Source organism: Cetorhinus maximus, chromosome 19, assembly GCF_964194155.1.
Source record: "Cetorhinus maximus chromosome 19, sCetMax3.hap1.1, whole genome shotgun sequence".
NCBI classification, from domain to species: domain Eukaryota; kingdom Metazoa; phylum Chordata; class Chondrichthyes; order Lamniformes; family Cetorhinidae; genus Cetorhinus; species Cetorhinus maximus.
The window spans coordinates 75,068,454-75,286,714 of NC_135897.1; the positions used below are offsets into that span (position 1 = coordinate 75,068,454).

At 42.6% G+C, this 218,261-nt stretch overlaps 3 protein-coding genes across 7 annotated transcripts; 1 reads left to right on the forward strand and 2 right to left on the reverse strand.

The window, feature by feature from the left end:
• Positions 1–8,346: 8,346 nt before the first annotated feature.
• LOC144693931 (zinc finger protein 639-like) lies at positions 8,347–17,851 on the reverse strand. The gene is made up of 3 exons (XM_078564161.1): positions 17,632–17,851; positions 10,941–11,012; positions 8,347–10,129 (listed from the first exon to the last, which is right to left on the reverse strand). The coding sequence occupies exons 1-3, from the start codon at positions 17,687–17,689 to the stop codon at positions 8,976–8,978; spliced, it is 1,284 nt and encodes a 427-aa protein (XP_078420287.1). The 5' UTR covers positions 17,690–17,851; the 3' UTR covers positions 8,347–8,975.
• Positions 17,852–29,585: 11,734 nt separating this feature from the next.
• On the reverse strand, positions 29,586–83,267 carry LOC144694225 (uncharacterized). Of its 2 annotated transcripts, XM_078564569.1 has the most exons (9): positions 83,078–83,267; positions 75,567–75,719; positions 70,083–70,231; positions 65,267–65,407; positions 58,637–58,785; positions 56,826–56,945; positions 43,710–43,839; positions 34,386–34,492; positions 29,586–31,271 (listed from the first exon to the last, which is right to left on the reverse strand). In XM_078564569.1, the coding sequence occupies exons 1-9, from the start codon at positions 83,246–83,248 to the stop codon at positions 31,144–31,146; spliced, it is 1,248 nt and encodes a 415-aa protein (XP_078420695.1). In that variant the 5' UTR covers positions 83,249–83,267; the 3' UTR covers positions 29,586–31,143. The 2 variants fall into 2 exon arrangements, with proteins under 2 accessions (XP_078420695.1, XP_078420696.1); XM_078564570.1 differs by lacking the exon at positions 34,386–34,492.
• A 6,353-nt stretch (positions 83,268–89,620) lies between these two features.
• Positions 89,621–214,351, forward strand: LOC144693933 (transmembrane protein 255B). 4 transcript variants are annotated; one of them, XM_078564164.1, is made up of 10 exons: positions 97,535–98,114; positions 99,733–99,936; positions 104,982–105,124; positions 119,387–119,449; positions 194,579–194,668; positions 195,851–195,931; positions 203,840–203,925; positions 206,550–206,709; positions 212,138–212,287; positions 213,239–214,351. In XM_078564164.1, exons 2-10 carry the CDS (start codon positions 99,873–99,875, stop codon positions 213,383–213,385), a joined length of 984 nt encoding a protein of 327 aa, XP_078420290.1. In that variant the 5' UTR covers positions 97,535–98,114; positions 99,733–99,872; the 3' UTR covers positions 213,386–214,351. The 4 variants fall into 4 exon arrangements, with proteins under 4 accessions (XP_078420292.1, XP_078420293.1, XP_078420290.1 ...); XM_078564166.1 differs by lacking the exons at positions 97,535–98,114; positions 99,733–99,936 and adding an exon at positions 89,621–89,845; XM_078564165.1 differs by lacking the exon at positions 99,733–99,936 and having other exon boundaries at positions 97,538–98,114.
• Positions 214,352–218,261: the final 3,910 nt, after the last annotated feature.

The following is a 218,261-nucleotide window of genomic DNA, read 5'->3' on the forward strand; positions in this document are numbered from 1 at the left end:
CCTTCCTCTGGATTCAGACTGATCCTCCCTCTGGAGACAGACTGACTGATCCTTCCCCTGGATTCAGGATGGCTGATCCTTCCTCTGGATTCAGGATGACTGATCCTTCCCCTGGATTCAGACTGACTGATCCTTCCTCTGGATTCAGACTGACTGATCCTTCCTCTGGATTCAGACTGACTGATCCTTCCTCTGGATTCAGACTGACTGATCCTCTAGAGATAGACTGACTGATCGTTTCTCTAGATTCAGACTGACTGGTCCGTACTCTGGAGATAGACTGTCTGATCCTTCCCCTGGATTCAGACTGACTGATCCTTCCTCTGGATTCAGACTGACTGATCCTTCCTCTGGATTCAGACTGACTGATCCTTCCTCTGGATTCAGACTGACTGATCCTCTAGAGATAGACTGACTGATCGTTTCTCTAGATTCAGACTGACTGGTCCGTACTCTGGAGATAGACTGTCTGATCCTTCCCCTGGATTCAGACTGACTGATCCTTCCTCTGGAGATAGACTGTCTGATCCTTCCTCTGGATTCAGACTGACTGATCCTTCCTCTGGATTCAGACTGACTGATCCTTCCTCTGGATTCAGACTGACTGATCCTTCCTCTGGATTCAGACTGACTGATCCTCTAGAGATAGACTGACTGATCGTTTCTCTAGATTCAGACTGACTGGTCCGTACTCTGGAGATAGACTGTCTGATCCTTCCCCTGGATTCAGACTGACTGATCCTTCCTCTGGAGATAGACTGTCTGATCCTTCCTCTGGATTCAGACTGACTGATCCTTCCTCTAGATTCAGACTGACTGATCCTTCCCCTGGATTCAGACTGACTGATCTTCCCTCTGGAGACAGACTGACTGATCCTTCCCCTGGATTCAGACTGATGGATCCTTCCCCTGGATTCAGACTGACTGATCCTTCCCCTGGATTCAGACTGACTGATCCTTCCTCTAGAGATAGACTGACTGATCCTTTCTCTAGATTCAGACTGACTGGTCCGTCCTCTGGAGATAGACTATCTGATCCTTCCTCTGGATTCAGACTGACTGATCCTTCCTCTAGATTCAGACTGACTGATCCTTCCTCTGGATTCAGACTGACTGATCCTTCCTCTGGATTCAGACTGTCTGATCCTTCCTCTGGATTCAGACTGACTGATCCTTCCTCTGGATTCAGACTGACTGATCCTTCCTCTAGATTCAGACTGACTGATTCTTCCTCTGGAGATAGACTGTCTGATCCTTCCTCTAGATTCAGACTGACTGATCCTTCCTCTGGAGATAGACTGTCTGATCCTTCCTCTAGATTCAGGCTGACTGATCCTTCCTCTGTAGATAGACTGTCTGATCCTTCCTCTGGATTCAGAATGACTGATCCTTCCCCTGGATTCAAACTGACTGATCCTTCCTCTGGATTCAGACTGACTGATCCTTACCCTGGCTTCAGTCTGACTGATTCTTCCTCTGGAGGCAGACTGACTGATTTTCCTCTGCACAGAATAGGCTTCATGAGACATCTGTAAACTCTCTGAGATGAGCTAACTCAACACAGAGCAGGGCCAATCTGGACTGCAAGGCTCAGTGATACATATAAGACATTGCATGCTGGACCATTCCCTTAACTACTTTTTTCAAGCAAGGGAATTAAGGCATATACGGATATGGCAGGAAATTGGAGTTCAGGCAGATCAGCCATGATCTTATTGAATGACAGAGCAAGCTTGAAGGGCCAAATGCCCTACTTCTGCTCCTATTTCTTAACTATCCACTTGGCCATTGTGGACTATTTTGTGGACCAGTAAGGTGGCATAATGCAACCCAGTATCACCAGGATAAAGACAACATTTTAAGTGCCTCCCTCTCCAGAGGACAGAACAAAACATCAACATGAATGGCTCAACCAAATAAATGTCTTTTTTTTAAAGAAGTTAAATCATAATCCTGTTGCTAGTATCAACAAAACGGTTAACATCCTCCAGTGCCTAGCTTGAGCATACCATATTGTGTAATCCCTGTCTAGGGGCACCCAGGCACACTCAGAGCCACAGAAGAGAGGCAGACAATACCCCACTGTCTTAGCTCCGGTATGGGTATGAATGGTGGTTTAGGTCAGGTGCAGAAGCAGATGCACAATGACACTTTCCGACCAACACACACTCTCCAAGTACCAGGTGGCAAAGATCAGGATTGCTGGACTAAAGTTTAACCAAATGTTGAACAATATTTCTTTAAACAAATATAATTTAATTGATGAAAGATGGCAAAAACCACTTAAACTACAATTAAATATGGAAAAAATATTTCCCTCTGGGTGCAAGTTGAACACAAGGCCTGGGTATCCATACAATGGTTAAAAACAATGTTCGCTGCCACTGTTCCATATGGAATTGTCTATGCCAGGTCCTGAAATGGTGTAGGGGAGGATCCTAAATGCATGTGTAGGCTTACCTCCGCCAGTCAGGAAGACATTTCAGCATGGTGTGCTCAGACAGAAACCTTGGGCAAAGTCGTACAGAATCTGCAGGAGTAACTTGCACTAGAAATCCCCCCAGGCAGGTGTGAAATTTCCAAGAGGAGGCTCAAGATGAGGGGGCGGAGGATCACAAGAGAGATTCCAGGACCCTGTGTTGAGCAATTCCGTGTGTGGGGAGGAAAGGTGACATTAAGCGGAATCGTTCCACATACTTCAGCTTACTAGTATCCTACCTAACCAGGTCAAGAGCAAGTGCATTTCATAGCATCTACATGGCAGCATACAAGATGTAAAACCAAGACAAACAAAAACAAAAATACCTAGAAAAACTCAGCAGGTCTGACAGCATCTGCAGAGAGGGATACAGTTGACGTTTCGAGTCCGCATGACCCTTCATCAGAACTAAAAAATATAGGGATGAGATGAAATATAAGCTGGTAGAGGGGGGGTGGGACAGGAGGGGATCGATAGGGGGTCAGTGATAGGTGGAGGCCAGGAAGAGACTGCCAAAGATGTCATAGACAAAAGGACAAAGGGGTGTTGACTGTGGTGATATTATCTAAAGGATGTGCTAATGGGGACATTAAGGGTAGCAAGCAGGACAAGCTAGTGGCAGATGGCCCTAGTGGGGGTGGGGTGGGGTGGGGGGAAGGGATCGAAATGGGCTAAAAGGTGGAGATGAAACAATAGATCGAAATAAATTTTAAAATAGGTGGGAAAAGAAAAATGTACTTGTAAAAAAAATTATAAATTATTGGAAAAAGGGGGATCGGAAAGGGGGTGGGGATGGAGGAGAGAGTTCATGATCTGAAATTGTTGAACTCAATATTAAGTTCGGAAGACTGTAAAGTGCCTAGTCGGAAGATGAGGTGCTGTTCCTCCAGTTTGCTTCACTGGAACATTGCAGCAGGCCAAGGACGGACATGTGGGCGTAACAGCAGGATTGTGTTGAAATGGCAAGCGACAGGGAAGTCTGGGCCATGCTTGTGGACAGACCAAAGGTGTTCCGCGAAGCGGTCACCCAGTCTGCGTTTGGTCTCTCCAATGCAGAGGAGACCGCATTGGGAGCAGCGAATGCAGTAGACTAAATTGAAGGAAGTGCAAGTGAAGCGCTAGGAGTGTTTGAAAGTGAGTTCAACAATTTCAGATCATGAACTCTCTCCTCCATCCCTCTTTTTCCAATAATTTATAATTTTTTTACAAGTATATTTTTTTCCCACCTATTTTTAAATTTATTTCGATCTATTGTTTCATCTCCACCTTTTAGCCCATTTCGATCCCTTCCCCCCACCCCACCCCCACTAGGGCCATCTGCCACTAGCTTGTCCTGCTTGCTACCCTTAATGTCCCCATTAGCACATCCTTTAGATAATATCGCCACCGTCAACACCCCTTTGTCCTTTTATCTATGACATCTTTGGCAGTCTCTTCCTGGCCTCCACCTATCACTGGCCCCCTATCGAGCTCTCCTGTCCCACCCCCCTCTACCAGCTTATATTTCATCTCATTTCTATATTTTTTAGTTCTGATGAAGGGTCATACGGACTTGAAACGTCAACTGTATCCCTCTCTGCAGATGCTGTCAGACCTGCTGAGTTTTTCCAGGTGTTTTTGTTCTAGATTTCCAGCATCCGCAGTATTTTGCTTTTAAAACCAAGACATCTGGGCAACCAATGCCTTAAACTGACATCCACCCAACTCTGCTGCCAACCAGTATGACCCTGACTTTGATCTTTTCAGCAAGGATTCTCCAACCCACCAGCCACAGGGAAGCATGATGTTCTTGAGAAATAAATTTTTGAAAATTCAGTTAGCCAGGCACAGCCACCTGTCAAATCATTAATGTGACTGGTGTAGTTAGTGAGCCTATTGTTCAGGTTGCTGAATCACATTATCTAAAGACTTGGGTCAGATAAGCTACAAATTAACAGGAGAGCAGCCACACTATTCTTTGGCATTCTGTTCACATTTGAAATGTAGGCTGAAAAATAGATATGCTGGGCAGCAATTTGTTGGTGTTCAATTTGTAATGACAATGATTCTAACAATTATAATGCACAGCTTTTTTTCTCCAAGGTTGAGGAAACATAAGCAATTTCAGACCAGTAATCCACAATTATTTAAAATTAAAAGTTGATCTTTTTATGATTAAAAACATAACTTGCTGGTTAAGGAACTGAATAGCTCAACCATATTGATCAGAAGGTCCTACATTTGATCTCCAGTTTTTTGCTGAACTATCATGGCCACAGTCGAGAATGCTACTATTGATTGCCACACACCTGGAGTGGAGGAACAATTAAAAAAAAAATCACCCATATTCTTATTCCTTATCACAATCCACAGAGCTTTTTTTTTTTGCAAAGAGAGAAAAGGGGACAATTTCTCAACTTCTGGCTGCACTTCAATTCTACCCGGATCATCTTCAGTTATCTGGTGTACAGAGCAGTGAGTAGATCAGAGGATGTCCAAGGAGTTCTGCCCCTTGGTCCGACTTGTGTCATGCACTGCAAGGTGTCCAAGTTTCACTGCCATATTTAATGAAGAGTTACGTTGTTAGGCAAAAGCTAGCCATCCACTTCAACCCAAATTATGGGATCAGAGCCCCAAACTCATTCCCCATTACTCCATGGCCCATCATGCTCTTATCCACAGACTCAATTTTTCACCACCTATTCTGATGTTAACGCCTTGCTGGGGTACAAGTTCACAGGTGCCCGAGTAATATCCATCATGTGACCATTATTCACATTGAAGTCTTGACAGTGAGTGCCAGTATGCTATGTTATGTTATCAGAGCATCATAGCTGAGCCAGATCCTAGTCTCATTCGACACTCATACTCATGCATTTTCAACAGGAGTCACCCAGTCACGATCACAAGTTTTCCAATTGATTTACCTTTTGAAACTTTCTCTCTTCTTCTCAACAAATGTCTACTACAAACCAGGGCTTTTAAACTGATTGTGATAATGAAAACAAAGACTCCTGTCAAAGTGCAAAAATTACATTTTAATACCATGATCTTATAATACAGCTCTAGTTTCCATAACAAGTACAGCATTACTTTCTGTTCACACTTTAAATGTCTGAAAATACTCCCGTTATACAATCCACCGCTTTCTATCAGTTACTTTTATAGAGTGCTGTGCAATTTTACAAGAATGCAAATGTTTTCTCCATTTGTTTAATAAAACATGAGGATTCCATCAAAACCAGAGGTGTACAAAAATAAGCAAATACAAAGTTACTTGTCAAGCATTGAGAAACTGCAACAAGTCACATTGCATGTACAAGTTATCTTAAGTATTTCATTTAACAAATACTTGAAAAATAACTTTAAACGTTATTTTTGCTACTATTTTGCCCTCAAGAAGATAAATGGGGTTCTACAGGAATTTGTGTAAAGGTACCAGTAAATTTCTAGATCATTTGTGTGAGGCTTTACATAACTTCTTTATGGTATGTATAACAGACAGGTACATTTTCTAACAGAGTTAAGTCAAAGATTATACTTGGCAATAAAATCTGCACTTGCAACGTTCACAATTTGAAATCTTCTGGAACTTGAGTTTGGAGGCGAGGATTTCTTGCCAACACAGAACACACCGCATCTTTTTACCCCAACCAAAATGTTAGATATTATGGTATTATAAAATAACACTTTTTCTTTGATGGTCTTATTAACAGTTGAATATCAGCTAAGGTTTTATTCCCTCCACCTTTAAATATAAATAAGTTGATACTTTGTAAAAAGAAAGTGTTCACAGATGTAATTGATTCCATTCAGACAAAACACCAAATGAATATATGACCAACCAGACCAAGCTTAAACTGTAGTTTTGAATTATCTAAAAGTGGCTCCAATTGATATTCTGCAATGCCTTAATGTAGAAATTAAAAACCATGGATTAAATGTTTGCTTTGGTGAACTTTGTGCTTATCAAGGTAAATTATGTCACTATTAAGAACAAATATTTTCTCCCTGTAGTACCCAGTGATAGCCTTAAGCCTATTCTCAATCTGAGAAAAGCTTCTTTACAGTACCTGTACAACATTTCCATGTTGCATTCCAGCCTCTTTGTCAGATTGCCGATTAGATGCTAAAAGTTGTGATTTGTTTGGTGCACTGAGCTCATGCCTTCTAGGAGCTGGATAAGACTCTTCAAAAATCTCCCGCAACTAGGTGGTCATCTGCGGGCCTAATCCTGGGTCTTAGCAGTGGAAACAATATTCTACGTGACATTATGGATCTACCCCACACTTTGTTCAACTGCAAAAAAACTGACCTTTATACCCAATGCCCAATTTTACACTAAGTATGACTTGTAGTACCTCATTCTTTTCAGTTCAATAGAACGCTCAGCTAATGTGTTTATATTAAGCAGTATTTTTATACACAAGGCAAATATTAAAAGTCACTTTTCGTCAGAAGCTTAAAGAGAACCTAAAGGTAAGTTTTGCTTATTGATTGAGCATGTAAGAATGCAACCACACTGAATATAATGAAACAAGGTAACCATAATTTCCAACTGAGCTGGCAAAATTTATTTTAAGTTTCAAAATTGATGTCATTTACTCCATCACATGACACGATCTTTAACACAATCAGCTCTGTACAGCCTACTTAATCATACCAATATACATTATAGGAAAGGGAGTGAATTTTTGCCCAAACCACTTTCAAATAAGCTGGTTTGAGATCCGTCATACTGCACTACACCCCATGGTCTAGATGCCTTCAAAATAAATACTAAACAACAGTCAGTGAATTATAGAATATGTCAGAAAATCCAATCTCAGTGCTCAGATGATACCCATGAAGTCACTAAAGTGGCAGACACTCAGGTACATGAACCATCTTCGGTGTATATACATTACCATCACATCCATCCAATTCTGAGGTGCACTCTGATATAGTGGATTTGTTTGAAGGAAGCACCATTTTATATTTACACTGATAAGGAGGAAAATTGCAAATCATTGGTCCATTACTAACCAACTTTAATGTGGTGAAGCCCTAAAAAGAGCAGCATTGTTGTATCTGAATAATTGATATTTTGCAATAAAATTCTTCAAGATCTTTTTGTTACCCCTCCTGGATTATTTATCTTTTGCTGAGACACATTCAACTTTAATTTTGTTCTATAATTTTTCCAAATGTATTATCTGGCCTTCTCCCAGCACCCAGTTTGGTTAGGATAGTCCAGCCTGTGGACGACACATGCAGCCAATATTATTCCACTGATCTATTTGAGAGATACAGGAGATTTTCCCCTTTCCTTTATACTCTCTTAGTCTCCTCTCACCTATGCAACAGCTACAACTTGTAAATACCCTGCTTCCCATTGCAAGACCAAAGATTGATTAGAAAATGATCTGCAAAAGACTCAATGATTTTACAGAAAGCAGGGTCTAGAATTTCCGCTTGGCTGTGCTGACCTTTCGCCACAATTTGCTCGAAATCAGTCAAAAAATCACAAAACTTTAAGCGCTAATTAAATTTCCACAATCTTCTGCATTAGTCTACAAAACATTGTGCTAGAAGCCAGCCCAGCCCACAAAACTGAGATGCCTCCAGGTTGAATTAATCATCTTTATGAGTTTCTACTAATTGTGTTTATTTGTGAACCTTCAAGGAAGCTCTTAAATTTAACTGATCCTGTGGATGCAAGGATATAACAGGTATGTTTTAAAAGCTTTTGAGTATAAAATTTTTAACTTAATAAGAAACTGACTTCTGTACACCATTTTAACTAGCAAATGTATTGTTCTTTTAAGTCAATTGCAGTTATTTGAAAAGCTGGTTACTCACAGTTGGCGGACTAGACATTGATTAAAATGCTTATATTTTTTGTGATAAATCCATTTTCAGCTATAATGAGCAAATTGCACCAGGTTACTATTCAAATAGATCAAGGACTTTTTTTTTTAAGTTTAAAAATAGTTTCTAAAGCACTGCCGGATTAAGCTGGTTCATGGCAGATGTTGTGTTTGGTGATAAATGAGTTTGGGTGGAAACTTGAGAGAAAAAATAAGCACATCTGAAAACTAGTTCAATTGTGGACACAACTTGTGCATGGATTATCGATCATGTCTAAAGCGGAAACTATCTCTAGCTGTTTCTGCTTTTCAGGCACAAGGATACAGACTGTTCTTTTACAGTTCTCCACTTATAGTCACAGTTCACAATCTGTGCTTTAAAATGTTCACATTTGTGACAGGTTGGAATTTGGGATGTTCTCTTGCTTTGTCCTCAACCATCATGTACTGTGCTACAATCAGCAAAATTAGAAATCAATAGAAAATGCTCCACACTTTCAAATTAAGCCACCATGGATTATCTGGTAGTCAGAGAGGCTTGTGAGGCTTTACATGGCACTCTTCCACAGGAACATCCTCCAAATCATAAAAAAAGAAACGCAGTTAGTTTCTCACACTTTTGAAATTCTATAGACACAGCCACAGTAACCAAGTTTAAATGATGTTATTTAATAATCATATCCCTGATACCACAGTTCATTGTTCTGTTTGTGTTTAGCAAGATGCCACATGAGCTCACTGTCACTTGCAAATCTCAACATGCACATCTCGCATTTGTATGGGAGCGCTGCAGCATGGCTCATGTCTATGTGTGCTCGGAGGTTAGCAATTTGCTCAGTAGAGTAATCACAGTACTGACACAAGTAGATCTCCTGAGATGAGTGCAAGTTCAAATGTTTGTTATATTCAGCTGTGTTGCAAAACCCCTTCCCACAATCGTCACACACATAGGGAAAGAACCGCGCATGCTCAATTGCCACATGTCGGTTGACGTTGCCATACAACCGGCTTCTGTAGCCACACGACTGACAGATAAAGAAGTTCCTCTCTCGGTCAAAGCTCACTTTACTCATAAAGCCCGCTGGTCCCTGAAGTCCATCCTCAGAGCTGTCATTCATCTCCATGAGGCTGTACGCATGTTCAGCAAGGACGTGGCTGTGCAGCTCGGCAGCATCATCTGTGCCATACTCACAGAACTGACAGAGGTACTGCTCATCACCATCATGCTGCTGCAAGTGAAGATGGAGCTCACTGGTACTGCAGAAGTGAATGTTGCACTGCTCACACCAGTACAGGTACTCAGTGTTGTGGACATCTGCCACATGTAACTCAAGCTCCTTCGGGTTTTCAGCACTGTAGCTGCACAACTGGCAGGCATTTGGCTCTTCTGCCTCATGGACCTGCAAGTGCTTGTGGAGCAGATTGTACGTCAGAAATTCACGCTTACAAACTGGACAGATGTTAGGCAGAGTATCCGTGTGCCTGAGAATAACATGCTGCTTCAGCTCTAGCGGGTACTTGCTATTGAAGTCACAATGCTCGCAGCTGTAGAGCCCATCACAAGACGGTTTTCGCAGAGGCCACTTATGTTGATAAAGAACTGTCGAGCAAGGGGATTTGGCCCGTCTCTCCGAGCCATCGCTAACTGAACTTTCTGTTGTATCGTCCTGGTGTTTGTTGGCAGTTGAAACTTCTTGTTCGGGATGGTATGTGTTAAATTTGCTCTCTTGGTCGTTAAAAGGGCTCCAGTTATCAAACCCACACTGCCTCTTGCTAGTTCCTTTCAAAACAGAGTTTATTGGTCTCACTGCCATGCAAAGGTCTGGAAAGAGAAAGCAAATTTTTTTAAAAGTACATTGATGTATTTAAGACACTCAAACTACCACAGTTTCTCCTCCCCAAATTTTTGAAAACATGAATTTCAAACTTTTCCTCCTCACAAATGTCAGTGCCGCGTCATGAGGGAGTGGGGCAAAGATAAAGTTAAAACACAAATGAAAATCACAGCTACAAAGAAGAGTGACATTGGACTCGAAACGTTAACTCTGTTTCTCTCTCCAAAGATGCTGCCAGATCTGAGCTTTCCAGCACTTCTGTTTGGGTTATTGAAAATCACATGGTTTCTATGACAGCAGTCAATCTAGAACAATAGTTCTGCAACTGGGCAGCAAGGTCAAAATCTAATTCCCACCACTCACCCCCCACAACTGTCCAGACTCTCAGGCAAAGAATGGTCAATTGGGTAAGGATCCAGAGAGCTACCAGCAACGTTTGAACAGTATCCCAGCACAACCCACTGCTGTGAGAGGATAAGGTGAGAAAAATGGGAGGGGAAGAGAGAAGGGGAGTAAAATCAACAGAAGAAAGCGAGTCATCTCTAAGGAATTTTGTTTAATTTCTTCGAATTTGTAGGACAGACGTAATGTTACAATCAACTGGCCCTCCCAAAAATGTTGCAATTAAGAAACAATCCGGTTAAAAACTCTAATTTAGGCCATCGACATGAGAGCTATCTCCTGCATTCGGTGATATCCTGCATTCACTGACTGGGTGCATCATTTTGACCTTAGTGGATAGACAACACAAGGTAATATTTACAGATACAAGCATCCCTCACAAACAATTTAACTTACCTTGTGAATCGCTTGAATTGTTAGAGTGTTCAGGATTGTTTTCTTCTTCATCTTCAACTGTGGACTCAGACCCTGTAAGGACATTTAGAGGATGAATTCCACCATAAAACTTCAGGAAAGCATTCTATGATTCTATGGTAAAGAGATGGAGTAACAAATTACTCCCTTGTCCTTGCTTTTCTTAGGCAAAGACACACACAAGGGTCAGTACTTCTGCAACTTGCTAAATAGCCATTCTGCATGTGAGCCTGGATAGCACCAGAAGGGTATATTCAACACTTGCTTATACTTTCTCCTCTCTCACAGTCTTTGAAATATTTGTCATTCCCCAAAGTAGGGAAACTTATCTGCTCTTAAGGCTTTATCAATGTTACTGGCTGCAAGGAAGAATACAAGATCAAGCTGGATGACTCCCTGAAACTATTAACTCTCCAGGAACCTTCTGGCCTCCACTCACCTGTAATATTAAAAAACAATAATAACAGTGTTTGTATCTAGCACTGCCAGGTGAGGTATTGGGCAGTGCAAATTGTACATTGACAATATATAAGTGTACAGAAGCAAAGCAACACTAACCTTTACAAATCATTGGTTAGGTTGCAGTGCAGCTCTGACATCAAGGGCATTAAGATGATGCAGAAGTGAGTCACTTTACTTTCAATTATGAACAAAAATTGAAGAAACTGAGGCTCCTTTTATTTGAGCAAAGAACATTAACAGGAGATCGGATCGATATGTCTAAAATACTGAAGGGTTTTGATAAGGTAAATTGGGAAATTTAGCAAATTGGAACCAAAGGGCATAAATTTAAGATCATAAGAGAAATTTTTTTTTAAAGTTCCAATGGTGGAAGCAGAATTCATATGAGCTTAAAAAAATTGAACAAATACTTCTAAAGGAAAACAGTGAACAAGGTTTGGGGAAAGTGGATCATTTTCGGAGAGTTGGTACAGGCTATGGACCCATCTGTGCTGCAAAACTCTATGAACTTGAGTTGTAGACTCATGCCCACTAGGACCCGGCTTGAGATTATTCCACCTCTCAAAGGACTTTTACTGACCACAGAGAGTTGAAACTTTCAATATTCAAGGTTACCACCTTGACCATGTCAAATCCCCTGGCCCCTCTACTCCCCTGGTCTCAAAGGCAAAGCCATCTGTTCTCATACCCCTCATCACCTACATCCTACTAATCCTTTCCAAATCACTTCCTTTCACATTTGTACTTCAAAATGCACTTTCAAATTCCCAAGATGCTTCTGCATTTGTTGATTTGTTCAACCTTGCCCACATCTCCATTTTTGATGCCCTTGTCTCCAGTGAAACCTTTACTTTCACCCATTCTTCTTGTAGCCTTGCTCTGGCTCCCATCTTCACTCCCAACTCCAAAAAATGGGTGTGGGTTAATCTGTGGCAAAACACGTCTTACTGTCCATCACCAGATCTGGCTGGTCTACAGCAAATGCTTTTGGGCCTCATTCTGCTCTGCTTAAATCATCCATTATTACAGGATCATCATCCAAGAATGCAAGACTGCAGATAGCTCTCAGCTTCTTTCTCTACTACTAACTCTCTCATTAAGCCCCAACCCTTTGCCTCCTCCACTAACAAGTTCAAGCAGCTCATGGACTTTTATGTCACCAAGTTCAGTTCCTCTGCTGCTTCTGTCTTCTTAAACCCCCCCCACCCCCCACCCCCATAAGTTGGAGGAGCTCATGGACGTCTTTGTCACTAAGACTGAAACAATCAGCTGCCTCTGCCTCAACCCTCCCTTCCATGATCCCACCTGGCCAAACTACGTCTGTTCCCGCCTACCCTAGCCCTCAGTCCGCATCTTTCTCTAGATTTTCCAATTCCCCCCATGCGCTGAATTTATCCTGCCCATGACACCCAACTCCTGCTCCCTCGATCATATTCCCACTAAAAAGATCATCCAACTTGATCTTTTAGTCCCAATGAGGTGGCATAGCGGTATTGTCACTGGGCTAGTATTCCAGAGACCCAGTTTGAATCCCACCACGGCAGATGGTGAAATCTGAATTCAACAAAAATCTGGAATTAAGTCTGACTGATGACCACAAAACCATTGCCGATTGTCGTAAAAACCCATCTGGGAAGGAAATCTGCCGTCCTTACCTGGTCTGGCCACATGTGACTCCAGACCCACAGCAATGTTGTTGATTCGTAAATGCCCTCAACGCAAGGGCAATTAGGGATAGGCAATAAATGCTGGCCTACATCTCATGAACAAATTTTTAAAAAGCCAATATTGTTAACGGTGCTCTCTCTTCAGGTGTTGTCTCTCTCTCCTTTAAATTTACATCATCAACCTTTTCCTCAAAAACCAACCCTTGACTCCATCATCTTGCCAACTTCCATCCTATCTCCAACTGCCCTTTCCCCTCCAATGCCCTTGAACATGTTGCTGCCTCCCAAATATGTTCCTATCTTTCCTGGAACCCCATGTTTGTATCCCTCCAATCAGGTCAATCAGGTTTCTGACCCTGCCACAGTACTGAAACAGTTCTTACCAAAGTCATAAATGACATCCCATGCAATTGTGACAAAGGTAAACATTCCCTCCTCCTCATCTTTATCTGTCTGCAGCCTTTGATACAGTTGAGCAAACCATCCTCCTCCAACGCCTCTCCACTGCCATGGCTTCAACTCCACCTTCCTGCTTGCACCCCACCGCCCCCCCCATAACTTTTGACTCTGTCGTCGAACAAAAATCTACCTAACCTATGTAACATCACCCAACTTCGCTCCAGTATCAGCTCATAGGCAGATAAAACCCTCGCCCATCCCATCATAGCATCCAGCCTTGATTATTCCAACAGATTCCTTGCTGATCTCCCACGTTCTACCCGTAAACTTCAGGTCATCCAAAGCTCTGCTGCTGTGTCTTAATTTGCACCAAGTCCCGTTCTCCTGTCATTCCTGTGCTCACTGACCGACGCCAGCTCCTGCTCAAGCAATGTCTTCATTTTAAAATGCTCATTCTAATCAAACCCCTCCATAACAACGCCCCTCCCTATATCTGTAATCTCCTCCAGTCCCATAACTCTCTGTGCTCCTCTAATGCTAGCCTCTTTGGCATTCCCGATTTTAATTGCTCCACCACTGGTGGCCACGCCTTCAGTTGCCTAGGCCCCAAGCTTTGGGATACTGTCCCTACACCTCTCCATCTAGCTTTCCCCCTTTAAGACATTCCTTAAAATCTACCTCTTTGACCAAGCTTTTGGTAATCTGGCCTAATTTCTCCTTATGTGGCTACCTGTTATATTTTGTTTTATAATGCTTAAGTGAAGCGCCTTGGGATGTTTTATTACATTAAAGGCACTATAAAAAATACAATCAGGCAGAGTCAACATGGTTTATGAAAGGGAAGTTGTGTTTGACAAATTTATTAGAGTTCTTGAAGGATGAAACAAGCAGGGTGGATAAAGAGGAACCAATAGATGTAGTGTATTTGGGTTTCCAAAAGGCATTCGATAAGGTGCCACATAAAAGGTTACTACACAAGAGCTCAGGGTACTGGGGCTAGTATATTAGCATTGATGGAGGATTGGCTAACCAACAGGAAAGAGAGAATCAGCATAAATGGGTCATTTTCAGATTGGTAAACTGTAACCAGTGGAATGCCTCAGATTTCAATGCTGGCCCTCAACAATTTACATTATATTAATGACTTGTGTGAAGGGACCAACTGTATTGTAGCCAAATTTGCTGACAATGCAAAGCCAGATAGGAAAGCAAGTTGTGAGGAAAACTCAGAGTTTGCAAAGGTATATAGATAGGTTAAGTGAGTGAGCAAACATTTGGCAGAAGGAATACAACGTGGGAAAATGAAATTGCCCACTCTGGCAGGAAGAATAGAAAAGCAGAATATTATTTAAGTAGAGAGAGACTGCAGAATGCTGCAGTACAGAGGGATCTGGGTGTCCTTGTACATGAATCACAAAAGGTTAGCACACAGTTATAGCAAGTAATTAGGAAGACAAATGGAATGCTGGCCTTCATTGCAAGGAGGATGGAGTATAAAAGTACAGAACTGCACAGGACGTTGATGAGACCATTACCTAGAGTACTGTGTACAGTTTTGGTCACGTTACTTGGAGGGTCTTCCTTGCATTGGAAGCTGTTCAGAGAAGGTTCACTAGGCTGATTCCTGGGATGAGGGGGTTTGTCTTATGAAAGAAGGTTGAGCAGGTTGGCTCTATATTCATTGGAGTTTAGAAGAATGAGAGATGGTCTTATTGAAACATGCAAGATCCTGAGGGGGCTTGAGGGTTGATGCTGACAGGATGTTTTCCCTCATGGGGGAATCTAGAACTAGGGGGCACAGTTTAAAAATAAGGGGTCTCCCATTTAAGGTGGAGGTGTTGAGGAATTTCTTCTCTTAGATGGTCTGAGAGAGCAGTGGAGGCTAGGGTCATTAAACATATTCAAGACCGAGTTAGACAGAATTTTTTATCCGCAAGGGAGTCAGGGGTTATGGGAGGTCAGGGGTGACAGGAAAGTGGAGTTAAGGCCACAATTAGGTCAGCCATGATCTCAATGAATGGCGGAGTAGGCTTGAGTACAGCCTACTCTTGCTCCTATTTATTATGATAAGCTGTTATAGTTGTTCCTTTTTCTATCCCTTTCCCACTAAGCCAAATCTCTCCTCTAACCCTAGCCCTGAACTCACATCTCACTATAGTTTCTCTCCCATCTCCTGCATACCTTCTCTGTGTACCACTCTCGCATGAGTCAAAAGTTTTGGGTTCAAGACCCACCCCAGAGTCTTGAGCACAAAGTATCGGCTGATGCCTCTAGTGCAGTAGTAGGCTGCACTGTCGGTGGTACCATCTTTTGGATGAGATGTTAAACTGACCTCCTTACCTGCCCTCCCAGGTGGGCAGGTACCATTTCGAGGAAGAGCAGGGGAATTCTCCTGGCCAGCATTTATCCCTCAACTAACACTGCTCAAAAAAGGAGGTGACCTGGTCATTTAGCTCACCTCTTTGAACAAGCTTTGGTCATCTGTCCGAATACCTCATGTTTCAAATTTTGCTTGATAACATTCTGGTGAACCATCTTGGGGCATTTTATTACACTAAAGGCTCTATGTGTATTGATCTAGGTTGTTGTGCACAAATTGGCTGGTGTGTTTGCCTCCCTATATTATAAGTGATTACACTTCAAAAAGTACTCAATTGGTTGTAAAGCGCTTTGGAACACCAGGTGGTCATGAAAAGCGCTACATAATGTAAGTTACTTCTTTCTTTCTGCCTTTTCCCAGCTCATTTCATTCACGAAACCCAGCTGCTGCTGCTGCTGGATCATAACCCAAAGACCACCAGAGAATTCACCTTTGGCACCATCCACATCTGTGCTGTCCCTTGCAGATATCATTCATAGACAATGGGGGTCAACTTCGACATGCGTGTTGATGATTGCTTCAGTACCCTTGTTTTGTCAGACTTCTTGTCTGACATCCAATCTTAAACTGCGATAATTTCCTCAGGCCAAGCATCAATAAGGCCAAAGCCATCACCTTCGGCCCATGCCACAAACCACAAACCCTTCCCCCGTTACTGAGGCTGAGTCGACAACCTGACATTGTTTCTCCACACCTCCATAACATTGTCTTAATAGTGGGGGAGAAATCCTGTGTTACCCAAATAAGCAAAAATGAAAACAACCCAAAGAGCAGACAGGAATGAAACAATTCAACTACCCAATTAAAAACACAACTGGGCGCTGGCCAGTGTTGTGCCCCTGCCCAGTTATGCGGCCAGTGTTGCGCCCCTGCCCAGTTATTCGGCCACTGTTGTGCTACTGCCCAGTTATTCGGCCACTGTTGCGCCCCTGCCCAGTTATTCGGCCAGTGTTGCTCCCCTGCCCTGTTATTCGGCCAGTGTTATACCCCTGCCCTGTTATTCGGCCAGTGATGTACCCCTGCCCTGTTATTCGGCCAGTGATGTACCCCTGCCCTGTTATTCGGCCAGTGATGTACCCCTGCCCTGTTATTCGGCCAGTGATGTACCCCTGCCCTGTTATTCGGCCAGTGATGTACCCCTGCCCTGTTATTCGGCCAGTGATGTACCCCTGCCCTGTGATTCGGCCAGTGTTGTGCCCCTGCCCCGTGATTCGGCCAGTGTTGTGCCCCTGCCCCGTGATTCGGCCAGTGTTATGCCCCTGCCCTGTGACTCGGCCAGTGTTATGCCCCTGCCCTGTGACTCGGCCAGTGTTATGCCCCTGCCCAGTTATTCGGCCAGTGTTGCTCCCCTGCCCTGTGACTCGGCCAGTGTTGTGCCCCTGCCCTGTTATTCGGCCAGTGTTGTGCCCCTGCCCTGTTATTCGGCCAGTGTTATGCCCCTGCCCTGTTATTCGGCCAGTGTTATGCCCCTGCCCTGTTATTCGGCCAGTGTTATGCCCCTGCCCTGTTATTCGGCCAGTGTTATGCCCCTGCCCTGTTATTCGGCCAGTGTTGTGCCCCTGCCCTGTGATTCGGCCAGTGTTGTGCCCCTGCCCTGTGACTCGGCCAGTGTTATGCCCCTGCCCTGTGATTCGGCCAGTGTTATGCCCCTGCCCTGTTATTCGGCCAGTGTTATGCCCCTGCCCTGTGATGCGTGTTGACCAGTTTCTGTTTAACTCTGTTTAAAGGCCTCCCGCTGCCTTCCAAAATACTCCGTGTTCATTACCTGAGTAACGCGAGGGATTTAAACTCTTCCTCCTCTTCCTCTTCCCATGCTCACTCATGGTGCCCCGGCCCTGGCCCCGGCTGGAAGGTGCCTTTTGACCCCGGCCTCTGCGGCCCGAAGGTTTGGGGGCGGCGGCCAGGCCCGGACCCGCCTCTCCGCCCGTGTGTGAAGCAGCGGAAAAGGCGCAATCTCTTCGCCTGGACAGGGCAGCCGTCACTGGACTTGGGGATCACTCTTTCCCCGGCTCGGCAAGGTCCTCAGCGCCGGTCTCTCTGTCCCTTTGATTCGCTCCTCGCACGGCCACGCTCACAACTGGAGACGCTCCCTAAGAGGGTGACGTCAGCACCACTTCCGTGCCCGATTTACGCTGCGCGCGCAGAGGGGGCGTCCCTATTTTACAAACCAGATGCAAAACGTCGGAGGTACTACTGAATGCCATGGTCACTTTGTGCTCCAGGTTCACAAAACCCAGCCTCACCTTGGTGGGGGGGGGAGGGGAAGCATACTGATAATATCATTGGGCTAGTAATCCATAGACTCTGGCTATACCCCTGGCCAAAATCTTTCAGTCTTCCCTAGACTCAGGGGAGGTGGCAGAGGACTGGAGAATTGCAAACATTTCACTCTTGTTCAAAAACAAGTTGTGAGGATAAGCCCAGCAATTAGAGACCAGTCAGTTTAACTTCAGTGGTGGAAGTTCCTAGAAACAGTCATTCGGAATAGAATTAATAGTCACATGGAAAAATGTGGGTTGATTAGGAAGAGCCGGCATGGATTCCTTAAGGGAAATCATGTTTAACTAACTTGGAGTTTTTTGAACTGGTAACAGAGAGGGTTGATGAAGGTAAGGCTGTTAATGTAGTGTACATGGACTTCCAAAAGGCATTCAATACAGTGCTGCACAGCAGACTTGTGGGAAAAGTTATAGATCATGGAAGAAAAAGGACAGTAGCAACGTGGATAAAAATTGGCTGAGTAATAGGAAACAGCGAGTAATGGCTAATGGATATTTTTCAGGCTGGAGGAAGGTTTGTAGTGGAGTTCCCCAGGGGTTGGTATTGGGGCCCTTGCTTTTCCTGATATATATTAATGATCTAGATCTTGGTGTGCAGGGGACAATTTCAAAGCTCGCAGATGATACAAAACTTGGAAGCATTGTAAACTGAGGAGCACAGCGTAAAACTTCAAAAAAACAGACAAGTTTGTGGCGTGGGGAAGTGTGAGGTAATTCATTTTGGTAGGAAGAAGATGGCGAGACAATGTAAAATAAGGCGTACAACTCTAAATGGTGTGCAAGAGCAGAGAGACATGGGTGTATATGTGCATTAGTCATTAAAGGTGGCAGGACAGGTGAAGAGAGCAGTTAATAAAGCATATAGTATGCTGGACTTTATTAATAGGTGCATAGAGTACAAGAGCAAGGAGGTTATGCTGAACTTGTATAGGACACTAGTTACACCTCAGCTGGACTATTGTGTACAGTTCTGGGTGTGCGAGGGATTTAAACTCGTGGGTGTGCATCTTCTGCACATTTTAGGAAGGATGTGAACGTATTGGAAAGAATGCAGAAGAGGTTTACAAAAATGGTTCCAGGGATGAGAAACTTCAGTTATGAAGATAGATTGGAGAAGTTGGGACTGTTCTCCTTGGAGAGGAGAAGGGTAAGAGGAGATTTGATAGAGGTGTTCAAAATCATGAGGGGTCTGGACAGAGTAGATAGGGAGAAACCGTTCCTGCTCATAAGAGGATCAAGAATGAGAGGGCACAGATTTAAAGTGACTTGCAAAAGAAGCAAACATGATGTGAGAAAAAACTTTTTCACACAGTGAGTGGTGCGAGTCTGTAATGCTCTGAGGACATGGGTTCAAATCCTACCATGCTAGCTGGTGGAATTTGAATTAATCAAACTATCATTAATTGTTCATCTGGTTTACTAGTGTCCCTTAGGAAAGGAAATCTGCCATCATTATCTGGTCTGGCTTATGTGTAACTCCAGGCACATAGTTGAAACTTAACTACCCTCTGAAATGTTCAGATCAAGGTCAATTAGGGATGGGCAACAAATGTAGGCTTTGTCAGTGATGCCCACATCCCCTGAAAGAAAAAAATGATGAATGAATCCTACATAAATCTAAGAATATAATTTTCTGACGATAAATTTTATTTACATAGACCACCATATGCATTTGCATTTATCTGGCACCTTTATGACCTCAAGATGTCCCAAAGCACTTCACAGCCAATGGAGTGCTTTTGAAGTGCAGTCACTGTTGCAATGTAGGAAATGTGACAACCAATTTGCACAAACTGAGCTCCCTCAAACAACATTGTGATCATGATGAGATAATCTTTTTGTATGTGTGATGTTGAATGAAGGATAAGTATTGGCCAGAACTCCAAGGATAATTCCCCCGCTCTTCTTTGAAATCATGACATGGTATCTTCTCCATCCACCTGAGACAGCAGGCAAAGCCTTGGTTTAACATCTTAACCAAAAGACAGCACTTTCAACAGTGCAGCACTGGAGAGTTCATCTGGATTTTTGTACTCCAGCACCTGTGGTGGACTTGAATCAACAACCTTATGCCTCAGGGGTGAGACTGCTATCAACCAAGCCACTGCTGACAATGTTATTGTAAGTAAATGTAGAAATAGTCTGCAGCGCAGGCAGGCAGCAGGTGCTTCCACAAAGTGTTTTAAAAGGGTCAAGACTGGTCCATGCAAGTTGTCCCTTTAATATAGTAAAGAGAAGAGATAAGGCAGAAATGTTGAGAGAGAGAATTCCAGAGGTTCGAACCTTTGCAGCTAAAAGGCATGGTCGCCAATGGTAGAGTGATTAAAGTCAGGGAGGCCTAAGAGGCCAGAATTGGGAGATCTTGGAGTTTTGTAGGGCAGGAGGAGGTGAGACCATGGAGAAATTTGAAAATAATGAAGAGAATTTTAAAATCAAGGTATTAACTGGTAAGTAATGCATGTCAGTGAGCACAAAGGTGATGGGCAAAGATTACCTTTTTATGAGTTAGGACATGAGCAGCAGGGTTCTGGATGACTTCAATTTTATGGAGGCGGGAGGTCATTCAGAAATGTATTGGAATAATCAAGTCCAGAGGTAACAAAAGCATGAATGAGGGTTTCCATAGTGGATGAGCTGAAGTAGAGGGCGAATCAGGTAATGTTAACGAGGTGGAAATAGGTGGTCTTAATGATGGTGCAGAAACTTGGCCAGAAGCTCATTTCAGGGTCAAATATGACTCAATATCATACTCTCAAACGACTGGTTCAGCCTCAGACAGTTGTCAGGGAGAAGGATGGAGTCAGTGGCAAAGGAATGGAGTTTTTGGCAGACATTATAGACAATAGCTTCACTCTTCCCAGTATTCAACTGGAGAAGATATTCACTGATCCTGTACCGGACGTCAGACAAACAGACAATTTAGAGACAGTGGAGGGTCAAGTGAGGCGATGGTGAGGTACAGCAGGGTGTTGGCAGCAGCTAAACTGAAATATAGAGTACAGAAGACAAAAGCAAATAAAAACAGTGAGAGAGAAAGAGGGAATAAGAATAGATTAGTCTCTAAAATAAAAGGGAACTCAACAATCTTTATAAACACATAAATCGTAAAGGGTGGTCAAAGGAAGAGTGGGGCTGATCAGAGACCAAAAAGGAGATATTCTTGGTAAGACAGAGAGCATGGCTGAGGTACTAAATGACTATTTTGCAATTGTCTTCACAGAAGAAGAGGAATGTAGCAATGAAGAAAGGGGCAGTCACTTCATACTATCATTGGTTAGGATAAAAATAAAGAGGAGATACTTAAACTGTTGGCTTTCCTCAAAGTAGAAAATTCTTCCGATCCTGATGGGATGCATCCTTGTTTACTGAGGGAAGCAATGGGGAAAATTGCAGAGGCTCTGACCACAATCTTCCAATCCTCCTTGTAAATGGGGATAGTGCCAGAGTGCTGGATGATTCCAAATGTCACATCTGTTTAAAAATGGGGAAATGGATAAACCCAACAACTACAGATTAATTAAGGACCAAATAATTTGAAAAAGTATGGGCTAATGAATGCATGGATTTGTTCAAGGCAAATCATGTTTGACTAATTTGAGCACATTCTTTGGTGAAGTTAACAGAGGATTCTTCAGGTAATGTGGTTTTGTAGATGAACTTTAAAAAGGTATTTGACAAAGTACTACCTAACAGACATGTTAGCGAAATTAAAATCTGTGGAATTAAGTGGACAGCAACAGGTACAAAATTGGCTAAAGGATATAAAGCCAAGAATAGTGGTGGTCAGTTATTTTTCAGATTGGAGGGAGGTACATTGGTGTTTCCCAGGGTCAGAATTCAGACTACTACTCTTACTGATATATTTTGACTTATACTTGGGTATATGGGTATAATTACAAAGTTTGCAGATGATATGAAGCTCAGAAATGTAGTAAACAACGAGGATATTAATAGACTTCAGAGCATGTAGACTGATGAAATGGGAAGATTTATGGCAGATTAAATTTATCACAGAGAAGTGTGAAGTGATACGTTTTAGGAAGAATGAGAGAAAACATGAACTAAATGGTACATTTTTAAAGGGTTCGCAGGGAGACCTGAGGCTGTATATATGTCTTTGAAAGTGACAGGGCAGGTTGAGAAGGCATTAAAAAAAAGCAAATGAAATCCTTGACTGTATTAACAGAGGAAGAGAGTATGAAAGCATAGAAGTTATGCTAAATGTTTACCAAACAGTGGTTAGGCCGTAGCTGGCATATTGTATTCAATTCTAGGCACCACACTTAGGCAGGTGTGTGAAGACCTTAGAGAGGATGCTGAAGAGAGTTACGGGAATGAATGGTATCAGGGATGAAGGATTTCAGTTATGTGGAGAGACTGGAGAAGCTGAAACTGTTCTCCTTAGAGCAGGGAAGGTTTTTAAAAAAATTTTCATGGGATATGGGTGTCACTGGCTAGACCGGCATTTATTGCCCATTCCTAATTGCCCTTGGGAAGGTGGTGGTGAGCTGCCTTCTTGAACTGCTGCAGCCCATGTGTTGTAGGTACACCCACAGTGCTGTTAGGAAAGGAGTTCCAGGATTTTGACCCAGCAACAGTGAAGCAATGGCGATTTAACTCCACATCAGGATGGTGTGAAGTTTGGAGGGAACTTGTAGGTGGTGGTATTCCCATGTATCTGCTGCCCTTGTCCTACTAGGTGGTAGAGGTCACGGGTTTGGAATGTGCTGTCGAAGGAACCTTGGCGAGTTGCCGCAATGCATCGTGTAGATGGTTGTCAGGAAGAGATATTAATGTATATAATGTTATTGGAAATTAGTTCTTTTAAATAGAGGTTTAGTCTGTGTGTGTGTTAATTGGATTAAAGCCAGCTAGTCTGGGTGCTTTGAAGTATAGTAATTTTGAGATGTAAACAGAGGTGGAGGGTATATTTGTATTTTGTTGAATAGAGCATTCAAGAGTAGGAGTGAAACCTTGCACCGAGCTAGGAGACATCAAGCAATGTTTATATTACTAATAAAATTGGTACTATGGAAGGAGTTCAAAGGGCCTGGTGATGCAATGAGAATTTGCATTCAAAGGGAAAGGCTGGGTATAACAGAAGGGTTTTTGTGTGTGCAGGTCAGAGACATGTAAGATCTAAGCCTATAAGCCTACAACTGTCTGCAAAGGAACCAAATTGAAAGGAAACTCATTTTGAATTCATAAGGTGAAAATGCTTTGCCTGGTGTCTGGTTAAGTCTATTGGTTATTGTTGTCTTAGTGGAGATTAATTTGGGAATTTGTTAAAAGTTATGATAGTAGTAATTTGTAGCCATATGCATGTGTTTAATTTGTTCTAAATTAATAAATGTCTCATTTAGTTTGGTAGAAAACCTTTCGAGAACTAGTGGTCTTATTCCTGAATTTAGAGCTGCAACTCAAAACATACCAATTGAAAATATAGGTTATGACAGTTGTTCAAAGTTTCCCTCTGGGATTTTAAATAACTCAGCCTTTACCAAATTGCTGTGTCATAACAACTGGGGGCTCATCGGGAATAATATTTATAATTCCTTGATAGCAACCAACCGAGTTTCAGCTGACAGACACTGTCATTTAAATTAACCACATTAATGCCTGTGTAAAGCCAATACACACAAAGGAATACAAAGGGTAACTTGCCATCCTGGGTGAATTACACTCAGAGGGAATGTGGGTCGGGGTGGGGACAAAAACATTTCTCGCATCATATGCTCAGTGAGCAGGGTCCCTTGATGGAAGTGTGTATTTGCCCTTATTATTCATGCATGTTAAACATTCCAATATTAAATTTGATATTTAGAATTTCTACCCTCTCATTTTATTTGAACGTGTTTGCAATTTTCCCCCCATATTTTCACCCAACTCATGAACTATAATACCCTATGGGCAGAATTTTGCCCTTGATGGGTGTGCGGGCCCCACCGGCTTGGCATCGGGCAGACAGCCAACCCCCGCCACCGAAATGGGGCCTGCCGCCATTTTGAGTGGGCGGGCCAACTAAGGCCCGCCCAGCGGCCTTCCCGACAGGAAGTGCTATGCGCTTCCTGTGCGGGGGGGAGGGAATCCCCAGCTGTCAAAGTGCGTTCTTCCGCGCATGAGCATGAAAGAGCTCACTGTTCCCTGAGACTAAGTGGTGTCTCAGGGAGATTAGTGACAGTGCACAAAACTTAAAAAATAGAAAAATAAAAATATTATTAACATGTCCCCCTCATGTGACAATGTCACATGAGATGGGACATGTTAATAAAAAGGACATAAACTTTATTATCCAGTGGATGAGGTTTCATGTATTATCAGGAGCCCACTGGGGCTCCTGGCCTGCCCGCCAGCCTTAAGGTTGGCTGGGCAGAGTCTTTAATTATCTTAATTAGCCTGTCAATGGCCTCAATTGGCCATTGACAGGTCGGCGGGCGGACAGCTGATTTCGCTGTCCACCCGCCTTCCTAAAAATTTAAAGGGACCGGGATGACATCGGGGGTTCCTCCCGATGTCATCCCGCGTCATTTTCCCGGCGGCGAGCGGGCCCCGCCACCAAATCGCTGACGGGAAAATTCTGGCCTATGTGTTATATGTAACAGAATATTCATAAGAATACCCCAACGTTTATAATGTATATTCTTGAAATTCCCAGGTATAAATTTAACATTATATTCTTTTCTTGTGATTAGATATAGGGAGGAGGAGGGGACTCAGCCTGCTTCAAATGTGCCTAAATTTTAAAACTAGCAGCAAATGGAATTTCATTATTTTGGGATCTGGGACAAATTTTCCACATCAGGAACTGCATCGGGAAAAATGCTTCAGAAACAACTGGAAAGGAAACCTTTCCTCAGGTTTCTTACAGGATGTAGAGACAAATTTCATGACAATATTGTGATGAAACTGACAAATGAATCTTCAATTATTTTCATGATTTTCTCAGGAAGACAGGCTCTCCTTTAAAGCACCTATTATCTGGTTTGAACTTAGACGAAAAGAAAATTAGATAATTAAAACTGGTTTCTCCCCCCCACCTAATTTCCCAACGGTAACATAAAATTGAAGTGTGATCTCTCTAAGATGTATTGCTGCTGACCATCTGGTATAAAGACAGACAATGCTGGAAATACTCAACAGGCCTGGCAGCATCTGTGGGGAGAAAAACAAAAGTTCACATTTCAGGTTGTTCCACTAGTGAGTCCCTCTGCCCTTTGTACATGGCCATACTTTGTACAGGGTTAACAAAGCTGGAGAACTGCTGACCAAAACCTATTGATTAATTTAAAAATTTACATTGTACTCCCTATATACTTGTTTTAATATACTGAGTGTTTTGAAAACATCCTGTAATATCTTGCTAACTGTGGAAATGAAAAGGAAAACAAAAACATCAGTTTGTCTTGGAAAAACATGCTCAAAATCTCCTTTTAAAAGCTATGTGAATTATGGAATGAGCCACCAGAAAAAATTGGTTCTGAAGAAGAGTCATATTGGACTCAAAATGTTTCACGCACCACAGATCTGCCAGACCACTAAGTTTTTCCGGCACTTTCTGTTTTTATATTAAGAAGAAATGGTTCCATATTAGAAAAATTAGTCTTTCACCAATTAGGTTACATTATTCAGAGTAGCTTTTATTTAATAAATATTCCACCATCTTGTACATGGTGTGAACAGTTAATGAGGATAGTCAAAAGTGAATCTCTTTAACTTTTTGCATTAGAGCTTTTAGTGCACTTGGAAACGAGCTCAGAATGATTTGTTAAATGTGCTGTCACATGCAGCTCTCATAACCATCAGATATTATTTGATTATTTTATAAGCTAATATGGACAGTGTCATGATCTAGCATATTATGAACTTTCAGACAATACTTTAAAAGTTTGACACAGTCTGTTAAAATGGTTACTGCAAATCATGGGACCTTTGGCATTTTGGGCTCCAGGCAGTCCTGAGTGTTAAGCAAATACCTAATTAAGTCTGGATATTCACAGGCAGCCGGGAAATTCACACACCTCTTTGTTTAAGGATGGAAAGTCAACACAAGGATTATAGCATTTCAGCTGATTCAACTTTCTGGTTCACGATGAAAAAAGGCACATTGAAACTCCATGGGCAGGATTTTATGCATCAGCGAGTGGGGGACAGGGCCCACTCGCCAACACGTAAAATGACGCGTGGGGGGAACTCCCGATGTCACCGCGCCCCAGTTAAATTTTCAGAAAGGCGGGGGCGCAGCAAAATCAGCTGTGCGCCCATTGACCTGTAAATGGCCAATTGAGGCCATTGACAGGGTCAATTAAGTAATCAAAGGACCAGCCCGTCCAACCTTAAACAAAAATACCTGGAAAAACTCAGCAGGTCTGACAGCATCTGCGGAGAGGGATACAGTTAACGTTTCGAGACCAAATGACTCTTCATCAGAACGTAAAGGTTGGCGGGCAGGCCAGGAGCCCCAGCGGGAACTAGAAAAAATATGAAACCTCATCCACGGGCGGGACGAGGTTTCATGTAGGGTTTTTAAAAAATTAATAAAGCTTTTGTAAAAATTATGGACATGTCCCAACTCATGTGACATTGTCACATGAGGGGATATGTTAGGGAAATTTTATTTTTCCAATTTTATCTTTTTTACATCTATAGCCAATCTCCCCGAGGCTGCACTTAGCCGTCTGATGTGCTCATAAAATAGCGGCGCGCCTCCAATTGGGGGCGCCGATCAGAAGCGCACCTGTACGCACCCGCCCTTCAACTTCTCCACCCCCCCCACCACCCCACCCCACCAGTGGGGGGAAAATTCAGCCCAATGTGTTTTAGACAAATGTGAAGGGGTCCCCTTCAATCTTTCATTATATCATGATGGTCCCTCATCTGAACCCAGACTGGGTAAATTTTAAAGTGTCAAATGTCAAAGACAGGTTGTTTACCAACCTGACCACCCACTTTATTTGGAAAAGGACTTTAGCCTTGTAACAAGTCACATGGGTGAGTGAGCCATGTTTGTTTCCTGCTGTTAAAAACAGGAAGAATCAGCTCTGCAGAGACAGAGCAAGACCATCTGAAAGCCATTGAACCAGCTACAGTCAACTAAGCAGCTAAGGTAATAAACAGAAACACCTTGAAAGAGAAGGACTCTCCCCAACCTGCTTTGACTTCAAATTCACCTAAGAACTAATCTCCTGGAAATTCAACTACAAGAAACCTCAAAGCTCACTGAGAAACCTACAAGACTTTTACTTCAACAAAGTATCAACTCATCTAAGAAACTGCAGGCCTGCCATGAAAGAGAGACTGAGACATTGGGCAATTATACATTGGAATCATATCGTCTATTCTTCATCTATATCTTATCTTTTTGTGAGTGATAGAATGTGTGAGGCAAGTGAGTGAGACAATGCATTTTAAACCTCCAGGGCAAGTGTGAGATAATAAATAACCTTCTTTAGTTTAACCTTCTTTATTTTACTTTCCACTCACAAAAAAGCTTGTTGCTGGAATTGTTTAAATTCAGATAATCACTCAGAGGGTAAGAAAATACACACACCTCACATATAAAACATATTGAGCACGGGCAGTAAGAAAACACATAAATTTTGTTCGTGACAGCAGTTTATTAAATATACACTCTGCTGCAGTACAAAAAAGCTAATTTGCTTGGAAGCACAAGCTCTAATTTTCTTCAACATTGAGCTAACACTGGTCTGCTGTGAAAGAAATGCAAGGTGCATCTAATAGACCTCAAGTTTTTTAAAAAAACATTGGGAGCAATTGTTCATTTCTCCACAAAACATTTTTCACTAGAGCACAGGAACTTTCTGAAAACATTATGGAGGCCATGCAGCATCTACTAATGAGATCAAGGTCTGTTTTCAAGATTCTGAGAATGTATCCTTTGTCGAAAAATTGAAAAGGAAACTGGACCTTTAAGCTCCGTGTAAAACTGGACCTGATAACTTCTGGAAGTTACTAATCCATCATTCCATAAGATTACTTCTTTTTCTGTAAGACATATTAGATTATCTAGTCAGATATTTTTTCTTACAATTTTCTCCCTTCTTGTCCTGCAATCATTGGCTGCTTGCTGTGGTAAGATTCCATGGGTATTAGTTACCCTCCAGTACATTCTGCAAAACAACATTATTCGTGCATCACCCTTCAGTGAATGATGGCGTACTGTTAAAAACTTCCCACAAAGATTCCCTTATCCAACATTCACATGAGCACATCAGGATATCACTCAGAAAAGTGAACACTGGTCACTTTTTCCTTCTCAATCCAGGGGTTCTGAGGTCAATTGTTGGCATCCTGATTGCAGGAGAAAGAAAACCCATTCAGCCTAATTATCTAGGTCCATGTCAGGACTTCGTGTAATCTTTAAAAAGAACATATTTTGCAAGTTCCAGTCCATATGCCTTGTTTGGTAAATCAGCAATTAATCAAATTTCTTTGTAAATGTTTGAATTGAGTTTGTGTTGCAGTAGGTGGCAGTCTTCTCCATAAAGTGATGGTCTAAAGTAAATCCATCGATTCTAAACTTGCAGTTTCCATTTCGTATTATCATTCCTATTCCCTGGTTTCAAATTCAGAGGGCTGACTTTCACGGGGGGTGGGTGAGGGGAGGGGGGCATATTGCTCGTTCCCCCATTGCTAAAGTTGGATGCAAGCTGACCGACTTTAAAAATGCCTGCCCCAAAGTGATAATGTGCTGCTGGCGGGCTAAACAAACAGAGTGGGATTTCTGCCCCTCAGTGTAAGGAAGTCCTGCCCGCGAGGGCTGCCGGCTAATCTGATTGGCTGGCAGCTCTAGCAGTCCAAGCAGTGCCAGAACAGAGTAGTTGGCACTGCTGGGGCTGAAAGCAGACCCCTGGATGAAGACAGCCATGGCTTGGCCACAAGCTCAATTGCTCATTAATTATTTATTTTAAAATGGTGGACAGCTGCTGATTCTGACGCCCGCCTGCATACCATGTTTTGGGGTCCGGGTCAAGGTGAGTGGGAAAGAGGCGGGCTAGCCACACGTCACATTTTACGTGCCCTCCCCCGCCCTCACCCCACCGAAAACACATCCAGCGGGGAACCGTAAAATACAGCCCATAATTTTCTACAAAATAACTGTTCTACACTACCTTATCTATTCCCTTCTTACTTCAGAGTTTGAAGCATGCCCTACTTAATTTCTTTTTCTAAGTAAATTAATTCCCTTAGCTTCTTTTCATGAATCAATCACCCTGTAATTTGGAATCATCATCCTACTCTCAATTTATTCCTCTGCTTCTATTATTCTTTATATATAGAGCACACTGCAGCCAGGAGGAAAGGATCCAAATTATCTATAAAGGCAATTACCATCATGTTCCAACCTTTCTTTGTACAGGCAGGGAGATTAGTAGAGTTAAAAACAAAAAGCTAAAAGCTACTGCGGATGCTGGAAAGATTAGTAGAGTTGTTCATTCACTAAGATACATTAGATTGCCCATTGAAGATAATCTTCGCTTTGTGAACTCTTGTCCACATGATGGAAAATAACTGAAGTTCATGTGGGTTCGAAATATTTGTTACCTGAATAGCATATTGCAACACCTGTTAAATGACAATGCGCTTCTTGTCTCTGTTTAATTTGCATTACTGCAACAACCTCATTTCCCCTTCAGTAATTATATACATGGCCCTCGCATTTCAAAATTCTGTTTTTTTCTCTCAATATTTCTTTTTTCCTGAGTTTCAAGGGAGTCAACTAACTTAGGATGCACATTCGTGCTGGAACGTCATTAGTAATATCCTTCAATCCCCAAATCAGGGCATCACAAGTGTTTTAGTTCTGAAGTTTGGCTGTTTGTATACACTTATGTAGATATGTAATACATTTTGTCCATGGTTAATCCTAAATAGTTTTCTGGTACCTGTAATTGAATAACAGTGTAACAAAAATTGAAGCATAATTTTTAAGATTGACAACAGGGTCTACACTTCTTTAAATAGTTAAACTGCAATTCTTTAATTGCCTTTGGATAGTCACTTATTAGAAGAGGGCTAATAGGCCAATCAGGAGGCAGATAAAGGTTTGATCAGTTAACCAAAGGGCCAAGGTGGTTGAGTTCTGTACAGTAAAAACTAAAACTGGCCCCCTACCCAGCTCGACCTGTCCCACCCCCCTCTACAAGCTTATATTTCACCTCATTTCTCTATTTCCTTAGTTCTGATGAAGAGTCATACGGACTCGATATGTCAACTGTATTCCTCTCCACAGATGCTGTCAGACCTGCTGAGTTTTTCCAGGTATTTTTGTTTTTGTTAGTGATTACAGATAGTAAGTTTATGACTTTGAATACATGAACAACAAAACAATAATGTCTCATGACAGTTTTCACTCAGATATTGGGAATATAACCTCCCCATTTGCAGTGGCTGAACTGTTGCCTTTGTGTATGTAGTGGTCATTAATACTGGCGAGGATCAGCTATGATCCTATTGAATGACAGGGCAGGTTCGAAGGGGCATATGCCTATTTCTGCTCCTATTTCTTAGGTTCTTATATAGATTCTGGTACCTCCATAATGGTCTGGTGTAGGGGTGTATGTCCTGGAAGGCCCTAATGGAATACATGTTGAGGATTGTGGTGGTCCTCAGTGCCACTGGTGGTACAGCATAGGTGGTTGACTGTCTGCGGCTTTTCATGGATCAGGTGACATACCACAGTCACAGCCTCTCTCGTTCACTATCATTTGGCTTGCCCAAGTGGCTGACATTTGTCTGGTTAGTGCTTGCTGCAAGCCAGGCACTCCATACCTTCTGCACCCCAGAAAGCCCATTCTTCCTGCTGTTCCACTGTGTCATGCCAGCCACTGACTATGCCGCTGCTCTCAGACAGATGCTTCCCTGTGTGATTCTCCTTTTTTTAACGCACTGACGATATTTTGATATTTTTCCCTTAAGCTCACTAACTCTGGGTCTAAACTGGAATTAAATACTCAGTTTTCCATGCCCTTCTGCAGCTGTTACATGCTGTGGTTTACCTTCTTTCTCCTTTTAGCTTTCTTGAGCTTTTTGGAGTTTTTCAAGATGTTGCAAAACGTATCCTCATTCATTTGGGCTGTCACTTTGATATTTAAACTTGGCAGCTTTGCTGGAAAGGAAAAAAAATCGTAGGTCATTCTCCCAAAAAATGTATTGAGTATTCCGCGCCTTTAACTGTGGATTAATAAATATTTACAACGTCAACCCAAAATGTTCCTTTCTGTTTTATTGACAAGTGACGTATTGTGATCTGTTGAAACATTAGGCATGTGAAACTCTACAAAGCACAAGTGTTAACCACTATTGAATCCAATCTGCCAGAACACCACAGCAGCATAAGCTGTCTGCCTCGGCCCATTATTCATGAAATCATACAGGAGGCAACTATTTTGCCCATCGTGTTTGTGCTGGTTCTTTGTAGGAGCAACGTCATTAGTCCCACACCCTTGCTCTTTCCCCATAGCGCTGTAAATTTCTCCCTTTCAAGTACATATCCTTTTGAAAGTAACTATTGCATCTGCTTCCACCATCCTTTCTCATGGTGTATTCTAGATCCCAAGCACCTTGGGACGTTTTATTATATAAATGCAAATTGTTCTAATAGTAACTCACGACTTAAGAAGATACCTCATTGCCCCTTAGATTTTGTTTTGCCAATTACCTTAAATCTTTACCCGCTGGTTTCCGAGCTTCTTGGCAGCAGAAACAGTTTCATATTATCCGCTCTATCAAAATTCCTATTTTGAACACCTCCATGAAATCTCCCCTTAATCTTCTCTGCACTAGGGAGAACAATCCTAATTTCTCTAGTCTATCCACAGAACTCCAAAAAGCCCAGATTTTCGCTGAATCAATATAGTCGGCAGGTCTTTTCAAATAGTGGCCGGGACCTGGATGTGGAAGTCCCACCCCCATTTCTGGCAGATCCCATTTTTGCCAGCAGGGGGAAGGGCAAAGTGTGAATCACAGATTTGAAATCCAAATCTGCTGGGCCATTTAAAATTAGAGCTGAGTTCAAACAGACCCCATTTTCGCTGTGCAGGAGCCTTAATGCACAGTGTAGGAACCATGATTTTATGAAGGAGGTGTAAATGTTTGTGAAGGACGGATTTAAGTTCTGTTTAAGTGTCATGATTTGAAGTGATTTAAATCCCATCCCTTCAATGTTTACTTGGGGTAAAAAAAAGACACCCTCTGATGGAGTGCATTGATTAACAGGCCATGTGGTGTAGCTTAGTAAAAAAGCATTAGCCATGTGGGTTTGCAAATTCAATAGACTCCATTGTTTACATTTCCCAAGATTTGTTATTATGGATGAGCTCATTACGAATGCTTAGCTGAGTTTCAGAGAGTCCAGAACCACTTATCTTAGCAGGGGTGTGTGTCAATATTTTGACTGACATTTTTCAGAGGTTATTAAAGAATTAGCTGTTTTTGATGTGGTTAGCGAAATAGATGTTTGTTTGTCTTTACAACAGATTGACCACTTTATGGGATTTACATTTTTTGAATGGGTTTCATGAATGAGAGTATATTTTTAGTCTCAAATGTGTTAGAGTGAGACCTCTGTTAGATTGTTGGAAGTTTAATTATTTTCATCTCCACATGGTTTCTGAGATCTGCCCAGAAAGTGAATTGGGTGAGTGGCTATGAAGTATACATGGGGGGCATGGAGTTGGCATGGGGAATATGAGGGGGTTTGGAGGTGGGTGAAGGTGTGAGTGGGTGTGAGGGATGAGGGCTGGAGGGCCTAATAGCCTTTAATACAACTGGGCCAAGATCAAGGCCCACATGGGCACTCACCTACCTGTGTGGTCACCTCAGGACTACCTCCGGAGGCGGTGAGCCTGACTTTATCCTCCATTGTGTCCCTGGAATGAAAATATGGTGGGTGGGGGCTCTTTTAAAGGTCTGCTGGATTAGGAAGTTTCCCAACTTGACCTGCATGCTTTCTCCACACAAATCCGGCCCAAAAGGTCTTAAATTGACACTTTCTTTCTCTTTTATGCCCTCACCACACAGTTTTCTGTAGCTGAAGGTTGAAGGTCAGCATCATAAACTCCTTAATTGTTATGTTATTGCAGCAAGTATTTTGCAGTAGCATGAGTTGATAATGTCCTTGGTTCACAAAATAAAGTGCATTGTCACAGGACTCAGAAAGGACATTTGCTCTCAGCAATGCTAGCTGGACTTGGATAAGCTCAGTCCTTACAACCGCCTGGTGGGTGAACAGGTGCTTTTCTACTGTGGTGGCATGCTAGTACCTTGAATCTTCATTGTCAAGCCAATGTACAGCCACAGTGGGAAAACCCTTAAAATACAGTATTTGAGATGAAATTAGTAAGCTTTTAGAAATGCATGGTTAATCAAAGACAGTCAGCATGGATTTGTTAAAGGTAAGTTTGAACAATTTAAGAGTTTTTTTTTAATGTTACCTTCAGGATGGGGCTCTTTTCTCTAGATTCTGGTCACCACAAGCATAATGGGAATACTTTAAACCCCCCCAAAGGTGCGAAATTAAAATGTGAAAGATTTCGAACACAACCCCAAACCACCTAATTCTGGTTTTAATGGAGATGGGATAGAGGCGTGATGGAACAATGCATTCTCAGGAGATGTGTTAGTGGGTAAAAATTTTTATAACATTATGTGCCTCCATTTTTACAAGCTTTTAATGTTTAACCCATTTGGTTGGGTTCCCAGGGCTACAGGAAATCTGACAGACGAAAGGAGCTAATGTGGATCGATCCATAACGTAAGTGCATTTATAGCACTGCTTGTGGGCCAGGAGGAACAGGAGGGTTTCCACCCTCCATTCTCCACTGGCCCAACAAGTTTACTTGACTCCATCTCCACGATCAGCAATAAGCAATCTCTCCCCAGCCCCCCAGGGACTACAATCCTCCCTCCCTGCGATTTCTCCCTCCTCATCTACTTCTCTGCTACCTGGCTGTGGCCTTGCATGGCAGACCTTTCTACCCAACAGGCAGGCAGCAACAAAATATTAAAGGACATCTTGCAGTTAATATTTACAGGACCTCTGTGAAAATCACATTTCTGTGACTCCATTTCAGACCTTGTCCCCCCCAGGCGCCCTCCTCACTCCCCTGTAAATATTTAAGCCACTGTTCGAAATAGCTGCCTCCTTTGCTGTAAAAAAGATGTAAAGAATTTCTAAGTTGCTGATAAACCGCTTAGCCAATAACACAAATTTTGAAAATACCTTCTTTTCTTTCCCTTAAGGCATTGAGTATCTCTTTTCCACACAGCTCACCTAGGCAGTTATCATCTAAATCCAGTTCAGTCAAATGATCCGAAAACTTGATCAGCCTGTGAGAAAAATTCCATTTAGAAGGCACAGTGAAAAAGGTGATAAATAGGATGGTTCAGTTCTAGGTTTAAGAAAAAAAAAGAACTGAGGAATAATGGCCCATAATTTGCTGTAGCATGGCAATAGAAGGCATCCCCTGTTTGTTAGACTTGCCTGTTTAATCTTGACAATATTTTGTCGTAAAACATGCATGGACCATAATTTACTCCAAGGTATGTTCATTGCATCACATCAGGCCAGCTATCACTTTCTTTGCTGAATGTAGTTACTACCTACTGCTTTTCTGGTCCTGCCATGGCTGGTTTCCCAATGGCTGATGCGTAGAGCCACTCAAATCTCTGTTGACTTTGGTGAGACTGGAAGATCCCACCACCGGCAGGGGCTGGAAAATCCCGCCCTATATATTTGGATTTTTGTCTGTGTGTTTTTGGTCTCTAGCCATCATGGGTTGGCTGGCGCCTGTGGGGGTGACCCTTGGTTAACTGGATATTGTGACATCTAAGGTACAGACTGTACTAAGTTTCGATACATCAGATCCTGTCTCAGGGCAGGGGCAGCACACCGCTGGGAGATGTTAACAGGTCACAGAGCAGTTAAAGGTGCAGAGTATAGCAGTTTGTGGGCAGTGAACAGCATCCCGTGGTGAACAGCTTTTAGTTAAGATCTGAAGAAGTGGCAGCTGAAGTGCTGTTGTTAGTTGGGGTTTGGAGAAACCATCAGGAGTTGAAATGGTGGCAGGATATCACTGGCCCCATGCTGCTGAGGGTCTGGAGATCAGAGAAGCCCTAGAAGCCACTGGTAGCTCCATGCTGCTGAGAGTTGGGGCTCGGCGAAGCCCAGGCTCAGGGTAGTCCAGGAACTGTTCTGTGCAGAGCAGCTAGAGAGCTGGGATCATGCTGGTGACTACATGCTGAGATGCAGCCTTATGAATCCAGTGGGACACAGTTTCAGGAGAAGATTGAGTACCTGGCAGACAAGCAGTCACTGGGGCAGTCTGAGTTGGAGCAGCTATTGAGGGAAATCAGAGGCTGTATCCTTGAAAGAGAGGAGCTGAATCCCTCATGAGAAAGGCAGAGTTTTAAAGAATTTTTGTGACTCACAGTGATCACTGACATCTGGGTGAGTTGCTGAGAAATTCATGGTATCCGCCTTGGTTGTATTTTGTTATTCAGCCACAGTCTGCCTCTTAATTCGTGTTTACCTCATGTTAATTCTGGATGTTAGAGTATAAGGTAGATAGTGTTGACTGTTTGCTTTGCTGACTTCTGTAAACAGTTTAAAACCATGGAGTCGTGTGGTTCTATTCTCTTAGTGAGTAACTGGGATTTAAAATTTAAATCAAATCTAAATTCAAAGTCAAATTTAAGATTCCAGTCCCTAAATGGATTGTAACAAAGCTGGGGGGGGGGTCTGATCTGGGATTGTAACAAAATTGGGGGCCCTTAATCAGACCTCAAATTCGCAGATGGATACGGGCGCTGGGACTTGTAGGGCTAGCAGGATCTCACAGTGAAGTGTACTATACTCACTGGAATGCATGATGGCTTTGTCAGTTGCTACTGTTTTTCTGGAGAGGTAAGATTTGCTCCTGAGTGAAATTTGCAACAAATGACCAAGGTTAGGTTGATAGTATTAGCAGAAAAGTTGAAGTTGGAGTTAAAAGCATGGGCTAAAAAGCAGACATAATTGAGGTAATAGCACAGCATTTAGGATTGGAAGAAGAAAAACCTGACCCAAATAGAACGCAGCTCGAGTTGGCTAAAATTCAGTTGCAAATGAAGCAACTTGAAATAGAAAAAGACAGAGAAAAGCAAAAGTTCGAATTTGAAAAAGAAGAAAAAGAATAAATGAAATGGAAATGCGAAAGCTCAAACTTGGATTCCAGAAAGGGAAATTAGCAAGTGAAGAAAAAGGTAAATAAAGAGACAAAGAGCTTCAAAGAGAGAAATAATTTAAACAGTATGAACTGGACAAATAAAAGCTTAGGTTACATGGTTTAAAAGAAGCTGTCCTAGTCAATTAAAATGATAGTATAGAGAATAAAAGTGATATAAAGAAACCAGTATGCTTTTATTGCTGTAAGATGGTGCACGTAAATGCAAATTATTTGAAGCTGGACAGTAAATCAGTGGCAGTAATAGGGACACCTAAGGTGTCCCCGGAAAAGACTGTATCAGTAAAAGAAATGGGTGTTCAAACAGTAACAATGGTACAAGTGCAAAGTGGGCCCTCAGAACCTGCTGGAATGAGGGATAGGATAGTCAAGGGGATTCTTCCCCGGACACTGATGATGTAAGTCAGATTGCTGGAGGTTATAGAGATTTTGTCTCTAGGGGATAAGTATTCCTTTACTCCTCCAACAAAACAAGTAAACAAATTAATATTTTGAGAGGTGCTGGAGCAGTTCAGTCATTCATGGTGACATCCTGTGAGGAGGATGCAGGGATGCTTCAGTGTGATTTGGACAAGCTGAGTGAGTGGGCAAATGCATGGCCGATGCAGTATAACGTGGATAAATGTGAGATTATCCACTTTGGTAGCAAAAACAGGAAGGCAGATTATTATCTGAATGGCTATAAATTGAGAGAGGGGAATGTGCAACGAAACCTGGGTGTTCTCGTACACCAGTCGCTGAAGGTAAGCATGCAGGTGCAGCAGGCGGTAAAGAAGGCAAATGGTATGTTGGCCTTCATAGCGAGAGGATTCGAGTACAGGAGCAGGGATGTCTTGATGCAATTATACAGGGCCTTGGTGAGACCACACCTGGAATATTGTATGCAGTTTTGGCCTCCTTATCTGAGAAAGGATGTTCTTGCTGTAGAGGGGGGTGCAGCAAAGGTTTACCAGGCTGATTCCTGGGATGGCGGGACTGACATATGAAGAGAGATTTGGATTTTTGAAGAGAGTCGGTTTGGATTGTATTTGCTGGAGTTCAGAAGAATGAGGGGGGATCTCATAGAAACCTATAAAATTCTAACAGGATTAGACAGGGTAGATGCAGGAAGGATGTTGCTGATGGTGGGGGAGTCCAGAAGCAGGGGTCACAGTCTGGGAATATGGGGTAGACTATTTAGGACTGAGATGAGGAGAAATTTCTTCACCCAGAGAGTGGTGAGCCTATGGAATTCGCTACCACAGAAAGTAGTTGAGGCCAAAACATTGTATGTTTTCAAGAAGGAGTTCTTGGGGCGAAAGGGATCAAAGGATATGGGGAGAAAGAAGAAGCAGGCTATTGAGTTGGGTGATCAGCCATGATCTTGATGAATGGCGGAGCAGGCTCAAAGGGCCAAATGGCCTACTCCTGCTCCTATTTTCTATGTTTCTATGACTGATGATATAATGTGTCTTCCAGATGGTTTGATGAAAGAAAAAGTATTAATAGGGGATATTCATGGGACTATGAACCTGTTCCTTTGTATAAAGTTAATTGGTGAAGTGACTTGGTAAGTGGAATTGTTACTATGGGAATCGTTCCCAGTTTACCTTTGGAAGGGGTAGATTTTATACTTGGGAATGATTTGGCAGGTTTGAACATTATTAGCATCTCAGAGAGCCAGTTGAAGTGCGAGAAATGGAAATTTTGCAGGACAAACACTCTGGAATGTTTCCTGATTGCCTGCTATCTAGAGCCCAAGCTCATAAGGCTAGACTGGTGAAGTGGAAAAATGAATAGGTCAAGAAAAGTTGGAATCAGAGATGTAAGAATGTCAAAGGTTGTGTGAGGAACTAGGAACTGTTAAGGAAAAACCGCTCAGTGTAAAGAACCAACTTTCATGCACAAAGGATGAGTTAATTAATGAAAAACGAGAACTGGTGAGAATTCTTGAACATTGGTCACAGGAATCAGAACATTTCAACGAGGATTTGAAATGTCTAAATGATAAACTTGTAGAAGCAAATTCAACAAAGATAGATCTTCAATTAAAACTTGATGGACTTCAAGTATCATAAGTCTCTCTTCAAGGCATTTTTCATGATATTTAACAGGAAAAGAGATTACTGATGAACCAGAACAGGTTGAATGCAGAATTAAAAACCAAGACTGAAGAACTACTGGAATGTCATTGTGAAAAGGGAAATGACATTCCTGAACTCCAATGCAATCTAGAGAACAAAAAGGATGAAATGTGCAGCATGGAAGAGCAGATCAAGACTTTAAAAGCAGCTAAGGAAAATTTTGAAAAGCAGATTGAGGATCTAACAAGTAAATTGAAAGAGTCTAAGGAGCAGTCAGTAACCATGGGAGAAAGATTCCAAAATGAACTAAACACCCATGTGAAGTTGTCACATTTGTATAAGGCTTCTGCAAGTAACTCTGAAACAAAGGCAATCAAACTCATCAGGGCAGTTGCTAAACTGAGTGAAAAGATCAACAAACTTGAAAAAGAATAGGAAATTAAGAAAGTACACAAATATTTGGATGAAATTGTGAATGAATGGGAGACGAAGACTCCACTTTTGAGGGACCAGCAGGAAGAACATGAACAAGAGCAGAAGGCTCGAGCACATCTCTCGGCTAAGCTAGTAGCTGACTTGAGTAAAGGGAGCTAAACTCCCTCCATGCAGGCTTATTCATGATCAAAATGATGAAACAACCAAATCTGTTCTGAAGGAAGTTATTGAGGAAGATAATTTAAGCTGGTTGTCAATCAGAAATACAAGCTTTCTTTTACAAACAAAGACATGTTTCTATCAGCAGAGGAGAAGAATAAGATCACCTTCCCACCCACTGCATCCCCATCCCTGGATTCTTCTGAATTAAAGTTGGGAAATCTATGCGAAAGTCATTTGTATTATATAGTGTGACTACTATGAATCCATATGTGAAGAAGGCGAGGCCTTCAGAGTATTGGTGCAGTTCCACCAGAAAGGTTGGAAAACCATGACTTAAAATAGAAATATAAGCTGGTCAAAGTGTTTCTAAAGAAAACTTCAATGTATTTCCACTACATTTGGTTGACCATGAAAAGATTATGGGAAGTCAGGTAATTGCTGATGCCTTGTCCAGAGTTTAAAAAAAGAATATAGGAGGAAAAGCAGGCTCTGAGTTATGACAATTCTATGATGTCTAAATCCTGCTAATCCTACTTGTCACATATACGTGGTTTTGTTTTGGTTAAGCTTTTATGACTTTGCGAATACATTTTGTGTAATTGCGAAATGTGGAAAGGTTACCTGCACGGTATGGTAGAAGTTATTTGTTAAAAGGTTTATGATGATAACAACTTATTGTACTTCAAGTCTACTGTATAGAAATGTTCACAATGGTGAAGCTTTCTTTTTCCCAAGGGAAACAGTGTGAGGAATCTATATTTTTGGATTTTTGCCTGTGTGTTTTTGATGTGGAGCCATTGTGGGTTGGCACCTGTGGGAGTGTCCCTTGGTTAACTGTATATTGTAATATTAAGGTACAAACTGCACCAAGTTTTGATACACCAGACCTTGGATCAGGGCAGGGGCAGAACCCTGTTGGGAGATATTAACAGGTCACAGATCAGTTCAGGGGTCAGAATGCAGCAGTTCATGGGCAGTGAACAACAGCCCATGGTGAACAGTTTTCAGTCGGGAGCTGAAGAGGTGGCAGCTGAAGTGCTGTAATTAGCTCCATTGCAGCTGGGGCTCAGACAAGCCCATCAGGAGCTGAAGAGGTGGCAGAACATCACTAGTTCTATGCTGCTGAGAGAGCTGGGGATCAGAGGAGTCCCAGGAGCCATTGAGAGTTGGAGTTCAGGGAAGTCCATAAGCAGTGGTGTTCTTCTCAGAGCAGCTAGATAGCTGGTCTCATGCTGGTGTTTAGATGCTGGGATGCAGCCTTGTGAATCCAGTGGGATGCAGTCTTGGGAGAAGAGATTGAGCAACTGGTGAGCAGTCACTGGTGCAACATAAGTTGGAACAGCTATTAGAGAAATTGGAAGCTATATCCTCAGAAGAGAGGAACTGAAATACCTCGTGGGGAAAACAGGATTTTAAAGAATTTATGATTACTCACAGTGATCATTACATCTGGGTGGGCTTCTGAGAAATTCATGGGATCTGTCTTGGTTGTATCTGGTATTTAAAGTGCAGTTTGTGCTGTGTTCAACCGTAGTTAGTCTGTTAATTCATGTTTAGCTCATTCTAATTCTGGATGTTAGAGTTTAAGATAAATAGTCTTGACTATTTGTTTCGCTGACTTTTATATAGTAAAATCTTTTATATAGTAGAATCTTGTGGTTTTGTCTACTTTACAACAAAAGTCACTGGTCCCTAATTGGACCGTAACAAAATTGAGGGTCTGACCTGGGATCGTAACAGTGAGTCAATACAGCGACTTCAAGCTGTGAATAAATTTTTCTGGTGAACCAGACAGCAGGGTGCTATTTTCACAAAGTTAATGGCCGAGCAACACATTTCATACAGTAACTTTTGGGTTTCCATGTTTAACTGCGCATCTGCCATCACCTAAAGTTGCTGCAGCGTTTGTGCATAAAATATAGTGAGCACTATTCCCCTCACTGTTATTCTGACAGCAGATTATAGGCCAATAATAGCTTGTTCCAGTCTAGTCCAAACAAATTCATGCCATAAACATTTCTGGTCTATCCTTCAACAAGCCATGGTATTGTTTTTGCTTCGTTCAAGTGAACAGTAACTCAACATCACTTCTTGTCAAGTCTTCTGATTTGACAGTGGAGTTGCCACTGTACCCATGACCATCATTGAGAAGAACTATAGTAAATATAAAAACTTCCATAATCCTGAAGTGTGAATGCTATAATGAATAGCATATTATGGAAGACATTCCAAAATACTAACGTGTCTCAGTGCTTTTCCCCCCTTGGTTTATGATACTATCTCCTTGAAGTGGTTAATACCATGAAACAAGATGGAAATGTTATGTTATTTGGCATATACTTCCAGTCAAGTTCTAATAAATACATTTTTCTCATATGGTAGCAGCTGTAGGCATCAGCCAGGTACATGCAACATCAAGTGCCACATGTGCGGCTGCAACATTGGATGTGTTTGTGTGACCCCAGTGGGGAAGGAGGGAAACAGGCTCGGCTCTGCCCCATATAGCAGCACATGCCCAGAATAATGTGGGAATATGTGAAATTGTCCATTTTGGCAGGAAGGATAAAAAAGCATAATATCTAAATGGTGAGAGATTGCAAAGCTTGGAGATTCACAGGGATCTGGGTGTCCTAACGCATGAATCTTTGGAACTCTCTTCCTCAAAAGGCAGTGGAAGCAGAGTCTTCAAATAATTTTAAGGCAGAGCTAGATATATTATTGATAAACAAGTGGGTGAAAGGTTATTGGGATAGGTGGGAATGTGAAGTTGAGGTTACAATCGGATCAGCCATGATCGTATTGAATGGCAGAGCAGGCTCAAGGGGTCAAGTGGCCTACTCCTGCTCCTAATTCATATGTTCCTATATATGAATGACTCAATTTTCTTCATAGCAGCAATTCATAGCTCTAGACATTCTCCCAAAGACCACTTGTCTTGACATGACCATAACTAAACAGTAAGCAGTCTTGTTGAATTTCAATATTAGGCTGCTCCTCAATAAATGCTTGCACTTTACATTTCAATTGCACAATTCTGAAACATACAGATGGTAGCATGTGTTCATAGGCTTGTCAGCATCATCCAGGCTGTCTGAATATTAAAAAGGTATAGTAAAAATTGTAATACCAATGAATTACCTAATGCTGTTTACATCCAAGCAAGCTTAAAGTCTTAAATCTATATAAATCTACATAAAGCCTTAAAACAATAAGTGATATCCTCCAAACCTTTTGTCTACCAGACATGAGTGGAATAAGTACAGAGTTTTTCAATGGTCAAAGGTGCCCATGAAAGGATACATCAATTTGAGAATCAGGTTTAGGTAAAGAATGAAGGTTTGAAGCATTGAGCTCAACTGATAAATAAGAAGCAAACCACTCCTATCTAGACAGCAGCAGTGGGAACCAATGCATGATCTAATGAGAGTGCTAGCCAGAACAGAACAGCCTGGATCGGACCTTTAACTAGATGAATGTCTGATCAGCATTTAAATAATACTCTGCAATGCAGGTGGCATATCCATATTGTTTTTCTTTCTTTGGTTGATGTAGATGTAGAGCAACAACTATAGTTTTGCACTCAGGTGGTTAAGCCAGATAATTGCATCAAGGGTAGGGGAACATGTCATTGTGATGCCTCCTTTGTATTTGTGAAGTGGGCATTGTGGTCTGTTCTGGGTCACCACAATTGCAAACTGGAAGTTTTTAAATTTTCCATATGCAAGTAACAGTATCTGCTACGGTTTGTTCAGATGTGGTAAAAGGTTACCCACGAGCTTCGTGGGAGATCAAAGCCAGGGAATTTGCGTCAGGTCTTTCACGAGGTGGTTGTGACTTCTTGTGAACCCCATTTGGCTTTACAAACGTCAGCGGGGTTCAAGTCACATTGTCAAAGATTAAGGACATAGGTCCAAAAGGACTTGAGCAACTTCAAATGGATATTGTTGAGGGATATTGTTGAAATCCTGGTTGATGGGGTGGTCATTCATCTTCTTGATTCAATGGACTTCCTGGAGGTTTGGAGCATCGCAGTGAATGGATGGGGGAGTGATGTGCAACACCAATGGCAGCCAGGGTGTTGGGTGATGGTGATATACAGTACCACATTGTAGCTGGACATCAACAAATTGAGTGTGGCTACTTCTGGTCCATACCAGTGCACAGTACTCAACTATGGAGTACACAAGGACTGTCATATTCATGATGCCACCAAAGTAACCCTAGAGGGAAGATATGTCTAAATGATGGGTGTCTATATTTAGAAAAAGATGTAATTAGTAAAGATATAGATTTGTTATTACTTTTATCAAACACATTGAAGAAAAAGCATTCCCACCAATCGTTTCTTCTTCTTTAACTGTTTGCAAGAGGGAGAAGAAGTTGTGTTTTGGTGGGGGGGTAGTAACCAATTAATTTTGGCAGGAGTCTATTTCTGTTTTTGAAAAGTCTGCTTCTTCCAATATCATAAAATTCATTGATCCCAAGCTTATATGGCCCAGTGACAAACATGTAAAGAGACCTATGATGAACATAAATTAGATAAATTTTCAAAAAGATGCATGATGAACATATTGACATTCACAGTTAAGACAGGTTAAATACTCCCATGGACATAATGAACACATTCAGTCAGATTACAGGATATTTTTGAAGATAACTTACTGACACAACATTTCAGTAAACATCATTGGGCCTATTCTGCTTTCGTTTCCTCTTCCGTCAATACCATTATCTGCGAGGTGCAATTTGGATAGCCAGGGAGCAATCTGTGGGGGTTCCTTCTTGCGTTTTCCTTCAAACATTGAGAGGAAACATTTTGAAGACCAGATCATTTTTTTACACCCCTTTATTGCAATATTTCATATTGACAAATATGCCTAACATTCTCAGATGTGGCTGAGGGGTTACGTGGGGAATGATAAAACCACCTGGCCTATTGGCAGCCTTTCTGTGCTTCCCAGATGTCTCTGGCTGGGCTTGGATCTGTGTCAGGGGACACCAGATTTCCTGCCACCACCAAACCCCCTCACCCCTCTGTTACGCAAGATCAGCAAGCTACCATGAGACTAGAACAACGTTCATAGCTCGCAGTCTAACATAAATCGGACACGGCCATTGAAATGGCTCAGGCCTCGCGTCAATGATGCCTTGGAGTAAAATTTACTCCACTGCAGTCCGTCAAGTAGAATTAAATGCAGGGAAAATGGATTGTGTTATATTGACTAAGTACACCAATTAAAACTCAGACTGTGGCCAGTGAAAGTCTCATTTAAAATGTGGGCTTTTTTTGCTTTGTTCTGAAAACCTTTTTGGAACTATTTATCTTTGCCACAGAATTTTTGTGGTTCTTTTCCTTGGTGAAAATCTTGTTTGGCTGTCTCATTTATTTCTATAAGTGTTTACACATTTTGATTTGGGTTGGTAGTCCCCTCACCACCCCATCCCCCCCACCAACCCCCATCCCATCCCCCCACCCCTCCCCCCCCCCACCCCCCCACCACTCCCCCCACCCTCCCTAAGTGTTAACTAGAAAAATAAATAACATAGATTCATAGATCAGGCATCCTGTTGTTCCCAAGGGTTAGCACACCAGGCAAAGACAATTGGCCTCTTTAAACATTGTATTTCATTTTATAAATGGTTGTTGATGCCTTTGTTGCTCTTTAACAAGTGACAATTAGGCCTGATTTTTTGAGGGGTTATAATAATCTCTGGAGAAACTTTTTTTTTTGCTGCTTACGTCGAATTTTGCATCTTAATTCCACAGTTTCAGCTTTTGGTTGCTTTAGTACTTCACAAAGAAATGTTTTGATGTGGCAAGGTTTGATTTTTAAACGTTTAATTTTAATGGAGTAGCAACTTTTTACAATCTTTAAGTCAGAATCTTTGCGTTTCTGTTTGCCTCCTCTTTCCTGCAACTTTTTGCCATGCAGTAGTGCTTTGTTTGTACCCATGATGGGTTTAACCTGTTTCCTTTAGATTTGCATGCCTGTTACTTCAATTAATACCTTCTACTGTCATTTTTTTGACCTTTTAGATCTGTGCTGTTGCATTATGTGCATCGAAAAACAATACATTAATCATATGTACACATCCTGGTGTGTTGTTTGAAATGCCCTCTGCAATTATGCCAGGAGCATTGTTTTTTGGAGTTGTCTTCATATTACACAAGGTAGACTTGAATCTCCATAGCAAGGTTGGTTAAAAATGTACACAGACACCATCTACTTGTGAACTATCCAGGACTGTCAAAGGAACTGGAAAAGAGCAAATTTCTTCCTCTCATTCCAGCATATTCTCAACATTCTTTTAGTCCCTAAGCCCAACATTTGTAAAGACACAACAAATTACCCAAGAAACTCTGCTTTCCCATAAGTAAACAAATCATTTCAGCTTGGATCACATGCCACTCTGAATTCAGAACCGCTAACAAGGCCCTTCCCCACTGCCAATAAGCCTTAACCATAAAGACTAGGACAATAAGGAATTCCCAAATGTAAAACCTATCCAACAGCTTGATCCAGTAAATTACAGAAATTCAATTTGAACTGCTATGTCTGTTCACTGGGACAATATTAAGTCCACTCTGTTATTCTGGATCTTTGCCAGCAAACTATAAAATTCACAATCTAGAACATAATTAGCCCATATTGTTTTGTTAAACAAATGCACCGATGGCCTAAAGGCTGACAGTCTCTAATGAAACTTTTCAGATATACAAATTGAATCATGCATTGGGCAGCATGCTGACATCAATGTGAACTCAAGCTACTCTGACCTTATCAAAACAAACTGCTCTCCTCCAGAGGATTAGCAAAATGTACAAAAATCAAAGATCAGTTCATACAGCTTTTCTTATATTCTAGTAAAACTAAACATCCCTTGTCGAGTTTTAATTAAGAAAACTCCTTTTAGCTTCAGAGGTAAAGCAAGATTTGGGAATAGCCTGCAAAAAATCACAGATAGGGTAATTTGGCGTGAGTGAGATTAAGTCACAGCATAGCTACAGCTATAAATCAGGGTTCATATAATAGATCGAAGCAAAGCAGAAATCAATGATCGTTATCCATCGATTTTCATGCAAAGGGAAATCTGACAGAGAGAAAGCACCTGGAGTATGACCTTAGAGTCTTGCTGCTATCAGAAACTGCTGCTTGTGCTTCACCTAAGGCACAAAGCCATTTTGCATGTCAGCCAAGTTAGTATTCTGAAAGAAGTTTAACAATTGAACTGTAAAAGTGATGGGATTCAAAATTGCTTTAATTGCTGAAGGGAGCATTACATTTCTGTTACACAGTAGGCTCTTTCAAAGTTCATCTAAACTAAAACATATTAAAAACAAACAAAAACTGTACACAAGAGATTAATTCTCTTCTGTTTTTTATTTATTACTTCCTCCGGTTCATCTGTCTTTCATAAGGCTCGGCTCTATGCTATCCTCTGATCCTGAAGATTAGGTTACAACCTAGGCTTTACAAGTTTCTGTGAACTACTGGAAACCTCTGTTCTCATAGGCATAGGCCCAAGATGGGACACAGAAATGTACAAACAAATTATATTTATACAGCACCTTTAACACAATTATATTGAGAACTTTGGCAGCTTCCTCTCTCAAAAGGCCACCACTGACGAGGAGATCCAACATTGAATCAGCTGGGCCAGCTCAGCCTTCTACCAACTCTGGTAGTGAGTGTTTGACAACAAAGACATCCACAAGTCAACAAAAGTCCTGGTGTACAAAGCAATTATCATCACCATACTTCTGTATTGCAGTGAGACCTGGGTGTGGATTTTATGGCAGGGTGGATCTTCCACACCGCCCACCCCCCCCCAAACTGAAAAGTCCCACGCCAACCAGAAACCCAGTTGCCCCACAGTGATATTACGCAAGGTGTAGTCATAATTGGGTCAAAGTGGGACTTCTGCCCCCCATCAGGGAGGAAGTACCACCCTAGACAGCTGCCAGTTAATCCGATTGGCTGGCAGCTCTGTAGTCCCAGCAACGCCAGAATTGAGTAGGGACAACTGCTGGGACTACAGGCAGTCCATGAAGTTGAAGAATTGATGGACCCGGGCTTCATTTACGTCAGGGATTCTGGTTGGGCCCACCCAGCAGACTCCAGCAAGGAGTCCTGCTCTGTGTATCAGCGACATATACGAGCACTAGAGAAATTCCGTCAGCAATGTCTCTGCCATATCCTCCACATTGAATGGGAGGACCATGGAACAAACGTTAGTGTCCTTCTTGAAGCAAAATTCATAAGCATTCAGGCAAAACTCCTGCAAAATCAACTACAATGGACTAGACACTGTGTCCAGATGGCTGAAAGCCATCTCATCCTCCATGTTTAGGTTTCTCAACTCTCAAATGGCCAATGTTCCCAAGGAGGACAAAGAAAATGCTCTGAAGCTCTCCTTGAAGTGCGGCAGCATTGACATTAATGACTGGGAGGATACTGCTGCCAATCGTTCAGAATGAAGGCATCTTGTCCATCAAGCTGCATCATGCTTCGAATCACATCTTGGTTATGAGGCAGAAAGGCAGCAGAGAAGAAAAATAGGAAGCAAATCCTGTACTCTGGATCCCACTTCCTCGTGGGACATCCCATCCCCATGTGCCCAAAGATCTGTGGGTTGAGAATCAGCCTGTTCTATCACAAGAAGACCCATGGCAGAAACTCTCAGCCCTGAGGCATCCTCGAAATGAGGGACAGCGGGTGATGATGAACGTAATAAATGTTCCAAAACGCTTCACAGGAGCATCATAAAACAAAATATGACACCGAGCCACATAAGTGATCATAGGTCAGATGACCAAAAATTTGGTCAAAGGTTTTAAGGAGTGACTTAAAGGAGGAAAGTGAGGTAGAGAGGCAGGTAGGTGCAGGGAGGGAGTTTAGGGTCTCATGGATTGAAGGTACAGTCACCAATTGTGGAACAATTAAAATCAGAGATGCTCAAGAAGCCAGAATTATATAAGTGCAGCTATCTCAGAGGGTTGTAGGCTAGAGGAGATCATAGAGATAGGGAGGGGCGAGGCCATGGAGATATTTGAAAACAAGGTTGAGCATTTTAAAACCAAGGTATTGCTTGACTGGGAGCCAAAGGTGATAGGGGATTGGGTCTTGGTAAGGGTTAAGAGATGGGCAGCTGAGTTTTGGATGACGTGAAGTTTATGGAGGGCAGAATGTGGGAGAGCAGTAAGGGGTGCATTGGAACAGTCTTGTCTAGAGGTAACGAAGGCATAGATGAGTGTTTCAGCAGCTGATGAACTGAAACAAGGGTGAAGTTGGATGATTTTATGGATGTGGAAATAGGCGATCTTAGCAATGGCATGAATATATGGTTGGAAGCTCATCTCGGATTCAAAAATGATGCCAAGATTGTGAACAGACTCGTTTAGTCTCAGGCTGTTGCAAGGAGAGAGATGGAGACATTAGCTAGAGAATTGAGTTTGGTGGAGGGGTGTGGGGAGGTGAAGGACTGAAAACAATGGCTTCAGCCTTTCCAATATTCAAGTGGATGTCGAGTAAGCTGACTGATAATTTCGCAAAAGCAGAGGAGTTGAGAGAGGTGGTGGTGAGGTGGAGCTGACAGTCATTGGCGCACAGGTGAAATGCTGTGCTTTCAGATGTCTCTGAGGGGCAGTAGCTAGAGGAGGGGGGTCAATGACAGATCCTTGGGGAACATTAGAGGTACGGTGCAGGAATGGGAAGAGGAACCATTTGCAAGTGATGTCCAGGACCAAAAACATGATCAAAGTTCCATCTGGTTGGTTCAAGTGTCCAGGAAATATCATATCCCACAATTCCTGTCATACTCCTCTATTCACTTTCTTATGTTCATAATAGCTCTATTTAATGCAAGCCAAACATCATGACTTTTAGAAATTGCGATTGAGATGGATACTCTTAGCAGTACACAGAATCACAGAATTGTTATGGGGCAGAAGGAGGCCATTTGGCCCAATGTGTGTGCACCAGCTCTCCGTGTGAGCAACTCACCTAGTTCCATTCTCCCGCCTTCTCCCCGTAACCCTGCACATTCTTCCTTTTCAGATAACAGTTTAATTCCCTTTTGAACATTTCAATTGAACCTGCCTCCAACACATTCTCAGGCAGAGCAATCCAGATCCTAACCACTCAATGTGTGAAAAAGCTTTCCCTCATATCACTATTTCTTCTTTTACTAATTACTTTAAATCTGTGCCCTCTCGTTCTCGATCCTTTCATGAGTGGGAATAGTTTCTCCCTATACTCTGCCCAGACTCCTCATGATTTTGAATACCTATCAAATCTCCTCTCAGCTTTCATTTAAGCAGATATTTCATAATGCTCAGCAAAAATTTATCCCAGTCAAAAAGAAAGACTACCCATGTTTAACAAAGGCGGTTAAGGAGAGTATCCAATCCCAAAAGCTAAGGCAAACAAAGCGGCAAAAACTAGTGGTAGGCCAGAGGATTGGGAATTTTTTAGGAACCAGCAGCGGATGACTAAACAGCTAATAAAGAGGGAGAAAATTGATTATGAAAGTAAATTGGCAAAAAAATATAAAAACAAACAGCAAGAGCTTCTACGGGTATATAAAAAGAGAATGGCTAAAGTGAGCGTGGGACCCTTGGAGGATGCAACTGGAGAACTGATAATGGGGAACAGGGAAATGGCAGATAACTTAAACCAAAATTTTGTATTGGTCTTCATGGTGGAGGACACATTCCAAAGATATCAGGTAAGTAAGGAGCTAATGGGGGAAAGATTTGTAATAGTCTCTATCACAAGCGACAAAGTATTTGACAAATTAGTGGGACTAAAGGCAGACAAGTCACCAGGACCTGATAGCCTGCAACCAAGGGTTTTAAAGGAAGTGGCTGCAGAGATAGTGGAGGCATTGGTCAAAATATTCCAGAACTCACTGGATTCCGAGAGGGTCCCAGCGGATTGGAAAACCATTAATGTGGCGTCCCTGTTCAAGAAGGGAGACAGACAAAAAGCAGGAAACTATAGGCAAGTCAGCCTAACATCTGTCATTGGAAAAATGCTAGAGTCCATTATTAAGGAAGAAATAGCAGGACATTTAGAAAAGCTTAAGGCAATCTAACAGAGCCAACGTGGTTTTGTGAAAGGGAGATCATGTTTGACAAATTTGCTAGAGTTCTTTGAGGATATAACAAGCAGAGTTGATAAAGAGAATCTGGTAGATGTAGTGTCTTTGGATTTCGAGAAGGCATTCGATAAGGTGCCACATAAAAGGTAATTGCACAAGATAGGAGCTCACGGTATTGGGGGTAATGTATTAGCGTGGATTAAGGATTGGTTAACAAACAGAAGACAGGGAGTCAGGATAAATGGGTCTTTTTCAGGTTGGAAAGACGTAACGAGTGGAGTGCCACAAGGATCAGTCCTAGGGCCTCAATTATTTACTATCTATATTGATGATTTGGAGGAGGGGGCAGAGTGTAATGTATCCAACGTTACTGATGATACAAAAATAGGTGGGAGGGCATGTTGTGATGAGGACATAAAGAATCTGCAAGGGGATATAGACACATTGAATGAGTGGGCAAAAACTTGGCAGATGGGGTTTAATGTAGGAAAGTGTGAGGTCATGCACTTTGGTAGGAAAAATCAAAAGGCAGACTATTGTTTAAATGGGGAGACTCCAAAAAAATGTAGCATAGAGGGATCTGGGTATTCTTGTGCATGAAACACAAAAAATTAGCATGCAGGTGCAGCAAGTAATTAAGAAGGCAAATGGAATTTTGGCCTGTATTGCTAGGGGGTTGGAGTTCAAAAATAGGGAAGTCTTGTTACAACTGTACAGGTTGTTGGTGAGGCCGCACCTGGAGTACTGTGCACAGTTTTGGTCCCTGTATTTAAGAAAGAATATAATGGCATTGGAGGCAGTTCAAAAGAGATTGACTAGGCTGATTCCTGAGATGAAGGGGTTGACTTATCGAGAACGGCTAAACAGGTTAGGCCTTTATTCATTACAGTTTAGAAGAATGAGGGGTGACCTTGTTGAAACATACAAGATTCTGAGGGGGCTTGACAGGGTAGATGTCCAGAATATGTTTTCACTAGTGGGGGAATCTTGAACTAGGGGACGTAGTTACAACAGAATAAGGAGATACTCACTTAAAACTAAGATGGGAAGGAATTTCTTCTCTCAGAGGGAATGAATATCTGGAATTCTCTACCCCAGAGAGCTGTGAGGCTAGATCACTGAAAGTATTTAAAGAGGAGGTAGATAAATTTTTGAAATGTTGGGGAGTTGAGAGTTATGAGGAGCTGGCACGAAAGAGTTGAGGCCGGGGGCAGATCAGCCATGAACTTATTGAATGACAGGGCAGGTTTGAGGGGCCGAATGACCTACTCCTGCTCCTATTTCTCATGTTCTTATGTTTTCTCTAAGGAAAACAATCCTAACTTCTCCAATCTATCTTCATAACTGAAGATAACAAACTCAAGAAGCTTGACACCATCCAGGACAAAGCAGCCTGCTTGATTGGCACCCCATCCACAAACATTCACTCCCTCCATCGTCGACTCACAGTGGCAGCAGTGTGAATCAACTACAAGATGTACTGCAGGAAGTCAACAAGCCTCCTTCGACAGCACCTACCAAACCCATGGCCACTACCATCTAGAAGGTCAAGGGCAGCAGACATATGGGAACACCACCACCTGGAGGTTCCCCTCCAAGCCACTCACCATCCTGACCTGGAAATATATCACCGTTCCTTCACTGTTGCTGGGTTAAAATCCTGGAACTCCCTCCTTAATAGCACTGTGGGTGTACCTACACCACATGGAGTGCAGCGGTTCAAGAAGGCAGCTCACCATCACTGTCTCAGGGGCAATTAGGGATGGGCAATAAATGCTGGCCTAGTCAGTGACGCCACATCCCATGAATGAATAAAAATGAAGTTCGTCATCCCAGGAACCATTCTGTAAATTTTATCTGTACTCTCTCCAAAGCCTTCACATGCTCCCTAAAGTGTGGTGCCCAGAACTGGATGCAATGCTCCAGCTGAGGCTGAACTAGTGACTTATACAAGTTCAACATAACCTCCTTGCTCTTGAACTTTCTGCCCCTATTAATAAAATCCAGGATTCTGTCTGCTTTATTAACATGCTCTCAACCTTCAATGACTCATGCACATATACACCCAGGTCCCCCCTACTCCTGCACCCACTTTAGAGTTGTTCCCCTATTTTATACCATCTCTCCATGTTCTTTCTACCAAAACAAATCACTTCATATTTCTCTGCATTGAACTTCATCTGCCACCTGTCCGCCCATTCCACCAACTTGTCTATGTCCTTTTGAAGTTCTACACTAGCCTCCTCACAGTTCACAATGCTTCTGAGTTTTGTATCATCTGCAAACTTTGAAATTATGCCCTGTACACCAAGACCTAGGTCACTAACATATTCAGGAAATTCAAGGGTCCCAACACTGACCCTTGGGAACAACACTACAAACCTTCCTCCAGCCCAAAAAACATTAACCACTACTTACTATTTCCTGTCACTCAGCCAATTCCATATCCATGTTGCTACTGTCACTTTTATTCCTTGAGCTATAACTTCATTCACAAGTTTATTGTGTGGCACTGTATCAAACACCTTTTGGAAATCCATGTAGACCGCTTCAACTGCAGCCATTCTCCGATTAAGTAATATTCTGCTTTTTTATTCTTCCTGCCAAAGTGAACAACTTCACATTTTCCCACATTATTCTGCATCTACCAGATTTTTGCCCGCTCACTCAATCTATCTATATCTGTCTGCAACCTCTTTATGTCCTCTACACAACATACATTCCTACCTATCTTTGTGTCACCTGCAAATTTAGCTACCACTTCCCTCATCTAGGTCATTAATATAAATTGTAAAAAGTTGAGGCCCCAATATAGAATCCTGCAGGACTACACTCTTCACATCCAGTCAATCAGAAAAAGACCCATTTATGCATATTCTCTGTTTCTCCCTACCAGCCAATCTTTTATCCATGCTAATATATTATGCTGTACACAATGAGCTTTTATTTTCCACAATAACCTTTGATGTGGCACCTTATCAAATGCCTTCCGGAAATCCAAGCATAACATGTCTACAGGCTCCTCTTTATCCGCAGCACATGTTACTCCTTCAAAAAACTCCAATAAATTGGTTAAACATGATTTTCCTTTCACAAAACCATGCAGACTCTTCCTGATTATCTTGAGTTTCTCTGAGTGTCAAGCAATAACCTCCTTGATGATCGATTATAACACCTTCCCCATGACAGATGTCAAGCTAACCAACCTATAGTTTCCTGTTTTCTGCCTCCCTCTCTTCTTGAATAGAGGGGTTATATTTGCTACTTTCCAGTCTGATGGAACCTTTCTAAAATCTAGTGAATTTTGGATAAGTACTATCTTGTTAGCCACCTCTTTTGAGACCCTAGGATGAAGTCCATCAGGACCTGGAGACTTGTCAGCCCACAGCTCCATCAGTTTGCTCAGTGCTGTTTCCCTAATGATTGTAATTTCACCAGGTTGCCCTCTCACTTCCAACTACTGAATTACAGCTATTACTGGGAATGTTTTTTCGTATCCTGTATAGCGAAGACAGAAGTAAAATATTTGTTCATTTCATTCGTCATTTCCTTATTATCTACTATTAACTCCCCACTGCCACTCTCTAGAGGACCAAAACTCACTTTACTTACTCTTTTCTTTCTTAAATATCATTGGAAACTCTTGGGGGAAACTTTCCCTCCATTGGGCGTGGGCAGGCACACCTCCGATCGGCGCCTCTGATCGGGGATGCGCTGCCATTTTATGTGGGTGGTCACCAGGAGGGCGGGGGGGTGGGGATTCTCTCAGCCAAGAGTGCGCTCTTTCGTGCATGTGCATGAAAGAGCACACTGATCACCCTGAGGCTAAGCGCTGCCTTAGGGAGATTGGCTCCAAATTTAAAAATGTTAAAGAAACAATTGCAACATTTCCCTGACATGTCCCCTCATGTGACACTGTCTCGAGTTGGTACATGTCCATCACTTTTACTGAAACCTTTATTAAATATTTTAAAACCCTCATGAATCCTTATCCCACCCATGGAATGAGGTTTCATGCTTTCTCTTAAGCCCGCCTGGGCTCCCGGCCTGCCTGCCAACCTTAAGGTTGGTGGGCAGGTCCATTAATTAGGTCAATTACTTTTGAAACAGCCTCAATAGTCCGTTGACAGGTCGGTGGGCGCACAGCTGATTCGGCTGCGCCCCCGCCGACCTGAAAATAGAAATGACATGGGATGACGTCAGGAGTTCTACCCGACATCATCCCGTGTCATTTTACACGTCGGCGAGCAGGCCCCGCCCCCGCTCACCAACCGGAAGATTCTCCCCTTGCTATCTGCTTTTACATTTCTAGCTAGCTTCCTCTCATACTCTCATTTCCTTCTCTCTATTAACCTTTAAGTCATTCTCTGCCGTTCTTTATATTCTGTCCTGCCACTCATCTTTGCGGAGTCTATGCTTTGTCCTTAAGTCTGATCTTTTCCTTAACTTCTTTAGTTAACCACGGATAGTGGTCCTCCCTTTAGAATTTTTCTTTATAGTACGAATATGCTTATTCTGAGTATTCTGAAATATCCCCTTAAATATCTGCCACTGCTTCTCTATTGATATATCCTCTAGCCGAGTATTCCGGTTCACTTCAGCTCGCTCAGCTTTCATGCCCACATACTTGCCCTTATTTAAGTTTAAAATATTAGTCTTAGACTCCACTCTTCTCCATTTCAAACTGGATATAAAATTCAATCATATTGTGGTCACTACTACCAAGGGGTGCTTTCACTCTGAGGTCATTAATTAATCCTGTCGCATTACACAAGACAAAGTCTAACATAACCTGCTTTCTGGTTGGTCCCAGAACAAGCTGCTCTAAAAAACGAACTCAAAAGCATGCAATGAATTCCTCATCCAGGCTACTACCGCCAATCTGATTTTTCCAGTTTATATGTAGATTAAAATCACCCATGATTATTGCTGTCCCTTTATCACAAACACCCAATGTTTCTTCTTGTATATAAGCAAAATAATGCGGATGCTGGAAATCTGAAACAAAAACAAAAATGTCCTTTTCTCTATGACATCTTTGGCAATCTCTTCTTTGCCTCCACCTATCACTGGCCCTCTATCCAGTTCTACCTGTCCCAACCCCCCCCTCTACCAGCTTATATTTCACTTCATTTCTCTATTTCCTTAGTTCTGTTGAAGAGTCATAGGGACTCGAAGCGTTAACTGTATTCCTCTCCGCAGATGCTGACCGGCCTGCTGAGTTTTTCCAGGTATTTTTGTTTTTGTTTCTTCTTGTATACTTTGTCCTACATTGTGGTTACTGTTAGGGGACCTGTAGACCACTCCCACGGGTGACTTCTTTCCCCTACTGTTCCTCATCTCCACCCAAACTGATTCTACATCCTGATCTCCTGAATGAAGGTCATATCTAACAATCGTGCGTTGGGAGGGTGGGGGCGTTGGGCAAAGGCTGCCCTGTGGTTGAGGTGACTTTGGCAGGGGGGGGCAAAGGTTGAAGGTAGCGCACAAGCACGTGCTGGGTGGGGGTGGGGCGGTGGGCGAGGGAAGCAATCACGCATTAGGGAAACCTTGTATATAAAGTGACCATTCCTCTGCAGCTGGGACAGTTCAGGCGCAGCCACATTGATATAATTGGAGTCAGGCCCCTAGCTTATCTGCCCACTTAAGCAACTCAGAGGCCTCAAAGTGCCACCAAGTGCTCCAGAGCTTTTCAGCCCTCGGGCACAGACTGCAAACTAATGAGCGTTTTAGTGGACTGGAGAACAGTTGGACGACTGGGCACATTGTACAATCTCCTTGCTAAAGGTGGCCATGGAGTAGTCACTGGTGGAGATGCTCACAGCCTCTTGCAATGTCATCATCCCGGTTTGGACCAGTCTCCCCCATGGTTCAAGCTAACAGTCCTGTCAACAGTCAAGCAGCCTTGCAGTGTGGGTTAGGAGAATGCCTGCGCCTGAGCTGAGAGCACAGGATGCAGCCCAATGGGTGCTCGAGAGACGCGTCATTGAACCTGGGACTGCAGTCTTTTTACATTTCAGGGCCATGTCTTCTTTGCAGCAGCTGTGGGCTGGAAGCACTGAGAGGTGTGTGCGCGGCTGCACTTTAAATATGGCGCCTGGTGTAATGAAGCGGCGAGATGATGGCGTGGCGGGCGAATGAGAGCCCGCCCACCATGGAAACAGTGCATAATCCCAGCAATGCATAATTAATGTGGCGGGTTTGGGACAATACGGTGTGCAAAGCCGCCATTGCGGCCAGCGGGTAAAATGTCGTTCTAAGAAACCTGCTACCACACTTAGTGCAAACCTGGGACAATTCCACCCAAAGCAGAGTTACTTTCCACTAGGCGGACTGAATGCCCTGGTTCATTGGAGATTTTATATTTGCAATTATGCAAATAAGTTTTAGTGCAAATTGGTAGCAAAACTTCACTTTGAAAGAAACAGCACAATTTGCACGAGGGAACCTTGAAAATTCAAATGTTATTTCACTCAGAAGGGTGATCTTTATAATGGATTTCTATAGGAAAATGTCATTTGCATGCCATTAGGTATTGCTCACTTCTGGAACAAGATGGGAGTTCTGTTCTTCTCCACTCTGTAAACTTTATTAACTATTATCTTGTGTTATTCTTGACATCAGATGTTCTTTAAAAATGTACAGCCTCTCTTTGCAAGATATTAGGATGATTACCTTTCTTTTTTTCCTTTGATGCAGTGAGGCTGCTGTTCATGACATCCTCACCACCAATGGCAGCACTGTGCCCAATGTCCTGGCTCAACATGACTGATTCCAAATCAGATTTTTCAGTTGCTGATAAACCAGAAGGAAAACCAAAACAATGGATAAGCAGATTACAATTAAGCATTGTAGAGAACAGTTGAAAACAAAACAAAAATCCTTCTATTAGATTCTAAATCGCTGACTTCCAGGAAGAACTCTTGTCCTGGTCCTAGCTATGTTTTTAAGGAACTTTGATGCAATCATGAACTGCGCACATGACATATTTGTAAGTAGTTGTATTATAAACAGACGCTTGGTACAGTAGTACAGAATTTAAATATTGTTGAAAATGGAGGCATGCTGCCAAAACTTCTCATCTTGCACTCATCAGGATAAATGCAAGAATGCCAAATTTCAAATGATCACAACTATTTGTACCACAGGAGGGTGATGATTGGTTGGCAAGCCAACTCTGATTGGCTGAGGTACTGCCATGGAGAAAGTAACAGGGAACAATAGGCTCTCCAAGTTCCCAGGTAATTTTTTAAAAAGTGCAAGGCTTGACTATATTCCTTCTGTTTGCAGAGAATAAGTTCCTTTAACCAATTTAAGATAATCAGTCAAGCTTATAATGTGGCTCATGTACATTTGCTGGAAATGACATACATTCATGCAGAGGGTCCTGTTCTCTGCAAACAAAATTAATATGTTCAAACCTTATGCCTTTTTTTGAATTATCTGAGAGCCTGGGGAAGCCTTAGCTTCCTGTTGCTTTCTCCATGACAACACCTTGGCCAATCATTGTCAACTTGCCTACCAATTTGCACCCTTTTCTCCTGTAGTATAAATTGTGCTTGTTTCAAACTTGGCATTCTTGCATTTGTCCTGATGATTGCAAGATAAAAAGCTTCAACAACATGTCTCTCTTATCAGTAATAGCTGTATTATCCAGCTGACTGAATTGTATGTTTCTTGGATGTTGCTGTATTTAATTCTTAATATACCCTGATCACTAATTGCACAATGACTGGCAGTCCAAGACAAGGGATTTTCATTAGGATGATATTAAAATCTTAACCTAATCACAAGTCAATACATTTTTAAAATATTATTCAGGAATCACACTGCTAAATCTGTTCTATAAAACTTTTGAATACAATACACTCCAAAAAAAGTTTTTCTTTCATATTACATTTAACCCACTAAATTTGAAAAGACAGCATATGTTTGTGCACATTCAGAATTAAAGATGATAGACATATTTATGACCTCTGCTGTATTCTTTGAAAGTTCCTAATAGGCAGCATAAGCATTATCCAATATGGTGGGTGGTACACTTCCAACAAAAATGTGCGCACACTTCCTAACCGTCTTATTGGAGGCTGTTTAGAACTCCAAAAATGAGCACTGTGCAGCCGATTTCTAAGCCACTGTTTCTTTCAGTTAAATCATAGAGTTTACAGAATATAAAAATCCACTCTGACACTTCATCGATGCAGACACGGCAAAAAGGGAAATAGCTATCTTGGACTTGAGAGATATGATATAGAAGTTCCTGCAGAGGCAGGTACAGGTATTAATTACCTCTTTGCACCAGTTTTCTTTATAGCTTTATCTCATTGATATTTGAGAGACAGACCAATATTTGTTATTTTGTTCATTTTTTGGATTGCATTGTTAATCAGCACTTTTTTCAGGTAATACCTTACATTCAGCAGATATATGCTCTTTGTTGCAGACAAATGCACTGTATAAGACATTTATGTAATATCCTACTGCACCTTCTAGCAAGTGTTTTGATGGGTCCTCCTCAAAATCTAAAGATGCACCAGATTTCTTTGTAGCCATGTTTTCTACATAGTCTGCAATAAACTTGATAAGCTCACAAGCTCCTTCACATTGTAAGTTGTTGCCATCCAAAAACAGATCTCTGCAATAAGGATAATTATAACTTATCTTGCATGACCAATTTACTGTATTATTAAATTAAATTACCTCATGTCATAAGTCAATAATTATACAATATCCAGGTGCTAAGTTTATATTGTTAACAATCCAATAAAATGACTCCCTGCCTGAGCAATATATAATCTTGAATTGTATACTTCAGAGCTGGAATAAGTTGGGTTTTACAAATTCACTTGTGCCACAACATGAATCAGCTGCAGATTCTAACCAATGCCTGTACCCCAGCAGTCTGTAACTACAGGTAATTCTGCAATCCTCCACTAGAGATATTTGCAAACGAGATTGGGGACAAATGGAAATACTTAAATAACTTGAAGAACTTAGATTTGAATTAAAGGCTGGTATTAAATGAATTAATGATTTGGGAATAACATTTTAGATCATGAACTGCTTAAAGTGCACAACATTGAAAGTAGCCTTGTCTTATGTATCTGGCGGAATCACTTTGCCTTCCTCTAGTATTTGAGTGTTGAGTCCAAATGGAGCACTCCAATTCCTATCAAAACAAAAATGAGTGTAGCACAAATCAGATCTTTTGATTCCGTGGTTTGATATTCCACAGGTGGTGCTTTTGTCTATTAGGTCAAAGGAGCCCTAAAACAGGTTCCATGATGTCAAGCGTGAAACGGCAAGATTGATAACAAACTGGTTAAAGGACCATAAATAAAGGGTGTTTTTAAATGCGGTACCTTCCCAACATGGCCCTGTCACAAGTTTGGCCTCGGGTTTCATTCAATCATTTACATTCATTAACAATCTAGACAAGGCATTGATGGTACAGTAGCTAAATTTGCAGGTGATGGAGAATGATGTTGCAATCAGGGCCTTGGAGAGAGATAGGTTTCCTACGCCACATGGACTGCAGAAGGCAACCAGGCTTGGGTAATAAATGCTGGCCTAGCCTGCAAAGCCCACATCCCATGAATGAATAAAAAAAATGGATTGAGAGAGCTTGAGAAAGTGGCAGAATTGGCAAATGTCTTTAAATGCATGAAAGTGTACAGTTACACGCATGGTTCAAAGAATAGGGCACAAGTTGATGTAATTTAAAATAAATGAGAGGGAGAAAAACATAGAAGTAATAATTGACTGGTCTTTTAAAATTCAAGCATGAGTGCTATGATCAAAGCGAATCCTGAACTGAATTTACTGTTATTCAATACAATACTGGGGCCAAGATAATAAAGGGTTTGGCAAGGCCTCATTTTTAATATTGATTACAATTTTGGTCTCTCAACTTCAGGAAAGGCATTGTGACTAGAAAAATGGCATAAGGATGGTCTCCAGTCTGAGCTCATTGACCTAAGGACAGAAATGGGGAGGGGATGGTAAAATTCACAATAGTGCAAAACATAGAAGCACAGCAAATCTGCTTTCTATTTTATACTCTTCCTGATTTCTTTTCCATAGATGGGGGTGGGGGGTGGGCGTGGCTGTGTGAAAGAATCAGGCAGGATGTAAAATGGGTGGAAGATTGCAAATATTGTGTTATCGAACAAGATTAATTTCAGCCCCTGGATTCCTGGGGTTTGTCACGACCACAGTTGTTGTCATTCCTGAGCAAGCCAAATCCCAGAGTGAAGTATGTCTCGCTGATCATAAAACCTTTTTTAATTCTGAAAACAAGGAGGAACAGCTACTGACCTCAAAAGCATAGAACTCCAGTAACATCTTCAGAATTTTAAAGATTAAAAGATTTATTAAGAAGAAAAAAAATTTAAGCACACAAGATAAAACTTACACAGTTAAAATAGTCTTACAGAACAACCCCAAGCAACATGCTTGGCTAAAAGTACACAAATTAAACTACCTTTTTGGCAATAACCCCTCAGAGATTTTTAACCATAAAAATCCAGTAAATATTACCAAAGTCAAGGAATTGCTGTCACTTTAATGAAGGTACACCACACAACTTCTCAGACACTTCCACTCTGATGTGGAATTCCAAAAGGAGATTCAGAAACAAAACGTTTCCTTAAACAACGACTCTTTGGTTTACCACTGGATGACTGCTTCCAATTCAAAACTTTCACAGCTTCTCAGTGGCTCACACACAAAGAAGCTGGCCTTCAGTGGGCTCCTCCATAGCAACTCTCAACAGTTAAACATCCCTTTCCTTAAATGCCTTTCCCCCTTTCATCTCAGACTCCATTGTCCTCAAAAACCTCTTTGAAACTCAACTTCTCCAAATATAAAAATCTTCCATGTTTTCTATTTTGCCTCTACTTTCGGGTCAATGACATTTAATACATCTTACCCTGTTATTAATGGAACCCCTGTAAGATGCAAATGTTCCTAGTTACCTCTGAACTCCCTTTTGAAATTCAACAGCTGAAAAATCAATTTCCCCACTTATCCCAAAATGCAAATTTCAGATCCAACCTATTTACTTGTAACTCAAACCCACCATAACCTCTCATTACAAATATACAAACCCAACACCTCTAACCTTGCATCTCGTAGACTTCACAGACAACCTGTCGTAACCGTCCCCCTGGACGGATGGACGGGGACACATGCACACACACACACACACACACACACACACGTATGCACACGCACACACACACACACACACACATACATGCACATACATGCACGCACGCACACACACACACACACACACAGCTTTCTACACAGACAACATAATTGCAAAAATATACATCTCATCACAGATAATATTCACTGGAGAGATAGATAGAGGAGATCTGACACAAAAAACAGAAAATGCTGGAAAAACTCAGCAGATCTGGCAGCATCTGTGGAGAGAGAAACAGAGCTAACGTTTCGAGTCCAATATGACTCTTCTTCGGAGCTGGCTATAGAAGAGATCTGACCCTGTATTTAAAATGATTAAATACAGTGACAGCAAGCAAGTAGATAGAGCATTTCAATTAATGGCGTCAAGTAGAATTAAGGGCAGGAAGTGAGGTTTTACTATTCTTAGAGAGGCAACAACCAATGGAACAGGATTCTAGAAGTGAAAGTGAAGACCTTGCAGATTCCTCAAAGTGTGGCGATCATGGTACCTGGAGGACTAATTATTCTGAAAAATAACTTTTGGCTCTAGGGTCACTTGAAGTTTGTCTGATCTTCCTCTGAGGGGACTGCAACGTTTTTGTTAGAGATTCTTTTATTGAATATAGCCATCTCATTTTTTTCTTAAGCCTCTCCCAAGAACTGGGATTGCAAATAAATGCGGATAAGATTAGACAAAGAACACGCTATAAGCATTGGTAGCCATTTGCCATCCTGGGTAGACACTCAAGATAGAACAAAATATCCTGAAGGAAAATTAAATAAAGCCTGAAACTGGGCACTGGGATCGCAGTGTGGGGTTAACCTGCAGTCGTTCGTTCTGCTCCAGGCAGATCACAAATAGCTGCCTGCAATAAACAGTAAATGTACTGCTGAGTATAACTGCACACCTCAACAGGAGGCCCCATGTTTGAGTGTGGTTAGCACTAAGCTAGATTGCACTATTTAAAGGTAAGGGAAATTCTGGCTGCACCAATTGCTGCATGTCACTGGGAAAGCCATTCTGATCAGGAAGAAGAGTGAAAATGGTTTGATAGGGATGACAGTGTGCTCCAAGGTTCTTTAACACAGCACTGGGGGCCTTGGTGCAGGAAGTGGATGGGAGATCAAAGCTTCTATATCCGCAGAGGGCCAGGAGGCCCGATAGATAGGTATTACGAAGGCAGTGGGAGCAAATAGCTATGGTGGTGAATGCCAGCAGTCTAGACAAGAGGACATGGTTGCAGTGTCGCAAGAAGTTTAATGATCTCACACAAATAGTTAAGGTCAGTAAATGCATCTTCAAATGCCATATCCTTACAAATGAACCACCACCCTCACACACTGCTCCATTCACCAGACCCAAATCACTCACTTGCGAAAATTCTCTGTGAACCATGATTCATACCTTGCATTTATAGCTTGAGCTCACCCTCACACACTTAGCATTGTGGCAAGCCACACTGTTACATCTTTCAGCTTGCACACTGTTATGACATGGCAGATGATGTATGCCAGGTGGACCAAATCCACGAGGGAAAATTGGTTGCGCTATCACAATGGTTTTGCAATTTATATTTATTACGAGATGTGTGCACTTAATTCAGAAGTAATGAGCCCACCAAGACCTTTAGAGATTTTAAAAATTAAATTAAAATATTAACACAATATAAAAGATCTCAAGCACATACATAAGACTATGATTACTTACTACTGTAATGACTCCTAAAATTCCAAATTTACGTGATCCCCAGTTTCACTCTCTTTAAGGCAACAGTCCAAAAATAGATTTTAGATTTAAAACAAACTCAGCAAGTTAGGTTTGTGCATTTGTAATGAGAGGTTATGGTGGGTTTGAGTTACAAGTAAATAGGTTGGATCTGAAATTTCAATTTTGAGGTAAGTGGGGAAATTGATTTTTCAGCTGTTGACATTGCTGGCCATCGTAGGAATGGCCATCCGTGAGGCTGTGGCAAGTGGCACATTGAAGATGACAGTTCCTACCTATTCCAGCCTCTCACATCCCACTTCTTATCAGAAATCTCTTCTGATTTACAAGCTGTAGGTGGTGTAAAAGACTCCTACAGCTTACCCCTCACACAACCTTTCCCCACCACCACCCTACTCTTGTCCCTTTCTCCTTTCTGATACCCAAGAACTGCAGTGGTGTGGGAGGGTAAGCTCAAGTAGAAGAAACTGATGATAATGAAACACCATCACTTTGCCTGACACTTGAAGCCACCAGCTCAGACACTGGCACTGCACATACGTGAGGACAGAGGTAGGATCTGGTGAGTCACTGGCATGTTTGGGCTGCAACCAGGGCAGAAAGAGTAGCACAGGTGCCAACTCCATGGAGGGTGAGGTGGTACATGAGTTCTAATGCAGAGGACTCAGAAGAGGAATTCAATAGGGTGGTGTATGGAAGAAGGTTGATGAAGGCACAATGAAATGCTTGGTGAATTGGCAGGCCTGCCAGAAAGCCTGCTGCCACTGTCAAGGAGCATGGAGGAGACTGCCTCCAATTTGGCACAGTCCTTTGCACAAACCTTGGAGCCCATTGTTTCCAGTGTGGAGGCGGTGACCAACTTCATTAACACACCTGCAGATCCCACTGTGATGCAGCATTTGATGGCCGATGTCTCAGCTTCCATTGCAGCACAAGCAGAAGCCACCCAATGTCTGAGTGCTGCAGGGGAAGCCCAGGCTGGAGTCATGCAAGCTCAGCTTAAGTGTTGCCATGAACATTCAACTTTCTGCCTTGCAGGTTCAGACTGCTGCTCTCATGGCTGCAGATATGAGTGTTCAAAGGGGCTTGCAGGATATCACAGCAGTTCAGCCATATGTCCTGTAACAGATTACTAGGATTGCTGAGGCACACCCTGAGGGAGTTGCAGTGACACCATGGAGCACAAACCTGCTGTTTTCTCTGAGAGTAATAGCACTCGTCCCCCCCACCATTGCCACTCCACCAGTATCCCCGCTATTGCCTATCGGTCAGACAGCCAAGCCAGGCTGAGATGGTGCAATCCAAAGTTGGGCCTTTTACAGCCAGAGCTAATCGTGGACATCCTCACATCTGCAGTCTCCACTACTGAAAGTCAACAGCCTTCCACCAGCCATGCTGCAGCCATTGGGGTAGCACTGTGTAGGAGCACTAGGCCAGATAAAGGTACTGTTTGTTAGGCAGTGAGGGGATGCACAAAGGTTATAGGTTGACTTTTGTATGGAAATTGGATGATTTGTTTGACAAGCTGGTTAGGAAAGGTTGTTTTCTAGTGGCTTTTATTTTTGCATTGAGGCCATGAGGGCATTGCGGTGGTCATATGTGTCAGTCCCCTGTTCCATCAGTATTTCAGCCACCACATCAAACCAGCGGGTGACTGTTAGGGGACAAGGTCCATTCGCTTTACACCTGGCTCATGACTCTGTTGTGTAACCCAACCACATGTGTGCAACATGCTAATATACCTGCTACCACACGAGACATCATTAAACAGATTATTGGGGTGCACAAGCAATGCTTTTGCTGTCTGGAACACTCTGGAGGAGCCCTGCAGTACTCATCAGAGCATGCAATATGATTCATCGCGGTCTGCTGATTCTACACTCGTCATCATGAAGGCCCAGGCCTTTCCATAGTTATATGGAGAGCAACTGTGGAGGAGCAGGAGGAAGGGAGTAGGTAAGCAACATATACACTTTCTGAGCGGGCTGACTGTGATCTACCCATCCACCTGCAGTTCCAGTGAACACAGTCACAGTTCCCCTTTCTACAGCAGACCCATACCATACTTTTCTTCTCACTGATCAGGAATAAGCCGTTTAGTTACAATTCCATTACTGTGATTTATAAATTACTTTTGTTGCCAAAGCTAAGATAGGACATATATAAGGCACACATTGCCCAGAACAGTTTAGATTACCTAATGGCAGTTTTGGCAACAAGATTGCCCAGCAACGATCCACTCGGAGGTCCCAGATTACAGTAACACATGCTCAGCGTTAATAGCTGACCATTCTCTTTTAGTCCATGGCATAGGCCTCTGAGCCCTTCATCAAGAAGCCTGAAAGTAATAAACTTGTTATTAATTTATTAGACAGGAAACATATTTGCACCATTCTGTTAAGATATGAAGGATAATATCCCTTTAACCACTTAGGACTGCTCATATACTAGTAATGTAGGACTTCTACAAAAACAGGCTAGTTTATGTGGATCAAAAACAGCAGAGTTACAGCTGCAAGGCATTCTTTATATGACCATTAAGTTCATACACTGCCATCAGTTGCTTAGAACTAAACAATAATAGCTTCAAACCACTTTCACCATACAGAGAGATTTGAAAACAATATGCAGTTTATTATTAAATACTTTCAAGATGGGATTATCCCTCATATTGATTATCAGCTCCCAGGAGTTATTTAATCATTACTTTCAGAAATGTAGCAGGACAATAAATTTCAGAAATTAGTTTGATTAAATTACCAAGTATTTAGGAATTATTATTACAGAAATAAGCCATTTGGTTTAAGAGGTCCATTCTGGTATTTATGGTCCAAGAGTTTCCTCCCACCCCCTGCTTCAGCTAACTCCATCAACATACCTTTCTATTCCTTTCTCCCTCACATGCTTATCTAGCTGCCTCTTGAATGCACCTATGCTACTCACCTGAACTGCTGATAGCAAGTTCCACGTTCTAACCATGTTTTCGGTAAATCAGTTTCTCCTGTTTGATTTGTTCATGATTATCCTGTATCAGTGGCCCTTACTATTCTAGCCCAATATGTACTGCTTAAGAATCAATTGACAATTAAAAGTACTGTCTTTTAACTGATACCTCAGAGCAATGTTACATAGGTTGAGGCCATAACAAGCAAATCATTTAAGAAATGCTTAGGTGCCCCTAATGGGAAGATAGCAGGTCTCATAGAATATTAAGGTTGAATGAGCTAAGGGATCATCTTTATCTGACCTATCTTATAATGTATACATTAGAATGTAGTTATTAATCTGGAGTATATTGATCCTTAAAATAAAACTTGTTGCCAAAGAAGAGGCACGCCAACTATCGACTTAGGCCGGGATTTTCCAGCCCTGTCGTGGTGGGACTCGCCGTGGGAGATTTGGCGGCCCAGCCGAAAGTCCATTGACTTGCAGCAGAACCGGACGATCCCGGTGGCAGGAGGGGGCGGAAAATCCCTCCCTTAACTTTGATTTCTGGATTTATTGAAGTCAAATTAAATCTTGTCATTAAATCAAACTCATTAGTTGGAACATCCAGCTGTTTCCTCTGACAAGCGAATGGTCATATGGTGTATGGTGCATATGGGTCTGCTGTAGAAAGGGGAACTGTGACTGTGTTCACCGGAACTGCAGGTGGATGGGTGGATCACAGTCAGCCCACTCAGAAAGGGTATATGTTGCTTACCTACTCCCTTCCTCCTGCTCCTCCACAGTTGCTCTCCATATAACTGGGGAAAGGCCTGGGCCTTCATGATGACGAGTGTAGAATCAGCAGACCGCGATGAATCATGTTGCATTCTCTGATGAGTACTGCAGGGCTCCTGGGAGCAGATAATCAATTTGAGGGATAATCCCATCTTGAAATAATTTAATAATAAACTGCATATTGTTTTAAAATCTTTCTGTATGGTGAAAGTGGCTTGAAGCTATTATTGTTTAGTTCTAAGCAACTGATGGCAGTGTATGATGTTAATGGTCGTATAAAGAATGCCTTGCAGCTGTAACTCTGCTGTTTTTGATCCACATAAACTAGCCTGTTTTTGTAGCAGTCCTACATTACTAGTATATGAGCAGTCCTAAGTGGTTAAAGGGATATCATCCTTCATATCGTAACAGATGAGTTACTTTGATTCACCTTGTTTAATTCATTCCAAAGGATATAAACATCTTAAAAGGAAAGCCGTGAAGCACACAGTGAATCTTCAGATGATGGTGAAATCAAATTAATCACCAGAAATTTGCAGGGGGCAGAATATGCTCTACACTTTGTCATGACAGCAGACTACAGCTACCAACTACCTATGGGCATTTGAACTTTTTTTAAGGAAGACCCGTGTTTTTAAAAGAAATATAAAGTAAAGACTGATCAAAAGGCTGATCATGTAAAGTGACCACTTTCTGGAAAATTCCTATGTACTGATAGACCTATCCTGAGGGAACATGGAATGTCCCACCTGAAGAGGTGTCAAGGCTTACTTCAGAGACACTTGGAAGGATGATATGGAAAATGCAAAAGACTGGACTTTTAACCTCATATGTTTACGGAGACAATGGCGACTGATTCCCACATCTCAGCAGCCATCTAAAAATCCATCTCCTGTTGATTTATATCTCAGGATGTGTAAAATGGTCTGAGATGAAAGAAAAACGGAGTCTGGGTGCAAGTCATGACTGTTTCCCTTCCCTTTATTCATTCATGGGATGTGGAAGAAAAATGGGTTAAAAAGCTGGCTGCAGACCAGTGTTCGTGAGTGACAGAAACAAGAAGAAACACCAGTCAGTTGCTCCTGCAAAGACAAGAAGGCAATACTCTCTCTCTCTTTTGCTGGAGGCAAGGTTTTAACAGAAACCACAAGCAATAGGGAGACAAGACAGCTTCTTCAGAGAGAACCAGGATTCCTTCCCCCCAGGACAGGCCAACAAATGTTTCCAACAGACTGTGAATCTGCCAAAGTCAGCTCTACTAAAATCACCCAACTTAAGCTAACTCTTTCTGAGACTCAAGAAAGCCTGGTTAAATTGGCTCCTTATAAAAAGTAAATACGCTGGGACTGGGAAAAGGTATCCACCGGGAAAGGATTTTAAAACTAAACCTTGTTCCAATCAACCGAGGAGGCCGAACAAAGAGGGGAGCCAACTCATTCCTCCGCACCTGGGATCATAACAAAATTGGTGTCCCATCCTGGTTGCAACTAATTGGGCGACTTGACCTAGGACTGGCCATGAGAACTGGTAAGGAGGTAAGAAGACCTAGAATACCTATGGAGGTATTCTTGGAAATGTGCAAAATTAACTATAGGGCATTACAACAAGCCAAGAACACATTGCCTAATGACACCCTTTCATATCCTTAACACAACCTGGAGCCTGTTGAACAACAGTATGTACTGAACCAGACAATTAGCAATGACAATGGCTGCATGTCGTATGGTGTAATCAGACACGCACCAATAGGGTACGTTGCACAGTATTATGTATCTGGCCTTGGCACAGTTGGAAAATTTGATGGAAATTTCAGTCATCTATGCTTATCAGACTGGCATGAAACCAACATAAACCTTCTGCATGTTGTTTCAAGTTACTGTCATTTAGAGCTTTTGAGTCATCATACAGCCTACCTGCAAAAGTCATAAGGGTAGCAACCAACTATCCTGTACCTGTGGCAGGTAAACAACCACTCAGCTATTAGGGAAGCTCTGATCCCAATATATATAATTGGCTATCCCTTATATTTAACATAGTTTCACAATGAATGCTGCTCAAAGAAATTTTTTTTGGACCTCTCTTGCTGTTAAGATCGCCATTGACTTCAGCTTTTTTTTATTCATTCATGGGATGTGGGCATCACTGGCTATGCTAGCATTTATTTCCCATCCCTAATTGCCCTTGAGAAGGTGATGGTGAGCTGCCTTCTTGAACCGCTCATCTCAATCTCTCCCGATGATTTTATTACCATGTTCTTATGATCCACATAAGCTCTTGAATCACTTTATTACTATAAGCAGTGACCAAACAACATGTCCCTGATCCTCAAGAGATGGATGAGTGACCTTTCCAATCCTTCAGCTTCTCATCCTTTATAAAGTAAATCTGTTCAGCAGACCTGGTCATGGTGTGGGGAGAGGGGTAACTCACAGGAGTGAAATATCTTGGCGGGCCGTCAATGAGCACAGGGGGTCTGAAAAAGAGGCACTTGCCACCCCCCTCCACCCCCCACCACCCCCACCACCAACCCAAATCAACTCATCATATGCTGATCCCACAAGCAAGGAGGTACACTGAAATACATGGGTAGTGCAAACTCACATACATTGAAATACATGGGTATTGCAAGTTGAGGGGGGCTGGGGCACCTTCTTTGGTTTTGGACTCATGGGGTTAGCTATTCCTGAGGACAGGCGAGGGGAGCCTGCACACCATTTGCCATTTTGGTTTATGTCACTACTCCTCATGACCAATGGGTGGGTTGCGACTGTGTGACAGAGGAAATTTGGGATGAGCGAGACTCTTGAAGTTGAGCCCCATCTTGTTTGGTATTATCTCAGTTCCAGCAAAGACAAAACACCACTACAACTCATTGCACCTATTCTACATGTTCCAGTCAAATTATTAGAGAGATAAATGCCCTTCACCAGAGCTGGGGGTGGTGAATCTTCTTGTAACTAGTCATGAGAGTGTGCTCGCCTATTTGTTTTGGGCTGATGGGGTGCTTTTCTCTCCAAAGGCCAGGACAAATAAGCACTGAGCCAGTTCGTTAGGGATTAGATGACCAGTCATGTGCGTAGGGGTCTAATGTAACATTCCACATGCGTTTCTGAACTCAACCTCACAAAAACAGGGAAGGTGATGGTCACATTTGAGAACCGGTCATGATGTCATGAGCCTTTTCAGATTATCACAACTAACCAGGTGGGAATATTAACAGTTTAAACAAAATTACTAAGGCTTATATCTTAAAATCAAAGAAATTTCTGAACTGCAGGCCATATACTTACTCATTATAATCCAGAACAATGCAAGTTAATGCACTGAAACTGACAGCTTTCCCAAGCCTTTCTATTGACCATGTATCTATTCCACAATCCAACAGCTCTATTTTGGAAAATGGATATGATGTTCGTCCATGGAGTTCCAGAACTATTGCCTATATTGTCACAATGAACAGGAAAAAAGGCAAGGTGTGAACAATTACTTTCAAAGGTTATTTGAAGCTAAGATACTAGCTAGTCTTTTTGTAATTTCATGCACTTCACTTAAGGAAACATGTGAAGGTTTCAGAATTCCCACTCTAGTACGATTGAGAGGACTATTTTAATGAATTAAAAAGTATGAATATAAGATGCAGGGTTCCCTTTAATTTTAAAAAGATCAATAATTAGTACAAACATATGGAAGTGACAGGCGCGAGAAGACCATCTGGTCCATGAAGCCGTGCCCGCATGATGGCTAGAGTATACTTCCTGGTCCCTTTGGAGCCATGTCATCCCCTGGCAGAGGCAGAAAAAGAAAAATCCACTGTTAATAATGAACAATGAAACCACACTAGAAAGCTTCTCTCTGTTCCTCTTGATGATCAGAATCAGTCCAGGGGATAGGCAATATATTTGTTATCTGCTAATCCATTTACTTCAATATGACGCAATCATCGACCCACTCATGACCCAGCAACCTCTTCAAACAATTAGAGCTTTTCTTCTAATCTTAAATAAAATTAAGAATCTACTTATCTTTTAATATAGAAGGGAAGGGGGCTTACTCCTAAATCTTTCCTTAATCTTTTTGGAGCATGTGGCATGCATGACCAACAACTGTATCCTAAACTCAACAAATCCACTGCGAAACCAGCTACCATGGAATGTGCAAGATTGAGAATGAAAACAGAAACTTGCAATCCAGAAAATCAGAAGTAGAGACCCAGCAAACAACATTCTTCTTGTTAGCATTTTGTGATTTGGACATTCCCCTAGCATCAAATCAGGCATTGTATGGACCAGTGGAGAACCTGGGGACTTTGCAGACACCATCTGCTTTAAAAATTTAGAAGACATGCAAAGAAAGACAAATGATCTTCCAGGCACAGAGAGTAAAGTTTGGTTATATCTCAATGGTGCAAAAACTCAGGCTATGAAAGTTATTGTTGTCTCTGGTGAAAATACATCTAGACAGTAAACTGTGCATCCGATCACCTACTTAGGCACTGTCGTGTAAGACAAATGTGATTGCCTGAGTAAAATTTTGAAGTTAGTTCAACAGACTGCAGGACAGAAGAGGATTTAAAAGCTTTTGGAGATATTTTGTACCTTCAAATCTCAAATATCTTAAGTGCGCTTGATAAATCAAATTGAAGTGGCAACGTAAGTGAACAGAAGATCTTGGTTGTGCTGGAATTTTTTTAAAAACATGGTTTTTGATGGATTATTGGTAATAAATATTAACAATTTTAATACCAAAATATTGCCACCTGAATTCTAAATTGAATGAAGCATTTGGAAGAAACCATTAGCTTTTGCGTTGTGGGTGATAAGATATGCAGTCACCATTATCTTACATGACATTGCATAAGTAGAGGGTGATTAACTGCACAGTTTGCAGCCAGAGACAACATTGTAATCTGGGCTTTTGCACCATTGAGGTATAACCAAACCTTTCTCTCTGTGTCTGGAAAATCATTTGTCTTTCTTTGTATATCTTCTATATTTTCATTAATGAGGCAGATGTGATCTGCAAAGTCCCCAAATTCTCCACTGGTCCATGTAATTCCTGATTTGATGCTAGTGGAGTGTCTCACTAATCACAACAGATTAAAAAGGATAGGGGATAAGATGCAGCCTTGCTTGCTGTATTGAACCAGTCTGTTATCTCATTGAATGTTTCAACCACACGCCGTGCTTCCTGATACAGAATCCCGATGATACTAATGACTTTCTTAGGTAATCCAAAAACTTTGAGAATCTGTCATGGTGAAGTTCTGCCAATACAACCAAGGGCCTTCTCAAAGCCAATGAAATGCAGCACACAAATAGTAAATGCAATTCTTTACTCTTTTAACTACATTGAGTAAAGCAAAGATCAAGTCGATGCAAAATCTGTTTTTGCCCTCCTTGGAGTCTATCATCAATGCCCACCCTAATTCTGTTGAGAACAATATTACAGAAAAGTTTGCCAGGGGCAGTGAACATCTGGAACCCTCTCCCCCAAAATACCATTGACGCTCAGTTAATTCAAAATTTCAAAACTGAGATTGATAGATTTTGTTAGGCAAGAGTATTAAAGGATATGGAACCAAACCAGGAATATGGAGTTAAGATCCAGGTCAGCAATGATTGGACAACAGAAAGGTTAGAGAGGATGAGTGGTCTACTCCCATTACCATGGGGGAGAGAAATGTAATACCCAGCACATACAACCAATTCTGTGCTTCCTCTTAGTAAGCTGACAATTATTCCTTTTGTCCAAACTTTACTGTTACTTTTTCCTATTCCAGTGAATGTAGTCAGATTTTCACCTCCAGTTTCCTTGAGTAATTTTGCACAATTCTGATCCTGTGTGTGACTTGTTTTTTTAAGTTAGCAATGGCTGACTAAGTACTATGTTCATTTTTTAAAATAAAGTTTCAAAGAATTAGTTATTTACTTTCGTCACATGCAGGAATTGATCGTGCAAAAGTAACACTTAAGCCACAAAAGTGCCAGGCAATGACCATCTTCAGCAAGAAAGAACCAAACTATCTCCACTTAACATTCAACAGCATTACCATCGCTGAATCCCCCAGCATCAATATCCTGGGGGTTACCACTGAACTGATCAGAAAATTAATTGGACTGGCCATAAAAATACTGTGGCTGCAAGAGCAAGACAGAGGCTGCAGCAGATAACTCACCTCCTAATTCTCCAAAGCCTGCAACCATCTACAAGACACAAGTCAGGAGTGTGATAGAATACCCTCCACTTGCTTGGATGAGTGCAGCTCCATCAATATTCAAGAAGCTCCACACCATCCAGGACAAAGCAGCCTGCTTGATTGGCACACCATCTACCACCTTAAACATTCATTCCCTCCACCACCGATGCACAGTGGCAGCAGTGTGTACCATATACAAGGTGCACTGCAGCAACTCACCAAAGATCCTTCGACAGCACCTTCCAAACCAGCAACATACATCACCTAGAAGGATAAGGACAGCAGATTCTTGGGAACACCACCACCTTCAAGTTTCCCTCAGCATCCAACTTGGAACTATAATCACCATTCCTTCATCGTCACTGGATCAGAACCCTGGTTCAAGGAGGTGGCTCACTGCCACCTTCTCAAAGACAATTGGGGATGGGCAATAAATGTTGGCCTGGCCAATGACGCTTACATCCCATGACCAAATTTAAAAAAAAGCTTAACATGTAGCAATTTTGGTGAGGACTTCAGATTGGCAGGTTCATAACACTGGAAAGAGCTTAAACTTCAGCTGGTAAAACTGTGAAAGACGACACTTTTTCAAATCATTCTTGAGAATTATTACTGGTAATGACAGTGATAATGGCAGAAGCTCTTGCCTGACTGGATCATTTCGTATTAACTATTCCCACCCCACAGGCAGGAAACGTATAGCAGATTCATTCTGTCAGGAGATAATTAAAAGTCTGAAAATATTTTAAAAGATGAAAAAATATCAAAATTCACATTAGTGCCAATATCCCGCAGTTCAGTATCCAGTCAAGTCTCTGGCACCATGACCCCCATGTGCATCGTTTTAATGTGCACTCTCCCCACTGCCCTCCCCACAAACCAGTGGCTTCAACATAATAGGGGAACTGTAGTTTGAGTTGCGGACGTTGCCGTTGTGAAAGTAGTAGTGCTCGTAGATGATTAATTACTTTAATAGTTCTGCATTAGGTACCATTGAAAAGGTTTGGATTTAGTTATATTACATATATAAACATTTAACCTTGCAATAGATTCTGAAATATGGGGCAGAAATTTTCCCTTGGCATGCGGGCTCAGCAGGGGTGGGTAGCTGCCGTCGGGAAGCCACCCATGATCGGGCCCGGAAGGCAATTTCACACTGGTGGGCCAATTAAGGCCTGCCCAGTGTGAAACGCGAGTGGCAGCGCTCAGCACTACCTGTGCAGGCGGAGGGAGGGGGGCAAGCCAGGCGCATGCGCGTGAGTGTGTGCTACATAATCTCCCTGAGGCACAGAGCTGCCTCTGGAAGATGAACCAATTTTTAGAAAAATTAAAGATCTTATAAATGTTATGAAGCATGTCCCCTCATAGGACTCTGTCACATGAGCAGGGACATATTATTAATGAAAAAATAAAGTTTTTATTTGATTTTTATTTGCTTTTGGAAACCTCATCCCGCCCATGGATGAGGTTTCCAAAACAGTGCAAAGGCTGCTTGGCCTTTTTGCCTGCCCGCCCACCGTAAGGTTGACCAGGCAGAGAAAAATGTCTTTTAATTTAACTTTTTAATGGTCTTAATAGGCCTTTCAATCGTCGGCGGGCGCGCTGGAGTCGGCAGCACGCCTGCCGACCGAAATATCGCGCAAGTATGTGATGACGTCGGGACGCATGCCCAATGTCATCAGGTGTCATTTTACGCTCGGTCGGGTTGGGCACGTGCCCGCCTGCCGAGCTAAACGTTTTACCCATGGGGTTGAATTTTACCAGGGGAACGTATTGCTCAATCCCTGGAAGAAATGTCAGACCCGCCAGTCAACCCACGTTAAACAGGGTCTTCCCCAGCAGTAACACGCTGAGGGCAGTATGAACGAGGTGATGAGAGTGGGGCTTCCTCCACTCAGTGGGATGAAGTCCCACCCTCAGGAGTACCAGCCAATCAGCTGCAGCTTCAGTTGCCCCAGCAGCATCAGTAGTGGGGGCTGCAGGGACTGCAAGTAGGTCCATGAATGAAGAGGACCTGGTCACTGGAGAGAGGTGAGAATGGGGTTTTCAATGGGGAAGGATCAGGGAGCCTAGGGAGGCGGGGGTGGGGGGGTGGTGGTGCGGTTCAGGGCTTTGGAGGCCAGGAGGGGGAAGAAAAAAGGAGGTTATCATTTGGGAGACGGCACCCTCAGTGTGCACAGGGCACCTCCAAAGGATATACCCCCCCACCTTCCATCCCGCCTTTTAAGCAGTTTGTTTAAAAAAAGGCTTGCCCACTCCCATGCCAGCTGTATTACGGCATGGGCAGCATATTATTTGTGTCAATTGGCTAGGTAACAAGCTCAGTTGACCCTCACTTATTTATTTAAAAATGGCGGGCAGGCTGCCAATATCAGCACCTGCTAACCTACCTATGGGGGACCGCTCAGGGAAGGCGGTGGGCATGTCACCCCTTGTATTTTACGTGCCCCTCCCCCCACTGAAAGCATGCTTGGCAGGGTGCCGTAAAATTCAGCCTCAGGATATATTGAGACCCTTTCTTGAAGCCACATGCTCTGCATACTCTCAAATAGCCATTAAAATTAGTAAGATTACTTACTAAATTTGCTACATCTTGGTTGCTAAGAGCAATGCGCCAGACACACAATTCTTTACCATACATGTAACGTTCATCTCGGATTGTCATTAGCAATGGTTTCAGAATGATTGGTGGCAAATCATCTGCAGTTGCCTCAGGGGGTGCAAGTATGAACTAGAAAGCAACCGGAAAGAATTATATAAAAACTTCTACTACTCCAACTAACACTTAATCCAAACCTAATTCACATTAACATAAAGCCTGCAAGGCAAAATTTCATTATACCAAATAAAAAAAATCACTTTTTTGCATCATCTACTTCTACCTTCTTGCAATTAATCTTTCTCTTAAAGCTCATTCCGAATTCCTTTCATGACTGCTGTTTCTCAGTCCATGATTTTTTTGTGCCAATGGTGTTTTTGCATATCCTTCCGCATATTTCAGTTGTAATGATACCATGAACATTATTTCATGTATGTTTGTTTTACGTACCATACCCAACACATTATTAAAAGTTTATCCACTTAATTATTTTGGGTTTTTTTTTTACAATTAATCTATTTTGCTAGTTATCTTAACAATCCAGTTTTTTGATCCATATCAAATTCTATTTAGAAAACATACAAAACATTCTTCAGAAGCAGAATATTGTCACTGTTCTAACTTTTTCCAATTTTTGACTGATCAGAAATGGCAACCTCCTCCACATAGATCAAGGTTGTTTAACATTGGACCCTTGAAATTGCAGAAGGGAAGGCAGAAACAGGAAAACACCAACAAGACAGAATAGTGGGTAAAACTTAATATTTGGTGTATTACAAAACAGGTGATAGTGAATCGGCAGCCCATTTAACCCCCACTCATTTTTATTGACATTGACTTTCGTGATCACACAAAGCCAAGATCTACCCCCAGGTCTCTTAACAGCTTGCTTCCACTGACACCATTGTGGTGGACCAAATTTTACCCAAACAGATGCATTCATTAGACATCATATTGTTTTGACAGGTTACAGAGGACCACAAAAGACCATTGTTAGCAAAATTTAAAAATGCTGGTAAATCCAGTACTCCCCCTTGAGATGGGGGAGAATGCTCAAAATTTTCAAATATTTGAGACCTGATTCATTTATCAATTTACCTTATGATCTACCCAATTTGGAATGGCAGTGCCATTAGTTTCAGTTACACACAGCTAGTCACGTATATTCACATAGAGCACAGCCATCTTAATGGTAAGGTACCTAATGTCTTGTTCATATCATTGGCTCTATTTTATATAAATGTGAATGAATTCTCCCAATCGATTTTTTAAAAAAAATCTTGATGCTATCTCAGACTTCAGTATTAATAAGCTGCTATGAAATCTATTTATTGGGTAACAAGACCATTTTCTAGTTGAACATAGGAACCCCAGGGCAATGCCTGCTACAAACAAGCTTCTGCACACAGACAGACCTGCTGTATGTAGTATTGGGATAATGAAGGAAGTAATTTACCAGTATTTTTCACAGTAACACTCATTGCCATTCCCATATTTGTTGTTATTTATAGTTATTGTTGCAACCTCAAGACTAGCAAATTAAATGTTACAAGTGTTCCATTTTTAGTTTCCTGCGAAATAGAAGACTTTTTGTGTAAGACTTTCCCAGTTCTTAGTGTTCGTTTTATAACGCTGTGGGCATCTTTCTTCCATATGTTTTTCATTTTACTTGAGATTTGGAAAACAAATAAATGGCTTGTTTCCAGAGACGTTGAGCTTTCACAATTGGTGCATGTCAAATAATGTTTGCATGCACCAAATTTCTGCACTCGCAAAATGTAACTTGCAGTGCAGCCAGTGTTTTTACCAATTTACACATGCAGGATGCACGTACACACAGGAGCAGGCCATTAAGCCACCCTAGCCTGTTCTGCCTTTCAATTAGATCATGGTTGTTCTGCATCTTAACTTCACCTATCCACCGTGATTCTGTAGCACTTCATACCCTTGCATTACAAAAACTTATCAATCCTAATTTTGAAATGTTTAATTGATCTAGCCTCAGCCTTCTCCTTTGGCTGGAGGAGAAGGGGAGAAAACGAGGAGAGTTCCAGAGGGAGTGACAAATAAATACTAGAAAAAGGGTACATGCTGTTGTGTTATTATAATTATATAATACCTTGGGCTTACTTATTGTACAAGACACAAGGCACCAATTGCTCATAAGGGATTGGGTAAACACGTTGTGGGTCCATTCACTAAGACTAGGCACATGAGGACAGTTATACATAAGTACAAAGCTTGAAGGCATCAGAGCTATTTATGCATGCTCTGCTCAAAGCAAAAATGAAACTAAGATTGGATCACATGACATTTCCCTTCTAGTTTTGTCGTGCTGATATCCCTTAAAGGCACACTACAATGCATGCTAGACCAATAACTTCCATTCACAATTGTAAAACACAACAGTATGAAGATATTCTATGAAGCATTGGGGAGATGTTGTGGTTTAACATTTCCTGTTGATTCCTTCTCGCTAATCTTGCAGTGCAAAATGTACTTCATTAGCCATGTTGTCAAGTCATGTTTTATTAATCAAAGCCCCCAAAAGTAATTATCTTGTGGGATACAAAAGGCTGTCTCTGTTTAAGGATTTCCCTACAACTAAATGCTGGACTCTGCTTCACTTCCTAAGGATAAGACAGCAGTTGAAATAAATGGCAGCTTTAGGAAAAACAAAGCTTCAAGATGGTTTTGGAAGCAAATTGGACTGAGTAATGGGATTAGTTCTGTGCCCTCTGTAGTATCCCTCCCAGCATCAAGTTGTGATCAGTGATTGAAATGATTGGTGAGCATGAACATATATGCTTCAATTCTGATTTCTGCTCAAGATTGGAGGGAATGGCAGCACTGCCAGAGGGCAGGAGTCGGAATGTGTGTAGGGGAAAGAAGGTGGGGGTCATGTTGACACTGAGATCCCAGGAAATGGAATCAGCAAGGCAAACCAGGAATTGGGCAGGGTTGGGGAAGTGACCTGGAGCATTGGGGGCTTATGGTATCTTTATGGAGACAAGAGGAGCACTCTTTCTCTTCCTAGTTCATAAGGAACCTCCTTCAAAAAGTGAAAAAAATACTAACTTACCTAGGACCAACCCATCTACAACAAAGTCTCAGTACCTCTCCTATAGTCCTGCTAAATTCCTGAAACCCCACCCTAGTTCTGCAACTTACCTATACTATTATATCTATACTATACTAGCCTAGTATGTACCTTCCTAGAGCAGCTAGCCTCATGCTCCCATCTTCCGTGCTCCAACACCAGCTACCCACTTTCAATATGATTCATTTTATGTCCTAAGTTTTAAAAAGGGAATTTAAAAAAGTGTACAGGAACTGCTGAAAGCACCAACTTATGCTGAACAATGCCACCAGGAGCCTACTTGTAACATATAACAATGCACCCAAAAACTTGTCTGGACTAAGGCAGGTGGGCAAATAACACTGCAAGCAGCGTTGGGTGCCCATGCTCTCCCAGTGCAAATTACTCTGATCCCAAGATTTTGAAGTGGGGTCAGAGATGCAATGGATTGGTGGCTGAAAATCCCAGCCTGTTTCCCTTCCCTTACAGCAAGGACCTAGGAGTTTAGCGTCCACATCACCTAGCATGCATTTCCTGTCCATCCAACCTCTTTTCATGCATCACACTCAAATTGTGATGCCAAATTTTCAGCAAAACATTACACAGAAATATAAGATCTAGAAAAACAAAAGCAGCCACTTGACACAAGGGCCAGCATATATCTGTAAGAACCCGAGCTTGAGTTTACTTAGCAACCAAAAGATGTCTTTTATATGCTTGAATAGCTGAATTAATGTTTTTACATGGAGATTTCAAACTCTTTCAAAATCTTGCCTTGAAGTTGATATAATAATGCAAAATTATATATTCTTGGGATGTTAAAGAATTTTTCAATTTCTTTTCAGTTCTTCCAAATTATTTGAAAACAAGCAGAATAAATTCTTTGGCTAGAGTTTCACTTGTCAATCGTTAAGGTGAATCAGCATGAGTGTTCGTTGATTGTGAGTCTGAGCGAGGAGGCAGACAAAAATATAGCTTTCTTTTTCTTCTTCATACAAATTGATTTGAAAGCTTATCAGGAAAACTTCCAATGCCATCATGTGTATTTTTTGGATTGTGGGAAAATGTAAATATTCTGTGACAGTCACGTCATGCTCATAAAGATAATTGGGCAGTGGACACTGTACTTTTAAAAAGAAAGGAACATGGAATAATGGAAACTGTACCCTCCCAAAATGGGTTCCAGAAAGTCAAGTGACTTCTGCTTGTGGTTTCTGGACAGACAGAGGCAATATGTCAGTGAAGTTACTTAAAAACGTAAATGGATTTCCCAGATGCAAATTGACTGCCCCCTCACCATTTCAATGGAAGAGATTTAAAGGATAATGGTTACCAGACCTGTCAGTCCCATGAAGATGGAATGTCAAATGAAGTATTTCAATGAACTAATCATAACTGGAATGTCGATGGGATATCAATCATCCCCTCCCATTGTGTATCAATCATTTCAGCTCCAACCCATTTTGTGGACAATGGGCTGCATCATAACTGCCATCACATGACCGAAACTAACTGGAGTGGGGGTACACAGCTTATTACTCCACAAGATAACCCAGCAAGGCAGGCTGGGACCAGCACCACTGAGGGATCACATGCAGCCAGAAGAAAGGAACCCTGCCTAAAACAAATAGTCAACTCAGTCAGTGAATGGGGCCTAATTTGTTTTACCTGTGAGATTACATTTCTTCTCTACAGGAGTTTGGCCACAATTTCAAAAGCCAGAAATTTCCAACCTCCATTTATCTTCAAGGAATCAAGAGAGAGTCCTTTGGGCTGGCAATGCTTTTCAACCTCAATCTTAAAGGACTGATTAAAATAAGTGACATGTGTCTTGTTATCTGTTAGTAATCTAAGTGCATGTTACATCTCTAGAAATCATCCTTTCTTGTGTTTGTGTGTGGCTGCGTGTTTGCAGAGTGGGTGTTTGTTGTGTTTACATTTTGGGTGTTGTGCAAGATAAACGTTTATCCTTTCTTTTGATTTAATCTTACAAGAAAGTCTGTTTGTGCCTGTTCTTTAACATCACAGCTCTAAAAGGCTCCTTGGAGAGCACCTTCCAAACCCATGACCACTACCATCTAGAAGGACAAGGGAAGCAGATAGGTGGGAATACCACCACCTAGAAGTTCTCTTTCAAGTCACTCACTATCCTGACTTGGAAATATATCACCATTCCTTCTCTGTTGCTGGGTCAAAATCCTGGAACTCCCTTCCTAACAGCACTGTGGGTGTACCTACACCACATGGACTGCAGCATTTCAAGAAAGCAGCTCACCACCACCTTCTCAAGGGCAACTAAGGGTGTGCAACAAATGCTGGCCCAGCCAGCAAAGCCCACATCCAGTGAATGAATAAAATAAAACACTTCTTCTCAAAAATACATCTTGTTGCGGTCAGCCAAGATGTGTGGAAAAGGGGGAAAAGTTATTCCACCACCTCTCCCAGTCTGTAATAATTCTAATTTTCATACGAGGGGCAATGTACCCAGGGCAGTATGTGAACAAAAATAGTCTTTTTATCCCCAAATCTCTACAATACCATTGTCCACAATGCCCATTTTCCCAAATATTCACTTCCCCCAAACGTGGCAAGACAGTGCGGTTGAAGACAGGGAGGGTGTCATGTGATGAAACCTCCAGGAATACATCCAACCAAAGTTGGCAACCCTATACCTACAGCCTACCTCCAATCATTCATTTCCCATCAACTACTCAAACTCACACTCAGTATATCCCTTCCCAGAAGATAATTTCTGTCTCTTCAATCACTCACTACCCCAAATGTTCACCCGTCAACCTTAGTTTTCACTATCCCATATCCCCCTTACTCAATATCCCAATCTCCTAAATACTCTCCATCTCCTCAACTGTACATTGGCCCTCCTTGTTCCTTTACTACACATTCTTCCACTCAAACTGCATCATGATCCCAAATCCTTAATATTTTCTTCCAAATACCTTCTATACTCTTTCCAAACTACTCACCATGTCCACCGTAACAACTCAATTTCTCCATCCATGAACACCTCGTATACAGCTTTCCAAATTTTTGCAAACACAGCACCTGTCTCACAAGCAATATGTTCACTCACTTATCATAAACTTCATTATAAAACACCATCCTCATAAAACACCATATCGTACAACTTCCCATTAACAGCCTTATTGATCAGCTAGTGTCATATTAACAAAAATGTACACCAACACTCTGGCTATTATAAAAAAAGCTAAATCTGCAGATGGCACAAATTTGAAATAAAGTCTGTAAATATTGGGAACATTCAGCAGGTCAGGCAGATTCTGTCCTGAAAGCAAAAAAAAAATAAACAATTCAGGTTGTATTTTTGGGCCCTGCTAAGGGGGCAATGAAGGTGAACAGGGCCTGAAAATAATGGTGTTGGCCATGTGCCAATTTCTCAACCCTATGTCTGGCGCCAGCCAGTTTTGTTAAGGTGGGTGCGGGACCAGCAGAGCTACCCGCCTGCACAAGGCAGGTAGTCAATTAGGTTCAATTAGGCCTTGTTAACGAGGAGTAAAGGAGGTCAACTGGGATTTTCCGGTTGATGTCCAGTTTCTTGATATGACAGGCGGCAGCTTAACTGCCTGGAGGTGTGCACCCATTGGCAGGCTTGGTCGAGGGTTTGGTGGGGGGCGGGGGTGCAGTGCTCCAAACCGGATACAGTTCCAAGCCCTCCCTGCCTGCCTGGGTGGGGCAAACAGCCCTGCAGAGGAATTCACCACCATCACCCCCAGGACGCCCGCCCCCTGCCTTCCACACACTGATGCCTGGCTGCCTTTTCAGTTTTGAATTAATTTTTTTAACAAGTTGGTGATAAGGCGCTTCCGCAGCCTCTATGCTAAAGTTGCCTTCTTACTTATCCTCTGTTTCAGGCTTCTTGGTCCATTGATGCTGGAAGGTCTCTGATTGCACCCCCCCACCCATCTTCAAAAGTCCACCTGCCACTCTTAACTATACAAGGAACGTCTCCACGCCAATTAAGGGGGCATCCCAGTCAAAATCCAAAAAAGTGGCTGTTTTCCGGGGGGGTGGGGGGGGTTGGGGGGGTGGGGGGGTGTGTGTGTGTGTGTGTGGGGAATGGGTTCACGATCCAGAATAAGTCCCAACTCCCGTTTCCTGTCTCTGAGGGGAAAATCCTGCCCTTCAGCCTTTATGGCCCTTCATCTGAGAAAGGGTTGCAATATTTAAAACTTTAACCATTTCACCTTCTCTGCAGACACTGCCTGATTCCAGCATTTTCTGTTTTCCTTCAGATATCACACTTTGCAAAACAATCTTAAACTGCTTTGTACATCTCATCTGCAACTAGAAACTGGCATTGGACATTGGAGTCTCTAAAGTTTCCTGACTAATAATGAATTTGTAAAAATAAAAAAAAAAATATATGGGTTACCTTTGTTAGGATTTCTTCGTTTTCAATGCATTTCTGCAGGTTTTGTACAAGCACTGAGCTGACTGCACTGAAAGTCTGAGCACAGTGTCGCTCGTAACTTTTCAAAAACTTCTGAATGATGACTGAAACATTTTGTTTCTTTTCCTTCTTATTCTTCTTCAGTTTTCCCATCCTTCTTGTTCTTCCTAAAACTTTACTGTAAAGTGACACAAAAGAAACAACTTACTGTTTGGCTCAGGTAGCTAATTCCAAGAGTATTTTATTTGTTTGAAACAAAAATGCCTCCTAGAAACCATTTCAACATGACAGGTGTAATGAATACCACGGGGCGGAATTTTACGGCCCCGCCAAAGTCAATGGACTTGTGAACGGCTCGCTGTATTTTAAGGCCCCGCCCCCGCCATGATGGGGCTTTATGAAACTATCTTAGTTGAATGTGGTGAATGAAATTGGTCACGAAAAAGCAATTATCACAGTTAATGCAGACATATGTATTGCCCAGGGAGCATTGAAAATTAAAAGGGAGCAATTGCTAAAATAAATCACCTACCTTTGCTGTTCCTTGCTTCCTTTGTCCTTCAACTTAATTTCATGGTTTTTCATAACAACTAGCTATGGTGTACTGGTAAAACATAAACCACTTTTCCACAGAGCTACTGTTAAAATTCACAAGGCAACTGCTGTGCCACATGACTAGGTTTCACAGTCACTCTACCCTGGAAACCAACATAAACACAAAGCACAGCCAATGCTGTACAATGAATGTTCACATTCCAGGAGGATTCTATGTAAACTAACTACACAACAAATAAACAACTCATATCCTTGGTAAAAACAAAAAACTGCAGATGCTGGAAATCCAAAACAAAAACAGAATTACCTGGAAAAACTCAGCAGGTCTGGCAGCATCGGCGGAGAAGAATAAAGTTAACGTTTCGAGTCCTCATGACCCTCCAACAGAACTGAGTAAAATTAGGAGAGGGGTGAAATATATGCTGGTTTAAGGTTGGGGGGGGGGCGTGGGAGAGAAGTGCTGGTGGTGGGGGGGGGGGGGGGGGGGGGGTGTGTAGGGAGGAGCAAGCAATGATAGGAGCAGATAATCAAAAGATGTCACAGACAAAAGAACAAAGAGGTGTTGAAGGTGGTGATATTATCTAAGAGAATGTGCTAATTAAAAATGGATGGCAGGACACACAAGGTACAGCTCTTGTGGGGTGGAGTGAAATAAGACTAACAGGGCATAAAAGGTACAAATTTAAAAATAATGGAAATAGGTGGGAAAAGAAAAATCTATATAAATTATTGGAAAAAACAAAAGGAAGGGGGAAGAAACGGAAAGGGGGTGGGGATGGAGGAGGGAGTTCAAGATCTAAAGTTGTTGAATTCAATATTCAGTCCGGAAGGCTGTAAAGTGCCTAGTCGGAAGATGAGGTGCTGTTCCTCCAGTTTGCGTTGAGCTTCACTGGAACAATGCAGCAAGCCAAGGACAGACATGTGGGCAAGAGAGCAGGGTGGAGTGTTAAAATGGCAAGCAACAGGGAGGTTTGGGTCATTCTTGCGGACAGACCGCAGGTGTTCTGCAAAGCGGTCGCCCAGTTTGCGTTTGGTCTCTCCAATGTAGAGGAGACCGCATTGGGAGCAACGAATGCAGTAGACTAAGTTAGGGGAAATGCAAGTGAAATGCTGCTTCACTTGAAAGGAGTGTTTGGGCCCTTGGACGGTGAAGAGAGAGGAAGTGAAGGGGCAGGTGTTGCATCTTTTGCGTATGCATGGGGAGGTGCCGTAGGTGGGGGTTGAGGAGTAGGGGGTGATGGAGGAGTGGACTAGGGTGTCCCGGAGGGAATGGCGCCGGGGGGTTGAAGGGAAGATGTTCCCTGGAGGAACAGCACCTCATCTTCCGACTAGGCACTTTACAGCCTTCCGGACTGAATATTGAATTCAACAACTTTAGATCTTGAACTCCCTCCTCCATCCCCACCCCCTTTCCGTTTCTTCCCCCTCCCTTTTGTTTTTTCCAATAATTTATATAGATTTTTCTTTTCCCACCTATTTCCATTATTTTTAAATTTATACCTTCTATGCCCTGTTAGTCTTATTTCACCCCACCCCCACTAGAGCTGTACCTTGTGTGTCCTGCCATCCATTCTTAATTAGCACATTCTCTTAGATAATATCACCACCTTCAACACCTCTTTGTTCTTTTGTCTGTGACATCTTTTGATTATCTGCTCCTATCACTGCTTGTTTGTCCCTACAACCACCCCCCCCCAACCCCACTTCTCTCCCCCCAACCCCCCCCCCCCCCCCAACCTTAAACCAGCATATATTTCACCCCTCTCCTAATTTTACTCAGTTCTGTTGAAGGGTCATGAGGACTCGAAACGTCAACTTTATTCTTCTCCGCCAATGCTGCCAGACCTGCTGAGTTTTTCCAGGTAATTCTGTTTTTGTTTCATATCCTTGGTATCTCTCTAGAACTCACTGCATAAATAAACCCCAAACTGATTCATTTTGACATTCTTTTTTGCTTATGTTTATGTCATGCCCAGAGAAGGCATGTCCTATTTGTAACTTTAATGATGGACTGAATTCAGTATATACTTTTCTAGAAGTGTCTTTTATTTAAAAGTGGACACTAACAAGGTGGCTAAGATGGCTGCTGAAGGTCAGGTGATGACGCAGAAATTGCAAACAAGTCTCTGAAAAGTTCCTGATTTAATAACTATGGGTGGAGGCCTACCCCTTGAATGGAACCCATCTGTGGAATTTATACCTGCTATTGTGTGTGGGCAATGGACTTCCAGACTTCATGTCTTCAAGTTTGAAACTTAACAAGGAAAACTGCAGAAAGCAGTTCATCATAAGTGGGTGTGAACAGACCCCACCTCCATCCATTCTGCATTGTATAGCAATGGCTTCCAACATTAAACCATTTTGGGTGGGCAATAGTAGTTGACTGAAATCGTCTTCAGCCACAAGTTCTTTTATCCCGAGAAGCAGAAAGAAACTGGTTATTCGGCAAAGAACACAGCAAGAAACAGCAGCTGCAAGAAAATGGCAATAACATGCATGCCTTTTAACAAACTTGAGATTGTTACGTTTTCCTTTTCAGAGTCCACTGGAACAGAATTTTGACTTCCTGGTAAGTAAACCACAAGTAACCAATTTTGTGAACTTTTGGAAAAGCCATATCTTTGAGGGAATCCTGCAACAACTGATATATGCTGATATATGTCTCCAGCTATTGAAACCACCTAGGCTACCCTTTTAGAGTGAACTGCCTTCTTCAACGGGTCCACCATCACATGCTTTTCCTACAGCAAGCCAAACACATGAACTATTCTTTTGTTTTCAATTTGTAGAAGTGCATTGTCCTCTTGAACTGTATCTTTCTTGAGTGTTTGAGTGAGTGACATAGCAGTTAGACTTTTGAGGTGAATGCCTGAATAAATAATCCTCTTTATTTAAACCAGCAAAAGTTTGCTGCTGATTTTAAGAAACTGACCACACACTCAGGGGTTGACAAACATACCCACCTACCTTTCCAAAAATACACTGATTATGGACAGTAAGGAAAAGGTAGTAAGGATTTGAGTTCCTTCCTGTCCATGTCCGCAACAGTTTGGTAAACTTGCGCTTTTACCGACAACAATGCACAGCATGTTATTTTTAGAAGGTGGATATAAAATTGGAACAGGAAATGAGATAGAGTCTAGAGGGAGGCTGCAATCCACATTCAAAGAGGAGGTTCTTAAGAAATTTTTGAAAACAAAAAGGGATGTGGTGTGGGGCTAGATCCTGCTCCAGTGGCTAATGGAATGACCACCAAATAGTGGAGCAGAGGGTGCAGCAAATGAGGAGGAAACTAGTGCTAAGCATAATAGAGCGGCTGTGTGTATTACTGTACAAATGGTGCATCACCTTAAATTGAAGTAGCTTTCTTCGTTCAAACCTCATGCATGTATATCCTTAGCTCAAAACTAGCAATTTCGGAATTCATGCTGTAGGAAAGTTACATTGCTCTCATCGCTTCAAGCAGAGATTGGCACCCCAATCCATGGAATATGCTCTTTTAATTTAAGACTAATTCAATTCTTGTGAAATTAATATAATAAAAATACTTTTCTACTGAAATTTAAAATATGACATTCATACATCATGTTCAATGTTGAAATGTTCATCCATGCTAGTTCTCCTATTAGCAAAATTCAGACAACATACTATTAATTTCTTTTAAAACATTTAGTCTTTGCACATCTAGAGTTTTGCTTCCAGTTCTGGTCACCACACTTTAGGCAGGATGTGAAAGTCCTTAGGAGGGTGCAAAGGAGATTTACCAGAATGGTTCCAGGGATGGGGGATTTTAGCTATAAGGTCAGGCTGCAGAAGCTGGGGTTGTTCTCCAATTGTTCTCCTTGGAGCAAAGGGTGTTGAAGGGAGATTTCATAGAGGTGTAAAAGGTTATGACAGATTTGGATAAGGTAAACAAAGAAAAGCTGTTCCCGTGGATGCTGGAAATCTGAGATAAAAGCAGAAAATGCTGGAGAAACTCAGCAGGTCTGGCAGCATCTGTGGAGAGAGAATCAGAATTAATGTTTTGAGTGTGTATGACTCTTTTTCAGATCCTCTGGTTAGCTTGCAAATAGCCCTGTGTTGTGGCTTCACTAGCTTGGCAGCTCATTTCTGGTATGCCTGGTGCTACACTTTCATCATCACACAAGGATTGTGCAGTGGTCACTCCTGCTAATACTGTCATGGACAGATGCATCTGTGCCAGATCGATTGATAAGGATAAGGTAAAATATGAGATCAAATTTTCCCTTGCGTTGGTTCTTTCACCACCTGTCGAAGACCCAGTCTAAATATATGTCCTTCAGGTCTCAGCTAGCTTTGTCAGTAGTGGTGCTACTGAGCAACTAAAAGCTCCACAATGCTTAAACTCAAATAACCTCTCTTAATTTGGACTTCATATTTTTGTGAAAATACAGCCTACTACAAGTAAATCCATCAGTCATTCAGCACAAAATCTTTACTGACACTGGGAACTCAAATTTACAGAAGATAAAATTCCAAAGACCTGACTCCATGCAATTGCTGCATTCCAAAATCTGACTGTAGAAACTTTCAAGTTGCTCCCACTGAACATTATGCTGTACCAATTTTTAATGTTGTAATGACATAGCTTATGAAAAAAACAAAGAACAATATTTGGAATTTAAAACAGATGTAAAATTTTAATCATTCTCTCTCTGATATTTCCAACTTCACAAAATAAGCAGGATGTGGTTAGTGGTATGCTCCATGGATCTATGCTGGCATTTGTTTTGTTTTCCATTTATATAAGGGCAAATGATAAGCTCAAGAAGCATGCCATTAATGTGTGCTGATGGCACCAAGTTAGGAAATTGCATACTGCAAGGAAGGACTGAGGAACTGGAAGAATCCATAGGCAGATCAGTGGAGTGGACAAATCAGTGACGGAGAATGCAGAGAAAGGTGAAACAGTACATTTTGCGAAAAAATGAATAGGCATATATTTTAAACAATAGGATTATTAAGAGTGCATACACAATCAATGATGTAGATTTTTTTAAAAAAGGTAAAAGTGCAGATAAATTGCACAATTAACGGCACAGACATGATGGGCCGAATGGTCTCCTGTGCTGTAAGTGTCTATGAGGTGTCAAATTTAGGCATGATAAACTTTAGGGTTGGGCTAAAGTTGAAGTATTACTTCGCGTTCTGGGCGTTGTATTATGGGAAAGTTAGAAAGATTCACTACAATTATACCAGGAATAAGAAATTGTAGTTATAAAAGTCTTTTTTTTTCACAAACCATTGACACAAAAGATGGATGGGGTAACTAATAAATGTTTTCAAAATGGTGGAGGATTTTTGCTGGGATAAATAGTGAAAGCTTGCTTCCACTGATTGATTAATCAGTACAGAGAACATAGTTTTAGGATAATACTACAAGCCCAATGATGGAATTTAGAATTTTTTTTACTGTAGAGAGAATTCTTATAACATGAAGAAACTTGCCATAAATGGGCACAGAGTCAGACACTCAATTGGATAAATATTTGTAAAAAGGTTTAATATGGAAAAAGGGAATTGAACAAGGGTGAGTGTAGATTGTTTTAGTTAAGGCATCTGCACGAATACAACTTACCAAATGCCTTTTTTTTTCTGCACTGTAATCCCTATGAATCTACATTTGCTGCATTTCCTCCAACCGCGGTTCCAAAAAAGCATTCACACTTAAGAAAAACAAACTACCTCCTAGTTTTGACCATTATTTCATCAGTCATTTTCGTTCGCGCAGTAGCTTTTAGCTTTTTGTTTTTATTTTTATATTCGTTCGCCCCGATGCTGTCGTAACCTCACACAAGCAGCGAGGAAATGACATTTTCTGAAAATTGGGCTCTAACAGATGCCGTTTGGTTAGAAGCCACCACAGCTGGGCTGCTGTGCACCTCCCGGGTCACCAGAAGCAACGCAGATAGGAAGTGTGGAATTCAATGGAGAATTGGGAACTCTGTCTAAGATAACAATGAAATAAAGAGGGTGTAACTCAGGATCTTTGATATAAGCAACCGTATATTGATAAGCGATACGTAATGGCTTTTACGGAATTTGTTGATCTGACATATGAGTTTTCCCTTGTTGTCTGGAGAGCTGTTATGTTTCGCAGATAAGCACGTGTATTTAACTTGGCTTGTCTCTTGAAGGGCACTGCGTCAACTGTGGGGAACTAATCTCAACAAGGTAAACTCCTCAAAGCAATTGTGGCTATTTGTAAGTTTCTGGTGCCGGATCAAAAGAATCCGGCAGATAACGGTTGCCTGTAACATTTTGATCCTTTAACTATATGGCCTGTGGCAGATCTGGAAAAATAAAGATTTGCATTTATATAGCGCCGTTCATAACCACCAGACCTAGCGAAGCACTTTACAGCCAATGACCTACTTTTTTGACGTGTAGTCAGTGTTGTAATTTAGGAAACACAGCAAGCTCCCACAAACAGCTGTGTGATAATTACCAGCTAATCTGTTGTTATGATGTAGAATGAGGGATAAATATTGGCCAGGAGACCAGGGATAGCTTCCCTGATCTTCTTCAAAGTAGATCTTTTACATCCACCTGAGAAGGCAGACAGAGCCTTGGTTTAATGCATCACTTTGTTGTCTGACTTCTTTGATAATAAACGGGAAGTTATTGAGAGGGGTTGAGGAAGTGAGAGACCTTGGAGTGAATGTCCACAGGTCCTTGAAGGTGGCAACACAGGTGCACAAGGTGGTCAAGAAAGCATATGGAATGCTTTCCTTTATTGGGCGAGGTACTGAATACAAAAGAAGGGATATAATGATGGAACTGTATAAAACACTGCTTAGGCCACAGCTGGAGTTTTGTGTACAGTTCTGGTCACCACATTACAGGAAGGACATAATTGTTCTGGAGAGAGTGCAGAGGAGATTTACAAGAATGTTGCCAGGGCTTAAAAATTGCAGCTATGAGGAGAGATTGGATAGGCTAGGGTTGTTTTCCTTAGATCAGAGGTGACTAAGGGGTAACTTAAAATTAAGTTATACAAAATTATGGGGGGCCTAAATAGGGTAGACAGGAAAGACTTGTTTCCACTAGGGGTCAATTACCAGGGGGCATAGGTTGAAGGTGATTGGTTGAAGGATTAGAGGGGGCATGAGGAAAATCTTTTTCACCCAGAGGGTGGTGGGCGTCTGGAATTCACGGCCTAAGTTGGTGGTTGAGTCTGAAACGCTCAACTCATTTAAAAGGTATCTGGATCTGCATCTGAAGCGCTGTAACCTGCAAGGCTATAGACCAGGAAAGTGGCAATAAAATGAGTGGCTAGTTTCTTCTCTTTTTGGCCGGTGCAGACATGATGGGCTGAATGGCGTCTTTCTGCACCGTAACTGTTCTATGGTTTTGATTGGCTGAAGCTTCGTAGCTTGTGTGGATCCTGAAGGGAAGCTGTCAGTTTAACTAGTAATACAATCTGAACTGGTAAATGCAAGTCACTTTGGCAAGCTAGATCTGGGCATCATTAATTCCAAGGCATAAAACTTTTAATAAACCCAGATGGGTCCCTGACAAGGAGCTTGTAGAATCATAGAGATTTACAGTACCAAAGAAGGCCATTTTGCCAGTCAAAAGAGCTGTCAAGCCTATTCCCACGTTTCAGCTCTTGGTCCGTAACCCTGCAGGTTACAGCACTTCAAGTGCATATCCCAATTGCTTTTCAACGCAGTGAGGGTTTCAGGCTCTACCACTCTGGTGAGTTCCAGATCCCCACTACCCTCTGGCTGAAAAACATTCTTCTCAACTCTCTTCTAATACTCGATCTTAAATATATGCTGCTTGCTTATTGACAAAGGGAAATGTGTCTACAAAGTTAGCTTGCAGAAGCTGGGGTTATTGTCCTTGGAGGTTTGGTAGAGGAGTTCTAGATGATGACAGGTTTAGATAAGGTAGACAAAGGAAAGCTATACACATTGGCTGATGGTACAGATTTAAGGTTTTCAGCTAGAAATGTTGGAAGGATGTGAGGAAGAACTTTTTTATGTAGCAAGTGGTAATGCCCTGGAACTCATTGCCTAAGAAGGTGATAGAGACAGAGACAATGGAAGATTTTAAAAGGAAATTGGGGAAATTTGAGGTAAATAAACTCGCAGAGCTAATGGATAGAGCAAGGGAATGGGACTAATCGATTTCTCTACAGAGAGCAAGCAAAAACTCGATGGGCTGAATAGCCATCTTCTGTTCTGTAATGATTCCATAATTTCTGGAAAAAAAGACATGTCTGAGGTTTTCATCTAGCACTCATCAGGACAGTTCAGAAGAATACAAATATAAGGGGAAAGCAACAACTTATACTGTATGTGAAGAGAGTGCTGATTGGTTGGCAAGTGGTTAACTGCCAAGCATTGTTTGAAATTTAAACCAGGTAGATTGACCCTGATTGCCCTGAGGAATAAGTCAGCGAATGGCTATCACTTATTTTGTTTAGCTGAAACAGGTGCAATGTGTATATATGTTTTTTCTGTCTGCAAAGAACAGGGCCCTGTGTATTAATATATGTATATATGCATATATATGTATGTATATTAATATATCTGTATGTATTATATATGTGTATTAATATGTATATATTAATATGCTTTATCCATGCTATCTTACCCCCTACATCATGAGCTTTTTATTTTCTGGAATAACTTTTGATGTGGTGCCTTATTAAATGCCTTCTGGAAATCCAAGTACGGTATGTTTAGAGGCTCCCTTTTAACCAAGGTGCAAGTTACTCCCTCAAAGAACTCCAATAAATTGGTTAAACCCTTATACAAACCCATGCTGACTCTTCCCAATTACCTTGAGATTTCTAACTGCCTTCGTGATCAATTCTAACACCTTCCCCACAACAAACATCAAGCTAACTGGCCTATAATTTCTTGTTTTCTCCCTCCCTCCCTTCTTGAATAGAGGGGTTATATTTGTTACTTTCCAGTCTGATGGAACTTTTCCAGAATCTAGCAAATTTTGGAAAAGTAACACCAGCGCATCTACTACCTCGTTAACCACCTCTTTTAAGACCATAGGATGAAGTCCATCAGGACCCAGAAACTTGTCAGCCTGCAGCTCCAACAGTTTGCTCAGTAAGGCTTCCCTAGTGATTGTACTTTCACCAAGTTCCCCTCCCTCTTCCAGCTCTTGATTTATGGCTATTACTGGAATATTTTTGTACCCTCTGTAGTGAAGACAGAAGCTAAATATTTGTTCATTTCATCCACCATTTCCTTATTATCTACTATTAACTTCCCATTCTCACTCTGTAGAGGACCAACACTCACTTTACTTACACTTTTCCTTTTTAAATACCCGAAGAAGCTCTTGCTGTCCATTTTTACATTTCTAGCTAGCTTCCTCTCATGCTTTAATTTTTTTCTACTGATTAACCCTTTATTCATTCTCTGCCGTTCTTTATATTCTGACCAATCATCTGTCCGGCCACTCATCTTCACACAGTTATATGCTTTTTCCTTAAATTTGATGCTTCCTTAAGTTCTTTAGTTAACCGTGGATGGTGGGTCCTCCACTTAGAATATCTCTTTATAGTAGGAATATACTTATTCTGAATATTCTGAAATTTCCCCTTAAATATCTGCCACTGTATCTTTATTGATCTATCTCCTAGCCTAGTATCCCAGTTCACTTCAGCTCGCTCAGCTCTCAAGCCCACAGTTGCACTTATTTAAATCTAAAATATTACTCTTAGAACTACTCTTCTCTCTCTCAAGTTGGATGTAAAATTCAATTATATTGTGGTCACTGCTACCTAGGGTGCCTTTACTCTGAGGTCATTAATTAATCCTGTCACATTACACAATACCAAGTCTAATATAACCTGCTCTCTGGTTGGTTCCAGAACATGCTGTTCTAAGAAACTGTCTGGAAAACATTCTATGAACTCTTCATCCAGGCAACTACTTGCCAATCTGATATTTCCTGTTTACATATAGATTAAAATCACCCATGATTAGTGCCATCCCTTTGTCACAAGCACCCAATATTTCTTCTTGTATACTTTGTCCTACTTGGGTGGTTACTGTTAGGGGGGCCTGTAGACCACTCCCACTAGTGACTTCTTTCCCCTACTATTCCTCATCTCCACCCAAACTGATTCTACATCCTGATCCCCTGAACCAAGGTCATCTTTAACTATTGCACCAATGCCATCTTTGATTAGCAGTGCTACCCCTCCACCTTTACCTAGCTTCCTATTCTTCTTGAATGTTGTATACCACTCAATATTCAGAACCCAATCCTTGTCATCCTACAGCCACATCTCCATAATGTCTATCAGATCATTTTTATTTACTTCAATATGGACTATCAATACATTTATTTTGTTATGAATGCTACGCGCATTCAATTGCAGAGCCTTTAGTTTTGCCTTTTTGTTACCTTTGTAACATTTAGTCTCAACTGTTGGTGCATTTTTAGGTTTTTCTCTCTTTCCCGTCCTGCCATTCTCTGACTCTTATTTCCCATACATTTTGCTTTCCTGCTTTGACTCAACTGTGATTTGCAGCATCTACCCAAGCTTGATCCCTCACCCCCACCTTGTTTAGTTTAAAGCCCTCGCTACACTTCTAATTATGCGACTTGCTAGAACACTGGTCCCAGCACGGTTCAAGTGTAGATCATCCCCACTTTCCCCAGTACTGATGCCAGTGCCCCACAAACTGGACGCCACTTCTCCCACACCAGTCTTTGAGACACGCATTCATCTCTCTAATCTGATTTGCCCTATGCCAAATTGCATGTGATTCAGGTAATAATCCAGAGATTATGGCCTTTGAGGTTCCACTTCTTAATTTGATGCCATGCTCCTCATACTAACAATGCAGAACCTTATGCCTTGTAGATGGTGGACATGCTTTGGGGGTGGTCAGAAAGTCAGTTACTCTCCACGGGATTCTGAGCCTCTGACCTGCTCCTGTAGCCACAGTATTTATATGACTGGCCCAGTTCCATTTCTGGCCAATTGTAACTCCCAGGATGTTGCTAGTGGGGGATTCAGTGATGGCAATGCCATTGAATGTCAACGGGCGATGGTTGAGTTCTCTCTTGTTGGAGATGTCATTGCCTGACATTTGTGTGGTGCGAATATTACTTGCCACTTATCAGCCCAAGCCTGAATGTTGTCCATGTCTTGCTGCATCTGGACACAGTGTCCCCCAGAGAGCTATTCTTGACTCCATTCTATTTCTCATCTATTTTTTAAAAAAATTCAGTCATGGGATGTGGGCTTTGCTGGCTGGGCCAGCATTTATTTCCCATCCCTAGTTGCCCTTGAGAAGGTCATGGTGAGCTGCCTTCTTGAACCGCTGCAGTCTATGTGGTGTACGTAGACCCACAGAGCTGTTAGGAAGGGAGTTCCAGAATTTTAACCCAGTAAAAGTGAAGGAATGGCGATATATTTCCAAGGCAGGCTCGTGAATGACTTGGAGGGGAACTTCCAAGTGGTGGTGTTCTCATCTATCTGCTGCCCTTGTTCTTCTAGAAGGTAATGGTCATGGGTTTGGAAGGTGCTATCTAAGGAGCCTTGGTGAATTCCTGCAGTGCATCTTGGAGATGGTATGCAATGTTGCTGCTGTGCATCGGTGGTGGAGGGAGTGAATGTTTGTGGATGTGGTGTCAATCAAGTGGGCTGCTTTGTCTTGGATGGTGTCAAGCTTCTTGAGTGTTGTGGGAGCTGCACTCAGCTAGGCAAGTGGAGAGTATTCCATCACACTCCTGACTTGTGCCTTGTAGATGGTGGACAGGCTTTGGGGAGTTAGGAGGTACGTTACTCATCACAGGATTCAGAGTCTCTGATCTGCTTTTGTAGCCACAGTATTTATATGGCTAGTCCAGTTCAGTTTCTGGTCAAGGGTAATCCGTGGGATGTTGATAGTGGAGGATTCAGTGATGGTAATGCCATTGAATGTCAAGGGGAAATGGTTAGCTTCTCTCTTGTTGGAGATGGTCATTGCCTGGCACTTGTATGGCATGAATTTAGTTGCCACTTGTCAGCCCAAGCCTGGATATTGTCCAGGTCTTGCTGCATTTGGACATGGACTACTTCAGTATCTGAGGAGTGGCCAAAGGGGCTGAACATTGTGCAATCATCAGCGAACATCCCCACTTCTGACCTTACGATGGAAGGAAGGTCATTGATGAAGCAGCTGAAGATGGTTGGGCCTAGGACATTGCCCTGAGGAATTCCTGCAGTGATGTCCTGGAGCTGAGATAATTGGCCTCCAACAACCACAACCATCTTCCTTTGTGCTAGGTATGACTCCAACCAGTGGAGAGTTTTCCCCCTGGTTCCCATTGACTCCAGTTTTGCTAGGGCTCCTTGATACCACACTTGGTCAAATGCTGCCTTGATGTCAAGGGTAGTCACTCTCACCTCACCACTGGAGTTCAGCTCTTTTGTCCATATTTGAACCAAGGCTATAATGATGTTGGGAACTGAGCATCAGTGAGCAGGTTTTTTCTAAGCAAGTGTCACTTGATAGCACTGTTGATGGCCCCTTCAATTACTTACTTGTGCTCCTCCTTGGCAGCATCAGTTTCCATATGTATGGCTGATAATATCCAGTTCTACCTCCACCCCCACCCCCACTACAGCTGTCAATGTTAAGTAGATGCAAACCAAATGGCAAAACATGAAACAAGACACAGTAGGCAGTAGGTTTATTCAGGCAGTAGGATGCAGCATTACAGATTTCTGCCTCTTAGCAACTAACCCATTGGCCCAGTAGATTCTCTTTACAGCTCTTTTAAAGCCAACCAAATAAACTAAATTAACAAAATGAAGGATAAAATAAAAAAACGCAGCCCCAAAGACAAATTTTAAAGGAAACTTACAAACATCAAATCAAAATGTGGTTAAGAGGGTTAATAAAGCACCCCAGCACCCCCTGTGCCCACCAGGCATGGAAGGCCTTGACGGTGCCGGCAGAGACCGCATGCTCCCTCTCCAGGGACACCCGGCTGCGAACGTAGCCGCAGAAGAGGGCCTAACAGTCGGGTGGGACAACCCCCTCGATCGCCCGCTGCCTGGACTTGTTAATGGCTAACTTGGCCAAGCCCAGGAGCAGGTTCACGAGGAGGTCCTCCTCCTTCCTGGCCCCCCTCCGCACCGGGTGTCCATAGATCAGGAGCGTGGGACTGAAGTGCAAACAAAACAGTAATAAACAGTTTTTTAAATAACTGAAAAGGGAGTGCAGCCTACAACACCCTATATAAACGTGGCCCACAGACTCCACAAGATAGATTCTTTATATGTGCTCTCAGTTCTTAGTCAAACAACGGCCATCACCTGTGTATCTTTAGCGACATAATCAACCAACCATTAACAATTGACCCCACCCCCCAAGGTATCTCTAAATTATCAGACTGTTTGTTCAACATCCAATGCTGGATTGACAGAAATTACTTGAACTAAGTATTGGTAAAATTGAAGGCATTTTATTTGGTCCCTATTACAAACTCCATGCCCTAGCCACTGACTCCACCCTTCCCCCAGCAACTGTTTGAGGCTAAATCAGACTGTTTGCAATGTTGGTGTCAGGTTTGACCACGAGATGATCTTTTGACAACATATCTGCACCATCACTAAGATTGCTTACTTCCGCTTCTGTAAATTCCCTCTCCTCCCCACCTCAGCTCATCTGCTGTTGAACCTTGAGTCCATCAGCCTATATTGGCTCCCGGTTAGGCAATGTCTCAATTTTAAAATTCTCATTCTCATTTTCAAATTCCTCCTGGGCCTCACCCCTCCCTATCTCTGTAATTCCTCCAGCCCCACAACCCTCTTCTAATCCTGGCCTCTTGAGTATCCTGGATTTTAATTGCTCCCTTTCAGTTACCTCAGCTCTAAACTCGGCAGTTCACCCCCTAAACCCACATCCCACCACCACCCCATCTCTCTTTTAAAGTATTATCTCTTGGGTCAAACATTTGACAATCTGCCCCAGTTTTCTCCTTATGTGACTTGGTGTCAAGATTTACTTGAGAACGCTCTCGTGAAACGCCTTGGAACTTTTACTTCCGTTAAAGGCATTGTATAATTGTATATAGTTGTTGTTATATCACACGTTGCCTGGGTACTTGTGAAACTTGGTGGGGCGGTGGTGGTGAATGCAAGTCGAGAGCCAACGCTCTGAGGCGCCGTGGTTCTGGGCGGCGAGTGATTCCCAACTCTCATGCGGCCAGGAAAGCCGGTCTGTCCGAGTGGAGCTCAGGACCTGGAGTATGTGGAGAGCTGAGGGGATTCTTCGCCCCATGTGAAGCCGCGATCTAATCCAACATTTTACACAAGAGTTCGAGAATAACCTTCTTTGCTCATTCCAGTTTGTCTGCGCCTCAAGAGCGTTAACTCTGTATCATTTAATTTAAGAGTGGGGGAATAAAAAGATGCAACAGTCTCCAGAACAAAATCAATCCCACGTTCGTTTTGAACTATTCGGTGAGTTCATGATTTTGTAAATACTAAATTAGTAGAAGTTTAATTCTCTGCTAATTGTGAAATGTAAGATCTTTTTCTCAAAAGCACTATCTGTTCCTTGGTCATTCAATAATGTGAACCTTAATCGAAGGGAATGGGAAGTGATTGGTTCTGTATAAAGCAAAACAATACATTAAATAACCGTGGTAAACACGTAACTATCCATTCGTGAATGTAATCGCGCCTTATCTGTGCGAGTGCAGTAATGAGGACGTGTCCGGTTTTACAGTCGGAGTTCTTGCTGCATTTGATCCAAAATTAAGTCAATTTAGTAATCAAAGGCTAAGATCATTAAAACTAAGCTCATATTCTTTTGTCAGAAAACAAACCCTAGGTAATTCTCGTTTTTCACGGAGCATTTTATGCATGTTTACATTTTAACCCACTTGCATTTGCCTTTTCATTGTAATTGAATTAGCATTCGATGTAATTTTACTTACATATTTAAAATCAACTGTATTCGTTTGGAAGGACAGCATTTAGCGAGAGGAGTCATCCACATTAATCTTGGCTGAGCGTATACATTTGCAATGTCGATACGAATTTTTTTGCACAAAAAATTGCTGATCCCATTAGTTTGTCTTTCACCGTTAGAAGTTTTAACGCTGGAATATTCCGACACTGTGCCAGGGTCAATTATGTTTTTTTTTTAACTGAGAGCGCATTCCGAACTGATTCTCCAAAAGAGTGTTACAAAGGGCATGTTTTGGAGAAAGCGAAGAGCGAAATTTGCAAATGATTTTAAATCGTAAAACGCGTGGCTTACATTTCATGTATCAAATATTTCGAAGTTATTAACTTACACACCGCCAGTTTAAAATGCTTAAATGTCGAAAAGGAAAGATAACCCTCTCCTTCACAAACAGTCGCCGAATGTATGGATTTTTTAAAAAAAAATTGAAGAAGTTGGAAATCTAAAATATAATGGAAAATGCCGGAAATATACGGCAGATATGAGTGAAAAATGCAAGTTAATCTGATGTCGGTCTTTCGTGAGGGTAATTGGCACCAGGGTTTGTTTGTGCTCAATTTTAACCAATCGATTTGCTCTGTGTAATCCCAGCATTTATACTTTTTATATAAGCTCTTCATTGAGCTGAATTTCAATGAAGCCTTACATTTGATGACTGTTAGCCCAGGCCTAGCCATTTGACCATCTCTCTCCTGCATTCCACTGAAGTTGGGTTTTTTTTTCTAAAAGGTACTTCAATTAGTTAAAGCAATAGGTCCTCGACCTGAAGCCTGAAACATAACTCTGTTACTCTCGCTACTGATGTTTCTATATTAACCGTATTGTAGAAACAATGCAATGAATCCAATTTTATCAACATTATTAATATAGATCTGAAAATACCTCTGTGACTAAATATAAAGGATGCTGATTCAAAAGCATAGAGCAAGGTAATTGAAATTAATAAGTGCTTAAAATTTCAGCAATGCAGGGATCTATTTCCCAAATTTAAAATGTTGCAGGAATCTTAAAATGTAGAATAGATATCTTTATCTCTTTCTAGTGCCACATGAGGCAGATGAAGCACATGCTTATGAGTGTTTCCATGGCTGGTTTTTCCTGGAATAGGTCACCAGCAGTTCTAGCTTGAGGGGCACCACTCCACATCAAGCATGCCTGACTAGGAGGCTCTCCCACTCTTACCGTCTGCCATTGGCATATTGGGAGGATTTACAGGCTGCTAAGCAACCTGCCTGACCACCTCAGGAATGCATCATCAGTGGCCATTAAGTTCCTGGAGTGGGATTCAAACCCAGAGTTTATGGCTCAGAGGTAAAGACATTACCCATTGTGCTACAGCACCACCCAGATTATTTATAGTTTCTGTATAAACCAAATCACCTACTGAAATATAACAACAATATTAAAATGCATTTTCTAAGATTATTTGTGTGGGCAATAGACTTAGGCAATGCCCATTTAGGAGGGGCAGAATACCCATGACGTTTTTGGCACAATATCCATGTGTGATCAGGGCAATAAACTTTTTGTTCAGGAAAATGGAGCATTTATGCCAGTTTTCCATTGCAAAATCTCAGTTTCTCCAGATTCTGTTGTGTTTTTTACCAAAATTTCCTTGCATTTGTATGCTGATAAAGCCCAGGATCCTGTATGCTTTTTTAACCACTTTCTCAGCTAGCCCTGTCACCTTCAACGATATATGTGGGCACATTCACAGGTTTTTCTGTTCTTGCACCCCATTTAAAATTGCACCATTTGGTTTATATTGCCTTTCCCCCTTCTTCTTACCAAAATAAATCACTTCATGTTTCTGTGTTGGATGCCATTTGCTGTGTGACTGCCAATTTCATCCTGACATCTGTTATCATCCTTCTCACGGGTTACAACATTTGAGTTTCATATCATCTTCAAACTTTGAAATTATTTCCTGTGTACTGAAGTCCAGACCATTAACACATACCAAAAAGAGCAGTGGTCCTAATATCGCCCCCAAGGAGACACCATTGTATATCTCCTTCCAGTCTAAACAAGTGTTCACCATTACTCTCTTTTCTGTCCCTCAGCCACTTTCATATCCACACAACCATGTCCCATTGCTCCTCTGGACTTCAGTTTAGTTAATTAGTGTTAGCTATAGTTGTGGCGTGCTGTGCTCTGCACAACATTGTCATACAAAAAGAACTGGATTTTAACATTGCTGGTGAGATGGACTCAAGTTTTGTTGGAATCAACTCTGCACAGAGGATAACCATGTCCAGCTCCAACCACCAATATTCCACTGGGTCGTGGACCCATGTCCCCAGTGATCTGGGCTGGACAAATGAGCATAGGCCTCCCTTCAATATTGTGACCCTTTCCGGACCAGCTTGTAAAACTTGTGAAGACCAGTGGGAACTTGCACAGCACAAGCTCAGACTAGTTCTTTCAGGATACAGCAGCCCAACCAGAGACTGAAGGTTGTTGAAGAAACCTCTTTATACTTGCCCCCCTGTGGAGCCAGGAGGACAGGAGTGCTTTTCCAGCCCCCATGTTAATTCTGCAGTCCAATCTGCTGGCCTGTACTAGCCCCAATTATGTTCACCGTACCCCCCACCCCACCCACACTCCCACCCCATTAACCCTTACACCTGGCTCCTCCAGGATTTAGGTTGGGATCACTGCTGATAAAGCGATCGGTCGAAATTTGTCCCACAGAATGAGCTGCCTCTGGACACATGACAAACATTGGCAGCTGATGCCAATTACGACAACGAAAGCCAATTTCTGTTGAGTTTGGTTGCATGCTAGAAACACAACATCAATTATGTACTTGCAAAAAGGATGTGGTGAGTTTCACTCCATTGTACCCTTACTGTTTTTAAGTAACTCTTAGTGCTTTACTGAACTATGCTTATTCTATTTACAAGTTCACCTGTAAATAAATCTATTAGTTCCAGCCTGCACCCTGCATTGGGCTAACAGCTGGAATTTACACCCGTTCAAAACAGTCACAGGAAGTATAATGGGCATCCCATATGATCTTCATGGAGTACTGCAACATAGTTATGTTACAGGATTAATTATCCAAAGGCCCGGTCTAGTGATCTAGAGGTATGTGCTCAAATCCCACCATTGCAGCTGGGGAATTTGAATTCAGTTAATTAAATAAATATGGAGTAAAATGTTAGAACCAGTAATGGTGACCGTGGGTACTGGATTGTCATGAAAACCCACCTGTTTCATTTAATGTCCTTTAGGGAAAGACATCTACCATCCTTACCTAATTTTGTCTATATCTGACTAGTTCCAGAGCCACACCTTTTAATTTCCCTCTGAAATAGCTGAGCAAGCCATTCAGTTCTTTTCATGAAGATGGTTGAAATTGAAACTATGTTTTATGTCATTTTAAATTAAAAGGTCTTACATTAGTAGAATCAGTAATGTATGCAAAATAGCAAAATGTCTCACAACCCTATTAAATAAATATGTTCTAATTTGTCAGCTTTCAACAGTGAGCAGCCACTGACAAGTTTACTGACAAAGTTTACTTCCTAAATATTTTTTATATTTGTTCATGGGTTGTGGGTGTCACTGGCTAGACCAGCCCAGGTGGCGTTGAGCTGCCTCCTTGAACTGCTGCCAGTCTGTGTGTTGTAGGAACATCCACAGTGCTGTTAGGGAGGGAGTTCCAGGATTTTGACCCAGCAACAGTGAAGGAATGGCGATATAGTTCCAAGTCAGGATGGCGAGTGATTTGTATGGGAAGTTGCAGGTGGTGCCCTTGTCCTTCCAGGTGGTAGAGGTTGTAGGATTGGAAGGTGCTGTCAAAGGAGCCTTGGTGAGTCTTGTAGATGGTACACACCACTGCCACTTTGTGTCAGTGGTGGAGGGAATGAATGTTGAAGTGATGGATGGGGTGCCAATCAGTGGGATGCTTTGTAATAGGAAAATACAAACGTACGAAATGGGAGCAGAAGTAGGCCATATGGCCCCTCGAGCCTGCTCTGCCATTCGTTAAGATCAAGGCTGATCTGTTTGTTTTTCAAGTTCCACATTTCCATCTACCCCTGATAACCTTTGATTCCCTTGCCTAACAAGAACCTGTCTACCTCTGTCTTAAAAATATTCAATGACCCCACTTCCACCGCCTTCTGAGGAAGGGAGCTCCAAAGTTGTGCAACCCTCGGAAAAAATTTCTCCTCATCTCTCTCCTATAAGGACGACCTGTAATTTTAAAACAGTGCCGCCTAGTTCTGGACTCCCCCACAAGAGTAAACATCATTTCCACGTCCGCCTTGTCAAGATTATTCAGGATCTTTTATTCTTCAATCAAGTTACCCCTCACTCTTCTAAACTCCAGTGGAAACAAACTTGGATGGTGTCAAGCTTCTTGAGTGTTGTTGGAGCTGCACTCATCCAGGCATGTGGAGAGTATTCTATCACACTCCTGACTTGTTCCTTGTTGATGGTGAACATGCTTTGGGGAGTCAGGAGGTGAGTTACTCACCACAGGATTCCCAGCCTCTGACCTGCTCTAGTAGCCACAGAGCCACAGTTCTGTTTCTGGTCAATGGTAACCACCCCCAACCCCCCCCCCCCCCCGCCCCAGGATGTTGATAGTGGGGGATTCAGCGTTAGTAATGCCATTGAATGTCAAGGGGGAGATGGTTAGATTATCTCTCGTTGGAGGTGGTCTTTGTGTGGCACTTCTGTAGCATGAATGATACTTGCCACTTATCAGCCCAAGCCAGAATATTGTCCAGGTCTTGCTGCATTTGGACATGGACGGCTTCAGTATCTGAGGAGTAGCGAATGGTTCTGAACATTGTGCAATCATCTGCAAACATCCCCACTTCTGACCTTATGATAGGGGAAAGGTCATTGATGAAACAGCTGTTTGGGCCTAGGACACTACCCTGAGGATCTCTGGCAAAAATGTCCTCGGGCTGAGAAGATTGATCTTCAACAACCATAACCATCTTCCTTTTTGCCAGGTATGGCTCCAACCAGCGGAGAGTTTTTCCCCTGGAGCCGCTGCCTCCAGTGAGTTGTTGTCCACCACCAATCACAACGGGATGTGGCAGGACTGCTGAGCTTAGATCTGATCCATTGATTGTGGGATTGCTTAGCTCTGTCCATTGCATGCTGTTTGACATGCAAGTAGTCCTGTTGTAGCTTCCAGGTTGACACCTCATGTTTAGGTATGCCTGGTGCTGCTGCTGGCATGCCCTTCTGTCTCTTCATTGAATCAGGATTGATCCCCCGGCTTGATGGTAATGGTAGAGTGGGGGATATTCCAGGCCATGAGTTTACAGATTGTAGTTGTATATAATTCTGCTGCGGCTGATGGCCCACAGGGCCCTTGTTACATCTGTTCAAAACCTACCTCATTTAGCATGGTGGTAGTCCCATGCAACACAATGGAAAATGTCCTCAGTGTGAAGATGGGACTTTGTTTCTACAAGGACTCTGCGGTGGCCACTTCTACCAATACTGTCATGGACAGATGCATCTGCGACAGGTAGATTGCTGAGAATGGGGTCAAGCTGGTTTTTCCCTCTTGTTGGTTCCCTCACCACCTGCTGAAGACTCAGTCTGTGTCCTTTAGGACTCGGCCAGCTTGGTCAGTAGTAGTGCTACCGAGGCACTCTTGATATTGGACATTGAAGGCCCCCCCCTCCCCCCAGAGTACGTTCTGTGCCTTTGCATCTGTCAGTGCTTCCTCCAAGTGGTGTTCAACATGGAGAAGCACTGATTTATCAGCTGAGGAGGGATGGTAAGTGGTAACCAGCAGGACATTTCCTTACCTATGTCTGACCTGATGCCATGAGACTTCATGGAGTCCAGAGTTGACATTGCCCAAGGGAACTCCCTCCCGACTGTATACCACTGTGCTGCTACCTCTAGTGGGCCTGCCCTGCCAGTGGGACAGGACATACCCAGGGATAGTAATGGTGGTGTCTGAGACATTATCTGTAAGGTATAGTTCCATGAGTATGACTGTCAGGCTGTTGCTTGACTAGTCTATGGGATAGATCTCCCAATTTTGGCACAAAGAGGACTCTGTAGGGTCGACAGGAGTGGGTGCGCCATTGTCGTTTCCAGTGCTTAGGTCGATGCCGGGTGATCTGTCCGGTTTCATTCCTTTTAGACTTCATAGCAGTTTGATACAATTGAGTGGCTTGCTAGGGCATTTAAGAGTCAACCACATTGCTGTGGATCTGGGGTCACATGTAGGCCAGACCAGATAAGGGTGTCAGATTCCCTTCCCTAAAGTTAGGCATGTAATCTGGCAAGAAACAGAAAATTATCTATTATGCTTAAGATTGGAAAACAACCTGTTTGGCATAAAATCACTGGGATTTTTCTTTTTGCAGAGTTACTGATGAAAAGAAAAAAGAGGGCAGTGTGGCTTTCAGGCATTCTGCTACTTCTCTCACTTTTGATCACTGCTGTTGGTATTTTCACTGAAACAAGAACAGAGAACATCAGCATCATCGGTTATGCATCTGGAATAATCGTAAGTGCAAATAAGAAAACCCTCTGGTAAAGTGCAATATTCTCAATCCCCACATAAATTTCCACAGACATGCACACTCTCTCCAAGGATATAAGTGGTAATACCAAATGCCATTTTATGGATTTATGTTAATCCATTTATTTGTATTGTGTCTCTATTCCTCCCTTAAGTTACTTCTTTACTCCTCAGTTTCAAGTTCTCCTGTCAGTTAGAAAGATCGTGAGGTCATATGAACATACGAATTCGGAGCAGGAGTAGGCCACTCGGCCCCTCGAGCCTGCTCCACCATTCAATAAGATCATGGCCAATCAGAATGTAACCTCAACCCCACATTCCTACCTACCCCTGATAACCTCTCACCCCCTTGTTAATTAAGAATCTATCTAACTCTGCCTTAAAAATATTCAAAGATTCTGCTTCCACCGCCTTTTGAGGAAGAGAGTTCCAAAGACACTCAACCCTCCTGAGAGAGAACATTTCTCCTCATCTCTGTCTTAAATAAGCAACCCCTTATTTTTAAACAGTGACCCCTAGTTCTAGATTCTCTCACAAGAGGAAACATCCTCCCCGCATCCACCTTGTCAAGACCCCTCAGGGTCTTAAAGGTTTCAGTCAAGTCGTCTCTTACTCATCTAAATTCCAGTGGATACAAGCCTAACCTATCCAGCCTTTCCTCATAAGACAATCCGCCCATTCCTGGTATTAGTCTAATAAACCTTCCCTGAACTGCTAATGTATTTACATCTACCCTTTAAATAAGAAGACCAATACTGTACACAATACTCCAGATGTGGTCTCACCAATACCCTGTACAACTGAAGCATAACTTCCCTATTTTTGTAATCAATTCCCCTCGTAAGTAAATGATAACATTCTATCAGCTTTCCTAATTACTTGCTGTAACTGTATACTAACCTTTTGCAATTCATGCCCTATGACCACTCAGATCCCTCTGAATCTCAGAGCTCTGTAATTTCTCATCATTTAAATAATAAGTTTTTTTATTCTCCCTGCCAAATGAATGATTTTGCATTTGCCCACATTATACTCCATTTGCCAGATGTTTGTCCACTCACTTAACCTATCCATGTCACTTTGTAGCCTCCTTACGTCCTCTTCACAATTTACTTTCCTACCTATCTTTGTGTCACCAGTAAATTTAGCAATTATTCCTTTGGTCCCTTCTTCCAATTAATTTTATATAAATTGTAAAAATTGAGGCCCCAGCACTGACCACTGTGGCACACCACTCATCACATCCTACCAAACAGAAAAAGGCCCATTTACATCAACTCTCTGCTTCCTGTTAGCTAGCCAATCTTCTATCCATGCCAATATGTTACCCCCTACACCATGAGCTTTTATTTTCTGCAATAACCTTTGATGTGGCACTTTATCAAATGCCTTCTGGAAATCTAAGTACAGTACATCCACCGGTTCCCCTTTATCCACAGCACATGTGATTCCTTCAAAGAACTTAAATAAATTGGTTAAACATGATTTCCCTTTTACAAAACCATGTTGACTCTGCCTGATTGCCTTGAATTTTTCTAATTGCTCTGCTATAACATCCTTAATAATAGCTTCTAACATTTTCCCTATGACAGATGTTAGGCTAACTGGCCTGTAGTTTCCTGTTCTCTGTCTCTTTTTTTTGACTAAAGGAGTTACATTTGCTATTTTCCAATCTAATGGAATCTTCCCCAAATCTAGAGAATTCTGGAAAATTAAAACCAATGCATCAGCTATCTCACTTCACTGGTGATTGTAATTTTCCCGAATTCCCCCCTCCCTTCCATTTCCTGATTTACAGCTATTTCTGGGATGTTACTTGTGTCCTTTATAGTGCAGACCCAAGCAAAATACCTGTTTAACTAATCCGCCATCTCCCTACTTTCATTTATCAATTCTCCAGATGCACTATAATTGTTAACTCTTTTCTTATTTAACTATTTACAGAAACTCTTACTATCTGCCTTTATATTACTAGCTAGCTTTCTCTCATACTCATATCCTCCTTATTAAACTTTTTGTCATTCTTTGCTGTTCTTTATATTCTTTCCAATCTTCTGCCATGCCATTTGGCTTTGTGTAATTAAATGCTTTTTCTTGAAGTTTTATACTGTCTTTAACTTTTTTAGTTAACCACGGATGGTGGGCCTTCTCCTTGGGAATTTTTCTTTCTCATTGGAATGTATCTATCCTGTGCATTCTGAAATATCCCTTTAAATGTCTGCCACTGAACCTCTATTGACTTATCCCTTAACCTCATTTGCCAGTTCACTTTAGCTAGCTCTGCTTTCATGCCCTCGTAATTGTCCTTATTTAAGTTTAAAATACTAGTCTTGGACGAACTCGTTTCTCCATCAGAATGAATGTAAAATTCAATTATATTATGATCGCTGCTACCTAGGGGTGCCTTCACTATGAGGTTATCAATTAATCCTATCTCACTGCTCAATACCAGGTCTGCTATGGCCTGTTCTTTGGTTGGCTCCGTAGCGTGCTGTTCTAAGAAACTATCCCAAAAAAGAGGCTAATGGAATGCTATCCTATATTACGAGAGGGATTGAACATAAAAGTAGGGATGTTATGCTTCAGCTACACAGGGAATTGGTGAGACCACAACTTGAATACTGTGTGCAGTTTTGGTCTCCTTATTTAAGGAAGGATGTAAATGCATTGGAGGCGTTTCAAAGGAGGTTTACTAGATTGATACCTAGAATGCGTCAGTTTTCTTATGAGGAAAAGTTGGACAGGTTGGGCTCGTTTCCACTGGGGTTTAGAAGAGTGAGAGGTGATTTGATTGGATTATACAAGATCCTGAACGTCCTTGACAAGGTGGATGTGGAAAGGATGTTTCCTCTTCTGGGTGAGTCCAGAACTAGGGGGCAATGTTTTAAAATAAGAGTTTGCCCTTTTAGGACAGAGATGAAGAGAATTTTTTCCTGAGGGTTGTGCGACTTTGGAACTCTCTGCCTCAGAAGGCAGTGGAGGTGGGGTCTTTGAATATTTTTAAGGCAGAGGTAGGTAGGTTCTTGTTAGGCAAGGGAATCAAAGGCTATCAGGGGTAGATGGGAATGTGGAATTCGAAACACATCAGATCAGCCATGATCTTATTGAATGACAGAGCAGGCTCGAAGGTCTACTCCTGTTCCTATTTCTTATGTTCTTTTAAACCTTCTATGAACCCCTCAGCTATTCTAGCTTTGCCCATCTGATTTTTCAGATCTATATTTAGATTAATATCCCCCATGATTATTGCTGTACCTTTCTGGCAAGCTCCCATTATCTCTTCTTTTATACTCTCTCCTACCATGTGGTTACAATTAGGGGGCCTGTACACCACTCCCACAAGTGACTTCTTGCCTTTATCATTTGTCATCTCAACCCAAACCGCTTCTACATCCTGGTTTCCTGAACTTAGGTCATCCCTCTCTAATTTGCTAATACTATTATTAATTAACAGAGCCACCCCTCCACCTTTTTCTAACCTCGTGTCCTTCCTAAATGTCACGTACCCTTCAATATTCAGGTCCCAATCTATGTCATCCTGTAACCATGTCTCTGTAATGTCTATCAGGTCGTACTTATTTATTTATATTTGTGCTCTCAGTTCATATGTTTTGTTTCAAATGCTACAAGCATTTAGATACAGAGCCATTAGTTTTGTCCTTTTATTATTTTTGTATCGTCTAGCCTTACATGCTGATTTACTCTTAGAATTGTACTCTCTGTCCCTTCCCGTCACAGTCTGTTTATCATTTCCCATATTAATACCTGTCTCTCTTGCCTTGTCTCTACTCTTTGGTTTACTACATCTTCCCACATTTGATCTCTTGCCCCCACTATTCAGTTTAAAACCCTCTCTACTTCCCTAGTTATGCAGCTCGCGAGGATACCAGCCCCAGCATGGTTCAGATATAGACTGTCCCAGTGGTACAGATCCCACTTTCCCCAGTATTGGTGCCAGTGCCCCACAAACCAGAACACACTTCTCCTACATCACTCTTTGAGCCAGGCATTCATTTCTCTAATCTTATTTGTCCTATGCCAATTTGCACATGGCTCAGGTAATAATCCAGAAATGATCACCTTTGAGGTTTTGCTTCATAATTTGGTGTCTAGCTCCTCATACTGACTATGCAGAACTTCCTTCCTCATCCTGCCTATGTCATTGGTACCTACATGGACCGCAACTGCTGGATCCTCACCCTCCCACTACATGTTCCTCTCCAGCCTTGAATAAATGTCCTGAACACTGGCACAGCCGTCTGGACCCTCGCTCTTTGCTACAGAGAACAGTGTCAATCCCCCTCACTATACTGTCCCCTACTATCACTACATCCCTTTTTGCTCCCCCCACTTGAATGGCTTCCTGTACCACGGTGTCAAGGTCAATTTGCTCATCCATCCTGCAGCCCCTGTTCTCATCCAAACAAGCTGAGAGAACCTCAAACCTATTGGACAATTGCAGAGGCTTGCAGTCCTGCCCTCTGGGTCCCCTTACCTGTCTCACTCGCAGTCACACCCTCCTGTCCCTGACCACCGACCCAATCAGAACACCCTATCCAAAGCGGTGACTGCCTCCTGGTATAAAGCATCCAGATAGCTTTCCCCCTCCCTGATGTGTCGCAGAGTCTGCAGCTGAGGCTCTAGCTCAATGACTCTGAGCCAAAGTTCCTCAAGCTGCAAGCACTTACTGCAGACGTGTTTAGCCTGGATCACAATGTTATCCAGGAGCTCACACATGCTGCAGCCTTGACACATCACCTGTCCTGCCATCCTTAATGTGTTTTAAATAATTAAGTATATTAATCATTTATTTATGTTGCTTTCTTATATATTTTATTAACTTTACCACCAATTTGTGTACTATTTTATACCTTAGGGATAGAATAGAACTCAACCACTTCCAGATATTCACCAAACAGCTAGTCCCTTCCCTTGTAGTAGAGAAAGAACCAATTTCTATGGGGTGAGAAAGATAGGAAAAGAAAATGAACACGTCTGCCCCTCCCATCATTCTTCCGCTCAACTCCAAGTCTCCATTCAGTTAGCTCAGCTACACTGTTTGCCAGGGCTGCACTAAAGAACCCTGAATTTATAATTTATAGGATATCTCTTCCTCACTGGAAACTCTTTCGAGTTATCAACAGTCACAGATTGCAACTCTTTTCGAGTACAATCACAGTTCTTGGTTTCCGGGAGTGGGACATGAACCCGCAACCCTCTGATTCAAACGCGAGGGTGCTATGAACTGAGCCACAGCTGACACCTCGAACCCTGAATTTATAGTGAACTGAATTGGGTCTACAGTAACCAGATTCAACCAGTTAACTAATTAACTGCTTGGCTCCTACAGCTGAGAGTGAGTTTACCCTGTGTAAACTGCAAGAAATAAATAACTCAGCCTGCTTACACAGTAATTTCCAGTTACTACTAATTACAGATTAGGTTCGATTTTAAGAGCAAAATTTAGAAACCAAATCAACACAAAACACCCCCTCTCGCCAAAATCCAAGTCTTCACTCAGTTCAGCTGCACTCTGTTTGCCCCACATCCATCCAGCCGCAGTGATGATCAGCACAGATACCAAAAATCCAGCAAAAATCAAGCAAGATCTAGCAACTGAAGCATTTTATAAGGCAATGGTTATAAAGTTTATACTCAGCTCTTTCTCACTCTGCTGCATATTGTCTGCACAGAGGCTGCTTGATGGTGACAAATCTATTCGAGGTCATGCTTTAAAGCTCTGTTTCAATTTGAGTACAATGTTCCAGAGTCGTAGCAAGCAGGAGACCCAGATTCTCATGTTTTTAAATAAGGATTTCTGAATTTTTCCCTTTAGATGCCCCTTGTACCTCCTTTTATATCCTTTACTGGGGCGCTGGAACAACCTCTGGCTGGCATCATATGTTTTACTGGAAGACCCAAAACTACTCCACTATCTTCTACAATAACTGAATTGACGTACACTGAGCCTATTTGCATGTTACATATGTTTTAATTAAGGTTAGCCCCATTACAAACATTCATACCATGTACTGTCTGACTCAGTTGGATGATCTCTAAAATTATTTGTAGTATAAGGGGTTAATTCTAACGGAATGATATGCTAATATGGCAGAGTATGCACCATCTCAGGAAGTGATGCAATGTCACACGATCTTCTGATTGTAAACAAGCTTACCTGAAATAAGGTCATTTAATTTTCCAAATTTTTCTTAAGCTTGATCTTGGACTGGTTGATCGGCCATCAAAATGGGTATCAGCTTGTTGGTGCAGACTAATGGGACTGTTTCAGAAACTGATATTGTATAAAGTCTTGGCAGTGCAATGCATTGGATCAATATTTCAAGGCACCATTAAGTGGTGGCATGTTGGGGTGATTCCCCAGCGTCATTGGGCTGAACCAGGCGTCGGATTCCTCGCCCCTCTACCCACCCCAGCTAAAATGCTGGGGGGGGAAGCCTGCATAGGAAAACACTGGCTACCCTGCAGCTATTTAAATAGACTGGTGCCAGGATTTCTGCCCCTCAGGAACAGGAAAGCCCGCTATGGGGAGCTTCCAGCCAAACAGAAGCCAGTGGCTCTCCTGCACTTCAGGACAGAGGCGCGTGGTGTTGGATTGGGATTTGGGTCAATGTTTAGGGACGTCGCCAGGTGCTAAGCTGGCAGGCCCTGGCGAGGGGAGCGATGAGCGTTAGGGAGCTGGGATTTGAGATGCCAACCAGGGAAGGGCAACCTGATGCTTAAAGAGACTTGGGTGTGCTTGTATAAGGAACGCAGAAAGTTAGCGTTGTTTTGACACAGCGGGTGGTAAATGCTGAGCTGTTCATACCCCAGAGGGAAACTTGAAACAACTATCACAGTTAGCTTTCAATTTGTATTTTCGAGATGTGGGCTTTGAATTCAGTAATAATAAGGTCACGGAGCCATGAGGTTTTTATAAAACTAAATTAAACATTTATTAATAAAAGACAAGATTGTAAGCATGCACATACGTCTACAAATTACTGCTACAATAACTTTTACATCCCCTAATTAATCTGATTCCCAGTCACACCTTCGTTAAGGCAACAGTAAAACACACAGGGAAGAATTTTCCATTTGGCGTGCGGGTATGCGCCCGACACGCTAGGACATTAAATGACGTGATGACATTGGGCATGCGTCCCGACGTCGCCGTGAAGTCGCGCGATATTTCGGTCGGTGGGCACATGCCAGAGTCGGCTGTGTGCCTGCTGATAATTGATAGGCCTATTAAGGCCACTAACCAAGTAATTAACCTGAATTTTACGCTGCTCTTCCAACCTTAAGGTTGGCGGGCAGGCGAAAAGGCCAAGCAGCTTTTACATTTTTTTAGGAAACCTCATCCATGAGCAGGATGAGGTTTCCTAAAGCTTTTACAAATTAAATGGAAACTTTCTTTGAAAAATAAAAATATGTCCCATCTCATGTGACACAGTCACATGATGGGACATATTTCATTAAATTTTTAATGTATTTATTTATTTTTTAAAAAAGCGCTTCAATCTCCCTGAGGCACGGAGATTGAAGCGCTCTCCCGCGCGCATGCGCGTGAAAGAGCGCTGGACCCGACTCTTCCTCCTCCCCCTCAACCGCACAGGTAGCGCTCAGAGCTACCGCTCGCGATCCACGCAGGGTGGGCCTTAATTGGCCCGCCTGCATGAAATCGCAGTGTGAAGCCAATCGCGGGCAGCGGTCGGTTCCATGACTGCTCCCGCCGAGCCCGCCCTACGAATGGAAAGTCCTGGCCGTTGGTTCGATAAGAACCAGGCAAAGTAAATGATACCCTGAACAGTCGAATTCAAAGTGAGTTCCCTTAACTTTAGTCCCTGGAGGAGGCAGTTTGGTACATAAAGGCTGAAGGTGTTTCACACTTGTTGAATCTTAGGCTGCTTACCCTTACACACAGTCTTCGCTCCTTTATACACATTTTCCCTTTTGAATGCAAATACCCATTGTTTCACTATGGCTTTGGACTTTACCTTTCTGATAATAAAAATCTCTCATAGCACTAAGTTTTACTAATAATCTTTGGGAAAAATAAACGCACTGTTTCTAAACTTCATCTGGCTAGGTGACACATCTCACCACTCCTTTGAAAACAACTGAATCTGGTTCTTTTTAAAATACAAATGAATGTCCTTTTACACACATTCTAAACTTCCCCCATGTTTACATAAAAGCCTTCAGACCAGCTGCCTTTAATCCAATTAAGTCTCTCTCACACAAACAGAAACACATACCACTATTTTACAATTAATTCCAGTAACATTGAGAATTATTATATCTTCCTGACAGCATGCAGGTGCAGCAAGCAATTAGGAAGGCAAATGGCATGTTGGCCTTTATTGCAAGAGGATTGGAGTACAAGAATACAGAAATCTTGCTACAGTTGTATAGGGTTTTGTTGAGACTGCATCTGGACTACTGTGTGGAGTTTTGTCCCCACATTTAAGAGAGGATATACTTGCATTGGAGGTGGTACAGCAAAGGTTCACTAAATTGATCCCTGGGATGAGAATGTTGTCCTATGATGAGAGGCTGAGTGAATTGGGCTCATGTTCTCTGGAGCTTAGGGGAATGAAAGGTGATCTCATTGAAATGTACAAAATTCTGAAGGGGCTTGATAGGGTGGATGCTGGGAAATTGTTTCCGCTAGTCCATGGGGGCACAGCCTGAGGATGAGGGGCTGATCGTTTAGGACTGAGATGAGGAGAAATTTCTTCACTCAAAGGGTTGTGAATTTTTGGAATTCACTGCCGCATTGCATTGAATGCATTTAAGGCTGGGGTAGACAGATTTTTGGACTCCCAGGAATCATGGGATACGGGGAGTGGGCAAGAAAATGGAGTTGAAGCCTGAGATCAGCCAAGATCATATCGAATGGACCATGTGGTCTACTCCTCCTATTTCTTGTGTTCTTGTGTTAAAACCTTGGGTGGGGGGGTGGGGGTGCTGTGATGGCCCGAGGTGGCTGGTTAAGGAGGTACCCTACCACCCACCCAGAAGGGAAAAACAGTTTGGACCAGTACTCTTATTTACTGGTGTTCCATTTTAAATTATACAAAACCAGTTCAGACCAGTATTCTTATTTCCCAGCTTTTACTGTTTTTTCCTTCAGGGCACCGCAGGGTAAACCTGTCAGGCTGGCTGCTCGTTGTGGGCCTCTCTCACCACCTGTTAACTCCCAGGGATGAGGCCCTTAAGTGGGTATTAGTTGCCCACTTAACGGCCTCAATTGGCCCACTAAAGGGTGGGCCATCCGATGTCACCCATGCTGCTGGTATAATTACCATGTGGTTTTGTACCATGCTTCAAAAGTAATTTAGTGTGAAGTACTTTGAGGCGTCCTGGGGACATGAAAGGCACTACATGAAAGGGAGTTTTTTTTTTATATAGCAAGAAAACCTACGCCCTGAAATGCTGTAACTTTGGTGGGAAATTGTCAGAGCCCCGGCCCTGTGGCACATGGTCCTTTTTTAACCATTTATGCTGTTTCCCTGAGAATCATGTTGACCTCTTGTTGAAGTTGCAACAGGAGGCTAAGGGAACTGGCAGGAATCTTTTGCCTGTATGGGAGAATATTTTTATATAGAAGGTTGCCAGTCGGTTTGAATATACATTACTACTAGGTACCAGGGAAATACACATAATGACTTGCTTTTAAAAAAAAGGCCATTTCAAAAGTGATTGTTTTCTGCTTCCATTTTTCTTAGATTGGGAAATGTTTTGTAGTTTGTCCAAATTGTTTGAAACACATTAGTTCATTTTCAGGAATGGAGTGGGCTGACAACTTTTCCATCTTTTAGAGTACATGATTGATTGTCAGCTCAATTTTGGTTTGAGAAATGCATGTTTAATTTCTTTTGTTTCATTCAATTCTCAGAAGGTATAGCTCAGCTGATTTGCTCCAATTCAGGGGACTCTATAGTGGAGAGAGGCAGGCAGGAGACTCCATGGAAGGTTAGCACTGAGCCAGCATGTGGACCTCGTTTCAGGCCCAGTCTACATGGAGTTTTAGGGCAGAAAACACAATTGTTATTTTCAATACTCCAAAGAGAATATAAGTCTCAATACTACTGTGCAACCTACTGGTAGTCTTTGCTACTATTCACTATTTAATGAATCTGATTTGTAGCTTATAACCTAAGGTACATCAAGGAGATCACACGATATATTCAATAAGCCAATTATAGAAAATACAGTGACAAGTACTTTTAGTTGACCTGTGGATTCTCTACATGTACCTAGAAATTAGATAGTTAAAGGCAGACCTTGATTCATAGGGAACAAGAACTCACTCACATCACTTATTTTGGCTTTGGAACCAAGGGAGGTATTTAAATTAATTGTCTCAGAAAACCTAATAGTGAACATAATTTTGCCAGGCATGGTAAATACTAATAATAACTGGAAATTATTACATTTCTTTTACTTTTCCCACTGATATTTTTCCTCAGTAGAAACCCATGTATTTAACCATTTTATTCAAGGAAGGTGCTGGGTGATCCAAGATAAAATATTCCCTTTGGAGCAGGTCCAGTCTTTGTCAACAATGCAGTGGAATTAGTCCATTTAGAATCTGATCTTGGGCCATCTTTTGGCTTTCCAGTTTCTGTTAATTATTTACAGAACTAAGGAGAGTATTGGTGACTCTACAGGGAAGGTTAAAGGAGAACTACATGGAGGCAGTCTATGGTCAAGTGCTTATGAATAACACAAATTATTCATAGTGTTATAGCGTTCATTAGCATTGTGTAATCTTGACTTAAAATTAGTTCCAAAGGTCATCCTATTCCCCCTTTCAAAATCTTATATACGTTGTAATGCTCTCCATGAGGAAACTATAAACCAAAATAACTAAATTTGTTGAATGACTCCCAAATGAAAAAACTGCCAAAAAGATTCCATTCTTTGAAGGTTTTACTTTAATATGGATCAGAATCCATGATAATTAAACATGAATTGACAGGCAAATTATGGTGCGTACGAACTACAAATTACACATGGGGCAGAATTTTCTGCCTGTCGGGCGGGCGGGCCCAACCCAATCTCTGGCGGGCGGGGAGCCGATCCCCGCCAGTGAAGTGGGCCCCGCCGCCATTTTAAGTGGGCAGGCCAATTAAGGCCCACCCAGCAGGAAGCGCTATGTGCTTCCTGTGTGGGCAGGGGCGGATTCCCCAAATGCGAGAGTGCACTCTTTCGCGCACGTGCACACGCACGAAAGAGCACACATCTCCCCGAGGTTAAGTGCTGCCTCAGGGAGATCGCTGACAGTTGGATAAATGTTAAAAATAGAAAAAAAAAATCCTTAACATGTCCCCCTCATGTGACAATGTCACACGAGATGGGACATGTTAATAAATTTCACTAAAACTTTATTTAACTTTTTTAAACCCTACATGAAACCTCATCCTGCCGGTGGATGAGGTTTCATGTTTTCTTTACTGCCCGCCAGGGCTCTTGGCCTGCCCGCCAACCTTAAGGTTGGACGGGCAGGTCCTTTAATTGTTTTAACGATCCTGTCAATGGCCTCAATTGGCCATTGACAGGGCGGTGGGCCCGCAGCTGATTTTCCTGCGGGCCCGCCTTCCTGAAGATTTAAATGGGGGGGCGGGATGACATCGGGTTCTCCCAGACGTCATCCCGTGTCATTTTGCACATCGGTGAGCGGGCCCCGCCTCCTGCTCGCCGATGGCAAAATTCAGCCTATGGAATAGCAGATACAAAAAAAACCCATCCCATGAGATTACAATCATTCATATAACTTGCTGCACAAATGTGGCACCATGTACAATCTCATGGTCTTTCCAAATTGGCCTTCCAAATGTAGGAGATCTCATTTTTCTCATTCAATGAATTTGGTCCTTGAGTCACTGCAATGGTAGCTCCATTCCATCCAGGTCCCCCAGAGACGGTCCTCACCCAAATAGCACACTCCTGCTGAACATCCTTAGTAGGTTCATGACTGTCTTGATGGCAAAGATTCCCCAGAGATTCCTTTATTTGACTCCTTAAATAAACCTTGGTCTGGTTGGGTCTGGCAAAACTCAAATATAGCTGTAGAATTGTCTGATTCACAATCTCTACTCTAACTGCGTCTTCTGCTTTCTATCCTTTTAACTGCATTAAAAAGACAGCTCCTTGTAAATGTGCCTTCTCTGTTCTCCCCCCTGCTGAAGCTCTTCTTTGTGTCTGCCAGCTACACAGTTTTTGTTTGTTAACTTCCTTCCTGTTGGTACTGCTTCCAGGTCAAGGGTTGCCAGGTCAAATGGACCAGTATTATTTGTTCTTCAAGAAAATTATAATTGATCGTTTTACAATTGATGCAAACTCTTAAAAGTTCTTTTCAAACATTCTTTAAACCAATTACAGATTCCACTGACATTTTGAAGGAATTACTTCTTTTGTTCTTACTATACTATTACTGGGTCAATGATCGTCACGCCAGATTACAGTTTTGTGCTGTCTTATTGAAACATAGGAACAATAGTGGGCCATTTAGTCCCTGTTCTGCAATTTTAGTATTTGTGCTGCCAAAGTTAGTTTTAGATCATAAGAATATTTTAACAGCAATTTGTAGATATATCAGTATTTTAACAATTTTAAATTAACTACTGGAAAGCCTATCTGAGGGATTAGGGGGTGGGAGGAGGAATAGGAAAAATGAGTCATCTGTATTAATATTGTTTGTTTAAGGTCCCAAAATAATTTGATTTGTATTGTTTAACAAATTATACCAGATGTTCAGTCCACTCAAATGACAGAAATAATTAATATTAAACACCAGGCTAAGAAGGGGCTCTCCTCATCATCATTTATTTGCAAATGTTTCAGACCTCTGAAAGGCCATTTTCTTTGATATCTGACTCAATAGGAACTCATAGGTGTTGCTTAGACCTGAAGATGAATAAATTGCTGAAGGTAGGTACCTAAGAGATTGCCCTGCCACCTTTGAAACCAATGGTTTGCAGCAGGCCAACATTAGTAATTGGTAGCAATATCTGACTATCTTCTATTTGTCCCAGCCTGGATCAAAGGAATGAAAGAGACACTGAGATTAGTGTCCGGTGTTTGACAGATCCCTACTCCCTATATGTGCCAGAGGCAATGGAAAGTCTTTGGATATAGGGGTTGAACCAGAGGACCTATATGACTTTCCATGTACAAATGAGGGAATAGGTCCTACCTAACTGAGAGGAGGCAAGAGTGGGGGATAGCGGAGTGCACCTGGATCCTGAGGTAGGGAAGTTGTTGCCTCAGTCAATTGAAGAATCGTGACACCACACCCCAATCTGGGAATAAAACCTGACCAGAGGAGATTGACCTTATGAGCTTATGTTGTCACTCAACCTAGGAGGTTTCCAGCCAGTAACTCGACTGAGTTCCTAGTTCACAGCGGTGTCACTAGACTAATACCTACCATCTGCCCAGCGCTGTAGTCTAACCCTGGCACAAAACTATGGCCATCTTGGCCATGAATGGGTCCAGCTGATGGACTTTCATTCTGGGCTCCTCAACATGTTGTATCCATGCTTATTAGTCCTCTCACTGAGGCAGTGGGCAATTGTCTGCACAGATGAGACAGTGAGGCTGATTATTACATGGAATGGATTATAGTGAGAGAAGCCCTATATGGATGTTTCTCAGTTGTCACAAAAGATTGAAGAGAAAAGTTAGGAAAAATATGTAGAAGGTTGATAGAACATGAAAGGCAGAGTGATAGAGTTGGGTTTTCAGGAGGGATTTAAAGGTAGGGGGAGAGAATTAACATCAAAGTGTTTTTGGAAGGGATGGGGCATTGTGCTGAAAGGTGCAGCAGAGGAAGCAAAGTAGAAACATTACTTCAGAATTAGAAGGGTATGCATCAAGAGAGAGTAGATCAAGATCATGGAGGAGAAATTTCAGCCCAAAACTTAGGTAATTGTGCTGAGATGTTGCTTTTCCTGTGTTTAATTTGTGATTTTGGCAAGAAAGACCGCTGATTTCTCCTCGGTTCACAGTTTGAATTATTTCTTTTTCAAGCCCAACAACAACAGGACAAGGTAAACAGAACTCAAGATTCTGTAAGTTGCTTGAAAGGATGGGCATACTGTTGGGATGGTTCAAACAGCTGAACACTTACATTATCTAGTCTCCTATTTCAAAGTCTATTACAATGGTAGCTGTTAAGATTCGTTAGGTTTGGAATAATGTAACTTACGGAATCATGTTCCTTACCTTCCATAGCTTGCCTTTGGATCATTTCTTGGATTGCTGGGACTTTTTCTGGATGAAAACCGGAAACAACTGGTAAAGTGTTTTAATAATCTGGATGATAAGAAATATTATGTACTGCAGGATATTGAGATATATTATTGGCAGTAAAGCCCTTTGGGAGACACTGAAGTTGTGAAAGGCATTATTTAAATGTAGGTTCTTTCTTTCTATGTATTCTTCATAAAATGCACTCTGTTGGTCCATTAACCATTTATCAAGTATTATCGTTATTTTAACAATGTCAGTATTTTTGTACATCCCAATCTAAAATATATATGCATATATTTGTGCGTATATAAATAATATATAATATACATAAATAATATATATGTGCATGTGGTTTTCTGAGCCTTGGACAAATGCATTGCCTAATATGTTGTAATTTTAAGATTAAAGTCTGTTTCATTGGAACTTCATATCTACACAATGTAACTTGAAGATTTTAGACAGGATTCTGTCATTTTCACTTGACTGATCAGATAGTTGATGCTGCAGAAATAATATAATGGGGTGTCTTCACATCCTTGACAGTAAACTGGCAGAGCACATTCTCCACCCATTAGAAAACTGAATTTTAATGACTGGCAGCTGTAAGAGGCAGACTATCTGTTCTGCAACATTACAGAAGTGAAGACAAAAATATCCCGAGTGTTTTATGAATTAAATATTTGGGTAGTTGTGCGAACACTTTATACTTTGTCGTCCTCTTAGAGTATGTACAAAAACAGCACTGATATGACAGGTGTAGTTCTTGTAACTAAATGGTGTCCGCCTCCTGAATGAATGTTGTAGATTTAGTTTATTGTATGTCTGTTAGGTGTTACAGGTCAGTGTTCATGTGATGTTTACTGTACATACTTCAAACATCAATCTGGGAATGAAGAGGAGTAAGTCTGCCTACCCAAGTCTGCATATGCAATAGTCTTGCCCACTCTGCTCTATGCATGTGAGACATGGACTGTGTACCAGCATCATGCCAAAAAGCTCAACCATTTTCACTTGAGCTCCCTTCAGAAGCCTCTGAAGATCAGATGGTAGGACAAAATACCAGACACTGAGGTCCTTGCCCGAGCTGGGATGCCAAGCATTTACACATATTGAGACAGTCACAACTGAGTTGGGCTGGTCATGTAGCCAGAATTTCTGACACTCACTTATCAAAGTGAATCTTCTATGAAGAGCTTGAGTCTGGGGTGTGCTCTCATGGTGGTCAAAGGAAGCACTACAAGGACACTCTGAAGACCTCACTTAGGAGTTTTGATATTGACTTCAAATTCGCTCAGGATCGCTGCACCTTGTGTGCCCTCCCTCGAAATCAAATGCATATCAGAGGCAGAGGGAAAACGCAAGGAGAGTAAATAATAAGCATTGCTGAATATTTTATGATCGGTCCAGTCCAGTATTATTCCCTGCTCCCTTTTCAAGAATCCTCGTGCTAATTCAATTCTATTCATGGTTTACCTCTGAGATCTATTTTTATAATCAACATCCAATTTACATTTCTCCTCTCAAACCTTGACTGCTTCACAAATCTCAAAACCTAGCAGAAAATTGATACAATGTACACAGAACAGCAAACCATTGCTGCCCCACTATGCTGTAGAGGCTGTGTCAAGAAAATGTATCCCAATGAGTTTGACAAGACAGATGACGTTTTGTAAGGCTAATTTTCTTCACTGCATGCCCACAATGCTTATTACAGGAAAACGCCTGTTATCCGGCACACTCCAAGAATGGGAGGTGCTGGTTAACTGAGATGTAAGGTGAGTTCCATGTTTTCATCCAATGAGAGAGCTCCAGAGGTCTTGTGAGGTGTGGGAGTGCACGAATCAAGTGAGCGGTGCTGAGGGGAGATGGTGCGGCAGAGCATTGGAGACTGAGACCAGAACGGGGATGGGCTGCTGATAACTATAACTAGTGAGTTTGACATGTCCAATCAAAAAACAGACCTGATCCCATAATTCCGGTTAGTGGAGAATTCGGGTTGGTAGAGTGTCGGATAACAGAAATTTTACTGTACCTCGGTGCAAAATAGGAAGAAGAGGTGGAGATATGTAACGTTATAGTCCCACCCTCTTTGCAATACCTTTGTATTTACGAGACATCCTCAGAGGTTGGGGTGTGTGCTTGCACTTGGAACAATCATAAGTATTGAAAATCCATGCACATAAGACCGGGTTGACATCACCATGCCTCATGCCTCATTTTCCTGTGTGTCTGCAAGCTGGCCTTGACTCACGCACCCAGCCCTCAGATTGAGATGGGTAGCCAGCAGGGGCATAGAAGAACCAGAGCATGCATCATTGGGCTCAACCTTTTGCTGGTGGTTTTTAGACACCAACCAGAAGACCTGCTACCAATGGCCATAATCATTGCTGTAGACCTCTCCACCCAGAATGACAGGTGGGTGTGCATTGCCTAACTTTGTTCCTAGGCAGGGGAGAGGAAGGTTAGACCTCCTACTCATTAGGCTTCATGTGGTGGAGAAGCAGGGCAGATTACACCCTCCACCCTGAATAAAGTAGCTTTTTGGAGATTCCCAAGGCATCATGTTTCAAGCTTTCTCCTCTTCCAACTGTACAATTTAAATATTGCTAATGTTCGTCTCCACTGGCATCAAATGCATTCTTTTCCAGCATTCCTTCATCCATATGTTCCTCTTTATCTCTATTTACCTCCTTCTCCCCTTCCGAAAACAGGACTACAGCACTTTCTCCCAAGACATCTGTTGTGGTTTGGACAAGCCAGCTGAATAAGTATTAAAGAATGGTTTCAACCCACTGTATATTTTTGTTTGCTTCTAGTGGAACATGTCTCATTTGCAGCTCTGCATGTGTTCAAGTAAAACTGTAGGCAGTTCATTCTCAAAGGATCTGTAAATTTTACATTAGCCAAGAGCTTTTCAAGTAAATGCTGTGGCTATTAATCTAAACCAGAGCCTACAAATTTTACATTAACAGCATTGTGCAATATTGGTAATTTGACAGGAAAATATCCCATTAGTTATTTTTAACATAGCGCAGATGATAACACTGATTTTGGTGACTGCCCTAAGCCTTCATTAACACATTCTACACATTGCACCTTATGGAACCGGTGACAGGAAATTCATATTTGGGGGAAGATTCAATACTTGTAACCCAGATAAACTGCACAAGGCCTTTACCATTCTATAGAAGTGTAAGACTTTCTCCTGCCTGGGTGCATGATATTCAATATAATTATTTCATACAAGGGGTGTAATTGGATTCTATTTTATTAGTAATCTCACAAGGTAGAAAGATCAAATGACTCCTGAGCAACAAAGTGGAATGATTGAACAAGATAGGTCTTTTACTGTCAGTGAGAAGCATTGGAGCCCTTGGGTATTTCTCTGTGACACAGCTTTTAAGAGGCCAGAGGATAAAGACTAAATGGTTCACAATTGTGTCTGTGTTTCCTTGATCAGCAGGTTTGAAGACTCTGCTGATTGCTGCCTCTCACTACAATATATTTTCAATAACTACTAAGCAACACAGCTTTTCATGACATTTCAGTACTCAAAAAAATCATTAAAATGCCAAGATAGAGTGGGATAATAAGTAAGTAGACAAAAGGATAAGATTGAAGTCAATGGGAAAGACTCTTGAGAATCATGTGCAGTGTAAAACAGGTTACTGATGCACTATGAGCCTGTTATGCACTTCTAACCTGGCAATTTCACCCCATAAAGCCAGGTCACAGTAAACTTTCATTAGCAACAAAATAAAAGAGAACTCCAGCCATGGTTCCACTCTCTGTTTGCAAGGCCATCTCATCCACCCAGAATGAAATCCATATATCCATATTAAGAGCAAGAGTAGGCCATTTGGCCCCTGGAGCTTGCTCTGCCATTTGATAACATTGTCTACATTATACCAGTGACAACAGCCAAAGAAGTACTTTTGCATTGTAAAGTGATTTGGGACATCGTGAAAGGCATTGTATAAATGTAAGTTTCATCTTTCTTTCTTTACGCCTGCATGGAATAGGCAGAGTGACTATAAAAATGATGAAATTCGAGGCCTAATGCTTAGTCTCTAATCACAGAGCTATCAACTGATTTTAGGAAAATGGCTACAAAGAAATCACTACATTTACAAAACAATTCAACTCTGTAGCTAATACAGCCTTACCATTCTGCCTTCTCCAGTGCCAATCCACTGTCGTACAATTGCATTGTACACTGAATTTACAGCCTATCCACGCATTCTGTAAGATGTTGCATTATATTTGTACTGAATAAATGTGCAAATAGTTTTTTTTTTAAAAATCTATTTGTTTGAGGTGTGAAAGAAAGAGGCAAATTAAGTGACAAAATGTAATTGATAAATAAGAAACTCCAACAGCAAAAAAGCCTGACAGCAAAATCCAGTGAGAAATCATTCCTCGAAGCACTTAAGTAATAGGATTGGATTTCTATAAAAGCCCTTTATGCTGTTTCGCTGGGATTTCAATGGATTTATTTTGCCAAAGTTGCAACGAATGATCAGGAATCCCCACCCCCCCCACCACCCAAAGAGAAATTTTAGTCCCACAGGATGGTGCAGGTTGGGGTGAACCTAGGATGGAGTAGTGATTTGTAAAACTTTTCTTTGGGCAATCTCTTCATGACAAATAGATATTTAATTCCCAGACTTCAAGGGTAATAAAACAGACCGATAGTGAGTCAACATCCTTTTTTGTATCACTCCCATTTTTGGTTTCTTACATTTATTTTGATGAGGCTCAAGATTATTGTAATTCAACACAGCATGTCATCAGGATTATGCCTGCTTTAGGGCATAATAAAAAAAAATTAGACTGCTATTTACATGCTGATTTAAACTCAAAAAGAAAATTTGAGAAGTGTACAGTATTTCATTTTGTGGTACGAAACCTTAAATGTGAGCCTCAACCTCCCTCCACCCACCCGCCATGTTTTTATAATGATAGCACCAATCACTCATGAGGGTTTGTGTGAATACATTGTGGGTTCATTTATTGAGACTAGGTACATGAGAACATATATACATGGATAGAAAACTTTAAGACAGCAGCAGGGCTGTGTGTGTTGTGTTCTGCTCACAGCTGAGGTGAAACTGAGGCTGGATCACATGACACACTTCCCTTCTAGCGATAGCATTCTATTATCCCTTAAAGGCGTATTACAACACTTCCACCCCCCCTCCCCGTGCCTCAATCCCCCTATAACTTCCCCCAAATGCCCCTCCAACCTCCCTCTCCCTCCATCCCCTCCTACCTCACCCCCAAATTTCAGTTATAGTTTTTCAACTAAGAATACACTCAGTTGCCGTGCTGCTGTTATTGGCCTTCTGGCAGCTTTGTACTTTACTGGTCTGCTTTTCAAAAAAAAAATCGGAATCATGAAGCTGCCCGAAGGTTGGAAGCAGCAGCACAGCAACTGAATGAAACTGACTTGATGGACTGGTTTTAATACAATCGGAACTGTCAGCCTGATGGTGCCAATTTTTATTAAGCTGGTCTTACAGGTCTGAAGCTCTGGCTGGATGACTTGAGAACCCTGTTTACAATGCTGGGCCTGCCCCCATCCCCAGTGTCCTGGTGTTTGGCACCGTCTACACCCCCCTCTCCCGGGCCCTGGGTTAGACCACGTTTACAGTACTGTGTGCCATTCTGGTTGCCATATTATATTTTCTATAACTTACATTCAACCACCACCCCCCAAGCCCCCAACACCAAACTGTCCCTTCACCTGCTTCTGGCCTTTTGTACATCCCATCTCTCTCTGCTTGACTATTTGTGGCAGAGCCTCAGTCATATTTTGTGCCTCCATAAGCTCTTATGCTTCTCCACCTTTCTTTCCTCTTTTAAAAAACCATCTAAAAAACCTGCAACTTTGACATAGTTTACACTCTTTGGGGGCTATTTTTCCTGGTTACTTTAGGTGCTTAAAATATATGGTGACTTGCTGCACAACCTAGCAATTATGTGAGACTAGCCATTACCATTAGCAATTGTGCCAAAGGGCCAACTCGGGAGCCATAAGAAATGGACGACCAGGGGGAGCACCAGATGATCCCAGGTATCTACTGTAATGGGAGAGATGCTCGTTACCATCTAACTGAATACAGATTTTGAGAGATGTCCTCCACCATCAGACTTCAGAACACTGCTGGCATACACCCTACTGAGGTTCCATCAAGATGTCCACCATCTGCATTTAATGCTTTCAACCCTTTCCCCATGCAGAAAACAATAAAGAAAGACCAACAATTCCAGCATGACACAATTACTATAATCACTTTTTAAAATCTGTTACAGACATAAACAAGGAAAACATGACAGAACAAACAGCACACTATTTACCCTGATCCTTATCCCGACTGGCTATCCTATAAGTGCCCTTGCCGACTCTGGTGCTTCTATGAAGTGCCACCCAAGTGACAGCAGCACACAAGGTGGATGGTTGCAGAGAACTTGAAGAGGGCAGTAAGATATCCTCTTGCATCACCTTTTAGAGGCTGTGAGGCCGTGATGGCTCCACCTCAGACTGCACCATCTCAGTATAGGCTTGAACAGTCTGAGTCAACTGGCTGACAGGCAACCGAAAGGGTAATGATGGAGAGCTGGGAGAGGGAGCAGGAATGCTGCTATTCAGAGAGAGGCCGGGGGTTCCTGCTCCATAATTGCCTCTGTTCAGCCAAACCAGTGATCTTCTGGAGGACATATCTATGGGAAGCTGAGACACCCTGCAAGTCCCTTTCAACCGTTGAGCCTGAAGCCACAATGACAACTTTGGGAGTTCCATCGCAGCACTTTGACGTTCCATTGAAGATGTTTGATGTTCCATGGAAATTGCTATGACTGCAGTGGAAGCTGTGACCTGGGTCATCAGTCACTACATGATGCTGGACCTCATGCCGAAGAGGATGGATTCCAGACTCTGCACCAAACCAGAGGTCACACTGGAGGCGGTCTCCTCTACACCCCCTAGCCATGGCCCAAAAGCTTTCAGGCAAGCCATCCATTGCACCAAGTATTTGATTTGTCAGATCCACCAGTCTTGTTCTGGAACTTGGCTATACTAGGTCCTCATCTCACTCAGCAGAACTAGTGTCTGACCTTGCTCCCAGCAAAGTGGCACTTGTGTTGTCCCTGTGCTTGTTGGTTCTTACCTTGACCACTGTGTCAAATCATTAAATTTCTCACAGTATTGAAGCCACGTCCTGAGAAAGCTGTGACCTCCTTTGCGATCTCCTGCATCCTCCACATTAATCACCTCTGCCCCCCCCAACCCACCACCATGTAGGTACATTACTTACTTACCCCTTCCTATGTACCTCCTCTTTCTTGGTTCCTTACTCATCCTGATATATGCCATTTCCTGTCAGTCAGCACACTTCCACATTCTACACCTTCAATGGAAGTGTGTGTGTGGAGGCTAGACATACCTCTCTAAGAAAATCTTATTATGTATCAACTCAGTTTTCTGTTTGTAGTTATTTTGACAGCAGTTGAACGAAAGGACCCTATTCACGAATTAAACCCTTATACTTGCAATGATTTTCCTACTTGTCTATCCCTAATTACCCTTGAGAAGATGGTGGCGAGTCACCTCTTCTGAAGAAGAGTCATACAGACTCGAAACGTTAACTCTGTCTTTCTCTCCACAGATGCTGTTAGACCTGAGTTTTTGCAGCAATTTTTGGTTTTTTTTGTGTGGTGAGTCACCTCCTGTATTCTCTATTGTTTTGAAGGATGAGAGGTGATCTCATTGAAACCTACAAAACACTAAAAGGGGTATACAGAGTAGATGCAGGTAAGATGTTGCCTCTGGTTGGGGAGTCTAGAACCAGGGGACACATTTTCAAAATAAGGGGGAAGCCACTCAGGACTGAGATGAGGAGAATTTCTTTTTACTCAGAGGGTTGTGAATCTTTGGAATTCTCTGCCCCAGAGGGCTGTGGAAGCTCTGTCATTGAGTGTGTTTAAAGTAGAGATTGACAGATTTCTAAATACCAATTACCTAAAGGGATACGGGCATAGTGTGGGGAAAAAAGCATTGAAGTGGATGATCAGCTATGATCATATTGAATGGCAGAGCAGGCTTGACAGGCTGAATGAACCCCTGAAGTCCATGTGGTGTAGGTACACCCACAATGCCTATTTTCTTGTAGTGGTTTGATACAACTAAGTTTTTTAATTCATACATGGGATGTGGCGTTGCTGGCTAGGCCAGCATTTATTACCTGCCCTTGTTCAGAGGGCATTTAAGAGTCAACCACGTTGCTGTGGGTCTGGAGTTACATGTAGGCCAGACAGGTAGGCAGATTTCCTTCCCTAAAGGAAGTTAATGAACCAGATGGGTTTCTACGACAATCAGCAATGGTTTCATGGTCATTATCAGACTTTTAATTCCAGATTTTTATTGGATTCATATTTCACCATCTGCTGTGGTGGGATTTGAACCCAGATTGCCAAAGAATTACCCTGGGCCTCTGGAATACTAGCCCAGTGACAATACCACCACCATTAAGAATCAACCACATGACTGTGAATCTGGAGTCACATATAGGCTAGACCAGGTAGGGTCAGCTGATTTCTTCCCTTCTAGGGTTGATGATTTCATGATCATTATTAATTAGACTAACATTTTATTCCAAATTTATTAATGGAATTTTAACTTTCCCCATTTGCCATGGTGGGATTTGAACTTATATCCCTGGAGCATTATTCCAGGCCTCTGGATTATTAGTCCAGTAATATTACCACTATGGTACTAGCCCCCTTAATGTTAAAACACCAACAACTTGCGCTTATACAGGCCTTATAATGTAGTAAAACATTCCAAGGCATAATACGAGGAACATTATCAAATAGAATTTGACATCGAGTCACTTAAGGAGATATTAGGGCTGGTGATCACAGAGATAGGTTTTTAAGGAGCAACTTAAAGTAATAAGGAGAAATGGAGAAGCTTATGGAGGGAATTCCAGAGCTTAGGGCCTTGACAGCTGAAGGCATGGATGGCAATGGTGCAGCGGTTGAAATTGGGGGTGTGCAAGAGGCCAGAATTGGAGGAGTGTAAAGATTTCTAGGGCTGCAGGAGGTTGCAGAGGTAGGAAGGGCTGAATAGCCAGCAAAGAAAAATCCTGCAATTCAAGCTCAAGTACTACAAAGCAAAATACTGATGTTGCAAATCTAAAATAGAAACAGATGATGCTGGAAACACTTAACAGTGAGGTAACGTCTGTGGAGAGATAATAAAGAACAGAGTTAACACCTCTGGTGTATGATCATCCCTCAGAGTGGAATTTCTCATGGATGATGATGAAAACTGAGTTCTGACAAAGATCATTGACCTGAAACATTGGCTTTGTTTGTCTCTGCACAGAGATTGTCTGATCTCCTGAGTGTTTCCAGCTTTTTTCTGTTTTTACTACAAATTGAGACGCATCACACAGGGACAGGCATTAAAGTGTGCCTCAGGGATTAACAGCAATGGACCAACAGCTTTATAAAGAGGAATTAGCATTTTATTCAGGACTGTTTTTCTAGGTTGCTTCCATTAGAAATGTTACTTCTGTTTGCAACAGTCGCAGCTGGAAAAATATCAACATTGCAGCTCATTCAAGTTTACATTTTTGGAATAATTTGATTCTCCTTTGTTGTTTTTTTTATATAGATATTTTTTCATGACCTATTCTTCATTTGTTGCTTTCATGTGGGTTTATTTAGTTGCTTTGCTTTCTTCTTATTCTTATCTTCACTATTATCCCAGTTCTGATCATCCCAGTTCTGATTTCATGCTATTTTATAATTCAAAATCTGAGCCAGTCAAATTCGTGATAAGAATGTTCAAAGTGAAACGCAAGAAGTACTGTAAAACTTTTCTTTGTCCGAACAATTATTAGACTCCGACCTGAGAATTACAACAATATTGAGATCATGCTCAAAAGCTTGAGTTAACCAATAAAAATCTTTACGACAATTTTGAAATTCAATACATTTAATACATGTTAGTCAAGCGGAAATCGGGCTCCCGACTGCGATTTCACTCTGGCCAGCCAATCAACGGCCAGCCAATCAACGGCCAGCCAATCAACGGCCGGCCAGCGTGAAATGAGCGCTGAGAAAGGCTCAGCACCGCCGGTTGGGGTGAGAAGAGAGCGGGCGCCGATGTCACCGCGGGTGCCGGTGAGCTCTTCCACTGAGCTCCCTGAAGGCAAACAACTCCTGCACAGAATAAACAAAACCACAAGAATGCTGCAAAACATGCCCATGCAGCACAGTCAAGCATCTGAAAGCATACCTCATGACTAAACCGTTTCCAGATATTTCTCTTCGTTTTATTTCCCCGCAGAGATTTCATCCCGCCCTGGATCGAGGTTTGAGCAGAAATGTGAAGGCTGCCTGGCCGATTGGCCTGTCCGCCAATCGTAAAAGTGGACGGGCCATGAAAATTTGCCTCCTTAATGGGCTCAACTGCCCACTTAAATGTCGATGGGCACGGTTCCGATTGCTGCGCTCGCCCGTTGAGCGAGCTATCGCGCGGGTACGCGATGATGTCGGGATGCTCCCCCGATGTCATCTCGCACTATTTCGTGGCCGGATGGGTTGGGCGTGTGCCCGCCTGTGGGACATATAATTCTGGCCATGGAGTTAAAAGGAGCTAATACCTTCAACTCATTGGTGAATAGTCGGCTCACCATTGATTAGACAGGTCACCTCCCTGTGCAGTGCTGAAATTCCTAAAATTACTGACTTTTCTACCATTAAAGTTCCATCAGCAAGTGCTATGTTGAGGACGGATACTCGCCTTCCAATATTCTTTGGCTGAACTCGGTTCAGGCTGCCTTGAGATGGCAGTTTTCTAGATACGAACCCTGCATTCTTCGCTTGTTGGCAGTAATTAATTGTGCTTGTCAAATCTTCAGGACGCTGACTGATACACATCTGGTTTCATATATATATATATACATATATATATATCATGGTTGAATAACTTACACATGTTTCTACCATAAACTAAAGTTCTTTCTTCTACAAATTCCATATCCTACAGCATGGTGCAGGAAGACAGGAAATGTGTACACTTATGCCGCTGTTTCTAATATTGTAGTGGATATATAATGGGAGCATTGCTCATATCAAGTCAGATGATATGCTGTTGTCTTAGGACCATGTCACACAGTGTAATGCAGAATATTATTCTGCTGCTGAGTTGCTGTGCTGCCATGACAGGCTAAGAATCCTGTGGCAAGTAACTCACCCCCTGACTCCCCAAGCCTGTCCACCATCTACAAGGCTCATGTCAGGAGTGTGATGGAATACTCTCCACTTGTCTGGATGAGTGCAGCTCCAAGAATACTCAAGAAGCTTGACACCATCCAGGACAAAGCAGCCCGCTTGATTGGCACCACATCCACAAATATTCACTCCCTCCACCACTGACACATAGTGACAACAGTGTGTACCATCTACAAGATGCATTGCAGGAACTCACCGAGGCTCCTTAGACAGCACTTTTCAAACCCACGACCACTACCATCTAGAAGGACAAGGACAGCATACACATGGAAACACCACCACCTGGAAGTCAAGCCACTCGGTATTCTGACTTGGAAATATATCGCCGTTCCTTCACTGTCGCTGGGTCAAAATTCATGAACTCCCTCCCTAACAGCACTGTGGGTGTACCTACATCACATGGACTGCAGCAGTTCAAGAAGGCAGCTCACCACCACCTTCTCAAGGGCAGTTGGGGCTGGGAGCCTAGCCAGCAACGCTGACATCCCACGAATGAATAAAAAAAAATTTAAGGCTTGAAAGCAAGCATTCGGTGAGATCAGCAATGGGATCAGCCTTGCTGGCTGCCAATCAGAATGTAGGCTCCTTGATATGTAGAAACTTAAATGTAGACTGAAGTGTCAGCTATTGAACTTTGTTGTAATATGCATGAAATTGTGGTGATTCTCTGACAGTGAAGAAAGAAAATGTATTCATATTGTGCTGTTTCATAATATCTGAAAGACTTCAAAAGCAATGAATTATTTTGAAGCACAGCTATTGTTCTCATAACAGAATCTCACAAACAGCGAATTATATTAGTGACTAAGTAATATGCTTGGTAATATTGGCTGAAAAACAAATTTTGCCAGGGTACTGTAAGAACATCTGAGAATTTTAACCGCTGCCGGATATTCTTTGAAAGATTGGCACCCTTCGCAATGCCTCAATGGGATTCTCAGCCTGGTTTGTGTACTTTGTTTTTTTGAAGTGGAACTTGAGCACTTTCTTTTTGGCCTTTGAGGCACTACTGCTAAACAGATTCCAATGCCATTTCTCTCCAAACCATCCTCTGCTCTGTGACCACCAGTGTTAAAGGCATGAAACTTATGTCTTTGTTGCTGTTTTGTCAAGTTGCAGTTAATTGTTGGACCACTTAATATACAAATAAAATAAATGAGAAAAATTAAGGTTAAAAAAATGACAGAGAATTAGAGAAACAATATTATGCTCAGGTGCTCAAGCAAATCACTTTGTATAGTCAAGACAGAGTTCAGCTTCTCATTTGCATAGAACATGGATGATTACTACCATATGCTAAAGAAAGTATTATGAACATGGTTATATATCTGGAAATCTTTTACCCACCAATTGGAGAAAGTTATGTTACGACCGGGATGGGAGGAGTGCGTGAATTATCAAGTTCCACTACTCTGCTGGCCGTACCATTAATTTAAATGTTTAATTTTCTCATGGCCAATTGTTTACCTATACCTCTAGTAGCCAGAAGAAAGGAGACTCTGACCAGGCTTCTTTCAAAAACTCAGAATGATTAACTATTCCTAAAGAATTCCCCCAGCACATGCAGACACACAAACACACATACACACACACACACACACAAACAAAGGACAAATAGATAGAGTCTCTCTGCAGAGATGGGCTTTGGAGGAGGAGTGTTATAAAATTAAGGATAAAGTCCGAAGGGTCTCGATGCTGTCGACCTGGAATTCTCTGGTGTGAAGACGGGCCACTGGTCCCGGAGGATGCCTGGAAGTCCTCACCAAATAGTCCAGCTTTGCAGGTTCAAATGCAGACTGACTATACACAGATGAGGGTTCTCTGGCTACGTGTTGATAGCCCCACACAATTTTAGGCAAGGTAGAGAGAGGGAGCCAGTCAGGGTAACCTTTCTTTCTCAGCTTATTCTTCAACAAGACGGTCTTCAAAACAAGCAGGTTCACAACTTATGTTTTTTTCCCTCCCTCCCAAGTGATTGCCTCTTTGTCTCCCAGCTTGCCATTAACTAAAGTGCTTTGCAGTTCGACACAAACAGCAACTCCTTCTCAAGCACCATATAGATCAGGTGATTTCTTGGAAGAGGCCTGCTTGTTGACAGCTCCAAGGTGAATTTATGACCTTCTTAAAAAAAAAATCCCAGGTGAGCATTAAGATGTCCAAATCATGCCATTTTGTAAAAGAAAATTTCAGTCTTGGGAGAGAGGATTCTAACGTGCCTCCACCCTTAAGAGATGAAACGCTATTTCCAAGTGTGTTTCAACGCAAAGTATACAGAAACAAGATATGTACAACATATAAACAGAATTCAAACATGCGCTTACTCAGCCATTCGCTCCTTATACAGAATCTTCTCAGTTTTCTGACTTTCTTGCTTTCCAGATAATTATAAACAATTTACATTCTTGATAATGTATTAGCAATTATATTGTCTTATCCAGCAATGTGAACAATCTTCAGGTTATAAAGTTGTATTAGCTAGCTCCATTGGAACAATCTGTCATTCTGATCTTAAATTTTTCAACAAAGGCCAATGGATTATGGTCAGTATATACTAATGTTTTACATATATTGGGTATATATATCAAAATGCTTAAGAGCCAGTAACAATGCCAGGGTTTCCTGTTCCACCATGGAGTATGTCTTTTTTGATGCCAATTTAATATTTTAGAAAAGTACCCCACTAACTTCTGTATGCCTGATTCATTGTCTTGCAATAAAACTGCACCCGCCCCCAAGTCACTAGCTCCTTGGACTGAAACTAAGTCCTTTGCTGAGCACTGAACGTTCAGCGTCGGAGAGGGGAAGGTCAGGGGGTGTGGTGAAAACACGGCCGGGGCTGGGATTGGAAGACGGGATGGGGACAGAGGGACAGGCAGGGGTGGAGGGTCGAGTGTGTTCATATGGCTGCGCATGGCACTGAGTGTGGATCTCAGAATGCGATGAGAACAACAGTCCGAGGAGCTTGGTATGTCCCAGAGATACCTGTAATCCTGGGTGGGTTCGAAACATGAGGGATGGAACTTCAGTTGAAATCCAAGTGGGGTAACCTCCTACCCCAAAATCCACAAACAGGACTGTCCCGGCAGACCGATCGTGTCAGCCTGTTCATGCCCCATGGAACTCATTTCTTGCTATCTTGATTCCATTCTCTCTCCCCTTGTCCAGTCCCTTTCCACCTACATCCGTGATTCCGCTGACATCCTACATCATATCAACAATTTCCAGTTCCCTGGCCCTAACCGCCTCCTCTTCACCATGGACATCCAATCCCTCTACACCTCCATCCCCCACCGGGATGGTCTGATGGCTCTTCGCTTCTTCCTCGAACAGAGGCCTGAACAATCCCCATCCACCACTACTCTCCTCCGTCTGGCTGAACTTGTTCTCACACTGAACAATTTCTCCTTAAACTCCTCTCACTTCCTCCAAATAAAAGGTGTGGCTATGGGTACCCGCATGGGCCCCAGCTATGCCTGTCTCTTTATGGGGTATGTGGAACATTCCTTGTTCCAGTCCTACTCTGGCCCCGCTCCCACAACTCTTTCTCCGGTACATTGATGATTACTTCGGTGCTGCTTCATGCTCTTGTCTGGACCTGGAAAAATTTATTAATTTTGCTTCCAATTTCCACCCCTCCATCATTTTCACATGGTCCATCTCTGACACTTCCCTTCCCTTCCTTGACCTCTCTGTCTCAATTTCTGGTGATAGACTGTCCACCAATATCCATTACAAGCCTACCGACTCCCACAGCTACCTCGACTACAGCTCGTCACACCCCGCTTCCTGTAAGGACTCCATCCTATTCTCTCAGTTCCTTCACCTCTGTCGCATCTGTTCTGATGATGCCACTTTCAAAAACAGTTCCTCTGACATGTCCTCCTTCGTTAACCGAGGTTTTCCACCCATGGTGGTTGACAGGGCCCTCAACCGTGTCCTGCCCATCTCCCGTGCATCCACCCTCACACCTTCTTCTCTCTCCCAGAAACATGATAGAGTCTCCCTTGTCCTCACTTATCACCCCACAAGCCTCCGCATTCAAAGGATCATCCTCCACCATTTCCGCCAACTCCAGCATGATGCCACCACCAAACACATCTTCCCTTCACCCCCCCGGCGGCATTCCGCAGGGATCGTTCCCTCTGGGACACCCTGGTCCACTCCTCCATCACCCCCTACACTTCAACCCCCTCCCACAGCACCTTCCCATGCAACCGCAGAAGGTGTAACACCTGCCCCTTTACTTCCCCTCTCCTCACCGTCCAAGGGCCCAAACACTCCTTTCAAGTGAAGCAGCATTTCACTTGCACTTCCCTCAATTTAGTCTACTGCATTCATTGCTCCCAATGCAGTTTCCTCTACATTGGAGAGACCAAACGCAGACTGGGTGACCGCTTTGCAGAAGACCTTCGGTCCGTCCGCAAGCATTACCCAGACCTCCCTGTCGCTTGCCATTTCAACACTCCACCCTGCTCACTTGCCCACATGCCTGTCCTTGGCTTGCTGCATTGTTCCAGTGAAGCTCAACGCAAACTGGAGGAATAGCACCTCATCTTCCGACTAGGCACTTTACAGCCTTCCAGACTAAATATTGAGTTCAACAATTTTCGATCATGAACTCTCTCCTCCATCCCCACCCCCTTTCCGATTCCCCCCCTTTTTTTTCCAATAATTTATATAGATTTTTCTTTTCCCACCTACTTCCATTATTTTTAAATGTATTTGCATCCATTGTTTTATCTCTACCTTTTAGCCTTTTTTGATTCCTTCACCCCACCCCGCCCCCACTAGGGCTATCTGTACCTTGCTTGTCCTGCTTTCTACCGTTAATTAGCACATACCTTAGATAATATCACCACCTTCAACACCTCTTTGACCTTTTGTCTGTGACATCTTTTGCTTATCTCCACCTATCACTGGCCCTCTATCCAGCTCTACTTGTCCCACCCCCCTTAAACCAGCTTATATTTCACCTATTTTTACTTAGTTCTGTTGAAGGGTCATTCGGACTCGAAACATTAACTGTGTTCCTCTCCGCAGATGCTGCCAGACCTGCTGAGTTTTTCTAGGTATTTTTGCTTTTTGTTTTGTATTTCCAGCATCCGCAGTTTTTTGCTTTTAACTCATTAGTTAAAATCACTTTCAGCTTCTCAAAAACTGTCTGGCACTCTCTTGACCATACACCGCCTTTATTTTCTGTCAATGGAGCCAATATTGTGCTGCAGTTTGGCATAAATTTACAATAGAAACCGCACATCCCCAAAAATGTCATGATTTCCCGTTTAGTTTTAGGGACAGGAAATTCCATCAAAGCCCTGTACCTTCGCTGTTCTTGGCAAGACTTGTCCCTGCCCTACTACATGCCCTAAATAAGTTACTCGTGCTTTCACAGACTCACTTTTTGCAAGGTTTATTACTAGATCAGCCAGCTGTAGTTGTTTAAATAAGGTTTCCAGTTGTTTTAAATGGCCTTTCCATGTGTTGCTATAAACCAATACGTCATCCAAGTAAATCACACAGTCAGAAGCATTAGTGATCACCTGATTCATTAGTCTTTGGAAAGTGGCTGGAGCATTTTTTAGTCTGAATGGCATTACTCGGCATTGGTGTAGCCCATTTGGCGTGACAAAAGCAGATATCTCCTTAGCTCCGATGTTAAAGGTACTTTCCAGTATCCTTTCAACAAATCTATCTGAGTAAGGAACATGGCACTGCCAACCCTGTCAATACAATCTTCTAGACGAGGGATTGGGTAGGAATCCATTTTTGTTACTGCATTAACGTTTCTCCAGTCTATGCAGAATCTGGTTGACCCATCAGATTTAGGCACTAACACTACTCGAGAGCATCAAATGCTATGACTAGGCTCAATTAGGTGATTTTCTAACATATACTGAATTTCTGTTGTCACTTCTGCTTGTGTCTCTGGACTTCACAGAATCACAGAATCACAGTGCAGAAGAAGCCCTTCAGCCCATCGAGTCTGCACCAACACATGAGAAACACCTGACTCATCTACCTAATCCCATTTCCCAGCACTTGGCCCATAGCCTTGAATGTTATGACGTGCCAAGTGCTCATCCAGGTACTTTTTAAAGGATGTGAGAAAACCCGCCTCCACCACCCTCCCAGGCAGTGCATTCCAGACCGTCACCACCCTCTGGGTAAAAAGGTTTTTCCTCACATCCCCCTAAACCTCCTGCCCCTCACCTTGAACTTGTGTCCCCTCGTGACTAACCCTTCAACTAAGGAGAACAGCTGCTCCCTATCGACCCTGTCCATGTCCCTCATAATCTTGTACACCATGATCAGGTCGCCCCTCAGTCTTCTCTGCTCCAACTAAAACAACCCAAGTCCATCCAACCTCTCTGTATAACTTAAATATTTCATCCCAGGCAACATCCTGGTGAATCTCCTCTGCAACCCCTCCAGAGCAATCACATCCTTCCTATAATGTGGCGACCAGAACTGCACACAGTCCTCCAGCTGTGGCCTCACCAAGGTTCTATACAACTCCAACGTAACCTCCCTACTTTTGTAATCTATGCCTCGATTGATAAAGGCAAGTGTCCCATATGCCTTTTTCACCACCCCACTAACATGCCCCTCTGCCTTCAAAGATCTATGGACATACACGCCAAGGTCCCTTTGTTCCTCAGAACTTCCATGCCGTTCATTGAATACTCCCTTGTCAGATTACTCCTTCCAAAGTGTATCACCTCACACTTTTCAGGGTTAAATTCCTTCTGCCACTTATCTGCCCATTTGACCATCCCGTCCATATCTTCCTGTAGCCCAAGACACTCAACCTCACTGCCAATCTTTGTGTCATCCGCAAACTTACTAATCCTAGCCCCCCACATAGTCATCTATGTCGTTTATATAAATGTCGAATAATAGGGGACCCAGCACAGATGCCTGTGGTACGCCACTGGACACCGGCTTCCAGTCACTAAAGTATCCTTCTGTCATCACCCTCTGTCTCCTATAACTAAGCCAATTTTGAATCCACCTTATCAAATTACCCTGTATCCCATGTGCATTTGCCTTCTTTATAAGTCTCCCATGTGGGACCTTGTCAAAGGCTTTGCTGAAATCCATATAAACTACATCAACTGCACTACCCTCATCTACACACCTGGTCACCTCCTCAAAAAATTTAATCAAATTTGTTAGGCATGACCTCCCTTTGACAAAACCATGCTGACTATCCCTGATCAAACCTTGCCTCTCCAAGTGGAGATAGATTCTCTCCTTCAGAATTTTCTCCAATTGTTTCCCTACCACTGACATGAGACTCATTGGTCTGTAGTTCCCTGGCTTATCTCTACAACCCTTCTTAAATAGCGGAACCACATTAGCTGTTCTCTAATCCTCTGGCACCTCCCCTGTGGCCAGAGAGGAATTAAAAATTTGGGTCAGAGCCCCTGTGATCTCCTTCCTTGCCTCCCTCAGCAGTCTGGGACACAAATCATCCAGACCTGATGATTTGTCCACTTTTAAGCCTGCCAACACCTCCAATACCTTGTCATTTCCTATATGAATTTGCTCAAGAACCTCACAGTCTGTCTCCCTGAGTTCCATACTTTCATCCTCTTGGGTGAAGACGGATGTGAAGTATTTATTCAACACTCTAGCGATGTCCTCTGGCTCCACCCATAGATTGTCCCTAATGGGCTCTGCTCTTTCCCTGGTTATCCTCTTCCCATTGATACTAACTTACCATTGTCTTAACCGATAAGGATGTTGCTTTTTGGAGAAAATTTCCCTACATCCACATCATGTGTGGCTAAGGTTGTACAACCTGGTTTATCCCTACAGATCCCTTTAAATTCTGTAAGTAACTTCACTAGATCCTCCTGTTGTCCCGCCTCTAAGTATGAAAACATGGTATCTAACTGTCCTAATATTTCAGTGTTAGCTAACTGGATAGTAGGAGGTTCAATTTGTGAACTAAGTTTCCTTCTACTTCACTCTCTCTGTCTCTTTTGTCCTCCACTATGCTTACAACCTGACATACCTGCTCTTTCCTATCTTCCTCTCTATGATGGTATGGTATTTTTGTAACATATTGATATGACACAGCCAATTCTTTTTCCTATGATCTGGTGTGTTTATCAAATAATTTACTTTACTAACCCTCTTAATTACCTTGTATGGACCACTGAACCATGCTTTCAGAGGTTCCCCCTGTAAGCCAATAATACTAACACTTCATCCCCTGGTTGTAATGTTCGGAGAACGGCTTGCTGATCTGCCCATTCTTTCATCTTTGTTTCAGAAACTTTAAGGGCAGAATTTTTCAGTCAGTGTGCGGGGGCGGGCCCGACTGCCGATGGGTAAAATGACGCGCGATGATGTCGGGCGTGCATCCTGACGTCATCGCGATGTTTTGTTCAGCGGGCATGCGCCTGAGTCGGGTGCACGCCCGCCGATATGTAAACGGCCTATTAAGGCCATTAAGGAACTGATTAAGGTCATTGTTAACGCAGCCCATCCACGAGCGGGATGAGGTTTCCTAAAGCTTTTATTAATTAAATTAAAAAATTTTCATAAACATAAAAGCATGTCCCATCTCATGTGACACAGCCACATGAGGGAACATGTTTAAATAAATTTTTAATCCTTTTATTCATTATTTACAATAGCTATTCAATCTCCCTCTCTGTGCCTTGGAGATTGAAGCGCTCTTTTGTGCACGTGCGTGAAAGAGCGCTGGCCCTGACGCTCTCTCCTCCCCCAGCCCGCACAGGTAGCACTGAGCGCTACGGCTCGCGTTTTACGCCAGGGAAGCCTTAAACCGCCCCCACCCCCTCCCACCGAGCCCACCCACCGCCTGGAAAATTCAAGCCCAAGATGCCTTGAGCCACTTTGCGGGCTCCTGTAAGCTGTTCCTGCAACACAGACACATATAGGGGAGGATCTTCTGGCCGGCGAGTGGGGGAGGCGCTCGCTCGCTGATGCATAAAATGACGCGGGATGATGTCGGGTGGAACTCCCGACGTCACCCCTGCGCCATTTCCATTTTCAGGTCAGCACGGCCGGATCAGCTGCGCGCCTACCAACCTGTCAACGGCCTATTGAGGCCATTTTAAAAGCCATTAACATCATCAATGCACCTGCCTGTCCAACCTTAGGGTTGGCGGGCAGGCCGGGAACCCTGGCGGGCTTCAGAAAAAGCATGAAACCTCATCCACGGGCGGGATAAGGTTTCATGAGGGTATTTAAATATTTAAATATATATTTATAAAGGTTTCAATTAAAGTTATGGACATGTCCCAACTCATGTGACAGTGTCACATGAGTGGGGACATGTCAGGGAAATCTATCTATCATTTGTTTAACAATTTTTAATTTGGAGACGATCCCCCTGAGGCAGCACTTGGCTTTAGGGAGATCAGAGCGCTCTTTCACGTACATGCACGAAAGAGCGCACTCTCGGCTGAGGGGATCCCACCCCGCCCGCACAGGGAGTGCATAGCGCTTCCTGGCGGACGTCACTTTGGGCGGGCCTTAATTGGCCAGCCCACGTAAAATGGCAGCGCCCCCCCAATTGGGGGCTCCGATCGGAGACGCGCTTGCCCATGCCCGCTCCTGCACTGCAACCGCCCCCACCTCCTCTACCCCCCCATGGGAATTTTTCCCATAATCTAGCATAGAGAATTTGTCCTTCCCTCCTAAAAACCTTTCTTTGATTAATTTCAGAGGGCCTCATCTCAGGTTTGTTAAACAATTCAAAAGGGCTAAAACCAATAGATTCATTTGGCGAATATCGGGTAGCAAATAAAGGAAAATCCAGTCCTTTGTCCCAGTGATGAGGTTATTCATGACAATATGCGTTAATCATTGTTTTGAGAGTTTGGTGGTACCTCTCTAAAGTTCCCTGTGTTTGTCAACGATATGCTGTAGACTTTAACTGTTTTATACCCGAACTACTCATTATGCTCTCAGAAATTTTAGACATAAAATTGGAACCTTGATCCAACTGGATGTCTACCGGTAATCCATATCAAGTAAAAAATTGGGTTAACTTCTGTACCACTACATGAGTCATAAGGGTCCTTCAAAGGATGGCCTCTGGAAATCGAGTTGTCATATCCATAATAGTAAGGATATACTGGTGTCTTGCTTTCGTTTTTGGTAGCGGTCCCACACAGTCCACTAACACCCTACTGAATGGTTCCTGAAAAACTGGTATAGGAATTAAGGGTGCCAGTTTGATTGCTTGTTATGGTTTTCCTACCATCTGGCATATAGGACACACTTTACAAAACAAACTGTATCATGTCGTTATGAAAACCTGGCCAATAAAACTGCCAGTTTATCCACACTTGGGTTTTCCATATCCCTACATGTCCTGCCATAGGAATTTCATGTGCTATCCGTAATATCTCTTTACGATATTTGGATGGTATCACTACCTGATGAACAAGCGACCACTCCTAATCTGCAGGTCTGTGAGGAGGTCTCCACTTCCACATTGGAATTCTATTTCTAATACAATAACATTCTGGAACTGCCTTAGCCTCAGCTTCAGCTTGGGCTGATTGTCTTATCTTACTTAACTCTGGATCAGCTTGTTGAGCCTCGACTAGAGAACTTGTCAGCCCGCAGCTCCAACAATTTACTTAGTACCACTTCTCTGGTAATTGTAATTTTCCTGATTTTCTCCGTACCTTCTATCTCCTGATGTATAGCTGCCTCTGTTGCTTGTATCCTCCATAGTGAAGACTGATGCAAAATACTTGTTCAATTAATCTGCGATTTCCTTAATTTCCATTATCAATTCTCCAGACTCACTTTCTATAAGGCCAGAGTTCATTTTGTTAACTCGTTTCTTTTTTAAACATTTATAGAAACTCTTACTATCTGGTTTCATATTTCTGGCTTGTTTTGTCTCATACTCTAATTCTTCCCTCCTTATTAAGCTTTGCTTGTCTGCACTGGAGTGCTGCTTTGGGTTGTATTAGAGTGCTTCACTTGGAGTTTGGTGAGAGAGGGACTTTTAAGGGTTAATTTCAATCTTAAAAAACTAATCTTTCTTTAAATTAGCAGCTAACTAAAAGGAGCTCTTTGGGTTGGGAGAAGGTGAGTTTTAGTCCAGTTTTAAACCAGGGTTGTGCAGGCTCTGCTTGCAGCTGCAGCTAGTAAATTAGTTAAATGACTTAAACAGGTTTTCAGAAGCTAGATTCGGACAGCATAAAACAAAGCCAACTACAGTGCTGCTTTGGGCTGCATTAGAGTACTTCACTTGGGGTTTGGTGAGAGAGGGAGTTCAGTGAAGAGAGAAGGTGGGGATCCTTTCATTTTCTACCTTTCCTCAGTAAGAAGAGCAGTGGCCTTGTTAAGTAGGACTTGGTAAGTATTTATTCTGTCCTTAATATTATCTAAACTAGAGGAAGTAAAATTAAAGGGAGCAATTTAAGGGTAAACCATGGCAGGGCAGTTTGGCCAAATGGAATGCTCCTCCTGTGCGATGTGGGAAAACAGAGACACTTCCAGGGTCTAGGGCGACCATGAGTGCAGGAAGTGTCTCCAGCTACAGCTACTCAAAATCCGTGTTTCAGAGCTGGAACTGCGTTTTGAGTCACTGTGGAGCATCCGCAAAGATGAGATCCTCGTGGATAGCACGTACAGTGAGGTGATCACAGCGCAGGTAAAGAGTACACAGGCACAAAGGGAATGGGTGGTCACCATTCACTAGGCAGGTAGTGCAGGAGCCCCCTGGGTCCATCTCCCTCTCCAACAGATTTTCCGTTTTGGATACTGCTGGGGGAGGTGGCTTCTTAGAGGAACACAGCAAGAGCCAAGGAGGAAAATCAATTTCAGAATCCTTCGTTTCTACCTCTTTTCCCTTACCTAGCGCCACTAATACCCCCTTTTGGTCCTCTTCCCTGTCAAAGTACTTTTTAAGCATATTTACATGACACACCCTCTGCTTCTTTCTTCTATCTGGAGTATTTATTAAATAATTTACTTCACTCAGTTCCTTTTCAATGCTGTAAGGCCCACTAAACCTTGCCTTTAATGATTCACCCAGTACTGGTAACAAAACTAATCTTTTTACCCCAGCAAAAAAACGACAAGCTATGGCTCTCCTATCTGCCTTTGTTTTCATCACTTGATATCCTTAAATGTTCCATCGCTAACTCACATTCTCTGTTCAACTTTCTCTGAAGTTAGTCACATAATCCAGGAGAGTCGTTTCCTAATTTTGACCCACCAATTTCTCATGAATCAACTTCAGTGGTCTCTTACCTCATGACCATAGACTAATTCAAAAGGACCAAATCCAGTTGATGTATTAGGAGTATTGTAATAGCAAATAACAGGAATGGAATTCCCCGACCCCAATCCTGTGGATAGTCTTGACTATACGCCCTCATCATGTTTTTTTAAAGTTTGACGCCATCTTTCCAAAGCACCTTGTGACTCAGGATGATAAGCTGTTGATTTAAACTATTTTATCCCCAAGCTGTTCATTACTTCCTTAAACAGTTGTGACCTGTAATTTGAACCCCGATCTAATTGTATTTCTCTTGGCAAACCATATCTTGCAAAAAAAAGTTTAGTCAACTCTTCCATAATTCTTTTTGCTCTAATATGTTGCAAATGTATCACTTCCGGAAACCTTGTAGACACATTCATTATTGTCAGCAAATGCTGATTTCCACTTTTAGTCTTGGGGGAGGGGTCCTACACAATCAATCCTGACCTTAGTAAAACGTTCCTCAAATGCTTGAATTGGAATTAAAGGTGCTGGTTTAATCACTGCTTGTGGTTTCCCTGTCACCTGACATGTATGACATGTTCTACAGAATTTAATTATATCATTATATTCAGGCCAATAAAAATGTTTTTGTATTTTTGCCTGAGTCCTCCTCATTCCTAAATGTCCTGCTATTGGAATTTCATGAGCTACTCACAGTATCTCATTTCTGTATCGAGATGGAATAACAATCTGATGCACTCCCATCCATTTTTCATGTGCTGAAACTTGTTATGGTCTCCGCTTCCTCATTAACACATTACCTTTAAGGTAATAACATTCTGGAATACATTCTGCCTCTGTTTCTGAGTAAGCTGTCTGATATAACTGCTTTATTCATGCACCTTTTGTTGTAATTCTACCAACTTCCTTGAGCTAAACACTTCAGCTTCATTCTCTTCCATCCTCTCTCCTTGAGCAATCTTATCAAAGACAGCATCAGCTAATTGAACTTCAATATCTTTTCCCTGCCTTTTAATTTCCTCTTCTTCCTGTTTCAGCCTGTGAGTTTGTGATCTCATTACTACACAGTCACGAAATAACCCAGGATGCTCTTTCTGCAACACTTCCATTGAATGCACCGCCACAGGCTGCTCAACTACCATAGGCATCACCAACATCTGTGACCCAGCTATATCATTACCTAAAATAAATGAACCCCTGCAATGGGCAATTTTTCCACTACTCCAGAAATCACTTCACCTGTTTTCCACTTATGCTTTTAATTTACCTTCCAAAATGGAATAGGTTTAGCATCTCCATGAACTGCACATTTTCCTGCAATACTCCCTCTGAACAACAAATATCTCTATCCCATAACATTAAAGATTGACTAGCCCCTGTGTCTTTTAAAATTTTAATATCATTACCTGCTCCAGCCTGGACACATGGAAAGACTTCCCCTTCACATGCAAAAGCTTTAAACATTTCTGCAACCTGCTCTTCAGAACTCCCTTGGATAAACTGTGAACACATTCCCACCTCTTTACCTATCACCGATTCTTCTTGCTTTACCTGTATACAAACCACTGTTTTTTCCTGTGTCTGAACCTCAGAACCCACAGTGCTTTTACTTCCAGAATTTTTCTTTAATTCAATTATTGCAACAGATTTTCCCTGTAATCCCCAGCACATTGACTATGTGTGCCCAGCCTTATTACAATGAAAACACCGCAATTTTCGAGTGTCACTTCCACCTTCAGCACCGTCCTTTCCAGTCTGGGAAAAATCTTCCTGAGAATTTCCAACTACTCCTCCTCTTCCCTGACTACCTAGCTTCCTTTCTCCTTCCCACTTTCTATCTTTCTCTGATTTAAAAAGGTGACGAAAAAAAGGTTTAGATCTATGAACTAACTCATAATCATCAGTTATCTCTGCTGTTTGTCTTAACCGTTTTAATCCTCTGTTCCTCCACATGAGTTTTCACTACCGAAGGAATTGAATCTTTAAATCCCACCAAAAGAATTACTTCTCTAAGAGCTGCATATATTGTTTTAATGCCTTTAATGCCCGTATCCACCAGTCAAAATTACATTGTTTTACTCTCTCAAACTCAATATAAGTTTGCCCAGGCTGTTTCCTTATATTCCTAAATTTCTGCCTGTCAGCCTCAGGAACCAACTCATATACACTCAAAATAGCCTTTTTTTACTGCATCATAATCCACCGATACTACTTCTGACAGTGAAGCATAAACCTTCTGAGCTATACCCACTAACCTAGACTGTAAAAGCAATGTCCAGATATCTTGTGGCTTAGCAATCTTCTCAAATGAAATAAAGAACACCTCTATATCCCTTTCTGTAAACTTCGGAAGAGCTTGTACAAATTTAAACATCTCCACACTGGGTTTTAGACTGGAAGTGGTCATTTCCATTTCCTCGGCATCTGAGTTTTTTTTAATAAGGTCCAGATTTTTAACCCGGTATTCTCTATCTCTCTCCTTCTCTCTTTCCTCCATTGCTAACTTCTCCCTCTGGAGGTCGATTTTTCATGTTTTCATTTTTCTTTGAAATACTCTCTTTTTTTCTTTCCTTTTCTGTCTGTCAGGAAAATATTATTTTCATAATATTATTGCAATTTATTGTAAGGTAGAAGGTGTGTGTGTGTTGTGTGTGTTTGTTGTGTGTGTGACTTAATTGAATTAAAGACAGCTGGTCTGAAGACTTTGATGTATCACGAAGAGAAGCTAGGTTTGAAATGTTAAATAGGTAAACATGGCTGAAGTTTTAGAATGTGAGGTGTAAAGGGAAAAATTGCATCTGTAGATAAACCAGAGTAATTTGAATTTCAAAAGCGGCAGTGAAATGTTACACTTAGCCAGAAGAAGACAAACAGTATATTTATTTTTCCCAGGCTTACTGATAAAATTGGTCCTATGAAAGATTATTATTAGAAAAGTAGAGTTGAGAAGACATATTGGGACAAAAGGGAGAAACCTGTATAAAGGAGATGAGGTTATGTGTAAGAGGGAGGAATTCTAAGATTTAACAAGTATGAAAAACCTCCAGCCTCTAAGCCTCAAGTTGCTGCCTACACGAACTGAAGTGAAGGAAACTCACTTTGAATTTGACGGTTCAGAGCATCGTGTTACTTTGCCTGGGTCTTTTAAAATCTATGTTTTACTGTTACCTTAACTGAGGTGTAACTGGGAGTTAAATTAGCTAGGGGAGCATGGGGTTATCATAGTAGTAATTTGTAAACCTATGTATGTGCATAAAATAATTTTTTTGTTAAGAAAGGTTTAAGTTAGTTTTGTAAGAAACATAAAAGACTCGGTGATCTTATTACTACTGAATTCAAGGCACGTATCTCAAAATAAATACAAATTGTAAAATAGTCGTGGCAGTTGTTTCAAATTTCCCTCTGGGATTTGAACAACTCAGCATTGACCATCCGCTATGCCATAACACTGCCCTTTTTCATTTTCCTCTAATTCAAGTTTCTTCACTTCCTTTACTTGTTCACGTTCAAGCTTCTTCATTTGTCACTGAAGCCTCACTGCCTCCAGCTGTGACTCACCAGTTTCAGGTATCCCTTCCAACTTCAAATGCTGTGCTATCACTTCAACTATGTCTACTCTCTTTGCCCCTACAGGTAACCTCAACTGCAACTTATCTGCCAATTCTGTTAGCTTACCCTTAGATACTTTTTGTAACCCCATCAGAGTTATATCTTCGACTTCCAGAAAGGTTTTAGCCATGGATACAGCCACTTTTGTAGTCTCACCGCTTTAAAATCCCTCACACCAACTCCTGAATTCAAAGTGCTCGTAGTCTTAAGATTCACCAACTCCAAACCAATCAAGGAATTTCAAACATCCTGCAAAGAGCCCCTGATTTTGTTATGATGTGGCAGATGATGTGTGCCAGATGGACCAAATCCACAAGGCAGACTTGGTCACGCTGTCATAATGGTTTTGCAATTTGTATTTATTACGAGAAGATTTGTGCACTGAATTCAGAAGTAATGAGTCCACCAAGACCTTTAGAGATTTTAAAAATTAAATTAAAATATTTATTAATAAAATAAAAGATTTCAAGCACATACAGAAGAGTACAAATTACTTACTACTATTGCAACTCCTAAAATTCCTAATTAACATGACTCCCAGTTGCACACCCCCTTTAAAGCAACTGTTCAAAATAGATTTTAGATTTAAAACAAAACCGGCAAGTTAACACAATATCTACTTAAGGGTGGAATTCCAAATGGCTTCCAACTTTAGTCACTTTACATAGCAGACTTATGCACAAATGGCTGGAGGCTTCTTGAAGGCTATTTCACACACTCCTGTTAGTTCTTACATGGCCCCCTCCTCATATAGCCTTTCATTCTCCTTTTTATATGTTTCTCTCTCTTTCATATGTAAATTCTATTCTTCCGTGTGTCTTTGAAACTGTATCCTTCCCATAATATAAAAAGGTCATGTTGCTAATATTGTCAGTAACCTTTGGGAAAAATAAAAACACTCCTTAGCCTTGCTTATCTAGCTATTTGTAATCAGACTAACATGCCTTAGAAGTCCAAACAATCCCATCATTTATCTAAAAATGCAGATTCCCTTCACACTTTACATGCCAAGCCAGCATCCATGCTTACTCATTAGCATTTTGAGTACATTTCTACACCTAGTTTCTTTTGATGATTTCAAACTTGCAGTCTACTTGACTCCAAATGTAATTAAAGCAGACAGACAGAAATACCTATACTTACGCCCATAAACCTACTTTATGATAAACCAGAAAAATATTGTGAAAATTATTCTACTTTTATCACAAAAGCAAAAGTGGAAGGCAGAGGAAACAAGGGCTAGCAGTAAGTAAGGCCATAGTATGAAGAAATTGTATAAAAAATGTTAAAAGACAAGTCTAAAGACACTGTATCTGAATGCATGGGGCATACGCAATGAGATAGATGAGCTAACAGCGCAAATAGATGTAAACGGGTACGACATAATTGCAAATACGGAGACATGTCAGCAGAGTGACCAAGGCTGGGAACTGAATATCCCAGGGTACTCAATATTTAGGAACTACTTCAGTTCTGTCTTCATGGAGGAAGACACAAATAACTTTCCAGAAATACTAGGAAACCAAGGGTCTGTGATAAGGAGGAATTGAAGGAAATTAGTATTACCATAACAATAGTGCTGCAGAAATTAATGGGACTGAAAGCTGATAAATCCTCAGGGCCTGATAATCTACATCCCATGGTATTAAAAGAGGTGGTCATGGAAATAGTGGATGTGTTGGTGTCATCTTCCAAAATTCTGTAGAATCTGGAATCTGGCAGATTGGAGGGTGGCAAATGTAACCCCGCTATTTAAAAAAGGAGGGAGGGAGAAAATGGGCAATTATAGACCGGTTAGCTAAACATCAGAAGTAGGGAAATGCTAGAGCCTATTGTAAAGGATGTGATAACAGGACACTTAGAAACTATCAACAGGATTAGACAAAGTCAACGTAAGTGTTAATGTGTAAAATTAAAGTACATGGGATTGTGGATAATATGGATTGAGAATTGGTTAGCAGACAGGAAACAGAGTAGGAATAAATGGGTCTTTTTCGGAATGGCAGGCAGTGACTAGTGGGGTACCATGGGGATCAATTCTTGGGCCCCAGCTATTCACAATATACATCAATGATTTGGATGAGGAAACCAAATGTAATATTTCTAAGCTTGTTGATGACATGAAACTAGGTGGGAATATGAGCAATGAGGAGGGTGTTAAGAGGCTTCAAGGTGATTTAGACAGGTTGAGTGAGTGGGAAAATACATGGTAGATGCAGTATAATGTGGATAAGTGTGAAGTTAACCACTTCGGTATGAAAAACAGAATGGCAAAGTATTATTTAAATGGTGATAGATTGGGAAATGTTGATATACTAAGGGACCTGAGTGTCCTTGTACACCAATCACTAAAAGCAAGCATGCAGTTGCAGCAAGCAGTTAAGAAGGCAAATGATATGTTGGCCTTCATTACGAGAAGACTTGAGTACAGGAGCAAGGATGTCTTACTGCAGCTGTACAGGGCCTTGGTGTAACCACATCTGGAGTATTGTGTGCAGTTTTGGTCTCCTTACCCAAGTAAGGATGTACTTGCCACAGAGCGAGTGCAGCGAAGGTTCACCAGACTGATTCCTGGGATGGCAGGATTGCTGTATGAGGAGAGATTGGGTCAGCTAGGCCTGTGTTCACTGGAGTTTAGAAGAATGAGAGGAGATTTCATTGAAACACGTAAAATTCTAACAGGGACGCACAGAATGGATGCAGGGATGATGATGTGCTCTGGCTGGGGTGGGGGTGGGGGGTCTAAAACAAGGGGTCACAGTCTCAGGGTATGGGATAGACCATTTAGGACTGGGATGAGGAGAAACTTCTTCACTCAGAGGGTGGTGAATCTATGGAATTCTCTACCACAGATGGCTGTGGAGACCAAGTCACTGAATATATTTAAGAAGGAAATAGATTTCTGGACTCTAAAGGTGTCAAGGGATATGGGGAGAGCATGGGAGTATGACGTTGAGATAGAGGATCAGCCGTGATCATATTGAATGGCGGAGCAGGCTCGAAGAGCCGAAAGACTTACTCCTGCCCCTATTTTTTATGTTTCTATGTTTGCTGTTCCCAATCTTCTGGCCTTCCACCTATCTGCACAATTATATACTTTTTCTTTAAGTTTGATACTATCTTTAACCTTTCTAGCTAACCACGGATGGTGTGTCTGTCCCTTGAACTCTTTCTTACTTGTTGGAATATATCTATGCTGTGTATTCTGAAATATCCCCTTAAATGTTTGCCACAGCATCTCTTGACCTATTCCTTGAGCTAATTTGGCAATTCACTTTACACAGCTGTGCTTTTATGCCCTCATAATTGCCCTTATTTAAGTTTTAAAAAATGGTCTTGGACCCAAACCTCTCTCCCTCAAACTGAATGTAAAATTCAATCATATTATGATCGCTGCTACCTAGAGCGTCTTCACTATGAGGTCATTAATTAATCCCATCTCGTTGCACGATACTAGGTCTAGTATAGCCTGCTCTCTGGTTGCCTCCAGAACATGGTGTTCTAAGAAACTATCCTGGAAACATTCTGTGAACTCCTCATCTAGGCTACCTTTGCCCATCTTTTTTTCCAGTCTACAAGTAAATTAAAATCTCCCATGATTATCGCCGTGCCTTTCTGACAAAGTCCCATTATTTCTCCCTTAAGCTGCAATCTACCATATGGTTACTGTTAGGGGGCCTGTACACGACTCCCACAAGTGGCTTCTTGCCTTTACCATTTCTGATCTTTACCCAAACTGTTTCCACATCTCAGTTTCCTGAACTTAGGTCATCCCTTCCTATTGTGCTAATACCATCATTAACTAACAGAGCCACCTCTCCACCTTTTTCTCGCTCCCTGTTCTTCCTAAATGTCCTATACCCTTTAATATTCATGTCCCAATTCATGCCCTCCTCCAGCCATGTCTCTGTAATAGCTACCAAATCGTACTTATTTATTTCTATGTGTGCTCTCAGTTCATCTGTTTTGTTTCAAATGCTTCATGCATTCAGATACAGAGCTTTTAGTTTTAACCTTTTATTCTATTTATAACCTCTAGTCTATTCTGTTGATTTACTGTTAGATTTGTATTCCCTATCCCTTCCTGTCACGATCTGTTTTTCATTTCCCATTATAATACCTGTCTCTTTTGCCTTGTCTTTACTCTTTGATTTCCCACATCTTCCCAAATTTGGACCCTTGTCCCCACTACTTAGTTTAAAATCCTCTCTACTTCCCTAGTTATGCGGTTCGCAACAACACTGGTCCCAGCACGGTTCAGGTGTAGACCGTCCCAATGGTACAGATCCCACTTTCCCCAGTATAGGTGCCAATGCCTCACAAACTGGAACGCACTTCTCCCACACCAGTCTTTGAACCAATTTGCACATGGCTCAGGTAATAATCCAGAGGTCATGGTCTATGAGGTGTTGCTTCATAATTTGGTGCCAAGCTCTTCATACTGACTATGCAGAACCTCCTCCTTCGTCCTGCCTATGTCATTGGTACTAACATGGACCATGATGGCTGGGTCATTCCCCCTCCCACTGCAAGCTCCTCTCCAGCCCTGAGCAGATGTCCTGATCCCTGGCACCAGGCAGGCAACACAGCCTTCTGGACTCACGCTCTTTGCTGCATAGAAAAGTGTCAATCCCTCTGACTTTACTGTCCCCGTCTACCACTACATTCCATGTAACTTCCCCCCGCTTAAATGGCTTCCTGCGCCACGGTGCTGTGACCAGTTAGCTCATCCACCCTGCAGCCCCCACTCTCATCGAGACAAGCTGAAAAAAAAACCTCAAACCTGTTTGACAATTACAAGGTCTGAGGCTCCTGCACTCCTGCTCTCTGGGTCCCCGTACCTGCCTCACTTGCAATCACACCCTCCTGTCCCTGACCGCTGACCAAATCAGAAGACTTCATCATAAGGTGTGTGACCACCTTCTGGAATAAAGCGTCCAGGTCATTTTCCCCCTCTCTGATATGCCGCAGTGTCTGCAGCTTGGCCTTCAGCTCAATAATTCGGGGCAGAATTTTCAGTTTGACTTGCGGGATCCGCATGTCCACGTGTAAAATGACGCGTGGTATGTCGGGCGAGCGTCCTGACGTCACCCGCGCGCCATTGAGATATTTCGCTGGGTGGGCGCGCAATTAAGTCTGATGCACAACCACCATTAATTAACGGGCCAGTTAAGGCCCTTTAGTCTTCAATCGACGCTGATTTTTAGGTGCTCGTGCGATCTTCGGGTCGGCGCACAAGCACAACGGGCAGGTGGGTAAGAGACTTTTATATGAACCTCATCGGGCAGGATATGAGCGCTCGGTAGGGTCGTCAACCTGCTTTGTGGAGTATTTATTGGAGAAAGCTTTTTAAACTTGCCTGTGTGATCTGCAGTAGTTCAGAACACATTCCAGCGGCTTTCTGTGTACTTTGAACCTTCCAGTCAGCACTCTGCAGTCAGGAATCTTTCGCGGGCCTACAGCTTTCCGGAAGCCTCCCCTTAGCCTGGGAATGGGATCTGACATGTCCACTGGAGGCAGCTCCCTTGAGGAGGAAGGGAAAGCTAGAAGGAGGAGGGGGCCAGGAGCGCACATTCAGCCTCCAGGGGAGCCACCTTTGGGAGGACAGGCGCAGGCACAAGGGGCGCCGGGCCAAAAGGTAGTCCAAGGTGGAAGGGGCCGCAGAAGACACCACTATCCTGCTGCCAGGGTATACAGGCGGCGAAGCAGCTACCTCAATATGCCTGAGGTGCAGTGCCGAAGGAGGCTCCGTCTCTCAAGGGAGACAGTCAACTGTATCTGTCAGATGATTGGCCCTGAGATCTCCCCTAACTGTGTGGGCGGACACCCCATGCCAGTGGCTCTGAAGGTCACAGCTGCCCTCAACTTCTATGCCTCTGACTCCTTCCAGGGCTCGGTGGGTGATCTGTGTGGTATCTCCCAATCAGCTGTCCACACTTGTGTCAAGCAGGTTACAGACGCTCTGTTCAGACGTGCATTGACCTTCATCCACTTCTGCTGGGACCAGGCAAGTCAGGCACAGTGAACCAGAGGCTTCGCGGCCATTGCTGGCTTCCCCCGCGTCCAGGGTGCAATAGACTGTACACATGTGGCCATCAAGGTGCCAGCAGGTGAGCCCAGTGCCTTCATCAGCACGAAGGGCTTCCACTCCATGAACGTGCAGATAGTGTGTGATCACAGGATGCTGATTCTGCAAATCTGTGCAAGGTACCCAGGCAGCTCCCATGACGCTTACATCCTCAGACACTCCCGGGCTCTTCAGTGCTCCGGCCTGGCTTGATGGATAGCTGCTGGGTGACGAGGGCTATCTCCTCAGAAGGTGGCTCATGACACCTCTCCCCATCCAATATCAGAAGCTGAGCAGCGGTACAATAGGAGCCACGGAGCCTCAAGGGCTGTGGTGGAGAGAACCATCGGTCTTCTCAAGATGCGCTTCCGATGCCTGGACTCCAGTACCCCCCAGATCGTGTGTCGGTGATAGTGGTTACATGCTGCGCTCTCCACAATTTAGTGCTGGAAAGGGGGGACGTGTGGACGATGAAGATGTTGACACATAATCTGGGTCTAGCACTGATTCTGAGGATGAGCAAGCACAGGGGAATGCTGAGGGGGTAGATGTTGACTTGGGACTACACCAAGGAGGCAGGGACACCCGGGAGGCTTTAATCCAACGAAGCTTCAGCTATCACAACACAAATGGATCAGCAGGACCAACCTTGCCTGGTGCATCCATACTCGGCACCTAAGTGCTAAATCTGCCAGGTCATCAGCAGGATCTAAGGGCTTTGGACATAAATTTGAATGTCCAAACAAACACTCATGACATTTTTCTTAAACATACACATGCAGAACAAACAAGCCACCCTCAGACATGGTTACACATCTGAATTTTAATTTTAACATCATGTGTTCTCACAATTGCAAAACAATACTATAAGCAAGCAAAAATAAATTATAATCTCGGGCCAACATAAAAGCACTAGTGATAAACCCGTGGTATGCCTAATGTGCCTTACGTTTCCATTTGTGGGTGCTATGTCTTGGTGCTGCCCCATCGCTGGGAGTGGCATCTGAGACAGCCTGCTGACTCTGCTGTCCTGTTGGCCTCGATGACCTTGGTGGTCATCCTCTGGCCCGTGGAGCCTGTGCTGGGCCTGCCTGGGAAGGATTTGCCAGTTCTACAGCTGGCATCTCCCAGTCGTCGCAGCCTCACCTAATGAAGCCGTCACTGGGAGACGGGCGGAGCAGCTGGTGCCCTCATCTGGAGCGCCCCGAGAGGAGCCCGCAGATACGACAGGCAGCTGCTGCGCCGACGTGAGGTCACCTCGGACCTCCCTGCCCGTGGATAGATGGGCAATGAGCTGGGAAGCTTGAAGCCCACACCATCTCCCACATTGGCACTGACCAGCTGTGGCCAATGGTGCTGTGAGGGCTTGCAGGTCCGAGCGTAACCCCAAGAGGACCTGATTGTTCTCATGGAGGTGCTTCTCCACGAGAGTCACCACTCTCTCCATGCAGGAAGCATGACGCTCTGCCATGAGGCTCATTGCATCACTGATGCTCCACGTGGACTCCTCCACCATGGACACCAAGCGAAGCACAGCCTCATGTATCTCCCCCAGATGCTCCCGCACACCCGGCCGCATTTCCTGCAGCTGCTGCGTCGTGGGTGACTCCAGAGGCACATCTTCAGGCACCGACTGATCATGTGCCTGGTCCCCTGCAGTCCTCCGAGTGCTGGTGCTATTGGCGCTCTCTGTCTTTGCCAGCTCCTCCAGCGACTGTGAAGTACCCTCTCCACTGTGCCCCGGGACACTAGCTGAAGTTCCAATGCCCACTGAGGTGCTGGTATCTGCACTGGTGCCTGCCTCGCAGAAATGGTGTGATGCAGGTGACACTTGAGGGCCCTCGGGTGTGAGAGGGGGCATCTGCAGCTCCTCCTGCCGGCCGTGCTCTGATGATGCTGAAATGAACAACAAGGACAGTGGATCAGTTAGCGTGCACACAGTGACACACTTCATCCCTTTCCCCCTGGCTCATTATGCGCTCAGCCTTCCAGAAACTATGGACACGAACATTGGTGGGGTGGTAAATAGTGTGGAGGATAGCCTTACATTACAAGGGGATATAGATGTGCTGGTCAGATGGGCTGATGAATGCCAAATGGAATATAATGTGGATAAGTGTGAGGTGATGCACTTGGGCAGGACAAACAAGGCACGGGAATATACGATGAATGGTAGGACTGTGGGAAGTAACGAGGATCAGAGGGACCTTGGTGTGCATATCGACTGGTCCTTTAATGTAGCGGGACAGATACATAAGGTGTTTAAGAAGGCATCCGCCATACTTGCCTTTATTAGCCGAGGCATAGAATATAGGAGCAGGGAGGTAATGTTCCAAGTGCAGAAAACGTTGCTTAGGCCACAGCTATAGTTCTGTGTGCAGTTCTGAAATGTGCATTCTGGGAGGGATGTGATTGCAATGGAGAGAGTGTAGAGGACGTTTACCAGGATGTTGCCTGGCCTGGAGAGTTTCACTTATGAGGAGAGATTGCATAGACTGGGGTTATTTCCCCTGGAGCAGAGGAGATTGAGGGGGGACATGATTGAAGTTTATAACATTGAGGGGCATAGATAGGGTCGACAGAAAGGAACTTTTCCCCTTGGCGGAGGGATCAGTAACCAGGTGGCATAGATTTAAGGTAAGGGGCAGGAGGTTTAGAGGGGAGGTGAGGAAAGTGGGAATGTGGAACTCACTGCCTGAAAGGGTGGTAGAGGCAGAAACCCTCATAACATTTGAGAAGTATTTGGATGTGCACTTGTGATGCCATGGCATACAAGGCTATGGGCCTAGTGCTGGAAAATGGGACTAGAATAGTTAGAAACGTGTTTGACCCGCGCATCCTTGAAGGGCCGAAGGACCTTTTCTGTGCTCCACACCTCTGACTCTATCACTCTGTGACCGAGCAATGTTGCAACCATAACAAGTTTAACAATCATCAGTACTATGGATGTTGGGAGGGCATTGTAGATCTCACTGTTGGCCTCAAATACCTGGCTGTTCCACCCCAGCCTCACCAACACCAGTTGACCTGGCGCATGGCGCCTCTCAAGCTCCAGGGCCTCCTGTTCGAAGTGGCTTAACATGAGGTGGTGAGCCTGGCCACCTCCAGTCCTCCCACGCTCTGATACATTATGAGCATTCTTCTCCTGAGAAAGAGAGAACACCATTCACTGCGGCAATTTGCACATGGACTCTGCACGCGCACTCCGCACCCCAACCACAGTGGGCCAAATCAGGCCTCCAGTGCCTCCTCTCCCCACTACTGCTGATCATTCACACAAAGATAGTACGCCTGCTCCCAACCCCTCTAACAGCCACCTTGGACACATGCTGCATGCACCACTTTAGGAACCACACTGTCTTTGCTCCAATAGCAAGGATGTGCAACTAAGTGCAGCGTTGAGGGCAGCAGATGGCTCTTTCATTACAAGCCCACCAACTCCTATAGCTACCTCGACTACAGCTCCTCACACCCTGCTTCCTGCAAGGACTCCATCCCATTCACTTAGCTTCTTCGCCTCCATCGCATCTGCTCTGATGATGCCACCTTCCAAAATGGCGCTTCTGACATGTCTTCCTTTTTCCTAAACCGAGGTTTCGCCCCCACTGTGGTTGACAGGGCCCTCAACTGTGTCCAACCCATCCCCTGAACCTCTGCCTTCATCCCTTCCCTTCCCTCCTGAACCATGATAGCGTCCCCCAAGTCCTCACATTTCACCCCATCAGCCTCCGCATTCAAAGGATCACCCTCCACCATTTTTGCCAACTCCAGCATGATGCCACCACCAAACACATCTTCCCCTCACCACCCCCCTCACTGCCCCCATCCCCACCCCCCACCCCACCCAGGTCAGCATTCTGTAGGAACCGTTCCCTCTGGGACCTGGTCTACTGCTCCATCATCCCCCAACGCCTCATCCCCCTCCCACGGCACCTTCCCATGCAATCGCAGAAGGTGCAACACCTGCCCCTTTACCTCCTCCCTCATCACCGTCCAAGGCCCTAAACACTCCTTTCAGGTGAAGCAGGGCTTCACTTGCACCTCCTTCAATTTTGTCTACTGTATTTGCTACCCTCAATACAGTCTCCTCTACACTGGGGAGACCAAACGCAGACTGTGTGACTGCTTTGCGGAATGCCTTCACTCAGTCTGCAGGCACGACCAGACCTCCCTGTCGCTTGCCATTTCAGCACACCACCCTGCTCTCATGCCCACATGTCTGTCCTTGGCCTGCTGCAGTGTTCCAGTGAAGCTCAACACAAACTAGAGGACCAACAGCTCATCTTCCGATTAGGCACTTTACAGCCTTCTGGACTTAACATTGAGTTCAACAACTTCAGACCATGAACTCTGTCCTCTATATTTACCCTCTTTTTAATCTTCTTCCAAATTTATTTTATTTATTTATATATATATATATTTTTTTTAAAATCCTTTTTCCCTAACCATCTCCTCCCCAACAGAGGGCCATCTGTCACTTGTTTCTATGTTGTTCTTTCACAGAGTGCTGACCCTTGTTCTGACATTAACACATTCTGCTTTCTTACCTTTATGCCACTGTCAACACCCTCTTTGTCTTCAGCACTACCATTAACACGCTCTTTATCTTGTGTCCATGATATCTTTGTCAATCTCTCCTTAGCCCCCACCTATCACTGACCTTCTATCTTGCTTCACCTGCTCCATCCCCCTTAAACAGTATAAAGTCCATCACATTTCTACTTTTCTTTAGCTCTGAAGAAGAGCCATACAGACTCAAAACATTAACTCTGTTTCTTGCTCCACAGATGTTGCCAAACCTGCTGAGTTTTATCAGCATTTTCTGTTTTTGTTTTGGATTTCCAGCATCTGCAGTATTTTGCTTTTCTCTTTCTTTCTCTGCCCTTTCTCTTTCCTTTTCTTTTTCCTCTAGCCTTTTCACTTCCAATTCCCTTTCTTTTTCTTTTGCCATCAATTCAAGTTTTTTCAGTTCCTTTTCATGCTCAAGTTGCTTCATTTGCAACTAGATCTTAGCTAACTCAATTGACTCACCCCCTGGAAAACATGGTCTCTCTATGTCATCCCTTCCAGTTTCAAATGCTGCACTATTACCTCAACTATGTCTGCTTTCCTCGCCCCTTCGGGTAATTCTAACTCCAACTTATCTGCCAATTCAATTAGCTTACTCTTAGTTACTCTTTGTAAACCAGTCATGGTCACATTTTCCATCTGTAAAAAAGCCCTGGCAACTTCCAACGCCATTTTAGTTTACCAATGTATAGGAAACCTGGTCTCCTTCCTTTTATCCCTTACCAATTATTATTCCGCGTCCAATCATCCGCTGTCCAGGTTTAAAATCCTGTACGAGCCCCCAATTTATGTTATGACCGGGATGGGAGGAGTGCATGAATTATCAAGCCCAACTACTCCGCTGGCTGTACCATTAATTTAAATGTTTAATTTTCTCACCGAAATGGCCAGTTAGAGTCATAGAGTCATAGAGGTCTATACCACATAAAAAGGCCCTTCAGCCCATCAAGTCTGCACCGGTCAAACAAGTACCTAACTATTCTAATCCCATTTTCCAGCACTAGGCCCATAGCCTTGTATGCCATGGCACTGCAAGTGCACATCCAAATACTTCTTAAATGTTATGAGGGTATCTGCCTCTACCACCCTTTCAGGCAGTGAGTTCCAGATTCCCACCAACCTCTGGATGAAAAAATTCTCCCGCACATCCACTCTAAATCTCCTGCCCCTTACCTTAAATCTATGCCCCCTAGTTATTGATCCCTCCACCAAGGGGAAAAGTTCCTTCCTGTCTACCCTATCTATGCCCCTCATAATTTTATACACCTCAATCATGTCCCCCCTCAATCTCCTCTGCTCCAGGGAAAATAACCCCAGTTTATCCAATCTCTCCTCATATCTAAAACTCTCCAGCCCAGGCAACATCCTGGTAAATCTCCTCTGCACTCTCTCTAGTGCAATCACATCCTTCCTATAATGTGGATTCCAGAACTGCCTGCAATACTCTAGCTGTGGCCAAACCAGTGTTTTATATAGTTCCAGCACAACCTCCCTGCTCTTATATTCTATGCCTCGGCTAATAAAGGCAAGTATTCTATTTGCCTTCTTAACCACTTTATCTACCTGTCCCGCTACCTTAAAGGACCGGTGTATGCACACCAAGGTCCCTCTGATCCTCGGTACTTCCCAGGGCCCTACTATTCATCGTGTATTCCCGTGCCTTGTTTGTCCTGCCCAAGTGCATCACCTCACACTTATCTGGATTAAATTCCATTTGCCACTGATCAGCCCATCTGACCAGCCCGTCTATATCTTCCTGTAATCTAAGGCTATCCTCCTCACTATTTAACACCCTGCCAATTTTCATGTTATCCGTGAACTTACTGATCAACCCTCCTACATTCAAGTCTAAATCGTTTATATATACCACAAACAGCAAGGGACCCAACACCAATCCCTGTGGAACCCCAATGGACACAGGCATCCAGTCACAAAAACACCCCTCGACCATCACCCTCTGTTTCCTGCCACTCAGCCAATTCTGGATCCAATTTGCCAAATTGCCTTGGATCCCATGGGCTCTTACCTTCATTATCAGTCTCCCATGCGGGACCTTATCAAAAGCCTTGCTGAAGTCCAAGTAGACTATGCCAAATGCATTGCCCTCATCTACACGCCTGGTCACCTCTGAAAAATTCAATCAAGTTGGTCAGGCATGACCTCCCCTTAACAAAACCATGCTGACTGTCCTTGATTAATCCCTGCCTCTCCAAGTGTAGATTAATCCTGTCCCTCAGAATTGCTTCCAATAGTTTCCCCACCACTGAGGTTAGTTTGTTTACCTATACCTCAAATGCGCAGAAGAAAAGAGACTTTGACCAGGATTCTTCCAAAAACGCAGAATGATTAATTTATTTTAAAACAAAACTCCTTTTAACAAGTTGCCAGTACTGGTTATCACACAATTGGCATCGGGAAGTATAACTAACTGTTCCTAAAGGATTCCCCCCAGCACACACACAGACACACACACACACCTACAAGCAAAGGACAAACAGATAGGATGAGTGTTATAAAATTAAGGATAAAGTCTGGGGGGGTCTCGAAGCTGTTGACTTGGAGTTCTCCATTGTGAAGACGGGCCACTGGTCCCGGTGGATGCCTGGAAGTTCTCACTGGTCCAACTTTGCAGGTCCAAATGCAGGCTGGTTACACTCAGGTGAGGGTTCCCTGGCTACAGGTTGATAGCCCCACACAATTTTAGGCAAGGTAGAGAGAGGGAGCCAACTAGGATAGCCTTCCTTTCTCAGCCTGTTCCCCAACAAGACTGCCTTCCAAACAAGCAGGTTCACAACTTTTTCCTCCCTCCCATGCTATTGCCTTTTTGTCTCCCAACTTTTCATTAGCTGAAGCACTTTGCAGTTCAACACAGACAACTCTTCTCAAGTACCATATCGGTCAGGTGATTTCTTGGAAGAGGCCTGCTTGTTGACCTTTTAGGAAAAAATCCCAGGTTAGCATCCACATGTCCAGATTGTGCCAAATCCTTCCCTTTTGTAAAAGAAAACTTCAATCTTGAGAAATATGATTCTAACAGTTTCGACAAGCGGCGTGATTTTAGCTCTTCACATTTCTAAAGGGAATGCATTTTTAAGCACTTTTGACTTGTTTTAAAAACCACCTCTAAAAGAAGCTAGCCTTTATTAAAACACATTGGACAAATCATTTGGTGCTTTATGGAAAAACATAGTACAGGAACATAAGGAACTTTAAAGTGCATCTTTGGGTCACCTGTGCGTGAAGTCACCATGATGAGAATGATTCACAAATTTGGCTCACGTTCCTTCATAGACCAAGGTAAATATCTCCCAGACACCTTTTCATTTAACAGTGCCTCTAAAATCCTACATCATAATGACATATCCACTCCACCACTAAGTCCGCCCATTTCCACCTCCGTAACATCACTTGGCTTTACCCAACTCAGCTTATCTGCTGCTGAAACCCTTGTTTATGACTTTATTGCTTCTACGATTAATTATTCCGCTGCAGTCCTAGAAGGCTTGCGATGTTTTACCCTTCGTAGACTTGAGACCATCCAAGAACTCTGCTGTCTGTGGCCTAACTCACACCAAATCCCATTTATCCATTACTGCTGTGTGTGCTATCTTACATTAGCACCTGATTAAGCAAGGCCTTGATTTTAAAATTCTCATCCTTCTTTTCAAATCCCTCCCTGGCCTTGCCTGTTTCTATCTCTGTAACCTCCTTCAGCTCAATAACTCTATGAGATACTTGCACTCCTCTAACTGTGGCCTCTTGACCATCCCCAATTTTAATTGCTCTTCTATTGGTGGCCATGTCTTCAGCTACCTGGGCCCTAAGCTGGAATTCCTCCCTACACTGCTGTGCCTCTCTACCTCTCTTTCCTCCTTTAAGACATACCTCTTTGCCCAAACCTTTTGTCATTGGCCGCAATATCTAATATAATCAAAGATAGACAGGGCTTAGAAATCCCATAACCAAATGATCACATCTAGGCTCTGCAGTCCTGCCACATCAAGTCATGAATGGTGGTAGACAATTAAACAACTAACCAGTAGAGGAGGCTTCACAAATATCCCCATCCTCAATGACGGGGGGGCCCAGCATATGAATGCAAAAGACAAGGTTGAAACATTTGCAACCATCTTCTGCCAGAAGCGCCGAGTGGATGATCCATCTCAGCCTCCCCCCCAGCATCACAGATGCCAGTCTTCAGCCCATTCAATTCACTCCATGTGATATCAAGAAACGGCTGAAGGCACTGGATACTGCAAAGGCTATGGGCCCTGACAATATTCCGGCAATAGTACTGAAAACTTGTGTTCCAGAACTTTTTGTGCCCCTAGCAAAGCTGTTCCAGTACAGCTAGAACACTGGCATCTATCTGGCAATGTGGAAAATTGCCCAGGTATATCCCATACACAAAAAGCGGGACAAATTCAACTTGGCCAATTACCACCCTGTCAGTCTACTCTCGATCATCAGTAAAGTGATGGAAGGGGTCATCAACAGTGCTATCAGGTGGCACTTGCTTAGCAATAACCTGCTCACTGACACTCAGTTTGGGGTCCACCAGGGCCACACAGCTCCTGACCTCATTACAGCTTTGGTCCAAACATGGTCAAAAGAGCTGAACTCGAGAGGTGAAGTGAGAGTGACTGTCCTTGACATCAAGGCTGCATTTGATTAAGTGTCAAGGATCCCTAGAAAACCTGAAGTCAGTGTGAATCAGGGAAAAAACTCTCCGCTGGTTGGAGTCATACTTAGCACAAAGGAAGATGGATGTGGTTATTGGAGGTCAATTACCTCAGCCCTGGGATATTACTGTAGGAGTTCCTCAGGGTAGTGCCCTAGGTCCAGCCATCTTCAGCTGCTTCATCAATGACCTTCCCTCCATCATAAGGTCAGAAGTGGGGATGTTCGCTGATGATTGCACAATGTTCAGCACAATTTATGATGACTCAGATACCGAAGCAGTCTGTGTCCATAGGCAGCAAGACTTAGACAATATTCAGGCTTGGACTGATAAATGGTAAGTAACATTCGTGCTACACAAGTGTCAGACTATAACCACCTCCAACAAGACAGAATCTAACCATCTTCCCTTGGCACTCAATGGCATTACCATCACTGAATCCACCACTATCAACATCCTGGGGGTTACCATTAACCAGAAGCTGAACTAGACCAGTCATATTAATACTGTGGCCACAAGAGGATGTCAGAGGCTGGGAATCCTGTGACAAGTAACTCACCTCCTGACTCCCCAAAGCCTGTCCACCATCTACAAGTCAGGAGTGTGATGGAATACTCTCCACTTTCCTGGATGAGTGTGGCTCCAACAACACTCTAGAATCTCAACATAATCTAGGACAAGGTAGCCCTCTTGATTGGCACTTCATCCACCATCTTAAACATTCACTCCCTCCACCACTGATGCACAGCGGCAGCAGTGTGTGCCACCTACCAGCTGCACTGCCGTAACTCACCAAGGCTCCTTCAACAGCATCTTCCAAACCCACAATCTCTACCACCTAGAAGGACAAGGGCGGCAGATGCATGGGAGCACCCCTGCCTGCATGTTCCCCTCCAAGTCACACACCATCCTGGCTAGGAACTATGTTGCTGTTCCTTCACTGTCGCTGGGTCAAAATCCTGGAATTTCCTTCCTAACAGCACTGTTGATGTTCATACAACACATGGACTGCAGCAGTTCAAGAAGGTGGCTCCCCACCACCTTCTCAAGGACAATTAGGGATGGGCAAAAAATGCTGGTCTAGCTAGAGATGCCCACATTCCATGAACGAATCAAAAAAAATGCTCAATGTCAAACTTGCTAGATAATGCTTCTGTGAAGTATCTTGGGAATGTCTTACCATGCTAAGGCAAAACAAAATACAAATTGCTGTTGTTGTAATGAAAGGGACTCAATTCAACTCCAAGGAGAGTTTTGTCTTAATTTAGTTCTCATCTTGGAAATGAGAAATTATGAAGAGAAGCTATTCTTACTGAGCACTTAATTTGTTATTGTGGGGGGTATTGTTCATAATCATAAGAAATAGGAGCAGGAGTAGGCCATTCAGCCTCTCAAGCTAGCTTCGCCATTCAATAAGATCATGGCTGATCTGTTTGTTGCCTAAGTCTACTTTTCTGCTGGTATCCCATTCGTCTTGACTCCCTTGTCAATCAAAAATCTATCCAACTCAGTCTTGAATATATTCAATGACCCAACCTCCACTGAGGAAGAGAATTCCAAAGATTAATGACCCCCTGAGAGAAGAAATCCCTCCCAATCGCTGTCTTAAATGGGAGACCCCCTATTTTTAAGCTGTGATCCCTAGTTCTAGAATGCCCCCACAAGGGGAAGCATCCTTTCAGCAACTATCCTGTCACCCCCCCCGTCAGAATTTTATGTTTCAATAAGATCATTCTCTAAACTCCAATGAGTATAAGTGGAATCTGCTCAAACCTCCCCCATAAGACAATTGCCTTCATCCCAGCAATCAGCCATGTGAACATTTTTCTGAACTTGTTTGCAGTGCGACTATATCCCTCCACAAGTAAGGAGACCAAAACTGTACACAGCACTCAAGGTGCAGTCTCACCTATGGCCTGTGCAGCTGGAGCAAGACTTCCCCACTTTTATACACCATCCCCCTTGCAATGAACAAACAACAGAGTTCAAAGAGATGAATGTTGAGGAGTTTCTTGCAGTGTTGCAACTGGAACACAAGGGTCTTAGATGATTAGCTAAAGATGTAATGAGTCAAATGAAACGGGAAGATTTGCATTATTCTATTCAGATTGGAGTTTGTACTGTAGGCTGCCATGCATTTACTGAAATGCTAGCTCAGTAATAGCAATTAAAGGAGATACACTCTTTGGAGATTGTTGTTTGTTACATTTATGAGGCAATTTAGAGGTAGCTTTGCTCTGTGTCTCTGTCAATCTCTTGCAATAAAAATTAGAATCTTCAAAGTTGAAGCTGGATTCACAAAAAGCTTGGTGTGGGTGAAAGTGTCTTTAATATTTCCTTGAACATCTGGCTTCATTATTCAGTTGTTGGTCTTAATAAATGCCAAAATGTATTGCCACATTGCTCAAGACGCAACAGGAAACAGCAATTTTGTACATTTTCTTAGGATTGTCCTGCAACGCTGTCTCTACACTACAACTTGCAGCTATACCGCCCTTTAAAGTAGCAAAAATGCTTCATAGAGCAGAAAAAGATTTGGTGAAAAGCTTTGCAGGAAGTGACCAGGTGGCTCGGTCAGTATGTTTTGCAAAACCTCTTAGAAGTGGATAAAAAGATAGAGCAACTTGGAAAAGGAATGGTAGAGAATAGGGCTGAGGCAGCTGAATGTGGAGTGGCCTGATGGAGGGAGGAAGGAAAGGAGGTGCACAAGAAGCCAGAGTCAGAGGACAGAACAATGCAGACGAGAACGGAACTATTCAGCAGGTGAGCAGTGACAGTAGTGTCAAGATAAATGGAGGACCAGAGAATAACAAATGGAGGACCTGCAGTTAGGGAGTAAATGAATTGATGATGGATCGGGGAGATAGGTTATTTTCCAGGGGTGAAAGAAAGGGCAGTAAGACTAATCTAGTTAGGGAGATGAGTTGGGGATGATCATGACAGGACTTGAGCCCTTGCAGGTGGTGGAATCACGTGAGATGGCAAGGTTGAGGAGAAGGTTAAAGAATGGGAGAGAAGTTGAATTTAATGGAGGACAGGAGGGCAGAAAAGACAGAAAAGGAGGAGGAAGGGGAATTATGATAGAATTTGAAGCCACTGAGCAATCACTTAGTGCAAAGTGTGAGGAAAGAGAGAAAATCTGGGCAAGGATGTTGTCATTGCAACTTCGAAGGTGGTAATCGACAAAGAGTTAAATAAAAGGTGGACGTGGTGCTTGAATGAGAAAAAAACATCTTGAGGAAAGTCCACAGTGGGAGCTGCATAACTTCTCAGTTTCAGCAAAGAACATGATGAAATGTGTATCCTAGTGAGGAGCTTTGATGAAGTAGAAAGTCACCAGACGTAGAAACTTGACCTATCAGAGCAGTGTACTGTCAGGGGAGATTTCCCTTCCACAACCCTGTCCAAAATCAGGTGAAATTCCAACAGGGAATGTGGGAACATTCAGGCAGTAGGTTCATTGCTGCTTCACTGTCCTGACAGGGATTTCCTTCTCTCCTAGCCTTATTGGGTCACTGCTCCTTCCTAACATACCCCATGCAACTGGTGGTGGTAGGCAAGGCCCAGGTATTTGCTGAGTTAGGTTAGAAAGATATAGTTCCTGGAATGATTGCCGGCAGCAGGGGATATGCGGTTTAGGTTGCTGCATGCTGGGGGGGTTAATGGGCAGTAGGTCCCAGTAGGTATTGGTAAACCTTGGGTGAGGGCCTTGCTGCAGCATTTTCTCCCTGCTATTGGTCATAAACACTCACATTCTGAAGATCCAGCTGAGGCCTTCAGTAGGAACCATTCTGATATTTGGAGTGTTACTGCCTTTCTTGTCACCTCTCTTTTGGTGCTCTGATATAGTGCTCCTGGAGTTTCCTCAGTAGCACTGGTGAGCTCTCCCTGGATTGTGAGGGACACCCATGCATAGGGAATGAGCCCTCACCTAGGAAAATGGATCAGTGTTGGTGTGGATAGCAGGTCAAAGTCCCACCCTGCCAGAATGTTGACTTAAGGAAGAGAATTCTACCCAGGGTGTCGATTGAGATGGTAAGGACCTTGCTTGTCAGAGGATGAAAGTTCTTTAGGGCAGCATAGAGTACACTGACAGTTAGTAATCCAACACCATATCTTGAATGGGAGGCAGTGGGAAGTAAACGGGATTAGATTAGAGAGATGAAGTTCCCAGGATGATTGCTGGCAGCAGAGAATGAGAAGCATTTCAGGCTGTTACAATGAGAGAGTCAATGATCGATACTGCAAGTGAGAATACCAAGGGTGGACATAAGCGTGTCAAGGAGCAATCTGAGCCTTAGTTATCAGCAGAAAAAATGGTCAACCATTCCTTTGCCATTGCTGGGTAAAAATCCTGGAGCTCCCTAACTAACGTCATGGCAGAAGTACTGCATGGACTAATGTAGTTCAAGACAGTGGCTCATCATGACCTTCTCGATGACGATTAGGGATTAGATGGGGTGGGGTCTGAGGATGTTTGTTAAATAGAGAAACTGGGTGAAGAGGGCAGTAAAGGAAATTGAAGGTGGTTAGAGAGGAACAGAGAGAAGAACGGGTTTGGGAGAGCCTGGCAGCAGAGGACTTTCATTTGAATGTCAGCCAACATTGTCATGTGAATTGATGCAGGGAAGAAACTTCAGTGATCTTATTTTCTTTTGAAGTGCCATATGTGTCTTTTTAGTATAGTCAGTCTGTTAAATTTCTCAGAGTAGAAGCTTCTGTGTACAGTTTTTGTGCAGGTGTTTGAAATAAATCGATCACTTGCATGTTATCTTCGCTGGCCAAAAGTGTTACCCTCTTTCATGCATCGAATTAAAAGCTTACAGTGAATAATAAACCGGAATCAGACAGTGCATCCTCTATCAACTGAAAAAGAGAACATTTTCAGAAGTCAATGTCCTATCAGATGCTGCCTGCTCATAAGAGTTAGATGAAGTAGGATGGAAGGAAACCAGCACCGGCCAGTCGGGCTGAATGGCCTCCTTCTGTGCTGTAAATTCAATGTAATTCTCTAAAATTGAGAGTTAGCACGGATTAAGTCATGGCACAAGTAATGCTTGGACTGCAGTAGTTCAAGACAGTGGCTGTTCAAGGACGATTGGGGATCAGATGTAATTGGCACGTGCACCGGTAATGAGGCCTGGGCAGCAAATGACGTCATAGGAGGAAACCTTTTGTCCGCTTTGCGAGTAATTTCATGGATAAGACATGTAGGTGCAGTCTGTGCATCTGAAGCCTCCTGTAAAAGATACCTTGTGAAACAAAACAAAAACAGAATTACCTGGAAAAACTCAGCAAGTCTGGCAGCATCGGCGGAGAAGAAATCAGTCAACGTTTCGAGCCTCCATGGCCCTTCGGCAGAACTGCAGCATAGTTTCAACAAGGGAGAAATATAAATTGGTTTAAGGTGGGTCGGGGGCGGGGGGGGGAAGAGACACATTGAGGGTGTGGTGTGAGCAGATAATCAAAAGATGTAGAGACAAAAGGGTCAAAGAGGTGTTGAAGGTGGTGGTCTTTGTCTGAGAAAAGTGCTAGATACCTAAAAGATACCTTGTGGCCTGCTGAAGAAATGCGGAGATGCCGATACAGCGAGGCTTTGGTCTGGGTGAAGTTGAGAAGTTAATTTGGAAAGTACAGACAAACTAATTCCACAGTTGCTGCGGAAAAAGCCACAAACAGTGCCATGGTCGCTGTTGTTCACTAGCATTGGTTAGGCTCCAAATAATCTTGTAGTTTAGCACAGCTGTTCAAAAATTACTTGCTTGTCCTCCGTAAACAGCGACTTATCTGACAAGTTAAGAAAACTAATGTAACGCTTATACATTCTGGGGGACAGATCCCTGTCCAAAATCCTAGTGTGCTGTGTCAGTATTGAGGGCTTTTTTATTTTTGGCTGCCAACAAAGTACAGACCCAGCACTTGCTTTTTTAATCCTCATCAGTTGCGCCACTGCAGAATGCCGTAAGGGCAAGTTTTCAAAAAGTCTTGATTTGATTTTCATTGAAGTATTTTCATTTGCTGCTGGGAAAGTAATTATGAAGACACGTAGATGTGATCAGCACGAAAAAGGGGGAACAAAGCATTTTTCTTCAATGAGTTCATGGGATGAGAGCACGCTGGCCAGGCCAGCATTTGTTGCCCATCCCTCTGTAGCGGGAGAGTTGAACTGAGCCCAGATGTCCGGCTTTGGATTCTGGCGTGGGGGCTGGATGCCAGATTCCGCCTTCTGCTCACGGCCATCCAGGGGTGCTGGGGAGTTCTGTCTGCCGGGCTCTGCCATTAGGCGGCGATAGTACAGAGCGGCGTCCTCTGGAGGGGCAGAGCCAGAAGCCATGAGGAGGAGCCGGAGCGTGAAGAGAACAACCTGAAGTCTTAAACAGCACAGAATCCCTCTGAGCCTGAGAAGGCTGAGGCACAGGAGATACCCTTTGTAGTCTGGATGGCAAGGGGAACTAGCAATGAGAGTTTTCAACTTCGTTCCTTCGCTGCACTTCAAATTGTAACCCCAAATGCATGTTGCAAAGAATGGAAACTGTAGATAGAAGAGAAAGGATCATGATCACTAACAGCCGCTTTTGCTAAATGCAAGGCATCCCTGCTCCCACATTTCAACAACCACGACTGCATTACGGTTGATTCAAGATCAGGATTTGAGTTTGTGATGGTTTCATTTTCTGTGTCTGGAGTATTGGACCACAGTCATCCATTGTGAAAAAAAGTTACTGGATCACTGTCCATGAACGTCTGTGCATTCCATGTGTTTTAATCCTGCACTACACCTCGCTGCCCCTTGATTCACCGTGTGGCGATTGTCCTACCCGCTGCTGGTTGAATACTAGGGGTGGCAGGATAAGGCAGCTGAGGACCTCGATTAGCATCTGGGCAGGAAGGCCACCCGTGAGCCATCCTACTCCAGACATAATTGGGGCAATGGAGGGAAGACAGCAAGGTCTCCACCCAGCACCGTCCTGCCCAATTAAATGCCCCCGGGCTCCAAACTTGTATCTTCCCTATGATGACTGTACTACACCATGACAACGTTTAACCCATCCAACCCTCCCAAGAGTTCCAATCATTGAAACAATAGTCAGTTGGGCCAACAGTTACATGCTCCCAGTCTGCACATTGCCTGTGCAGTTGCCTCGGTATGGTAGCCATGTGTGCATGTGTCTTTGTGTCTGTTGTGCAATAAGTAGATGTTTGCTCAATTTCAACTGCTCATTTCTCTCTCATTTTCTGTGAAGGTATCAAATAATAGTGATGGCAGGTGTGTCAGAACTAAGCATTCTTGGCTCTGAAATGAGACATTTAATAAACGAACTGATTGACTTGCAGCAAGATATTGCACTGGAAGGTATGTTCCAAGAGAAAATTAAAATGGGGAATGTAACTGAGTTTTGGAACATGCTTCCAGCAGAGCTTCTCTGTTACCCTGTGCCAAAAAGATTCTCCCTCTTTTCGGGTCCACTTATCTATGCAAAGCAGCTTTCAGCAAGTCAAAGCCATAAAGAACAATCACCGGGTCTGACTTACTAATGTACAGTTGGACCAGCTGCTTAGACTTGCTGCTTCAAAACAACCAGCAAACCTCGACAAAATAAAGCAGAAATCTGATAGGTTCCTTCCATCGACATCAAAATAAGCGTAAGCTGTGGTACATATTTTTATTATAACTAATGTGCTTACCTTTTCTCGTCATTATTTGCATTTTATGTACCAAGATACCTCCTTGAAGAAATAAATTGCAATGAATCTATAAGTATTTTAAAGAATATCTCAGCCAGCCATCGTTATTTTTGTAGTGAATGCCACCGTTCTAAGTGTTCGAAGTTGAGGGTTGGAAGGTACTGTCAAAGGCTTGGTGAGTCGCTGCATCCTGTAGATGGCAAACGCTGCCACTGTGTGTCAGTGGTGGAGGGAGTGAATATTTAAGGTGGATGAGGTACAAATCAAGCAGGCTACTTTGTCCTGGATGGTTTTGAGCTTGTCAAGTGTTGCTGAAGCTGCACTCATCCAGGCAAGTGGTGAGTATTCCATCACACTCCTGACTTGTGCCTTATAAATAATGGACAGGCTTTGGGGAGTCAGGAGGTGGGTTACTTGCTGCATAATTACAAGAGCAGGTCAGAGGCTAGGAATTGTGCGAAGAGTCCCCAAAGCCTGTCCACCATCTACAAGGCACAAGTCAAGAGTGTGATGGAATACTCTCCACTTGCCTGGATGAGTGCAGCTCCCACAACATTCAAGAAGCTTGACACCACCTGGGACAAAACAGCCCGCTTGATTGGCACCACATCCACAAACATTCATTCCCTCCACCACAGACGCGCAGCAGCAGCAGTGTGTACCATCTACAAGATGCATTGCTGGAATTCACCATGGCTCCTTTAACAACACCTTCGAAACCCACGGCCACTACCATCTAGAAGGACAAGGGCAGCAGATAATGGGAACTCCACCACCTGGAAGTTCCCCTCCAAGCCACTCACCATCCTGACTTGGAAATATCTCACTGCTCCTTCACTGTTACTGGGTTAAAATCCTGGAACTCCTGTCCTAACAGCACTGTGGGTGTACCTACGCCACATGGACTGCAGCGGTTCAAGAAGGCAGCTCACCACCATCTTCTCAAGGGCAACTAGGGATGGGCAATAAATGCTGGCCTAGCCAGCGAAGCCCACATCCCCATGAATGAATTTTTTAAAAATTAAATAATTCCCAGTCTCTGACCTGCTCTTGTAGCCACAGTAATTATATGGCTGCTCCCTTTAAGTTTCTGGTCAATGGTAACCCCCAGGATGTTGATGGTGGTGGATTCAGCAATGGTAATGCCATTGAATGTCAAGGGGAGATGATTAGATTATTTCTCGTTGGAGATGGTCATTGCCTGGCACTTGTGTGGTGCGAATGTTACTTGCCACTTAGCCCAAATCTGGATATTGTCCAGGTGATGCTGCATTTGGACACAAACTGCTTCAATATCTGAGGAGTAGCGGATGGTGCTGAACATTATGCAATCATCAGTGTACATCTGATCTTATGATGGAGGGAAGGTCGTTGATGAAGCAGCTGAAGCTGTTTGGGTCTAGGACACTACCTAGGAACTCGTGCAGTGATGTCCTAGGACTGAGATGATTTGCCTCTAACAACCACAACCATCTTCTTTTCTGTTAAATGTGATTCCAACCAGTGGAGAGTTTCACTTTCCCCTCACCCTACCAATTCCCATTGACTTTAATTTCATTATAGCCGACATAAATCTAACAGCAAGAGACAATGCAGAGTGCACTAAAATAAGCACTCAACAACAAGTTAAATATCATGACAAACATTGAAATTCAGTTTAACATATGAGTTTAGACTGTTTATTTGTGCCGCAACATTAGATGGAGCACTTTCTGCATGTGTGCAGTTGCTGTCTCAGAATGTCAGCTGCTTGCATTAAAATGAACCAGTTGGCTTGACAGACTAGCAATAAGGTTCAAATTATCCATTTGTAGTTTGTGCAGTCCTTAGTCAACTGCAACTTCTTGTATCTAGTCTATACCTATCATTTTAGTCTACCTAGTCTACCACACAGGATAAAAGAGCGTGAGGAGAACGGCCAAGACTCGACATAAAAGAGGGTGAGGGAGACTGGTGGAGACCCAAGATAAAAGAACATGAGGAGTGTGGCTAAGACTCAATATAAAAGAGCACAAGGAGAGCGGCTAAGACACGATATAAAAGAGGGCGAGGAGAGTGGCCAAGAGTCAATATAAAAGAGCGCAAGGAGAGTGACGGAACCTCGATATAAAAGAACGCAAGAAGAGTGGCCAAGACCCAGGATAAAGAGCATGAGGAGAGTGGCAGAGATACCAGATAAAACGTGAGGAGAGTGGCGGAAACTGTATAAAAGAGCGGGAGGAGAGCAGCTGAGATACAGCATAAAAGAGCACGAAGAGACTGGCCAAAACATAGGATGACAGAGTCAAGAGAACAGTGGAAACAAGTCTGCAGCTTCAGAGCATCACCGATTGGTTGGTATTTTTCTCATTTCTCTTCGGAAGCTAGGGTAATTTAAATAATTGTATGGTTTTATTAGTAGTAGTAATGTTTATTAGCAATAGTGAAGCTTATTGGTAATGTTAGGGTTTATTAATTATAAATTAAGAAAATTAAATTAGCACAGAATTTGCGTATTGCTGAAAAAAGATTTTTTATGTTGAAGCTTTTCATCTTGCACTAATCAAAACAATGCACAAGAATATTAAATGTAAAGGAAACAACAATTTATACTGTATGAGAGTGCTGATTGGTTGGCAAGTAGACTCTGATTGTTAGAGGGGTTGCCACGGAGAATGCACCACGGTGATTGACAGTACTGCCAAGCATTGTTTGAAATTTAGACCAGGCAGCTGAACTCTGGTCAAGGCATTGCCCTGAGGAATGGACCAGTGAGTGGCTGTCACTTACTTTGTTTAGCTGAAACAGGTGCAATGTACATGTTTTTTCTATCTGCAAAGAACAAGGCCCTGTGTATTAATATATGTAACTTCCAGTACACGGAAATGCATCACATTGCAAGCCCAGCTGACAATCTTAAATTGGCTGCCAGCATAATTCTTGGCACACTATGCTGACAACCAATTTAGGCTGACAAGTCCCCAGGACCGATGGCCTGCATCCTAGGATTTTATAAGAAGTAGCTACAGAGATAATAGAGGCATTGGTTATAATCTTCCAAACTTCCTTAGATTCTGGACGATCCCCAGTTAATTGGAAAATCGCAAATATAACACCTATATTCAAGAAAGGTGGGAGACAAAAAGCAGGAAACTATAGGCCAGTTAACCTAACATTTGTCATAGGGAAATTGCTAGAACCCATTATTAAGGAGGTTAGGATACTTAGAAAATCACAATGGGACCAGGCAGAGTCAGCATGGTTGTTTGAAAGGGAAGTCACGTTTAAGTAATTTATTAGAGTTCCTTGAAGAAAGAACAAGCAAGGTGATTAAAGGGGAACGTGTAAATATGGTGTACTTGGATTACCAAAAGACATTTGATAAGGTGTTACAGCAAAGGTTACCACATAAGAAACAAGCTCATGGTATAGGGGGTAACATATTAGCATGAATAAAGGATTGGTTAGATTGGTAGAGAGTAGGGATAAATGGGTCTTCTAAGGTATGGCAAACTGTAACAAGTGGAGTGTCACAGGGATCATTGCTGGGGCCTCAACTATTTACTATCTATCTCAGTGACTTGGATGAAGGGACCGAATGTGTGGTAGCTAAATTGCTGATGACACCAAGATGTGTAGGAAATGAACTTGTCATGAGGAGGTGAAGAGTCTACAAAGTGACATAGATAGATTCAGTGAGTGGGCAAAAATTTGGAAGATGGAGTATAATGTGGGAAAGTGTGAACTTGTCCACTTTGGCAGGAAGAATAGAAAAGGTAGTATATTATTTAAATGGAAGAGGTTGTAGAACTCAACAGTACAGAGGGATCTGGGTGTCCTGTACATGAATCACAAAAGGTTAGTATGCAGGTAGAGCAGGCAAAAGGAATGTAGGCATTTATTGCAAGTGGAATGGAATATCAAAGTAAGGAAATTTTGCTGCAGCTGTACAGGGTCTTGGTGAGACAAATCTGGAATAGAATGTACAGTTTTGGTCTACTTATTTGAAAAAGGATACAATTGCATTAGAAGCAGTTCAGAGAAGGTTCACCCGACTCATTCCTGGGATGAAGGGCCATTACCTATTGGAATTTAGAGGTCATCTTATTGAAACAAAAAAGTGCCTTGCTCGAGTGGATACCAGGAAGATGTTTCCTCTTGTGGTGGAGGCTAGAACTAAGGGACACATTTTAAAAATAAGAGGTCACCCTTTTAAGAATGAGATGAGGAGGATTTTTTTTTTTCTCTCAAATTGTCATTAGTATGTAGAATTCTCTTCCCCAGAAAGGAGTGAAGGCTGGGTCATTGAATTTATTCAAGGCAGAGTTAGTTAGATTTTCGATAGATGGGGGTGGTGGGGAGGAAAGAGGCAGACATGATCTTATTGAAGGGCTGAATGGCCTTCTCCTGCTTCTAAGCCCTGTGTTCCTATGCTCAACTGTTTCCTCTGTAAAGCATGTTTCTGATGATTCAATAGATAATGAAGGTATATAATTGGGAAATTTCAGTAAATGAGATTCCTGACTTCCAATGAACTCAATGGAGAATTTGTTGTAAATCCTAGTTTAAGGACACTTATTGGTAAAAATCAATAAAAAGTGTATTTTGAAAATATTTAAGAAAAAATTCTTAACCCAAAATGGGATTTGAATCCATGACCCTTGGATTGAGTGTCCCATTATCTGCCAACTTAGCTAACTGGACTACATAGGAACTTGTTACACAAAAGAAGAACATAAATGGAATTCACTTTCATGGTTTGTATGCAATGGAAAGGCTAAGATTATGGTCATAATGTCTGTCATTGCTGCCTTGTGTGTGTGGCTGGGAGGGTCAAGTCTGTGGGCACCCAAGTGATGTAACTTGCAGGAAAGGCATGGAGTGCAAGTCTCTCCTTGGCAAACATCTGGCAAAGGAACAGGCATGTGCTGGTGCCAATTCAACTACAAGTTATGTGGAAACTTGACAACATGTATAAATTCAACACTGAAGCACAACAAACTCGCTGGAGCCACCATCTTCAGATCTCCTGCCAACTGGAAAGATACAGGAACGGTTGAGCAGGTGCCGGGGGCTGCAGTGTGGGCTCAGTGGACGTTCCTGATGCTTTTCCGCTTGGCCGCAGGAGTTACAGTGATAAACTTAATCATCTCATAACACCTATGGTATAGTTGGAGATTAAGAGAGGATCCCTAATGTTGAGCGTTATAATAAAGCATTCCTTGAAGAAATGTGCTCAAGTTTTATTTTTCTAATGTAAATATTCATTCGAGTTACAAAATAAAACTGACAGCTGAAGAAAAACTGTTTTGAGGGAGTCTGTAGGTTGCAAGCCATACTTTAGTGTATTTATGTATAGACTTATTCATTAGTTCTGAACTTCATTAGGAAATAGAGATGGTTTTAAGTAAGTTATATGTATATTTGGAAGTGTTAGGAATAAGGCATATCTTTGAGTTTAATTTGTATTTCTGTATTTGTGGGTCAAAAGGATGAAACCTGAGTTTTAGTTTCGCTTTAAAAGATGCCTGCATTTTAATGAGATTTTATGACTTTTGAAGGGGAGTTAAAACACACAAGGCAGAAAAAACTGTGCTGTTGCCTAGCAGCAGGGGTCCATAGGGGGAGCCCCCCCTGCCCCGCCCCCACCCCACCCCCACCCCCGCCCAAACACACACACACAAACCAAAAGCAGTTTGAGTTTAGTTGGTCAATGTGCTCTAAAGTTGAAAGGAGTTGCCAGCAGAAACAGCCTAGGAAAGGGACAGATAGCAAGCCCCAAACTAAAGTTGGAAGCAGGTGCCTGGAGAGGCTGGACTCAGCAGATGGAACTGCAGAGGAAAAAGGTTCCCCCAAAGAACAGAAGAAGGAAGGCCCTTAGAAGACCTTTTAGTCAAAGGGAATGAACAGAAATCTGGAAAAGGCCCTGTTAAGTGAAGTTAAGAGTGAGGAACAGAGAAAGGCTCCAAGCTTAAAAGGAGAAGCTGCAGGACACAGATTTAAAGCAATAAAGGCATGTGAGAAGCCAGAAATCCAAGGAGACAGCTGAAGGTCTATAACTCTTTACTGTGGGTGTGTGAAGCAGTGGTGGAGTGAGTGTTTAATAAAGCGAAGGGTTCACAACAGGTTGTGAGGTTTCTTGTAGTCAAATATCTAGGAGGTTTGTTCTCAGATGAACTTTGAAAACTGGAACAGGTTACGTTTCCTGGCTGCCTGATGTCTCTCAGCTCGTTTCCGAGTCTGGTTCACAGACTGGCTGAACTGATGCTCCTGATGGCTTTGATGGTAGAATTGCCTGTTCACGTCTCTTAGCTGATTTTTTAAACAGACAAAGAAAACCGACAAGCATTTGAGAGACAGTGCTTAGAAGGAAGCTTTAATGCATGTGGCGATCCAGGGGAGAGGGAAATCAGAAGGAGAGTTCGAAACCCTGGAGATGGACGCCTGTGGAAGGCGTCTAAGAGAAAGTGTTGTTTGGGAGAAGATTCCAAAGCGAGTTCTTCAAGAGAGAAATTGGAAACCCTTGTATGAAAGACGGAGTTAAGTGAGACTGGGTGGCTCATGAGATGACAAGCATCTGGGGGGAGTTGATGAGGGATCCATAGCATCTGTTTGGAGTGGCATCTGTCACTTAGTTTCAGAGTGTGGTGTGCCTGACCACAGTCACCTATTGGTTTACATGGGCTGTGTATTTACTGTGAATATTGGAATAAAAGATAGCTTTTGTAATTTGTGTTATCCTTAGAAATCTATATATATATCTGTAAAGGTATAGTTGTGGGTGAAGGAATGTTGCAATATAGTTAATCTTTTCCTGTTTAATAAATGTTTTATTCTTTTGTTAAAAGCTCATCAGCTGACTTCTGTGACTCTGTTCAGAAGCCACCCTCCACATATCTAAACAATAATAAAAGTTAGGATCCACAAAGCCGGGTTCCACCCTAGGATCTGGCTTGTCCAGTAGTAAAATCAGCTGGGATCATAAAATATTTGTGAATTTTCTACCGTACTCTTATATTTGGGTGTTTATTGTTAATGATTCTAGGTGGCACTTTCTTTCAAGACAGAGCCTAGAATTTCTATGGGACTTTCTCTCAAAGCGGATACTGCTCGTCTGATGAAAAACACACTCTTGAGATACAGCTATCTTAACATTTCCGGAAAACTGTGCCTGAGCTAGTGTACGAATGCCCTGGGAAAGCTTCTACCCTCCATCTTTCAGATGAAACGTTAAACCAAGGACTTATCTGCCCTCTCAGGACGATGCAAATAAATCCCTGGGATATTTTGAAGAAGCGCAGAGATGTTCTCCCTAGTGTCCTAGCCGATGTTTATTCCTCAACTAACATCACTAAAATGGTGTCATGGACAGAATGTATTTGCTTTCTTACTGCCCATGTTTTGTACAGAAAGACGCGCACCTTTTTTGACCCTCGGAGTGTGTATTCCATACAAATAATTCAGCAGCAAGCTTTGGTTAGATTAAAACAAAGGTTATTTATCCTTATGTACTTACCCTGAATTAAATGCAATGTCACGCACACTCCGTCTCACTCACACAGATAAAGGTCATGCACTTTTACAAACTACAGTTATTTTAGTTATTGATTTACGACCTTTGGTCTCCCGCATGGCAGGCCTGTGGTGTTTTGAATGGATTTGATGATTTAAAGTTGAAGTGACTGTCTTGTAAAGCGAAGGGTTCACAACAGGTTGTGAGGTTTCTTGTAGTGAAGTATCTAGGAGGTTTGTCCTCAGATGAACTTAAAAACAGAAACAGGTTATGTTTTCTGGCTGCCTGATGTCTCTCCGCTCGTTTCCAAGTCTGGTTCACGGGCTGGCTGAACTGATGCTCCTGATGGCTTTGGTGGAACTGCCTGTTCACATCTCTTAGCTGATCTTTTAACCAGACAAAGGAAACATGGTCGTCTCCATGTGGTTTTTCATGAGTTCAAGGCCTTTTCCAAATGAGGTGTGGTGTTAATGTTGATTCCACGATTCCTTTGTCGTGGGTTAACATCTCTGAGGGTTTGTGCCGGTAAGTGTCTTTGTTTTAGAATGACCCATTCAAATCAAATAATACCCCTTTGATTGGTTTCAGGGAAGAGCATCGACTCACATCATTCTGGAATGTTTTTGGGTTTCCTCTTGAGACAGGGGAGTGGTTCTAATCTGCAAAATAAGTCAGGTGACCTTGGGTGGCCAACTTTTCCAACCTTTTTATTCAGTTTTTTTTAAGTGTTAAATTAGTTTGAAGTTCAGAATATGACATGTCAGTACTGGGCATGACAATAGATTATCTGGTCATTATCACATTGCTGTTTGTGGGAGTTTGCTATGTGAAAATTGGTTGCTACATTTCCTTCTTTACAACAGTGACTATACTTCAAAAGTGCCTGTTCAGCTATAAAGTGTTTTGAGATGTCCTGGGGTCGTGGAAGGTGGCCATATACATGCAGGCCTTTCTTCCTGTAATGTAGGTACACCCTACCTGTGTGATTTAACTTATAGCAGCGAAGGAGGCCATGTGGACCCTTGTGCTTGATTTTTGAAAGAGCAATTCTGCTTTGTTCCATACACCATCATTTTGTCTGCATCCTGTTCCTCATCCTTAAGTACCTGCCCAAATCTCTTTAAAATTATTTACAGAATCAGCTTGACCTACCTTTTCAAGTAGAGCAGTCAGTAGAGTGTTCCAGATCATGACAACTTTGAGGGTAAACATTTCTCCTCATCTCACCTCTAAATGTTTTGCTGATAATTTATAACCTCTGGCTATTGACCCAATCCCCTTAGGAGAATCTCTCTCTCTCGCTCTCTCTCTACTCGATCAAAACCTCTCATGATTATGAAATTCTCTAATGTGTCACTTCTTAACCTTCTCTGTTCCAAAGAAAACACTCCTAACTTCTCCAACTTATCCTCATAACTGGAGTCACTCATCCCTGGCGAGATCCTGGTTAACTTCTGTACCCTTTCTACATCTTTCCTGAAGCGTGGTCCCCAATCCTCCTGCTAAGTTTAACCAATAATTTATAAAGTTCTCTTTGCTTTTATATCCTATTTCTCTATTTATAAACCAAAGTAACCCCTATGCTATTTTAACCACCTTAACTTACCCTGCCTTCTTTAAGGATTTGTGTTTATGGACAAGGTCTTTCTGCTCATTTATATTTTTCAGTATTGTGCCATTTATAGCACACTGCCTTCCCATATTAGTCATCCCAAAATTCATAATTTCACACTTCTCTACATTGAACTCCATCTGCCATAAACGATAAGTTAAGACAAAATTAATAGTCACTTGAGTAAAAGCTGGTTAATTAAGGGAAGCCAGCATAGATTTGTTAAGAGCAAACTTTTAACATATTTGCTAGAGTTTTTTGATGAGGTAACAGAGGGGCTGATGAGGGCAATGCTGTTGATGTAGTTTTCATGGACTTCCAAAAAGCATTTGATAAATTGCCAGACAACATACTCATGAACAAAGTTAGAGCTCATGGAATAAAAAGGACAGTAGCAATGTGGATACAAAATTGGCTGAGTGACAGGAAGCAGAGAGTAGTGGTTAATGTTTGTCTTATGGATGGGGGAAGGTTAATAGTGGAGTCCCCCAGGGATTGGTTTAGCTCCATGACAGTCCCTGCTCTTCCTGATATAAGTTAATGACTTAGGCCTTTTGGTACAGGGCACAATTTCAAAATTTGCAGATCATACAAAACTTGGAAGCATTTTGAACTGTGGGATGGATAGTGTAAAACTTCAAAAGGGATATAGTTAGGTTGGTGGAATGGGCAGATAAGTGGCAGATGAAATTGAATGCAGAGAAATGTGAAGTGATTCATTTTGCTAAGAATGTGGAGAGACAGTATAAACTAAAAGGGTATGAGGAGAGTGCGAGAGGAGGACCCCGGGACAGGCAGTTAGCAGCACCTAGAGGAGAGTGCAAGAGGAGGACCCAGAGCCCGGCAGTCAACAGCATCTAGCACCTAACATCACAGGAGAAAAATAAGTTCATTGGTTGGTGAGAAACTGCTGTTAGGGAGTGTCTTCAAGTAGCTGAGAATTAGAAAAACACTTTTTTTTTTAAAAAAGAGGCTACTTAACATTTAAACAAGAAACACAAGCAGTAGGGAAATAAAGTTAAGTCGAGGCCAGGTTAAAAAAAAGTTGCATAAGTAAACCAAAGTAAAATAAAGTTAGTGCAAGGGAAGTAAATTGAAGCCATGGCAGAACAACCCAGTCGTGTGGAATGCATGTCCTATAATATGTGGGAAGTTGTGGATGCTACCAGTGTCCTAGATGACCACATGTGCAGGAAGTGTCACCAGCTGCAGAACCTTGAGCTCCGGATTTCAGAGCTCGAGCAGCGGCTGGAGTCACTGTGGCGCATCCGCAAGGCTGAGAGCTACATGGATAGCACATTCATTGAGGTGGTCACACTGCAGCTTAGGAGCCTGGAGGCAGAAAGGGAATGCGTGACTGCCAGGCAATCCAAGAAAATTAGGCAGTTAGTGCAGGAGTCCCCTGGGGTCCCGCTCACTAATTGCTTTTCAGTTTAGATACCGGTGAGGGCGTTGGTTCCTTGGAGGAGTGCAGTCAGAGCCAAGTTTGTGGCATGACAGGCAGCTCTGCTGTGCAGGAGGGGTGAAAGAAGAGGGGAAGAGCAGTAGTAATAGGGCATTCATTAGGTAGGGGAACAGACAGGCCTTTCTGTGGCTGTAGACATGACTCCAGGATGGTATGTTGCCTCCCTGGTGCTAGGGTCAAGGATGTCACGGAGCAGCTGCAGGACATTCTTCTGGGGGGAGGTTGATCAGCCAGAGTTCATGGTCCACGTTGGTACCAAAGACTTGGGTAGGAAAGGGGATGAGTTTCCTGAAAGCAGGGAGGGTGGGGATGGGTCTAATTAGATTGGAAGGGGGACAGGGGAATGGGAACCTGAGGGCAAATTCAGAGCAGGGAATGGGAGGAGATGGAGAATTAGAGAGTGACTCTGAAGGACAGAAGCAGCACAGGTTAAACAGTGTACAGCATAGGAATTTGGCACTGTTACAAAGGTATATATGTAATGTCACAACACACTGGGGATAGTGCGCTGTAATATCAAGCCCCACTGTTCCAAGCCGCAACAAATGTGAAAAGTTTGATCAAACCACCAGATTGCCCCAATTCTACCCAACTGTTTAATTTAGGTTAACAGAATACGAGCACCAGCTTTGTAAACTTGATAAGTAAATAAGTGTTTATTGAACAAACTGTCATTAACCAGTGGCAAAAGAAAGAAACACGAACTGTTAATTTCTCACTGTATAACCTAAACTCTACCCCTTAAATCCCTATACACACGCATACAAGACACACAAAAACATGGATTTTAAGGTTGGGATAAAACAGTTCAATAGCACCAATTCCGGAGTACAGGATTTGATGGGTTGATTTTGATCATATCTTCCAAATTCCTTTCAGTTCTTGTTGACAACACAAGGTGGTCTTCCAGCACTCTAAATATTTAGTTCACTGATTGAGCATTTGCCTTTCAATGTCCCTAACTGTGATTTTCCCCTTTGCCTCTTGACAGGGGTTTTCAGAGAGAGAGAGAGAGAAAATATGAGGAGAAAAAGCCAGCTAGCTATTATTGTGGAATTTCTGGAACCTTCCACACACAGGAGAGAGAGGTTTTAGGTCTTTTTTCTTTCAGGCTTGGAGCTATTCTGCAGCATCACTTCTCACAAAACCTGGTCACCTGGTCAGGAGCCAATTAAAATGTTGTTGCCATGCAGCTCCCTTGGTCCAGGACTTCTTTCCAGCACCATCTTATCTTTCATGGTACACACTGTTCTAGGACTGCAACATTGGATGTATCTCTCATCCTGTTCCAGTGGACATGTCTTTCAACTTGCAGCCATTGTAATTTTAACCCACAGTCCAACAGAAAAAAAAGTTATGTTCCTTACAGTAAATGCAAGGAGTATAGTAAATAAAGCCAATGAGCTGAGGGCACAGAGACACGGCAGCATGATATCATCGCTATAATGGAAACGAGGTGCCGTATTATTGGTTAAAGAATCAATTACAGCTGTGAGGAGGGATGATATACTAAATGAAGCATCAAATGAGGCCATATGGGTTGAGCTCAGAAATAAAAAAGGGGCAGTCACACTGCTAAGAGCGTACTATAAACCACCAAATAGTGGAAGGGAGTTAGAAGAGCAAATATGTAGACAGCTTTTTGAGTGCAAAAGCAGTAGGGCAGTAATCGTTGGGGACTTCAACTACTCTAACATCAATTGGGATACGAACAGTGAGAAGGGCACAAAATTCTTGAACTGCATTCAAGAGAACGTTTTTAGCCAGCACGTAACAAGCCCATTGAGAGAGAGAGAGAGAGAGTGCAATTCTAGATTTAGTCTTAGGAAATGAAGTATCAGTGGGGGACAAGTGAATGAAGTATCAGTGGAGGACCATTTTGGAGGTAGTGACCATAATATTGTTAGATTTAGCATCATTATGGAAAAGGACAAAGATAGGACAGGAGTAAAAGCTCTAAATTGAGGGAAGACAAATTTTAAAGCTGAGAGGTGAGCTGGTGAGAGTGGACTGGATACAGCTATTAGAAGGAAAAACTGTGTCAAATCAGTGGGAGGCATTCAAAGGCGAGACTCTATGGGCACAGTGTAGACATGTCCCCACAAAGAAAAAGGGTGGTACTGCCAAACCTAAAGCCCCCTGGTTATCCAGAAGCATACAGGCCAAGATAAAGCAGAAAAATAAAGCTAATGACAGTCACAAAAGACTTAATACTGTAGAAAGCCTAGAGTAGTATAGAAAGTACGGGGGTGAAGTAAAAATGGAAATTAGGAAAGCAAAGAGAGGATATGAAAAAATACTGGCAGGTAAAATCAAAGAAAACCCTAAGATGTTTTACCAGTACATTAAGAGCAAGAGAATACCTAAGGAAAAGACAGGGCCTATCAGAGATGCATATGCTAACTTGTGGGTTGATGCAAAAGATGTGAGCAGGGTTCTCAATGAATACTTTGTCTCAGTCTTCACTAAGGAGAGGGACAATGCAAATATTCTAGTTAAAGAGGAATAGTGTGAAATATTAGATACAATTAGCATAATGAGAGGGGAAGTGCTGGAGGGACTGACATCATTGAAGTGGATAAATCACCAGGGCCAGATGGATTGTATCCCAGGCTGTTAAAGGAAGCCAGGGAGGAAATAGCAGATGCTCTGAGGATCATTTTCCAATCTTCACTAAATATAGGGGAGGTACCAGAGGATTGGAGGTATGCAAACGCTATACCCATATTTTAAAAAAGAGTGCGAGGAATAGGTCAGAAAATTATAGGCCAGTCAGTCTGACTTCGGTGGCGGGCAAATTATTGGAAACAATTCTGAGACAGGATAAATTGTCACTTAGAAAGGCACGGATTTATCAGGAATAGTCAGCATGGTTTTGTTAGGGGAAGATCATGTCTAACTAACTTAATAGAATTTCTTTTGAGGAGGTAACAAGGAGGATTGATGAGGATAGTGTAGTGGATGTTGTTTACATGGATATCAGTAAGGCATTTGACAAGGTCCCACATGGCAGACTGGTCAGGAAAGTGAGATCTCATGGGATACAGGGAAATGTGGCAAGTTGGATCCAAAATTGGCTCAGTGACAGGAAACAAATGGTCAGTGGATGTTTTTGTGAATGAAGAAAGGTTTCCAGTGATGTTCCACAGAGCTCAGTGTTAGGGTCCTTGCTGTTTGTTGTATATATTAATTATTTAGACTTAAATGTGGGAGGCATGATTGGGAAATTTGCAGATGACACAAAAATTGGTTGTGTAGTTGATAGTAAAGAGGATAGCTGCTGACTCCAGAATGAATTCAATGGTTTGGTTGAGTGGGTGAAGTAGCAGCAAATGGAATTCAATCCAGAAAAATGTGAGGTAATGCATTTGGGGAAGGCAAGCAAAGCGAGGGAATACTCAATAAATGGGAAGTTATTGAGGGGGGTTGAGGAAGTGAGAGACCTTGAAGTGCATGTCCTCAGGTCCTTGAAGGTGGCTGGGCAGGTGGACAAGGTGGTCAAGAAAGCATATGGAATGCTTTCCTTTATTGGGTAAGGTATTGAATACAAAGGCAATTATGGAACTGTATAAAACGCTGGTTAGGCCACAGCTGGAATTTTGTGTACAGTTCTGGTCACCACATTAAAGGAAGGACATAATTACTTTGGAGAGAGTGCAAAGAAGATTTACAAGAATGTTGCCAGGGCTTGAAAATTGTTGCTATGAGGAGAGATTGGATAGGCTAGGATTGTTTTCCTTAGAACAGAGGAGGCTAAGTGGTGATCTAATTGAGGTGTACAAAATTATGAGGGGCTTAGATAGGGTAGACAGGAAAGACTTATTTTCCCAGCTGAGAGGTCAATTATCAGGGGGCATAGATTTAAGTTGAGTGGTAGAAGGATTGGAGGGGACACGAGGAAAAACTTTTTCACCCAGAATTGCTGTTTGAGGCTGAAACACAACTCATTTAAAAAGGTACCTGGAACTGCATCTGAAGTGCTGTAACCTGCGAGGCTACGGACCAAGTGCTGGAAAGTGGCAATAAAATGAGTGGCTAGTTTCTTTCTCTTTTTGGCTGGTGCAGACATGATGGGCTGAGTGGCTTCTTTCTGCACCATAACTGTTCTGTGGTACAATTCTAAAGTGGGTGCAGGATCAGCGGTCCCTGGGTTTTTATGTGCATTAATCATTGAAGGTGACAGGACAGGTTGAGAGAGCAGTTAATAAATTGTATGGCATCCTGGGCTTTACCAATAGAGACAGAGTACAAAAGCAAGGAAGTTATGTTCCTTAAGACATGGAAGCAGTCCAAGTCCAAATGCAGCAAGGCCTGGACAATATCCAGGCTTGGGCTGACAAGTAACATTCACGCCACACTAATAAGAGAGAATCCAACCATCGCCCCTTGACATTCAATGGCATTACCATCACTGAATCCCCCACTATTAACATCCTGGAGGTTACCATTCCCCAGAAATTGAACTGGACTAGCCATATAAATACTGTGGCTACAAGAGCAGGTCACAGGCTAGGAATCGTGTGACAAGTAACTCACCTCCTGACTCCCCAAAGTCTGTCCACCATCTATAAGACACAAGTCAGGAGTGTGATGGAATACTCCCCACTTGCCTGGATGAGTGCAGCTCCCAAGAAGCTTGACATTGTCCAGGACAAAGCAGCCCACTTGATTGTTTGTGGATGTGATGCCATTCACTCCCTCCACCACTGACGCACAGTGGCAGCAGTGTGTACCATCTACAAGATGCACTGCAGGAATTCACCAAGGCTCCTTAGACAGCACCTTCCAACAAATCCATGACCACTACCATCTAGAAGGACAAGGGCAGCAGATAGATGGGAACACCACCACTTAGAAGTTGCCCTGCCCAAGTAACTCATCATCCTGACTTGAAAATATATTGCTGTTCCTTCACTGTCACTGGATCAAAATCCTGGAACTCCCTTCCTAACAGCACTGTGGGTGTACCTACACCACATGGACTGTAGTGGTTTAAGAAAGCAGCTCACCACCACCTTTTCAAGGGCAACTAGGAATGAGCAATAAATGCTGGCTTAGCCAGCGAAGCCCACATCTCGTGAATGAATATTAAAAAAAAAGTTAAACTTGTAGAATACACTGGTTCAGCCTCAACTGCAGTGTTGCGTTCAATTCTGGGCATGACACTTTAGGAAGGATATTATGGCATTAGAAAGGGTGTAGATAAGATTCACGAGAATGGTTCCAGGGATGAGGAACTTCAGTTATGCAGATGAATTGGAGAAATTGGGACGATTCTCCTTGAAGAAAAGGTTGAGAGGAGACTTGATAGAGGTCTTCAAAATCATAAGGGGTCTGAATAGTGTAGATAAGGAGAAACTGTTCCCATTGCTGGAAGAGTCGAGAACCAGAGGGCAGAGTTAAGGTAATTGGCAAAAGAAACAATGGCAATACGAGGAAAAGCATTCCTCATGCAGTGCGTGGTTAAGATCTGGAACGCACTGCCTGTGACTGGTGGAGGCAGGTTCAATCAAGGCATTCGAGAGAGACTTGAATGGTTATCTGAAAAGGAAGAATGTGCAGGGCTAAGGGAAGGAGGCAGGGGACTGGCTCCAGGTGAATTGTTGCTTCAGAGAGTTAGCACAGACACGACAGGCCGAATGGCTTTCTTCTGTTTTGTAACTAATTTCTGATTCTATGAAGAAGAGTAATGGACCCAAAGCTGACACTGGAGGAACAAAAGGAAACCATCTCCCAGTCTTCTTGAGGCTTCCATCATCACAGATGCCAGTCTTTTTTTTATTCATTCATGGGGTGTGGGCTTTGCTGGCTGGACCAGCATTTATTGCCCATCCCTAGTTGCCCTTAAGGTGGTTGAGAGTCACCTTCTTGAACCACTGCAGTCCATGTGGTGTAGGTACACCCACAGTGCTGTTAGGAAGGGAGTTCCAGGATTTTTACCCAGCGATAGTGAAGGAAGGGTGATATATTTCCAAGTCAGGATGGTGAGTGACTTGGAGGGGAACTTCCAGGTGGTGGAGTTCCCATCTATCTGCTGCCCTTGTCCTTCTAGGTGGTAGTGGTCTGGTAGGAGCAGAAGTAAGCCATTCAGCCCATCGAGTCTGCTCCACCATTCAATGAGATCGTGGCTGATCTGATAATCCTCAACTCCACTTTCCTGCCTTTTCCCTGTAACCCTTGATTCCCTTACTGATTAAACATTTGTCAGTCTATCTCAGCCTTGAATTTAATCCAGCCCTGCTCGGTCTAACGTCAACCTTTAACTGGTGGCTGCCACATTGTTAGGCCTCTCTCTGCTCCAACTCTGTATTGCGCACCAAGATGACACTGCAGTAATAGTGGGATGTATGGGCATTTCTACAACCCAAACGTACATGCTCACAGCTGAAACTCATCTGGGGCATCCTATGAAGCAGCATGAACATCCTTTGCCCTCAGTACAACCTCAACAGAAAATCCAGGGTTGGTACAAAAGCCAGCAGAGGCAAAATCCCCATTTTCAGCCCCCTCTGTGCCAATACTGATGTTAGAGGAACAGGATTTCATTGCAGTACTCTCTCCAGCAGTTTTGGTTTTAATTCAGTCATATTGGTGAGCCTTCACAGACCGCCTAATTAACCCTCTCATCGTTTCCTTAATGAGGGAGGCTGATCTACTCCCTGAATGAGGAATGCTCTCTTCTCACAGGTTCCTTTTGCCTGAAGCCTATCTACCCTTAGTTCATTTCTAGCTGCAATGGTTGCCTGTTTCCACGGTCAGCACAGTCCATTACAGGAGATGAGATTTTTCACAATTAGAACACCTCGTCATTCAGTGTGCATCATGGGAAAGCAACCATTATGCTTTAGAAACTCAGGGAGACAGGTTCAGAGTGTGAAAGGTTCCTAACTAGGGCGAAATGAATGAACACGAATGAGATTCACTTTCATCAGAAATATTGAATTCACTAGACAGCTTTACACTTTAAATCTGCGTGGTATTGAAAGAATCTGATGGCATGTGTTTGAGGATGAGATGTAATGGGGGGTTTGAAAAGAGGGGAAGGAGCAGATTTTTCCATTAGAAAAGCACGGGAAATGACAAACATGCAGTTCTCTCACCATTGGCTGGACTTGTAAGCAGTACAGTCTGCAAAGAATAAATTTTCAGATGACACCAAACTAGGAGAGTGGCAGTGGAATCAGCAATGGTTTCTCTTCCCACTCCCATATCATTATCTGTGGTGTCCCCAAGGACCTATCCTCAGCTCCCTCCTATTTCTCATTCACATACTACCCCATGGGGGCACCATTGAAAAACACTGCATTAGTTTTCACATGTACACTGATGACACCCAGTGTTAAGTTCCAATAGTTGTTTAGAAATGAAGACCGAAACCAAGGCAGACTCCTTCAGACAGAGTTTTATTGCTGGTCATAAAACTTTCCACAGATCGCACTAGTCTCAGCTATTATCCCTTTTGTACAACCAAATGGGTACTTAGTTAAACAACTTAATAATTAGCAATTGAACTTCTTTATGTGTTTCCTTCCCTGACAGATTCCCCTCTTCTTAAAAAGAAAGTAATCCTGAGCTTATATAAATCACACAAAAAAAAATGGAAATAACAAACATCAATGTGTATTTTTCATTCAATAAATTGACCTTATTCCCCTCCTTAAAAAAAACATGTATAGATATGTCCAGACAAAAAGGAGTATTTTTTTACTTAAAGAAAAAGACACCCCTCTTTGAGAATCTCTAGTAACTTCTTGGAGCTCACTCCTCTTTTGGTGAAGCAGTCAGATAATTGGTAGCTGCTATCAATCCATTTGATCTTGGCAATCTCCTTATTTTCGAGCATCTCTGTTCTAAGCTTGCAATGTCAATTTGCAATCTCTTCTCTTAACACACTTTGTAGAGTGAACATTTTCACAAAGTGACTTGTTATCTATAAGACATTCGATAGGTACTGTTCTTCAAAACCCTTTTCCATTTAAAACTTCAGCCAGTATCTTTGATATAAAGAATGCCATACCTACCACCCCAACAAGGGCGAGAGTCTCCGCTGCCAATGTACTTTTTACAACTCTTCGTATCTTTTTAGATTCCCATGCCAATGGGTAGCATTTGCCTTTTTCTCCCATGAGAGAGACATCATAAATCCTCCCGCACTCAAAAACCCATCACAGATTTGCATAAGACATGTCACTGAACACACAGTTTCATTTTTCTAACATCACCCAAAGATGGGAATTTCAAAACACGCTGCTCTATTTTTAATTTTGTCAATGTTTTGTTTGCCCGAATGATTTCTTCGACCTTGGGATCGTTTATTTTAGTGCTCAATTCTAAAAAATCAAAACTGACGTCTGGCCTTGTTTGTTTGCCTAGCCAATTGAGTTGCCCAATTAGACTCCTGAGTTAAAGGCAAAATACTGCAGATGCTGGAAATCTGTAACAAAAACAACAAGTGCTGGAAAAACTCAGTAGGTCTGACAACATCTGTCGAGAGAAAGACAGAGTTAACGTTTTGAGTCTATGATTCTTCTCCAGAACAACCTAGACTTCTGAGTTCCTCTTTTTCTGTTTCAGAAGCTGCTGTATCTTTCTGGGAGGCCCTAATTGCAATGGTATTGACATTCTCTAAATAGGATTGCTGATGTAAAAGGACGTGTGATCTGCTCTTCCTGATTTCCAATCCGGTGTACTTAAATGCACCAGAAGCCTGACTTCCAATTTTAAACTCTGTTCTGAGCCCATTAACGACAACTGTTTCAAATTCGCTACTACCACCCCACAAAAAATCATCTACATGCATCATAAAGATGCCTGCAAGTTTCCTTCCTTGGTGGCAATGAAACATTGCCGGGTCTGCTTCCAACTGAAGACAGCCCAACTTTAACAAAACTGACCTCAGAGAAATACCAAACTCTGGAGGCATCATTTAAACCCTATATGCATTTATTTAGCTTCCAAAGAGTCCCTTCTGCATTTGGCACCTCTTTTGGTGGACGGTGAAAAACTTCCCTTTGAAGTTGGTGTCCCTGCAAAAAAGCAGCTTTAATATCAATGGACTTGTATTCCCAAGCATTTGTAGCTAATAGAGCTAAAAAGATCTTCAGCATAACTTTTCCTGCCGTAGGTGAATCTACACTTATATCCCGGGCACCCAATTTTTCTTCATTCTTTCCAACTATGTAGTTCTTGCTGTTTGGCATCCTTTATTAATTTATCGTCTAATTTGTTGAAGCTACTAAGACTTCTGCTCCTTGTAGTGTTACAAGTCTGTGCCATATTCCTTGACCTTGTTAAGCTACACCCTCTATCCTGCCTTCTATCACACTCCAGACTATTACCGTTTGGTCTCCATCTCCCATTTATAGATGTTCTTTCAACAGTTCGCGATCCCTTCCGAGGCATGTTCACTCCCAGACCCACTGTCTGAATTGATACTGTGTTTCCGTGCCTTCCATTTTTGTACTTCATGTTTGCAATCCATATGCCTAACCTCCTGTCCTTTATCCAGTACATTTAACCAGATTTTATATTTTCCAGTGGCCTTCCCTGCTCTACCTCCAATCGTCATATCCCCCCATTGGCTGGCTCATTCTGGCAAATATGTAACTTTAGTGCCAGCTTTTGGCAGCTGTTCTGTGAGACAAATTGCCTCATCTTGTTCGTCCAAATTACTGCCTCCATCTTCAGATACCCTGTCAACTTCAGCTACCTGGTCCTCACAATCATGCAACATATGGGTATGAGAAGTACATGGTCCCTCGTCTGTTCCTACACTTTCCAAACCTGCAATTCTGTAGCCTGCACCAACTAACCTTGATGAATGTACCCAAATAGTCTGGTTCCCATGCCATAAAATGACTGTTTTACCATCTTTACCTATAATCTTTCCTGGGCCTTTCCACTCATTAAGTCCTTCTCTTTTATGGTATACCATGTCTCCCTGATTGAAAATAATTTCCAATAGTCGTACATCGTGTCTTAGAGCTCACTAAATTCTTTCTGAAACTTTGACTTTAAGGATCGCTCTTCTACCCACGTGTAATGCATTTAAATGCTCGGAAAAGGTAGAGCTAATCATAGCTCCCTCCCAAGCTGGGGGATGATCACTCAGGACTGAAGGAATTTTTGGGTTTCTACCAAAATCCAACTGATACAGACTATAGCCCCCAACCATCTGCTGTGAATTCTTGGCATGGACAGCCCATCCTCGAGCTGATGTTAATTTACAGCTTGGTATCCATCAATATTTTACATAGCATTTCACCTATAACCGCATGATTCCTTTCACGCACTCCATTACGAAAGGGGCATTCAGCTGCAGTATTCATAACTATTATATTCATGTTTACGCGCATATCCCGGAACTCATTGTTAGCAAACTCTTCCCCCCCCACCCCTCCATTATCAGTGAGGGATTTCGTTGGTGTTCCCAATCTGGTCCCTTTCCACTTCTCCATTACCTGATCCACAATTATTTTATTTTCTTTACTGTACATGATTGTCGACTGACTAAACCTTGTTGCCAAAGCTACGAAATGTAAAATAAAAAATGTTCTTTTTATCCCACACCTTTAAATCCATCGCCAGAACTTCACTGGAATCCTTCGCTAAAGGTAGATTCACTGCCGACCATGATGGTGTCCTGTATTTCTTACATATTATCACAAATGCTCTCCATCCCTTAGCAAAATTGTTAATCCTTTCGAAGAAGGGTGGGCAAACTGTCAATGCAATTTTAACACAATTTGCTTTGTATTCCAAATTCCTATCCCCTGACACTAATAACGCTTCTTTAATCTCCTTAGTAAAAAAGTTAGGTTTCATTAAAGGAATACAGTTGTGTCCAGAATGCATAAATTGTAAATCCACAAGTTTTCCAAATACAATGGCCTTGTCATTTTTCACGTCCAGCTTCATTTGTGCTTTCTTCATCGCCGGTCTGTTCAACAGTTATGGTATTTCACTAGACACTACATCCGTGCTGATGAAATGATTGACTCCAGTTATCTTACAGGGAATCACCACCCATTTTAAAGATTTTAGGGTATTATCATTTCCAAATCTAAAACTGGTGTAACTCTCAAATTCTTTAACCTATTCCGGTCCTTGTCATTTAAAGACTCCAGGTAGCATTTTAACCAGCCTATTCCATAGACTGTAGACATGCATCCGCTATCTAGTGCCGCACAGTTGAAGGACTCTGCAACCAATACATTCATCACCGGGCTGAAACTTCTTGTAACTAATGCAATGCCCTCTCTTTGGCCGTTTTCTCCTGAGTTTTCTGTCTCATGTTTAATTTCAAACACTATTATATTGTTTAGTAGAGTTCATTGCATAAGGGCATTTTGAATTGCATCTAAAACACCAATTGACCACATCCTGGGCATTTCTGGGGTTCATTCTTTTATCGTAAATCACCAATTCTCTTCTCCTGCCATAATTATCCAAGGTGTTTCTGTTCCTTTTATTCCTAGTTACAAATCTCCTTTCGTACTGATGCCTGTGTCCTGTTTCTGAACAATCTCACCATCCCGTTAACATTGTATCCTCCATTTTCTGTCTTACCGCCAAATGGCTCATTTGTGCCATGAACACTGCCAGGAAGGAATATTTTCTGAGGAAGTGTTTTTTTTTTAAAAAGAGCTTCTGACATCTGTTCTAGCAGTGTGTGTGTCTTTCTGCAAACGTAACTCCCGTTAGAACTAGAAGCCTGTCCATATTCCATACTTTGGCACAGTCTAGTAACTTGAACACCAGCATCGATTGGGCAATTTCTACACAAAACTTTTGCAATCTTGCATATATAGTCTACTGAATTCCATTATGTAATCTTCTATGGAATTTTCTTCCAACTTTCTAAATTTGTCAAAATTGGACCATGCTTTGTAAGCACTTAAGTCATCTTTTTGATAGATCTTATCCATAAAATCTAATAACGTTTCCAAACCTTCATCCATGTTCAAACGTTCACGCTCCAACTCCGAAAATACTTGGCATCTTATTTCGCTTTTCACAGAATCACACAACTTTAATGGCTCAGAAGGAGGTCATTCAGCCCATCATGCCTGCACCAGCTCTCCAAATGAGCATTATGACCTAATGCCATTGCCCTGCCTTTTCCCCATACCACTCCACATTGTTTCTATTCAAATGATCATCTAATGTCCTCTTGAATGCTCAATTGAACCTGCATCCACCACACTTCCAGGCAGTGCATTCCAGATCTGAACGACTTGTTGTGTAAAAAAGTTTTTCCTCATGTCACATTTGCTTCTTTTGCAAATCATTTTAAATCTGTGCCCTCACATTCTTGATCCTTTTACAAGCAGAAACAGCCCTATCTATCTGTCTAGCCCCTTCATAGTTTTGAACATCTCCAATAAATCCCCTCTTAGCCTTCTTCGTTCCAAGGGGAAGAGTCCCAATCTCTCCAATTTATCTTCGTCACTGAAGTTTCTCATCCCTGGAACCATTCTTGTAAATCTCTTCTACACTCTCTCCAATGTGTTCACATCCTTCCTATAATGTGGCATCCAGAACCATATGCAATACTCTAGCTGACATCTAATGATTGGTAATCTATGGTAATGAAAGCACCAAGGCCATTGCTTGATTTTTCTTCAGCAAGGACATAACCAGTGTCCACATAGTTACTTCGTTCTTCCATCACTCATAGGGTTCACTCTCAGAAAACACCAGTAGGTAATCATACCCCAAAACTCTACATTTTGATTCAGCCATTCTCCTTTTTTACCAAACCGCTGTGCTCTTAAAAGTTAACTCCAAATACAGTATGTTGTCCAAAGAAAGCTTAGTTTCCAATCTATTACTTACAAGCAGCAATCATTCTTTACTACCACTGTTAAGTTCCAATAGTTGTTTAGAAATGAAGACCGAAGCCAAAACAGACTCCTTTAGAGTTGTATTGCTTGTCATATAACTCTCCATAGACCACACTAGGCTCAGCTGTTATCCCTTTTATACAACCAAATGGGTACTTAGTTAAACAACCTAATAATTAGCAATTGAACTTCTTTAACTGTTTCCTTCCCTAACCTGCAGCTCTACTTGACCACCACCTTTCTCAACCCTTCCACTGTCTTTGATTTGTCATGTAGCTTGCTTGGCTCCAGTCCCAGATGAACAGAAATTTCCTCCAGCTAAACATTGGGAAATCCAAAGACATTGGCAATTTGGGGGCGGGGGCCTGCTTGCCGAGGGGAAAATGACGCGGGATGATGTCGGGAGGAACCCCCAACGTCATCCTGGTCCCTTTAAATATTCACGAAGGCAGGCGGACAGCGAAATCAGCTGTCCACCCGCCGACCTGTCAATGGCCAATTGAGGCCATTAACAGGCTAATTAACCTTATTAAACACCCTGCCCGGCCAACTTTAAGGCTGGCGGGCAGGCCAGGAGCCCCAGCAGGCTGCAGATTATCCCTGATGGGATGAAGTTTCATGTCCGTTTTTTAAAAATTTTATAAATTTTATGTGTTTATTATTAACATGTCCCATCTCATGTGACATTGTCACATGAAGGGGACATGTTAATAATTTTAATATTTATCTATTTTTAGAGTTTACTTACCTCTCATGAATCTCCCTGAGACAGGACTTTGCCTCAGGGAGCAATGCGCTCTTTCGCATGCATGCGTGAAAGAGCGCACTTTGACAGATGGGGATTCCCTCCACCCCACGCACAGGAAGCGCATAGCGCTTCCCGTCGGGCAGGCTGCTGGGCAGGCCTTAATTGGCCCGCCCACTCAAAATGGCAGCGGGCCCTGTTTCGGCGGCGGGGTTGGGCTGCCCGCCCGCCCGCCCGCCCGCCCATCGAGGTAAGAATTCTGCCAATTGTCTTTGCCAAACGCAAATTCTGTTCCCCAGCCACTGACTCCACCTCTCTCCTAGGCATCTACCTGAGTCTGAACTAGACCAATACAATCTTGGTATTGTATTTAACTCAGAGATGAGTATCCAGCCATATATTCACACCACCACTCAGATCACTTATTTCCAGCTCTGTAACATTCCCTGAAAATGATCCCCCCACCACCGCCCCAGCCTCAGCTCATCTGCTGCTGAAACCCCCGTTCATGCCTTTGTTACCTCCAGACTTGACTATTCCAACGCACTCCAGGCCGGCCTTCCATCTTCCACCTTCTGTAAGTGTGAGGTCATCTCAATCTCTGCTGCCAGTGCCCTAAATTGCACCAAATTCCATTCACCCACCACCCCTGTGCTCACTGACCTACGTTTTCTAACTTAAATGCGCAATGTTAATAGATAAACGCAAATTGTTGTTGTTGAAAAAGCCTGACTTGTAGCAGTCTTCATTGTTTTATGTTAAGCATTTATCTGTAAAAGGAAACCCGCAGTGCCTCTTGAGTTTTAACTGAAAGTGACTAAAATGTTCACTTCTTAATCTGCATTTGGTTTGTTTTTCATGCCACAGTTGGTTGCAGCCATCACATTCCTCAGTTTTGGAGTTATAGGAGCATTCATCTGTGTGGTTGTGGATGGCGTCTTCACAGCTATAAATATTGTGAGTCACATTTTTCTTTCAGTTTAAAAAGAATTAACAGATACACTGGTCCTCAAGAAGCAGGATAGATTAGTTACCCTCTGTCATAATTTGCCAACAATAAATCACCCTTATCTGGAATTATGCAGCATTATTTTTTTTTTATTCATTCACAGGATGTGGGCTTCGCTGGCTAGGCCAGCATTTATTGCCCATCCCTAATTGCCCTTGAGAAGGTGGTGGTGAGCTGCCTTCTTGAACCGCTGCAGTCCATGTGGTGTAGGTACACCCACAGTGCTGTTAGGAAGGGAGTTCCAGGATTTTTACCCAGCGACAGTGAAGGAATGGCGATATATTTCTAATTCAGGATGGTGAGTGACTTGGAGGGGAACCTCCAGGTAGTGGTGATCCCATCTCTCTGCTGCCTTTGTCCTTCTAGATGGTATTGGTCATGGGTTTGGAAGGTGCTGTCTAAGGAGCTTTGGTGAATTCCTGTCATGCATCTTGTAGCTGGTACACACTGCTGCTACTGTGTGTCAGTGGTGGAGGGAGTGAATGTTTGTGGATGCGGTGCCAATCAAGCAGGCTGCTAGTGTCAAGCTTCTTGAGTGTTGTGGGAGCTGCATTCATCCAGGCAAGTGGGGAGTATTCCATCACACTCCTGACTTGTGCCTTGTAGATGGAGGACAGGCTTTGGGGAATCAGAGGGGTGAGTTGCTCGTCGCACGATTCCTAGCCCTGACCTGCTCTTGTAGCCACAGTATTTATATGGCAGTTCAGTTTCTGGTCTTTGAATGAGACATTAAATCTGTGCCCCATTTACCTCATCCAATCTTACAGGGGATACAAAAGATCCCATGGCACTTTTCAAAAAGAGATGGGGTGCTCTCCAGTGACCTGGACAATTAGTTAAATGGAGGTGAGAAGTAAAGGGTATGAGTTGGGACATAGCAGCAGGTTTTAGAGTAGAATTCTAGGCTATAAATTGATTTCAAAATCAGTACTCTGGTGGATGGGAAGTGGGGGGGGGGTGAGTGTCAAATAGAGGTGAGTGACAAGAACAGTAACAGTGAATGGGAACAACTCATGACAAAAAATCTGTAAACAAAACGCTAAGTAAGAAATTAGTTTGGATTGTTTCAGAAATTTATTGAATGATTATGTTTATTGAAGATTTTTTAAAAGTATCTTTTCTGTTCCTAGGATCTAAGACCACTGCGTGTAGGTAGATGCCAATATTACACCAGTGGACAGAACTATATTTATGAGAATTATCTGGCTACTGTAAGTAGAATTCATTTGTGAACAGTAATTTGCTCAAATGGTCAAATATTATTTGGAACTTCAATTTTGACTGGAAAATGGAGTCAACGTTTTCTAATATTGCAGTTTGATTGAAAGGCATGGATATTATTGATCGGCGGAATGGAGAGGACATCAAAATATATAAAAACATAAAATAATTCAGATATTATAATTTCAAATCAGAATATTTAATGCAAGGAATTGAAAATTTTTTTACTTATAGTGAACCTTGTTTTGATAAATCATTTTCTTTAATTAATTCTATTTTTGATGAAATATCTCAACTTAAAGTTTCTTCCAGTAAAACTTTGCTGTTTCCTCTGCCCCAAAGCTTTATCGTTTCTCTCCTGAAGGTATTGTTCTTGCTGTCATATGGCTATTATATTATGCTATCGTTCAGACTCTTGCATAACATTTTGAATGAAGCACTCTTAGATTCCAAGGAATCTCCAAAGGGTTGGCAAAGTATTGGCCACTAAAACAAATTAGTTACAGGTGATCAACTCTGAAATTCTTAAATCAAACCCAGCTGTCAGTCTCTACTGTCTAGAATAATAGAATGTTTACAGCACAGAGGGAGGCCAATCGCTCTGTCATATCTGTGCTGGCTCTCTAAGAGCAACTCTGCTTGCCCCACTCCCCCACCTTTTCCAAGTAGCTCTCAATTCCGTTTAGCTAGCCACCGTCAAATCATCCTCCACCACGCTCTCAGGTGGGGCATTCCAGATCCTTATATGGCGAGAGATATAAATAACATTGAAGTGATCCAAAGATGTGCTGCATGACTCTGCTTGAATTGGTATGGGAAATGTACCAGTGTCACATCCTTGATCAAAGATTTGGAATGGAAATCACGACTGCAAAGGAGGGAGAAAAGCAGACTGACCATGTTCTGGAACTGGCAGAAACAAGTGCCTGGTGCACTCTGGCAATGGCAAAACATGACTTAGCCATCCACACAAACTATAAAGACCATTTGTTTCCAAGACAGTGTATCTTGCCCACACCCCCCAAAGACAATCCTACAATGGCTCGAGCTGCTAAAGGAAATAGTCACAACCCCATCACTTGAAATCTTCAAGACTCATCTTTAGGTTATTTCCATTCATAAGTTTTCATTATCAGGCCTACCATTTCAGCAGGTCATGCCTGGTTTAGCTAGCGCTATCTTGGGATGGCTTCACTATGAGGTTATCAATTAATCCTATCTCATTACACAATACCAGGTCTCATATAGCCTGCTCTCTGGTTGGCACCTGAGCATGCAGTTCTAAGAAACTATCCCGAAAACATTCTATGAACTCCCCATCTATGCTGCTTTTCCCAATCTGATTTTTTTAGTCTACATGTAGATTAAAATCCCCCATGATTATCATCGTACCTTTCTGACAAAGCTCTCATTATCTCTTCTTCTATACTTCTATAGCATGTAGTTACACGTGCAGGGCCTGTACACCATTCCCATAAGCGACTTCTTGCCTTTATCATTTCTTATCTCAACCCAAACTGCTTTCCTGGTTTCCCAAACTTAGGTCAACCCACTCTAATATGCTAATACCATCATTAATTAGGTAGATAGGTAGGTAGGAAAGTAAGTTGTGAAGAGGACATAAGGAGGCCTCAAAAAATATAGATAGGTTAAGTGAGTAGGCAAAGATCTGGCAAATAGAGTATAATGTGGGAAAATGTGAAATTGGCAGGAAGAATACAAGAGAAGAATATTATGTAAATGGTGAGAGACTGCAGAGCTCTGAGATGCAGAGGGATCTGGGTGTCTTAGTGCATGAATCACAAAAGGCTAGTGTGCAGGTACAGCAAGTAATTAGGAAAGCTAATACAATATTATCATTTATTGCGAGGGGAATTGAATACAGAAGTAGGGAGGTTACACTTCAGATATACAGAGCACTAGTGAGATCACACCTGGAGTACTGTGTACAGTATTGGTCTCCTTATTCAAGGAAGGATGTAAATGCGTTGGGAGCAGTTCAAACAAGGTTTACCAGACTAATACCTGAAATGGGCGTGTTGTCTTATGAGGAAAGGTTGGACAAGCTAGGCTTGTAACTGCTGGAGTTTAGAAGAGGCGACTTGATTGAAACATATAAGATCCCAAGGGGTCTTGACAGGGTCGATGTGGAGAGGATGTTTCCTCTTGTGGGAGAATCTAGAACTAGGGGTCACTGTTTAAAAATAAGGCATCATAGAAACATAGAAAATAGGAGCAGGTGTGGAGCATTCGGCCCTTTGAGCCTGTTCCGCCATTCAATATGACCATGGCTGATCCTCTATCTCAACACCATACTCCTGGACACCTTTAGAGTCCAGAAATCTATCTATTTCCTTCTTAAATATATTCATTGACCTGGCCTCCACAGCCCTCTGTGGTAGAGAATTCCACAGGTTCACCACCCTCTGAGTGAAGAGGTTTCTCCTCATCTCAGTCCTAAATGGCCCATCCCATATCCTGAGACTGTCACCCTTTGTTCTAGAACCCCTCAGCCAGAGGAAACATCATCCCTGAATCCAGTCTGTCCAGCCCTTTCAGAATTTTATACATTTCAATGAGATTCCCTCTCATTCTTCTAAACTCTAGTGAATGCAGGACTAGTCAGCCCAATCTCTCCTCATACGACAATCCTGCCCTCCCAGGAATGAGTCTAGTGAACCTTTGCTGCATTCCCTCTATGGCAAATATATTCTTTCTTGGGTAAGGAAACCAAAACTGCACACAATACTCTAGGTGCATTCTCACCAAGGCCCTGTACAGCTGCAGTAAGACATCCTTGCTCCTGTACTCAAGTCCTCCTGCAATGAAGGCCAACATACCATTTGCCTTCTTAACTGCTTGCTGCATCTGCATGCCTGCTTTCAGTGGTTGGTGTACAAGGACACCCAGGTCCCTTTGTACATCGAGATTTCCCAATCTATCACCATTTAAATAATACTCTGCCATTTTGTTTTTCCTACCAAAGTGGATAACTTCACACTTATCCATGTAATTCTGCATCTACTATGTATTTGCCCACTCACTCAACCTGTCTAAATTGCTTGAAAGCCTCTTAACACTCTCCACATCACTCACATTCCCACCAAGTTTCATGTCATCAACAAACTTGGAAATAATACGTTTGATTCCCTCATCCAAATCATTGATATATATTATGAATAGTTGGGGCCCAAGCACTGATCCCTGTGGTACCCCACTCGTCACTGCCTGCCACTCTGAAAAAGACCCATTTATTCCCACTCTTTGTTTCTTGTCTGCTAACCAATTCTCAATCCATACCCCCAATCCCATGTGCTTTAATTTTATACACTAACCTCTTTTGTGGGGCTTTATCTAAAGCTTTCAGAAAATCCAAGTACACCACATCCACTGGTTCTCCCTTATCTATTCTGCTAGTTGCATCCTCAAAAAAACTCCAGTAGGTTTGTCAAACATGATTTCCCTTCCATAAACCCACGTTAAATTTGTCTAATCCTGTTGATAATTTCTAAGTGTCCTGTTATCACATCTTTTATAATAGACTCTAGCATTTTCCCTACCACTGATGTTAGGCTAACTAGCCTGTAATTCTCTGTTTTCTCCCTCCCTCCTTTTTTAAATAGTGGGGTTACATTTGTCACCCTCCAATCTGCTGGGACTGTTCCAGAATCTATAGAATTTTGGAAGATGATAACCAGTGCATCCACTGGCCACATCTCTTAGTGCCCTGGGACGTAGATTATCGGGCCCTGGGGATTTATCAGCTTTCAGTCCCATTAATTTCTGCAGCACTTTTTTTTAGCAATACTAATTTCCTTCAACTCCTCCTCCTCCTCCTCACTAGACCCTTTCCCTAGCATTTCTGGGAAGTTATTTGTGTCTTCCTCTGTGAAGACAGAACTAAAGTAGTTGTTTAATTGCTCTGCCAATTCTCCCATTTCGACTGTAAGAGATCAACATTTCTCTTCACTAATCCTTTTCTTTTTACATAATTATAAAAGCTTTTATGTTCCATGCAAGTTTACTCTCATACTCTATTTTTCCCCTCTTAATCAATCTCTTTGTCCTCCTTTGCTGAATCCTAAACTGCTCCCAATCCTCAGGTTTGCTACTTTTTCTAGCGACTTTATATGACTCCCTCTTTGGCTCTAATACTATCCTTAATTTCTTTCATGGTTGGGTCACTTTTCCTGTTGTGTTTTTGCACCAGAAAGGAATGTATAAATGTTGCAATGCATACATTAGTTCCTTAAATATTAGCCTGAAATATCCACTGTCATGCCTTTTAATGAAGTTCCCCAATCTATCTTAGCCAACTCATGCTTCATACCTTTATAGTTTCCTTTGTTTAGACTTAGGACCCTAGTTTTAGATCGGACTACTTGACTTTCCATCCTAATGAAGAATTCTATCATGCTATGGTCACTGTTCCCTAAAGGACTCCGCACAACAAGATTATTAATTAACCCCTTCTCATTGCACAATACCAAATCTAGGATAGCCTGATCCCTAGTCGGCTCCTAGACATACTGGTCTGAAAAACCACCTTGTACACACGCCAGGAATTCATCCACCACAGTAGTATTGCTAATTTGGTTTGCCCTGTCTCTTTGTAGATTAAAGTCACCCATAATTATTTGTAGTATGCTTGTTACATGAATCTCTAATATCCTGTTTAAAGCCGTCCCCAACCTTATCACTACTGTTTGGAGGCCTATAGACAACTCTCACTAATGTTTTCCACCTCCTGTTGCTTCTTAGGTCCATCTAGATTGACTCTACAACTAGATTTTCTGAGCCAATATCCTCTCTCACTATTGCACTGAATTCATCCTCAACTAACAGCGCCACACCACTTCCTTTTTGTTTGTCCTTCCTAAATATCGAGCACTGTTGGATATTCACTTCCCAGCCTTGGTCATGGCCCTGCAGCCATGGTCTGTAATCGCAATCGTATTGTACTCGTTTACATCTGTTTGCACTGTTAATTCTTAATACTTATCGCTAATGCGCGTGCATTCAGATACAGTGCCTTTAGAGTTGTCTTTTTGACACTTTGATACTTTTTTTTGTACTATGCCCCTATTTGCTGCTGGCTCTCCTTTCCTCTACCCTTCTACATTTGCTTTCTACTTTTCTGTCTTTCATTCCTATCTTTGTTTCACTCTCTTGTGTCTCCCTGCTCAGGTTCCTAGACCCCTGCCAATCCAGTTTAAACCCTCCCCCTCACAGTACAAGCAAATACCCCTGCGAGAATATTGGTCCCAGTCCTGCTGGGGTGCAACCCGTCCAGCTTGCAGGGTTGTAGGGACCAGAAGGTCCCATCTTCCCCAGAATCGGTCCCAATGCCTCAGGAATCTAAATCCCTCCTACACCATCTTTCCAGCTACGCATTCATCTGGCTTATTCTCCTATTCCTGATCTTGCCAGCATGCGGCACTGGGAATAATCCTGAGATTACTATCTTTTGAGGCCCTGCTTTTTAATTTATTTCCTAGCTCCCTATATTCTGCTTTCAGGACCTCATCCCTCTTTTTACCTATGTCATTGGTACTGGTATGGACCACGACCTCTGGCTGTTCACCCTCCCTTCAGAATGTCCTGCAGCTGCTCAGTGACATCCTTGACCCTGGCACAAGGGAGGCAAAAACTATCCTGGTGTCATGTCTGCGACCGCAGAAACATTTATCTGTTCCCTTTATGATAGAATCCCCTATCACTATTGCTCTCCCACTCTTATTTCTATCCCCACCCCTCCGCCCAGTGCAGCTGAGCCACTCGTGGTGCCATGGACCTGTGTCATGGACATTCGTCTGAGAAACCATCTCCTCCAGCAGTATCCAAAACGGAAAATGTTAGAGAGGGAGATGGACCCAGAGGGCTCCTACACCACCTGCCTAGTGCTTTTACTCTGTCTGGCGGTCACCCATTCCCTTTCTGCCTATGCACTCTTTACCTGCGGTGTGACCACCTCACTTTCCTAATATTCATGAAGATCTCATCCCTGTGGATGCTCCACAGTGACTCCAGTGGCAGCTCCATCTCTGAAATGCAGTAGTAGCTGCACACTGCCCTGGACACTGGAAGTGTCCCTGACTTCCCACATTGCACAGGAGGAGCATTCCACATGGCTGAGCTGCCCTGCCATGACTTACCCTTAAGTTACTTCCTTTACTTTTACTTTCTCTAGTTTAAGGACTATAAAGGACAGAAGAAATACTCACCAGGCCCTACTTACCAAGGCCACTGCTCTTCTTACTGAGTAAATTTAGAAAATGAAAGGATCCCGTCCTCTTCACCGAACTCCGACTGAAGCACTCTCATGCAGCTAAAAGCAGCACTGTAGATGGATAGCTTTTATGCTGTCTGAATCTAGCTTCTGAGAACCTGTTTAAGCTAGTTAACTAATTAACTAGCTGCAGGTGCAAGCAGAGCCTGTATAACTCCTGTTTTAAAGCTGGACTAAAATTCATCTTCTCCCAACCCAAAGAGCAACTTTTCATTGCTAAATTAAAGAAAGATTAGACTTTAGATAGAAATTAACCCTTAAAAGTCCCTGTCTCTCCAAACTCCAACTTAAGCACTCTAATGCAGCCCAAAGCAGCACTCCAGTGCGGTTGCCCATTTAAAATGGAGATGAGGCGAAATTCTTTCTTTAGAGGGTTGAGTGTCTTTGGAACTCTCTTCCTGAAAAGATGGTGGAAGCAGAGTCTTTGAATATTTTTAAGTCAGAGGTGGATAGATTCTTGGTAAGCAAGGGGGTGACAGGTTATTGGGGGTAGGCGGGATGCAGATTTGAGGTTACTATCAGATCAGCCATGATCTTATTGAATGGTGGAGCAGGCTCGAGGAGCAGAATGGCCTACTCCTGCTTGTTCATATGTTGCAGTTAAACAGTACTTTCAGTTAAACGTTAAATACAAGCAATATTAAATTTTTAGAAAGATATTTAAGTTTCCCACGGCTCACCAAACTCTCTCACTCCATTGAGGTCACACTCCAGTGAATGGTAGGCAATAAGAGTTTTAAAGGAAAGTCAAAAGAGGTTGTAATAAGTTTAAGGTGCCTGAAGAAGGAGAAGGTGCAATAACTATTTATACAAAGAAAACCAGTTACTAAGGCTATTATCGCTGTGTGTGTTTTGATATACGCATCATACAATGTATATCACATTTGGGAGCACATGAAGGTTGCAATAAAAGGAAATGAAAAGGGAAACCCTGCATTTTTTTCCTCCTTTGAAGCACATGATTTTTCAATGTCCTCTGGCTGTGTGTGAAACCCTACTGAGAGCACAGGCACTTGCAAAGTTTGATATGGAATGGAAATCAGACTAGTTCTACAGAGTTGGAACAAGGCACCCTGCCAAATTACCACTGAGGTAGGAAAGACAAAAATGCACCCCAACATCTGGAGGAAGGTGTAGAGTTACATAGGATATGTGCTCAAAGGTTTATTACTGATATAACCAGATGGTGTTAGTCAGGGGCTGAAACTAATACTTGCACACAACTAGGATGCGTGAAGCTCCAATCATAGATGAGGAATTAATTTGCATTATATAAATATATACAACATGTTGATTATATCTGCGTTTACAACTTCAATCTTGAGTGTGAGCAATATAGCCAGCTCTTGTATTCAATAGTTCAGTATGATTTCAAATAATATTACAGACAAGTAGATGACCAGTAATGGGCATATGCACAACTGGATGATGAGTAGCTCCAACTGTCAGAGGTATAAAGCAATATTGTTCTGGTTATGATATTTAATATTCTTTACTCCAACACATATTCACATAACTCTTAGTTTGGTTATCAACAACATTTTCAGCTTTTCTGTTATCAAATATATGGCAATCATTTTACAGTTCCATGTTTTTCTGTTGGGAGCAGGTGCCTTGCCAGAGTTTCACAGAATCATGCAGTCTGAAAGTGCGGAGTAACACTTGCTATTGCTGTGACTTGTACGATTGTGCAAAGTGAGTACTCTGCCTTTATGTATCATACGGATTAGTTGTGTTTATTTATATGGAGAACTAGGAGAAGGGACACAAAGAGCTGAGAAAAAGACAAGTGCATAAAAGAGAGATGAGCACACTGATACGACTGGGTGAAGAGGAGTGAACTGGCTTCCCTTCATTCAGCCCCTTTGGTTGGCCACAACAAAGGTTTTTTTAAAATTTCTTTTCCCATAAATGCCTTTCCTAATCCAAATGCATTTACTTTTTAATAAGGAGCCAATAAGCCAGGTCTCTTAAGTCAAAGAAAGAGTAAGTTTATTTATTACTAAACTCGAGAAAAAATAATAAAAGACAAGACGACATACACACACACACATACGTATCAGAAGTAAGAAGTTAGAGTCCAAGTAAAAGCTAAAAGAATTTATAATTAAGTCCTTTGCTTGTCCTTGAGGCGTGGATTGTTGAATGTTGCTGCTGTTTGAAGTTAGCTGGTTTCCTTTAATACCCTGGAGTTGAATTGAAGTTCAGGTAACTGCACTTTGCTGGAGACAATCTTCACTTCAGCACAAGAGAGAGACAGAGAGAGAGAGAGAAATTGCTTACTGCTTCCTTCAGCAGTTTTTTGCAGGTGGCTTTGATGACTTCGTTCTGTGCTTGGCTTGGCATAGCAGTTCTTAAACCTCCTGTTTGTATATTCCAAGAAAGAAATTCAATTAACATGTCTTGCAATCATTGTAGCAGAACCAGTAATCACATTTTTGACCTTTCATCTCAGAAACTTTTGACTCATTTCAAGATAATAGAAACCAACAAGAGATGGGGTTATTTCATCCTCCACAGGGGGTTTTGAGAGTCTGTTTGGTGTATCTAGCTGGTTAGCAGTTCCCATCTTCTTGAAAGAATTACGGTTGATTAAAGCTTAGCACTTTGCTTTTTAATGCCTTCCTTTCAAGTGTCCATTTTTGAAGTAGACTTTGACACCCTCCAGGTGAAATTCCACGCAGCATGTCAGGGCAGGCCTGCAGTGCAATCCATATAGGAACTTTCCAGAAAAGTGGTCAACTTACAATACTAGACATCAGGTGACTAGTGGTAGTCATCTTCGTCAGTGTCTTGTATTTTCTTTAAAAATGGTCTTTTTTCAAACAGGTCAGCTTGGTTAGCTGAGGTTATAGGTACATTTCACTCAGTCACAATTTCCCATTGTCTTGACACCTCCCTCTCACAAGGAAATGAAATTAGATTTGCTCTGATTTCATTACAAGGTTAAAAAAAACAAATACATTAATTCCCATTTACATTCAGCCTTGCTCTGGATTATCCCATCAAATAGTTGTTTGGTAGCACAGAATTGAGTATAGCTAAAAAAAAAGACATTTTGTTTCAAAGCTTTTCGCCTTGCACTCATCAGGACAATTCGCAAGGAAATACCAATGTCAGGGGAAACAATATACTTATACTGTACGAGAAGAGAGTGCTGATTGATTGGCAAGTGGAGTCTGATGGCTTTGCCTAGCTATCAGCTATCTTCACCTGTTGCTCAAATGCTTGGCAGTTAACTGTCAGTCACCATCAACTGGTGTATTCTCCATGGCAGAGCCTCTGCCAATCAAGCTACTGGAACTCTTCCTCTCACTGCTGGCTGTGCAGGTCCTGTACAAAATAACTTAGAGTAATTTGTATCAACTTCCTAGTTAGAGTGAGCCCACAGCATAAATCTGTCATCAAGTTGGCATGAACAGATGTTAAAATTGGTGAACACACTCAGTGAAGCCACAAGAATGGCTGGGTCAAGTGATAATTGCTGGCATACTAGAGGAACTTTGCTGTGCACAGAGCATAGAAAGAGGTCATTCAGGTTATCCTGTCTGTACTGACTCTCTGAAAGAGCTACCGATTAATCTCATTCCCCTGATTCTTCCCCTTAGCCCTGAGTTTTTTTTTCCTTTTAAGTATATATTAAAAACATTTTAAAAGTTATTATTGAATCTGTTTTCACCACATTTTAAAGCAGTATTTACCAGAGCATAACACACTGAGTGAAAGGATTTGTCAAAAAGATTTCCCACCAATATTTTTGCCAATAATTTTAAATCTGTGTCCTTTGGTTACCAATCTCCTGCCTATGGAAACAGTTTCTTTCCAACTTCTTCTATCAAAATCCCTTATAAGTCTGAACACCACTATTAAATCTGCTCTACTCTAAGGAGAACAATCCCAGGTTCTGCAATCTCTCCAGATAACTGAGACCCCTTATCCCTGTTACCATTCTAGTAAATCTTCCTGGCTTTGAGAGAGCTTTATACTGTACCTGGCTCTCGTTGTACCTGACCCTTTTGCACTGGTTGGTAACTTAGCAAAAACGTTCTGTTTCCAAGCACTGATGACCCTCACCTTAATGTGCATAAAACTTCATCAATTACACATTGCTAAATGAGCCTATAGTGTTTGCTAGTTAAAAATACACTGGAAGAGCATTTAAATGTGGGAGTCGAACTGCTCCATGAAGTTTGTGCCAGAAAATTTCCTGTAATACAAACTGATTTGAGTTGAGTAACCACTTAATGAAGAAATCAGATATTAGTCAACTCACATTTGGTAGAAAATCATTCATCAGTTATGTACTTTTCTTTCTGTAGTGGTGATTATTTGAACAATTACTTCGAGTTTGTTGGAGTGAAGAGTTGCCAAGAGGTTCAATCTGTATACATCATGATTTGGCTGGTAACCGTGCTGAACGTGTCTGCCTTTATTTTGGGAATTACCACCACTGCCATTCTTGGTAACTTTAAAAACATGGTAAGACAATGTAAAATTGCCAAGAATGATCTGAACTTCAATAATTTATGCCCTTTTTCGTTCAGGTGCAGTCAGTTAGTGGTCAGTGTAATTACCGAGTGCATACTTAGGTTTTCTGATGTCCTTTAATATCCATGTAAACACAAAGCAAGTGTAAATACAAAACTTGCAGTTACGTTGCATCTTTTATTTCCTTAAATAACTTTCTGTTTATGCCCTGCATCATGTTGTTTAGCACGACTGCCATGCTAAATGGATAGATTGAGAACAGATCCAGTGGCTCAAAACTGGGCATCCTTGAGGACTGTAGGCCATCAACAGCAGAGAATTGCATGAAACCACAATCTGCAACCTCATGGTCCCAGAATATCCCTCAGTTTACTGTTACCATTAAGCCAGAGGGTCAACCCTGGTTCAATGAGGAGTGCAGGAGAGCATGCCAGCAGCAGCGTCAGCATACCTAAAAATCATTTCATGAAGATACAATACAGGACTGCATGCATGCTAAACAGTGGAAGTAGCATGTGATAGACAAAGCTAGCTGATGCCATAACCAAGGGATCAGATCAAAACTCTTGCCATGTCACTGGGACAAAATCCTGGAACACCCCCCCCCCACCCCCCGCCAAACCCAACAGCATTGTGGGTGTACTTTATTTTATTCATTCATGGGATATGGGCATCGCGGGCTAGGCTAGCATTTATTTTCCATCCCTAATTGCCCTGGAGAAGGTGGTAGTGAGCTGCCTTCTTAAACTGCTGTAGTCCTTGTGGTGTAGGTACACCCACAGTGCTGTTAGTGAGGGAGTTCCAGGAATTTACCCCAGCGACAGTGAAGGAACGGCGATATATTTCCAAGTCAGGATAGTGTGTGGCTTGGAAGGAAACTTCCAGGTGGTGGTGTTCCGATGCATCTGCTGCTCTTGATGGTAGCTGTCATGGGTTTTGGAAGGTGCTGTCTAAGGAGCCTTGAAGAGTTCCTACAGTGCATCTTCTAGATGGTACACACTGCTGCCCCTCAGCGTCGGTGGTGGAGGGAATGAATGTTTGTGGATGGGGTGCCAATCAAACAGGCTGCTTTGTCCGGATAGTGTCAAGCTTCTTGAGTGTTTTTGGAGCTGCACTTATCCAGGCAAGTGGGGAGTATTCCATCACACTCCTAACTTATGCCTTGTAGATGGTGGACGGACTTTGGGGAGTCAAGACGTGAGTTACTTGCCACAGGGTTCCTAGCCTCTGATCTGCTCTTGTAGCTACAGCATTTATATGGTTAGTCCAGTTCAGTTTCTGGTCAATGGTAACCCCTAGGATGTTGATCGTGGGGGAATTCAGTGATGGTATGCCATTGAATGTCAAAGGGTGTTGGTTAGATTCTCTCTTGTTAGAGGTGGTCATTGTCTAGCGCTTATCATTGGTGAAGCAGCTGAAGATGATTGGGCCAAGGAAACTATACTGAGGAACTCCTGCAATGATAACCTGGAACTGAGATGATTGACCTCCAACAGTCATAACCATCTCCCTTTGTGCTAGGTATGACTCCAACCAGTGCAGTTTTTCCCGATTCCCATTGACTCCAGTTTTGCTAGGGCTCCTTGATGTCACACTCGGCCAAATGCTGCCTTGATGTCAAGGGCAGTCACCCTCACCTCACCTCTGGAGTTCAACTCTTTTGTCCATGTTTGAACCAAGGCTGTAATGAAAGTCAGGAGCTGAGTGATCCTGGCAGAACCCAAACTGGGCGTCAGTGAGCAGGTTATTGCTTAGCAAGGGCTGCTTGATAGCACTGTTGATGACCCTTTCCATCACTTTACTGATGATTGAGAGTAGACTGATGGGGCGGTAATTGGTCAGGTTGGATTTGTCCTGCTTTTTGTGTACAGGACATACCTGGGCAATTTTCCACATTGCTGGGTAGATACCAGTGTTGTAGCTGTACTGAAACAGCCAGGGGCATGGCAAGTTATGGAGCACAAGTCTTCAGGACAATTGCCTTTGCAGTATCTAGGGCCTTCAGCCATTTCTTGATATTACATGGAGTGAATTGAATTGACTGAAAACTGGCACCTGTAATGCTGGGAACTGCCGGAGGAGACCGAAATGGATCATCCACTCGGCACTTCTGGCTGAAGATGCTTCAGCCTTATCTTTTGCACTGCTGTGCTGGGCTTCCCCATCATTGAGGTGGGTATATTTGTGGAGCCTTCTCCTCCAGTGAGTTGTTTAATTGTCCACCCTTAGTGCTTCCTCCAAGTGGTTTTCAACATGGAGAAGTACTGATTCATCAGCTGAGGTGGAGGCGGTACATGGTAATCAGCAGGAGGTTTCCTTGCCAATGTTTGACCTGGTGCCATGAGTCTTCATGGGGTCCGAAGTCGATGTTGAGGACTCCCAGGGCAACTCTCTCCCAACTGTATACCACTGTGGCACCACGCCTGCTGGTTCTGTCCTGCTGGTGGGACAGGGAAACCCAGGGATGGTGATGGTGGTGTCTGGGACCTTATCTGTAAGGTATGATTCTGTGAGTATGACTATATCAGGCTGTTGCTTGACTAGTCTGTGGGACAGCTCTCCCAATTTTGGCACGAGCCCCCACATGTTAGTAGGGAGAACTTTGGTACCTACGCCACATGGACTGCAGCGGTTCAAGAAGGTGGCCCACCACCACCTTCTCAAGTAGGACCTCCTGAGGTCCTCAGCATCACAGGCGCCAGTCTTCAGCCAATTTGATTCACTCACGTGATATCAAGAAATAGCTGAAAGCACTGGCTACAGCAAAGGCTACGGGCCCTGACAATATCTTGGCTGTAGTACTGAAGACTTGTGCTCTGAAACCAGCCACACCCTAGCCAAGTTGTTACAGTACAGCTACAGCACTGGCATCCACCCGACAATGTAGAAAATTGCCCAGGTATGTCCTGTCCACAAAAAGGACAAATCCAGTCTGGTCAATTACTGCGCTAGTCTACTCTTAATCATCAGCAAAGTGGCGGAAGGCGTCATTGACAAAGCTAGTGAGTGGCACTTACCAGCAGGAACTTATTTACCGAGGCTCAATTTGGCTTTTTCTGGGGCTACTCAGCTACAGGCCCCATTGAAGTCTTGGTCCAAACATGGACAACAAAGCTGAATTCAAGAGATCAGGTAAGAGTTACTGCCCTTGACATCAAGGCACCATTCTACTGAGTGTGGCATTATGGAGCCCTAGCAAAATTGAAGTCAACTGAACTGGGGAAAGTTCTCCAATAGTTGAAGTCACACCTGGCACAAAGGAAGTTGAGGTCATTGGAGGCCAATCATCTCAGCTTCAGGATATCACTGCAGGAGTTCCTCAGGATAGAGTCCCAACCATCTTCAGCTGCTTCAATGACCTTCCTTCTATTATAAGGTCAGAGTGGGGAAGTTCGCTGAGGATTGTAAAGTGCTCAGTACCTTTCGCAAATCTTCAGATACTGAAGCAGTCCCTGCCCATATGCAGCAAGACCTGGACAACATTCAGGCTTGGGTCGATAAATGACAAGTAACATTTGTGCCACACAAGTGCCAGGCAATGACCATCTCCATTAAGAGAGAATCTAACCATTTCTCCTTGACATTCAATGGTATTACCATTGCTGAATTCCCCCATCGTCAACATCCTGAGGTTTACCATTGATCAGAAACTGGACCAGCCATATAAATAACATGGCTATAAAAGCAGGTCAGAGGCTGGGAATTCTGCGCATGTAACACATCTCCTGACTTCCCAAAGCCTGTCCACCCTCTATAAGGCACAAGTCAGGAGTGTGATGGAATACTCTCCCTGATGAGTGCAGCTCCATCAAAACTGAAGAAGCTCAACACCATCCTGGTCAAAGCAGCCCACTGATGGGCACCCGATCTACCACCTTACACATTCACTCCCCCCACCACCCCTGCATAGTGGCAGCAGTGTGTACCATATACAAGATGTACTGCATCAACTTGCCAAGTCTCCTTCGGAAACATCTTCCGAACCCATGACCTCTACCACTTGCAGGTGCATGGGAACAACATCATTTGCAAGATCCCCTCCAAACTACACACCATCTTGAACTAGAACTTCGCTGTCACTGGGTCAAAAGCCTGGGCCTCCCTTCCTAACAGCACCGTGGGTCTATCAAAACCATATGGACTGCAGTGGCTCAAGAAAATGGCTCATCATATTCTCAAAGGTAATTAGGGATGGCAACAAATGTTGGCCTTGCCAGCGAGGCTCTAACCCCATGAAAGAATAAGAAAAAATGTTGCTATATTACCTTAGAAGTGAATTTTGTAACAAGTGTCCTGTGAGACACCTTACCAAATGACTTCTGTAAATCCATAGGCATTGCATATAATATATTTCCTTTAACTAGCCAATCAGTGACCTCGAAGAAAATATATAAAACTTGTTGAACCCAGTTTGTCCTTCATTTCTTGTTGAATGCCCTCTTTTCCATACGTCCCTGTTCAAGTTTAATCTCAAATATGGATAAAATCCATGCTACCTGGTGTTTGGAGGAGGATCCTGCTTCAGAGTTGTTGCTCTGGAGAGGTCATGTTTATTCTGTGCATGCCTCCTATTCTACTTCAGTTTTTGGGTGACGCTTTTATGACTGTGCTAAAGTTCATTTTTAATGTCTGTAGAGACAGAGAAAATAGAGACATACTATTAAAGCTGGTGTACCCCAGGTTAATAATTCTGACCAATTCATGTCACTTCACCTCCCTCACACTAGCTTGCTTCAGTGGTGGTATCATCATCATTTAGTTTGCATTTGTCATTGAAATTTCTTCAGCTAATTCCTGAAAAGTCAAGGATATATCAACTACAGAAGGCGAGAAACAGTTAGGGGTAAGGGTATGCCATTTGGCCCTGCCTGCTGGCTCTTTAAATTGATCAGCTCATTTTAGGAGGAAAGCAGGAGCAAGACCATTAGATCATCGAATGAACTGAAGTCAGATTCCATACTAGATAATGTCTACAACTAGAATTATATTAATATATTTATGTATGAATGAATGAATAAGTTAATTTTTAAAAGAATTTGAATGTACTCGTGGAAAACACTGAAAACAACACTACTTATAGATAAAAATGTTTAATTAAGTGCCAGCATTAATAACTCAAGGGGCATGAAAGAGTATATGCTTTGTGGAGCTGAAAGTCAGGTGAATTGTGTATCAACGTGATAATGTCACCTACAGTAATACTATATTTTTTGATATAATTGATATTATTGCATCATGTGTTTGTCAAATCTTCAGGAGTTATCTTTTTCCCTGAAAATGATGCTCTTTTAAAAAATAATGACAGCTTTGTACTGTGAACTTAGTTGGAATATGTAAAGTATTTTTAAGCTAGCACAATAATTGCTGCGAAGCTGATCTTGCCAACAAAGCTTTGAAACATTCTGTGCGCTTTTTCAAGGAGTCTCTCATTGGACCTGATTGTAGTATCCAGCTCTTCAACATTCAAAATTCCAGACATAAGGCCAAGGAGCAGACAAAGACCCAGCCCACAGTATCTCCAACAGCACCTCTCCTACTGCAAGAACAAGGGATAGACACAATGCAACAAGTATGTTGTCTTTTTTGTTTTGTGCATTTAGAAGGTTGCATTTTATTACAATTCTGTATCCGCCAGTGATCTACAGAAAGTTGGAAATAATTTATGATTTTTGGCCAAATACTCTTTAAGTCTCTCCTCATGATGGATTAATTGGATTTGATAACAACTTCACACTGCAAAAGGCCAGTGAAGAAGAATTCTTTTCCTTTTCCATCCAGACACTAACATCAGTTTAAGTAGGCCATGCCCTTCCCCGAATTTCCTATGCTGGCCCATTGCAAAATATGATCCTTTCATTGTGTACAATACAGTGATTTCTGTTCAAACATGCATGGCCATGCATTTGACTGAAAACTATCTTCCATTGCTTAACTAGGTAAACTGTAAAGCTGTAGATAGAGAGGAAAAAATGCTTTTAAAAAAGTGTGCAAACAAGCAGGATGCAACAACTAGAATTAGTGTTTTTTTTTCAACTCTTGGTTGCACTGTTTTTATATATGATTGAGCTGACATTGAACAAATTTGTGCAATATCATCCTAGCACATGAGCTGAAAACTTACAGATGGTACAGGAAGCTCATCCTATCTCTGAACTTGCAAGCAATTACCAAGGTCAGATCAGCTGGAGATTCTCCTGTTTCAAAGTAAAATGAGGCAGGAATGCAATTGTTCAAAATGTCTTTGCCTGTAACAGAATATTGTCTTGTAAGGAATTAGTTGTCAGATCTTCACAAAACAAAATTACCAAGAAATTTCAACCACTTGCACATCCCTTTCTCAGTGATTATAACTACAGTGAGGAGAGTACACTGGCAGATATATGTTCTAATTAAAAAAGTTAACTTGTATTATAAAAACACTTCTAGATTATTACATTGAACATTAGTATTGATGATGGAAAAATGTACATTTAAAAAAAATACAAAGCGTTAGTCAATACTGCTGTCTTTCTCTCCTCAGAGGCCCTCTGTTTATTACATGTCAATGCCAGTGGCTGAATCTCTGCCTTGCTGCAATCTTAACCACACGAAGATGGACAGCAACCCTCCACCATTTGCCCCATTGTACAATTTGTTGCCAGAAAACCCACTGGGGTATCCATTATGATCAGTTATTGTCTGCCTGTGTGTAGAGGTAAACTACTCCACCCATAAAATTCTGGTTTACAGATCTGAGGTTTAAAAAGATTAGCCTTGAAGAGGTAGATCGTAACTTTGCGTGATCGTGTAAGACAGGTGACAGTGAGTCAGCAGCAATCTCCTGATTTTTATTTCCATTGACTTCAACATATAACAATGTATAATGGTTACTGACTCCCTATCACCTGTTTGACAATATCACAAAATCAAGATCCACCCAATGAATTTTTTAGTCATCATGTTATCACTGTGGCATACATATGATAGACAAAACAATGTTATGTTTTGGATTTTTATTAAACCATTGTAAATATTTATATCATACAAATGGATATTTTCAATATATTAGTATAATAGAGCTCATTTATAAAGTATCTATCATTCTAGTTAAATTTGCCATGTAATGGAATAACATGCCTGTCGTTCTTGTAATTATAACCTGCAGCTAATCTGATTTCCAGCCCATAAGGAACAGTACAAAGTATCATACAGATCAATAGGACTTCAGTTTCCAAATCACCATCATCCTAAATGTACTTGCTGACTTGAATTGATTATAGGGCCGTAATATCTGAGCCCCAGGGCACCATAACTGGGGAGGGGGGGTACCCTGGGGGGGTACCCCAAAGATGCCCTGGGGAACTGCACCCCCCTAGAATTTCCCAGGTAAGGTTTGCACGGCAATTGCCCAGGAAGTGCTAACTTTCCTTCGCCAATTGCCCTGCACTGGGACCCGTCCGAAAATGGGATTTAAAGTGCAAATTTCAGGTGGCTCTGACTGTGTTACACCAATAGTTACGCAGAAAATGTTAGATGGATTAAAATTACTTCTAATTTCTGGGTAACTATTGAACAGGCCCACACTGAACTCCCCATAGGATTCCCACCCACAACCCGAACCCCTTCAGGATTTTCCCCCACCCCCACGAAGACTCCCCGCCCTCAAGGAACTCACCCACCCCGGGATTCCCCCATGGAATACCCCCCCCCACCCCCCCCCAAAGCCAGTCTCCCATCTTTCACTGCATGCCCACTGCCCCCCTCCCACCCAACACAAACCCCTCAACCCTCACCCGTGGCCTGAACTAACCACAGCCCACCCCCTCCCTAAGGCCCGATCTGCCCCCTGAGGCATGACCTCACCCTCCCCCCCCCCCAACCCCCTCTCCTAGGCCTGATTCGACCTCACACCACCCCCCCACCACCACCAACCACCCCCAATCCTACACACTTACTTAACTTCTCCCTCGCCTGTTCAGGACCTTTAAAGTTGGCTGGATCTTTGTATTACCTGGTTTCCATGGCAGCGAGAGCCCTAAAATGGAGGCATGGCCTCATTACATCCGATTGAGCTGCCCTTGTCACTAGGCTCTGGGGACACATTGCACTGCCCAGATCCTGCCCAGCCTGAGTCAGAAGGTTGGGTGAGATGGGATCGAAAAGAATTTCAGTTAAGAAAGTAGGAGCGGAGTGGAAATCTGACTCTGATTGCCTCTCTGCGTAAGTTCAGCCCCTATGTTCAGGATTAATTATTCTAGTTCTCCAGGAATGCTCTCCTGGCCTCCTCAATCCTCCATAAACTTGAACCCATCAAAAACACTGCTGCTTGTATCTTAAGTCACACCAAATCCTGTTCACCCATCACCCCTGCACACACAAATGTACATTGGCTCCCAGTCCACCAACATCTTGATCTTAAGATTTTTATCATGTTCAAATCCCTCCATTGCCTTGCACTTCCTGATCTCCGTCACCTCCTTCAGCTTTACAGCCCTTCAGTATCTCTATGCTCCTCCAACTCTTGCGTCTTGTGCATCTCCCACTTCCTTCACCTGACTTTTGCTGGTCATGCTGTCTAGGCCAAGCTGTGAATAGCCTCACTTAACCACTCCTCCTTTGAGATGTAATTCAACTCTTTTTTATTTCTCAAACTTTGGCTTCAGTTCATGCAAGACTCATGGGAACTGGAGGATGGAACATCTCCAAGAGACTCTTGATTCATTCTTTGATCTTGCGTTAAGAAAACAATTATTTCAACATCTGTTTTGTGTAACCGAGTGTGAGCTCTCACCCAACTTCTGCATTTCATCAAGCTGTCAGTGAGAAAATAATTCTGAACTTACTATTTTAATGCATTGATATAATCGTGAAACCTTATTTGAGAATGAAAAGGGTCTACCATATCAATGTTAATTAATACAATATGAATATTAAAATTTTCAAATGAAAATTTTGACCTTTTGTTGAATTTTTCATGTTGTTACATCTTGATGGATCAAGACACCAATTCCTATAGCATGCAAACCATTATATGCCAGAAATAATGTAGAGATTCCATGAGAGGTATTCCTGCCTCTTGTATATCCTCAACTTTCATTGCTCCACTATTGGTAGCAGCACCTTTGGCTGCCTAGATCCTAGGCTCTGGAATTCCTTCCCCAATGGGACATAATGTATTAGATAGTATAGTACTCCCGTCATTATTAAACAGCAATTTACCACCCGTGTGTCGGTTGGCCACCTGTCATAGAAAGCACCCAATTTTCATTTCTATTGAACTCCATGGACTGCAGGCTTCAATGACAGGCAGCCAATTCACAAAGCCCGCTTTATAACTGAGAGGCAAGCTAGAAAATCCACCCCTAAATCTCTAGCTTAGCATAAAACATTGGATGGAAACGCAACAGTTTATAATTGATGTTACAGGTTTCATGATTGGGGATTGGGGGTAGTGTATTGAGATGGATAGAAAACTGGTTGGCAGACAGGAAACAAAGAGTAGGAATAAACGGGTCTTTTTCTGAATGGCAGACAGTGACTAGTGGGGTACCGCGGGATCGGTGCTGGGACCCAAGTTAGTCACAATATATATTAATGATTTAGATGAGGGAATTAAATGTAATATCTCCAAATTTGCAGATGACACAAAGCTGGGTGGGAGGGTGAGCTGTGAGGAGGATGCAGAGATGCTTCACTGTGATTTGGACAAGCTGAGTGAGTGGGCAAATGCATGGCAGATGCAGTATAATGTGGATAAATGTGATGTTATCCATTTTGGTAGCAAAAACAGGAAGGCAAATTATTATCTGAATGGCTATAAATTGAGAGAGGGGAATGTGCAACGAGACCTGGGTGTCCTCGTACACCAGTCGCTGAAGGTAAGCATGCAGGTGCAGCAGGCGGTAAAGAAGACAAATGGTATGTTGGCCTTCATAGCGAGAGGATTCGAGTACAGGAGCAGGGGTGTCTTGCTGCAATTGTACAGGGCCTTGGTAAGACCACACCTGGAATATTGTCTGCAGTTTTGGTCTCCTTATCTGAGGAAGGATATCCTTGCTATAGAGGGAGTGCAGCGATGGTTTACCCGACTGATTCCTGGGATGGCGGGACTGACATATGAGGAGAGATTGAGTTGATTAGGATTATATTTGCTGGAGTTCAGAAGAATGAGGGGGGATCTCATAGAAACCTATAAAATTCTAACAGGACTAGACAGGGTAGATGCAGGAAGGATGTTCCCGATGGTGGGGGAGTCCAGAACCAGGGGTCACAGTCTGAGGATACGGGGTAGACCGTTTAGGACTGAGATGAGGAGAAATTTCTTCACCCGGAGAGTAGTGAGCCTGTGGAATTCGTTACCACAGAAAGTAGTTGAGACCAAAACATTGTATGTTTTCAAGAAGGAGTTAGATATAGCTCTTGGGGCGAAAGGGATCAAAGGGTATGGGGAGAAAGCGAGAGCAGGCTATTGAGTTGGATGATCAGCCATGATCATAAGAATGGCAGAGCAGGCTCTAAGGGCCGAATGGCCTACTCCTGCTCCTAGCTTCTATGTCTATGTTTCTATGATACCATTTGCTGCTCTATATTATTTTCTTCTCATGACCTTAATACTGTGGATGAACTTTGGTACCTCCTGGTTTCTTTCCTGCTAGTATCTTGCATTATAGGCACTGGCCTTTCACTCAAGGTTTCCAAATTGGAAAGAAAATTCTGTCCTGGAAAAATGTTCATGTTAGTACATTATGAGCAACAAAATGCATTTAATATGCCATCAGATCCTATCTCTAACTTAACTTTAGTTCTTTTTGACATAAGCTACTCCACCTCTACAATGCAATTGCACTCAATGCCGCCACAAAAACAAAACTTTAAGAAATAATAAAATGCACAATAAAAAATCTACTAGCATTGAGTGAGACTGAGTTATTTACTTTTTGACCTCTGCTGTTTTTATAATCCCATGAAGCTTTTCTCTGGCATGCAGATCAAAACTCCTAAACCGAATTGTGTTTGCATCCAATTAGCTTTCATCCACCCTTTGCTTTTTCTGTGCCAAGTACTTAAGATACATTTATACAGAGGGAAAAAAATGACTTTCTTTGCCTTGGAATTCACCTGACGCCAACTTCTGCCTGTTGGCTATAACTATCATCGAACCCCAACTAATGACAAACTGATTTTGCCATCAAGATTGATAGGGACCGGACCGGGCTTGTCCAACTCTCAGCCCAGGGGCCTCATTGCAGCCCTCAGCCAGACAAACTTGTTGAACATTCAACTGACTTATATTTGAAAAATGTTGTAAAGCTGCTCATTCAACCACAAGCTGGTTCCTCCATGCATTTGTTGCTGATAGGCTGAAAGGCAGAGAGAAATCATCCTGTGATTGGACGTGCAGCAAAGAGTGGGAAGGTAAGTTTTGAAGGTAAGTTCCAGGTCCCGGAGCGCGAGGCAGTCAGAGGAGCACGGCCCAGACGGGCCGGAGTGGAGGGCGAGACAGTCTGAGCAGTGGGGCCCAGATGAGCTGGAGATAACTGGAGCGGGATGCACTGGTGTCCGAG

Coding starts and splice junctions, on each gene's coding strand:
- LOC144693933 (XM_078564164.1), top strand. CDS start 99,873: ATGCATCATCAGTGGCCATTAAGTTCCTGGAGTGGGATTCAAACCCAG. Junction 99,937..104,981: donor CCAGAGTTTATGGCTCAGAG/GTAAAGACATTA, acceptor TTCTTTTTGCAG/AGTTACTGATGAAAAGAAAA. Junction 105,125..119,386: donor GTTATGCATCTGGAATAATC/GTAAGTGCAAAT, acceptor TACCTTCCATAG/CTTGCCTTTGGATCATTTCT.
- LOC144693931 (XM_078564161.1), bottom strand. CDS start 17,689: ATGAGTGAGCATGGGAAGAGGAAGAGGAGGAAGAGTTTAAATCCCTCG. Junction 11,013..17,631: donor AAATCCCTCGCGTTACTCAG/GTAATGAACACG, acceptor ATGTCCTTACAG/GGTCTGAGTCCACAGTTGAA. Junction 10,130..10,940: donor CAATTCAAGCGATTCACAAG/GTAAGTTAAATT, acceptor TTCTCTTTCCAG/ACCTTTGCATGGCAGTGAGA.
- LOC144694225 (XM_078564569.1), bottom strand. CDS start 83,248: ATGGGAAAACTGAAGAAGAATAAGAAGGAAAAGAAACAAAATGTTTCA. Junction 65,408..70,082: donor ATTGTTCTGGATTATAATGA/GTAAGTATATGG, acceptor TATTACTTTCAG/GCTTCTTGATGAAGGGCTCA. Junction 58,786..65,266: donor GTTGCCAAAACTGCCATTAG/GTAATCTAAACT, acceptor TCCTTATTGCAG/AGATCTGTTTTTGGATGGCA.